Genomic DNA, 288,358 nt, shown 5'->3' with positions numbered 1-288,358 from the left:
TCTCACATGCCTCCACCAGGGACCCTGAGCTGCAACCCAGGCATGTGCCCTGACTGAGAATTAAACCCATGACCCTTAGTTTGCAGGCTGGTGCTCAATCCACTGAGCAACACCAGCCAGTGCTAAAGCTGTTATTTAAAGAAAACAGGGAGTGATAGACTACACAACAAGAAGAGGGCTCTAACTTAGGGACTGGCAGTGAGAGAGAAAGGTAGAGATATGTGACATTGTCAAATGTCTGGAAAGGGTTGTCTAATCAAAAGTCTCCAGTCCTTACATTCACCACTCCTTATCTCATTACAATTTTCTTCCATCACGTCACTGATGTTTAAGTTACCATCGATACAATATTTTTACTCAATGATCTCCTCTCTGTTGCAAAATGTGAACCTTTCTGTAGCATTTAACCTTGCTGAACACAACACTAATTGAATCTCTGCCAGTAACTTGGATCATAATCTCCCCTAGGTTTGTCACTAACATTTTCAGTCATTCTTTATTAGATTCTTGAATAATTACAGAGACAGAGAGACAGAGAGAGAGAGAGACAGAGAGAGAGAGAGAGAGAGAGAGAGAGAGAGCACACTATTGTGGGTTCTTCCAAGTTTGAAATCTACAGGGCAGACCGGCCACTGGAGAGTCAAGAAAGAATTGATGTTTAGCTTGAGTCTGAAGGCAATCTGGAAGCAGAATTCAATCTGTTTTCTCTTAAGACCTTCAACTGAATAAATGAGGCCAACCCACATCATGGAGGATAATATTCTATTCTGAAAGCCAACTGATTTAAATGTTAATCTTATCTAAGAAATATCTTCACAGAGTTATCTATATTGGTGTTTGACCAAAAATTGGAGTTTCATGGCCTTGCCAAGTTGATACATGAAATTAACCACCCCAGATTCCTTTAATAAATATGTTTTGCCCATCTATCAAAGCTAACTCTCTTCTACTTTTTACTCCTTGGTTCTCTTTGTTACCAAAATAGTGTTTACCTTTTGTTCAGAAATAACTTGTCATGGATCACTATTATTCAGCAATCACTCGTATATTCACATATCTGCTATATTAAAGTTGATTTATGTGCTGTCTGCATTGAAAGGAGAGATGAATTTAAGGTGTTGATAATATCATTATGAAGAAGTAAAGAGGTTCAACAGCAAAATTATAGCCAGATTGGGAGTATAGAATGATAAGAACAGCCATAAGCTCTGAGAAGGAAACAGAGTAAAGGCTGATGGGTCAGGCGGTAAGGTCAATAGAACCAGCAGACTATATTGTCTCTGGGAAAAAAAATGAATCAGGAATCACAGAGAAGATGAAAACTGAAGAAAAGTTAATTGCATTTGGTGACTAAAGATAATTGGGGATCTTATTGGAGGCAGACATGGATTCATTAAAATAGAGGTGTGTAGGGGAAATGACTTCAGAATTAAACACAAAGAAAACTGCGACAGCAGTCACGAGAGGAAAACCATCCAGGTCATGTTCGGAGCATATACAAGCTGTCAAGCCCCCCTGCTTATAAGCTGTGTGAGCTCCAGCAAGCTGAGCAGTCAGTCACACCTCAGTTTCCTCATCAATTATATAAAAACATTAAAATGAAGATATATATACACATATATACACATTAAGTACATGTGATTTACACAAATATGTATTAAAATTTGTAGTAAATATTTAATAAAATAGGATACATTAATTACTTAACACGTAGTCGAGACTGGCCTAGTCTATTGGCCATTTGGGACAATGAAGTTTCTTATACAGCCTCTTTCTCCCCAGAAGTACAAGTAAGTTTCCCCCACACTGTCCCTATCCTCTCTGTCACTGAAGCTAAAAACAACCAGTTAAATATTTTAGTAGTCATAGAGATATGTTTCAGGTGAAAAAAACCCTGTGTGCCTGTGGGGTGAAGGCGGGACCTTCTCTCACCCACAATACCGTGCTTGTCTGAATCTTCGATGTACCAGACTGGGCTGGTTTATGTTTATTTCTCAGATCAGGCTTGACAACATATAGTAAGGGTCGAGGATATTGACTGGACACCCGGAAGTAGGATTTCTTAATCTGAAAACTATTGACAGTTTGGGTTCCACAGTTCTTTCTTGGGAAATGGGGCTGTCCTACGCATTGTAGGAGGTGTAGCAGCTCCCCTGCCTTTACTAACTAGGTGCGAGTAGCAGCCTCCTTGAATGTGGTCACCTAAAATGCCTCCAGACTCTGCCAAATGTCTCTGAGTGTAAATGTAAAACCTCTCCCTCGGTTCAAAATCACTGCCCTGCAACCATTCCCGTGCACTGTGAAACTATTCTTTGTGTGGTTCAATTCTGTGGATGCTTATATGTGTGCGTGTAATGAATAGAAAGGGTTTTTCCTTTGGTTTGTTCCAAGGATCACTGTGTCTTCTCATTGACTGGTCTGGGTAATTATTTAGATCATTAATGTACAGCTAGTCATAGAGATCATGGGACTGTCTTTCTGTGTGTAAACCGTTTTTATTAGAAAGAACAAATTAAGGTTTTGGATTGTGTGAATACTCTCTTGTGTTGCAATTAACAACATTACAAATAATCCTTCAGTGGCATTCCCAGAACCATTTATACTGTCATCCAATGGTAATTGCCAGAATTACAGGAAACTCTTTTTAGGGAACCTCCGGCTATGGCAGGACCCAAAAACCCTATTGTGTTTTCGATGATAAATATCACACTCTGTGATAGGTCTGTAATAGAAACACTGAGGGCTTTGTAAGTCCTTTAGAGAAGTGGCAGAGGATGCCCCAGAGGTTCACAAATCCTCTGGCTCCGTGCCTCTCCTAAATTAAGCCCTTTCCCACAATCATCAGCTTCTCCATCCTCCCAAAACCCTCTAGAGATTTTTATAAAACTATTTTCAATGAAACAATATCTAATGCAAGAGAATCCCAACTCCCTCATTTTAAATACTTTATTTTAGGAGCTTTGAAATTTAAAATCTAGAGTCTTACAGAGATTGGATATTAATTCTTTCAAAGTAATAAAAACCCATCAAAAACTAAAAAGAGTATGAATAATTAATTTTCTTTCTTTCATACTTTTGTTTAAGGTAAATTCAAAACCTCGCTAGTGCTGAAATGGGAGCAGGATTACATTTGTTCTTTAATAACGTGAGACCATGCAGTCATTCCATTACCCTGATTAAAAACCCTTCTCCGCTATTCTTCTTCTTCAATATAAAACCCACATACCTTTCATGGGCTTTCTGTGACATGCACGTGTTTGCACATCTCCCTTTACCACATGCCCTTACACTCTGTGCTCAAACCACCTGCTCTATGAGGTTTCCTGAAACTATTCTGCTCCTCATGCTTCAGTGGCTTCCCAGTTTATTTCCCCCATGCTCTTTTTCATGGAACTAACACTTGACACAGATTCATGACTCAGCTAAAGTGCAGGTTATTCTGGAAAGTCCTCCTGTGGTTCAATTAAACCTTGCCTCCAGCATGGTGGCAGCCTCAACACTGTGTCTAGCACACCTCCCACTACAGGGAGCATCCTTGACCAAGAACCCAGCTGCTGTGCTCTGATATCCATGGCTGCATTTGTGACATGACTGCACCTCTCATAGGCCATGTCTAGGCAACAGTGAGTGTGGCAAGGCTTCAGCAGACCCATCCTGGGAGCTATAGAATCCTTCAGATTCTGGCTTTGCGTCAAGGACCTGTCTGCATCACTGGACCTTCCTTAGACTACACAGAAGTGCTGGAAACTTTCACCCCTCTTACCTTCTTTTCTCCTTCACCCAGAGTCAGATTTGTATCCTGATTTGACAGCTTTTCAACCTTTTCCACTTCCTCCCTATGTCCCCTAACAAACACACTTCCCCCCAAAAAGTTCTTTGCATGTTCAATCCTACCTTAACATCTGCTTCTCAGAGGACCCAGAGCACCACACACATAGTTCTGTGCATATCTCTGGGCACCATTATGCTGCATTGTACTTGCATATTTACCAGTTGATCTTCTATACTAGATTGTCGTCTCTTTGTCACTGGGGAATAGGTTTTCTTTTCCTCTGTCCTCAGTACAATATTTAGTTAAGTACTCAATACCTATTTGTCAAATGAAAGACTAAATTACTTTACTGAGCTTGCAATCCTACAGACAAATATGACTAAATCCATTTTTAAAATTGACTTATTATTGCAAGGCATTCTGGTTGCTATAGGATACAGAAAGCTATTATGATAGTTCCCCATTTTACAGCTTATAATTTTAGAGCTGGAGATAGAAAAATATAAGTACATCATGCTCATATGAAGACATGTGCACATGTTTGTGTGCAAGAGAAAACAGAATTCACTCTAAGTTGTGAAAATGGTTTAGATTTCATCAGCAGTAATATTTCACTTGACAATGGATTATGTGACCAGGTAAAGGAATTTTTATATAATAGTCAAGGAGAAAGACAAGAATAAATCTCGAAGATGGAAGTGCTCATGGGTTCTTGGGGCATGAACATAGTGTTGATTAATAATGTTAATGTAGAGGGATAAAACTGGAAAACTGTAAATGTTGAGGTAAGAAGTCATTTTTATCTATTTTTATGTTTATTTTCTTCCATTTTCTATACCCTAGCCACTCACTAGTCTTCTTTTTTCTTAATTCATTGATTTTTAGAGAGAGATGAAAGGAAAGAGAGACATCAATTTGTTATTCCAATGATTTATTCATTCATTGGTTGCTTATATGTTCCCTGACCAGGGATTGAACCTGCAACCTTGGTGTATCAGGATAATGCTCTAACTGACTGGGCTACTTGGCCAGGGCCTCCATACCAGTCTTCTTGGTGTTCCAAAAACTTTAAGCCTGCTTCTACCTCAGGGTCTTTTCACTTGCTTAATATCATTAATTTTCTCTATTTAAATATTTTTTTTATTCAAGTGCCACTTTCTCAGTGTCTACTTCTTTGGCCATTCTACCTAAAGGTCCAACCCAAGTTCAATATTTCCCTCATCCTCTCTTGGCTCCATTGCTAACATTCTCTAATATTGAATTTTTTATATCATTTTAGCTCATCTTTAATATCATTTCTTTTTTTAATTTCTTATAATATATGCTCAATAAAAACAACATTTTGTCTTTTTTGTTCACCGTTATATTTTTACTGTCTGAAAGGGTAGTTAGTACATACTAGGCATTCAGAGAATATTTTCCACATGAATGAAAATTAAAGAATCACTGAAGATTCCTAAATTATGATAGGGATAGTATGCACAGTATTGTAAATGCTGAAAAATTCATGCAGCTAACATTAGCAGAAGTTCCTTGGGGTGGAAATGATGATGGGAGGCAGAGGGGAAAGGAGCAAAGCTGGCAAGGGCAAACCTGTGGTAGTGGTTATGTTTATAAAAACAATGGCTCTCAAACTGAGACCCGCATTGTCATCATCACCCAGGAGTGACCTGAAAGTGCAAATCATCGGCTCCCCCTCAGAACTACTGGGTCAGAAACTGTGGGAATGGGATCTAGCAACCAACATTTTAATAAGCTCCCCAGGGATTTTTGAGGATACTAGCGTTTGAGAACTGCTGATATAAGGGAAAGGAGTAATATAAGTAACTGGACACAGTAGGTAGAAAAAATGAAAGGTCCTGTTGAAGATTATTTATTAAAAGTTAGGGGAGCCTTGACCTACAAAAGAATGCTTGTTCCATTGAAAGGAAAATCCAGAAGAATATTTAGAAGGCAAAAATAGATTGAAATATTAAATCACGCCATCATCAGCCTATTTATTATTTATCCATCTACACACATATTTATTTGTTAAAAATATTTTGTGTTATACAAATTTTTCCAATTAAATGCATGTGTCTAACCTGTTTGTTGAAAACCAAGGTGGCAAATGATGCAGAGAAGAGTGTTTGGATACTTCAGGGACTTCCTGGCATCAAATTCCCCAAATTTAGTGATGTTTCAAAATATCTGCAGCCTATTAACAGCACTTGTCACAGATCCATGAACTTCATAAAATATTTGGTGTTATATTAGATGTAAATTTTTAAGTTGTAGAGATGAGAAAGATAGCCATAAAGAATGTCTAAGCTGGGATATCTAGCATAATATCTAAATGCTAATATTTCCTATGACAGTAGTTGATTAAGTTGATGAAGAAGCTAAAGTGAAGTCTTAACACATATTTAAAGAAAAAAGGATACAAGGAAAAAAGTCCGTTGCAGTTTTCATTATGAACTGAAGCTGAGGGAAAAAAACAAAGAAGACCCCACTGGTATTTCTTCCAAGTTTGAAGATATTGTCAAAAAAAAGTCTCCGGAAATTTTGGGATTCCACAGGCTCTAGATTGTTGGCCATTAGGAATCAGCCAAAAAAAAAAAAAAAAAAAAAAAAAGCCTTTCTGTACTCTGAGTTCAATCATTATTTCCTCAACGATTTTTCTGACACTAAAACAATACTTCAAACCTTAAGCCTCAGTAAAATCTTGTCTTCTTATCTTGACTCACAGTTTCTATAGATGTACATAATAACAGTGATTTTAGGGACTATTTTTCCTAAATGTGCATGCTGTTAAATTACTGTGGAAATAATTTAATTCAAAGAACAGTTACACTTAGAGAAGGCAGAGTGCTTGGCTGGCACGTTGTCAAAAAGCCCACTGTCGTAGCTGCTTCCTTCAAGTTCCACTGTATTCTCAGGCTCCTCACTTCCTTTAATGGATACTGAAAGTAAAATAAATAGAGGCTTATTTGATGAGTGCTTGCTTGGAATTTTCAAATAAAAAGCACAAAAAAATTCTTAGTTTTCATTTCCTCATCAACTATTTAAAATCTGTAGAAAATGAGACGGTTGAACATGGCTTTTTTATTGCAAAACTGAGCCATTATTGTTTTTGGAATATTAGCTTTCCTTTAAATGAGTTTCACACTGAGTGAAAAAGGAGCACTTCAATTGCATTGATTTATTCAACGTGTGATTTCTGTACTCTCCGAAAATTGTGCTTACATCCTGCTTCCCCCAATCTTATTTTTCTTAAAGGATCAAGTATTCCAAAAAAGAAAGTTTTGCTTTTTTTAGTGCTTAAAGAATCAAGCACCAAAGCAAGTTGTACAAATTTTTAGCTCAATATACCAAGTTATGGGGGAAAAGGTCAGAACATCATGTCTCAGCTCAAATGTAGAGACAATGAGCTAAGAGCAAGTTACCCTATCCAAGGACAATTTGCAGGCATTCTATTTCTTATATCATTTTGAATCCCAGGCAGAAGGCCTTAATTATAGCTATATTGTTTCAGTAATGAGAAAGGACACTTGAGAACAGAACAGATAAAATGCTTCTTCTCAGAGGTATCATCAGCCCTCGATGTGAAGAGACAGTCAGTTTTTCTTAAGCTACCAAATGAAGTGAAGTCTTGGCCACTTATATTCTTTACAACTAATAACAATGTAAAACAAAAACATCATTACAACATATGAATGAAAAGTTTCCCAATGAATCAACAAGACTAGACATAAAAATAAATTTGCCATTGTTGGACATGAATAATTAAAACATTTTTAATTTTTTAAACTTTTGCCTGTTTACTTTTCCTGTACCTATTCTCTTATAATCCCTAAACTTTATTGAGCACTGCTTTTACATCAGGGTATGTACTAAGAGCATAATGTAGAAAATCACTCTTGATATACAAAATTACCTAATTCTGTAGGTACTATTATCATGGCCATTTTGCAGATTAGTTTTTGCCTAAAATAATAGTTATTACATTACATATAGAAGTTGTTTAAATGGAGATGGTCCATTTTCAGAATTCAACTCTTAATTACTTCATTGCATTTATCTGCCTTATAAAGATATACAGAATTTTATAAAAATCTTTTTTGAGCATGATAAAATGATATTAAATAAAAAGTATTAAATTACAAGAGATCTCATAGGAAAATATTAATTTAGTTTATATCACACATTTCAAATTACAATAATAATAAATTAATGTTTCTTCTGTAACAGAATTATAATAATGTAATGGAAAAACATTTTTGGATGATGCTTTCCTCTATTGCCCTGCACATTACTCGTGATGAACCCTGCACATTACTCGTGATGAACATGTTTATGGCAAACACATTTTCTGGTCGAAGGTCTTATCAGCAGGGATTCTGAAAATACCTAGAGAATTCAGGAACGCATCCCCACTGTACTGTACTAGCTTAGTTATTTCCTGGGCTTATTGTGTGGTATCTTTCAGTACACAGTGTGTACAAGGGCACATCATCAAATGCTGTTGGTTTATGTGATGTGGTCTCTTAGGCACCTACATCAGACTAAATACAGGGCTACTCTTACTTTACCTAGCTTGGAGGAAGAGATTTATGTTTCTAGAAGGTCTGGAGTTACTTTAAGTCATTCAAACACTATTATTTGCAACTGTGCATGTGTTGGTGAGACACTGAAACAAGCATTTTTTCTAACTATGCTGACGTCACAATTTATAAAATTTGCTAATACATTCTCCTATATTGTAGCTTGACATTTGCCTTCTAAGCATACTGAAAAAGACCAATATTTATTATCATTAAATTTAAGAAGTTCCTACCAAAAGGAACTGACAAAGGACAAGGATCAAGAATGTATAAATAATTCTCAGAAATAAATAAGCTTCTTCATAAAAGTGACATTCATTAATCATAATATAATAACATTATACAAATGATAGAAAGGATTAATTTATGTAATTATTTTGTAAAAAATCTAGATAGCTCTTTGGTAACTGATAAACTGGTACTTAGAAGTGAATTATAATAAAAAACATTTTTTATAAACCTATAGATTTGATCAAAGAGCTAATCAGATGTACAAGGTCTGTCTGGAAAAAGCCCAGCCATTGTTAATATAGTGAGAAAAGTTTGCAGTATCGATGTGACCTGGTAGCCCAAGGAGAGTGGACTGGAATGCATATGTGTGAACAATGAAAACCACTGTACTAGTCAGTGGGGGTGGTAGACGCCATTGAGTGAGCATATACTGTGTGGAGGTCACATTCAAAATGACTGAGCAAGTAGAGCAATGAATCTGTATCAAATTTTGCATTAAGCTTCACTATTCCTCTGTGGAAACTATTCAGATGATTCAGAAGGCCAAAGCTATGGGCAAATGGTGACTAGCAGCTTCACCATGACAATGCACCTGCTCATGCATCGCGTCTCCTGCAGAATTTTTTGGCAAAACATGAAATCACCCAGGTGACTCAGCCCCCCTACAGCCCAGATTTGGCACCCTGTTATTCCTGGCTTTTCCAAAAACTAAAATCACCTTTCTAAGGGAAGAGATTTCAGACCATCAATGAGGTTTAGGAAAATGTGACGGGGAAGCTGGTGGTGATTGGGAGAACTGTGTGAGGTCCCAAGGTGCCTACTTTGAAGGAGACTGGGGAGTCATTGTCCTGTGTACAATGTTTCTTGTATCTTGTATCTCTTCAATAAATGGTATTATTTCTCATATTACATGGCTGGATATCTTCTGGATAGACCTCACATATATGGAATTTTAAGTATATTTATTAAAAATAAGAAAAATTGAGAAAGAACCTTATATTTTTTTAACATGAATAAGGAGGAAAATGCAATAATATAGCACAAGAAAATATTGTTGAAAAGTCAGAAATTAATTCCATAAGGCAAAATAAAGTTGATTGATAAATTAAAAGAGCTACTTTCTGAAAAGAAAAGAAAATGAAAAGAAAGGAAAGAAAAGACATATCCTGGCCCAGATGGTTTCAGTGCAGAATTCCACCAAAGGTTTAAAGAAGTAACACAATTTCTACATAAACTCTTACAGAAAATATATCAGGGGGATCCCTTCCAAATCCATTCTATAGAGCTGATATAACCTAATACCAAAACTATAATCAAGAACAAACAAATGGATTATTTCTTATGAATATAAACACAAAAATCCTCAAAAATAGCAAATAGTATTCAGCAATATATAAAAAGAATTATACATCATCACCAAGTGAGATTTATTCCAGTGATCCAAACAAAGCTGGCACAATATTTGAAAATCAATCAATATAATCTACTCTTTTATAATTGACCAAAGAAGAAAAATCACATATCACATCAATTGATTTTTGTAAATATATGAAAAAAGAAACAAAAAGTAGTTAAAAACAATTTTCAAAAAGAAGAATAAGTTTCAAGGAATAAGTATACCTGATTTCTAGACCTATTTATATCTATAGTAATTAGGACTATGTGAAAATTAGCAAGGGGATAGACACATAATCAATAGAACAGAATAAAGAACCAGAAATATACCCACACAAATATGCTCAACTTAGTAAAGGCAAAGGTGTTAAAGCAATACAATGAAGAAGGATGATCATTTTAATAAATGTTGACATCCATAGGCAAAAAAAAAAGAGCCACAACTTAGGTCTCATACTTTATGAAAAAATTACCTCAAATGGGTCATACACTTAAATGTAAAATGTACTTGGCTCTTAGACTTGACACCAAAAAGTTTAATCCATATCAGAAAAAAATGATAATTTAGACTTGATCAAAATTAAAAATTTTATTCTGGAAAAGATTCTTTTAGTAGTATGAGGAAAAGACAAGCCAAAGTGGAAAAAATTTTATTTGCAAACTACATACCCAACAACTAGTATCTATAATATATGAAGTCTCTCAAAACGTTTTAAAAAATGATTACAAAATGAACAAAAGACAATAAGTGTTACTTGTCAAAGGGAATATAGAGCTTTCACATACTGAAATGCCTCATTTAACAAAAGGATGGATACTTTTTGAGAAAGGTGGTAAGTGATGTTTTCACTGTGCAAACATCATACAGAGCCCCCACACAAACCTAGGTGGTATTTTTACACAGCAGGCAGTTCTGTAGGTCTGTTTACACCAGCGCCATCAGACATTGGAGCAATGCATTGGATAGCCATGCGGGTGGCTGTGAGTGACCCGCACTAGGTGATAGGAATTTTTCAGCTCCTTTAAAATCTTGGGACCAGAATCTATATATTCTGTCCGTGGTTGAATGAATGGAATGCCACTATGCAGTACATGATTGAATAAATAAGAGGACACAAACAAGCACATAAAAATATATTAAACTAATTAACTATTAGAAAAATGAATATTAAAATTGCAATGAGACATCAATCCTCAGTTATTATGACAACTAAAAGAAAAAGAAAACTGTGATAACACCTAGTGTTGGTGAGGGTGTGTAGAAACCAGATCACTCAAACATTGTGAGTGGGAATGGAAATGGTAGGTAGAGCTACTCGGACAACACTTTGACAACTTCTTAAAAAGCTAAACACACAACTACCGTATGACCCAACGATTGCAATCCTGGGCATTTATCCCAGAGAACTGAAAATTTATGTTCACACAAAAATCTGTGCACAAATGTTTATAGCAACTTTCTTTATAATAACCACAAATGATACAACTCAGATGTCCTTCAGTAAGTAGAAACATCCATACCATTTGTGACAACCGAGATTAACCTTTAGAGAATTATGCTGAGTGGAAAAAGCCAATCCCAAAAGATAACATACTGTTTGATTACAATTACATAAAGTTTTTGACATGACAAATATAGAAATAGAGGATAGATTGGGTTGGCTTTAGCTCAGGCGGTTACTTGGTCATGGCAGACACTAGAAATAGAGGATAGATTAGTGGTTTCCAGGGATTAGGGGGTGGGGGGAAGGCAAGTGGGTGTGGCTATTATTGTGCAATGTGAGGAATCCTTGTGGTGAGGGAATATTTTGTATCTTTTTTTAAAAAATTTTTAATTGTTATTCAATTACAGTTGTATGCCTTTTCTTCCCATCCCTCCACCCCCTCAGCTGAACCCACCTCCCTCCCCCACCTCCACCCTCCCGCTTGATTTTGTCCATGTGTCTTAACTAGAGTGGTGCCAATATCCTCGCTATGACACTGTACTATATCTTTTTAAGATCTTCCACTGAAAGGGACCAGGTCAAGGGTACATAGGATTTCTCTGTATAATGCCTCAGAAATATATGTGAATCTACAATTATATCAAAATAAAAAGGGTAATAAAAATAAAGATGTAATAATCCTCTCAAAATTGTTAATGACATTGAGTACTGAGATTCATCAATGTAAATAAATGTCTTGGAATACATATGATTATAAAACTGAATAAAATAAAAATAATTTTAAAAAGAAGAAAATTTTACCCTTTGTGACAGCATGAATGGACCTGGAGAATGTTATGTTAAGTGAAATAAGCCAGACAGAGAAAGACAAATACTATATATCATTCGTATGTGGAATATAATGAACAAACTAAACTAACAAACAAAATAGAGACAGATGCATAGAGAGCAGGCTGACAGCTCTTGTGGGGCGGGGTGTGGAGGGAGTGGAGGGATAGAGCAAAAAAGAAAAAGAGAGAGAAAGAACTCATGGACATGGACAACAGTGTGGTGATTGTGGGGGGCTGAGGGGGTGAGTGGAGGAGGAAGAAGGGATAGGGGATAAATAGTAATAAGAAAATACAATAAAAATGCAAAAAGAAACTGAATGAAAAAAATTCTTCATAAAAGCAAGGAATAACAGGAAACAATTGATAATGTAATAATAAGTCTATGAATTGAAGATTCCAGATTTATTAATAGAGTATTAATTATGATAAGAATGGTGGTAGGAGCAGCATAGAGTGTTTTGAATCCTTCATCTCAGGTAAGACTCGGTAAGAAACTCTTTGTCATAATTTTGAAAATAAGATTTTATAAAGTAAATATAATGTCAAAAATCTTAACAGTATTCATTGGTTGAATACAAAATAAAACATATACATATTAAGTACCAGGTAATGTAAAATCAGATAAAGTAAACCACATAGAAATATATGTAAACATTTTAAGTAAAAATTAAATACAAAACCAAAATCATAATAGTTAAATGATATATTTATTTTGTTGTAGATGCTTATATCCTAATTTATTTAAATCTCACAATGCCTGTATTATGTGGACGTTGTTACTATTCTCAGTTTACAAATGGTACTGGATGGACTGTTTCATTTACTTGCCCAAGATTGCTTATGCTAAGTGTTGTAGATAGGATTCAGATTTAGACAGCGCATACTCTTACTCTCCATTACAGAACAAGATCATGAGCATAAGGTTAAATACTTTATACTGGTTATAATAAAAGTGCCAACATAAGTTTTTTTCAATTAAACTAAAGCCTCTTGGTTCCAATTACAAAACAAAACTAGACAAAACACTAGTTAGGAAGAACATATAAATTATAAATTTAAAAGGAATCATACAACATTACACAAGGCTAATATAAACAAAATGGAATCAGAAAATGATTTAATAGTTACACTAGACAAAATAAAGTCAAGGCAAAAAAATAAAGATGATTGTGATAATATTTGGTAATAATATAGGGTAAACATCACAACAGAGAAGGAATTGCCATAGACTTTTCCAGGATAATAATATGTCTTTGAATCATAAACCATAATTAGTAAAAATACAAGAGCCGAACAGAAAATTGTAATGCTGGAAGACAGTCCACCATACAAATAGGCAACAATAATAATTATGTAAACAAATGCTTTTTATAAATTTTAATTAAAAAATCCAGATATTTTGTGGCTTTTGAGAGGAGGATGTAATAATTGATTTGATCCAAATATCTGGTCTTTTAAAAAAATTACATTTCTGTGAAATATTTAATGGGCATTCTGGTTACACACTTCAGTTTCATCACTATACGCCGGCCTCCCCCACTGAAATCTACTGTGGAAAATATGAAACAGCAGTGATTAACCTGCTCAGGAGAGTGCAAGTAGCTAAGGTGCATATTTCATCACATTGCTCTTGAGTGAGCACCCAGTTGCTCCTCACTGGCCCCTTCTCTTTTTTTTATGTTTTATTATTTCTTTTTAAAATTCTTTCATTATTTTCTATTGTTGTTGAAGTACAATTTTCTCCATTTCCCTCTCCTGCCCCCCACCCCAGCCATCCCCACCTCCCACCCTGATCCCACCTCCCTTGGTTTTGTCCATGTGTCCTTTGTAGTTGTTCCTGCAAACCCAACATCCCCTCCCATCTCCCCTCTGGTTACTGTCAGTTTGTTCTTAATTTCAGTGTCTCTGGCTATATTTTGCTTGCTTGTTTGTTTTGTTGATTAGGTTCCACTTAAAGGTGAGATCATTCGGTATTTGTCCCTCACTGCCTGGCTTATTTCACTTGGCATAATGCTCTCCAGTTCCATCCATGCTGTTGCAAATCAACAAAAAAGCAAGTGTTTGAGAGGTTGTGGAGAAAAGGGAACCCTAGTGCACTGTTGGTGGGAATGCAGACTGGTGAAGCCACTGTGGAAAACAGTATAGAATTTCCTCAGAAAACCTGAAATGAAACTGCCTTTTGACCTGGAAATTCCACTGCTGGGATTAGGTCCTAAGAACCCTGAAACACCAATCCAAAATAACCTGTGCACCCCAATGTTCATAGCAGCACAATTTACAATGCCCTTCTCATTTCTATAGAGCATCTATAAATCGAAGCTTCTTGGCGTATAAGAAAGACATCCATCCACAACCTGGCCAGCACTTGTTTGTTGATTTGTTTATGATGGCCACTCTGACCAGTGTGAAGTGGTATCCTATTGTGGTTTTAATTTGCATCTCTCTGATGGCTAGTGATGCTGAGTATCTTTTCATATGCCTCTGGGCCCTCTGTATATCCTCCTTGGAGAAGTATCTGTTCAGGTCCTTTGCCCATTTTTTAATTGGATTGTTTGTCTAGTACTGTTGGTGGGAGTGCTGACTGATGCAGCCACTGTGGAAAACAGTACGGAATTTCCTCAGAAATTAAAAATGGACCTGCCTTTTGACCCAGTAATTTCACTGCTGGGATTATACCTTAAGAATCCTGAAACACCAATTCAGAAGAATGTGTGCACCCCAATGTTCATAGCAGCACAATTTACAATAGCCAAGTGCTGGAAACAGCCTAAGTGCCCATCAGTAAATGAGTGGATCAAAACACTGTGGCACATTTACACAATGGAATACTACACAGCAGAAAGAAAGAAGGAGCTCCTACTCTTTGTGACAACGTGGATGGAACTGGAGAATATTATGCTAAGTGAAATAAACCAGGTGGTGAAAGACAAATACCATATGATCTCACCTATAAGTGGAACCTAATCAACAAAACAAACAAGCTAGCAAAGTATAACCAGAGACATGGAAATAAAAAACAAACTAAGAGTAACCAAAAGGGAGGGGGGATAATGGGGGAAAGAAAGGGAAGGGTCAAATCAAGGAACATGTATAAAGGACACATGGACAAAGATAATGGGGGTGGGGAGGATTGAGTGTGGGAGGTGTGGGTGAGTAGGATGAGGGAGAGTAATGGGGGGGGAAATGAAGAAAACTGGAATTGAACAATACAAAAATTTAAAAAGAAAATTAAAATGATAAAAAAATAACTAATAAAACTAAAATAAATAAGAATTAAAAAATAAAAGAAAGACATCCACCCAATAGAGGATTTCAGAGGAAATTTTTTACCTACATTTCTTTATGCACTATAGCTTATTCAACCAATCCCCATACTTTGGTTTGTTTCTAGGCTTTTTCATCTACAAATAATGCTATATTGATAACCTTGAAAATACATTGTTGTATATTATTTCAAGATACCTTTAATATAACACTCCTTCAAGTTTTTGGAATTTGATGGTTTTGTTGGGAATTAACAACACATTTAATGGTGATACAGATAATCAGTTTTGTTTATTTTTAAAATTTCCTCATATTATATTACAATTTCATGTCTCCTTTTCAATTATGGCCCTGGATAAAAATGAATTAAATCCAAATGTAAATGATAAATGGTTGGTAGGTAGATACATAGATAAACAGATAGAGTCATTATTCCATTCAAGATCCTGTGGAAAGCAAAAATAACAATATGAAGTACTTGTCACTTGTGTCAGAGATAGGTAGTTACTTTTACAAATCCATTTCCTCCTCACCCTGGCCAGAGTGGTTCAGTTGGTTGGAGCCTTGTGCCATAAACCGAAAGGTCCTGAGTTTGATTTCCCATCAGGCACATACCCAGGTTACGGGTTCGATCCTTGTTCACAGCGCGTCCCTGAAGACAACCAAGTCATGGTGATGTTTCTCTCTCTCTCTCTCTCAAAAGCAATGAAAAAAATGTCCTTGGGTGAGGATATGTAAAAATAAAAATAAAGTCCAATTTCTCTTCTTACTGGACATAAAATTAAACCGCATTTCCAGGCCTCCCTTGCAGGTAGTCGAGACCTTTGCCCAACATTTAATGGGATGAGTAGAAATTTTATGTACTATTTCCAGGCCTGGCCCTTAAAATCCTTTTAAGCATGACCACAGTTGTTTATTCTCCACTTTAGTGGTCATCAGAGTGTGGTCCCCCGATGAGCAGCAGCATCACCTGAGACAGTGTTAGAAATGCAAATTCTTGGGCTTTCCCCCACACCTGTTGAATCAGAAACTCTTCGAGGTAGACTGAGCAATTTTTCTTTTAACCACCCTCCAGGTAGCAGAGACACAATGTGGAAGATTTCTGAATGTCATGTGGAAGGCCAAACTCTAATCAGGAACACCATTATTTGTCTTTAACCTTGAAAACAGGTGATGGATCATTTCTAACAAAGACACTTGTAACAATCGGAATGTATTAGTGATAAAGATTCTCAGACCTTGTTGGATATGCTTAATGTCTATTGTCTGTCAACAGGGTTTCTCCTAGACATCACAGTGTAATTATCGATGGGGATGTGTTAGCAGCCATCTCCTGGTACTTAAAAAAAATAAAGAAACAAAGAGGGTAAATAGCTGAGATTTAGTTGGCATAACAGTTGTAAAGAGCCATGTGTTTAATGACTCCAGCTGTTTTTTTGATCATTTTCTCTTTCAATTTTTAAAAGTAATGTTTGTAGAATTGCAAAGCTACAATACATTGGTTGATCCAGGTAGATGATGTAATATTTCTACTAACACCAGAGAGAGGTAATGATATCAACTTTCCCCAGTACTCTTAGTAGTAGGCTGTTGTATTTTTGACACTGATTGATGCTACCATGGTATCTTATGATACAGACCAAAAATATTTAATGTTAATAAAAAGTACTAGTTAACTGGGGAATAATACAACTATGTTCTGTATATTTAGCTGAAATATACTTTGCACCAACCAAAACACAGGTATATTTCTATGGTTATAAATACAGATAATATATCTATATATTATATATATGTAAATATATATAAACATTATATAAAAATGTATAATATATATTATAAAATGTGAAATAAATATGCTATTAAAATACTTACAAAGGCAGATAAGAAGCTTTGTTGGGTGCATGTAAAATTTTTATATTCTCTCGTGGATATTTTTAGTTATATTTTACTTGACTATCTGAAAAATACTGCAATAGGTAAAATTTCATTTTTATAAAATGCTTTCATATGTCATTGAGTCATAAAGTTCTATATAGGATTGATTATTATGGATAATTAAACACTGGATTCAAATTATATTGGGTTCAGTAATTATCTTCCTCTGGGGACTTCTGGTTGAATATTCCATTCATACAGCTAATGGCCATTTCATACAATCCTATGAATTTAGTCTTGTTTTGGATGAAGATGTACTAATCACTTTAGGGACTCAGGAATATACTGTGTTTTTATGTGTTAGGCATAGTGAGACACACTGCCTTTCACTTAAAAGTAATTGTTATTAATTTTTTTATTCAAAGCATTGCCATGGAATTGAGAACATTTCAATACAAATACACAATTGAACTATATTCAACAAAATACTGTTGAATGTTCTTTGTAAGGTGGGTTGTTTTGCTTGGTTACCAGGAAATACTTCTTGAGAGGTAATAAATTGTAATTAGTTTGTTAATCCAAGAGGTTCTAATATGTCCTGCTATAATTTATAAAACTACATTAATTAATGACATATATTGGGTATTTAGTGCATAGAAATAACTTCACTAAATACCCAGTATAATTATTAAAACATCTGAAATAACTCCATCCTTCAGAACTGGGAACAAATATTTTAATAATAGAGTTTGAACATACTATGTTCCTGATAGTTATCGAAGACAAAATTTGAACAAGACTGGTAAGAGAAGAAAGGTTATAAGTTTTTCATCTAATCACCACCTGCTTTGAAATAGAAAAGGAAATCTGTGTGATTTTATAAGGCCACCTTGAGCAAACAGCATGCCAGGGAAGTGTTTGCAAAGACTCTAAATATTTTCTTTCGGACATCTATAAACAAGGTGAACAAGGTGTTCTTCTAGAATTAGAATGTGATGAATTCCAATAGCAACACCTTTTTACCTTTGAAGTGTACCACACACAACAAATTTCTGTTCCGTGAAAATTTTATTCATAACGTTGTATTTGAAAACTAGTCTCTTTCTTCAAAAATACAATCTTTCTGTGCTCATTGTATCTAGATGTCCAGTGCATCTTAGAAAATATAAAAAATGCTTAGCTCTTTCATTAATTAAAAAGTAGCCAAAAATCTTTCCATGTCTACATACCTAATGAGCTTGCTTTCTTTCCTATGTGTATTAGAACCCAGTATTTGGATTAGGTGCCTATTACGTTCTCTGCAAATCTGGATGGGAATCATTAAATCATAAAACTTGTTCTTAAAGGCATATTGCAAGATAAGCATCTATGGTGATACACTGAATCAAAATATTAAACATGACAGTGACCAGAGGGGAGAGGGGAAAGGATTATAGGGGAAAAGGGTGAAGGGTTTGCAGGAACAATTATACGGGACACATGGACAATAAGAAGGGGGGATGGGAACAGGGGAGGGAGGTGGGGAGGCTAAGGTGGTGGGGAGGGGTGGGGGGAAAAGGCAGAAAAGTGTACTTGAACAACAATAAAAAATGTTAAAAAAGAAATAAAAAAATTAAATGCGAAATAAGTGTGAAGTCAACAATTTAAATATCTTTTGCTAAATAATTAGCATTTTGTGGAGACATTTAGTAACAATTACGCATTAAATAAAATGTAAGATTAATTGAATTTGAGATAGAAAGCTATTATTCTCTTTTCTTATTAGAACCATCCAAAATAGATATGTAATACACTGAAATGGAAAAATTGTTAATTGAAATAAATTCAACAGAAAACAGTGAAGAAAGTAAACAATGGAAAGGAAATATAACCCCAAAACTATATGGAAGAAAAGCCTCAGGAGTAATTAAATAAAAGAAAAAAAATTGTTCATTTTTAGATTATTGAGGATCTCCTCCAACTTATGTCATGAATTTTAATTGTGCACATCATTGTATTGCAATAATGTGGGTATGAGTAGTTTTTAGTACTGGAGTATTTCTTATTATAAGAATAAGTTTCTAGAGCAGTTTACAGTATACCAAGTCCCTTCATCTGTGTATTTCATTCAGTCACAAATTCCCCTTACTTCATTTCACAGCCCACATGACTGAGAAAACAATTTATATATGAGATTGTTACTACAAAGATGGGCTTACTTTATAAGGTAAAGTTATTCACCTTAAGGATCTTTACACCTAGAGGTCAGAACTATGTTACTTCAAAGACTACATTTATTTCAACAATGAAATATTTCCTAAGTAAAAGCAAATGACAGATTCATGTGTATTTTGCCATATTTGTGTCACTGATCTCAACTGGCTAACAGAAGGATAGCTACATAGGTATGCAGGAGAAAGTTGACTTTTATACATTCAACTTGTATCCGTCTACCCTGCCACACATCCTTATTAGTTCATAACTGGCATAGAGTAAACTGTGCATATTATGTTGTACAATTTGATAAGTTTAGATGTGTGTATACATTAGAAAAGCCATTATCATAATTAAAAAAACACATCCATCACACAGAAAAGTTTCCTTGGCCTCCTTGTAGTCTCTCCTTTCTGTTCCTCCCTGGACTTCTCCCTCATCTCCAGACAATAGATTTTTTTTTTTACTATCATGTTGGTGAGTTTTACTGAGATTTATGCAAGTGGTTTTGTTCATTTATTTTAACCAGTCTATAGAAATTAATTGTATTCATCACTACCAGTTATGTATCTATTCTATAATTGAGCTTTAAATTCCTTTCCAATTTCTCACTATTGTAGAAGTGCTGCAATGAGCCCACTTTTACATATGTCATTGTGTACGTGGGTAAGAGTTTTTGTAGAGCTGTTGTTCTCAAAGTGTGGGTCGTGGACCAGAAGCATCGGTATCACTTGGGAACTCTTCAGAAATGGAAATCCTCTGGTGGCAGGAGCAGCGATCCCAGTGTGGCAATCTCATGCTCTCCAGGTGATTCCTACACAGGCGAAGTTCGCTGATCCCTGCTTGGGAGGGTATGTATAAGTAGGGGTGAAATTACTGCATCAAACCATACACATGTACTCATTTTATCAAACACACACTATGTAGTTCTTTACCTGTTGGCACTAGCTATTTACACTCTAGGCAGTTGTATGTGACAGTCCCCTTTGCTTCATATCATCTGTAACACTTAGTATTTTCACATTTAAAAAATTGCAAATCCGGTATATGCAAAATGGCATTTCTTTTAGTTTATATTTTTCTGGTTTACAAGTAATAGAGCATTTTTTATATATGTGTCTGTCATATATATGCTTTATATATTCATTTATTCATGTCTTCTCTTATGTGAATTATTTGTATTTTTGTTACATATTTTTAAAACTGGGCTTTTCTCTTTTCAAATTGATATAATTTGGATACTAATATATATTCAGTTATCTGTGTTACATATACCTTTTCTTACTGTGCTGTCTTTTTTCTTTGGTAGTGACAAATTTTACTCTTAAATTGAGTTTCTTACTCTATATTATACACATTCCACTAAGTCAAACATATAGATCTAATGTACTTTATGGGTATAGCTGTGTTAGAATTTATTGAACCATCCTCTTATCAATATATGGTTCAGTCAAAACCCCAGCTGGAACCAAATGGCCCACTCACTCTGGAAGTCACTTAACAAGGGACTACTTCTACAAGAGTGAGAGGCAACAACAACAGGGGGCCCGTAGCCCTAGGGAAACACTGACACCAAGAAGCCTAATGGGTAAGAGAAGGGAGCAGACAGCTAAAGTCAGAAAGGGAGCAGCAGGCAGCACTCTTCTCGATGGGACTGTGGCCTTTAGTTGGGGGAACATAACTAATCCATGGAAACCTAGCTAGGAATGAGTATGGGGAATACCATATATTTTAGACTATAAGATGCACCTAGGTTTTAGAGGAGGAAAATAGGGGAAAAAGTTTTGAAGCAAAAAATGTGGTAAAATATTTAATGACATAAATAACATAATATTTCACCAATGTAAATGTAAGCAGAACTCAACAGCAGCATTAACAACCATTATTACTGATTTTAAGCTTTAAGTATGGAAACTCCTCTAATCATTAGGGAACCCCAAGAACTCCTCATCACTACTGTTCACATTCAGTTCCTCAGAATCACTAGTATCACTTCTTCACTCTGTTCATAGAGGATGTCATCTTCAGAGTTGTCTAAGGCGTTGCAACACTGTTATGGGGGGATCTGCTGCTGGAGGGCCACAGATTGTGCAACACTCTTGTATGGGGACAGCAGTGTTGTACAACCTGTGTGGCTCTGCAGCTGTTGCCAAATTACAGCTCCCATCATCCCAACCTCTCCAAGCATGATGGGAGTTGTAGTTTTGCAACAGCTGCAGGGCCACATTGACAGGTGACCCTGCAGTGGAATTTGCCTATGTTAATGAGGGACACACCAGTCACGTGATGGAGGCACGTAAGGGCGCCACGGGCTTTCTTCTCCTAACGTGCCTGCACTGCCTGTACCCTCCTCCCTAGCACTACAGTATGCTGCAGTGGGGACTCCGCTCTTGCCTCCCTTGCTTCACACCATGGGGACACCCCCTCCTCCCAGCCCAGGGCCCGTAGCATCGCCCCACTCCTGCCACTGCTGGCTTCCTGCAGTGGCGACCCTGCTCCTGCCTCCTGTGACCCTGCTCCACCACCACCCCCAGCCCCCAGCAGCCAGGTAAGCCACATTCCGACTATAAGACACACCCCTATTTTCCTCCCAAATTTTGGGGGGGGTGCATCTTATAGTCTGAAATATAGGGTGAATACTCGGGGACTAAGCACCTCTTTTCCTTCCCATCACTGCCTAACCCAACTGGACGGGCCTCTCAGGATGCAAGGGAGTCCTTAATACAGTTTCTACAGATTAATCCCCCAGGACACAGAGCAAGAAGAAGGGAGAGTGGGACTGGTTTTCTCATGGCACAATGGCCATCCAGTCTTTAACTTTTAGTCTCCATTATAGACAAGTGAACAAAAATCTTAAAATAAGCATTCTTCTTCATTTTTACAATGAACTGGTACCCTCATATTGCATAATTAAGCCACCAGTTTGGGATTGGGGGGCAAAATGTATTCTTTCTCTCAGTTTTTAAAGAGATAATGCCAAGTTTATTCCCCAAAAGTACAAGAATTCATACTCTCATAGCAATGTATGAGAGTGTTCTGATTCTGTGTGATATTTTCATTTTTTGCTAATCTAAATAAAGACTATAGGCATCTCATTTTTTAAATTTCTGGATAATGTTGACCATAGTTTACTAGTTTACATATGTTTACATAGTTCACATTTCTTCTCTATTTACTTTTGTCCTTCGGTAAAGATCCTGCACAATAGTATTTTCATATTTACATTGGATTCTTTCTTACCATTTGGTGGATGTGTAGGTATATTATTGATATTAACAGTCTGATTGCTTCAAGAGTTGTACATATAGTGTTTTAGTAGATTGTTTTTCTTCATTTATGGTGATAAATGTATGGAAAAGAAATGCTGAGAAAAGATATCTAATAAGAACATTTTAGGTGGTTGTCTTATCAATTAGACTCCAGCTACAGCGCTCCCTCAGCAGGTGAGCACAGTTGTAGGCACCATTGTCGGGTACAATACAACTTCGTAATGTCAGCGAATGACACCAGTTCAAACTTCATCCGTGGTATGGTCTTATGCCTAGTAAAATAAAGTTGGACTCTTCTCAAAATGAATTAATCGAAGTGAAAAAGAAATTCACAGAAGTTTTTATTTATATCAAGAGGAAAGCATTGTTAGTATACTTCTTTAATCCTGAGAGTATGAATGCCAGAGTAATTTATTCTATAAATTAGACCGCAGTCTAATTCTCTTTTCAAAATGCAATTAACAACTGAAAGCTTAATATGGAAGTGTGAACAAATTTTGTATTTTTGTGATATATTCCTTGTTTCATTGTTTTACCTATAGTATTCATTGATGTCAACAAGGAGCTAGTAGTTTATTGATGTGGAAAAAGAGCCATAAGTCCCTACACTCACTAAGTTTTCCAGATCTTGATCTTGTTATTAATTTACTAAATGTATTATATTAATGCATTTCCTCTCTCCAAAGAGATGTCAGTTTGTAGCAAAGTATGACAATAAAATTAATTTAAAAAGAAATTGCATTTAAAAATCAGAAGTAATGTGTGGATGTGAAAACAATTCTGTTAGAATTAACACACTTTCTGGGAGTAAATTAAATGTTTGCTTTTGAAATTCCTAATAACCAGAGAAATCAGAAAATACAGTAAATGGAAGGTAGTTAGCATATATTTTTGGAAGATGCAGATTTTTCTGTAAGAAAATTCTAAATAAGATAATTTTTTTCCAGACAGATTGAACACTTAGCATTGGCCTGTAAAACTATTTCCATCTTCATTTTATGCTTGAATTAAACTGCGGAATTATTTAAACATCCCAAATGCTACCTTCTATTTATCTAAGATGTGTTTGTTGGGATGCTTATGATTTTTTTCTGAGTTCCTATTAAGCTACTATTGGGAATGAGACAGGATTAGGTAATGTCAGAAATACTTTATGCTCATGTTTACAGAGCTGTTAAAAAGGTGGCAGAAATACAACAAAGTAATAAACAAAAATGGTTTAATGTTGTAAACAAATTTTCAAATAAAGTACCTTTGTCTTAATGAAAATACAATGTTATGCTTTGGTTTATGGAATTTTTCAACTTCTCAAATAATTTCAATATTTGCATTTATAAAGGTATATTTGGAAGTGCTAATTAGTATTTATTAACAGACAAACAAATAAGCAGACAAGGAAGCATAAAAGATTACAGAACAATAAATTTAGTGGTGAGTTAAATTTACATGGCAGGAGTTGAAATAAAATAAAAAGCCTGAAACATATTGACAAAGTGGGAAGATTAAACATTAGTCAAAATAAAGGTGTTTAATAACCCAAAAGCAGAACAAAAACATGATAATTGTACATACTAACAACCTATTCACACTATATTGTTAGGTGCCATTGTCTTTGGTAATTATTTATACAATACTCCTTAAAATAAGGATAGTAAAGAAAGAAAGTAATGCCAAAGGGCACCGTTACTCTTTGTTGCTATGTGTCACGCACTATATATGGTGGTTTATAGGCAGTTTCCATGTTTAATTTTCAAACATCTCTATGAAATGGGTACTGTTACCATCCTAATTTTATGCACAAAGAAATTTAGTCACAGAATGGTTAAACCATTTGCTCAAGGTCACACAGATAGTAAATGATAGAACATGAATTTGAACTAAAAATACTTGACTCCAGAACCTGGGTAGTTATTCACAATGCTGTACAGGTTTTTCAAGCAATCCTTTTTAGCCCCATATTTCAATTATATATTTTTATTTCATACTCTCAACTCTGCCAACTGCACACAGCTAACATTACTTTATAGAAGAGGAAATTGAATAGGCTCTTTTTTTCATAACATAAAGTATGTGAGATGGGCTATGAATCTCAGTTACATCATAGACCTTCCATAACCATGGAAGGTATATCCATCATTCCATGTCCACACGGAGAAAAAAAAATGAAAGAAGATGTAAGGGGAAATTTACTGATTTCTAATTTGTACTAAATGACTAAGTAGAGATAACATTCGCCCCAGAAAAATAAGTTCTTGCTCTGGGTTTCCAAAGCAATTCTGTACATATTACCAATATAGCACTTAAACTGAATTGCAATGTTTTATTGATGAGTTTAGTGTCTGCAGAAAAAAATAATAATAGAAAGGACCGTACTTTTTTCAACTGTGAGCTCCAGAACACGGTACAATGCCTCATAGATATCAGCCACTCTGCAGCAGTGTTGGTCATGGTAGAGTTGGGCCCTGGGGGAGAAAATTGGGTAAGAAGCAGACCTGCAACTAGCTCTCTACATTTACAAAGAAGTATATGTGGGAAAGAAAACAAAAGAACCCACCATGTAGGACTATAAACATCCCAATACCAAACCTTCTGGTGAGCAACCATGTGCATTTGTTAGTGGGAGAGGCCTTGTTTATACAATGCTCTCAGCAGAATATACCTGATCTGTCTAGAATTGCATATGATAAAAAAAATTTGGGTTTGATGGGTTTCTAGGACATAGTTTTAGGAAAAATGTCATGAACCAGAGAGTAACATAAAGATATTTCATTACCAAAACAGAAAGCTTTGAGTAAATAATGCATCTGCCTATATTAATTAGAAATGTCATATGGTAATCTGGATCAAATCAAGTTCTGATGAAGCGACAACAACCATGCAGAGCCATGTCCTTGACTCCCATGTTTTGCCTGTGCCTTATCATTACTTTTATTTTTGAAATTATTAATAAAGCTTCATACTGAATAAGATCTCTGATTCACATGAGTCTGATCTGACAATTTATCTAATCCTTTATAATACCTAAGGGCCTCATAGTAGAGTACAGTAAGAGTTTTTGCCTCTTCCTCTGAATAAAATACAGTCATTGGAAAGTTTTGAACAACAAAAGGATTGAATTTTAAAATGGAAAATAGATTGTAGAGGAGCAAATACAGAAGTGGGAAAAAATATTGCAGTTTTGCAGGTGAGAGCTCCTAGTGGTTTGGATCAGAGTTGTAGCGTGCGGGTCATCAGAAGTGATTGGATTTGGATGCTATTGCATCAAGAATGACAAGAGTAAATTATAGCTCAGTAGGAGAAATCTATAAGAACCATACTTAGGTGAACAATACAGTGATTCTAGGGAAGCACAGAATTAAATCATTAAGGTGTGAGTGACCATAGATGATGTTCCAAAGACAGCTCATTTAAAATGTGGATAAATTTTAAAGCTCTCTATGGGCAAGTTTTTTTTTTTTTTAATGTAGTTGACTGTATCAGTTTTTTTTAAAATTGTTGTTCAAGGACAGTTGTCTCCATTTTCTCCCCACCCCACCCATCCCCACCCATCCCCACCTCCCACCCTCGATTCCATAGCGGGTTTTAAACAGCACAATTGAGCAGGAAGTATGAAGGTAAATTCTGATTCTTCAATACTGTCAGTTTCTCTTTGCCCACTTCCTTTTGTGTGTGTTTGGTCGGGGGAGCAATGGCACAGGGTAGATGTGAGTTTGAACTTAGAAGAGGCAGAACTGCATTGAAGTGAAAGGCATCTCTTTTTACTGCTGAATATTATACTGTAGGGTTATACTATAAATTGATTATCCATTCATCAGATAGACTTTTGTGACACTTAATTTTTAACATAAATAAAACTGCTCTTAACATTCATTAACAAGTTTATCTGTATAGACATATAAAATATATCTCCCTTTTCAAAATAAGTGCTATAATCTTTTATGAGCCCTTTTCAATATTATTTTTACCTAAGGTTGACTTTCATTTTGGTAGCTGTTTTAGGTCAGTCTCAGGCTAACCCTCCTCTTCTCTCTGGCTGTGCTGATTTCTCCAAGCTACGTTGCCTCTCCATGCAGCGGGAGAGTGCATTTTTTGCTTCCAGGCAGTTTGAAGATTGGTTGTTCTCTTTTCATTATGATGTGTGTATGGATCTTGCTTCCTTTATTCTTCTTATTCTTTGTCATTGTTCAAAGATATGTTGGAAGATTTGAGTTAAATGGTCAGCATTACTGAGGCTACCAGCTATGAATGTATAAAGAGGAAGAATGTTGTAGTGAGAATATGCCCTCCCCCCAAAAAAGATATCAAGTTTTACTCCTTAGAGCCTGTAATTGTTTTCCTTTTAAGGAAAAAAAAAAGGTGTTTTGCAGATATGATTAAATTAAGAGTTGTGTGATGGAGAGGTTATTATTGTGGATTATATGGTGGGTCCTAACTCCAATCACAAGTGTCCTTATATGAAAGAGGAAGGGAGAGATCTGATATACATGTGAATAGGAGGCTATGTGAGGACAAGGCAGAGAGGGGTTTAAAGGTGCTGGTGTTGAAGACTGGAGCCCAGGGAATGTCACAATGCAAAGAATGCTACCAGACACCAGAAAATGGATAGCAAGGCACGGACTCTTCCCCTAGAGCCTCTAGCGAGAGTGTGTTACTGCTGACACTTTGATTGTGGCCAGTTATACCGATTTAGTATGTCTGGCCTCCAGAACTATAAGAAAATAAATTTCTGGTCTTTTAAGCTACCCAGTTACGGTAATTTGATATAGCAACTACAGAAAACTAATACAGAGAGGTTTTCTTATTTCACTTTACTAAGACAAAGATAGTGAAGTGTACCTCTAATGCAATAAAGAAAAACCTAAAACTTAACTTCAGAGATCTGCTTATTGGTCACTACACATGTCCATTCATAGGACATTTATTATCGACGACTTTTCTCCCTAGTCTACATGCTGATTACATGCTACAGGGGCCCTGTACCCAGCAGTAGAGGGCCAACGTATATTTGCAGAACGTTGAATGACTCTGTGCTCTTCTGGTATATTCTCTAACTTCTATTCCTGCAGCTCAGAATCATCTCATGGATTATAAACAAGTCAAAACAAAACATAACAAAGTTAGCATGATAGTAATCTCTTCAGACAGTTACCCTTCTACCAGTAAAATGAGTTTCAAAATCATCATATAAAATTTACTAATATGAAACACCATACTTGTATTATTTTACTGATTCAGGTTTTTTCAAGCAGATGACTAATGAGGTGATATGTATTTTAAGCTTAATAAATCAGCCTCCACTAGGATAAAGTAAGGAGTTTAGCTCAAAGACAGATTTCAGTTCACACTCTTTGATAAGAAATCAGGAATATTTTAGTTTAGCTCCACAATAGCCTGGTACCACTGCTAGAAATATCTAACTGCTTCTTTATTTTCTTCAATTTTCTTGTAATATAATTATTACTCAAAAAAGAATAAGCAGATCTGATTGGAGCAAAGAAGAAGAGAGTCTCATGTGCTTATATATAATTTCTATTTATTGATGTTTCAACTGCAAGTGAAATCTCAAAAACATAATGGAAGAAAACAAATTGTTTCTAACATTCAAGTAATTGATCAGTATTCTCAAATTACTCTAAATTTGAGGTAAAAAGTAATCATCTAGTATTTCAAAATAATTTCCATGTAGGTAGTGTTTTAAGTATATACTTTGGTCATCACAAAAAACTCTCCAATTAAGTTAAGTGAGAATATGGTAATTTTATAGATTAAAAAAAATAAAGCTCAGAGCAATTTGGTGATTTGCCTCAGATCACAGTGTTGTAGCTCCCTTAATATCTATATCACTAATGTTCTTTGAGTTTATAACATCTTTTAAAAATACTTTATTTATTTATTTTAGAGAGAGGGGAAAGGAGGGAGAAAGAGAGAGAGAAATATCGATGGTCGAGAGATCAGTTGCCTCCTACACGCTCCCCCCTGGGGACCCGGCCTGCAATCAAGGCATGTGCCCCTACGGAGAATCGAACCAGCGATATTTTGGTTTACAGCCTGGCACTCAATCCACGGAGCCACACCAGCCAGTGTTTATAACATCATTTTTTATGACAGGTAAATTTAGCAGTACTAATACTATGAATTTATTTGAGAAGACAGGAAATAATTTAAAAATAACTCAAAACTAGTACCAGAGCATTGAATACTGTGTTAAAATATCAATCATTTTAAGACTGAGCTGAAACTACCATTTTTGGAAAACTTGCAACTTTCAAGTTTGAATATAGCCTCTGATGATTTGAACCTGTAAGAAATTATTCAGTGTGAACTCATTTTAATAAGTGTTTAAGTGAATATAATAACAATTAGGGGAAGTGGTATGTTCTTTATCAAAACTAAAAAGCAATACATTTTATAAAATAAATTATTTTATTTCTAGGCCTAATGACTATGCTATAAAATGAGCACTTAATTACCTTTTTTCCCCTTTTATTGCAAAACTGAACTGATTTCAAAATAGACTGAAAGGATGAGCACAAGGTAAAGATTTGGTAACCCTTATGAATCTGCACAGGAGATTATTTGACTTTGGATGGTGGGCCCGCCGAGCAGTATACAGATAATGTATCATAGAAATGTGTACTTGAGACCTATATAATCTTATTAAACAATGTCACCCCAATAAATTTAATTTTAAAATTAGAAAAAGAGAATATGCATTCCTATTTGTTAATTTTTTCTTTAGTTTCCCTTGCATGGGAAGATATATCTGATAAAAAATTGCTACAAGCAATGTCCAAGATTTTGCCACCTGTGTTTTCTTATAGGAGTTATATGGTTTGGTGTCAAACATTTAAGTCTTTGATCCAATTTGAATTTACTCTTGTGTGTGGTGTAAGGAGGTGGTAGTTTCATTTTTCTGCACATATCTGTCCAATTTTCCCAGCACCATTTATTGAGTAAACTATATTTAGCCCATTGCATGTGCTTGCTTCCTCTGTTGAATATTAACTGACTGTAAAGGTGTGGGTTTATTCTGAGCTCCCTATCCTGTTCCATTGACCTGTGTGACTGTTTTTATGCTAGTACATGGCTCTTTTGACTACTATGAACAAACTAAAAAGTTTTTGCACAGCAAAGGAAATCAGCAACAAATAAAACGACTATCCACAGAATGGGGGAACATATTTGCCAATAAGTCTGATAAGGGGTTAATATCCAAAATTTATAAAGTACTTATGAAATGTAACACCAAAAAAACAAACAGCCCAATTAAAAAATGGCTAAAGGAACTGAATAGACACTTCTCCAAAGAGGACGTACAGATGGCTAATAGACATATGAAAAGATGCTCAATGTCACTGATCATCACAGAAATGCAAATTAAAACCACAATGAGATACCACTTCACACCTGTCAGATGGCCATCATCAATGAATCAACAAACAAGTGCTGGTGAGGATGTGGAGAAAGGGGAATCCTTGTACATTGTTGGTGGGAATGCAGACTGGTATAGCACTTTGGAAAGCAGTATGGAGATTCCTCAAAAATTTACAAATGGATCTGCCTTTTGGCTCAGTGATCCCACTTCGAGGAATAGAGCCAAAGGAACCCAAAACAGTAATTCAAAAGAACATAAGCACCCCTATGTTCATCGAAGCATTGTTTACAATCGCCAAGAAATGGAAGCGGCCCAAGTGTCCATCAATAGATGTGTGGATAAAACAACTATGGGCCTGGTTGGTGTGGCTCAGCGGATTGAGTGCTGGCCTGTGAACCAAAAGGTTACTGGTTTGATTTCCAATCAGGACACATGCCTGGGTTGCAGGCCAGGCCCCCAGTAGGGGCCATGTGAGAAGCAACTACATATTGATGCTTCTCTCCCTCTTGTTCTTCCTCCCTTCCCTCTGTCTAAAAATAAATAAATAAATGAAATCTTTAAAAACAAACAAACAAACAGTACAGGATATTTACACAATGGAATACTACTCAGCTGTAAAAAAATAAGAAAATGTTACCCTTTGAAAAAGTATGGATGGACCTGGGAACATTATGCCAAGTAAATAAGCCAGTTAGAGAAAGACAAATACCGTATGATTTCACTCATATGTGGAATCTAATAAACAAACTCAACTAACAAGCAAAACAGAGACAGATTCATAGATGGGGAACAGATGACAGCCCGTGGGGGGTAGGAAGTTAGGGTGGAGAGATTGAGCAACAAGGAAAAAGGACTCATGGACAGTGTGGTGATTGCTGGGGGGAGGGGAGTAGAAGGATACTAAATGGTAATGGGAAAAATAGAATAAAGATTAAAGTAAAAAATAAAGACATCACCCTATTCTCAGCAAAACAATAAAAATAAAAATATTAAAAAGAGGATATGCAGAAAGCTTGCTCATGTTTCTTCTTTGCTTAGCAAAACCCCAAATTCAAAAGAGCACTCTCTACTCTGTGATTTACATTCCTGCTGCACTGCAGTGATTTTAACTGTTAATTGAAGTTTCTCTTACTGAGCAATAGAATACTAGGCCAGAAAATCTTTTGCCAATTGTATTGTGTAACGCAGCATTATTCTTGAATGCAAAAATACACATTTATCCTTGGTATTTCTTCTACTTTTATTTAGCATTTCTAAACAAATAAGAAAAGGCATGCCAACAGCTATTGTGTGTATAAATAAGATATATGTTGGCATATTCTTGCTGGTATCAATAAAAAGTTTATATTTTTGCTTGTTTTGTTTTGTTTTGAGTAAATAAATGGTAGCATTACCTGTGTGGTCTGTTACTAATTCAAAGAAATCTATAGATCTCTGATTATAGGACTATCTTTCCACTTACTTATTCAATAATTCACTTCCTTTTAATGTTTTATCCAATTACTAATTAGTGATTGACTACAGTGTACCAACCAGTCTTCAAACTGCTAGAAATAAAACAAACAGACCACAGTCCCGATTTTTACAGGACTGAGTATATTATGCGAGATAGATAAGAGAACCTAGTTCTACCACATGCACTACTACATCAGAAGCATGTTTGATTTAATAAGAAAGAACTAAGGAAAAGCTTCCAATTTAGAACCTGAGTATTTCAGGATAAGTCTCTCAGAAGAAATGCTGTTTGACATTTCCATAATGATATTGATTTTGCCATTAGCACCACCTGAGGCTTATTTTATAGGCAATCTCATTTCCTGAAACTCTTCCATGAATAAAGTGCTGATACTCTTTGATTTCTATTTCAAAATGATTTTTTTTCTTGTCCTATATTTGTGCTTTAGGATGATAAGTGAGAAATGAGACTTAAAGAGGTGGAATTACTAATGGAATGAACTCCTGTCTACCTGTGTTCCCAAAATAGGCTTAATAAATGAAGATAAAGGCAGGTCTATACAAGTGACTATATAGTTCATGCTAGTTCATTTTTAAATTATATAGTAAGTATGTTTATGTACATGGGTGATATAAAAGGTCACTCAGCAATGATATTGTCCATCACAAAATAGCATTGTATTTAAAACCCAAAATCATGGCAAAATAATTGGTTCTAGAAACTGAAATCTAACATTGAATTAATTATTATAATGAAAATTAGGCAATTTCATACCAATTATTGTCCTTGGCCTCAACATTTCTAGAGTAAAATTAATCTCAGTATCATGTATAGACATTTCATTTGTCTTTGGTTACAACATTATGATTTCCTCAATGACCATCTATACATGAATTTTCCAGCACCTTGTTCAACATTTTTGCTCCTGTCTTCCAAAGAAGACAGAAAAATCAGGTATGAACTATTTCATATTTCTGTTATCTACACCCACCGACGTCAACGCTGTAGCTCCTCACTTCCTTTCCTTTAGTCTCGTGGTAAGGCTTCCTTCATGACTTATTCAGGTTAAATCCACCACCAATTTCGGCTTTGAGTCCACTCCCTCTTCTACTTCTGGGACTTTGCTACTTCACTTAATTCTTCTATCTGCAGAATCTTCAAGCTTTCTTTCCTTCTCTTCTGAAGTTTTCCCATTAGCAGGTAAACGTGCTTATACCATTTCCATCCTAACAAAAATATACAATAAAAGTCACTTAACCCTAAATGCATGCCTCTGGCCACAATCCAACTTCTTCCATTACACTCTCACAAACCTTGTATACTTTTGCATGTTCTCTCTTCACACTTCTGGTCATGTTTCACCCCATTGCAATACGACTCAAGTCTCTTTCTTTCTTGTGTTTGACACCTTTGGTCATTCTCTCTATTAAATGTATCTTCCATCCTTGAAAACGGATTATGTTTCCAAGACAGATTTGTGTAGCTACTGAAGTATCCTCTCAACTCTTCTTGAATCTTTTAGACCCGCACATATAATTTCCTGAGCTACAAAGGTAATCTAACTAAAATGCAAATCTTATCATTATCACTCTCCTGATTAAATCAATCAGAGAGTTCCATTATCTAAGAGTAAAATTCTGACACCTTAGAAGGGAAGCTCAGATTCCTCTTGACTTGACCTTGACTTTATCTCCACTTTAGCTCCTTGTTTTTCTTATACAGAGGTAGGCAAAAGTAGGCTTACAGTTATAATAAATGATACAATAATTAATAACTGATACAAGAATAAACTGTGTTTCATGTACTCACAACTGGAAACCTACAAATTGCCTACACCTGTATTTCTGTCTCCTAATTTTTGGTGCTCCCAGAATTTTATCTTTTACTTACTATTTTTCATAGTCAAACATTTATTCTTAGGGTTTAATTTTCTTTTTCTTTTTTTGCTAATCAATTCATAATCACTGCAAATTCATTATATCAAAACTGAAATACCTCCCCATATAGATATGTTCATCTTGGCTTTTTTTTTCCCCCTCAGGCAAGGTACATTATTGTTATAACCAACAAAAGCCAAATTTAATATAATAAAGTTCAATACAGGTCAGTAGCAAGGCTTTGCTCTTCAGAGTCATTCAGAGATGTAGACTTCTTCTATCAAATGCTATGGCCCCCATTCAGTCATGGAGTACTTCAGAACCCTGTGCATCCAGAGGAGTAAGAGAAATAACTGCAAAATTATCAAAGGTTTGAATGAGCCAGGACCAGAAGTAGTAAATAAGAATTCTACCTATATGCCACTGGTCAACACAGACATAACACTACTCCAACTGCAATGAAGGCTGAAAAATGCAGTCTACTCATTAGCCTGAGAGGAAAAGTAAAGGAGGATGCAGGACACACAGCGGTGTCTCTGCTGTAACTGCTGAGCGCCAAATTGTTTTTCCTCCTTTCCTTCCTAAATACTTTTCATATCTACAGGGTCCAACAGAAATAACACCTATTTGAGTGAGGTTGGTAGGGTAATAATATGGGTGTAATAATTTATAGTTTTAATTTGAACATTTTGCCTAAAATGTCATGTGGTATCCTTGAGTGTGATATTGTTATGTTATAGAATTGCATGCTTATGATTTTGTAATAAAAGATTTTGTAATAAAAAAGGGGCATTATTTGTGGTGGACCATACATTACCACCCTATTGTCAACCCACAAAACCCATTTTCATGGGTCAGACCTCATCATTTCTCAAAAGAACCACTGCAACAGCCTCCAAACTGCAATCTTTGCCTTTGGTTTAACTCCTCTGATATAGCATGCTCACAACTGTAGAAATATTCAAAGTAAAATAAAAATTTTACCTATAAAATCCTTCTGCTGAAATCCCTTCAAAGACTTCCCATCATGTACAGGATAGATACACCAGAGAATGGAAAAACAAGATCCTCCTGACTTGAAATCTTCCTATTTTACCAGCTCAACTCTGGCCACACGTAGATTTCCACTTCATGCCTGACCAAGAATAAAACAATCCTGGTATCCTTAACATATGCCAGTTAGTGTCTTTGTTCACTGTTTTCGCATCTGAGGTACCATTCACTTCTCTCCTTCATAACATTTCAGGATGAGTTAGGTGTCTCGCATCAAAATCTGCATAATTTCTGGTACCTTTATCAATCACATCATTTATTTATATCATTATACATAACAGTCTATGCAGGTGACTAAATAATTCATTAAACTATGAGATCCTTGAGAATAGGGGCTATGCCTTACTTACATTTCATTCCCATCTCTAGCAGATACATAAAACTTAGTAATCATCTATAAATATGTGTCAAATTAGTAAACTGACCCTAAACAGAATCATGTCTTGAAGCTCAGTTTCTTTGCCTATATTCCTTCCATAGGTGGCAAACACAAGGTCCATGGGCCGAATCCAGTCCTCCACCTTGTTTTATCCGGCCTGGCACATTATTTCTACCCAGCGGCAGCACTGAGATCCTTGCCCCTAGTTAAGGAGTAGTTACATTTATACAGTCCTAAAATTTTATTTGGCCCTTTGAAGGCAATCACAAGGCTGATGTGGCCCCTTGTGAAAATAAGTTTGACACCCCTGTGTACGGCTTGTCATTTACTTCCATGGGACTAGTTCCAGATTATACCAAATCCACTAGCTAGAGTTTGCTTTTGTATGGACAGATAAAATAGCAATTATTGCAATATTAAATTCTTACTTTTGTACCTTGCCCATACGATTGGATACCTTGGCATCATGTGAGCTTCAAATGACACTTGGGCACTATATTATAGGCCCAGGGAAGGTTATCTAAGTTTTCTGGAATTAGTCCCTTAAATTAAGTCAGTATCTTCTAGCCCAAAACTCTCTTACAGAATAGATTCCTGCTTATAATCCCAGCTATCAATCTTTGCTCATTCAAGTAACCAGTAATGTCTCATAATCAAGGCTGTTCCATATTATAACAATAGACACAAAATACTGGCATTTCTACCCCACAGTGGGATCAAGAATATAGCCATGATAATAGAACAAAACAATACAAAGATATTCATTTGGAGCAATAGTATAGTGTGGGTGGAAATCTAAGTATAATTTCCTGTTGTTCTCTGTATTCAAAGTTACTGGTGCCAATTTTGAGCTTTTTTATGAAGCAAACCAAAATTGAGTGGAAAGTGCACTCCATTCAATATTTCTCTATTAAGTTTTGGTCTCATTTCAAAATTGGTAGAACCGATGTTTCTTTTTCAATACCTTGAGTGATAGCTTCAAATTATGATTCAGGACAAATTATGAAGAACTATATTAGTTGTACTTGTGTCTTAAAAAAGTATATTGAGCCCTGGCTGGTGTGGCTCAGTGGATTGAGTACCAACCTGAGAACCAAGGGTCACTGGTTCAATTCCCAGTCAGGGCCCATGCCTGGGTTGCAGACCAGGTCCCCAGTGGGGGGCACATGAGAGGCAACCACACATTGATGTTTCTCTCCCTCTCTTTCTCTCTTCCTTCCCCTCTTTCTAAAAATAAATAAATAAAATATTTTTTCAAAAATTATATTGATTTTCCTTAATTAGGGACATTGAATTAAGTTGTTATTGGGGAAAGAAACTTAAAGGAATAATATAAAAGACCTGGATGTTTAAATACTACTTAGAGTTTAAGTACCTAGAATTCTTAAATTTGAATTACAACTTGTTTTCTTTTTATGATATATACATGAAGAAAAGGGAGAAATAAAATATCTAAATTTAAGGATATTTTGGAACACTTGTTTACTTTTTGGTTTGCTTTAAGTGATTATTTCTACAGTTCATTTGAGAATTTTTTTCTAATAAACAAATATAAACAAAATTACACATATGCTATAGATAGTAACATCATTTTATATATATTACTTCTTATATATCTTTGGATTTCAAATATATTTTTTTAATTTTTAAGTTTTGTTTTCCATTTATAGTTTACATTCAATATTATTTTGTATTAGTTTTAAGTGTACAGCATAGTGGTTAGATAATCATATACTTTATAAAGTGATCCTTTGATATTTCTAGTTCCCCACCTGGCATCATACATAGTTATCACAATATTATTTGACGATATTCCCTACACTATATCTTACACCATGGTACGTGTACTGTACCATGAGTATTTTGTAACTAACAATTTGTACTTTTTAATAAAAGTTATACTTCAAATTCAAGAGTTCTAGGTACTTAACATATAAGTAATATTTATTTAAACATCCAGGTCTTTTACATAAATGGAAGAATAAACAAATGGGACTTCATCAAAATAAAAAGCTTCTTCATGGCTTAAGAAAACATGAGCAAAATGAAAAGGGAAGCAACCGTATGGGAAAATATATTTGCAAATGATACCTCAGACAAGGGTTTGATCTCCAAAATACATAAAGAACTCACATGACTTCACTCTAGGAAGACAAACAACCCAGTGAAAAAATGGACACTTCTCCAAGGAGGACATACAGAGGGCCCAGAGACATATGAAAGGATGCTCAGCATCACTAGCCATCAAGAGAAGCAAATTAGAACCACAATGAGATATCACCTCACACCTGTCTGAATGGCCATCATAAACAAATCAACAAACAAATGCTGGCGAGGTTGTGGAGAAAAGGGAACCCTAGTGCACTGTTGGTGGGAGTGCAGACTGGTGCAGCCACTGTAGAAAACAGTACGGAAAACTAAACAAGGAACTGCCTTTTGACCCAGCAATTCCACTGCTGGGATTATACCCTAAGAACCCTGAAACTCCAATTCAAAAGAACCTATGCACCCCAATGTTCATAGTAGCACAATTTACAATAGGTAAGTGCTTGAAGCAACCTAAGCGCCCATCAGTAAATGAGTGGATCAAAAACTATGGTACATTGACACAATGGACTACTACACAGCAGAAAGAAAGAAGGAGCTCCTTCCCTTTGTGACAGCATGGATGGAACTGGAGAGCATTATGCTAAGTGAAATAAACTAAGCTCCAGCTGGTGGAAGACAAATACCATGTGATCTCACCTATAAGTGGAACCTAATCGACAAAACAAACAAGCAAACAAAATATAACCAGAGACATGGAAATAAAGAACATACAGGAACCAGAGGGGAGGGGCATAATGGGGGAAAAAGGGTAAGAGTCATCAAGGAACATGTATAAAGGACCCATGGACAAAGCCAAAGGTGGGTAGAATTGAGGGTGGGGATGGGTGGGGCAAGGGTAATGGTGAGGAGAAAATGAAGACAACTGTATTTGAACAACAATAAAAAATATAAATAAATAAATTTTGTTTTTCAATTTTAGTTTACATTCAATATTATTTTGTATTAGTTTTAAGTGTATAACATAGTGGTTAGACAATCACATACTTTATAAGGCATTCCCTTGATATTTCCAGTACCCACCTGTCACCATACATAGCGATTACAATATTATTGACTATATTCCCTATGCTGTACTTTACATCCCCGTGACTATTTTGTAACTTCCAATTTGTACCTCTTAATTCCTTTACCTCTTTTACCCAGTCCCCCAATCCTTCTCCAATCTGGCAACCATCAATCTGTTCTCTGTGTCTATAAGTCTTTCAATTCTGTTTGTTTATTTTGTTCTTTAGATTTCATGTATAAGTAAAATCATATGGTATTCATCTTTTTCTGACTGACATATTTCACTTAGCTTAATACCCTCTAGGTCCATGTTGTTGCAAAGGGTAAAATTTTATTCTTTTTATGACTGAGTAATATTCCATTTTATATATATATATATATATATATATATATATATATATATATATATACACCCAACTTCTTTTTTACTCACTCATCTATTGATGGACACATATTGCTTTTATATCTTGGCTACTGTAAATAATGCAGTAATGAACATAAGAATGCATATATTCTTTCAAATTAGTGTTTTGGGTTTCTCTGTATATATACACATAAGTGGAATTGCTAGGTCATAGGCTATTCCATTTTTAATTTTTTGAGCCCCCTCCATACTGTTTTCCACAGTGGCTGCACCAGTCTGCATTCCCATCAACAGTGCATGAGGGTTCTGTTTTCTCCACATCCTCACCAACACTTGTTGTTTGCTGATTTATTTATACTGATCAATAGATAAGCATATTAAAAAGTTGTGGTACATGTATGCAATGGAATATTACTTGGCCATAAAAATGACACCTTACCATTTGCAATAGCATGGATGGATGTAGAGGGTATTATGCTTAGTGAACTAAGTCAATCAGAGAAGGACAAATATATAATTTCACTCATATGTGGAAATATTTTAATCATATTTTATTATTTAGGAACATATATATAAAGAATATAGTTGTTTTCAAGTCATGAATTTAATAATTCAATATTTAACCAAATATTGCTACATTAAATAAGTCTACACTTTGACAAATAGCATTTGCTTCAGCTCAAAAGGCAACAAATCTATTTCCCAGACTCTGCATTATACTGTGGTCCATCCTGCTACAGTTTTTAAACATTGGTCATTCATCTTTTGTCAATTATTTTTATTAATATGAGTACTTCCGGGATTTATAGGTAATTTAAAAGCAAAGTAAATAAAAATGCATTAATTCTGTCTTGTACATTATAAATTGCTAAAAATAAATAATCATTTTTGAATTCAGAAAAATAGAATATAAGAAAATGCATACCGATTCTACAGGAAGGGATCTTAATGATAACTGTGGGTGTTAAGACATGATTTGTCAATGTCAGTGTTTTTAAATCTCCAATTACCCTAAGCATTCAGAAAATGATCCATCATTGTCTATTTATGCACTTTCTAAACATACATACCCACAGTTATCGAAGGCAGTTGTTTAGAATCCGGAAAATATGTACTCATGCAAATTGTAATGGTTCCAGACTGTCCAATGCAGGAATATTTTACCCACGCAATTGATAAACTAAAATTAGTTGAGGACCACGGAGCCTCTTTGTGCTCTGAGGGCTCTTGGGAAGCAGAGGGAAGGTGGAAGCAGTGATGAACCACCAGAGATTTTATCCTGGAGTCAATGAGGATGGAGAAGGGAAAGAGAGATCCCAGGGTATGTCGTTGCCTCCATAACAAAGGGAAGGAATAGTTTTTAAAAAAGGGGAGGTATCAAAAATTGTGAGCATTATTATTATTTTCATAAACATTAAATGCTCATCTACAAAGTTTCATGAATTCCATAAAGTATAGCCCAGGTGTCATCCCTCTGTTAAATCTTTCCAGATCCATCAGCCTGAGTTAAAGCTGCAATTGCTCTCCTGTGTATTTCTGTAGCTGGAACATTGTATGGACACACTTCTTTACAGCACTTACCACTCCATTGAATTAAACGTCTATGAAATCTGTCTGTCCTCATAGACTCAGGGATCTTTGAGAGCACAGATTGTCCCTTTTTAACCCTTCTGTCCCCTCCACTAGTGCCACTACTTCTCCAGTGTGTAGCACTGTGAAAGGCATTCAATAAATGCACACTGAAAAAATGACTGAGACCCAACCAGAGACATTAAGTATGTGTCAAGCTGAGTAGTTTAACCATGGACTGTGGTAATAGGGAGACAAAAAGGCAGGTGTCACAAATTCAAATTCCTAGTATGTTCCCAAGGAAGTGACAAGAATGTAATAGGTAAAATTATATATGTTAAATATATAAATATATATGTTCCAGTATAAAAAGAGAAGCTAAAATATATGCCCTAAGGTTTGTGATAAACCTCAGTCGATAGATGGTCACAGTATCAGGGAGGCAAGAGGGCACAATGTGTACTATGGGAAAGCTATTTCCTGGCCCAAGGCTATGCTTCTCTCAAGTCTATTGTCACACAAGGAAATCTGGGTTCAGTATTGCCAGACATACCAATTTCTAAGAAAAGCCAGAAATTGAATATTGACATGACATATCACAGTTTTAATATGTTGGCTTAAAAAATAGTGTGAGCCAGTCCTGGCTGGCGTGGCTCAGTGGATTGAGTGGTGACCTGTGAACCAAAGGATCGCTGGTTTGATTCCCAGTCTAGGGTGCATGCCTGGGTTGCAGGCCAGGTCCCCAGTAGGGGGCGCGTGAGAGGCAACCACACATTGATGTTTCTCTCTCTCTCTTTCTCCCTCTCTTCTCCTCTCTAAAAAATAAATCTATCAATAAAATCTTTAAAAAATAAATTTTAAAAAAATAACATGAGCCAAACAAGCTGAATCAGTACTTTGGGAGCTTAGTTCCATGCCAGCTCATTTCAGTATGCCAGGCTGATGCACAAGCATATTCACATTCAGTTCCCAAGGGCTGAATGCAGAAGCATGGTGGCAATGACATATATAATAATTTTATAGTCTTCCAATATGTTTCTTATATTGGACTCTCCTGGGTGAAGTACCATGGCACAGCCAAGTCAGTGCTTAACAGCTCTACATTCCAAATGTTAATATTCCTTCTCTTTTACTTTTACCACTGTTGTTGAGTTCCTATTTCCTACTACATTTCCCATAATTCTTCACTACATTCATTCCACCCACCCAGCTCTTTTTTCGCCCTCCCTAGAATCCGACAGGCCACAGAAATACCTGATTTCAAAGAGATGCTCCCATTCTATACTGATGCCACCTAGGAGGGTAAATGCCCATTGTCACACTGCTGAATGGAGAAAGGTAAGAGAAATCATTACAGGTCTTTATATACTAATCTTTTAAAACATTTTGAAGAGACAGAAATGTTTTATATTTCAACCAATATCTTAGTTCCTCATTTTTGTTTCATCTCAAGTCAAAATGCAATAAATTTTTTGAATGATAGAACTGGAATGTGTACTCAAAACGCGACACCAATAAGATTGCAGAGAATATTGAAGGAAGTCTCCCGTGAGACTGGCAATGACTCTGACTCCATCAGCATGGCTTGGAATAGAAATCTCGCACAAATAAATGAACTACAAAGAAAAAATTAAGCTGCCATCTGGCCTGATTGATGTGCCATTATAGCAAGACAAAGAGGAATAGATTCATTTAAGTTAGGCTAGAGGCTTAGTTTTTTTCACAGCTATCATCAGAAAGCATATATTAAGTTCTCATTCTCAAATCACTTCATGATATGAAATCTTTTCACATCTTGCAAGTAGGGAATCGATAATTAAGATAAAAAAGCAAAATACACACACACAAAAATTGAATGACTAAAGAAAGTTTAGTTAGTTAGGTCATAATAGGATTTTCTTTTTAACTAGAATGAGAGTGTAATCAGATAATTCTGTCTTCAACTAGTGGAGATTGTGGTTCTATATCAAATGCATGCATTTGAAAGTTATATTTGATTATTTACTGTCTAGGATTGATAAAAAAGTGGTACATTATGCCATGTATGTGGTTAACCCAGCTGTAAATCATTAAAGCTTTATTTAATAATTAGCAGTGTTCTCATAAAAACAATAAGATACATGCATTATTTGTTTGCAGTACAGCTTTGCATAATTATAATAATGTGAAATTTGATCTATTAAGCTACTAATTAAATGTGAAATACTTAATGTGTACCAGGGAGTTGTGCTTTAAAATTGCACAAGTGTCCATTGTGTGGTCATTACCTTAACTGCCCCTCCTCCAAAGCATGGGGAGTAATCCATAAAATACATTAGAAGAAAAAGGGATATTAAGAAACAGTGATAGCCCCCCAGAAGTCGTGGGTCAGTGCTGCACTTTCCTAGGCAGGTAGGAATCTCTGATTTGTGTCCGACCTCCTGTCCACGCTCCTACTCGGTGTGTTTGCGGATGTGGGTACTTAACCAGATGGCCCCAAACAGTCAGGAAAAGCAAAAGAGAGGCAGTTTAGGTGACTAGATTATTGAAAATATCAAGTAAAGTATTCCCCCCAAACTAAGAGGTGGGTTTTCCAACTTCCAATTCGAAAGTCTGTCTTTATGAAGATTCATATCATTGGCAAGAAATCAGTCAGATATTCTTATTGTTCTTTTCCAATTTAGCTTCAATGTGTTATTGGATATAATCTTATCACTTTATTCAGAATTTATCACTTTATTCTATTCAAGAATTTATCACTTTCTACAGTATTAAATCCAACCTTATATATTTCTCAAGGCCTTTACATACTAGCCTTTGCTACTTTTAGCATAATGGTGATGATGAAAAAATAAAGGCTAACATCTTTCCTAGGTATTGTGCTAAATGTGTCACATTATCTCATTCAATTCACTGAGGGGGAGAGACTGAAGAGACAGAGACAGAGATAGAGAACAGGCTGAGAGGCTACGAGAGGTAACTTAACTTGGCTTGAGCCTCACGGCGTCTGTGCTGCCAAGCTGAACCAAAACCAAGGTTATGTGATTCAGAACCATTGTTCTTAACCTTCCACTGTAGGCCACAAATTCCACATTGTTCCAACACTCTTCAAAACCTCCTCTGTATTTCAGATGAATCAGACAAGACTCCTTTGTGTACTTAGTTAGTATCGGCTTATTCTTTTCTCAGTGCCTTGGCTTTTGTGCTGCTTCCTCTCTTAAAGTGTGTGATTTGTCAGTTAATCAAACACCCGTCTTCTTTCAAGGTGAGTGTCACGTCTTCTCCACAGCTATTCCATCTCCAATCATACCTCAGACCTACAATTTATTTTCACTCCCCTAGTGCCTAGTGTAGGTACAAAGGTGATTACCTTTCAATAACTGTATTTCCTGAAAGCATTAATAGTAAAGACACAAATAGTCCATTATAAAATTGAGTGTTATCACAAAGAGTTGATTCCTTATGCAAAAGATATATTTGCTGCCAGACATAATTCCTGTGCCAGATTTTTCATCAACAACAAATTTTTTAAAAAACTTTTTATTTACTTTCAGATTGCCCTTGGTCTGTGTCCAATTTTTTTCTTAAGAGCTTCCAAATTTAACTTTAACTTCATGTTGCTGCCCAATACATGCAGTATAGAGCCAGAGCAGGAATTTTCCTTGCAGAGAAACAGGATCCATTTCATTGGAGATGAAGAAGGGAATTATTTTGAGGTTCTACCCATCCTCAGCAACGGCAGGCTCCACTCCTCCTCTGGCTTTTCTTCTCTAGTGTCCCTGCTTCCTTCACCCTTAGCCTCAGGTTCATTCACACACTTGGGGAAAGTCCTGGCTTGGCCATAATACAAAGGAGAGCTCTTTGTGACAGGTTGGTGGACTCACTAAAGCTCCAGCCAAGTTTATTGCATGTTATTCTGACATCCCTATCCAAAATTCTAATCTTCTGATGCTCAACTCCCTTTTGGCTCTCCAGTATATTATTGGCAGGGAATGGATGACTGCCAAATTGCCAGGCCAGTGGTGGGGAGGAGGGCTGCTCTGAATCTTTGGCTGGCCTAAGAAGCGTGATTACCATTTCTTTATGCTAGGCAACATCAGGCAAATAGGTATCACTTCAAGATGTTAATTTAGATTCATTGTGTGACTGTAGTTACAGAAAAGGCAGCATATTATGGTGATTGAATGAACTCTGGACCCAGACCGCTTAGGTTCAAGTCCCAGCTTTAATACTTACAAACTGTATGACTTTGGATCACTTATTTGGCTTCTAAATATCTCAGTTATTTCCAGTTATAAAACAGAGAAGATAATAGGACCTGTGTGATATGCTTTTCGTAAGAATTAAAATGAGTTAAACCATGCTAAGCATGTTGAACAATGATAGATCTCAATGGTGTTACTATTATTGTTTTATATTTGTTGACTAAGTAAATACATTTTAAAATAATACATTTATTGTATAATACAATTGTTGTCTCTTTATCAAGACTGAACACTTCTCGAGGCAGAAAGCATTTATTGCTCAACTTTGTACACTCGCAGCTCATTGTCCATCCCAGGGGGCAGTACATCGTGAGCCCACAATGACTACTTGCTAAAAGAAAGAAAGTTGTGGTAATTAAAGATAAGGGGTGAAGTGAACTAGAATTTAAAAGCTGAAGGAGTCCAAGATGTGCAGGAGTAATGAGACTGTTACATCGGCAGGTTAGTCCTCACCAATGCTGAAGCCACACTCTCAGCGATGGCAGCAGCCCAAGTGGAGAGAGAACTGTGAAACAGGCGTCAGATTTCTCAGGAAAGAAAGTAAGTGTGAGCCAAAAGTATAAGAAAACATTAGCATGGAGATTACCTGAGAATGTTGGCATAAGCCGCACATAATGAGTTTTCCATGAAGAGGAAGTTATATTGTCTGCTGATACCTGGGAAAATAGAGAAATGCCAACAATACTCATGTGGTATATAAAGTATCATTTAAAATGCCTTTAAAAAGAATCCTTACCCAAGGATATACTTACTGATTTCAGAGAGAAAGGAAGTAAGAGAGAGTGAGAGAGGAACATCGATGTGAGAAATATCGATCGGTGGCCTCCCACTCGAGCCCTGACTGGGGATCAAACATGCACCCTAGGTATGTGCACTGACCAGAGATTGAACCCACCATTTTTGATTTATGGGATGACACTCCAACCAACTGAACCACCCAGGCAAAACTCCTTGTCTGCTCTAAAATGTCCTAAAGTAATTTATAAAGCAGAGCTCTCGATTTTGTTCATTTGCTCCCACCAAAATATATACAAATTAATAGCAACAATGTTATGGGCTGTGTTTCTCAAAATTTCATACATTGATGTGCTAATCCCCAAGATCTCATAATCTAACTATATTTGGAGATAGGCCTTTGAAGACATAATTACCTAAGTTAAAATTATCATTGGAGTGATCTCTAATGCCACATGAGTAGTTTCCTTATAAGAAGAAGTGGATTTAGACAGATATAGTGGGAATACTGTGTGAAATATGGGAGGCAGTTGAGAATAATAAAAATGGAAAAATAGAGAGAAGCTAGTTTTAATGTTTTAGGCATATGTAAACTAAAACCCAAATGTTCAAACACCAGGTTAATCTATGTACATAATGAACAATCCACTCAAGTACCAAAAATTGTTCTCAGGAAAGTGCTCCTTGTAGCCCCAAGAGTTCTCAGCATAAATACTTGAAGAACTGACTAGCATGGAAGGTGGATCTCCCTGGTAGGATCAATAGCAGCCTCTGTTGGTTTGGAGACCTCAGGCTTCCATGGTGAAACTGGGTGGTGATGAGGAGCAATAAGCCTTGAAAACAACCCTGCTCAAGTGTTAGAGGGAGAGTTCTGTAACACTGAGGAGCACCTGCCTTAGAATGATCGGCAGAGGAACATTCGGAGGAAAGATCAATCAAGGTGCTGTATAAAACATAAAGCTCAGAAAGAGACATAAGGCAACACTGTACACATGTTACAGTTTTGGTGCCTCTTGTACCTTCCAGACTGCTCTGGAACTGCATGTTGAACTACGTTATCCTGGATGGAAATGTGAAGAAAAAGGAAATAAGGGCAGACAAGTGAGGTAGCTATAGAAACTGATGGTCACCTCAGGGGAGCTTGAAATCAGGAGAACCCTCATGAGTCCTGATAGAAGCCAGTGACATTCACCTGCTGTGTAGAGCTCCCCATGGTCACTCACTGGTTATGGCAACTACACCAACCAACCAGCAGGGGACTCTGCCAATAACCAGCTACAAGAAGAGGTGCCTGCCTCTCCCTCCTGTTTCTCAACATTCATTTTCCTCACATTTGATTCCCACATAAAAATGTTTTTGACTTGTCAAAACAGAAAGAAAAAATGATAAGGGATGCACCTATGAGCACAATTGATCTTTTACTCAATTTTTCTTCTTTTTTAAGATTTCATTTATTTATTTTTAAAAAGAAGGAAGGGAGGGAGAAAGAGAGGGAGAGAAACATGAATGTGTGATTGCCTCTCACATGCCCCCTACTGGGGACCTGGCATGTACCCTGACTGGGAATTGAACCAGCGACCCTGGTGCTCAACCCACTGAGCCACACCAGCAAGGGCTTTTACTCAATTTTTCTATACAAAGTCTTTTGACTTTTAAAAATATATTATTTTTACAGTGTTAACATTTTTGTTTAATATACACTTTTGTTGAAACACAAACTTTGGTTTCTTAGGTTGAAATTTATAGTATATTTTTTTCCTTATTTGTAATGGCTTTCAATAGCTTCATTTTCAACACCCCCCCCCCAAACAGTTCCTTTTATTTACTACATAGAAAGGAGATAACAAAGATAAATGAAGACTAGGGTTTTTTTTCCAGAGAAATAATATGAATATTCTAATTCACAAAGAATAAGCAAGGTATATACTGAAACAATGGGCAAACACAAAGTTTACTCCAAGGTGTTGTTCCAATATTGAGCCTGTTCAGCAGCAACACAAAGGAAAATGCAGTGGTCTATGGTATCAGGAGATTCCCATTCTGATCCCTGATGAGTTGACTATTTTCTACACAAATTTTGGTGTGCATGCTATCTTCTCTGGGCCTCAGATATATAAAACAAGGAATTAGGTCTAGGAAATACCTGGATCCCTTCCAATGATGATCAGGGTTGGGAATGACCCTAGATAGTTATTAACTGAAGGAGTGATACCTCTGACCATCGGACAGTTCCTTGGGCCACTGTGAAATCCCATTTTGTATTACACTGAAATATAAAAATGTTTCAAGATAGAATAAGATATAAAACTAAAAAGAAAATTTTAAGCATTTATTCCATGTAGGACAATACATTAAATAGAAAAGTTATGACTAAAGCAAAATCCACAGGGGTAAGGAATGAATCTGTCATATTTGTTGCTCTACTGTCAGTGCCTGTCTCAGACTGACATTTAAGAAACAATCAGATAGTATTGGTTAAATGTATGAATGAATTAATTAATGGACAAATAAATTCATCACCGAAATAATGTTTGTTAAAATAAAAAGGTGAATTACTATACTAGCTTCCTTTTATCCCGTGTTACCTCCACCCTGCAAGGACACAGGCCAATGCAGGCATGAGGCAGGGTGGACGTAAATAATGCCTTCTCTGCCTCCGAACCTGGGCACCCAAGGCACTGTGCTCCATGAGTGACCACTGCACTTCCACGTTGGGTCTGTAGTCCCAGCATAGGGATATTTAATCCCAGTTTTGGCCATTGGGCTTCTGCATTAGCCAAAATGTATCTACCCTCTTTTGCTAATAATAGTCTCAAATGCCTTGTTTTAGAGCCCGTGTCTTCTCTCTCCCCATTATTATGGTGTCACTTAGATTCAGGTTTCCATCTTGGTCACTGTTTTATGTTCTGATTTCAGTAAGTTGCCAGCTTCCACCAGTGTCCCAATTGTAGTTGGGGACCCATGTAGCTTTTTCAGTTTCCCATAACTGTATATGAGAATCTTCACCTAAATTTTAATTCAAAGCAAGGCCTTTTTATCCAAAGTCATCAGTTTCCTCCATCCAGTATTTATGTTATTTACTTAGAATTCTGAATGTTGCACACCTGGCTTTCCTATCCTGTGGCTGTTTTTGGAGGACCTTCCTGAATAGTCTTCTTGCTGCCTTGCTCTACTGATGGAATCGCCACTTATGTATGGGCCGGACGTAAAAACCAGCCTTAAATTTCCCTATCCTGGTATAAATAAATCATTATATCTGCCAAGTTCTTCTGTACTATAATAATAATGTTCTTGGTGTTATCTATGGAAGCAACAATGCTTTTCATTTTTGGATCTATGAGAACATGGTCTGATGAGAATAACAAGTATTTAGACCTTAAACTTTGAAATTATCAACCAGTGAGAAAAATGCCATTAGAACTTCCACTTTTACCACAAAAGTTTGCATAATACAATTTTTGGAAAAAAAATTAGAGGAAAATTCACCTATAAGCTTATTATTTATAAAGGTGTGATGAATAAATTGCAAGTCTTTTCCCTTCACTTTTTCTGATCCTATGCTCAGAGAGAGTGATTGTTAGCATTTACTGAAAACTTACCATGTACCAGGTACTGTTGTAGACCTTGAGGAGGCAGAATTGAACAACAATAAACTTATCTTCCTTCATGAAACTTATATTTTGATTGGTGAAACCTACAAGCAAAATAAAATTAAGTAAAATTTATAATGATATGTGGGGAGGAGAAAAATAAAATTAAGAAGTGTTAAGAATAATCTAAATATTCTGAAATTTTAGATTAGCTGTCCTGGAAAACTGCTCAGAGGAATGGATAAGTCAAGCCATTCAGATCTCTGGATAAGAACATTCTGGGCAGATAGAATAGCAAGAGCAAATGCTCTGAACTGACAGTGTGGTTGGAATGTTTCAGGGCAAGAACATGTGTGAATGAATTGGAGGGAGAGGCTAAAAAAGGAAGTGCTAGTATTATCTTGTGGGGAAGAAGGCCAAGGATGTATATCCAAAGAAGTACTTTGATTTTTACCCTGAGACAGATAAAAAAATATCGGAGGATTCTGAGAAAAAGAGAAATTATCTGTTTAGTTTTAAATGGTGATGCTGAGTGTGTCGAAAAAAGACTGAAGGGGACAAAGGGTGGATCAGGGAGACGATAAAGATTTGCAATAATCCAAGCCAGAAATGGAGCTGGACTAATGTAGTGTCAGAAATTGTAGCGATTGGATTTTGGGTATAATTTGAAGGTGAACCCAACAGGATTTGCTGGTGGTTTAGATGGAGCAGAGGGTGGGGGTATAGAACAAGAGGGGATTCAAGGATGCCCCCCAATGTTTAAGCCTAAGGACCTGGAAAAACAGAGTCATCATAAAGTGCGATGGGAAGACTGTTAGAGCAAGTTCAGCATGGATTAAGAAATCAGAAGTTCAATTTTAGACATGTTAACTTTGAGATGATTATATGTCTTTCAAATAGATATATAATCATCTCAAGATGATTATATATCTTTCAAGTGGAGATGTTAAGTAAGCAGTTGGATAAGAGTCTGAAGTTAGGGAGGAGAACCAGAAATGAAATATAAGTCTGGAGTCATCAGCATATCAATTGTATTTAAAGAGAGAGGGTGGATGCAGTCACCAAGAAAGTGGTTGTAGATGAAATGAAAATGTGACTTGAAGGAGTAGCAAACTTACAAAGGAAAACAAGAGTAAGGAACCAGAGATGTAAGAGGAAAAGCAGATGAATATGGTGGCTTGTAAGCTAAGAATAAAAAGTGAGTCAAGAAATTTACGCCATGATTATATAGGTTCATATACACAAGCACATAAGCAAATATATATGGATGTCTATGTATGTGCACATGTTTATGTAGAGGAAATTTTATTTTATAGAATAAAATTATACTACACTAAATCATCTAAAATTTGCTTCTAAAAATTATTATGGAAAAAGTTTTCATATCATCTTTACTCTGAAGATTAAAGATGTTCTATTTTCAAATTGTTTACTTTCCAGCATTATTAAAACAAAATATCCAGATGAACTCTTTTTTTTTAAGCACAGTACAGTAAAATGTTGACCATGCATTTTTCAAATATCATTTGGTGTCTTCTATTTAGTTTGCAAAAATCCTCTTTGTAAAATTAAGAAACCAGGGAAAAAAACAAACCAAGGAATAAAGGAGTAAAAACAAAATAGGAAAATATCAAATTCTTTTTATTTTTGATTATTGCTATTTGTACATATCAATGGATGCTGATTCTCTTTTATTAGAATGAGGAAATAGCTGTGAATAGAACAGAAATCTTATGAAAAAATTCTGAAACAGCTGACATTTTCTGCTTCTTTTACCAAAGATAAAGTACTGCATTTCTAAGATTCTAACATCTGTTTGTGTCACACAGAAAAACTCAACAAAAAATCACCTAAGTGGAGCTCCACGATTTTCATTAGATAAGAGAGATGGCAAATAAATAAATTAACAGTAGCTGCAATGTGTTACTATTAGCACCTTTAAGACAGCAACAGTATGGTGCATTATTTCACTCCATCTGGAAAACACTGAATGAGTTGAAGGCATTCTAGTAGAAGACATGAATCGAGTGTCCTGAAAGACTCTTGTCAATGCCCCCAGATTTCTTCTAAATGAGGGAACTTTTAAAACAGTAAATTAACTATGTCATAGGACACTTCGTTTACTAAAACATAAATTAAAATCAAATGAACAATTATTGAACATGGACTACATACCAGAAACTGTGGTGGGCAGTTTGTACTTTCTAAAACATTTCCTATCACTCACTGGTATTCAGAGTGACATTTGTAGGAGTAGTCAAGTAAAAGTAATTGTGCCAAAGAGAATAGCAAAAATGTTATAGTGCATAGTTTAAGGACTTTATTAATTGGAAGTAAGTACACTGGCAAACACAATTTTTCAATCAATAATTCTTATGATCTAAGTATTATAACAAATTAGACATGTCTTTTTAAAATTTCTGAGTATTTGCAATAAAAATAAAAGCAACCTTAAAATTGCCTGTATGAAAAACTTTCACTGAATAAAACAATAGAGGTGAACCAAGTTAATGATTTTTTGGTTTTCTCAACTACCCCATGAAATGTCATTCTCTTTTTTCATCCATATTGTTGATTTTGAAAAATCAGCTGGATTGGAGTAAATTTCTTGCGCAACAGTGCTTCCTGAATAGATCTGTAGTAAATAAGTAAGAAAGGATTTCATGGTGTGAAATGATTTCTAAACTGGTATTCCCTCAGACCAAGCATACAATCTGGGCTCCGCCAGTAACAGGTCATTTAATCCTGTCTTTTAGGTTCCTGTTGCCTCTGTTGCTTCTTTGCAAGATGCAGAAGGGAACCCAAGACGATGCATTCACAGAGGAACAAGACAAAGGGATGCTGAGGTGCAACTTGCAGATCAGAAACTCATTTGATTGGAGTATCCCTTTGGGGGTAAGTACAGGATGTTTTCTTTGACATCTTTGTAATTAAGAGAGGAGATGATCAGGGTATGTGCGACTTGTTTGGACTGTTAGGACTTATGATTACCCTTTGTAGACTCTTTTTTTTCCCTTTTCCTATAGAGTTGATTTCTCTTTTAATTTGTTCTGTTTCATCTGAGTATTTTTTTGTTATACATTGACAATATTTAGGGTAAAACTCTCTCTTCATTCTCTTTCCTTGCCCTTATATTTTGTTTTTTCCTTTGCGCTTTCTCTGTGTTCATTTTCTGCAGTATCGGTTGTGCTTTTCAACAACAATCATATGCTTTAATTTCTTATATTATTTTTGGAAATTGGTGGACTTTTTAAAAAATAAGTTTTGTGTATGCCCTAATACCACAATAAATGTTTGTTGAATGACTGACTTTCAGCCCTTCTCCTCTTGTTGATTCACATTTCTTTTCTATAGATGCCAGTCTTTTTTGCATCTTGCCAAGAATCTGTAATTGATGTCCCAATTTGATGTTATAAATTTCATTTCTTTCAGAAAATGATTTTCAAAATTAAACTCTTGCTCTCATTCTTTATGACAGTTTTTGTCTTTTTTAAGGTCTCATTTTTATTTGTTTGCTTGTTTTCTTTGTTGAATATTCAGTTACCCTAGGATGTGGTGTGATGGGTCTGGGCTTAGACTTGGGTGGAGCTGAAACTGTCGCCCCTTCACTGTGTGCTTATTCTGCTCTAAGGTACTACAAACGTCCCCACTTGAATCCAGACAAGGAAGCCAGGCTGATGCACAAGGATTCTGATTCACTTTGTGATATCCAGTAGAGATTTATGGAAAGTTGGCCTGGTGGACCGAGGCTCACTCTCCTGCAGGTTCTCTGACTTGGGAGACCCCACATTCTTTTCTCAGGCTATGGAAAATCAATTTTTATGGCTGGACCAGTCCTTGTGAATCTCATTATGATTACAAAATTCCCTTAGCAATACCAATGAGGAAACATTGAAAGAGACAACGTTTATTACTTACAAGATCTGGAAATTAAACAGCACACATACAGCCATACAACAAGGTTGCAGGGAGAGAGAGAGAAAGAATGAGAGAGAGGTGGGCCTGGGGTTCTACTTTCATTGCAGTTAAGGAAGGGAGTCTAGGATTTCACAGGCTCATTCTTCATTGGTGAAATTAAAACATAATGGTGGGAATGTAAAGTTGGGAAGAGAAAACACAAGTGGCCCAAATGGTCACTTAATCAAAATCAACCAAAAATCTCTGAACACAGAGCGGCGAGGAGTGCTGGCCTTCTTTATCTGCCTGTGTGGCTGGCAGTGCGCCTCCCTGAAGCGGGTGCCTCATCAATCAAAGCTGAAGTGAGGCACTCGATTACAAAGAAGAAAACCCAGCTGCCAGGGCTTATACTGTATTCTTACACTAAAAACAAAGATATGAAACACTATCCCTCAAAGCATGCAGTGCTCCTGGTGTCCTTCCTATCTTTTCTGACAAGTTTTCCTGTGACAATTTAGAATCACATGTTACTGTGTGTTTCTGTATCACATCCTAATTCCTGCCATATCGCCTACTGGGTGTTGTATCATCACAAAAACAAAACAAAACAAAACAAAACCAAAAATGAAACAAATAACCCCCTAAAATCCTGACGGAAGTGGAGCGGGGTGACTGTGTCAGTACACAAAGTTAGTGGTGGAGCGTTTGGGAGTATGAATGGCAATTTTGTGTATCATGGAATTAGAGAGAAGCAACAGGGTAGTGCTGAGATCTGTATCTTTTTCAAGCTCTCTTTCAAAAAAAGTGGGGAAATGGGTGGAATGTGAGGAACAAGGTGCTTTCCTGAGGTGCTCTCATTCAGAGGGTGGAGGCGTGGCGGGTATCCTAAGGACGTTTCTCTCAACACACTGCTGTGGACATGGCACTAAGTAGGAATGGGCCTGGGCTCTCACAAATAAGTCTCTTTTACATTTCGTTTACCCTAAGTTTTTGACATTTTAGTCTTTTTAAAATATTTCTATGGATCTTTACTGGGGAATTGAGAGGAGACATATCATTCTCTACAGAATATCTACATGTAGACACATTTGAAGCTCACCTTAAATCAAAGCCACTATTTCCGATTGCTTGTTATATATGCCTATATTTTCTCTGTTTTCTGTGACGGCTACTATCTTGAACTGCAAAAATTTGAGAGTATATTGAAAAACTTTCATAGAGAAATGCAAAGTCATAGCTGTAAAGAATGAAGGGTCTCTACTTTTATTATTAGTCTACTTTTAAGTTATTCTAGCTCTGTAAAATGTAAAAAGCAATGAAAGTCAGAGAAATTCCTTATTAAAACTTTCAAGTAATAATGTCCAAATTTTCACATATTTATATTATATCCTGTATCCAATTGTAAATAAAAGCTTATACTTGTTATAAATACAGAAATAGACTAGACATAGGAAAGAACTTCGCGTTTGAAATCAATAATTTTTAGCTGCATCGCCAGCTATCATATGATATTGATCATGAAGCATGAGAAAATAGAACTTTAAAAGCCCCTTAAAATCAATTGAAAGGATAACTCAATGTACTAGAAGTTGCAACTTCTTTTGCTAAATTTAAAGGTGTGGCGCCCCTCACAGAACATGACGACCCTTCCATGGGATATTTGACACTTTTTATGATAATCACAGGAATATATTTTGCTGTTCAAACTGGCACAGGAGTTACCAGGTTTTAACATGCATAACTGATCTCTGCAATTAAAAGAACATAATATTAAACAAGCTGTATAAAACTACAGCATAAAATTTTTGACCCTCCATCCCCTCAGTTAAAAATAAATGATCAAGATTAACCTCTTGATTTTAGACGTAGTAAAAATGTTAGAAAAGTACACTATCTTGTCAGATATTGGACTAATTGTAAATGGAAGAACGCAGGGCCTTGACTTAGGTTTTGCACGTTCTGCATTCTAGCAAGACAGGGTCCTAAATCGATATTATTTAATCAGGACTTTACTCTTTTCCAGTTTCCCTTTGTTGGTGTTATTTTGAGCTGCCCTGCTATCCTTCTTTCATACTTAAGATCACAAAATGGTTGTTCCAACTCTAAGTGTGGCTCTTCACCATAGTCACACACGAAGAAGAGAGAGTAATAGGAAGAGGTGGTGCTTGTTTGGAATAAATCACCTGTGTCTTATTAATCCAGAAACTCATTGTACAACCACCCTTATTTAAAAGGGAGTCAAGTGCTTCTTTTTTTTCCTATGAACAGGACACTGACATGTTAAGCAAAATTCAGTCCATGTGGGATGCCTTGTGTTCGGTAGATATTGAGTGACTGTCAGTATCAACCCCACGCATACACTTCCATTACTGTTGACGTGAATGAACGTTTGTGAATTAATGGGATATTTCGTTTATGTCATCTTCAAACAATAAAATGGTTTTCTTAAAATTTTTTGCCCACTTTATAACTATTCTAGTACCTATAATCTTCTCTTTTTAAATCAAAGTTTCTATTAATATTGATCTCTTCTCAAATATCAGTGACTGATAAATGACATTCTGTAATAACAAAGATTTCTAACATCCTTATAAATTAGTCACGCTCTTCCAGGCCAAATGAATGGCACATTTGAATCAACTTACACATGCTGATGCTTATTTATTAAAGTCTCATAAATGTCAGAGTGAACTTTGACTGTATTATAAGCTAGAAATGTATTTTTAAATGAAAATGTTCCTAACAAGAAGATTATAGAGATATGAGGATATTTCACAGCATTTGAAGGAAAGATTGCTTTGGGCTCTCCTCTTATACTGTTTTCCTCAAACGACATATAAAGTTGAGTATCAACAAGATACTGACATATTATCTGCAAAGTATTTAAACTTCAACAATCTTATATTTTCCAATAAATATATATTTGTACCTTAATGAACAATCATTTGGGGTTATAATTAACCTTTTATTGTAGAATTTGAAATGCCTAATTTCAAATTCTTGTGGCTGAAAAAGTGGAAAAGTGAAAAGAAATTATCTTCATAGACAAGATTTGTCCTTAAAAAATATTTTTAATAGATTAACCAGCACAGAAAAATGGCCAAGAGACTCCTCAAAGAACAGCTTCATAGAGCACTACTTTAAAATGTTTTTTTATAAAGTTTTTTTTTTGTTCGTATGATATCATGTTTCCCATCAGCTCTTAAATAATTAGCAAGTAGAACTCCATAAAAGGGGACTATATGTAAAAATAATTAAACTTGTTTCTTTCCTATAAAAATATTTTTAAAAATATTGCTACACTTGGCCAAGGTCTGATGTGCAAGATTGTAAAACTGATTATGAAAATTGTGTATATTGAGCTATGAATTATTGACTGCAGAGCAGTTCGTATGAAGCTTTCTAAACTCTAGAAGACATAATGAGTAATTTTTCCCAATATTTAAAATTATTTCATGAAAGAGACATCCAAAATTGTATGGATGATGAGCTGTAATTTACTAGAATAAATCTAATAAACTGACATCTCAAATGGACAGACCATGGAATCCTTCAATGATCACAGTGGAAGGAACTGTAGCAATTTTCACCAACCAGTAGAGCTGTACCCATATTGGCAGGCTTTATATGAAGTGATGAAATTTTGAATGAAAATAATTCAGTTAAAAAATAAAATTGGATTTCTAGAATAGAAATTTCCTAAGATGGGTAAAATATTTAAGAACACAGACTTGAAACTTTGATTACACAGCTTCAACTCCAGCATCTTTCCCTTAAGAGCTGTTGTATTGGTAAGGCTGCTCCTTGCTTAATAACAGAGGGTAAAACTCACATTCTATTGAATATTGCACTCTTAATAATGTGAGTGGGGCTTCCAGGAAGTATAGGTGACTAACATTTACCTTCCCTGTGTCTCAGTACTCTCAATTGTAAAATGTATATGATAATAATACTTATCTTGTGAGGTTATTGTGAGGATTCAATGAAGTAATATACATGAAGATTTTATTAAAGTGTCTGGGATATAGTATGTATTTACTTATTAAGTGTTATTAGTAAGTGCTGACTCATTAGTAAAATAAATGTAGACCATCAGTTTCAACGCTTCCCAATGCATCTCCACACCATCTCCAGCCTGTACATCATCTTTATTCATTCCCAGGTTTCATAAAAAAGACTTCTCTCTGCATTTCCAAGTTGAGATCAGACAAGAATAGTGACTCAAACATGCATTATAAATGTCATTTTATGTGGTATCACAAACCACCCTCCTCTATTTTATGCAACGTTCATATTAGTTATATCTGCCATGAAAAGTCTGGGTTATAGCAACGTTCTTTGGCATATGTGACGTACATGAGAAATACCTAATTTCGAACCTAAATCCTTGATGTTTAGGTACATGCATGCACACACACTTGCTTGGAAACACTTCTAACAAAAATAACTTAAATTCACATAAAATGAGAGTAGAAGGCTCCTATGAGGTGAAAGATGGACCATATGGGGTGAAGGTGGGTGGAGGTGGGCAAAGGGGGGGATGGAGACATCTGTAATAGTATCGATAATAAAAATAAAATTAAAAAAGAAAATGCCCCATATTACCAATGCTATAAGTGCATTCCACCTAAATTATACTGGCTAGACAGGTAGAGAGTTTTCTCGCTAAAATTTTAAACTAGTGCTAAGATTTGGAGTAGCCTACTAATAGTCCTAAAAGTAATTCATTCTCTACTGTATGGTTTCAGTTATATGCTATACCTTTAGTGTTTTCAGGTTACCCCTGAAAATGGTCCATTTTTGAGTCGAATGGGATATCATAGGAAAGGTTTGGGAAACAAAGCAGGAAAGTAGAAAATATACACTTAGATTCATTAAGTTTTTGGCATTACTGTATTTCTCAAATATCTCTACTTAATAACTCCAGGTAATTAAAAAGTGAATTTTCTACATGCACAATTATGTGTATAATATACACATAAAGTTTATGAAAAAGACGTAGCTGAAAGAAATTATTTTCTTTATATGCTTTATTATGCTCAGAAAAATCAGCATTTTATCTACCTGTATTTGTGCAATATCAGAAAGGAGAGCAATTTAGCCACTGGAATATTTGAGCATTATTATTTTTTTTGCTTCATGTACAATTTGTTTTATTTTCATGCTAAATAAAGGCACACTTAATGACAAGTTTTTTATTTGACTTAAAAGATTGAAATTCAACCCCTTATAACAATGACAATATCTAATGTTACCTTCATGTTCAAAATGCACAAAGTTCAGCAAGACATATAGCAAACCTCAAAACAACGTGCTACCAAGTTGCTTCTAGGGGAAGGGATTAGTCGGAGAACATGTATGCGTGACCTATGGACGTGGACGATAGGTGTGGGAATGGACTGTGGGAGTGGGGGGTTGGGCTGGGTGGAGGAGGGCAAAGGTGAAAAAGTTGGGACAACTGTAATGGAATAAACAAGAATAAAAAAGTTGTTTCTACATCAAAAGACAGACAAGTGTCTGATAGAATAATTTCATTTAACATACTCTTACAGACATACTGCTAACCTAAAGGAAGACAGACAGGGTTAGGAAAGCAGTTTCATCTGCAGAGGAAGGAAACCATACTACAAACAATCAGTTATACATACAAACATACAGAAAACAATTATGGCATCCTTGACCAGGGTACAAAACCTCGCAAAAATATCTTGGCAAGTATACGCATAAGTAATGTTCTGGGGCCCAAACAGATTATTAATTCTAAAATTAACTATCTGATAGTGAAAACAGAATCTACTACATTTATATAAATTTTAAAAATAAAAAATAAAAAACCTGTAGTTACATTTCCATTTTAGTAATGTAATATGGTATATTATGCTATATCCTTGATTCACATTCTGAAATTAGGGCTTCTTTTTAAAGAGTGCATTAGACAAACAAACAATAAATATTTCAGACATTACAATATGAGCTGCTTCCAGATCATTTCACAAAAAGCTGAGAGATTGACCGTTATTTTCTGTTGAAACAAGTCCCCATTCTATCAATTTTCTGCTCTGGTCAGGCGATTACTCAGGCACTGCGTGTCATACTAGAACACTAGGACACTAGTGTTCTGCCCGCGTCAGCTGCTGAGTCAGAAGGAATTCCCTGCGTGCATTACGTGCATTGTGAGCAGAAGAGTGAGGTGGGCCCCAGTCCCTCTGAGGCACAGTAAATTGCATAACGTCATCACCACTTTGCAGGGTCTCCCGTCCCCGAGCCAGCACTCCACTAGGAAACGTCCTGGTGGGAGTCAAGCCCTTGGGCATCAGCACACTTTCACCTCCTCCATGAGAACACAGAAGGCCCTTGCCAGAATAAACAAATGCTGGAATTTTGTTTCTTGATTTCTTTTGGAGCTGCAGCTGAGCCATCAAACTGGTCTTCACCTTCAGTCATCAGTTAACTCATCATCAGGGCAAATACTCATAACAGTTACCAACATTTCCGTCACTCTCCTCAAACAAACAGCAAAAATCATGTGAAGACATCCATAAAACTGGGCCACTGGTAAGGATGTGGAGAACAGTTAAATTGCCGACTATTCATCACATTATTTTCACACTTTAATATAGCCACTTTATTATTATAGACATCGAAATAATTAGGTGCCGAAAAACTGTAATAGTGAAGGAAACCCTGTAGTTTGACTTTTTCTGTACATTCTACAGCCTGCATCTTGAATTTCATGAGCTCTAATAATTGATAACAAGTTACTGTTTTACAAAAATTACACACTGATGGGTAGCTATAAAAATCAGAACATCCTCGAACTGTGCTGACTAAAATGTCTCTGTGATTTCTTATTTCCAAAATCTTCTGCAGGATCAGACCATAACAAGTCACACATTGGCCCACATGCCGGTGCCTCTTTAACTCTATCTAAAATCTTAGTATCATCCAGTGTGTGCATTTCCGGTGAAAGTCAACCGTGAACACACACAAAATTATTGGTTTTAAAGTACAGTAAGAGCCCAGGCTGGTGTAGCTCAGTGGATTGAGCACTGGCTGTGACCCACAGGGTCTCCAGTTTGATCCCCAGTCAGGGCACATGCCTGGGTTGCGGGCCAGGTCCCCAGTGGGGGCATGTGAGAGGCAACCACACATTGACATTTCTCTCCCTCTCTTTCTCCCTCCCTTTCCTTCTCTCTAAAAATAAATAAGTAAAATCTTTTTAAAAAGTGCAGTAAGAGGCAGGCTATTAAAAGCTACATACAAGCTTCATAGACTCTTTATCAATATTTAATTTTACATTTCTGCTTAAAGGCAAAATCCTAAGGTGTCTGTATTCATGATTACCTCTCAGGAGAAACAAGGTACTTAGGCATAGAGTCTTCAGGACACACAAGTATAAGACACACTCTATATTAAAATAACTTCTGCTCATATAATCACCAAGAATAAAGCATCGTGCATTAGCAGGTAAACGTCCTATTTCAAAAAGTTTCATCAGATCTAAGAATTGGGCATACATGTCACCACACACTGCCATTGGAGCCTCTACTTCCCTTACTGTTTTCTGTCTCCAAAGGAACGGCAGCATGCTCATTGATAATTCTAAGTGCAATTTCTCTATCTACCAACCTTCTTTTACCAAGTAGTTCTCTAGGACATCAACCATAGGTATCCAATTTCTATCAAATACTTCTTCAGATGTCAAGCAATGTGTGATGATGCAGTCAGGCCCGGGATGGGCAGTGGGATTGGGGCTTGGGTCCCAGGGCTTGACTAGGAGCTGAGCCTGGCAGGATTAGGGGCAGTGGGAATGGTGGCCACCGTAGTTGAGTGGAGGGGTCTCTAGGGAGCATGGTGGACCTTTGAGCATTAACTTTTTTATTGAATGCAGTAATGAAGTAATACAATAATGCAATTGTACAATACCTTAACTCAGTGTAATGTTCATTACACTGATAACATTTTTCCTGTTCATATTCAACTAGCATGATGCTAAGTGAAATAAGCCAGGCGGTGAGGGACAAATACCATATGATCTCACCTTTAACTGGAACCTAATCAACAGAAGAAAAAAGCAAGCAAAATATAACCAGAGACATTGAAGTTAAGAACAGTCTCACAGTAACCAGAGGGGAGGTGGGAGGGGATAAAGGGGAGAAGGGTTTTCAGGAACAACTGTAAAGGACACATGGACAAAACCAAGGGGTGTGCAGTGGAAGCAAGGGGGGGAGGTGGGTTTGGCTGGGGTGGGAGGTAAATGCAGTCAACTATAACTGAACAACAATAAAATAATTAAACAGAAAAAAGAAAATTTTATGTTAAAAGTAAACTGAGAATAAAATATCTAAAATATTTTTTAAAAACTTGGATTTAATTGCTCTGACAAAATATTGATTACATATATTAAATTAATAATAGCCAGTGTTAATCAAGAGCACATACATTTTTAGTAATTTTTAATAGTGATTCTTTTAAATCCCTGCCTAAAAAGGTAGTATTTTCATCTATGTTCCAGAGATACTAGAAGTATTATAAATGCATTGCTGATATTAAACTCTTAAATTGTTTCTACAAAATAACAAAAATAGCTTTAGCAAAGTATGTTAAAGTTGTGCATCATTACTTGTAATAGAAGGGAAATAAGGAAAGTCAATCTTAAATCCGTAGTAAGAAAGTTAATGACCCTCTTTCTAAGTTATACTGATAGCATGGATTAGAGTTAGTTTAATAGTCTTTACACAATATGTCAAACGAGGTCATAAAATCTATTATTAAACATCCTACAGCTCACTGAAATCAGTCATTGCATAAGGAAACCAAGGCTTACAAATCAGGCAGTGGTGACCAACAAAAATATGAGCATATATTTCAATTTCTATTACTACTTTGAAATACTAAAATATGTATGGGGGACCTTGACCTACTAATAGATCATCTAACCAGTGCAAAAAATCTCACATCAATGGATATAATAGGCATACAGTATCTCTGTAGAATAGCTGTTGAAACTATGAACAGTTTAAGATATCACAAATTATATACTGTTTAAAAATTTTAATGAAAAATATTTTCAATATATCTAAGAATATTGAGCCCAACATTTTTCTTTTCTTTTTTTATTTATATATTGTGGGTTTTTTTTAGAGAAATAGAGAAAGGGAGAGGGAGAAAGGGACAGAGAAAGAGAGAGAGAGAAAATAGCTTTGTTGCTCTACTTATTTATGCGTTCATTGGTTGTTTCTTGTGTGAACCCTGACTAAAGATCAAACTTGCAACCTTGACATATCGGAACAATGCTGTAACCAACTGGGCTACCCGACCAAGGCCCCGATATTTTTTCAAATATTGCAAAAGTTTAAACTAAAATAAGTTAAATGTGTTTTTCTCATAAAATATTTGCTGTAAATACCATGGAATACTAAAAGCAACAAAATATTCAATTTTGTAAATAATTATTCAGCTTTTCTTTTTTTTCAAAATAGTTATTTCAAGTAAAAACTTAAATGACTTACTACATATAGGAAGACAACCACACGTGGATAGTAAAATACCTTGAGGAATACATTCATTTTGTTATTCAAATATAAAAAAACTGGAAAAAATTTACATTCAATATTTGCATTGAAAACAATGTTATTAATTATGCAGTTTTCAATAAATTATTTCATTTAGAATGACTCAGTGTTAGAAAAACAAATGCAAATACCTATCATGGAAAATCAAAAGGCATATGTTGATACAATAGATAACTATGTATAGAATGAAAGAGATGTGATTTTTATTTGCATAAAACTGTATTTTTCCAATGCAACTCAGTTCTATGGTACTGAGACTTGGGTCTTGGGTTAAATTAATTACTTACTGGTCATAAATACAAAACTAGTATTTTCATAAAAATTATGTGATCTAAAGGCAAACTGATTTAAATGAATGCATACTTCTAAGTACTGTTATAAATTATCAGGTTTATTTTTCCTGTTACACAATCTGATGTTACTGAAAACAAGACATGAGAGATAATGGGATCTACACTGAAGTCTCCATTGGATCAAAAGTTCATCTTTCCAAGTTGGAAAAAAGACTCGATTCTTGAGTGCTAAACAGTCAGGAAGGAAGAAAATCAGGCAAATAAATAACCTTATATGACAAATTCTCAGACATCACAAAATCCCTATGGAATAACTGGGCATCTAAATATGATAACATCATCACTAAAATCTTGAGTAAAACTGAATGGCATTCTGTTCTGACAAATAAGCTACTATGAAAGCTCAATTCTGTCTGCTGTTCTGAAAAGAGAAACCATTTACAAGACATAATGAAACAAGAACCTCTTTAAAAATACATGAAGGGCAAATGTGTTTTCTTTATGAGCTTCACAAATTTGATGCGTGTTCTAATTTCTTTCTGTTGTAGCTTCCAGGGTTCCATTGATCTTGTGGCACGGGAGGACTGCTGTGCTCTGAGTCTGTTACCAGGGGCTGCACGACAGCATTAATTAAGTTGTGCTTTAGGAAAAACAAAGCAAGCAAGATGCATATTTGCCTTTCTGCCAATAAATGCTGAAGTATAGCAATGAGCAGGAATTCCTGGAATATTAATAAGTTTATTTCTTTTCTTTTTTTATTGTGTCTTTTACCTTTTCTCTCCTTCTTCCCTCCCTTCTTTCTTTCTTTTGCTTTTAGTGGTGGCTTCAACATTCATAATTCAAGGGCAGTTAGAAGGGACAGCTACTAGATATGGATACATTACAATCTCTCTTTCACAGGGGAATTTAAGAAAAATGCACACAATAAAATTGAGGTTCAGGGACCATTGGGCCCCACGATAAACTTTCTTAAATAATTTGTATTGTGGTGTTTGTTTTGCTGGAAGGAGAGAAGCTGATCTTAATAGATAGGACTGTTACTATTCTAAGGATCTTTACAGCCACTATTTTGAGAAAGATGGTCCCTCTTTTCATGATAGTCTAAGTATCTTCCTCCCATTCCTACTGTTTTTCTAAATGAGCTTTAAATTCAGTTGTCAAATTGCCTTTTGTTTTTCAGAAATATCTTCCATAACCATTTTTCAAATGAATGAGATCACAGGTTTTAGGGAAAAATTGTATCTGTGCAGAGATACAGAGGGTAGTTTAAAGGCCTTGCATGTGCTGGGTCAGTCTCCATGTGCCTCCCCAGTCTTGGTCCAGCTCTTTCCCACACCGGATTGGCACAGACTGCGGTCTTTGCCGGTGAGGTCCCTTGGATAGGCTACCTTCTTTGCTAAAATCAATCCCCAATTTTCTTGAGTATTCTTACACCTTTCCTCAGGTCCCCCAGCCTGTCTCGAGTGAACTACCTTTCTTTTTAAAAAAAAATTTTGCTATTATATTTTGTTATGCCCACATCATAGAAGCTGTCACATTTTATTTTTTAAATTATTTATATTTGGTATCTAGTTGGCCTGTGAGTTCCATGAGGATAGGTGCTGTGTCCTGTTTATTGATTTTTATAGATATGTATGTTTATTATAGTTGCTATCATTATTATTGTTACTGTTATTGTTATTAACTATTTGTTGTAAGGGATACCTACAACAAATTATTTAAGGAATACTTGCAACAAGTTATTTTTCTACATTGTCTCCATCTTCCCTGCCCCAAACTTCTGTTGAAGTAAATAACGTATGTGTTCTGTCCCCCATTCCTGGCCCACAGGAATATTCACTGTGTACCAGGGCGGGCACTGCTCTTGGCGCTATTCATCCAATACCGAACACGACAAAATTCTCTGTCCTTCAAGAACGTTTATTTTAGGAGTTAAGTCTTCCATGCTTGGGGATAGTCGGATTGTTGAATATGACACTAAACAGTTTTGCAATATCAAGTGAATAAAACCTCGAAACGATACAGGAGTGCATAACTAATGGCACTGGATTTGAAGAGAAAAGGAAGTTGCATTGGTACGTCTGGGCCACTTAAACGAAACCAATCATCAAAGCCAAATACATGATCTTCCTCTCTCTTTTTACACCATTAATTATTTATTCATTTAGCAATGTGCAGGAAAGCACAGTGTCAGAAGAACAGGATTTGGAATCAGACGAGATTTTTTAAAATTTAAATATTTTATGTTTTATATTGTTACAGTTGTCCCACTTTTTCCCCCTTTCCACCCAGCCTACCCACACTCCCACAGTTAATCCGCACGTGGTTGTCCATGCCTACGAGTCATTCATGTATGTTCTTTGACTATCTGCTCAACTTCTTTCAACCACTCCCCACCTTCCCTCTCCACTCTTACAGCTGTCAGTCTGTTTCTTGTTTCCATGCTTCTGAATCTATTTTGCTCATTAGTTTTTCTTGTTCATTAGGTTCCACTTGTACATGAGATCATGTGATATTTGTCTTTCACCAAATGGCTTATTTCACCTAACATAATAGTCTCCATGATCTTTCTCTTTAATTAATTTGTTCTAAATAATGTTACATGTTGTTTACTTCTTACTTGGATTATGACTTTCTAGAATAGTTGTCTATTTTTCCTAGAATATCTAATTTCCCTTGGCCTTATTTTGTTTCCTAATAATTTATATAATAAGAGGTAATTATCGTCAACAAATTACCTAGTTGACCCATTGCATAATAACCTATTTTTTCAAAGGAAAATGTTGATCAGACTTCTTGAACCTCAGTAAATATATAATCCAGAGATTTTATTTTTAAATTTTATTTTGTATTCTTAGAGAGAGGGGAAGAAAGGGAGGCAGGGAAACATCAATTGGTTGCCTCTAGCACACCCCCAACTAGGGACCTGGCCTACAACCTAGGCATGTGCCCTGACTGGGATTCAAAACCAGTAGCCCTTTGGTTCACAGGCCGGCAATCAATCAACTGAGCCACACTAGCCAGGGCCAGAGACTATTTAATTTCCCTTTTGAGGCCTTTTCACAATTTATTGATTACTGAAGTTATTGTCAGCTTTGCTAAAGTAAATCCATAAATAATACTTTTTAGAAAGACAGCAGACTCTCTTAGCCCCTGAATTCCAAAACTGTTGTTATTATACTCACACTTGATTGATAATTTAGCAGGAAATAGAATTCAAGATTTAAAGAATTTTTAATAAAGATACTTAAAATATTTCTGCATTTTCTTTAAATTTTCAATTTTTCCAGGGACAAATATGTTGCCCTTTTCTACCATACCTGCCTAAATTTTAATCATATTCCCCACATGCTCTTATTTCTAAAAAGGAAGGAATCATATATTTCATACATTTTTCTTACAGTACCTGCTATTAATAGTATTAGCACTATAATAGTTGCTCCAAAAAGATTGCTATTAATAAGAAAATGAAGATAGTAATGTTTGTTTTTACATCAATGCTTAAGAAATGACCAAAAACCATTTCTCCATACCTTACTCCCTAATTTAAAAATTGCATCTATTCAGAAGGCTGGCAGTCATTCTTTATCTTTCTTGCACATGCAAGCCATTCATTTAATTTGTTAACGTTTATTAAGCACCTTCTGTGTGCCAGGCACAATTCTAAGATCCAGATATAAAATGATGAAGGAAACACTCCTTACCTCACTGAGTCTATTTTCCAGTATCTTAGCAATAACAATTCTAAAGTATCTTGAAGTATAAACTCTGCATCGCCATAGTTGCTGTGTATTGAATATCTGAGTCCCCCCAAGTTTACATGTTGATGCCCTAATATCTCAAGTGACACTATTCAGATGTGGGACCTTTGTGAGGTAATTAGGTCATCAGGGCTGGATCATTATAAATGGGATTAGTGGCCTCATTAGAAGGAACAGACGTGTTCTCTCTCATGAACCCATGAAGATAAAGGAAGAGGACATCCAGGTACAAAGCAGGAGGAGGGTTCTTACTAAAACATGACCCTACTGGCTGCCTGATCTTGGACTTCTAGTCTCCCAAACTGTGAAAAATAAATTTCTGTTGTTTAACTCATCATTCATGGTGTTTCAGCCCGAGCTGATTAAGACAGTAGCCATTGTCTTAATTCCATAGTGACCCTTCCTAGAATATATCCTCGCTGCTCTTTCCTGATGTGTCGAATTCTCTTGGCCAAACCAGAACCCTCATTGAAATTCGTTTATCCAGAAGTTCTGCATGTTCAGCTGTGCAGCTGAGCACGGCGGGGGTAAACACACACACTCACTCTTGCCCTGCTCATCGTTTTTTCCTGTTTCCCATGAGATTCACTGAGTTCTTTGTCCTTTGGGGACTTTCGTCTAGGCTGATGCCTTGCCCTGGAGTCTCCTCCCTGATGTTTTCATATGACTCTCTGCTCCTCGTGCCCAGCTCTCTGTTCAAATATCACTTTCTGCAAAGCCCCTCTTTTACTGGTATTTTAAGACAGAACATGTTTAGCCTGTTTTATATGGAAATATTTTATTTTATATAATCATTCTCTGTATCCTCTCTGGATTTTTTTATTTCACAAGATAAAATATATAAGATTATAAAGGAAACAAGTTATATTGAAATGATTTTATTATGGTATTTAAAAGAAAATTTGTTATAGTACTATATATGTTTATTTATTAATGTATTTAATGGCATGCTCTTATGGTGTATCTGGTAATTATTGTAATTTCTCAATAATGATAAGCTTAAATGACAACTTGAGGCATTCATTAAAAAGTGTATAATAATACAAAAGTATCTGTGATTTCTCTTGGTGAAAAACAATTACAATTTACTCATAATTAAAGGAAACATTAATTTTCAGTTAGAAGATTTTGAAAACTAAGGTATTTTTCTCATTTAAATTTATAGTTTTCCATAATTTTACTCACAGACTCTTTAGGAGTCCAAGGGCCGCTGGTGCAAAACCCTGACAGCTCCAGCCCCCTCGTGTTACGGATGAGAGACATTTGCCATCCTAAGGGCTTGCCCATGTGGGTTACACGGGACTGGATGCCTGCTCTCCCCACTCTCATTCCCGAGCTGGAAAGCCAAAAACTCAATCTCTGAAGTCAGCCACACAGCAAATGTAGGAGTGGGTATGCAGTGCAATCCTGACTGACAGCCTCACGTGTAGCAGTGCTTTGTTAGGTCCTTAAAAGAATCTAAAGTTCGAAGTATTACATATTAAATTAAAATTCAGAAGCCCTGGACCTGCCCCACCACTGCTGCATTCCACCTTTCATTTATCTCCTTGGGCCACTGGTCAATAATTGAGAAAATATTAGAAGCTCTAAGATACTGCATATCGTACTGTGATTTTTGTTTTTTCCTGTCGACTCCACTGAACTGTAGGCTTCAGGGGAGCGGGGCCTCGCCTGTCGTCTACTGCGCTGTATTCCTTGTGAAGCACTACTGCCTGGCACATACTGGATGGCAAATAATGTTTGTTGAAATTGAGTTAATGAGTAAATTGGCCAATGTATACAATCTATTTTATTAAAAAATCTCTTTCTATTAAAACTTCTTTAGAAATTTAAAATAATGTAGAATGTCTTATCAATGAGCAAAATTCACAATTTTAAATTGCTACCTAACAAGAGAATAATACAAAACTCACCAACTATCATAAAGCTTACTAATACAAAAATATGGTAGTAGAATATTTATTCTCATTTATAAATAATGAAAAATGAGCTTTCAAATCCTGATTATGTAAGATCTTACAAAAAAAGTGTCATACTTTAGGACTCATCAAGGAACTGTATCCACTTAATGCTTGCACTTAGAAGAGTGTATGTAGAATATTAGGTTTATCCTTGACTAGAAAAGCAAACTTATCATTTTTCCAAATAAGACTGCCTGGGGAAAAGTGTGCCTACTTGAATTCCGGTAACTAGAATGTAAGGGAATCTTCCGATCTTCGTGCAGGTAGGTGGAAGATGCACTTGTTTCAAGTGAAAGGAGACATTAGGAAAGCAGGTAGGAGGAATGAGTGAAATGGTGTAGGAGGGAGCACAAGTACCACAGTGGGAAAGGGAGATATTTGACCTTGAAGTGGGTGGTGAGGAGAAAGCAGTGAAAAATGTGTCAGAGGAATAAAAATGAGAGGTACGTGGGAGAAAACTGAGTTTTAAAAGATCTTTTACTGTAGCGCCAAGAAAGCCAAAATTGAAAAAGCACTGGTTCTCGTTCCCAGCTCAGTGAGAGCCGCATGTCTGGTCACCGCACGGCGTTCATGAAGAACTTGTGCGTCACTGCACCCTAGTGCCATCCATTCACGGGGCTCTCCTTGTATCGTGGGCACCTTATGATATGTAACATTATTTAAAGCAGGGGAAGAATCACGCTATGGGAAAAACCTCTATTCTCTCTGTTGTTTCTTATTGCACTTTCCCTCTTGATTTTAATGAGAACCATTAGTGTGTTCAAAGGATAGACATTGAAATTAGATAGTTTGGCTCCAGTTCTAGGTCTCCCACTTGCCAACTAGTTAATACAATACAAATACTTAAGTCTAAGTTTCTCCTGAGATAAAATGGGTCAACGTGAAACAGGACTTCACACCAGGGCCCGCACGTACGAAAAAACCCCAAATAAGCACGGGGTATTATTATCGTTTTTGTAACTGCTGTTGCGCTTGTTTTTATTGTATATGTCATATCTACCTCTGTTTGATTTAGTTTGTTAGAAGTTTTTCAACTTTATTTAAAAAAATTGGAGAACCTCCATCATGTTTGTTCAAATATCAGGAAACTAATATTTTGTGTAACACTAATTTATTTCATAAATTGTATTTACATTAGATTGGGTAATATATGTTAAGCTGTATGAAACTGGCTGAATTCCCCCTACACTTAATCACTTACTGATAGTTTGTTTCTAATCTCTATTATATTTCTAACAATACTCTTAGTCACAAATATGTAGAGGAAACAGACTTCTTCCCCAGGCCTTGATTTTCCCAAGGTGTTCATGAGATTTCAAACAAGTAATTGAGCTAAATATACTAAAGTAGATAATGCTAGAGTGTCACATCAAACCAACGGTCCAATTTGAACCAATGTGAATAAATCTCACGAAAATGTTATTTAATAAAATAAATCAAACAGAAAAAGCATAAATATGTGATTCCTTTTATATACAGTTCAAAAACCTGCATATGATAAAATGCATTAAAAATGTATGTAGCTGTCAGATGGATCCCCCTGAGGGAGAGAGTACAGTACCTGAAGGGGATTGGAGGGCTCTTGCAGGGGGTGGGGTGTGTTGTCTTTATGGCCTGGTGCTGGCTACATGGACCTATTCACTCTGTGAAAGTCTCCTTGCCTGTAACTGTATAATTTTCACACTTCTCCTCCATGTATATAATAAAAAATAATTCAAAATAAAAGGGGGAAGTGTAGATTTTTTAATGCCTCCCACTGAAACAGTGTAATACGCTTTATTGCCTGCAGAAAACCTGGAATGTTTCTGAGTTTACACATACAATCTGCTCAGTATAATAGGCTTGTACATTTTATCATCTAAACTAGGATGAATTGACATCTTAAACAAAATGACACTTTCAGTTGACTCCTCTCTGAAGATTATATTTTAGTTGACAAAATATTTGCTCTGTAGGTGCTAAGCTACCTAGCGAGATGAGAGCAAACTCTGTCTAATGAAAGTTCTTCTCAATTTTGAGTGGCTTTTAAAAAAATTGTGTAAACCTTTTAGCCCATGAATTTTTATGGCTACTGTGTTTTGTCTCATTACATACCTTCCTTAGACAAATATTTTTGTAAGATAAAATTCACAAATAATATCTCTATTTATGTTTATTGTGATTGATTTTCCTATCTTGGTGCTATGAAACTGTAAGGCTGTTTAATTTCGGCTCCCTCCTCCACAGAATACAAACTTATCAAGTTAAAAATGGGGACACAATTAAAAGAGGCTTGTGTAAGTGGAATAATTCTAAAGCACAGTTACGAACTTAAATCTCAAACACTGTATATATACACTCTCATCATCTAAGTTGTTCAGTTCCTCTCATGGTGTTTTGGGAGTAAATGTTAATGTTTTTCTCTTTGCATATTTTATTTTAAATGCAGCTTTGATTCAATAAAAGATTTAGAAGCCAAAGTTGTTTTGTGCACTGTTCTTTAAATACTTTGATTAAAGATTTTAAAGAAATTTTAAACAGAATATAAACAAAATGTAAAGGCCTTATATACCAAAGTAATTAAAAATTATTGCAGTGCTTAAGCCTGATTTACAAAAAAATTTCAACAGCTCATATATGGTTAAAATCAAATTGCTAAAAGGAATGTTTCAGAAAGCCTACACTACAAAGCAGAAGTATTGTGTGGCACTCAACATCAACTTCGCTTCAAAGTTAGTTTCACTCTCTCCATGTAAAAATAGTTGTGCATTTTCACACTTCAATTTCTATTCGGATTGGTATAATGTTATAACTAGTTTCTACAGTTACACATTAGGTATTCATCACAATCCCATTTCCACCTCTTAGATTTTCCTAGTAAGAACTTTGTTTTGCCTCCACAACATGTTTCACACTGTCACTTCCAAAAAATCATATTCAATTTTGAACATCGAGTTTATATTAGCATTCAAAATGACGTCAGATACATTACCTTTGACCTAATGAGTTTCCTAAAACTTTAGTTAGTTTACATGAATTAGATGAAACAATATCACATTTATTGGAATTAACTTTTCGATATCTTATTTGAAATATCTGATGACACATCGAATTTGTGCTAAGTGTCTGTGAACTCTTCCGTTAATGGGACCAGCACAATAAGAGCTGTTGCTTCGTTTTCTGTGTATGCACAAGAAAGCTTGGAATTGAAAGCCAGCAGTTTGATCTAAATGCAAAATCAATCTTCACAAAGTTAATTTTATACATATTTGCTGAAGTCTGAGTTCTTAAAATATCTCCTAAATTTTCAAGTAGATTTTAAAGCTCACAGCAGTTTCTGGCCTTCATCTGCTCAGTAATATCACGGTGGCTCCCATGGTAAAGCAAACATTTTGTGGTTACGTGTTTATCATTAACTTTCTAGACATTGACTTTTGTTTACTTTGCATTTATTGTTGCTAAGTAACAACAATAAAGACATAAGTGTTACCAAACCAAAAATAAATATTTATAAAAAAAAAGAAAAATTGAGAAAAAACACTGTAGCAAGGACATTAAGATTTTTCTTCCTATATTTTAGGACAGGATTGCTTAACCTCTAATCTCGACATATAAAATTCAAAAGTATAATTTTGTCTGTTTTTTCAATGGCTCTACTCACTAGTGGCCAAGTGACTTAGTGCATCTCATATGGGTACAACAGCAGCCACAGCTGAACAGCGTGGTACAATGGCAGGGCCAAGGGGACCAAGGATTCCTTATCCTACCTGGACTGGAAGGGGTTAGCTTGTCTAGCCACTTAATTCTGACAGCACTTCATTTATCAGCGGGCACCCTGAACACTGCCATTCACTGAAAAAGAGATGTTAGAGACCTTACTTATATCTAACTTCGAAAAGTTTCCCTGGTGCTCTTTCAGATTTACCTCGCTAAAGTAAGAGCTCTGCTCACTGCACCGTATCTCACCGCACGAGGTCAGACCCTGAGCAAAGCTGGAGGTCAGATTGTTGGTCCACACAACACCTTCAGTCTTATTTTAATACAACAACTAATAATATTTCATTGGAAAATAAAACCTCAAAAACATGCTGAAGTGCATGAGATCCTGGGACACCAGATGGTAAGATTTTTTTTAAGTTTCTACATTGTAATACACACTATTATTTCTTAAAGAATAAAGCTTTCCTGATAAGAGCATTTACAGACAAAAAATGCATCCCACTGATCCCTACAAATCTCATTTTTAGATATTCTGGTGAGTTGTTATTCTTTCACGGTTCTGCTCAATGTGGAAGTGAAAGAAAATAAAATGCACTTACAAAAGGAAAAACAGTGCATGAAGAAGCATAGGCAGGGCCGTCTTCAAGCTGGCCAACAATTCCAGGGGGGTGTTAGGGTAATTGAAAAGCTAGTGAACTTATATTACTTTGCTCTCATTGGCTTATTAGCCATAAAGCCATGAGATGCCATATTGCTTTATTTTATTAAAATTGAGAACATATTAATATCCTTCACTATTTTTTAAATAGTTCACCAGATTGCTTTTATGGGTGGCAATTCAATTATTCTTTGTTCTCCATTTGGAGCTGGAAGCTTTTCCATTAATTTAATGCTTGATGTTCAATTTCACAGACATGTTGCCTAGGAAAAACCTATAATATAACACCATGAACATATCTCTAGCATCTTTAATTTGTGGGCTCATTATAACTAAGAACCTGTTGACATCTTCATAAATCTGAATGTGTGTACAATAGAACAGACATGTGGCAAGAAATAATTGTGTTCTACTAGAATGGCTCAACCATCAGTTATGGTCTTTCTCCCTGTGACCTCAACAAATCTTAACAGTAATGAAATCCATTTCTTTAAAAGTGGTCATAAATTATTACCTCAATATATTTCAGGACCCACAAATTGCCCCTATAATATTCTAAAATATTACAAATTAACAGACATAAAAATCTTTATTATATTTTCATCTGTAGAAAACAAACCTGATTCCCAAAATAGACATCTTTAAAATATAGTAAAACAATTTTCACATTTTCAGAAAATCATTGCTTAATACTCTCATTCCCTCAGCTTAGATGTTCCCCATTGAAATTTACTTGAAGCAATTAAACCCAAACACATTTGCACTTCTATTTTTCTAACTGACTTTTACTCTGTGGCTGTCATCTTGACATGACCAAACTGAACTGTGAGTAACTGAGCATTTTTATTACAATAACAGCAATAATATCGGCTGGCAATCGCATAAGCATTTGGTTTACTCAGTGTAATATTGCTACTAAAATGGGAAAAATATCTCACAAAGTCAGTTAACTACAATTTTTTTCAGCTAACTGGGAAACTGAATAGGGCCCATAATTTAAAAAAATTACTTATTAAATATCATGTATTCTTAAATAAAGATTTAGATAGTCTTATTCAAAATCGAAGTTGCTAAAGGTTGGTTGTTTTTTGTTTTGTTTTTTTTTTGAAATTGCAGAAGGAGTCGTGCAGTAAGGATTTCCTGGGAAACCTCAGGGGAGATGTTTGTAGCAGCTTTGGGCCAAAATTCTGATCATCCTGTCACTTGAGGTAAGTGTTATCAAGGCCTTGAGTCTCAACCATAAAACGGGGGCTTGACTATGCTCTCCAAGGTAAACTCCAATTTTACGTTGATCAACAGAGGACTGGAAAAGGAACTGATATATACCTGAAGAAACTCTTAAACCAGAGTGTTTCTTCCACCCAATATAATTTCTCTTTATCTGGTTAATTTTTTCTCAACCTCCAGGTCATAGCTAAAACACCATTTCCTTCCCTTTGACTTCTCCATCACTCACAAGTGAAATTAGTGTCCTCCTAGGTGTGCCCATGGCAGCCTGTACTTCCTTTCATCGCAGAAATTGTGTCAATTAACTGTCTAGTTACCCATACATTGTCTTGAGGACAAGACTGTGTCTTATTAACATTGTATCTTCAACATCTAGCATAATGCTCAGCAGTAATAAATACACAATAAGTGTTTGAATGAATAAAATAGTAAAGTATGTATTCGTAAGCACTTTTTACCAGTTCTACTTTCAAATAAGTATCAAGTGAAATCCAAGTTAAGTAATCTTTACCAAATGAAAATGAAATATTTGAATGTTACTCTTATACAGCAAAATAAAACTAGTAAGTGTTACTACTTCATTATATTTCTCTTCCTTTTTTGATTTTATTAAATATATATGAAAAAAGATGATAAATGGCCAGAAATTTTGTTATATTTGGGTAGAATAAAGGGATACTTTCTTAGGATATTTTAAGTGAAAACGTATTTATTATTAAAATTACTTAAAGTTATCTTCAATTCAGAGATTTAAATGCATACATGCAAAATTTATATATTCAGTCTAAAGAATAAACTAAATATATTAGAAGTACATAGCAACAATGTTACTTGCTTAATTGTTCTTACCTTCTGAATAATAATTCAGATGACTAGAAGAATATATGAAAGCAATAAGAATGCAAAATAATTATATGTTTTTTGTAGTCACCAGAGATTGAATACGATATTGACTATAAATTAACCCATAAATGTATCGGCTGGAAAGAAGATGTGCTATGGCATTAAATATCTATTTTGTTCAATTGTATGCATGCTCACAATGGTTTTTAAAAATCGTCTTTTTCAATGTATAAAAAATGACAAGGCACCATAATTCTCCTTGCTCAATCTCTCTTCAAGTTTATTTTTTATATATTAAAGGGCAAGCTCACTGGCTTGTTCAGCACAGGAAATGAAAAGCAAGTTCTAAGAAAATAGGTTACAAATGTTAAATGCTTCAGGACATGAGGCATGTTCCCCCAAATTTTCCTAACAACATTCAGAGTGCAGAAACAAGGATGGCACTATGCAAATAAAGTAACCTTAATTAGCAACATTCCTGGAGGAATCTTCCTGAAAACAAAATATTCTTTTTACAAGCTATATTTAACTTATATCTGGTTTTTTGGGCTCAAATCAACTGCATAATTCCAAACTTTATAAAAGCGTATATTTTTAAAAAGCAGATCCAGTTATTGAGCTGTCTGTACTATCCGAATATAGAGGAACTTGGCGTCAAATACTTTAGGAAATTCTGCCCCACAACTATGCATTATTATAAGACCCTCACACAATTTCTATTCCTGAACCATCTTAAAATGAAAAGATTATTATACTAAGTGAAATGTGTAGCAAAATTGTGAATGCCAACCTAGCTTAAATCATGTGAAACTATTTAAATATATGAATAAGAATATACATTCTCAATTTTTAAAAAATGTAATATGCAAAGAGTAACTAAAGACTTTTAGTTCCTGAATATGCAACGCATCCCGTCCCTCTAACAGAGATGAAGACAGTGAAGTGTATTGAATTTCTACTGGAAAACAAACATATTCACTAACTTCTGAGAGTAACTGCCATCGAGTGGAAATAGAGTTTGACTGGGAATCAATTTCTGACTTTGACAATTTTCCTTAACTTACGAGCTGTGTGATCTTGAACAAGCTGTAAGATGCTCTTATCTAAATACTACCTATGTGGCAGTGAGGATGAAACAAATCAATAAATATGTAGCAGAAATCAACATTAACTTTCTTTTCTTCCCTTTCATGTGCAAGAACTATATGATTTAAATGTCTATTAATGAAGCATTATAATACAGAGCACTATAAATTTGTGTTGTAAATGTTTTTCAAGTTCTGAGTCCCACAACATCCTGTCATATATGACATATGACATACATGATAGTTAATAAGTAACTTGGCCAGTATCACAAGTAGTGTAATCAGGAGTAAAACTTGTTTCTTCTCAACTTACAATTCAATGGTTTTCCCAGTTGCGCCGTCTTCAGAGGTTGCACTATCTTTATAAAATCTGTGCATACAGCTTCCTACCTAAGCAGTCAGTCTACCAAACGACACAGTCTTGGAAATGGTATTTGAATTTTTATGTTTAGTCCTTTCATGGATTTATCCAGCAACCAAATTTAGTTAAAATTATACATGGCCATCATTTTTGAAACATGGAGATGAAAATGCTGGTTATTGTAAGGATTCATGAAGACTTGCCTTCTAGAGCTATGCATTGCATGCATTCACAAGATGGCAATGAGTGACAACGTGAAAAGACAATAAATGATTTTCAAGACTAAAATTATACAGTGTCAATGAGCAGAAAATAGGAAGTTCTTTTAGATAAGAAAACAAAAAGCAAAATAGGAAATATTATGCAACCAACCTATGATTTTTCCCCCTTAAAATCCTAAAGGCATTGACAGCACCCTGACATAAGCTCTTGTTGCCAAAATCCAGGATTGAACTATTGTGGAACCACTTAGAATATTGACTATCACATGGGAGGATACAGAAGAAGTCCTTTTACTTTTTCATCCCATTCAGAGATAAATTCAGTTATCTCCAGGCTGATTTTTATACTCTACTAAATGAAACCTTTCACTAAATAAAAAAAATCAGAAAAAGTCTTTCTATTAGTTATAACACACAGAGAAAATGTTCTATGGTGCATTCTTTTGTACAAGATCCCATGTTTTTTTTTATATAGAATCTCCTTCCATAAGCACAACACCATTTTCTTGAAATGTAGTTCTCCCCACAACATTTCTGTAAAAGTCAAAATCGTGAACCAAATGAAAAATTTAAACTCTAAAGAGGGTATTACAGAGTTGATCATGAGAGGTAAGAATATTTGAAGGATATATCACCAAACAAGAATGCCCTCCGCCTCTCTAAGTATCTGGATTTTAAGCTGAATTCAAAATATGTGTAATTTCATGGTGATTAAATGCCAACTTGAATCTGAGGCAGGACAGCAAGTAGCTAGGAAATTCCTTGGCAAGTGTAATGAGGAAAACTGAGATGAGTGGCTAAAAAGACCTAGAAATTAACAGGCTACAGATAAATCACAAGATCTTGTCTTTCTAACCAAGGACTCTTAGGAGCACATAGTTTATACCTTTGCCCCAAATAGAGAGTGAGTAGCTTAAAACACCCTGGTCAGAGAGGTAGATAACAAAGACCCAATGAGTGCTATTAGTACCAGCCAACCCCCAGAACTGAGGAAGTTGTGGGGAGTTAAACAACAACAACAACAACAACCAGAGCCAGACAAATCCAATATAAAAGTAAAACAGTGAAGTCGACCAGAAAATGATCTCAAACTCCCCTATCACCTTATTTTGATGAATTACCATATTAAAGGACACATGTGGAAAGCTGATGAATATTCTATTAAGATCCATCCTACCCTGAGACCTGTCCTAAAACTCCCGTCTTTAGAAAACATAAAAAACCCTTTAGACAAAGGATGCCAATGCACACTCTCCCTTGAGCACACCCAGGTCCCTTCTTTCCTCAGGTGTGTATCTTTGTTTTCTTTCACCTAAAGGTTCCCAGGAGACTTGTAACTGGGGGAGCTGCGGGCAGCAGAAGCTCATGCCAGGCTACCCACCCTCTGAACCTGGCACCAAGAGCTGTCATCCTTTGCCTCTGTTAATTGTTTCCTGAGTCCAGCATGTCTCACTTCTGTTACTGTAACTTCCCTTCTTGCATTTAGTCAACCTAGCCTAGGCTCACTTCCATTGCTATGATCTTGCATCTTTCATCTTAAACCCTTTCTTTGTTTCACTGCCCCCAGCTTTAGTAAATGTACTCTCAAAATTACCTGGACTGGTGTTGTGAAATCTTTTCTACATGAAGACAAGAACCTACATATTCCAGACTGTGCTGGGACAGACCTGCCTTCATCCTGGTCCCTTTCTGATAACAGATTTACTATATATATTAAAACACAAGGTGGGGCAAAAGTAGATTTACAGTTTTGTTATATGGAGAATAATATGATAACTAACAATAATAATATTAGAAGAATAAACTCTGTGTTTTGCATGATCACCACTGTAAACCTACCTTTGCCTCGCCCTGCATGCATTCTGCTCCAGATGAAAATTCTTAGTCTTGTTGAGAAGTGGGAACAACACAATAAAGCATCCTTAAAAGACAGAGGAAGTCTCAAAAACTCGAGGTCTAATAGTTAGAATTATAAATTGAAGTTCAAGTGTTTGCATTATAATAAAATTATTTTAAAAAGTAATAATAATTGTGAAATGTATCATCTAATTGCTAGGCATGATTTTTACATTAATCTAATTTTCATCCTCAAAACAGTTCAATGAGGTTTGTATCATTACTTACATTTTACAAAGGAGGATTCAAAGTTGAGTGATAGGTGAATTATTCACAGAAAATAACAAGGTGGGATGACACTTAGGTTTGTCATTTTGATTATTCTGTGTTTGTGCTTTAAATTAAAATTATGAGCATATTAATTTAACAATTTTATTTAATTATTTTAGTATAGTAAAAAAACAGCACCTAGTATTTTTAACATGTATATTTTCTTTTTATTACAGTTTTATTAGGTTATAATTGATATATAAAATTGTATAAGTTTAAGGTATACAGTGTGTTAATTTGATGTACTTATGTATTTCAATGTGATTACCACCATAGCTTTAGATAACATCTAACCCCATTATTTCTATGCTGAAAACTTTTCATATTTACTCCTTTAGCAACTTTCTAGTATATAATATAGAGTTACTATGTTTACAATGCTATATATTAGACCCACCAAACTTATTAATCTTCTAAGTGGAAGTTTATACCCTTAAACCAATACTTTCTCATTTCCCCATTCGCCAGCCCCTGGTTACCACCATTCTATTCTCTATTTCTATGAGCTTGCATTTGTTTAGGTTTCGCATAAAAGTGGAGTCAAATAATTTTTGCCTTTCTCCGTCTCACTTATTTCACTTACCATAATGCCCTCAAGGTCCATTCATGTTGTCTCAAATGACAGATTTTCCTTCTTTCTCATGGTAGAATAATATTCCTGTGTGTGGGTGTACATTTGTAAACTACACATTCCTTATCCATTGATAAACTTTTAGATTGTTACCATAAATCAACTATTGAGAATGCGGCAGTGAACATGGGAGTGCAGATATCTCTTCGAGACCCTGTTATTTTTTCCTATAGGTATATAGCAAAAAGTAGAACTGCTAGATAATATGAGAGTTATATTTTTAAGTTTTTGAGAAATCTCCATGCTGTTCTCCATAGTAGCTGCACTAATTTACATTCTACCAACACTGTGCAAGGGCTTCCTTTTCTCCACATCCTGGCTAATACTTGTTACCTCCTCTCCTGTTGATAGCCATTCTAACAGGTGTGAGAAGATGCCTCACATGCATTTTCATTTGTATTTTCCTGATGATTAGAGATGGTGAATAGTTTTTCATGTATCTGTTAGCATTTTGTAAGTCTTCTTTAGAAAAATATCTGAGATGGTGGAGGAGTAAGTGGAAACTACACTAACCTCCTCACAGAAATAATCTGGAATTACAACTAAATTGTAGAGAAGACATGCTGAGTAACATATTAACACTAGCTGGAGAGAAGCCTACAACCACACACAGAAGAAACCACTTCACCACAACATGACTCGTAGGGAGTGTGGAGACACAAGAAGGCTGGTGGGGCTCCCACAGGTGGCAGCTGAAGTCTGGAGGGATATCTTAGCAGTGAGGGGGTTCCCCTGATAAGTGTGAGGTCTAACATCCCAAGCTGGGCTTCCCAGCCTACAGCACCAGAGCCAGAAAAGAACCCAGAAACTTCCAGCTGTGAAAAGCAGCAAGGTTTCTGCTTGTAGGGACAGAGAGCTAGAGATGCAGAGAGACTCTTAAAGGACTAATGCACAAAATTTTGTTTGCCACCACTTACCTTGAGCTCTGGCAGAAAGAGGGCAGTATGTACTAGAGATGCTTGACACATTTCTGGGTTTGGTGGCTTTGAGGAGAGGACTGAAGGAATAGCCACCAGGATCTCTCTGCTGAGTCTTTCACCATGTCGCTGAAGCCATCTTTCTCAGGCAGAGCGCTCCCCTCCAAATGGCATCAGACTGAGGGGAAGCAATAGCCTCACCCACAAGAATTACTCTACCCCACCCTGTGGTGCTTAAACCCGATTGCTGATAACATTGATTAGTTTAATAACTGATCGGCTTAATGATTGATTAGTTTAACAGCTAAGGTAGTAAATACAAAGAAGAAGCCAAAATGGGAAGAAAAAGAAGAAGACCCCAAATGAAAGAACAAGAGTATTCTCCAGAAGAACTAGATGAAATGGAGGCATGCAATTATCAGATAGAGACTTTAGAGTAATGATAATAAGATTCTCAAAACCATTAAAAATACATAGAAGCCACAAAAAAAGTACCAGACAGAAATAAAGAATGCAATATCTGAAATAAAAAAATATATACTGGAAGGAATAAACACCAGGTTAGCCGAAGCAGAGGATGACATCAGTGATTTGGAAGACAAGGTAGGAAAAAAAAAACCAAACCCAGGCAAAGAAGAAAAAGAAAAAAGAATTTTCAGGACTTCTGGCCAACATGGAGGTGTAGATAGATACACTTTGCCTCCTCCCACAACTGAAAAGAGAACGACAACAAATTTAAAAACAAAAATAACCAGAACTGCCAGAAAATCAAACTGTATAGACATCTGATAACCAAGGGGGTAAAGAAGAAACATTCATCCAGACTGGAAGAAGTGGTGGAGACAGGCAACTGGGGTGGAGAGAACTCCTGGAAAGGTGGTGGCCGGCAGACCATGTGAGGCAGCAACTAGCAGACCAAGTGGTCTCAAATTTGCATGCGGATAAACTGGGAGGAACAACTGGGGAGTGAGAAAAACCATGCAACCCAGGTTTCCAGTACAGAGAAATAAAGCCTCAAAACCCCTGACTGGAAAAACCTGTGGAAGTTGAGGTGGCAGGAGAAACTCCCAGCCTCACAGGAGAGTTCACTGGAGAGACCCACAGGGTCCTAGAACCCACCCATGAATCAGCACCAGAAGGGCCCAATTTGTTTGTGGCAGGGAAGTGACTGAAAACCAGCAGAAAGCTGGGCAAGCGGGATTATTCCATCTCGGACACATCCCCTGAATACAGGACCCCAACGAAGCCATGTGGTTTACCCAGCCCTGGTGAATAACTAAGTCTCTGCCCTTTACTATATGAAAGGCACGTCAAGACAAAAATATGGCCCAAATGAAAGAACAGATCAAAGCTCCAGAAAAAATACAAATAAATGATGAAGAGATAGCCAACCTCTCAGATGCACAGTTCAAAACACTGGTAATCAAGATGCTCACACAAATGGTTGAGTATGGTCACAAAATAGAGGAAAAAGTGAAGACTGTGAAAAGTGAAATAAAGGAAAATGTACAGCAAACCAACAGTGAAGAGAAGGAAACCAGGACTCAAATGGTGGTGTGCAGCAGAAGGAAGAAATAAACATTCAACAGAACAGAATGAAGAAACAAGAATTCAAAAAAATTAACAGAGGCTTAGGAACCTCTGGGACAACTTTAAATGTTCCAACATCCGAATCATAGAGGTGCCAGAAGGAGAAAAGGAAGAGCAAGTATTTGAATGTTATTTGAAAAAATAATGAAGGAAAACTTCCCCAATCTGACAAAGGAAATAGATTTCCAGGAAGTTCAGAGAGTCCCAGAGAAGTTGGACCCAAGGAAGCAAGCACCAAGGCACATCATAATTACATTACCCAAGGTTACAGATAAGAAGAGAATCTTAAAAGCAGCAAGAGAAAAGGAGACAGTTACCTACAAAGGAATTCCCGTAAAACTATCAGCTGATTTCTCAAAAGAAATCTTACAGGCAAGAAGGGACTAGAAAGACGTATTCAAAGGCATGAAAGGCAAGGACCTACATCTGAGATGACTCTATCCTGCAAAGTTATCATTTAGAATGGAAGGGCAGATAAAGCGCTTCCCAGATAAGGTCAAGTTAAAGGAGTACATCATCACCAAGTCCTTATTATATGAAATGTTAAAGGGATTTATCTAAGAAAAAGAAGATAAAAAATATGAACAGTAGAATGACAATAAGCTCACAACTATCAACAACTGAACCTAAAAAAGAGAGAAAAAAAACAACCAAAAACGAACTAAGTAAACAACTAGAACAGGAACAGATTCACAGAAATAGAGATCACATGGAGGGTTATAAGCAGGGAGGGTGGTAGGGGAGGATGGGGGAAAGGAACAGGGAATAAGAAGCATAAATGGTAGGTACAATATAGACAGGGGGAGGTGAAGAATAGTATGGGAAATGGAGAAGCCAAAGAACTTGTACATATGACACATGGACATGAACTAAGGTGGGGGAATGAATGCTTGTGGGAGAGGGGTATGGGGTAGAGGGGGACAAAGGAGAGAAAAATGGGACAACTGTAATAACATAATCAGTAAACTATATTTTTAAAAAAGAATTTTTAAAAATGAGGAGAGCTTAAGTAACATTTTGGACAACATGAAGCAGAACAACATCTGCATCATGGGAATACCAGAAAGAAGAGAGCAAGCTAGTGTTTGAGAACCTATTAGAAGATATAATGGCCCAAAACTTCACTAATCTGGTGAAGGAAAAAGACACATAAGTCCAGGAAACACAGAGAGTCATAAACAAGTTGGACCCAAAGAGGTCTACACCAACACACATCATAATTAAAATGACAAGGCCTAAAGACAAGAAGAGAATCCCAAAGGCTGAAAGAGAAAAGCAGGTAGTTACCTATAAGGGAGCACCAATTAGACTGGCATCTGATTACTTACCAGAAACATTTCAGACCAGAAGGCAGTGGCATCAAATATTCAAGGTGATGAAAATCAATGACCTACAAACAAGGATACTTTATCTAGCAAGGCTATCATTTAAAATTGAAGGAGAATTATGGAGCTTCCCAGACATGAAAATGTTGAAGGAGTTTGTTAATACCAAACCAGTACTACAACAAATATTAAAGGTCTTGCTTTAAGAAGAAGAGAAATAGAAAAAAAGAAACAGAGAAAAACAGTCTAATAATAAAATGGCACTACATACATATCTATCAATAATCATCTTACATGTAAATGGCTTAAATGCTCCAACCAAAAGACAGGGGGTAAGTGAATAAATAAGAAAATAAGGCCCATGTATACGCTGCCTCCAAGAGACCCATCTCAAATCGAAAGGTACACACAGACTAAAAGTTAAGGGTAGGAAAAAGTTATTTCATGCAAATGGAAAAGAAAAAAAGCTGAGGTAGCAATACTTATATCCATCAAAATGGACTTTAAAACCAAGGCTACAGTAAGAGACAAAGAAGGGGGCTGCATAAAGATAAAGGGAGCAATCCAAGAAGAGGATATAACCTTAATAGACTTCTGTGCACCCAAAATGGAAGCACCTAAATATGTACAGAAAATCTTGGTGGATATAAAGGGAGAGATAAACAGAAATACAGTAATAGTCAGGCATTTTAACACATCATTGGCTTCCAGATCTAATGGATAGATCTTCTAGGCAGAAAATCAACAAGGAGACAGCAGTCTTAAATGACACACTAGATCAAATGGATTTCATTGATATCTTCAATGCATTACACCCCAAAGCAGAAGAATATACATACTTTTGAAGTGCAAATGGAACATTTTCTAGGATAGATCACATGTTAGGACACAAAACAAGTCTCAATAAATTCAAGAAGATTGAAATCATATCAAGCATGTTCTTTGAACACAATGCTATGAAACTAGAAATCAATCACAAGAAGAACATTGGAAAACATGCAAAAGCAGGAAAGCTAAATAACATGTGATTTAACTCCAAAACCAGTTAAAGAGACTAAAAGGAAAAAAAAAATTATAAGCCAATATCCCTGATGGACATGGATTCTAAAATCCTCAACAAAGTATTAGCAAACTGAAAATAGCAATTCATCAAAAAAGTCACACACCATGATCAAGTGGGATTTATTGCAGGAATGCAGGGTAGGTACAACATTTGCAAATCAATAATGTGATTCTCCACATAAACAAAATGAAGGATAAAAAGCACATGATCTTATAATGGAGCAGAAAAAGCATTTGATAAAATCCAGCACCCATTTATGATAAAAACTCTCAGCAAGTGAGAATAGAGGGATCATAACTAAATGTAATAAAGGCCATATATGACAAACCAACTGCCAGCATCATACTCAATGGGCAAAAACTACGAACGTTCCCCTTATAATTGGAAACAAGACAGGGATGCCTCTTTCACCACTTTTGTTCAACATAGTACTGGAAGTCCTAGCCACAGCAATTAACAACAAGAAGAAATAAAAGGCATCCAAATTGGAAATGAAGTAGGAAAACTGTCTTTATTTGCAGATGACATGATACTGTACTTAGAGAACCCAAAAGATTTCACCAAGAAACCATCAGAACTGATAGAAGAATTCAGCAAAGTAGCAGGATACAAAATTAATATCCAGAAATCAGTTGCTTTTTAATATGCCAATAATGAACTAACTGAAAGGGAAATCAAGAAAACAATACCATTCATAATTACTTCAAAAAGAATATAATACCTAGGAATAAACCTAATCAAGGATGTAAAAGACCTGTATTCTGAAAATTGTAAGACACTGAAGAAATAAATTGAAGAAGACACAAATAAGTGGAAGCACATATTGTGTTCATGAATAGGAAGAATTAGCATCATTAAAATGTCCATACTATGCAAAGTAATCTATAGATTCAATATAATTCCTATCAAGATTCCAATGACATACTTTACAGAACTAGAACCAATATTTCAAATATTTATATGGATTCACAAAAGGCTCCACATAGCAACAGAGATCCCGAAAAGAAGAACAAAGTTGGAAAAAATCACACTACCTAATATCAAACTATACTATAAGACCATAATAATCTAAACAGTATGGTTCTGGCATAAAAACAGACACATAGATCAATGGAACAGAATAGAGACCACAGAAATAAACCCACAACTTTATAGTCAATTAATATTTGACAGAGGAAGCAAACAGATACCATGAGCTAAAAATAGTTTATTCAATAAATGTTGTTGGGAAAATTGGACAGATACATGCAGAAAAGTGAAATGACCACCTTCATTATCCACACACAAGAATACATTCAAAAGGGATCAAAGACTTACATGTTAGACCCAAAACCATAAAAATCCTAGAAGAAAACATAGGCAGCAAAATCTTGGACATTGGTTGTAGCAATTTTTGTTATTGAATATATCTCCCCCAGCAAAGGATACAAAAGAAAAAATAAACAAACAGGACTACATCAAACTAAAATGGTTTTACACAGCAAAAGAAATCATCATTAAAATAAAAACACAGCCCACAGAATGGGAGAACATACTCACCAATAGATCCAATAATGGGTTAATCTCCAAAATTTACAAAGTACTTAAAATCTCAACACCAAACCAAACCAAACCAAACAAAACAAAACACCCCAATTAAAAAACGGGCAAAGGACCTGAATACACACGTCTCCAAAGAGGCCATACAGATGACCAATAGATATATGAAAAGATGCTCCATGTCGCTAATCATCAGAGAAATGCAAATTAAAATCACAATGAGATACCACCTCACATCTGTCAGAATGGCCATCATTAATAAATCAAGAAACAAGTGCTGGCGAGGATGTGGGGAAAGGGGAACCCTTTTGCACTGTTGTTGGAAATGCAGACTGGTGCAGCCACTGTGGGGTACGGAGATACCTCAAAAAATTAAAAATGGATCTGCCTTTTGCCCCAGCAATCCCACTTCAGGGAATATATCTAAAGGAAACCAAAACACTAGTTTGAAAGAACATAAGCAACCCCATGTTCACTGCAGTGTTATTAACAATCTCCAAGATATGGAAGGTGCCCAAGTGCCCATCAATAAATGAGTGGGTGAAACAACTATGGGACATTTACACAATGGACTACTACTCGGCCTTAAAAGAAGAAAATGTTACCCTTTGCAACAGTGTGGATGAACTTGGAGAACATTATGCTAAGTAAAATAAGCCAGTCAGAGAAAGTCAAATGCTATATCATTTCAGTCATATGTGGAATCTAAATGAACAAACTGAACCAACAATGAAAATGGGGGCAGATTCATAAATGGAAATCAGTATGACAGGTAGTGGTGGGGGAGGTTAGGGAGTGGAGGGATTGAGCAAAAAGGGAAAAGGACTCATTGACATGGACAACAGTGTAGTGATTGTGCAGGGGACAGGGTATAAGGGGACTAAAAAGTAATGTAAAAAAATGCAATACCTTTTGTGACAGCATGGATGGAAACAGAGAATGTTATGCTAAACGAAATAAGCCAGTCCGTGAAAAACAAATACCATATGATCTCACCTATAAGAGGAATCTGATGAACAATATGCTAATGAACACAATAGAACCACAGGCATGGTAACACGGAACAGAATGAGAATGACCATGGGGTGGGGGGAGGAGAGTAAAGATAGAAAGAAGGGAAGGGAACTAGACAAAGATCATGTATGAATGACCCATGGACATGGACAACAAGGTGGGAACTGACTGGGGGAGCAAGGGGTGGGATAGGCGGAGGAGGGCAAAGGGGGGGAAATTGAGACAACTCTATTAGAATAACAATAAAAAATAATAAAAAATTACAAAAGTAAAACAAACAAAAAAGGATATGGCATAAAGAAAAGCAATACAAATGACATAGAAAGGGTTTAAAAGTTTATGGCAAATGATACTTTTCAAAGACAAAAGGGCTGGGAAAAAAATATCTGCAATACATATGTTAAAAAGTAAATATACCTAATAGACAAAAGGGTCGCACAAATCCATAAGAAAGCAACCCAGTAGAAAAAAGGGGCAATTTACAGAAGAATAAAGATGAACGGTGAGCAATGCACAAAGCCGCTGGAGGTCCCAAGTAGTCCCAGATGAAAGCACAGTGAAGTGCCTTGTTTTCATGTGTTCTTCTGGCAAAAAATTTAAATGAGATATAAAAGGCACTTCCTTACATTGTTGGAAGGAGTAAAAGTTACTCTGCCTTTTTGGCAAAAAAATATGGCAATATCTATTAAATTTTAAAATATAAAATATATAATACAAAGTTTTAAAAAGAAAAGAAAATTATTTAATTCTTCTGTCCATTTTTATAAGATTGTTCTTTGTTATTGAACAGTATTAAGTTCTTCATATATTTTGGATATTAATTCCTTATCAGATACATGTTTGGCAAATATTTTCTAATATATTATATATTCCCTTTTTCAAACTGTTTGTTTTGTTCATTGTGCAGTTTTTTGAGTTTGATGTCGTTCCCCTTGTTGATTGTTGACTTTGGCGTTTGTGCTGTTGGTGTCATACCCCCCAAATTTGTGTCAATAGTAATGTCAAGGGGCTTTTCCCATATGTTTTCTTTCCAGAGTCTTCTGGTTTCAGGTCTTATGTTTAAGTTTTTAGTTCACTTTGAGTTAACTTGTGTGAGTGGTGTAAGTTAAGGGTCTAATTTTATTTTTCTGCATGTGGTTATTAAGTTTTACCACCACCATTTATTAAAGAGAATATTTTTTCCCAATTGTGGATTCTTGGCTCCTTTTTCAAATATTGACTATAATACGGAGGTCTCTTCCTCGACTCTCAATTTGGTTCATTAATCCATGTGTCTATTTTTTTTAATGTCAGCGCTATACTGTTTTAATTAATATTCTTTGTGTTATAGTTTGAAAGCAGGAAGTTTGATCCCTCTAGCTTTGTTCTTCTTTCTCAGGATTGCCTTGGCTGTTTGATGTCTTTTGTGGATTTATATGACCTTTAACATTTTTTCCTATTTCTGTTAAAAATGACAGTGACAAGAGGAGAGTGGGGAGAGCGATAAGTGTGGAAAGAAGAGGAAGGGACTAGTTAAGAAACATGTATGGATGACACATGGACATGGGCAACAGGGTGGGGATTGACTGTGGGAGTAGGGGGTGGGCTGGGCAGAGGAAAGAAAAAGGGGAAAAATTGGGACAACTGTAAAATGTTTAAATGAATGAATGAATGAATGAATAAATGAAATGCCACTGGGACTTTGATAGGGATTGCATTGAAACTATAGGTAACTTTGGTGTGTGGACATTTAAAGTTCACTTTTTCTATTTTATGATCTTAATATGTATATTGAATTATTATTTGTGAGAAGTAGTTTAAGATACCAGAACCCTATTTCCTTAATTGTAGAATTTGTTATTATAAAGCCTACTTTAATAAAAATCGCTATCCCTCCAAAGGAGAATAGGGCTAATTCCACATTCTTGCAAGTTAATTAGCACGTGTTTGATGATATATTTCTACAGGGTAAGGGGGTAGTGCCATTTAGCATTTCTCCCATCCTTTGTTTATAGTGGTTAAATTTTTTTCACAATATTGTAAAATTTTAGAGATGAAATGATCACAGACTAATGCAATCTAGTCTTCTAAGCAATATGGGAATCCTCTCTTCAATCTCTTTTTGCCTTAGTTTCTTCATAAGAAAAAATATATAATATTACTTAAATGATTTTACAATGATTAAGTTTTATGTAAATTGCTTAGAATAATTCCTATTATGTGGTATACACTTCATAAGGATTGTTCTTTTTTAGTTTAGAAATATAAATGACTTTCTTTCAACTAGAATAAAACTTACAGTAATGCTGAGTAAATAAAACTAAAAAGTAATTTAGTTGATTGATTACCAAGCTAGTCGTATGCATTTAAACTTACTACTTCCAATGTATGTAAATGGTTTCTATTCAAAATTATTATTACTTGGCCCAAAGCCTCTGATGCCAAAATACGGGTTTTATGACTTCATTTTTACAGAAGTAAGCCATTGTTGGTCTATGTACCAGAATGCAGGAAATGTGTTAGCAAACAGAGAGCTCTACATTTGATTGGTTACAGTGATGTGAGCTGAATGACTTCATAAGAATGATTGTTTTATAATACTATACTTTAAACACTGCACATGAAACAGTATTGAAAAATACAAAAGAATAATGATCCCAAACAAAATCAAATAAGTATTTAAAACACAGGAAAGAGGATTTTAAAAACAAACACGATCAAAAGGTGATTTTACAGTTAACTCTGGGCATTTAAGTTGCAATAACTCAAGCTCCTGGCACCATTTAAGTTTTCTGACCCAACTATTCCAATCAGAGAACCACCCAGAAAACCTGCCCTTCCAAACGTCCCTCATGAAGTCCCTTAAAATAAATAAATAACCTGGCCTCATTGCCTAACCTGAGCAGTGTCTTTATCTGCAGCTGTTAGGTATTTCAATTTCCATAAAAAATTCTTGCTTACCTTTTAATGATTTTTTAATGATAATACAGACATATATTTGGTGTTTAATATGTTTTATTGTTTTGCAAACTACATTATATACAATGTAGATTGTAACTTTTTCTATTGTTTTGAATAGGATGAGCCAGACAAAAGAAGGCAGTTTTATATTAGCTGTGTTCACAAAAGGGAAGACAAGATTTCTTTCTTCCCCCTTAGGATATCTCATACAATTTTTTGTCTTTTACTCCCAGAAAGATGTCTTTTGTTCCACTCCAAGTCTGTGTCTGTGAATATAAAGATTGACACCTCTTAAAATGTCAGCAGAAGCATAAGTTAAAACTTCTAAGAAAGCATCAATAAATGAGTATAAAATACATGAATATGAATGAAATTTAAACTTAAACAGGTAAAATTTTGATAGAGTCGATAGTTTAGTTAGTAGATTTGCACCAATATCCTGACATTGAGCATTGCATTGCTATCGTGTAAGGTGTTACCATTGAGGAAAGGCCCATGAAGCGTACGTGGAATTCTGTATTGTTTTATCAACTTCCATGGAGATTTTAAAATTATTTCAGAAAAACGTTTTGTTGTCAATGAAAATATAATAAATACCTATGTATTTCCCTTCCTTGTATGTAACTTGCCTTCTTGCCTCTTATGTCCTTAATTTAATCTTTTTCATGAGAAGACTTTTTAATGTTGATCCAATACAAATTTTTCTTTTATTTGGTGCTTAGCGCTTTATGATTCCTTCAAAAAAATATTTGCCTACCTAAGTTTCTGAAAGTGTTGTATGATTTCTCTTGGAGTTTTTGTAGCTCTAGCTTTTACGATTGGCTCTGCGAGCCATCTGCAGTTAATGTTAGTGTATGCGGTGAGGTTTGAGTGTAAGTACATTCTGATCCAGCTGGAAAGCCGGTTTGTGTACCATGGGTTGAAAAGATTTATTTTCCCATAATTTATTTGGTTGAAGGTCAATCAACCATATAAAAATCAGTATGTCTTAGAACTCTCCATCTTGGTCCACTAATCTATATTTCTAGCATTAGCCATCCTATTTTGATTTCCACTGTATTAAAGTAAGTGTTTAAATCAGTAAGTGTAATTCTTCCAAATTTGTTTTTTTTACGTAATTGTTTTGGCTATTGCAGATCTTTTGCATTTTCACATCATGTAAAATTTTAGAATCAGCTTGTCAAAATATAAAGCAAAGCCTTATGAGATCTGGATTAGGAGTTCAGTGAGGTTACACATTAATTTGGTGGTACGTGAAGCTTAAACAATAATGAATCTTCAAATTCATCCAAGTAAATGTGGCGTATCTCTCCACTGGTTCAGGTCTTTTTAAATTTGTCTTTTACAACATGTCATAGTTTTAAGTATAGAGGCCTTGCTTGTCATTGGTTAAATTTATTCCTGGGTATTTGAAGTTTACTTAATGTTATTGTAAGTGAATATTTATATTTTAATTTTATTATTCAATTGCTTGCAATTGAATACACATGAGTAAAACTAACTTCTGTATACTTACCTCATATACAATCAACTTTCTAAGTTTTCTTATTAGTTCTGATACTGTTTTTAGAGATTTCTTAGGAGTTTCTTTGGCAACAATTATGTCAACTATGAATAAAGACAGTTTCATTTATTTATCTCAATCTTCATTCCTGTTTGCTAATTTATATTTCCTCTCCTTTTGTAGGTAAATCTAGCAAATTTTTTTACTTCCTCTTTTCCAATTTTGACACTATTTATTTTTTCTTTTTGTCTGATTGTTGTGGCTACAACTTCCAGTTCTATGTCAAATTTTGCTATGCTGGATTTGATCAAATGCTTTTTATGCATCTAATGATATAATCATGATTTTTTTATTGTTGTTCAAATATAGCTGTCTCCATTCCCCCACAACCCCCCCAACCCCTCCCCACCTCCCACTCTCAATTCTATCCCCTTTGGCTTTGTCCAGGTGTCCTTTACACATGTTCCTTGATGACCCTTTCCCTATTTTCCCCCATTATCCCTCTTGACCTTTAAAAAATCAAATATCGCCTATTGCTGTTTTGTTTTCTATTTCATTGATTTGTGCTTTTATCTTAATTTGCTATCTTTCATATTGACTGTGCTCTTATTTTCCTTGCTTCTTAAACTGAAAACTTAGACCATTGCTTAAATCCTTTCTTCAATTCAATAGAGACATTTAAAAATACTGATTTCCAAGAATTCTTTAGCTATATTCACTAAACTTTAATGTGTTTAGTTATTTTCAGTGAGAATATTTTTCAACTTTTGGTGATTGCTTTAAACCCATGGTTTACTTACAAGTATATTATTTAAATTCCAAATATTTCCATATTTTATTATTGAGTTTTAGTTTAATTCCATGCTATTTTTAGTCCAGAATTTATAAGGTTTTAATCTTTGAATCAGATTTATTTTATGGCTGAGCAAATGATTTATCTTAGAGAATCTTTCAAATGCACATGGAAAGTTTATATATATATATATATATATATATTTTGCCCTTATGGTACTATCCTAATAATGCCAATTATATCAAGATGTTTGACAGAGTTATATAAATTATCTAAATTCTTACTTATATTTTGTAGTGGACAATACCCTGATTCACAGACTACTATATTTAAATGTCTGTTACATATGTCAACTTCACTGTCTAAAATATATTTCAGAGTTAACAGGAAATCTTTCCAAACAGGCCCCAACAAAGACGCCACTATTTCAACAAGTCCCACCATCATTTATTCCTTTCCTCATGTCAAACACTAAGAATAATCCTTCTTTTTTATCTTACACTCTACTGTCAAACCACCCAAACACATTAAATCCAACAACTCATTAACATTTCTGCTGATAAATCCGCAGTTCCACCCTGATAACTGTCCCTGACTGCCCTCGTTGTCCCACCCTTCCCTCATGGCTTCATACCCCAGCTGTCTGTCAAAGAGCCAGAGGATTTGTTAAATCCTCCATATCTTCCTACTGAAACCAGATACCATGGAACTCCATTTCACGGTCCACAGGGCCCTACATGAACTGCGCCCTGCATACTTCTCCAACTCACCTTAAACCACTCTTTCCTGCCTTCATCCTTCTCCAAACATAATGGTTTTTGTTTCCCCTTAATATGTCCTTTCTTTTTTTTTCCTCTTGGAGCAGATTCCTTGAGATTATCTTATTCCAACCCAAATCACTTCCTCCATATTATGGTATCTTATCTTTCTTATGATCCCTTTTATTACCTGGACTATTTCATTCATTCATTCATTCATTCATTATCTCCCTAATTCCTAGAATATAATATTGTCTGGGGAAGAATTAGGTAAATCGTGTTGAGTGCTCCTGCTGGAGGGTGGGCCACTTGTAGTACAGGCTTCCCCCACTAGGTGAGTATTCTAGGAACCCATCTGCATCAGCGTAGCAGCTGGCGTTGTTGTGAGAGGCTGCATGTGGCTTCAGTGAACTTTTTTGAAGATCCTTTCAATGCATTTTCCCATTTCATGATGGGTGATTTATGAGCTCACCTGCCCACACTGGGCTGAGTGTTCAGCAGTTTTTGACCGAAATGGCCTGACCCCATGTCCCACCCTCCCTATTCACCAGATCTCATCCCAAGCAACATGTTTTTTTCCACAGATGAAAAAGATCCTTGAAGGGAAATATTTTGCCTATATGGAAGAGGTGAAACATAAAACAGCAAAAGCACTAAAAGGCATCAAAGTTGACAAGTTCAAAAACTATTTTAAGCAGTGGAAAAAATGTCTCAATTAGTGTATTGCATCAAATTGAGAGTATTTTGAAGGTGACTGAAGTTTAAACATGTAAGAATAAATACACATTTTTTTTTATAAATAGGTTCTGGTTTGGGGGGAGTTTCCCCTCGTATATCTTTCCTCTTGTACATTGCTTAAGACATAGAACCCACCCAACAAAAATAGATTGATTGAATAACTTCATCTCTCTGAGTTTACAAAGAATACCTAAGCATTTCATTTTAATATCCCTGATAAATATTCACAGATTTCACTATGCATATGGCTTTCTTAAAGACTGCCATGAAGGGGAAGATTCCTGTAAGTCATTTATTTGTAATAACCCTCACTTTTTTTGTTTAACCTAAATCCCTCCACTGTATTTGAAATCAGTTTCTCCTTTCCGTACCTACTGGATGAAAACAGTTGGATACCTCTCTTTGTAGCCTTTCTGTCATTCAAACCTTCGTGAAGCCAAACCTCTTACTTCCTTCCAGGCTAAATAATTCTGTCATTTTAACACTTCCTGCAGTTCTGAATGTTTTCTTCTGAAATGCTTTGCAGGACTCTACTCTGATAGACAGCCCTGTCTATTAGAACTATCAGCCACATTGAAATGTTCTCTATTTATCCTGCCCAATACAGAAAATACCAGCCATATGTGTACAATAAACACTTAGATGTCAGGAACTATGGACTGCATTTTTAAACTGTATTTAATTGTAATTAATTGAAGTATAAATATCCACATGTGGTTGGTGGCTACCAGACTAACACAATTCTTTTGGAAGCTGGGGATATTCTATATACTCTTGGAAGAAACACATTTTATCTACTAATCAATGACCCACATTAAATGTGAAACAGAACATTATTTTTAAAGTGGAAAATTAGTTCCAACAATACTTAAAATAAATTTTGAACTTTTTAAGGTAAATGCCACTTTCACTATTTTTTCCTCAGATACCATTTAATGATGTTACATTTACACTTCTTAACACTGTTGATGCCCCTTGATGCTACACTTATTTTTAAATTTCAAGGTGAGGGGTGTGTATTAATTAGAGAGATGGAGGCATTTAAAAGTCAGTCTCACATATCTGGCCGTGATTATGGCATGATACCAGCATGCTCCCTAATTGAAATAACCATGCTCGTTAAACAAGTAAGCAAGATCAGGCCAAATTTAGCTACCAAGTACATTTTTATTTTTTCCAAATTTCTATGTTGAGTTTCACTCTGATTTGGGGGATTGATGAGTGCTTACCTTTATTATTTTTTTTACAAAAGAGAAATTTCTCCACTTAAGAAATAAACATCTACTTTTGCAAGCTTTTTTCATTGAAGTCTGTTTAATGCACAGGCTTCAAAACTCATTTACACTGAGTTCATTGCAAGTGAAATATAAAACTCATGTTTTTATATTGAAAGTTTAGTACTGCCGCTCGTCAAAAATCATGCTTACATATGTATGTCCATATCACTTCTAATACTTCAGCTTTATTTAAGACAGGGATTTTAAAAAATTAAGGGCAGGAAAAGCCTTCCAGATGTTCTTGTGCTGTATTTCCCTAGACAGGAAAGCAGAACATATGGCCCATGAACCGAAGGGAATGGTGGGCCTGGGCGTTTTCGGGATACCATGCATACACACACCCAAAAGCCCATTTGTTTCTCATTTTCTCCTCTTTGTAGAATCTAGCTCTTTCTGACTCAATGTGGCAAAAATATAACTTTTAAATAAATTAACAATAGAGGAGATAACATTTCTATACCATTGAAATATCGTTCTGAATCTATTACCCACGCTCTAGAATATTAATGAGCTAGAGGGTCTCATTTTATAGCAACCTCTTCTCTTTCTTTCCCTCACACACACACATGCACATGCACACACAGAGATATGTATAAGAGCTTTAACAAGTCAGTCAAATATGTTTTTCACCTTCTGATTACAGAAAAAAGGAACCTCAGTAAAATAAGCATGCAGTGCTGCCTTTGTAGGGCAGGAGTCTTCTGTAAGCAGGATCCCGCCCCGCCCCGCCTCCCCCCGCCGCCCCCCCCCCCCCCCCCCCCCGGCCCCGACCCAAGTGCAGAGGTTGTATCGCTCAAACACCACAAATTCCTCTGGTGCAAGGACAATGGAAAATCACGACTTCAGGGTCCGTAAAATGTGAGACATTTTCACCTTCCTTCTTTAGTGGTGCATGCAAATGCTAAATTTAAGTGTTCTGATGAGTAGTAAGCGTGCATAAGGATATGTTCACCACTGTTAAAGGTGAAATTAAGAGAGTTATTACAAAGTTTTCCTCAGGAATGTTCCAAAGGTCATTAAATGAAATTGTTTTGTTTAACTAAACGAATGATGTCTTAAGTGTGCCAACACATCGTGAAGGGGGCAACTAGTGACATATATATTTGGTGAGATAAAGAAATGACTATATACACACATATATTGCTTTTTTAAAATCTGAAAATAGAGAATTCACCAACACCAGTGTCCTTTGTGTGTGCTAACACAGGACGTGGCTTAGTCTTTGCCTTACCTTGCGGCTCCGCACACAAACACAGGCACACACAGCAATGAACACACACACACAAAGAGCGTCTTTACCTATAAAATCTTGATGTGGTTCTGAGAATTTTTGACTCATATAATTCTTGTATGAATCTCATTTTATATACAAATCCAATGGTTTAACCTCTTTCCTGAAGCTTGACCAGGGACTTCTCTTAAGGCACTAGAGAGAGAAGGCTTTCAAGTGTTTCACTATATCAGGCGTTTCACTCAACATATGTTTATTGTTCTGAAATTTTGTACTGTCCAAACTAATCAAAATGATGCATTTTCTTCCAGGCCATTCTACACTTAAGCAGTCTTAAGCACAGATACATCTCCTGGGGAGAAAAATAATCTTTCTTTATTTGGCAAATTCTATTCTACAATGTTCAGCTTTCATATCATTAGTCCCAACTATATATTTACATTCAGAATAAATTTAGACCCCATAGTATATTTACATATTATTGGGACATAGTCATTAAATATTTTCATCTTCAGGTAAGCATTGAAAGAAGACAGAGATTAGCCAGTAAAGGCCAGTACAGTATATAAGTCACTCCCTAGAGGTATATCAGTTTCCTAAAATTTAGGGTGCTTTGTTTTTATTAATCTTGATCTTATTTGTCTTTTTAGCAACTCAACTTTTGACTTTGCAGAAACTCTCTACTGTACTTTTGCTTTCTCTTTCATTCTGTTTAAAATCTCATTATGTCATTTCTTTTACTTTATGTTTATTGTGTTTTTTTCTAACATCTTAGGATAAATTCTTTAGTACTGTTCAGAGTATTTTGTCTCATTCCCCCTTTTTACTACTTTTCACAATTTAAAATGAGAAAATATTTCTAGCAAAATAGAAATGAATGCAAGAGTTAAAATAAACTTGTTATATGAGTTATAGGAGAGAAGAGAAATATGAACAAGTAACTAAAAACATACAAAAATATTCCAATAATTAGACATAAATTCATGCAAAGGTAGATAAATTTCCACAAATATTCAATTACGAAAAAAGAGATCTTCAAAAAACAAGTTTAAAGGAATCTTGGATTTTTATTCCAGAGTAGTAAATACCAAAAGACAGCACATAAAACATCTTCTGGCATTTGGGAATCTCTTTATCTGTTTCACAATCAGGAAAAAAGACTATTTTAAAAGGAAAGTAATACGATAGATAATGATAACAATGAGCAAAGGAGAAATAGCAAAGGTGTCCTTATGCACAATAATCTCTTGTACTCAATTAGGTTGGAGATAATTACACCTAAATTACATAAATAGTAGATATGGAAAGGAAAAAAAGCAAGTTTTGGAGTCACTGTATGTCACGAAGCAGTGTTATATGGCATAATAGGGTTAGCATAAATCCTGAATTAAAAATTACTTAACTCTGCCCTGGCTGGTGTAGCTCAGTGGATTGAGCACGGACCTGTGAACCAAAGGTTGCCTCAGTCAGGGCACAGGCCTGGGTTGCCAGCCAGATCCCCAGTAGGGGGCGTGTGAGAGGCAACCACCCATTGAGGTTTCTCTCTCTTTCTCCTTCCCCTCACCCTTAACTGGAACATAATCAATAGAAGAAAAAAGCAAACAAAATACAACCAGAGACATTGAGGTTGGGAACAGTCTAGCAGTGGCCAGGGGGGACTGGGGTGGGGACAGTGGGAAGAGGGGATTGCAGGAACTATTATAAAGGACACATGGACAAAATCGGGGGGGGGGGATGGTGGAGGTGGGGGAGGGAGGTAGGTTCAGCTGGGGTGGGGTGGAGGGAAGGGGAGAAAAGGCATACAACTGTAATTGAATAACAATAAAAATTAAAAAAAAATAAAAATAAATAAATAAAATCTTTTTTAAAAAATTAGTTTTTTCCCATTTATTTGCTGTGGTAGTCTTTCCAGTGACATGAGCAGTTATATGCATGGAATAAAATAACACTGGACCATTGTAAATGGAGGTGGAATATCCGTTCAATCTCTTTTGCATGCATGGTCAGCTTCCGTGTAAAAAAAAAAAAATTACTTAACTCAGCCTTAACATACCATCTGTTAAATGGGGCTATTACATCAAGTTCACAGAACAGTGATGAGTTAATACTATGATATGTTTGCATATCCATCCCCTAGCTATTTAGTGAGATAGTATGTGGGAGGACGCACTATAAACTTCCAAGTTATATTATAATACCGGGAATTAGATATTATTGCTTTTATTGCTGAAACTAAATACAGAGGATTTGTGAGCTTCCTTCATCTGAAAGTGAAGAAAAACAAACTCAAATATTACTTCAGAATTCTGTCTCTGAATGATTGAAACAATGATAATGTGTCAAAGAAAGACAGGGCTTACCATGGATTTCACAAATAGGTGTTGCTTACTCAAGTCTAAGTTCAAGGTAATACTAATAGAAATGTAGATATATCTATAGAGAGAGATTGTATTAGAAGAGAAAAGCAATTCATTAAAATGTGGATTATAAAATTAAGAACTTTTTGTGCTTACAGTATCTCAGTGGAAATAAAAATGCTTAAGCAAGAAAATACAAGTTTAAATGCAAAAGTTTAAATGCACAAGTTTAAATTTGAGAGGCAAGTTGGATTCACTATTGCACTGACATAAAAATTTTAAATGTCAGCATTACTTAAAGATTTAGCCTACCTCCCTACTTTACAGGTACAAAGTTTAGGTAAAGAGCAGGCATAGAGATAAATAAAGTGTTTCTGATGAATGAACAAAACAAGATAAATAAAATATATTCAATACTTCCTCATTAGTTTAACTCTTAAAGTTTGATTTTTTTTGTTTTTTAAAATTATTTTATTGTTGTTCAATTACAGTTGTCTGCATTTTCTCCCCACCCCATCCAAACCCACCTCTCTCCCTTGCTTCCACCCTCCCCGTTGGTTCTGTCCGTGTGTCCTTTATAGTGTGCTTTGTTTTAGGAAGACAGTGAAAAGTGAGCGCAGAAAGTCAAGACCTAATACTAGGCAAACCTAGCTAGGTGAGTCAGTAAAATAACATCAAGGAAAATAAAATGCGCTTGTAGAGGTTGGAGTACAGCCAGTGCATTGTAGTAGACAAGACGGGGCAGCAGAGTTGCGAGTTGGTTCTGAACAAAGCCAAAATAGGAGAAAAGTCAAGAAGAAAGAGAATATTAATTTAAAAAAAACTTTAATTTTGGAACAAGGAAACTATTGGCAACCATTGAGAGAACAATTTCAGTAGAGCAGTGATGGTGGAAGCCAGCTGGCAGAGGTTAAGGCAATAAGGAAGTGGAAAGAAAACAAAGGCATCAATGCTTGGAGAAATGTGAATAATTTCTCAAGATTGTGTTGTCAGGGCTTATCACAGTCCCTGGCACTTAGTGGGAATACCAAAAGCATCTGTTGAGATAAATTGAATTTGAGTATGAGAGTTCAAGATCAAGAAGCTGGTTAAAAATTGGGAATGCAGGGGAAACATTAGGTAACAAAGTGGGTAAAGGCCATGGAAATGGCAAGTATCATTGTTGGACAGATTTCGGATCTTGAGCCGAGTGTCAATAGATCAGAGTATTGTTACACAGGAAGTCTCAGAGACGGAGGTTAAAGTAGACGTAAGATAAAGTTTCCAGCAAGAATCTAGTCAACAGGTAGGGTATCATCAAAAAGTAACATCATGCTAGCATTTTCCATGCAATGAATAATGTATATGTATCTCCTGTACTGGTGCAAATCCCTACACAGGAACAAACAAGACTTAGAGACTTAAAGATTAGAACAGAAGATGGTATACTTCTTGGAAAGTTGGGTTCAAAAAGAGGACTCAAGACAAACAAAATTGGATTTAGCAGGAAAAAATGTACTGGGAAGGTGATTTTTGAGTGGTACTCAGATCTACAGAAAATGAGGAAGAAATGAAGTCCCAATATAAAATGAAGCACTAGCTCTAGACAGAACTTAAGAGCTAATGAGGAGAGATCAGGGGATTGATACAGAGGAAAAGCTGTCAAGTTGACAGTGTGGAAAAATGCTGAGTTCCTGTCAGCTAAATCTTCCTAAGGAAGCAACATATTGTGTCATCTAATGAAAGACAGCTCAAGGGAAAATGACAAAATTGAAGATGCAATAGCAAAGTTGCTCTTGTGGGAGATTCATGAAAATAATGAAGTAGGAGCTATTTTTATATCATGTGTATGGAGGGGGCTAGAGCTGCAGTGTTTGCATTTTCCTAGTTTATAACCACGTGAGCAGTTAAAACGATCCCACAATAGGGATTATTTTGAAAGACACGTTGTTATTATAAAATTATATGTGGCTATTTTAAAATGTTATATAGTCGTAAATATAACAATTGTAAAGTATGTATAGTTTTAGTTAGTATAGTCATTTCCAACACATATTGTCTTCTTCTTTAGAAGAATATAATTTAGGGTATTGACCTTTTAAGCTCTTGGGACCAGCAGGTACTCTTTCACAAATGTTCTATGGCATAAATTGAGACTAAATAAGAAAGCAGTAATTGGCTGCATTTTTTACTAGCTTCTTTTCCTAAGTCATAAAAAAGAAAACTTCCAATTTTTTAATATCAAGATACACTTCAAAATTATATTTTCCTACTTATTTTATTTGAAATGAAATTACTTATTTTTTCTTTGATTTTCTATCAAACATGCTTTCTACGTACTGTTATTATTTTGTTAATTCTTAAAAGGAATTTTAAAAAATTTAAAGGGAGGGAGAAGGAGAGGGAGAGAAACATCAATGTGTGGTTGCCTCTCACGCGCCCCCTACTGGGGACCTGGCCTCATGCCCTGACTTGGAATCAAACTGCAACCCTTTGATTTGCAGGCAGGCACTCAATCCACTGAGCCACACCAGCCAGCCAGCCTGCCTGTTATTATACTGATGCTTTTAAAGCTGACTCACCTTGTTTCTCCCAATGTCATTTTAGTAATTTACTAAATTTTAATGGAAATATAACTGGGTTACACTCTCTATATCCTAAGAACATATACCCTTAAGGCCAAGATATGTCTACACATTAGGTTCTTAAAATATTTTAGTTCACGACACTTTAAAAGCACCAAATTAGCCTCACACATTAGATATAAGCCAAAATGTGGAGCAACTTGAATCTACATACATTGCTAATAAGAGCATACAGTGTCATGACCATTTTGGAATTTTTTTAATATTTTCTTATAAAATTAAGCATGTACAATACCTACCCTTCTGCCCAGAAATTCCACTGCAAGATATTTATCCAAGTGAAATAAAAACATCAATATACACACTGACCTGAATATGAGTATTTATAGCATCTATATTCTTAACAGCCAGGATCTGGAAACCATAATGTACATCGACAGGAGAATAAAGAGAAGTGTATTGGGCGAAAAGGAGGTGACACTTTGGCAGATATCGGGGCAGATATTTTGAATAAAGAAGAAGAATTTCAAGAGGCTATACTCAAAGAACGTATTGCAAAAGCGGAAGCTAATGTGTGGGCTCAGATTTTATTTGGTCTTGGGAAGATGGCGGCAACATAGGTGGGAGCGGAGTCCACTTCCCCTCAACGCCAGGGAAATACCTAGCTGATCTGAGGAGCAGAGCGAACAGCCAACAGTATTCCAGCTTATACGAAGATCAGAGACCAAAAATAGAGGACACTGAAAGATCTGACGGTGAGACAACAAAACCTGGAGTGCTGAAAAGACTAGAGTTAGACCGTGTTAAACACATAAACGTCAGCTCAAGACCAGTGAGCACAGGAGAGTAAGGAGATAGCACCACCGAATCCCATTGGCATTCTACCATAGAAGTTCATATCATAAACCCAGGGAGTCAGAACAAAGCAATTTAAGACGCAGAGGCCAACAAGAAGAGCCTCACAAACAATGGGAAGACAAAGAAACAATTCCCAAATGAAAGGAAAGGAGGAAGTCTCAGAAAGAATACTAACCGAAAAAGAGGAAAGTCAACTATCAGATTCTGAGTTCAAAGCAATGGTCATCAGGAAACTCACTGAGCTCTCTGAGCTCAAAGAGAACTACCAGAAACTACAAGGAAACTACAATGAACTCACTGCAAACTATATCAACATGAAAAAGGAAATAGAAAATATCAACAAGAGCCAAGAGGAAATGAAGAATACAATTTCTGAATTGAAGAACACAGTAGAAGGAATGAAAAGCAGACTTGATGAAGCAGAGGACCGGATCAGCGAGCTGGAGGACAAAGTAGAAAAAAACACCCAGAAGGAGCAAGAAAAGGAAAAGAGGCTCAGAAAGAATGAAGAGGCAATAAGGGAAATGCAGGACAACATGAAACGTAACAATATCCGTATAATAGGAATAACAAAAGGAGAAGAAGAAGAGCAAGGGATAGAAAACCTGTTTGAAAAAGTAATGATGGAAAATTTCCCTAATCTGAGAAGAGAAAAAGTCACCCAAATCCAGGAATCACAGAGAGTCCCAAACAAGAGGAACCCAAAGAGACCCACTGCAAGACACATCATAATTAAAATGGCAAATTTCCAAGACAAAGAGAGGATCTTAAAGGCAGCAAGGGAGAAAAAGGAAGTAACATACAAGGGAGCCCCAATAAGGTTAGCAACTGACTTCTCAATGGAAACGCTCCAAGCCAGAAGAGAATGGCAAAAAATATTCCAAGTACTGAGAACCAGAGGCCTGCAACCAAGACTACTTTACCCAGCAAGGCTCTCAATCAAGATAGAAGACCAAATAAAGAGTTTCCCAGACAAAAGAAGTCTAAAAGAATACAGCTCCCCCAAACCAGCTCTGCAAGAGATGCTAAAGGGACTACTTTAAGGAAAGGAAGGAAAAGAGAAAGACAGAGGAACACAGGTAGGAAATAATGGCAATGAATAACTACCTATCGATAATAACCTTAAACGTAAATGGATTAAATGCTCCAATCAAAAGACATAGAACAGCTGAATGGATAAGAAAACATGACCCACACATATGCTGCCTACAAGAAACCCATCTCAGGACAAAAGACTTACACAGACTGAAAGTGAAGGGCTGGAAACAAATCTTCCAAGCAAACGGACGGGAAAAAAAAGCAGGGGTAGCAATACTCATATCTGACAAAATAGACTTCCAAAGAAGGGCCATAAAGAGAGACCCAGAAGGTCACTTCATAATACTCAAAGGAAGAATCCACCAAGAAGACATAAACATTGTAAATATATATGCACCCAACATAGGAGCACCCAAATACATAAAGAAAATCTTGGAGGATTTCAAGAAAGATATTGACAGCAACGCAATTATAGTGGGGGATTTTAACACCCCACTATCAAAAATGGACAGGTCTTCCAAACAAAAGATCAACAAAGATATTGTGTCACTTAACAATACCTTAGAGGAAATGGACTTAACTGATATATACAGAGCTTTTCATCCCAAAGAAGCAAAATACACGTTCTTTTCAAGTGTCCATGGAACTTTTTCAAAGATAGACCACATGATAGGACACAAAGCAAGCCTCAACAAATTCAAGAAAATTGAAATCATATCAAGCATCTTCTCTGACCACAAGGGTCTGAAACTAGAAACCAATGCCAAGGGTAAAAACCCAAAACACTCAAAAGCATGGAGACTGAATAGCATGCTATTAAACAATGAATGGGTCAAGAATGAGATTAGGGAAGAAATCAAAAACTTCCTGGAAACAAATGAAAACGAACTCACAACAACCCAAAACCTATGGGACACAGCAAAGGCAGTCCTGAGAGGGAAGTTCATAGCAATACAGGCCTACCTTAAGAAGTTAGAAACAGTTCACACAAACAACCTAACCCTACACCTACAAGAACTGGAGGAACAACAACAAAGACAGCCCAGAGCAAGCAGAAGGAAGGAAATAACCAAGATCAGAGCAGAACTAAATGACATAGAGACTAAAAGCACAATTGTAAGGATCAATGAATCCAGGAGCTGGTTCTTTGAAAAGATAAACAAAATCGACAAGCCTTTAAGTAGGCTCATCAAGAAAAAAAGAGAGAGGATCCAAATAAACAGAATTAGAAATGAAAGTGGAGAGATTACAACTGATACCACAGAAATACAAAGGAGCATAAGAAATTACTATGAAGACCTGTATGCTAAGAAATTTGAAAACCTAGATGAAATGGACACATTTCTAGAAAAATATAATCTTCCAAAACTGAATGAAGAAGAAGCAGAAAACCTGAACAGACCAATATCAGCAAAGGAAATTGAAGCAGTCATCAAGAAACTCCCATCACACAAAAGCCCTGGACCAGATGGTTTCACAGGAGATTTCTACAAAGCATTTAAGGAAGAACTAACCCCTATCCTTCACAGACTATTCGAAAAAATCCAAACTGATGGAAGACTCCCAAACTCTTTTTATGAAGCCAACATCATCCTAATCCCAAAACCAGATAAAGACACAACGAAGAAAGAAAACTTCAGGCCAATATCGCTGATGAACATAGACGCTAAAATTCTCAACAAAATATTAGCAAACCGCATCCAGCAATATATTAAAAAGATCATCCACCATGACCAAGTGGGATTCATCCCAGGGATGCAAGGATGGTACAATATTCGCAAATCAATAAACATAATACATCACATCAACAACAGCAAAGACAAAAATCACATGATCATATCAATAGATGCGGAAAAAGCGTTCGATAAGATACAGCACCCATTTCTGATAAAAACACTCAGCAAAGTGGGAATAAAGGGAGCAGTCCTCAACATAATTAAGGCCATATATGAGAGACCTACAGCCAACATCACACTCAATGGGCAAAAACTTAGAGCTTTCCCACTAAGATCAGGAACAAGACAAGGATGCCCTCTCTCACCACTCCTATTCAACATAGTATTGGAAGTCCTAGCCACAGCAATCAGACAAGAAAAAGCAATAAAAGGCATCCAAATTGGAAAGGAGGAAATGAAACTGTCACTGTTTGCAGACGACATGATAGTGTACATGGAAAACCCTATAGACTCCACTCAAAAACTACTCGACCTAATAAATGAATTTGGCAAAACAGCTGGATACAGAGTCAATACCCAGAAATCAAAGGCATTCCTGTATACCAGCAACGAAACTGCAGAAACAGAAATCAGGAAAAAAATCCCATTCGATATAGCAACAAGAAAAATAAAGTACCTAGGAATAAACCTAACCAAGGAGGTAAAAGACCTGTACTCAGAAAACTACACAACACTGAAGAAAGAAATTAAGGAAGATACAAACAAATGGAAGCATGTACCATGTTCATGGATTGGAAGAATCAACATTATCAAAATGGCCATACTACCCAAAGCAATTTATAGATTCAATGCAATCCCTATTAGAGTACCCATGACATATTTCACAGATATAGAACAAACATTGCAGAAATTCATATGGAACCATAAACGACCTCGAATAGCTGCAGCAATTTTGAGAAAGAAAAACAAAGCAGGAGGGATCACAATACCTGATATCAAACTGTATTACAAGGCCACTGTAATCAAAACAGCCTGGTACTGGCATAAAAACAGGCACATAGACCAATGGAACAGAATAGAGAGCCCAGAAATAAACTCAAGTCTATACGATCAATTAATATTTGACAAAGGAGGCAGGAGCATAAAATGGAGCAAAAACAGCCTCTTCAACAGATGGTGTTGGGAGATCTGGACAGCTACGTGCAAAAAAATGAAACTCGATCACCAACTTACGCCATACACGAAAATAAACTCAAGATGGATAAGAGACTTAAATATAAGCCGTAACACCATAAAAGTCCTTGAGGAAAACATTGGCAGGAAAATCTCAGACATTCCACGCAGCAACATCCTCACAGACACATCCCCTAAAGCAAGGGACATAAAGGAAAGAATAAACAAATGGGACCTCATCAAAATAAAAAGCTTCTGCATGGCTAAAGAAAACAGCACCAAATTACAAAGAGTACCAACAGTATGGGAAAACATATTTGCCAACGATACCTCAGACAAGGGCCTGATCTCCAAAATATATAAAGAACTCACTCGACTCCACTCCAGGAAGACAAACAACCCAATTAAAAAATGGGCAAAGGACTTGAACAGACACTTCTCCAAGGAAGACATACAGAGGGCCCAGAGACATATGAAAAGATGCTCAGCATCACTAGCCATCAGAGAGATGCAAATTAAAACCACAATGAGGTATCATCTCACACCAGTCAGAATGGCCAACATAAACAAATCCACAAACAAATGTTGGAGAGGATGCGGAGAAAAGGGAACCCTTGTGCACTGTTGGTGGGAATGCAGACTGGTGAGGCCACTGTGGAAAACAATATGGAATTTCCTCAGAAAACTAAAAATGGAACTGCCCTTTGACCCAGTAATTCCGCTGCTGGGATTATACCCTAAGAACACTGAAACACCAATCCAAAAGAATCTGTGCACCCCAATGTTCATAGCAGCACAATTTACAATAGCCAAGTACTGGAAGCAACCGAAGTGCCCATCAGCAAACGAGTGGATCCAAAAACTATGGTATATTTACACAATGGAATTCTACGCAGCAGAGAGAAAGAAGGAGCTTATACCCTTTGCAACAGCATGGATGAAACTGGAGAGCATTATGCTAAGTGAAATAAGCCAGGAAGTGAGGGACAAGTACCATATGATCTCACCTTTAACTGGAACATAAGCAATAGAAGGAAAAAGCAAACAAAATATAACCAGAGACATTGAAGTTAAGAACAATCTAACAATAGCCAGGGCGGGGGTGGGGGGTGGGGGCGGGGATAGTGGGAAGAGGGTATTACAGGAACTACTATAAAGGACACATGGACAAAACCAAGGGGGAGGGTGGAGAGGGGGGAGGGAGGTGGGTTCACCTGGGGTGGGGTAGAGGGATGGGGAGAAAAGGCATACAACTGTAATTGCATAACAATAAAAAAAAAAAAAAAGAAAATAAGATAAAAAAATTAAAAAAAAAAAAAAAGAAGTGTATTGAAGTAATGAAGTATTTTTCAGCAACACAAAGTAATGAACTACTGAAACATGCAGCAACATGAATCTTAAAAAAACAGAAAAGCAAAAGTTGAGAAAAAGAAGCCAGATACAAAAGAAAATACACAGTAAATTTTATTCATAGAAAGTCCTACAGTACTGTGAACAGCGGTCGCCATTGAGGAGTAGGATACTGACTGGGAAGGGCTCAGGACAAGTTGCTGTTGTGTTGAAAATGTTCTATATTTTAACTGGAGTGTTAACTAAATAAGTGTATGTTACATTTGTTGAACTGATTGAATTTTACAATTTAAATCTGTGCATTTTATTTTAAGCAAATACTTCACACAAAAAGAAGTAATTACCAAGTGATAACAATAAGACTCCTCTGAAGGGCCAAGAGACTGAAGCTTCCTTATTTCCATTGGATATTTAACCCAGACAAAAGTAGCATATTGCATTTGTGTTATCCATGTCGCATTGTCATAACAACGAAATGACCTCTTGCTCTCATCTGCATTGTTCTTAAATACCCAGCATTTCATGTTTTCACGTCGGTGTCTATCTGTACTACTGGTTTTTAAGCTTTCCACATGTAGTTTATTCAGGGGCTATAGACTTGGTCTAAAATAGTGTCACTATCTCGTAATTCTGAGCAAATCCACTTTTCAAAAAGAATGGATGACATTTAACTAACAAGAGTATAAATGTAAATTGTTTTAGATTTTTATTTCAAGAAATACCCTACTGTGATATTTTTCTTATAGAGAAGTTCAATATCTACAAGTGATGGTAGAAGTCAGTCAAAGGGACTCCGCTGTTTTAAATTTTATTTCAGACTTTCAACTTGCTAGTCTAAGGCCCTAATTATATAAGGCCTCTCACAACAAATTCTTGGTGTATTAACTCTTAATAACTCATTAGCAGGAATGGCACTATTTTGATACCATATTTCTCTAATTTTTAATTTCAGGTACTTTATGGTGTGCCCTGGCCAAGAATCACACCAGCAACCTTTTGGTTTATGGGACGATGCTCCAACCAACTGAGCCACAACAGCCAGGGAAATGACCTAAATCTTAATCAGGGCATTCCTATAGAAGATCTCAAGGCATCGCCTTCTGTTCCTTTTACCATTAACAGCCAGCTAAATTGTTCCTCTTACGGCCACATATTTTAGAACTTGCTGTTTTAGCATATGTTGCCTACATTTAGAAGGTGCCCTGTACATTTCCATCCACAAACATCAGCACCGAGATGTCACTTCTCTGTGTACATTTGTAAATAAATGTAAATGCTTGGCAACACAGGTCCACCTGTTCCAAATCACCTCATATGTTCTAAAGCCACTTCTTCTATAATAAACTCTAGTACATCCCTGCACTTCCTTCTTCAGCTCTTTTCAAATACAGACACTTTAGTAATAATAATTGCTGACTTTATTTTATCTCTTTGTTTTATTCTCTTTTCTTTCTAAAGAATGTTGACCTTAGGATATATTTGTTATCTTGAGAGAGTGAGTCACTTGACTTCTTTTAATCCCAGATTTCCCAGACTGTAAAATGTGGATGGAGATGTCTATATACTTTGGAAGAATATTATGATAATTAAATTAAAAATATGTGTAAGGTGCTTAGGATAATGTTCAACATCATGACCATGGTAAATATCTGGTTTTTATATTTTGGTGTGGAGCTACTTCTGTTTTTTTTAGTTATTTCTTTAATAATGTTCAAATACAGTTCTCTCCATTTTCCCACAACCACTTTCCCCTGCCTCACCCACCCCCTCCTCCTACCCTCAATCCTACCCCTCTTTGGCTCTGTCCCTGGGTCCTTCATGCATATTCATTGGCCACCCTTTCCCTTCTTTCCCCCTCTTGATTTCCAAATTCTGTCACTCCTTTTCTCTTTATCATTCCATGTAACTGCCTAAAGTATTTCAATTATTCTTTATTGAGTATTGTTTGTGTGGCCTTTTGTCCTTTACTTTTGAAACCATTAGCTTTTCCTTTCTGGGATATTGGCCTGAATAAATATTGCCACACAAAATGCCATCTTGAATCTGATTATTTTCTTCTTGGGCTTAAATTAGTGTCTCCTTAGTTTTATTGGCTTAGCACCTGGACTGATTATCTTGCTTGGTTAGACAAAGGGCTAAACAAGGTGAAGCTCAGGAATTCATTCCCTATGTAGGCCAGTTGGGGTTGCACTGAAAACACATTTCTTTCATGGGCGCAGATGTACTCCTAACCCTGACCATCTGCTTAGCAAACGAGCAGAAGGGGCAGGGAAAGTACTGGTGGACTGTATTATACAACCCAGTCTCAACGCTAAGCGTTCCGTCTCACTCATCACGCATCATCATGTTTAAAGACTGAAGCACAGCGGAGAAGATTTCTTGGGTATGATGCAGAAACAGTACCCATGGGAAGGGTAGAGAGAGAAAAATGAAAGCCTTAGACAAGTGGACCCTGATATACTGATTTAGATAAACCTTTGATTACAAATTACTTTAAAAGACTAAGATGACTTTTATGATTCCTGGTTGATCATTTGTAAGAGGGTCAAGTGAATGCTTATTTGAAATTTTTACCTCAAGCCAATTTTACATGATACAATATTGTGTATATAATATATATATACAAATTTATATATACACACATTATTTAAAATATATATTTATTTTATATAGAGAGAGATATATCAGGACAAGTTTCAAAACAGTGTGTTCTAGGTTGCCATGTCATGATTATGTGATTTTAAAGAATCACACTTTAAATGATATTTTTACTGAATTAAAGAATTTAAATTATAAACATGAAAGGGAGATTTTGGCAAGCAGTTTAAGGAATCTCTGACCTACCTCTCGTCACTGTATAAATAGGCAAATATAAATAAACTGTGTTCTTTGTCAGAGTGTGCTGCCCCAAAGACAAAGCTGCGCCATTAAAATCAGAAGGCACAGATGTCAGCAGAACTCTGAGACTCTGGGGTTTCCAACAAGAAAAACTTAATTAAGGGAATGGTGTTTTTTCACAGTGTTCTATTTTTATCCCCTGTCTGAGAAAGTGATGAGAATCTCGGTTTTTCCAGGGGAGGAACCGAAGGTGTTCACAGATGAATAGCATTATGTATTTGACAATTTATCTTCCAGGGACAGTTTGATCAAGATAACAGTTTATTATCTTTGAAATACTGAGATTTTTCCTCAGAGAGGAAAGTGGTCTTCATTCATAAGAATAAAGAAATGGTTAATTTATCAAAGTATTTGCTCCAGATGCTTTTTCCCATTATGTATCTGGTGCATTACTACTTTTTAGCATCCAGCAATTAAATCAGTAGTCAATGACCTTTAGAAGTGACCTGCCAAGTCTTCATTTGTTCACTGTATTTCAGATTTCATGAGCCAGCAATGTACTTTAATGATTAGGAGATTATTAATGTAATGTAAATATTATTATATTATTGCAAACAAGCAATGATGCTTTAAAAGACTGGGATTTTTCCATTAAATGAGAATAAAGACAGTCCATGTTATCCTTATTTTTTTTATTTGAGAGAGATAAAGAGAGGGAAATAAAGAGGAGGAGAAAGCAAGAGAGAGAGAGAGAGAGAGAGAGGCATCTATTTGCTGTTCCACTCATACTTAAGCAGTCATTGGTTGATTCTTGCATGTGCCCTAACTGGGGATCAAGTCTGCAATCTTGGCTTACAAGGGTGACACTCCAGCCAACTGAGCTACCTGGCCAGGGGCTGATTTTGCTTTTCTTTGTGAACATTGCAGGAGTAAAATCACCTCTTGTGGGGGTCAGTAAGCATCCTATTTTTCTGCTCTGTTATTCCTGGGAGCAGAGGCTTTCAAGAGGGAACATAAGGTTGTGCTTGCTGCAAGCAGGGAGTGTTCTATTTCATCTTTGCATCCTCTGTGCGTAGTACATAGGAGATATTCAATGATGGTGCTTAATAAATATAACTAGGTTGGAGGTATCCATTTCAGGTGTATTTTTTTGAAGTACTATTGTACCAAATTACAGTATATTATTCTTGCATTTCAGTCTGGGTCTGATTATCTTTGCAGCCTCCCCTCCACACAGGTATGAGTGATGCCATCAGTACGCCTTCATTGTATAAACCATCCATTTGCTCAGATCTAATGCCAGATCTGAGCAAATGCTAAAGCTTATGGATGTGTCTTTAACTAGAATCACAGAATGTTAACCTTCCAGACATTCACCCTGAAAATAAACTGTAACCCTCAAATGTCTGGTAGGTATGAAAAATCCAAACATAAAAACTGCTCTTAGGAAAGATGGGTATATTAAATTTTATGTTTTGATTAAATTTTATGTTTCTTACATTTACATTATGTTATGTAAACAAATATAAATGTATGTTTACATTTGCTCAAAAGAAATTTTCATTATTTTGACTGCAATATCCAGAAATGCTGGAATATTTAAAAAGAATAATATTTTTTAAAGAAATTCTGTCATTTCAGGCACATTTATGGACTTTGAGGATTATAATGCTTAGTGAAATATGCTCGGTAAAGAAAGATTAATACCTGTGTGATGTTACTCATATGTGAATCTAAAAATAATGTTGAACCCATAGAAACAGAGTAGAAGACTGGTTGCCAGGGTTTGGGGATGAAGGAGCTAGGGAGAGGCTGGAAAAACGTGTTGGTTTGCAACCTGTGGATTTTGAGGGGAAATCTGAAACTGACCCCCTTATGTGGAGGGCAAGGAGAGACCAAAGAAAGAGGCAGACCCCTGCAGAGTGGTAGGTGGTAGTTTTAATAAGCAAGGGAACTAATATATAAGGCTTTGACTCGGGCAGGTGCATGATGAAATCTCTGCACCTGCTCACCAGAATATTAAAAGCTTATATAGAAATTTTAACTGAGTTTAGTCACATATACTGTCCACATGACTCAGTAACACTTTGCTCTCCCATGGCTGCATCTTTGAAAATAGATCCCTCTGTGGGAATTGTGGGCAGAATGTACTTTCCAAGGACAGGGCAGAGGTGGTGGAGAGCCTTCAATTGCCCAGGGAGCAGCTGAAGGGTCCACCAATGATGACGTCCCCTTGATGACCTCTTCCATCATAGGGGACAAGGATCTAATGTATAACATGGGACTGAAGTTGCTAACACTGCATTTTATAGCACTTTCCCAGAAAAAAAAACACCCAAAAATAAACAAACAGAAAAAAGGTAAATACATGAGATGATTGATGTGTTAATTAACTCAATGGGGAGCACTCTTTCACAATGTGTATGTTATCAAATCACCACACTGTACACTTCAAATCTTACAGTTTTACTTGTCATTTATGCCTCAATAAAGCTGAAAGAAAAAAAAAACTACCCCAGGATTTACTTTATATACCTCAGAACTGTGTCACTCAGCAGCACACACAAACAAGCCATTACAAAGGAAAACAAACAAGTGTAGGTTTGAGACCTTTCAACTTTTGCCCTAATTAAGCATATACATATTTACATATTACATATTAATGTGTAACATGTAAATATTACATATTAATGTAAATTAAGAATCTGGGTCCATAGGATGTATTAGAATATATAATATTTTCTGAAGCACTCATTTAAAAATTCACTGCAGTGAATGAATACTGAATTGTGAAACTGAAATCATCTTTTATTTCTAAAGTCTCTTTTTAATTCTAATAGTCTCTTAGTGGAAACAGAATTAAAATAAGTGTACAAACTATTTTTTTTTCCAATGGAGGATGATTGTTCAAACTGTTCAGATTGTTCTAGTGAGATGCTGAGAACATTGTCACCGGTTTCAGCGTCTCCTGAATCACCCACGTTTGCTCTAAAAATGTAATCCCAGTCTCTGCTCCTATGTAGAAATAAAGTCCCTGCCCTGGTGGTCTTACTATACCAATAACATCAAAAGTAAAAACAAAATTATAATATAATTAAATGATACATATTTAATTTATTATAATTAAAATATTTAATATTTGGTGGGAAAAGTGAAGAAATTAAGCAAAAAAATAATAGTAATAACCTCACAGACACAGACAACAGTATGGTGATTGTCAGAGGGGATGGGGTATAGAGCGGTAAGAGAAGATATTGGGATAAACGGTGATGGAAGGAGACTTGGCTTGGGGTGGTGAGCACGTAATACACTATACAGATGATGCATTATAGAATTGCACACCTGAAACCTATAGAATTTTATTAACAAATGCCACTCCAATGGATTCAATAACAATTTTAAACAATGAAAATAAAAATAAATAATTATTGCAAATGACCTGCTTCATTTAGCCCTCGTAATAATCATATGAAATTTCATATTTGCAGACGAGGAAATTGAGGCTCAGGGAGGTTAAGTAAGCTGCCCAAAGTTACAGAACTGGTTAAGTGTCAGAGCCAGGATTTGAACCGTCTCTAAAATGCAAAGTCCTGCAATAAAGCTGTATACCAGTGTTTCTACTACTTAAAAAGTTTGCAGATATATTCTATGGGTTTAAGAAGCCTATTTGAATATGCATGTTTGGCTACCATTAGTTCAACCTTCTAAAATGCAAGAAGCACCTGGCTCACTTCTAACATGGTAGCGAAGATGAATTATGTGGCAAAAACAAATTCACTATTTTCCAAAAGCCATTGATCAGTATATGCTGGTCACACTCTGTTAGTCACTGCAGATGGAGGAGAAATTAAGCAGAAAAAGAAAATCTGCCTCATGGAGTGTGCACTTTGGTGGGGAGAAGAGAGATAATACATAATAAATAAATATGAGTAGACACTGTGGGGGGTGTGGAGGTGTCAGAGGGCATAAGGGGGATAAATGATAATGGAAAAAATTTAAAATAAACTAAAAATGCATAGAATGTAAAATGGTGATGTGATAATAATAAAGATAAGGCACGACAAAGGATAAAATAAGGAGATCTATGAGTTTATGAGTTACAACTGGAAGGAATGTGGCTTGTGAGGACCTTATAACAAAGGTAATATTTAATCCAAGAACTGGTGGAGTGATGAAGTAGAACAGAAAGCGTCTTGACATTAGCCCAGAAAAGAGCCATGTAAGCAGGGGCAGTCTAAACAGAGAGTGTGACTTCAGAGTTCCTACTGTATTCAAAGAATAGCAATGAAATCGATGCGTGGTGCAAAATGAGCAAGGTGAAGGTAATTAGGACAAAGAAAGAATGGAATCAGGTGGGGTGAGGACCTGGAGGCCACCATAAGGCTTTAGTTCATTCTGAGGATGATAGAAGTCGTTGATGGACTCTGAGCAGAGGGTTAAAGTGATGTGGCATATTTGGGGGAAAAAAATCACTCTAGTGCCATCATTAAAAATACATAGTGCAGGTCTAAGATAAAAGGTAGTAAGTCATTTAGGAGGCTATTGCAACAATCCAAGTATGAAAGACTAGTGGCCATATATGATGACATAAATATAGAAGAAAATTCTGGCTAGTGGGTACAGATAGGAAAGAGTACGGACAGAACTGAGCCCTGGAGCTCTGACTTGAAAGGTCAGGAAGATGAGGAGAAACCAACACAAGAAAGTTAAAAAGGAGCAGCAAGAGAGTTGGGAGGAACAGATGGAAACACATTGTATATTGAAAGCCAAGTAACACATGTTTCAAGCACAGTAATCAAGGGTGTGAGATGCTGCTGCGTTGCTCAGTGTGGTCAGCACTAACAGCTGGCCACTGTACGGGCCACTGGAGAGTCAGGAGGAAACTCTCCAAGCAGTTTCACTCGAGTGGTGGCTTTCAAGCCCCACAGAAGACATTTATATAGTGTAACATTCATTTCTTACCAGATTTAAAGTAAAAATGGGATTTGTTACCACAAAAGTATTTTGTTTTGTATTTTTATTTGCTTCAAGGAAGTACTTTTCACTAATTAATAACTTTAAAATTTTCCAGAGTTACATTTTGGGGCATACCATTTGGTTGATGGACCTGTCAAAATAGCAATCAATAGATCTAAAAATGATCCATTATACAAAAGGAACAATAAAACTGACAGTTTTATAGATTTGTTCATTTTTAATTTGAAAATATGTTTAGTTTGATAGCATTATTAGATTTGTAAACATAAAGAGTTCATACCTAGAATGTTTGAGCGTATTTATTTAAAATTATAATTTTAAGAAGTTAGGCCAATATGAGTATGAGTAACTAGGAATTATTTTCCCTGGGAAGAGAGCAGGACAGTACTTAAGAACGACGAACTCTGTACCATGCCGCACCGTCTCCCGGCAGACGTGATCAAGGTTGAAAGGAAACTGTTACGGATGGCAACTGTGAAAACTCAAAGTTCACTATGAGTTAGAAATTAATATAAGTTTTTTGAGCATTGCTTGAAATAAAACAAATGCCTTATGTTTGTTATTATTATGACTGGGAATTTTTGATATATTGAGTATTTTGGAAGCCTGTAAAAATTACTTTACGTTTAATCATTTAATAGTCCTAGCCTCTAAACTTTTTCCTAAACTTTTGCTAAATCGTATTACTTTTTATACCTTCTCTACATTTAAGCAAAATAAAATAGTCAGATCCTGGAACCCAATTACGGGGTATGAGTGATCCTGAACTTACTTTACAAAAATGACATATGTGTATATGTGTTCTAATCTTGGGACTCTTGGCATCTTTATTCTGATTTTAATTTTTGAATATTCATATTAATTAATTTTATGACTCTCTTAGTGCTCTCTGGCTCATATTCATGCCATTATATGAAAAAGTCATGTTTGTGTCATAAATGAAAAAGGTTGACATCTGTTAGTAAAAATTTATATTTTACAGATTTATATAACCTATATATAAATACAGCAAACATATAAATATAGTACATATAATTTATGCACACACATGCAAGCCACACATGTAACATATATACATCCATATACATTGCATGTGTGGTATGAGAGAACTGATTTGGAGTATAAATATATTGTACGTTTATATTTATTTGTAACACATATGTATATATTTATATATAGTATATAGTCTTTAGATATATATAGTATAGTCTTTTAATAAAATTCATTTGTGTAAATAAACCATAAGCTTAGAAATTATCATTTTTAAAAGTAAGATAACTTTTTAAAATAAATACATTATTTATGATACCTTCAACAATGATTGCATTAATGATATTTGATTTTTGCCACAGCAATATGTTCAAAATTTTCTTTAGAGTATTAAATTAGGTATTTTAAATCCCATAATCTAAAATATATTTTTCTGAGCCTGAGTATCAACCTGGAATTCCATTTCTTTCCTCAACCAGCTAGACTTTTTTTAAAGTCTCCTATTTGAGTATTTTGGGATAGTGTAACAGGTTGAGGTCTTTGAAACAATTTCAGCTTCAATTCTCCACCTCTGCATTCTCTGTATTTCATGGACTGCTTGAGGCCAATTCTATGTGAAAGACTCCCAACTGTTATTACTTTGTTGGAAGAGGCAAGGGGAAAAAGAATGTCTTAAATTAATTTTTTAGACCATACTGGGTCCAGATTTTCTTTCTTTTCATATCCTCTTCTGCTTTTTGGTGTTATTGAGATGCTTTAAACAAGGCCTTGAGCTATTAATTGCTAGTGATTCACTACCAAAAGACTTTTTCTTAAAGGATTTCATTTTGGTTCAAGGAAAAGGAAACTATGAATCTCATAATTCTCATTTGAAATGTTGGATCATTGAAAAAGTAACAAATGAAGGTTTTAAACCTCAAAAAAGTTTAGGTAACAAAACATAATTTGCATTAATAACTGCTTAATTGAAGAGTTTTCAGTCTCCAAGTGATCAAACTTTTAGGTAGAAATGCATTTTATTCCCAATGTTTTCCTACTCAGTCTTCAGATATTTTTTGTACAAACCTAGCTTCATAAAAATTGAATTAGTATAATCTATGGTTCCTTCAAGTTAAATACGTATTGAAAAATGCCAAATCCCCATTTTGTATTTTTTATATTTCAATTTCAAATTACATTCTTATTCAACACAATTGTATATAATTCTTTTGGATAGCTCATATTTAAACAATTAACCTAACAAATACTCATATTTATAACCTGTTTTACATTTTGTTTCATGCGGTCTCGTTTTCTGAGCTGAGCCCTGAAAAAAGCACTGGGGAGTTCTTGTCTCACATGCCTCGTGCACGTGCGGTGCTTTCCTCCTGTAAACGTGGCAGACATGTGCCGTGTCCCAGCTCTTCGGGCACTCATCAGGCACTGGCTGTTTACAGAAGTGAGCTGGGTAGCGGGATTCTGAACTGCCTTGAAATCATTAGGTGATTCGTTTTCCCTTGAGCACCAGTCACCTTGACAGGCTTTCTGAAGGGCCCATTATGTCCTTGCCCTGGTACAACCAAGGAAAACAAAAATAGAAGCATCACGGAGTGCAATGTTGACTTTCAAAGGAGGCATTGTTTAGAAAGAGAATGCTAGGAAACTGCTCTAAAGTACAAACATTTATCCAGGTGTAATACACAATGCCAATTGTTTTGCCTCAAAGTCTAGAACTTTTAAAAAGCTCTTTCAGGGAATAAAATCTCAAGAAAAGTCACTGGGGTTAGTTCTCTAAATGATAAGGCCGTGGATGTTAAGTAGTAAACTCATTTGTCATGGGAAATATGTTGGAGGTGTCTCTAAATAATGTGAATATAGGTTTTAGTAAGCACATAATACTGTATGTCAGTGATCCCTAACCTTTTCCTGGAAGATGGACAGAGGATGGGGAGAGAGGGATGGGACAGGAGGCGGAGCTCAGGTGAGCTTGCTGGTGGCCTGGCTCCTAACAGGCAGCTGACGGGCAGTGCTCCGCAGCCTGGGGTTTGGGGACCCCTGCTGTATGTGAATAAAGGCTCATTTAAAATGTTTAACAGTGAGTCTATTATCAATATGAAAACAGATCAATCTTGTGTAACTAGTCAATACCAGAAATAGGGCCAACACTCACTGAAAAAAAATTCATGAATATAATATGGACATTTTCCATTTATTGTAGTATTTTCTGAATATATGCCATGCTGATGACTACATATACAATATGAAAAAAATGTAAGTAAAATAAATGTATCTACTTTCCTTTTTGAATATACTTGAGATACTTTATTTTTCTAAGTTTTTATTTATTTATTTTTAGAGAGAGGGGAAGGGAGGGGGAAAGAAAGGGAGAGAAACATCAGTGTGTGGTTGCCTCTCACGTGGTCCCTACTGAGGACCTGGCTTGCAACCCAGGCATGTGCCCTGACTGGGAATAGAACTGGCAACCCTTTGGTTTGCAGCCCACACTCAATCCACTCAGCTACACCAGCCGGGGCTACTTGAGATACTTTAATTCACAAAAAGCACAGACCAACTACTTGCTATAATGTTAGGCTTGTATTTGCGATTTGGGGGCTTGAAGAACAGAGGTTCTACAGCAGTACTGGGATTAAATGGGATTTTCCCCCTGATTTGTAAAACTGGTGTTCAAAGAACATCAAGATTTTTTTTCCAAAGTAGTCCATTTAAAAGGAGTAGTACTCACATCAATGTCACTTTCACAGCTTCTTCTTCTCAGTGTTATCCTTTGACGCAGGGGATCTGGAGAGACTGCTGGGAAGAGGGGTGGGACCCTGAGTTGGCACCTGCAATTCCCCACAGTGAGGGAAGGGTCAGGAAATGCCAGAGGCCATGGGACTTCAACTGCCTCCCGGTGAGTAATAGATTTCCATACCTCGGGGGACAAGGTAAACAAAATCAGTGTTGCATTGTGGCACTGGTGACACTGGCCAAACATGCACGCACTTCAGGGAGGGAGCCTGAAGGCAGAGAGCAATGGGCCTAGGAGCCCTGCACTCCAGAAGGAGAGAGAAGAATGGAGCGGGATCTCTGGGCATGGATTTGCAGTTCCGTCTTTTTGGGAGCAAGGGGATTTCTGTGTTTTCCAGATGAGATTGGTCTGGAGTTGGGTTCCCTGCTTCCCCAAATTATGCAACATTTTAATAAAGACCTTTTCCTTCCCCACCAGTCTTTGTTTTATGCCTGTGTTTGGTGGTGGGCATCTAAATCCCATTCCCTAACCGTTTAACCACTCCAGTCTTGGAAAACATACAGAAATAAATATGTATTTGTGTCCTATAAATGAGAATGAGCTGCTATTATGTTTCCTATGGTAGAATAGTGAGGGGTTGTGGTTGCAACATTAGCGCAAATGTTACAGATCGCAGAGAGTCCCCCAGAAAAGGGCCTTTTACAGGCTCTCTCTGTCATTTCCATATTTGAAATTTCACAGTGCAGTAACAGGCTTATTTCTAAATGAAGTCCTTGGTCATTCTGGATATTAAGTCTAATTCCACCTCCTCAGTCTTCAGTGGAGGATGAAGATGGGCCCAAGCAGGAAAGTAGGTCCATAGATTTTAGTCAAAAATGTTTTAGTTGGGATTGTGGTTGTGATTACTGTTGTCATTTTTGTTGAGTGCCCATTGTGGCAGTTCTTGAAAAATTCTAATTGGACCAAATTTTGAACCATGACAATCTTTAATTAAGTGATAGTTGAGTACATTCCACCCTTATGCTCAGATCTCTTGCCCAGGGTAAAAACTAGTTCCAAATATAGTTTACGCTTTTTAAAAATATACTTAAATATCTGTTAATTTCAGCCAAATCATAGTCTACCCCCTGTTAATTGCCAGATTAACTGAGAGCTCCAACAAAAGCCTGCCCCTGAAATGGGAACTTGCACTTAAATTAACTAATTTGTTTATCAGTTTACATATTTGCCTCAAGAGTAACAGGATGAGGTTTTGTTGATGGCTACTATTCCATCAGTTCTGCTCATTTACAAAGTAGCAGTTTTGAGATCTATTAGAATGAAATGAAAATTTGAACTGGGTAAGCATTGGGCCAAGTGTGGTTGTTATGACCTCGATAGGTGCTTGCTTCCCTTTCTCAGATGCTGCCTCTCAACCCCCCACCCCACCCCCCAGAAGATAATCAAAACTATGTTTATAAAGTTAGGACACTATGATACATTTTTGACTGTAAGATACATTTGGGCTTTGAGAAATGTTAAGAGTTCTTAAGAATCCCTTATTTCCATACTTAAAAAAGAGATATTTCAAAATGCAGTTACAGAATTTCAATATTAATATTGTATAGTTTTGGAGGGTTCACTGGTTAGTTCTCTTGGTATCTCCTGTGCTTATGAGAGGATAAACTTCAGGTTTCCCTGTTTGCAAACCTTGCTTCTAATAACTGCATTTTGGCATTTCCTTTGATTTAAAAAATTCCTAAGCACACACACAGAAAAGAAGACTTCTTCATTTCCAGCTTGGTTAGGGAGAGCAGAAACCCAGAGACAGGCAGCCTCAATTTCCTCCCAAGCAATTTCATTGCCCTGTTTTATAAATGAAGTTGCAGCTGCTTCAAATGTTGTTTGCTTGATTTTGAAAGAAAGAGAGAGAGAGTGAGAGCAAGTGAGAGAGGGAGAGAGAGAGGAAGGGAGGGAGGGAGGGGGAAGGAAGGAAGGAAGGAAGGGAGGGAGGGAGGGAGGGAGGGAGGGAGGGAGAGAATCTTGCCATGGTTCTTCATGGCAAGAACCAATTGTCCACAATATGCCTTAAAAGAAAGTTTTTGTTGACTAATACTATTAAAAGTTTAAATTAGTTGGCATTCCTGGATATAAAACCTAGTTTGTGTTACTTTGTACATCTTTGATCTTTCTGTTTGTCTGAGAGTCACATCCTACCATCTAAAGAGACTTTTTAAAGAATGAATTTACTCTGAAAACTTGGACAATAAATGAAGCGTTTCCCTTAATTCCGAGGACTATTTCAAACCCCGGACAGTGGGAGAGTTAGTCACTGTGAACTTTAGAAAGTTAGTCCATTAGTGTTTTTAAGGTAACGTTATTTTGAAAGGGTGTTAATGTCATTTTCTATTTTTAAAAGAAATTACACAGGAAAAAAAGCTGAACTGGAGAAAAGTCTTAAAACCAAATCACCAAATAAACATTACCAAATAAAGAAACTGATATTAGATTGTCTAAAGACAAAAATATAACCTAAATACAATGAGTCAGAGAAGTTTGTTTTCTAGTCACCTAGTTATTAATTCCTATGTTTACAGAATATTTCTATGAAGAATTTCACTGTCTAGAACTTTAGAAAATTCATCTTTTCAAAATCAAGAATGGAAAATAAAGAAACACTCAGCAGCATTTTTAGGCCTTTTAATTTATCAAAACATTTCAGAAACACCCAGAAATTTTCTGCTATACATCAGGTTCCAGTCTAGCCGATGTCTTTCCTACTTATAGAAGCATTACTTATAGGAGATCGGGAAAATATAGAAAGGCATGAAGAAGAAAGTAAAAATTGCAAATTCCAGTACTTGCCAGTATTTTGGTTCATTTTTTTCCAAGTTATTTTACTGGACATGTATATAGACACAAATATAACTTGTTTTTTTGAGTTAAACACTTAATGAAGAACTATTGAGGAAACCTATTTGTTCAAAAATTCTTGTCAGTACTATTACTATTTTGAATAGTTTCTTTTTAAAAAAATTTTTTTTATTGATGTTCAAATACAGTTGTCTCCATTTTCCCGGCACCACTTTCCCCGCCTCCCCCACCTCCCACCCTCAATCCTTTGGCTTTGTCCCGGGTCCTTTATACATGTTCATTTATGACCCTTTCCTTTCTTACCCACGTTATTTCCGTCTCCCCTCCCCTCTAGTTCCTGTCACTTTGTTGTTTCATATCTCATAAAGCATTAAGGATTTATCTCCCTGGAAATACTCTCAAAACAGAAATACTTTAAAGAAGAACAATCATGATTATGTATAAATGTATCAATGCCTATATTCTAGTGTCTTTATGAACAAGAAAGAGAGGGCTTAGGTATAAGAGATTTGCGAAGTGACAGAAAATTGGTACTTTTGTTTTACTTTCTTCAAGTTCAGGTGCATGGGTGAAATTAGCTCACCTTTAGAGCTGTTACCCTAATGACTTTTTTACTGAGTGATCATCAGAACGCTTGACCCAATTATAAAATGTATCTTATCTCGTGGGGAGTTAGGGTAGTTATTAAAATCTTTAATGAAGCACAGAAGCAACGCCTAGGGAGGCAGAAAAGAATACACGGATTAAGTGAGTAAATCAGTCAAGGTTACGATTTGAATTGGGAACCTAAGTATACGAAAACCAAATTGTGTGTCCTTTTCACTTTTCTGTATTTACCTCTTGTACTGGTGAGACCAATGTCCCTCAAGAGAAGGCACATCTACTTATGTACTAAGCCAAATAAAATTAATTTAACATAAACTCACTTCAAAATATACATTCTTTGAGTTTGTGTATTTCACCAGAAAAAGGAAACAATATAATTTTCTAACTATATTTACAATAGACTTCAATTATTTTTACAGCCAAAGATATTTCATGTAGTGTTACATGACTATGGAAAACAAAACATCATTCCCTTATTTTAGTTAGTTTATATTACTAGCACAGATATTTCATGGAAGTGTCAGAAGAAGCTTTTAATTTGTCTCCTGTGTACCAAACTTTGAAGTATGCTTTTGCAAGACAGAACATCTGTCTCAAAAAATTGCTATGTACACAGGTGGTTATTCTGCTTCGTTTCTTATTTGCAGAATAAATCCCGTTTGACAGTTCTGTTCACAGACTAAAGTTGAAATGTTTACTCCCTGTATCTATTATTTATGTGACGTACAATCTAGCATTGTTGTGCCTTTCGTTCTTCTTGCCTGGTATGGATTTCAACTGGAACTTAATTTTAAACTAAAATAAGATTACATTTTTGTATTATTTCAAAAGACCAGATTAAAAATTACTTCCCTCTTCTATTGATCTAATTTGGAAAGGAATTAGCTTCCCCAAAAGGCTTGGTTAAAAAGAAAATAATAATTTCAAAAGAAAAAGAAAAGAAGAAGAAAAAAACCATGGGTGGGAGTGGTAGCTTGAGGAAACTCTCCCTAATCCCTGCTGCCCCTGGGTCTGCAGAGCCGTCCTGTTTCGTATGCTTTCTGATACTGGGTTTCCCACCAATCGGATTTTTCATGCTAGCCAGGCTTCCATCTGCTTTTCCAATAAATCTTTGTTCCTAAGTAACCCACAGCTATTCTTTTTCTTCACCATAAATAATAATAACAAAAACAGGGTTTACATTATTTTATGAATAAATTATTGAAGATAAATTGTTAAATGTTGGCACCACAAAAACATTTTTCTAAAAATTATCTCATAGGTAAAATTTCTGCATAAAACCATATCCAACACTGTGAGTAAATTGCATTTTAACTTGATGAAGCAAATAATTTTTTCCCATGAGAAATAATGTATTCCAAACACTTTTATGCTGAAATGTAACCGACTTTTGAGGTGATCCTTTTTTTTCCTCTTTATTATGTCTCGAAACACAAAGTAGAGTGAAGAGGACGGGGATGCTGCAATTGGCATCCACGTTCTGTCAAAATTAGAATTCAGTGTTCATTGTTCTTTTTCTTAAAACAAAACAAAAAATGATAAAATGGGCTATAGAGGAAGGACATAAATACTTTACGAATTTCTAAACTGGAAAGCAGTTGTAATTCTGATTCCCTCTAGCCTTTTGGCTTTGGTATTTCCAGTGATGCTGCAAATATACTTTTCATTGAAAGGGAAAAGGGCCAATTATGAAGACAAATATTAGCAGCAGCAGCACATTTTTAAGTGATGTGAATAATAAAAAAATAATTCAATTACTATTTGAGTTTAATGTTTTCTGGCACAATCAACACTCAAGGTAACTCTGGATTGAGAATGAAAAGAATGAAAATTGATTTTAACCTAATATTAGGTAGTAAGGGGTATTTTTTTCTGTCTTTCTTCAACTTTCATGACTTACCACTGATAACATTCCCCTCACTTCTCACCGCTACCTTCAACAGTCACTCCGGAAAATGAGGAAGCTAACTTGTAGGATATGGAAGAATTTCTCCCTCTGTGTTATCCCGAGGAGAGCAGAAAAGTAACATGTAAAATCTGTCAAGTGAAATACATATTTCCAAATGTGACTGATTAGAAAAAGTTTCATCAAGTTTTACAAAGTTTGGATCATTCATAGTTTCTTTTTCTAAAAGTCAATATTTTGATATCTGCTTGCCATTATAGAGGAAAGTTCATCAAAAATATATATTAACTTTATTTGTTTAGCTAAAATATTGGATTTTTCTCCAGTGTAGAGGTTCAGCCACTTAAAACTAAGTTTGTACTTAATATGCAAATTATAATATATCATTTACCATATAACAGGATAATATCAGCACATACAGTTATTCAGATCATCTTTTATAATTTTAAATTAATAAAAACGATTTTATACCTCTAAGGGAAGTTTTGAAATGTAATAGAGAATAGTTTATTACCTCCAGTAATTTCCTTTTTCAAACATTCCCACTGCTTTTTCATATGTTTTTACAATTAGAGAAAGTTTACGCATACAGATGTTGTTAAAGATAAAAATAATGGAAAATGAACTGATGTCTGTCTAAGGCATGTCGTTGACAACAGTTCCCAAAGACATGTTAAAAGAAGAGGAAACTTTATCCCACTGAACAATTTGCAAAAGGGGAACATGCAACTCCTGGTGGAAATGGAAAGTGCTCTCTACCTGGACAAAAGAGAAGCTGGCTTTTATGAAGAAACCGCACATCCATAGTTCCCATCTTCATCGAATCAGAAGGCATAAGCAGGCAGGAGATAGTGCAGGAAGTTAGAAGCTTAGTCTGTGGATCTTCCCAGGATGCAGAATACGTGAGAGGCCATGTCAGCAAATCACCACTGGACTCCAGTTAAAATTTAGACCCATTTAACCATAGAGAGTCTGTCTTCATAAATAAGTTTCTTCTTGGGTTCACAATGGTAAATCACAAAACATTTTCACGTGCATTTCAGTTGCCTCACTGCAAGGTGCTATGCTCTGTGCTAGGCAATAACACCTGCTCCTCACTTCTAAAGAAGTCAGGAATCTCGTGAGAGATGCACTGGCCCTGACTCTTATTCTCCACCCACTTCATGGTGCTACACAGGAATGTTTTTAGGTCATCCTAACCCTTCTGTTTCCCATGGATTTTTGCAAACAGTTCTAAGTATTTTCAAGCCCTCTCACTTGAATGCAAAAGTTTTCCTCACACTTTTCAGAGAACCAGAGGCCGTAGGAAGGTCGGCTCCACATTTTCTCCTCTCTTTCACCGCACATGTTTTATCAATCCTCGTTCTTCTCTTCAATTCACATGTTAAGTGACAGAAGTCCCTTTCTTTCTCTAGGATCTTACTCTATAATTTTTTCCATCTCTCCTTATTTTCTATCTTTTTACCTTCAGCTAAGATTGTCCAGAATGCTCTTTTGGTTATAGATGCTTCATTGCCAGTGTTTTATTGGCGGTTTCTGTTGCCCCTCACTCAGCCACCAGAAAAAAAGGGCTCTGGTGTGAGCAACATCCAAGTGGAGTCATTAAGTACACTCAGCTGGGCTATGGTGCTGGGGTATCTTCTTAAAAATGTAGGATTTTAAAATTTAATCTTCGATGTGTTGGAGAAGGAAAAATAATTTTCCCTCTACCTTTCTAGGTTCTTGGCTGAGCTCCCTTATAATAAAAGACATATTAACAATGAAAAAACAAACAGAAGTTTAGTAACAGATATGCCCCCTGTATGCATGGGAGATGGCCACCAAAACCGAGTAACTACCCAAAATGGCCCAAGCCACCCACCATCATCAGCTGGATAGCATCATCAGCTGAAACAAAATCAGATGTTGGGAGGGAGGTGCGAGGAGGCAGTTATGGGAGGTTACCATGAAAAGCAGAGTGAAAAAAGGTAAGGTTATCCTGCAGATTTAAGTTGCTGAATCCTCCATTCATAGGAGCTTCTAGAGATTCAGAGTCATCTTTCTCGTCTTGGTATGGAGAGGAAGACACCCTTACAAATGGCTATTTTCCTTATAAATGTAAATGCCTCTTACAAAAGAGTAACTTCTACTTGGCTTTCAGAGCTTTTCCTGTGTCTGCAGTTTCTCAAAAATACTGGGCCTTAAATAATCGTTATGCCAAAATGGATATATTTGGGGTGGCAAATTCTGCCTCTCTTCTCATGGAATAGATGTCCTTGGGTAGTGAGGTGGCAGCATTGTCGCCCTTTCTGCTTGTCCTTCTCCCTGTCATTCCTTTCTGCTCTCCCTCCCCCTTCCTCATTTCTCTTCCTCCTCCTTCTCTTTCTCCACTTCTTTTCCTTCTCCATCTTCTATCCTTTCTCTCTTATTGAAATTGTTTTTTTTTCCCCAAGATAACATTATCATCTCTGTTTTACCTTGTTTACAACTGCCATGGTAAAACATGGTAGTGTCCACTAGTTAACATGATATTCTTGTCTTGAAAATGTTGTCAAGCAGAATCACAGTGGGCCTTTGTGAAAGGAGCTATGGATTAGGCCGCTTAAATCTATCGGAGAAAAAAAGCTACGCAACTCTCTCACGGTAACACCCATTCTCCATTCATATTTAGAGCCAATATTGAGCTACTAAGTTTCATTTTATAGCCCCCATGTTTAACCACCATGCTCTACTCTGTGGGCCCTTGATTCAAAATATCAGGATTTTGCCCATCTTTATTCTCTTTTTAAAAAATTGAGCATCTAGTGTGCTTTTTCCATCAAAAAACATGTATATACCCAAGGAACTGGATTTGTAGCAAACTCAAGCAGAGACCTCGCACTGAAAAGACATCTGTACTTACTGAGGACAAGTGCCCTGTGCTCAGAGCTCATGTTCAGCACTGAGAAACTGTCTGGATCTCTGGTGACATTCTGATATTAACAGGGATAACACTTGCTTTGGAAGCTAAAGAACACCTGACTGATGATTCCATGCTCTGACAGGCTTCCACTAACCCTGGAAAAAGCAATCCTTTCACGTAGGGAGAGAACACCATTTGTTTTGGCATATAATCTTGACCAGGAATTGATTTGGAACCAAAATCTTGGCTTATAAGTATACATGTATTTACTTTAAAAGTTTTCTATGCTTTTATAGAATGAATTCTGTAACAATAAAATAATGAAAACATATTGAGTACTAATTGGGTGCCAAACACAACAAATTTGTGAGATAGGAACAACTGTTCCCTTTACTTTATGCATGAATGAATTGAGATACCAATTAAGTGAGACTTGAACACGAGGTTCCTAACTTCAAAATTCACACCTTTCACCACTATAATACAATGCCTCCCTCCACAAAAGAAAACCTAGATTCGGAATGCAGTCTTGATAGTGTCTATGATTAGTAATAAACACCCTCTATAAAATAAAATCAATTTATAATTGATGAATCAATTACAAAAGTCCCATTCTTTTCATACCAGCTTCCTTTGTTAATGTAAGAAAAGCCCAAACTTGTAGAGAATTTTTATGAGTTTATTTGAGCCAAACTGCCAACAATTGCTGGGAAGCAAAATCTCAACAAATTGAGAAAATGTTCCAGAAAATGGCAGTTTTACCACTTATTTTATACATCAGAATCAAAGGGGGAGAAATCAGAAGGTCACACGATATCCATTCAAGATAGATTAGGCAGGCAGGAGAAAGCAACGTGGGAGAAGTCTCCGAGATTGGCTAAAAAGCAAACCGATGGACGCATACCACATTTGTGCGTGGGGGTGTCAGGCAGTTAGCAGCCCACACTTACGGCAGGTGGAGACAGTGTGCAGGGAACAAGACAACAGTGAGGACGCTGTGGTCTCCCTCTCTGGCAGGAGGTTGTGCCCTGAGGGCTCTGGTAAGAGGGGACTTCTTTGACCTTTGGAAGGCATGTTTGTTGTAGATTAAAACAAGGCAATACAGGCTCCGTTAAGGTAAAGACTGACTTTTGTCAGGGAAATGTCCAGCCTAGAACAAACTTACCTGCTGTGACTCCCTTTAGTTAGGAAGCTTTACTTTCAGACCATCCTACGGGGTTACTTTTGGTCTCTGAGCTTGTAAGGCCCACCACCATGCAGGCCCACTTGCGCTTGTCGGGTTTAGTAGATGGCCCCTTTTCTGTCCACACCTTTCAAGCTTCTATTTTTTGTTTCTTACTTTTCAGTTAAAATGGGTTTTTTGAATCATTACATCTTTTATGACTTGAACCAAGTTGATGATTGCAAATATTCATTTTCAGTCCAGAACTTTCTCTTGAACATTAGTTATATTTATAACTGTCTTGTTGGCATTTAAACTCATACGCCCCATAAATACTTTGAAAATGAAAATGTCCAAATTACATTCATATCTTTCCTGCCATACTCACTCCTCTTATATGCTACATCTTCGTTAATGATGCTGCAAACTACATAATTTTCAAAACCAGAACCTTTAACTCCCCCTCCTCATTCCTCTGCACACCATCATATCATCACATACTGTCAGTACTATTTAGAAGTACTGTATTTCTTTTTTTTAATTGATTTTTTTTAGCTACAGAGAGGAAGGGAGAGAAGGAGAGAGAGAAAGAGAGAGAGAGAGAGAGGAACATTGACTGTTGCTCCACTTATTTACGAAGTCATTGCTTGATTCTTGTATGTGTCCTGACTGGGGATCAAACCTACAACCTTGGTGTATCAGGATGACACTGACCAACAGCGCCACACGGCCAGGGCTAGAAGTGTTTTTACAGGCAATCTTCCTCTGTCACTATTACTGTTTTACCAACATGACTACCCTTAACTGTTCTCCCTTTCTCCTCAGCACCATCTGCCTCTGTGGACTTTGATGCTGCCAGAATAATCATGTGCAAAAACCAATTTACCTGTCATTTTTCTATGATTATCCATATTGCCTGTAAGACCTTTATCAAATATTAATGCTAACATCACTTTTTATGGTTAATATTTCTCAACTTAAAGAAACTGTTAGCACTGGAGTCCAGAAATGCTGATATTTCAGAAAAAATAACCACAAAACTCATTTTCCTGTTTGATCCAAGTGTTGCAGAAGGAGTGGACTACAAAACCTCTCACAGTCTGCCGAGATCTGGACAACCTAGGGAAGGCTGTGGACTCATCCACTTACCTCTGCAGGGGAGGAAAATTTCCTTCTATCCTCTTAATTTCTGTGATTGTCATAAGAATTAAACTGATATAAGATAGATTGTTAGGGGGGAAACATACACATTTAACTTACTTTTAATGTGTCCCAGGAGTTTTCAGAGGGAAGATGAAGGCCCAGAGACACCATTAGGCTTAAATGTCTGTATACCTTCTTACACACAAAAAGATAAACTGCAGGGATGTGACAAGACAGAAGAGTTTGAGTTGAGGGCAGTTAAGTGTGGGACAGTGACTGGGATATAAATAGAAGGAGGGAACCAATGGACAATAAGGATTGTTTCAGTAAATGTGCACATGTCCATTCCAGCACCAGCTCTAGTCTCTGGGGGTAAGAATGTTCTTTTCTTCCTAATTCAGGGGGGGCACCTTTCTCATGGGAAACTTTGTCACCTACTTTTAGTTAGAAAGGAGGAAATGACAGAGCCAGCCCTTTCTGCATCTGATGTTTCTCAAGTGTGTTCAGCTCAAAATAATCAACATGCCGAAGAGGTACATTGTGGGTGGCATAATCTAAATCTTTTCACCTCCATTATTCAGGAAGTCTTATACCTACACCTTGTCGCCAAACCTCCCCGTCAATCCCTGTCAGACTGGGTTGGAAGTTTTGTTAAGACTTTGCAATGGGGCATGAAAATCTCTGGTGGCCTGCAGCACAAGCACCCACCGTTCCAGCAGCCCTGCAGGGCTGTTTCCTGTGGCTCTTAGACTTCGCCTGGCTGTCAATCATGTTCTAAAAGCATTAAATTACATAATTGAGTTTAATACTCTGGACGATTCAGAGGTCTTTTATGTTGCGGATTTACCCCGCTTAGAGACATTGTAGCAATCTTGACTAAGAGCCATATCCTTCCTGCAAAACCTCAGTGCAAAGAATGTCCATCCCACCTTTCACGCTCACACTCCAACCTAAGTCTTAACATTCGCTTCTAATCTCTTATGCCAAATCAAATCAATCTAGCACAACTCATGTCCAATTACCTTTGTTACAAAACATTTCCCTTGGCCAGAGTTATTGGGCTCTTCTATTTTCTTTAACATTCTGTTATTATGCCTACTGTGGCAATTATGACATTTTATTTTAATTAGCTGCTTACATATCAGTCTCCCAGCCTAGAAAGGATTTGAGAGTGGGAGAGATACATCTCCTCATCTCCAGCATATTCGATAATGCCCGGAACATAAGAAATGCTTAGTACTTACACAGTAGGAAAAATATTAAATTATGGAATGCATCAATGAATAAAAATGACCCAGTGCAGTATGTTTACTCTTATTCCATTTTGGAACTGAGCACATCTTCTGTTTCTCAATGTTTACAGCGTTTAAAGCTGTTTCAAAAGCACTTGATATTCACAACCTCACTTTTAAGCAGACAGAGCTGATATCATTTGTCTCTTATTAGAGATGAGGGCATCGGTTTTTCGGAGCAAAAGAGACGAATCTGAGATGATATAAAACTAGACCAGAACTCAGATCTCCTGACTTCATGAATAACACAACGTAAAATGACCTTACAGTTTGTATTATCTGTCACATTTGGACAAAAGTAAATTAAAACGCATGCTATGAGATAGGGAGAACTCTTCATCTTGAATTCACCGTGGAGAAAGAAGACGTACAAAACAATAAGGAATATATCCCTGCAGATAATACTCCATTTGTAAATATAATAGTGGACTTTCAAAAGAATCAACCTGAAACTTTTTGGAGCACTCTATTACCCGTGGGCTACTTACCCTTAGAAAATCTTTTAAGCTTCCATATTTGCTCCATCCCACACAAATTACCTGTTGTTTTAAAAAAATTACTTCTAAAATGGAATAGAATACATTAAATCTCTGAGATGTTCATATCTAAGTTTACATTACACCTTATTTTGTTTGTCTTTCATAAGTTGAGCAGCATGGAATTTCCTAGATAAGCAAATTGCACTGAAAGTTGTACATTTTCCAAAGACAGGCTTTTGGGATATCTGTAATCTGTAGCATCTACCCTTCAACATGCATCTTAAGACACTGGGGAATAATAACAAGTAAACCTCACTACTGCAAAGGTCAGATGGGGAGTTATAAAGTAGTGAACTTCTTTCTGGTGTTCTACAAATCCCCACTTAATTTATGGTCTAATCTGTTGTATTGCTCATTCTGAGGCAATCCATCAAGGAAAGCACCACTGCCTGTTCCTCAGAAACACGTCCCGCGCTGCTTGCTCAGAACGCCCTGTTATCGTGCCTGAACAAAGTAATCTTTCCTATAAATATGCCTGCTTCTCCTGTCTCCCTTCTGGAAACTCACCTGCCCTGTGTCACATTTCAAAGAACATCTTTCCCTTGTGACATCAATAAATGTATCTCTGTCTCTGCCTTAATGGCAAACAGTGCTTACCACGAGAAAGGACCACAATAGGAAACTGGTCAAAGATTAATTTCAATTCACATTTCTGCTAGAGATACACATTCTTAATTAAAATAGATCCCACCTTAATAAGTTTTCAGCTTTATTTACTTACTTAGAAACAATGAAATTCTCCCATGGAAATGTACAGTTTTATGGGTTTTGATAACTGTGTGTGATTGTGTGACCACTACGACAATCAGTACGGGGACCAGCATTACCCCCGAGCGGCCCCTCGTTCTCCTCTGCTGTCTGTGCTGTCAGCGGCCTGGGCAACCTCTTACGTGTTTCCACCACGTTGGTGTTGTCTTTTCTAGTACTTCATATACGTGGAATCAAACAGTATGTGTTCTTTTGTATTTAACTTATTTACAACAACTCTTTTGGGGTTTATGAATGATGTTTAATGTATCAATATGTTTTCCCTTTTCATTACTGTTACATAAATGAATCAAAGATGGACCCTGGAAATTGGCCCCTAAATCGTTTGTTTCTATGTAGCACAATGAAGTCCATTGGCTTGAAAGCAGGCTGGCACCAAAGTCAACAGCTTACACATCCAATCGTTTTAAAAATCATAAGAGTTTTAGCCACTTAAGATCTGCCTGCTTTGTATACCCTGCAAAACTACGCCCAGCGTCTGTTGGCCATCAATGAGACAGAAACAGATGGTTGATTATTATAAGAACCCGACCTCTGTTGCCATTCAGAGGTCACTGGTCATTGACCCAGGATCCCCACTGTGCTGTGGAGAAACATCACTAGACACATAAGCACCCTCCCTGGTCCCCAGCATCCTGGCTTCCCTGTCCTTCTCCCCTCCTGGATGGTAGCTGCCTCTCTGTGTACCTCCGGACACTCTTATGCTGGAAAGGACTTTGCTTCTCATGCAACTCTCAGAGCCACCTGCTGAAGCGTGGTGTGTTTACTGTCTCCTGGGTCCTGTTTCCTCCCTTGGTCAATCCCAACCCCTCAGACCCCTACAGTTACAAAACAGTATTCTATAGTATAGATAACAGCCTATTTTATTTATTAATCAGTTCACAGACATTTAATTTGTTTCCAAATGTTGGCTATTTTTACTATCCTGCTATTAACATTTACATACAAGTCTTCATGTGGGCATATGTTTTTATTTCAAGTGGGAAAATAATATGCCTCAGTCGTATGGAAAGTGTAGGTTTAACTTTAAAAGAAACTACCGTATTGTTTCCCAAGTGTCTGCATGCTTTGTGGTTCACCAGGAATGCAAGAGTTTTAAGTACTATACATTATCTCTAGCACATGTCATTGTAAGTTGTTTTGTTTTCATTTAAACAGTGATTCTTGTGGGTGAAAAGCGAGATCTCATCATGCCTTTGTTACCGGACAGGGACCAGGCCCAGAGCTGGTCTGCCTAGGACCTGGTGTAAGGATTCCTGACTTCATGCGGGAAAGATTTCCAGTATGAGTCCAGGTGATTTTGAGAGGACATTTATTAAAGCTGAGGACAGTGAAACAAGGAAGGGCCTAGGATAGATGAAGCAATAGGAGAGAGCCTGGGCGGAGCTGCTTTGACTCTGGGGAGATGCTACAGGAAAGAAGTGGGCCTAGCAGGGCTGCTATCAGCTCACTGGGAAGGCAGAGAAAGGAGGCCTTGGGAACAGGGTCAGGGCGTGAGACCAGGACGAGCTGCCACTACCCTTGCTCTCCTGGTTGCCAGGCTTGTGGAGACCCTTAGAGCTTAGAAGAGGCACACCTGTGTGGGAAGGAGAGGGGCAAGGGAAAGACCTGGGAGTGCTCCCAAGGGAAGAGCATATGCTGAGTCCTTTGTCTTGAGGGTTCAAAGGCTGGAAGTTTGGAGAAGGTCTTAGGGGAGGATCTCAATAGAATATTCCTCAGCTTTATACTGATGAACCAAAAGGAGTTTTATTCCCTGAACCTCATCTGTTCTTGGCTGTGGTTTGCACAGATGGCACTAGCTGGAGTTCTACCGTCTATCTCCCTGAGTAGGCTGATTGAAGCTATATACCCTCAAGCTGGGGAGGAGAAGGGTACACCATTTATCCTTAATTGTCCTTGGTTACAGAAGATAGGATTTTGCCACTTACTGGATGGCTGTAAACCGCTTGGTCCTTTAACTACCCGTCTCGGTTTCCCTGTTCCACGTGTCCTGGCTTAGGGGCCTGCCTCAGTTTCAGTTGCATTTCTTTGATAACTAGTGATGTAGAGTATCTTTTCATAAGCTTACTGGTGATTGAGATATATATTTTATAAAGTGCCTGTTCAAATAATTTGATATTTAAATTTTTTTTAATATATGAGCATATTCTGGATGCAAACCATCTCTCAAATATATTTTTTCCATTACTTAGTTGTTCATAATATCTGGCATGCATTTTTGTTTTCTTAAATGTACCATATGAAGAGCATATGTTTTTAATTTCAATGAAATCCATCTTATCAAATGTTTACTGTATAATGAATACTGTATCATGTGATACAGTATTATCATGTAAAGGGGCTCAGAGTGTGCCAGCCCAACACATAGCTTGTTGGCATGTGGATGGTTTTGAGCTGAAGGTACTTAGGGAACAGTAGCTGCAGGAAGAGCTCTAGACCTCTCTCTTCTACCTAAAGGAAAATCAGAAAATTTCTCATGAGAAATTTTATGATGTTTTTGCTGTCCCTTCACAAGAAGAGAAGGATATTCTTATCATCAGAGGCTGGGAGTCAATTCCAGAATGGACCTATGTAAACAAACTTATTGAGACAACTCATAATTTATTACCTTCCCTCCTGTAGTTTTTCCAGTCCTGTTTCACAATTTGCTTCCTCTCACCCAAGCCTCTGTGTCTTATTACACATCCTCACAGTTTATTGTTCTTTTTTAAAAAAACATGGTATATAAGTTTTTGGACCTAACAGCTTCTTTGGGTGTTCATTTTTCTTTTGAAAACTCCCATGGACACATAAAAATATTAAATAAAATGTGTATGCTTTTCTTCTATTAATCTATCTTTTGTCAGTTTAATTCTTAGGTCAGCCACAGAACCTAGGAAGGCAAAAAGAAGGCTTTCTTCCCTAAACACACACTGTTCTCCTACTTATAATCCTTCAGTGATCCCTCACTCCCCACAGCGTAAGTCTAAGGTACATTCACATTATCTATAATACTATTCACAGTTTTGACAGGCAAAGGAGGCTCTACCACCCAGAAAAGTATGTGATGTGCCAAGATGCAGGAAGTTAAAAATGAAGTATGGTAATTTAAGAGGTCTCCAATTTCTTTTGTATTACTGTTATATAAGTTATGAGATATGATGCATGATTTTCCAGCTAATAAATTTTTCTATCCTTATTATTTTTAATTCATTTTTTCCAGTGTCCTCTGATTACTCACCTTTGTAGAATTTTATCTTAGTGCCATGGTCTAGTTCCATTCAACTCAAGGTGTCATTCTCGGACAGGCACCCTCAGCATCACCTGGTGGACTGTTAGAAATAAAAATCTCTGGCCTTACTCCAGACCCACTGGATCAGAATCTTTGAGAGTGAGGCTAAGAATCAGTGTTTTAACAAGTCCCCTTTTTATTCTTATGCGTGGTCACCAGTTTGTAAGAACCGTTTCTTTAGCATCTGTTCTATGAATTCCTTTTTCCTTTTTTTTTTAATTGTTGTTCAAGTACAGTGTCTCCGTTTCCCTCTTACCCCTACCTCCCACATTCAATCCTACCCTGCTTTGGCTTTGCCCATGTGTCCTTTTAACATATTCCTTGATGACCCTTTCCCTTTTGTCCCCCACTGTCCCTCTTCCTCCTCCTCTCTGGTTACTGTCAGTTGTTCTTTATTTCAGAGTCTCTGGTTCTATTTTGCTTGCTTGTTTGTTTTGTTGATTAGGTTCCATTTATAGGTGAGATCATATGGTATTTGTCTTTCACCACTTGGCTAATTTCACTTAGCATAATGCTCTCCAGTTCCCTCATACATGTTCTATGATTTCTAAGATTTATACATATGGTCAGCCATTTTTACCTCTTAAAATAATTAAAATATTGATTAAGAAATAAATTTTCAAAGATTCTAATATATAGTTACTAATTTTTTTGGTCATTCTTTAGTACTAACTTTGCTAAATTAACTGGTAGGGTTATTAATCAGGCACTGGATGCTGAACTATTATTATTTGTGAATTCTTGGGATAACATGGGGAGGAAAAATGATGAGATGCATTATAAAAATGAATATTGAATTCTAACACACTGTTCTTTATTTTTGAAACTCTGAACATGATAAACAAATTTTCTCCTTTAAAATGTTAATGTTGTAAATTACATTGGTACATTTTTCTAATGTGAAATGATTCCTAGACGAACTCTTCTTAAACACAATGTATTGCTACATTTTTTAAATTATTCTTTGAGTTTTATTAATTTAATTTAGATAAAGTTTGAGATTAGTACATTTATGTGATTCAAAGACAAAATTAATTTAAAAGCATGAACTGAGAAACCTCACTCTCAGCTCTGCCCCCCTACATCATTCCACCATATTTATTAGTTTCTCCTTCATTTTTTGTTTTTATGTAAATAAAAGCAAATGTACTTGTACTTCTCACCTTATTTTACAAAGAGTAGTTTAAAATAGACATGATTATGTATTTTTTCCTTTTTATAAAAATACCCTCAAAAATTTTGTTTTCTCTGTAGTTTGGATTGTTCCGATCATTTTTCAGCTGTTTTTCTTTGGAGGATAATAGATAATTTTTTTAACCAGATCCGTATTGCTAGATACTTAAATTGTCTTCAATCACTTATTATTCTGAAGAATGCCACATTAACAACATTGTGTGTGTGTGTATAGGCATGTATATACACACCCATATATATACACACATGTACACACACATATATATATATATATATATATATATTTGAAAAAAAATGTTTACATTACCTAGGTGGGGTTTCTGGGTCAAAGGGTAAATGAAGCTATCATTTTCATAGATATCACCAGATACTTACCTCCTTCCAAAGAGCTGCTTTATTTTTTGTGTGCCGGTCTCACAGACATAGTAATCTTCAAGTTTCTCTATTGGATATGTGAAAAGTAATATTTTAGAATAAGTATGTTGCTCTTAATATAAGTAAATTTGATATCTTTTCATACCTTTGTCCAATGAACTATCTGTATATATTCTCTGCCTAGTTTTCCAGGGGGTTCCTTTTTTTCTTTAGGAATTTTAAAAATTAGAATGAGACTAGCCCAGGTTTTTGGCTTGAACAACTCATTAGAGAAAGTTTGAGAAAGATGAAGTTTTGAAGAGGAGGGAGGTACAAATTAAGAGTTTGATTTTTGACATGTTAAATTTGAGTTATCTGTGAGACATTCAAAGTAGATGTAAATTAAGCAGTAGGGCGTTCCAATTTGGAACTCGAGGAAGAGAAGTGGGTTGCTAATATAAGTTTGATAGTGATTAGCATATAGATAGATGGTAATAAGAGTTCTGGGAATGGCTGAGATCGTCTGGGAAGAAAAGGTAGGAGAGAAGGGAAAAAAGACTAGGACTGTTCTCTGAGAGGATGGCCAGAGCAGAGCTGCATTGATTCCATCAGCCATCGGGGTAGCCAGACTGGGCCTAGACCAGCTGGGTCCCTGGACCAGTGGCCTCTCAGAGAAGGAAACCACATCAGCGACTCTTCCATTGGGAGTTAGACCTGAGCGGGCTCTGAGGGCCCACTCCACAGTCTGTACCACCGGAGAATATGGTGAAATCATCTGGAACTCGGTGAATCCACAAAGGCTGAATGCCGTTGAGGAGGTGCCTAACCACAAGGTGTCTATCTTGGCAGTTTGCTGCAGTTTGTAACACGGCTCATTTTGAGCGAGGTATCAGCGGTGTTGCTGGAATAGTTCGTGGTCCAAGTGCCCACAGAACCAGACTCATAAACCCAACTAGGGTCACTCACTACAGCTTACCTGGCAATCTGTCTCTCTCTTTATATATAAATATATGGAGATACACACACACACACACACACACACACACACACATATATATATATTAGGATATACGTGTATATATTCAGGGGTGGGCAAAAGGTAGGTTTACATTTGTGAACCTACACAAAACACAAAGTTTATTCTTGTATTATTATTAATTTGTTAATTATTATATTATTTGTTATTATTAACCTCCTTTTGTCTACCCCTGCATATTAGTCTGTATTTATGTGTATATGCATATCTTTATTTGTCATACAGTTATGCAAGCACTTAAATGACACTACCACAAATAATAGCTATAAACAAAAAAAAAATCATAAAAATAAATACCTGAAGGCTCTGGAGAGTAAACAAAAGCAGGCAAGTTCTAGGGGAGAATTCAAACTTGAAAGAAAAAAAACACCTGTGTGAGTTTTCTGAGGTATTTTCTCCCCTGATTTTAGCCTTAGGGAAGGAAGGTACAGTGCTTCAGATGTGGTTGTAGGGGAGAAGCATACTTTTCTCTACCTTCAAGGTGCTTCTGGCTGGTTTAATGATCAAATAGATACAAGAGAGATTGGCAAGGGAAAATCACCAAATTTCATACGTGCATAAGTATGGGAACCCCGCTCACCTCAGAGAGTCAGAGGCTCCACATGCATTTGAGGCTCCAACACAGAAAGGGAATTCGGGACACTCTGAGTTAGAGATGAAATGATGCACCTTGAAGGCTTCAAAGGGTCACCGCAAGATAAGAAGAAGAATGTATGTTTAGTAAATAAAAACTTGCCCTGCTATGAGTGTGGGTCAAAAAGAAATTATCACTAATAATGTCCAATTGTGGGCAAGGCCCCTCATTCAAGTTCTTCCGGACAGAAGTGTCTCTTGTGTCTGAAGCTAAACTTGCCTTTACCGCAATATAATTTTTATACCACTTAAGGCACATCTTAGGATGGCTCTTTTTGAATCCCCACATGCTTAAAACTCTGATAAGTCAATCTTCCCAGTTTCAAGAATAAAAAGGTTTAGGACAACCACATCTATTGAAAGTGAGAGGGAAACAAATATCCAGAGATGAGGTGCCCCCAATTCTGGGTATGACTTCTTTCCAACACTGTGGCTAAATCCTAAACCACATAAACTTGATGCAGATTAAATAAAGTTTAACTATGGTTGGGGTTGGGGGGGAGAGAACTGTACTATGATTTAAGCTGCCACCCAAGAGTTAGAGATTGTAGTTTGAATCCAATCAAATTAAATTGCCTGCTTAAAAAAAATCAGCATTCTTCAGAGTAATATAATAGGATCCAGAATCTCAACAATATGGCATTCAAAATGTTTAGTATTCAATGCAAAATTACTTGATATTACAAATAACCAGGAAATCGTGGACCATTCTCAAAATATAAGGTAATCAATGGAGACAATCTCAAATTGATACAGATGTTGAAATTATTAGACAAGGACCTTAAATCATCAATTGTAATTATGATCAATTAGATTAAAAAATATACTCATAATGAATGAAGAGAAACAGACTCAGAAGAGAAATAGTGTAATAAAAGTATCAAATTGAAATTCTAGAATTTTTTATTGAAATAAAATTTATAACAAAACATATCATTGAATTTGCTTCACAGGAAATAAAATAACAAACAAATGACAAAAATGTCACAAAACCAAAAAATAATGTGAATTACATAACTACTTTAAGATTTTCCTACAGCATATCAAAGAATGTAATTCATTTAATAAGGCAGTACAATAAATTTAACATTACAAAAATGAACTTAAATCAAGTTAAAGATACATGCCAAAGTTTTTTTTAATTATATTTTATGGATCATGCTTTTACAATTGACCCAATTTTTCCCCCTTTATCCCCCTCCACCCAGCACCCCTACTCCCTCAGGCAGTCCCCAAACCATTGTTCATGTCCCTGGGTCATGCACAAGTTCTTTGGCTTCTCCATTTCCTATACTGCACCGTACATTCCCATGGCTATTCTGTAACTGTCTATTTGTACTTCTTACTCCCCTCACCTCTGCTAGCGACATTTTTTTGTGTGTGTAACAGCAATTTTCTCTATGTGTTAAAGTTGAATGTAATTTTTATTTTCCTCTTTTTCTAGTTGAAAGAAAACAGAATATGTCATCCCAAAATGTGCCTCTTTGACATAAAAATCACTCTGAGCTGAAGGCAATTAAAAAGCAGAAAACCCCCCAAAAGTTCCCCCCTTTATGCCTAAAGGTAGGATATACATTCTTCCTTAGTGGGAGTCAGATGCTCATCAGCCCAGAGAAGGCACTGGCGGAATCTGCACACAAGCCTCACTCCGTCAGATGTTTCCTCCCATCTCTTTGCCTTCCCACGGTTTGCTGCCCTTGGAAGCTGAGAACTGCTTTCCTCTGTCCTGTCATTTCTCTGTGAATGTGTTGTCCTTTGTTGAAGATGCTCTACAGACTGGAATTCCAAGCTGCTGTTTGAATTACTTTGGGGTTAAGTTTCTCCTATGTGATGTGTACTACACACATTAACAAATTGTTTTCCTTTTATTAATCTGTCGTTTTGTTTTAGAGTCCCAGCTGAAAACCTAAGATGGTAGAGGTAGAATTTTGCCTCCTCTATGTAGTAATAAAAAAATGTTACACACACAAAGTGGTTATTTTTATTCATTTATGCTGGCTGAAAAAAATCAGAAGTGATGCTTACTCTCTGTAAATTTGCTTATTTTTGAAATTAAAAAATATATAACCAGTTTTAAAGTTGATAAAGTAGGCTTTATTGACATAATTTGTGTCTCATCATTGTAAGTTTTGCTATTGAAGTCTTTTAAAATAGTTTTTTAAAAATAAAATTGTTACTCTTAATTTGATTCAACAGAAGGAACTCACAGTTTTATTTTGTTTTCCATTATTGGCTATGACATTTAGATCCATTTGTCATTTAAATGCAAAAAAAATCACACAGAATTACTTTAAAGTGCAGTTTTAATTAATTCAATTGCATCAGCCACCTCTTGACCAAATCACCTTACCCTCCTGGGAGGTGCTATTACAGAAATATAAACAATTTTCCAAATTAAGATCATGAAGTGATTTGCTGGGGGCAAAGCAAAGGGCACGCAGGGCTGTGAGGGTAGGAACAGCCTGTCCTAGTGGTTACACAAGAGCAGGGATCGAATGAACGTACCACTGTGTGCCCCGCCGCTGGTCTTTCTTAAAAGCAAACTTTTCTAAGGCTTAAGCATCTCATACCAATGCTTAGATATAGTCCTCCAATTGCCAATCTTTTGATACACTTCATTATCACACTTTATTTGTATATCTAACCACATCCCAGAAATTACCTACATCCCATCATGTCCTACTCAGGCTTGACCTGAACACCTCTGCACCTTATTTGACTTGCTGTAGGGAGCTCTTGTGGATAATTGCTTTCCACCTATGTCATTTAGGAAAATAACTACAAAATGGATTTTCACTTTTAGGTTTGCCTTTTCAAATTTAAGAGTGAAGAGCTTGCTTGTTTTCACCTGAGTATTTTGCCTATAATTTGTGTGAACCACCTCCCTGTGATGTGTCAGTTCAGAGTATACCAGTTAAGTTTAGTTGAGTCATACTATGATGCATTTGATAAAAATGTGCAAATACTTAAGTATCTGTGCAAATACTTAAGTGGATCACAGGGCGAAGCAGGCGATGCACCAACAGAGGCTTGATGTGTTATGTTGTCCCATAAAAACCAGCGTATTATGCTTACACCCGCCTTCTCAAAATACTATACATATTAGACTTTAATTTTAAGTTTTATTAGAAGTGATAAATTATGAGACTTAAAAAGGGATATAAATTTATGTTCCTTTTATTCCAATAATGTGCCCTTAAAGTGTAAAATGTATCGGTTATATCAATAGGTAGCCACTTTATTTCTCGTTATAACTCAATTTTTAACATTGTATAAGCATTCTTTAAGGCTTCCCATGAGAGATTTTGAATGTCTCCTTCTAGGATATTTTTCATGTAACTCAGATTGAGAATTAATGATTACACTCATATATAATCTCCCGAATAGGAGTTTCACTCAAAGGTACTTAATAGATCTCTCACTAATCCCTGATCTAGCTAGGTGCTATTGCTACAACCTCACCCCCAGCCTAACTCAGGAAACATGCATTGGTGTGCACAGAAAGACAATAGAAGAAATTTCTGCTTAAGGGATTAGCACAATATCAATGGTCCTATTTGGAAAGCCCATTTAGAAGCAAAAACCCCAAGAATCTCAGGTTTTTGCATCTAAATATACTGCTGTATACCCACATATCAATAGCCAGAAGGACGTTTCAGCTAATTATCAGAATACATGAAAGACTAAGAACTCCTACAGCTTAGTTTTACAGACTATACTTGTTCTGATATTTGTAATGTGTACCTCTTTTTTTATGCTTTCCACAGTCGATAAAAATTTTCCAACTAGTTAATCAGCCTGAATTTGAAGTAAACATAAAAATCAAACAAATTGAAACCCTCCATCCATTGGGGGGTTGGGGGTAAGAAACCCTGTGCTTTATTTCTCAACCATTGGGATTATTCTTCATTATTTTTCCAAACCTTTCAGCCCTCAGTGAGCCCTTCAGTAGGAGTCAGAACTGCTGCTGTGAATGGAAACCGCCTTCACCTTCCATCCATACAAGCAGTCAGTGTTCCATCTCTAGGACCTTAAACGAGGAGACTGAGGAGAGCCATAAAGTGCTTTGGGTTCATACTGACACTTGAAAGCACCAGTGTGGTGCTTTCTTCACTCAGAAAGAACTAAGCCTGGAGAAGTTTCCCATTTTAAAACATTCTTATACCAAAAGTCACGAGTGTAAGTTCATGATATAGTCTTTCCTATAAGTCAGCCGGGCAACTGCTCACCTAGCTGCCTGCTGAGCAGCCCGGCATTGAGGAATAGACAAGAGTCACACACAGTAACTACGCTATTCACTCAGCTTTTATTGAATGCAGGTTCACTCAAAGTAGAACATCAACATACATTAATATCCTACTCATGCTCCAACAATCTAAGAAAAATATAACACACACGCAGTAATCAGTGAGGGATAACAAAGCTGAGTCCCAAAATCTTAATCTGCAGGTCCAGGAGACAGCATGGTGGTCAAGAGAGTCATCAGCGTCTTGTGAGAGGAACTCTGATGTCCTCAGTCCAGTGGAGGACAGAGGGCAGAGCGTCCCGTGGCCAATGTCAAGGAAGATCAGTATGGTGCAAAGCAGCCCTCTGGTGTGTGGAACTCGGCTGTCTCAGCAGTGGTCTGGAGCCTGCCTCAGTTATACCTTGAAAGTGGTGGACTCCACCCTTCTGGGTCTCTTGATTAGTGTCTTGGCACCCCTGATAGCAAATATGGAATATTCCCAGGAGCCTATCTGTGAGTGGTCCTGCTCTGCAGACATGGCGCTCTGATCACAAGTGCAAATATCTTAGGTGTGTCTCCTTGCCAGATGTGTCTGGCATCACTTAGGTAGTTTCCCTCTTGAACCAAAGTGTCATGGCTGACTGGCAGCCATCTTGGTTGACATGAGTGACTCCACTTTGTTTTATAAACTTTGTGCTATCTTGACCAGACCAATGCCATTTTATTGGTCTTGCTCTCCACAAATACACATAAAGATCTCAGGCCTGAGGAGCTAAAGAACTTTGGTGTTATCCATGTATTTCCTATCTCTTTAAACATAATTGACAAGTCCAAACATCATGGTTCATGGAATTTTTAAGAACAGTTGAAATTCTTAGATATTCTGAAGTTGTCCTCTTATTTGTCTGTCTGATTTAGTCAATACTGTGGTTTTGCTCTCCAGGTCCTTACATCTGTGTAAAGCACTTTATATTTTCTTAAAATTTCACTGGGATTTTTTTATTGTTGTTGTTTATCAATATTATGCATCTATTCTCTGCCCAGCTTGATTCTTGATATTACACACTCTCTTGATGCCAATAACATCTGTACTTCTAGGTAGGACATACTTTACGCACTGGTTTTGCTTATGGGATCTAAGCTGACCTCATTCAACTTATCTTTCTTCCTGGCTCTCACCAGGGTACAGAAAATGAAATAATCATGGCTGAGCTGTTGAAGCCACGGGGTGGTCAGTAGGCATTTTCAATTGTGTGTTGATTTCTTTCCTTTTTACACAGAAACTTAAGGATCATAGTCTGAACACATTTTTGTTTTGTTAGAGAAAGAAATATCATCTTAAGAATCTTTCCTTTTCTCAGCTGCTATGGTCCATCCAATATGTTTCTCCACTCCCTCTACTAACTGCCTTTCTCTCCTGCTATTCTATGCAAACATACAGCATTTTCTCCATGAATTAAGTGACTCTCAGCCTTTCTCCTAGGCCTTACTGTTGAACCAGCTCTCAGGGTGCCCATTATCTTTCCTCTGGTATGTCAAAGAACTTGTCAGTTTGCTGGGACATGGCAGTTTATGGCCAACTTACAAGTTTATGAGACCAAACATGATCAAGATTTATAGCATGCTTAGACTTTAAGCTCTAGACCATATTAATAAAGTCTGTAAAATATTAGTAAGCACGTGCTTATAGAACAAGCATTGTTATTCAAATGTAAATGTACTTTTAGAAAAATATTTGCATAAGACAATATTTTATTTTAAATATACTAAGAAAATTTTCAATATGCTAGAGAAATTATCATATTATTGAACATTAAGCTAACAATAAAAAGTAAATATTATTGTATTCTACTAAACATATTCTTATAAATACAGAAAACTACTTAAATTACCACAAAATACAGGTCTTTTTTTCAAGTGTATTAAAATTTCAATGTTTCTAATATACCGTGTACCCACAAATTGTATCATATTTCCCCTGATAGACAATACCTTATTACTCACTAGTTACTATTTCCTTGAATTACTCCCAAATGGCTCTTAAGAAGGTGAGACTTTACAATAACTAAAGCTCACCATAATAATTCCAAGTGGAAGTTTTTACCCAGTATTATTATTCTTCTAATTGATATTTTTTTTCATATAATTTCTGTTCAGACTTATATTGAGAAAGAAGCTGCAATTATAAATCAATATCTTACTGATGGTTTAACTAAAATTATTTTATATATAGCCTATATATTCTTTATTATTAATATTTATGCTAAAAGAATAAGTAACATCTCCTCTGATTTATAAATTATACTTAGTATATATATTACAACTTTATGCATCCTTTACCCCAATTTCTAAAATATTATAAAAGTGGCCTTTCAATGTATCTCCATGTTACCAGCAACCTTTAACGCCAGAAAAAATGGAAGCAGTGGGACATAAAAGATATTTACCTTTTAGTCTAAAAGATATTTTAGACTAATTTAAAGTATGGAATCCATTTTTATGTTTTATTTCTCACAAGTAAACTTTAGAAGTACAAAACAATTTTTCACAAATAAGAAAACTGGTCATATACTTTTGGGAGAGAAAAAAATCTACTGAGATATTTTGTTTATTCTTCCATGTGTAAAGTGTTACTGTCATTATAATTGATGGACTGGAAGCAAGTAATCTCTTTAAAAGGCTGAGATTCCTAATACTTCCTAAACATAAAAATAAATTTTTGGAAGGAAGCATTTATTTTACAAATAAAGTGTATATATATGAAATAGAGTAACTTACCAAAATGTTCCAATTTATTCTTTTCTGGATAGAAATGGATAATTTTCTTAACTTTATTGATGAGAAGCCATTAGTCCTATCCATCAAAATGCATTTATTTGCTTAATGAAAATGTAAGATAAAATTTTGCCATCACTCTCCCCTGAAAGTATGCCTGGCCTGTTTAAAGCAATATTTCAAAACTCATTAGTCTCCTTTTGACAAGATACATGTGCATTTATTCTGAATAAAAACTTCAAGAGACTTTTAAATGAATTATTTAGAATTCTTCTTTACTTTCTATACCCTGGTGACCTTGATCACATGCAAGAATTAATCGCCAGCTATAGTTATGAGCAAGGAAATACCCATGTTATATTTTAATACTTTTAACATTAAATGTGATATCATAATCTCAGTGTATGACCCTGTATATTTTCATATTGTCTAAACTGAATTTTAATATATGGTAATTAAAATCCATCATAACTTAAGTTTTTTTCAACTGGTATACACATATTGATAATTAACATAAAATGTTAGTTTGGGTCTTTCTCAGTTCCTGTAAAGGCTCATCATTAAATACACATGGAGGCTAAACAACATTTACTAAACAATGAATGGGTTAAGAGTGAGATCAAGGAAGAAATCTAAAGTTACCTTAAGACAAATAAACATGAACACACAACAACCCCAAATCTGTGGGGCACAGCGAGAGCAGTCCTAAGAGAGAAATTCATAGCCTTAGTGGACTATCTAAAGACACAAAAAATACAACTTCAAACAGTCTAACCCTACACATAAAAGAACTAGAGAAAGAACAACAAATAAAGCCTAGAGTCAGTAGAAGGAAGGAAATAGTGAAAATTAGGGCAAAAATAAATCACATAGAGACTAAACAAATTTGTAAGAGATCAATGAACCAAAAGCTGGTTCTTTAAACAGATAAACTAGACTGAAAAATCTTTATCCAGATTCATTGAGAAAAAAGGTAGTGAGAGGATACAAGTAAGTCCAACCAGAAATGAGAGAGGAGAAGTAACAACTGATACCACAGAAATACAAAGCATTTTAAGAAAATATTATGGAGAACTATATGCTCACTAATTAGACAACCTGGATGAAGTGGATACATTTGTAGAAACTTATGATCTTCAAAAACTGAATCAGGAAGAATCAGAAAATTTGAATAAACCAATTACAATGAATAAAATCAAAGCAGTAATCAAAAACTCCCAGCAAAGAAAAGTCCAGGAGCAGATGGCTTCAGAGGCAAATATTTCCAAATATTCAAAAAAGAACACCTAGACTTCTCAAAATATCCCAAAATATTTAAGAGGAGAGAAGACTCTGAAACTCATTTTATGAGGTCATCATCATTCTAATTCCAAAACTAGATAAATACACTGCATAGAAAGATAATTATAAGCTAATATCCCTGTTAAACACAGATGCTAAAATCCTCAAATAAATATCAGCAGACCGAATCCAGCAAAAAGCTAAAAAGATCATACATCATGATCAAGTGGGGTTTATTTTGGGGTTGAAAGGTTGGTACAATATTTGCATATCACTCAACACGATGCACCACATACACAAAATAAAGCATAGATATCACATGATCACATCAACAGATGCAGAATAAGCTCTTGATAAAATCCAGTACCTACTCATGATAAAAACTCTCACCAAAGTGGGAATAAAGGGAACATATCTCAACGTAATAAAGGCCATCTATGACAAACCCACAGCCAACATCGTACTCAATGGGGAAACACTAAAAGTGTTTCCCTTAAGATCAGGAACAAGACAGCGAGGTCCATTTTCATCACTCTTGTGATGAAACTCTTGTGATAGTCCTGCAAGTTCTAGCCACAGCAATCAGCAAGAGCAAGAAATAGAAAGCATCCAAATTGACAAGGAAGAAGCAAAGTTTTCATTCCTTTCAGATGACAAGATACTATGTATAGAAAACCCTAAAGACGCCAGAAAAAGAAAACTATTAGAACTGATACATGAATTCAGTAAGGTAACAAGATACAAAATTAAAACACAGAAACTGATGCCATTTTATACACCAATGAAGAACTATCAGAAAGAGAATATAAGAAAATAATATAATTTACAACTGCAACAAAAGTATTAAGGTACTTAAGAATAAATTTAACTAAGAAAATAAAAGACCTATACTTGGAAAACTCCAGGATACTTTAGAAGGAAATTGAGGAAGATGCAAATTAGTGGAAGCATATACCGTGTTCATGGGTAGGAGGAATTAACATCATTAAAATATCAAAACTACCGAAAGCAATCTTTAGATTCAGTGCAATTCTCATTAAAATACCCATTGCGTATCTCACCAAACTCTAACAGATATTCCAAGAATTTATGTGAAACCACAAGAGACCACAAATAGCCTCAGCAATCTTGAGAAAGAAGGACAAAGTTGGAGGAATCATGCTACTTGATACCAAACTGTACTAAAAGGCCACCGTAATTAAACAGCATGGTACTTGTATTAAAACAGGTTTATAGATCACTGAGATAGAGTAGAGAACCCAGAAATAAACCCATGCTTTTATGGTCAATAAATATTTGACAAAGGAGGCAGGATCATATAATGGGCCAAAGACTGTCTATTCAATGAATGGTGTCGAGAAAACTGGACAGATAGATGGAAAAAAAAGAGGAAACTCAAACTCATCTTGACACCTTACCCAAGAATAAACTCAGAATGGTTAAAGACTTAAATGTAAATCATGAAACTATAAAAACTTCAAAAGAAAACATAGGCAGTAAAATCTCAGACATTTCTCAGTAATGTTTTTCCTGATATATCTCTTTAGGCAAGGGAAACAAAAGAAAACATAAATAAATAGGACTACATCAAATAAAAAGTTTTTGCACAGCAAAGGAAACCAGCAACAAAATTAAATTAAATAACTCCCTGAATGAAAGAACATATTCACCAATGATACATATGATGAGGGGTTAATTTCCAGAATTTATATAAAGACCTTATACAACTCAACACCAAGAAAACAAACAATCTGATTTTAAAATGAGCAAAGGACTTGAACAGACACTTCTCCAAAGAGGACATACAGAGGGCCCATAGACATATGAAAAGATGCTCAACATTGTACCGGCCAAGTGCCTCAGCTGGTTGGAGCACCATCCCGAACACCAAAAGGTTGCAGGGTCCATCTCCAGTCAAGACGCATACCTAGGTTGTGGGTTCAATCCCTGGCCAGGTTGTATGGGAGGCAACAGACTGATGTTTCTCTCTCACATCAATGTCTCTCTCTTTCTCCAAAATCAACTTAAAAATACCCACAGGTAAGGATAAAAAAAAAAAGCGGCTCAACGTCATTATTTGTGAGGGAAATGCAAAAGAACAACAATGAGATATTACCTCAGGTCTGTCAGATAGCTATCATCAATAAATCAGCAAACAAGAAGTATTGGAGAGGATATAGAGAAAAGGGGACCCTAATGCATCATTGGTGGAAATGAAGATTGGTGCATCCATTGTGGAAAACAGTATGGAGTTTCCTCAAAAAATTAAAAATGAAACTGTCTTATGACCCAGGTATTCCACTATTGGGAGTATATCCAAAAAACCCCACAAAAAACCAAAAAAACAGAACACTAATTCAAAAGAATATATGCACCCCTGTGTTCACAGCAGCGCTATTTACAACAGCCAAGATTTGGAAGCAGCCCAAGTGTCCATTAGTAGATGAGTAGATAAGAAAAGCCATAGTACATTTGCACAATGGAATATTACTTGGCTGTAAAAAAAAGAAGGCAATCTTATGTTTTGTGACATAGCATTTTACTAAGTGAAATCAGTCAGACAAAGACAAGTACCATATGATTTCACTTATATGTGGAATCTAATGAACAATATAAACAAACAAACAAAAACATACTCATAGCTGTCAGAAAACAGACTGACAGCTGTCAGAGGGCAGGTGTGTTGAGAGTCTGGGTGAAAAAAGCAAAGGAATTAAGGAAGAAGAAAAGATACAACCCATAGACCCCCGACAACAGTGTGGTGATCACCAGAGGGAAAGGGGGGTGGGGCAGGTAGAAGAGAGTAACTGGGGGATAAATTACTGCAGGTGGAAGGAGACTTGACTTTGGATGGTGAACACGCAGTACAATACACAGAGGATCTATTACAGAATTGTACACCTAATACCTATGTAACATTATTAACTGTCACTCCAATAAATTTAATAAAAATTTTTAAAGGCATTGACAGTTTGTTAAAAAAACCAAAGCTAATAAACTTCTTAGATGGAATTAAAATGTTTATAGTTTACATAAAGCAAAAATGTGCCTTTTTCTTCCAATATGAAAGATGCAGCGTTCATATATTCAAACTGTGAACTTATCATTCAGACGCCAGTGTTCTTCATTACTGCACATGCTCCTCTTTACCTGTCAGCCGTGCACAACCGGCTGGGACAATCTTATTCTGACACTGTGACTTAACAGTCAGGACAAGGTCAGGCTGGTGGGATTCTGACTACCTGGAAGCAGGTCTGCTGATGAGAAAAGGGAAGCCTTGTATACCTTCTCAGGATTTACAGGCTATCTTACACACAGTAGGGAATACACGGCTAGAGCAGAAAAGAAAAATCTCTATGGTCCTCTTGTTATTCCCCACAGCGTACAAGTGGAGATTGTTACTTTGAATGGCTTTCAGGGTGATTCTGATCATTAACCAGGTTACACCCTCTCTGCAAAGCCCACATTACTCTTCCCATGTTGCCAATCTTATAATATATTCACTTATTTATTTTTATACAAAGTAACGCAAAATTATATAAACAAACATCTGGTAATGCAACATTATGTGAAAATATGCTTATAGTTCTCCGGATTCTAAATACAGACAATCTGGCATGAATATTCATGGTGCAGTTAACTGAGTTGCATAGTCTTATTTTCACTGAAAATTGATGAGGATAAATGAAACAGCCTGGCATACAAATTCTTTTGCCTCTATGCCTTCAACATCTTGTTGCTTCCCAGCCCTCTCTCTCTCCATTTACATTCCCTTGTGCATGTGAGTGAAAATCAGACACAATGTCTTATACATACATGTTAAAGATATAATTCATTATGCCATGCCACAAGTGAGGAAGAGAAAAACAGATCACAAACTAAAAAATGCATCCCTGGATGTGAGCACATCAAGGAAATGTACAAAATCATTTTCCCAAAACTAAGGCTGTCAAAATGCTTTAATTTTGATGCATAATAAAGATGAAGGCCAAGTTGATCAAAGACTAACAAAAAAAAAATCTTTGTCACTAAGCAGACTAACAAATAAGTGAGAACTATTTGGTCTTTATCTTTTGTATGTAATACCAGAGTAGTTGAACTCAAATGTTGTTTTAATAATCTCTGTTATAATTCAAGGACTTCAACCTTAGAATTATCTTTATGAATCAGAGAAAAATATATGATTAAACATAATCACCATTAAATAACTTCTTAAAACCTCTTAAATTATTTCCTTCCTATAGTTTGTTAAATTAAATTTAAGATTATGCTAAATTACTTCACAAGAGGAGGTTTCATTTCACTTGCTATTTTACGTTATGTTTTGAGATTCTAATTGTGTATCTGTGATGGCCTTGTAACTAAGTCAAATCCTACCCCAGCTGGCTTAATATGCAAAATAGTGATAGAAAGGTAGCCCAGCTTAACCAATGACAATCTTCTGCTGCCACCTACGGCAAATACCAAGTGAGCGAATATTTCTAAATGTCTTCAAATCCTGTAATTAACACTTTACTAGAGAGAGTAACATGAATGAAAACAGGCCATACATTGTGTTTGAAGTTTAGAATGTTGTTATGTATTTCAATATCACATCCCATATGGTTACTGAACTTTAGAAAATCATATTTTTCCTTTTTGTCTGCCAACTATCTTTCTAAAAGGAAGTAAGGGTGATTCCTGATTGAAATGCTGTAAAATAAATTAAAGCTTTAAATAAATCTATTGGCTTTTGGAGTGTATAATAATGGCTTGACTCAGGTTTAGGATTAAAATAATAATCCGTTCTTTCAGTTATGATTTTTTGAATTTCTGATTTATTTAGATGTGTTCAATTTTTACTCAAAAGTAAATTTAAAACTGCTTAATTTTTCTAATGCCGTCCAGTTTAAAGACTACTAGCATTTCAGTTAGGGAAAACACATGAGATTTTTCTGTTTTTCACCATCTGAATTATTTTTTAAGTGAAAAACATTAAAATGGAAAAGCAAAATGAAATAAACAGCACCAAAATCTTACTATTAGATGGGCAATACGGTGATTTAGACAAGGGTTAGGCTCGGGGATAAAATCTTAGAGGTGGTGGGTGAGCTCTAGACTGTTTTTGCTTAGACATTTTATAACCTGCAACCATATTCAGACCTAACTGTTCTACCTGACTTCGATACCATTGATTCAAATATTCCAACCACTAGGAAAACTTTAGCCACAAAATTTTAAAAAATAAGAGGAGGAAAAGGAGTATTTTTCCCTTTGTTGACATGTGGTTGGAGCCCCCCAGATTTCCAGTTGAGTGAATTATGGCACAAACTCCAGCAATTCTGCAGCACAAGTGTCAGTAGTGAGATGGCAAATGACTTTCATTACTGGCTCTTGGATCCAGGCTTACAGGGGCCTGGGTGAAACTTCTTCTTCACCTTCCCAACATTCTGGAACATTCTTATCTTTACCCAGTATTCTCTACCTGCTCTCTCGTCTTTCCTCCCAGGGCCAGCCATCAGCTAATATGTTCCCACACTACATATTTCTCATGTCAAAGTCATTCTCCTTCTCTGTATTTCTCTTTAAAATTGAAGCGCTAGTTTTAAAAAATAATCCATTATCTCTAGGTCCAGGCACTTTCTATCACTCCATCTCACTGGTTCTAAAATGCATTTCTTTCATTTAGTATTTTCTGAATTTATATCTTACATTTGATGTGCATAATTGATACAGTAATGTTTTGTTTTGCTTCTCTAAATGATGTCACTGTATCAGTTGTGTTTTGCTCAATAGGAAGTAGGGGAAACAGGGCCTTTGTTCACAGACTTGTGCCTCTAGGACACGTTTCCCTAAGCATCGTTTGTACGACGCTGGTAGTGTGCGAGCAACGTCAGGTGAGAGGTCGATGCTTGTCCTGTTCGATGTTGACATGTACTTTAATGTATGATAGGAAAGATAGAGTATGCACTTGAACCCCGTGACTCAACTGACATTGTTACTTAGGACTAAACTAAGTTAAGTAAAATGAGGTAATGTAAGCCTCTTTTTTCCCCTTGGGCTCCCAAAACAGTTTGTCAGTGCTCATGCCAGCCTCTGTCTCCACCATTAGACTGGACTCCTGGGAGGTCTGAGACCACTTGTCTGATCTTTTATGTTGTTTCTCGTATTTGTTTTTTTCTTTAATCTTTATTGCATTTCCCCCATTACTATTTAGTCCCCTTATACCCCCTACCCCCAGAAATCACCACACTGTTGTCCATGTTCATTCCTTTTTCCTTTTTGCTAAATCCCTCCACCCCCTCACCTGCCCCTCCACTAGCTGTCATCTCTCCATCTAGGAGTCCGTCTCTGTTTTGCTTGCTGTTCAGTTTATCCATTAGATTCCACATATGAGATCATGCAGCATTTGTCTTTCTCGGACTGGCTTGTTTCACTTAGCATAATGTCCTCCAGGAACATTGATACTATTGCAAAGGGTAAAATATTCTTCTTTTTTACGGCTGAGTAGAATCCTATTATGTAAATATCCCATAGTTGTTCATTCAAAGGAAAACCTAAAGTGGATAACACCATGAATACAACACATAGAATAGGAAAATCGAGGTTCTCATAAGGACAATGATTGTGTCGTATTCATCTTTGGATCCCTAGGAGTTCATAATTGGCACATTCTTATTGCATTTCTTCGAATACTGACTACTTGTCTCATTAAAGCTAGATTATGTGATTTTAAACATTTACCCTAAAGAGCAAAATGTTCAATCTGTGCAAGTAGTTCTTCAGAAACAGATGTATTTTAAAAGAGGAGCTTATAATTCTAAATGATTTTTATAATATATCACAGATTTGTGATATATTAGTGTGTGGAAGGTGTTAACTGTTTCCACCACCACCACCAGCTTTGCACACTCCTCCCTCCGCACACCTGAAGACAGATGTCACTCACGTTATCCTGCCCTAGAACGCCTGCTCACCCTATGAAAAGACCTGAGGATTAACTAAAACACAAAGTTTCCAAATAGCTGTATTTCATAACTGCCTTATCAACTACATTGTAGACAGAGTAGGATGGAGGTTTAACACTTGGTTGGTTTGTTAGGGTAATGGATTTGCACTTCCCTCTCTACCTTGGCGTTTGTTCTTCTTCCTTCCGTATGTAGGGTTGAGTACCAGGCATTGGCCACTAAGAGGAGGGTGTTATGGGTTGACATTTTTACCTATCCCTTTGGAAAGCTTGACAAGATAAATTATATTATATTATATTATAAATTTCCAGTTCTGGAAATACGCCTTGTACATGTGCAGGTTTTCGAGAATATGGAGACCCAAGTGTCAGAGCTGGGTGTACAGAGGACCTTTATGTTATGTCAGTGTGGCAAGAAATTAATGTAAATCTGTAAAATAAGCACTAGACTGTAAGTCAAATGTCCTGTACTCATTTATTCCATTAGTTTTTATTCTATGTTTCTTCTCTTTGCATCTCAGTTCTTCTTTGCTATTTAATAGGGACTTGATGTAGCTGATTTCCAAGTCTCCTTCTTTCTTGAAGTTTCATTTCTTTGATTCTACCATAGTTAGCATAGACTATAGAAAAGACAAGGAGAGAATGTAAAATAAATGAGTTTAGCTGTCATTACCTACCTGCATGAATGTCTATTAGGTCAAAAAAAACCCCAACCTTCTTTGAGCAATGATAACAAACAATTCACTGCTAATTCCTTTGTGACCTCTCCTAATTCCTCCCAAAATGATTTATTTCTTCTTTTTCTAAAAGATTTAATTTATTTATTTAGAGAGGGGAAGGGAGAGAGAAAGAGAGCGAGAGAAACATCAATGTGTGGTTGCCCCTCATGAGCCCCCCACTGGGGACCTGGCCCACAACCCAGGCATGTGCCCTGACTGGGAATCAAACCAGTAACCCTTGGGTTTGCAGGCTGACACTCAATCCACTTTGCCACACCAGCCAGAGTATTTCTTCTTATAGACAGACTTAAATTATGAATAAATGTAACCAGACTTATAGTATCCATAGGTTGTCTTTGAGTGGCCTGAAACTGTATATGAAATTAAATGGAATCTTTGCAACAAAGGACGTATTAACCACACAGAATACAGGCTGTGCAGGACATGTGTGCGTGTGCATGTGTGTGTACATGTGTTTTTATTGCAAACTTGTCACAATTTACAGGAAATTAAAATATGTGAAAGGTCTTCCCCATTAGATGAGTCCTTTAAAGTAAACTTTCAAGTCGCATTTGCTAATAAATCTAGATTACAGCCAACCGCCTCCACCCCATCCCCAGGGGCAAATACAAGACAGCTGCTAAATTTAACATGCCTTTACTGGAGCACCGGACCCTTTCTCGCAAAGCAGCTACGTGCTGCCAATCCACAGGACGTGTTCAATTTCTGAATTGCTGCACAGCAGCCCTGCTGATCCTTAATCCTTGTGGATACAGCCCTGACACGTGGCCAAGGCTTGCAGAGGATTCATTTTTAAAGGCAAAAAGAAACAAGAGGAAAGAAAAAGCTCAAAGCCACATGTTAACACACAGCCTGTGAGGCAAACATTTTTGACATTGGGAAAAAATGACTCAATAAATAAATTTAAAGATCATCAGTCCCTAAGACATACATGGTTTGTGTTCTAAAAGCTTCTTTGCGGAATCATTGTTAAGAATATATTTCTCCACAGAAACAATGTTTTGCTTGTCAGCTGTGTTCTCAGGTTAGGCCGTAGAATGCAATTTAAGCAGGGATATCCCTGATGTATTTCATATACAAATGATATTGAATCCATCTCTTGTATCTCAGTATGTCTGTTGACAAGGAAATCAGATATGCATCATGTCTGCTGTGAGTCTGACCCATTCATTCTTCAGTCTCTCAGTCATTCACTGAGCAGCTGATACGCTGCAGGTGGAACAGTGTGGCTAACAACACAGGCCTCAGCCCTGCCTTCATGGAACTTGTTAAACTTTTCCTTGGTAATGCTTACACACTAGCAACATGTTTAGCAAATGCTGATCAAAAATAAGGCAAATGGATTCCCCAAGATACAGCGTTTGTAAGTATGACTCAGTCATGTGACACGTTTATGTGTAGGACAGATGGGATAGGAAAGGGAGGGGTCACTTCAATGAGTGACACAGAATATTAAATGTGGGCGTGAGCAACAGGAGTCTGAGCGGCCAGGACCGCAGCTAGTATCTGTGGCCTAAGGTAAAGCTGCCAAGTGCTACATAAGTTAGAGTATCACCAGTGAGAAAGGCACATACTTGTGCAGTGACTGTGTGTCTCTAATTTAGAAATACAACCTTCATCCCTGATATATCCACATGCTCTTGTGCCTGTCCCGAAAGGTGAAGAGACTGGGGCCCTGAAACTCATTTTTCTCTGTGTACCTTGGATCTGTTGAATCTGTGTGAAGCAGAGTCACTAGTTAGAATACGGCTGGTTCTTTCTTTAGATGGAACTTGATTCCTTCACCTATTTTCTTCAGCACCTGGGTCTAGTCTCACTTGACATCACAGAGCAGAGACCATCATCCCTGGAACCCTTTGGCTTTTTATCAGAAGTTTCCAACATCCTCCAGAAGATAGGATTTGTTTCAAGGACTCCTCTTAGACCTCCATCTAAGTTCCTGGGACAGGCTTTGGACCCAGTAAATGACCAAGCCATCTGAGCTTGACCTACTTTCATTACATGACTGAGACCCCTTCCATCTTCACCTTTCCATCCCCACTCTGCAAGTGGTATTTTAAAGTATTCTAGCAGCTCTTTCAAATAGAAACCTGTTCTGCACATACAAAAATAATACGATACATGTAGACATTTGCTGATCTATAGAACTGTTTGCACAAGAGGCTCAGAAGAATTTAGGAGTGTGGCTGCATGGAAAGCCTGGGCTCCTGCTAACAGGGCCTCCTAAAGTGACTTGCAGTGAGTCCTGACTCTCTGCCATCCACCAGGAAGGACACAGGAAGCAGCCAACACTATTCCTCCCTTCAGTTTTTCTGTTCTCTCTTTCTCTGGCTTGTTGCTGGTGACAAGAATAATCTCGGACCTTTCTTCTTATTCTGTAATCCCAGAAGTTGCCATTTTTAACAAACTTAAAGGGTTTTTTTTGTCTTCAAAGGAATATAAATAAATGGGAGGTTAAAGGTTTCTACCTGTTGTGTTTTTCTCATTTTTTCTTATGTTGTGTAGAGAAACACAAAGGTACAGATAGGAGATAACAATGGCATCACTGTTGAAAAAAATAGAAACGTAATGTCTTCATTTCAGAGGAAATGTAGACTTGAGGGACATGCCAGGGATATAGCTCAGGGAGTGACTCTGCCAGGAAGACACTTGTTTTGGCTTATTTACAATACTGGCATCAATGAAAAACAAATCTATATGCTACTTTGGAGTTTGAGAGTGACTTCTGTATCCATTATTTCATTTTTATTCTTGAGACACCTGTGAGGTGTGTTTAAGGTGATTGCTATCAGCCTCATTTAACAGATGAGAAAATCAGAAGCTGAATGACATACTCAAGGCCACAAAGCTACTGAGCGAACTAAGACCAAACCCAGACTTTCTGATATCACATCGCTGGGCTTTTTATAACCTCAGGCATAACTGTATGTCATGTGGCAGTTCTATATTCTTTTCTTCTGCTCATGTTATAATACCGACACCTCATTAGTAGTCCTTGGTTGGCAAAATGATTTCATTGTCTAAGAGTTTAACACTCATTTAAGTAACGTTATAGAAGGACAGGACTTAGGATTCATCTAAACCAACATGGAAATCCTGTTACTTTCCCAGACCCCCTTGAAGATAAGGTAGCTATGGTACGCAGTCCTGGCTAGTGAGGTGGAAGGGAATTTGGGGACCACTTTGCTGGGTTTTCTCCACATACTTAGAGAAATCCAGCCCCCACTTGCTTGTGCAGGAAGAAAGTGGTCAGTTGCAGTAAAGATGTCACAGGTGTCAAGGAGGATAGAAAATGTTTATGGATTCAGCAACTTGGAGATTTGGGTTGCTGACAAAAGCAGTGTTGGCAACGTGATGAGATGAGTTGTCTATTGAAATCTCATTTTTTAAAAAATTTATGGACTGATATAAGAGAGAGAGTGAGCAAGAGAGAGAGATTGAGAGATTAATTTGTCGTTCCATGTATTTATGCATTCATTGGTTTACTCTTATATATGCCCTGACCAAGGATAGAACCCACAACCTTGGCATATTGGGACAATGCTGTAATGAGCAGAGCTACCCAGCCAGGGCCTCATTTGAAGTGTAAATCATGGAAGGATTTTTTTTCCTGTATAGCCATTTACTGATGTCTGTCAAGTGTAAAATGCACATACCCCTTAGAGCCAGCAACTCTACTTTTAGGAACCTATTCTTGGCAGCATTGAAATCACGAAAATTAGAAATGACAAATCTCTGTCAGTAATGGAAATAAAATATTCATCTGTGCTACAGAACACAGCAGTTACTCGAATAGCATCGTTTTGTTTTAATGTTGATGAGTCACCATAAGAACTTAACCCTGTTTTTATCAATCCATCTACGGGTCAGTTGGTTTTGTTACACATCACTGCACTTAAAGTTGCAGAACATATGGGTGATGTTAAGTGAGGACTTAGGTACCAGACGGTCAGTAAAACACTGTGATGCACTTAGATGCACTGACAGGGGCAGTTGTTCAAGTGAGCACTAAAAAGAAAAAACAATACAATATGTGAAACAATAAATACAGTGTATTTCAGTTATATTTTTAAAACTACCAAACACATATACCACATAAATGTTTAGAAAGGAAGTGGAAGGAGGCGAACTCTAAGAAGGGACGGAAGTATTAGAAGATACTGAACTGTAAGCTCTGCATTATCTGGGTCTCCGACAATGGTGATGCACTTACACATCATTCGTATTATTAAACAGGGAAGAGAACAAAAGTGAAATAAGAGTGGGTGGTAATGAGAAAGAATAAAGCCTTACAGATATTATTTTGGGGGGAAATCATTAAACAAAGTGATCAAAGAAAAAAGTTTGTGGCTGGGGGAATTAGAAGTTCCGATTTTTTTAAGATGAAGGATGTTAAACATGTTTATATATATGTATATATGTATATAAACATGTTTATACACGTATTTATACACAAACACGTATAAATATATAAACATATACGCATGTTTATATAAACATATACATATACACATTCGTGTATTGTATGTATATATGTATATAAACATGTTTATATATTTGTATATAAATGCATAAATATAAACATATATAAATATAAGTGTATATATGTATATATGTATATAAACATGTTTATATATAAATATTAATTTGGCATGGTTTACTAGATAGTAATATACCTCTTCAATTCTAAAATCCAGGTTTTACCACATTTTAATGATTTCCAATTGGAAGTGCAAACAATTTGCATTCACTTTTGAGTCATCTTCAGACAGTATTCACCAAAATCCTCGTCGGGTTGGCTTTCCCCTGGAGGTCTTTGAATCTCACTGGCAGCATGAATTCCAGCCGGTGATCCGCTTGAGGGCCGGTTGTGGTCAACTCCAGGTTCCACGTTTTGTTTGTCCCCCTTTTCCCATCTGTGTCGAGGGTGAGACTGGCTCATCCCATGGCCATCCCTCTCTGCCTGCTGGGCTATTGTCCTCACCTACACTTACACTGAGGGTGAAGGCCTTTACTATCCCAGGTTTTGGGGGGTCCTGGTAAGATTTTTTGTCTAATATACAACATATCTTAAAATAGATTGTTTGTTTTAAAAGTGTGCATGAAGTTTACTACAAAGAAGAAGAGAGTAACAAGTGCTGGGGAGGATGTGAAGAAATTAGAACACTGTGTGTCGCTAGTGGAGATGGAAGGTGGTGCAGCTGCTGTGGAATGTAATACAGTGGTTGCTCAAAGAATTAAACACAATTACTGCGTGACTGAGCAGTTCCGTTTCTGGGTTTGCTCTCCAAATAATTGAGAGCAGAGATCTGAATAGATATTTGTACACCCATATTCACAGAAGTGTTGTTCACAATAGTCAAAAGGTGGAATCAACTCTTGTCCATCAGCAGATAAATGAATAAACAAAATGTGGACTATACATGCAATGGAATAGTATTCAGTCATAAAAAGGAAGGGGAGTCTGACCCATGCTATAACAGGGATGAAGCTAGAAGACATTATACTAAGAGAAATAAGCCATTCACGGAAGAATAAATATTGTATGGTTCCATTTAAATGAGGTCTTCAGAGTAGTCAAATTCATGGAGACAGGAAATAGAATGGTGGTTGCCAGTGCTCAAGGGAGGGAAGAATGAGGAGCTACTGTTTCGATTCAGAAGCAGCAAAGGGTTCTAGAGGTAATGGCGATATTGACTGTACAACAGTGTGGCTGCACTTAGTGCCACTGAACTGTACGCTTAACATGGTTAAATGGTGCGTTTTACGTTATGTATATTTTATCTCAATTGAAGAAAATGAAAGAAATGGACATAAAACAATGCTGCGGCCTACAATTCATGACATTTTAGCTTTGATGAAATGTTGATGATTCCAGGGGAGAAGGGAATAAAATCTTTGAGAAACTGAGAAGGGCTGGGATTCATATCAGAAGCTCAGGGCCCAACTTTTACCAAGAAGAATAAAGGGTCCTCTAGGGAAGGTCGGAAGGTCAGAAGGCCTCAGGGCAGGTATGTTCACAGACTTATGTGCACGGGAATAAATAAGTGTCTCTTCTGGATGACATCGTACTTATAAACGATGTGCGAGGTGGTCATCAGGGAAGGAGCAGTGTGGGAAGGGAGGTATGAGAGATAAATAGGTACCATGAAAGACAGGTACTTCCTTCGGTGCAAAGTGAGCCCTGAAGAAAAACATAGTAGGCTCGTTGGCAGTCCTGAGTGCCTGCTTGAGAACATGAACTTCATGTGAACTCAGCCTGAGTACTTGTGTTATCTGTCCCGGCACCGCTGGAAGGCAACACGGAGGAGGCTCGTGGCTGCGGTACTCCAACGTTAAGGCGCAACGTGTGTAGAACAATCACGAGAAGGAGGCAGGTAGGGAATTGAGGATCGTTTGAAAAAAAAAGTGACGTAAATGATTGACCTTGGGTTTCTTCATTTGTGAGATGGGAATAACAATGGAGCATATCTCAGAAGTCTGTGGTGAAGTCAACGCAAAGCTTGTAAAACCCTGGACAGCCGGGCACTCAGAAAGTGCCCCCAAAACAGTAAATATTGTTATGATCACATTACTGTAGATTATAAAGTGTCTACTAAACAGTGAAGAAAGTAAAGGCATGTAACAAGTGATTATAAGTTTTGGTGAGAATAGAAAGAATTATCTGGGGACTCGGCAAATGAGCCAGCGCTGAGACTTTGAATGAATGGAGGTTTGAGGAGAGATGGGTGGGTAAGGCAGTGAGGGCAGGGAGTGGGTGATATAACCTGAACACACACGCTTCAGATGAGCAAGGAGTTGGCAGAAGGAAGCGGTGGTTATGTTTGGGAAACCTGGATGTGGGGCGAGGAGGATGCTCACTTCCTCTCCTGGCCCTGAAAAACAGTATGAGAGAGAAAAGGAAAACAGCTTTGATGCTATTTGAAGAGAAGCAGTTTCCTCAAGAGACAGCTCAGTTTCAATAAAAACACAGATGTGAAGGGAATAATCACAGCAAAGACTGAGAAATTAAAGAAGTTCACTGATTACAAATTTAGAGTTCAAAAAGACAGTGTAAAAGGGTTTTAAGAAAAGGAGTTTTCCTGTGCTTGCTAAGACACTGAGTTCAGACCAGAAGTACATCCGAGTATGGGGGAAATGGACTAAGAGAGCAAGGGTCATTTGTTTTGACTATTGTATCTGGGGATGAGCGAGAGGCACTTAGTTTTGGTCTCTAGACAGTGTTGAACACTTAGAACTGACTCAGATACTTAGTATTTGAGGGGGGCCAGAGTAACTATCAACTCAATTACACACTACTTTGTGCAATGTGTGTTTGCCTATTACACTACTTTTAAATAATGTAACAGGCAAAAAGTCTGCATACATGCATATACGTAAACGTACAATTTTATGTCTTGTTTTCTTCTTACACAGATTTACGCTTCCTGAGGGGAAAACATTTTCTTTTAAGGTTATTATACTTTGTTTATAAAATTACAGTATTTTGTAAAGAGAAAATGCTCAATATTTTTCAACAATTGATTTTTTAATTACTTGAGCCATAAAAGAATTTATATTATGATTTTAAATTTATACTTATCTGTATATACACAAATATTACGAGTTTTAGGACAGGAGTCTTTCTTGATCTTGATGTGATAATATTTCATGTTTAGGAAGGAATATGGGATAGAAAAAATCTTCATATGAAACTACATATTTAAGCTGAAATAAAATACAAAGTATATTGTGGTATCTACCATGTATAGTTGTCTCTTTTTCTTGCTTCTTTTGAATATTTACACAATCCAAAGAAGTTGGAAATTTTGAGGGAAACAAATATTACTTGGAATTTTTCTTCCTTACCAAATGGTTTCTATCAGAACTCTGAGCAACTGAAAGCAATTTTGTGTAAATGTTTTGCCGTTAGACTCTTCACAAATGCAAGGCCATCTTGGGGCTGAAAAGAAATAAAAAGGAAGGGGAGTGTGTCAAGGTAGAATAACCATTTGTTTCATCACAGGAATTGAACTTGATACCCAGGTCAGAAATGACTAATTTTTGATAATGACTCTTTCCTCAATGTCCCAGGTAACTTTTTCTTCAAGCCTCGGCCCCTGAATCATTTCTTCAAAATCCTTACCCAAGGATGTGTTTATGGGAGAGAGAAAGAGAGAGAGGAATGGAGAGAGAGAGAGAAAAAAAAATCAATGTGAGACAGGAACATCAATTGGTGGGCTCCTGTACGTGCCCTGACCAGTGATTGAACCCAAAACCTAGGTAGTGCCCTGACCAGGAATCGAACCCACAACCTTTGTGTGTACAGGATGACACTGAAACCAACTGCTCTGTTCAGGGCTCCCGAGTTACTTCATGTTCAAACGTTTGGAACTCTATCTCCTTAACCTCTTCTGCACCAGGAGCAGGAGCATTCGATGAACACTCAGTACAATAAATGGGCAAAATGAATGAAAGTTGTAATATAAATATTCCTAGAATTATTTTACTATTAAATGTCATAGTGCCCTGTTCCCCAAGACAAAGCATTGAACAAGGCAAACATTAATGAGAGATTTTTACAAATAGATTTGATCATGTTATATACTTTATCAGAAAATCTGGAGTATTTTTTAACATTTGTCTTATTGTTCTCTTTTCCTTGCTATTAAAGTAGTATAGATTAAAGTATTTTGATTAACATACCCTTTCCCCCTCTCTCAAAAGAACTAGAATGTAACATCCAGCAGTCATTGTTACCTTCATTTTTAATAACGTTGTTATTGATTGCTTTTAAACGTTTACTCAAATATAACATATATCCTTATCCTTAGTGGGGAATGAAATGTATTATTTGATGGGATAGCTATGTTTCTATTTCTAGGGTACCAGAAAAAAGTATTAATATCAACCATCAGACACCTCATGTTAAAAGAATGACAAAAATTATCTACAAAAAATATTGAATTGCTGTTTTTTAAAAAGTTATCTTAACTCAGGGCTAGCGAAATCATTATCTTCAGTAGAATCGCAGTGAGCTTCACCACAGACCTCATTTCTCATTTCATACATACAGTTGTTTAGAAAATACACTGTATAAGTAACTTTAACCCTTGCCTTATTACATTATTACACAGGAGGGTTTTATTTTAAATTAGTGCTAAACCAAGCAGTTTATCTTATCTGCCTTATACATAAATAAGCCAAATGTCTTGCTAGAAATAATAATGAAATACTACTTTCCCATGCTGTCAATTCTGCTGCCCCTTAGAATCCAAAATTTATATTAAAACCTTAGTGTAACAGAAAGGCTATGGAACAGCTGTGGTTCTGTGAGCTTGATTTGAAAGCACCTTAATGAAGTGCCGTGAGCATTCAATTCTTCTTATTTTGCTTAGTGAATATTCAAATGGATTTTGAAGGTACTGAAGAGCTTTGGAAAAATTGAGGTTCTTTATTTTCAAAAGCAAAATGCTCTTTCCTCACTTTAACAGACACACACAATTGAAAAGCAAGCACAGCCATCAAGATGAGCATTCAGAAGCAAAGAGGAAAATTATTACAAAATTGCTATTTATTAAAAGAAACAATTATATTTTAGAATGACTTTCTGAGAGCACTGCTAACATTGTGCACAAGACTAAAGGGGAAAGAACTGTGGATTAGTGGAAAAGAAAATGCTTGTTACCCAACTTTCTTTCAATAAAGATGTACGTGCAGAATAACTCACTTGACCACCAAGTCTATGCAGACAGGTACTGTTGTTCCCACTTTACTGTTGAGAAAGATGTAGATACGGGAGTTGTAGTAACTTTTCCAGCGCCACACAGCTGCTAAGTAGCAGAGCTAGACCGTCAGTTACGTCCTCCTGATTTCTGATGTCCTTGTTTCTCTGTCACTGTGCGAGGTGCCCCTTTTTGTAACCTACAGAGGAGACACACTGTCTGAACATGAAACCCTGGGATAAACAGAGAACCTAGTGAACCAAACTGTAAAGATTTGAATTTCATGGCCTAGTGTTAGAGAGGGAGCCTGTTGACACTTTTCTTGTGTTGCCAGACACAAGATACAATGTTTCTTCTGCAAGCCCGTCCACAAGAACTTTATCTGAAGTCAGCAGTTCAAGCCCTGCACAGGGCCAGTGAAAGCAACTCTGCCCTATATAAACATGCCTGCTTCCTAGACTCTCTGTCTGACAGTATTTCCTTCAAAGTGACCACTGCCAGAAATATAACATAGGCCTTGCTCAGTGATAGGGAACTCAACATTTAACATGGTTGTTCCACTCATCTCAAGAAACTTAAAACAGTGGCCCTGGTCTGACACAGATAATTCCGCTATTCCCAATGAATCAAACTTCTCACTCATGGAAATTGTCTTGATTGTTTATACATTTATTTATTTTTCTTATTGTGTCTGTTCATGTGCTCTTAATTAAAAAAATAAATTAGACACAATTCTTATTTTTAATAGAATTCAAAATCTGTCTCTGTGTATTGTTATGTAACACTCTATCCTGGGCCTCAGTGGAAAAATCACGTCCGCCACTTTGTCACGTATCACTATTTTGAGGAGGAATTTGATTAGGCCTGACTGGGGAAGTTGATGCCACATGACATCGATTGGGAATACACGTGCAATTAATGTGTGGTCTCGTCTTCTGGGTAGGGGATGGCTTTACTGAGATGCCTGGTACCTTGCTGGTGACAGGTAGGAGCTTGGGTTCAGCGGGGCCCTTTCATCTTTTTACGTGGTCTCAGGATCTTTCCACCTGTGCTCTCCAGCCAGGGAGTAAGACTCTTACAGGGAAGCTTAAGTTCCAAGGGCAAAGGTTGCAAGAGCTCCAGGTAGAAAGCTGAAAGCCTTGTCTGTCTCTGTCGCAACACTTACTACAATTGTAACTAGATAGTTGTTAATTCATTGTTTAATGTCTGCTCTCCTGCTACAGTGTGAGGTCCATAGATGTCACAAAATTTACAGCAGTGTCTGGCACACAGTGATAATTAATATCTGACGAATGAATGAATAAATGAATACATTCTATATAAATATAACAAAAGTAGTAGAAAACTATGGCACTACCTTTCAACTGCTCTTTGAACAAGGCCATTTTGAAATAGTATGAACCGCTTGTTTATTTTTTGTGACAGAAATATTACTGTTTATAAAGAACCTGTTATATGCCAGTTTTTTTTACAAAGGTTATCTCATTTATTCACAATAATTACTTGACAATAGATATTATTATTAATATCTACTTAGTTATAAGTTTCCTTTATAACTAAGGAAACTTATTTATGACTCAGAAGTTAACATGACTTGTCTGAAGTCATAGAGCTATTCAGAATAACGGATCCTGGAGTTCTGCCTGGATGTGAGATTATGGGTATATGTTTGAGGTCGCTTTCATTATTATACACCTCAAGCCAAGCGTAGATTCTACAGGCTTTACTTTCTATGCCTCCAACAGTCCTCTGGATCTGAGACCCAACCCACTAATTCTGGAAGCTTTTTAGTGTCTTTGGCCTTTGGAGATGTAGTAGAGAGTCCCTATGGGGCAGTTAGAAGAGGCTTCTCTAAGTTTCAAGGCATAAGGAAGTATCCACGTGATGGACATTCCCCAAGGCAACTTTCGGTAGAAGACAGAATCCAGAGAGAAGATACAAAGAGCCCGAGAGCCCAGATGACTTATCCTTTATAGAATTCAATATTCTATTTTATGATACATTGTTGCTTAACACACTAGTCCCTCAGTTGGTAAAAAATCACCTGAAGACACTGGCTTACCTCCTCCAAGTTTGCTGGCACAGCCTCCCAGTGTCAAGCAGTCACTAACGTTACATAAGTCTGCTCCTCCACATCTCATCCCCTGCTCTGGCCTTGAGATCAGTCCTTACCTCCTCTGCCCACTGCAGCCCCCAGCTCCCTAGCCCTGGTCAACATAAGGAGCGAGGTGAAACATCTTCCTTCTCATCTCTTCCCAGTGGTGTTATTATGAAGTAAAATTGATGTTTTTCTTTCCTCTGGCCATCTCTTTTGATTCTCAAATGTCTATTTTAGATGTCAAAAAGTGTTGATTATTTCTCCATCTTTTCATTCTTACTATAATTCTACTTGGCTGCCAGATTATGTGGGTACTTCTGACTGATTAAGGGAAAGATTTTATACAAGAAAATAGAGAAAAGCAAAGCCTTACTGTTCCAAGATACTGTCTGGTTCCATGTATACCACCGTCGCCACAACCTGACAAATTTAGGCTCTGAATGTTATTTTACATCCCCTGACTAACATCTGCTTAGCAATATTTTGTAAGATTACCTTAAATTGCTACATTTTAAGTTAAACCACAAAGTTTTCTTTTTATCACTAACTTTCAATTTACCTTTACTAGACCCCCAACCCCTTTCCCTCTGGTAACCACCATACTGTTTTCTGTGTCTGAGTTTCTGTTTGTTTGTTTTTCTTATTTGTCCATTCATTGCTTTAAGTTTTATATCACACATATGAGTGAAATCATATGGTTCTTAGCTTTCCCTGTCTGACTTAATTTGGTTTAGCATATTTTTAAGATGCCCCCATTTTGTCTGAAATGGTAGATAGTAGTATTTTATTCTTTCTTATGACTGAGTAGTATTCCATTATATATACATGGACCGTATACATACATGGTCTTTATCCAATCATCTATAGAAGGACACTTTGTTTTTATGACCCAGCAACCCCTCTTCTGGGTATCTACCCAAAAAATTTGAAACATTTATTTGCAAAGATATAAGCACCCCTACATTAATTGTAGCATTATTCCCAGTGGTCATCACATGAAAACAACTAGAAACATTAAAGCGAAGGAGTGATGTGATGGGAATTACTTTTAAATAAAAATCACTTGGGGAACTTGGAAAGACTGGACGCAGGGCAATAGGAGTGAAATCTGAGTGACGAGTCAGGAGACTATTGCTTTGGCCTCAACAGCAGAGGCTGGCTGCTTGGAAGAGGATGGTTGTCAGGCGGCCTGGGACCTTTTCCTCCTCCAAACGCCCATAAAATTTTGATTACACCCGGGCCTTGCCCAACAATAATCTTGTGTGCCAGTTTCAGGCTTTGATAGCAAGGACAGAAATCAAACTCATATCTCTCCCCCCTCCCACACACACCCCTAGTTTCTGGACACTTCATCTATAGCAGGTAGTCAATGATTATTTCATTTAATCAAAGTAGACAAAATTATAATATTCTCCTGTGCCCCTGTACTTTTACATGAACATGGACATAATATATTTGAAAAACAAAAATTTAGAGCAAAATACCTGTTATGTTTTAAGCCTTAGATTGTATAAGATTTTTTTTTTAAATTGGCTTGATTTTTCTTTCCTTTTAAAATACTGCCAAGTGTGAAGTTTAAACCCACTTTTGAGTTAAACCAGGACAAATAAAGCTTGGAGCAATTTTTAAGAGTAGGAAAATATATATATTTTTGCTGTCTCATGACTTGAAAATAACTAAGCCAATTTAATTTACTCTTTCTAAAGTGGGGGTGTTGGGGAAGAAGGGCAGATACAGAATGTGGAACAAACAAAAAGTAACATATCTCATAAGACTAAGGCTGTGAAGTTTCAAATCCAAACAAATGTCTTTGGATTTTGTACATGAGTAAAGACAGCAGTTGAAATGAACATTTCTTTCACCTTTGAAGGAAAGCGTCTGTGGTTTGACATCAAAGGTCTTAAACTGAGATAAATCTTTTTGGTTTTGAAAGGAAGAACATTTCAGGACAACACTGCTTGAGAAAGACTTATGAATATATCTGATAAATCCTTGGTGAGAAGAGATTATGAGAACATATTGTAGAAAAAGAAATATGAGAAAAGCAGAGGTTAAATGTAATGATTTATATCTGTGGTCATTTTTTTCTTCTCCATCGATTAAAACTTTCCTATTCACCTTCCCATAAAGTATCATGTACAGTCAGGTGGTTTTGTCTTCTGTGACCCTCAACAAACATAAAAAAGCCAAGTCTTACAGTGTCCTCCAGACAATCGAGTCAAATTGAAATTAATGACGTAAAGAAAATAGAAAAAATGTTTAAATTCTTTGAAATTAAACAACACATTTCTACACAATGCGTGAATCAAAGAGAATTTTCAAGGGAAAAAAGCAATAAAACATGAACGTCAAGGTGGGTTACAAACTTAGGTAGTATAAAATGTGAACCTACAAAAACTTTATATATAAGAGAAGATCTTTGCAACCTAGGACTAGGCAAACAGTTATTAGACTTGCCACCAAAAATATGAATCATAACAGGAAAATGTATACATGGGACATTATTATAATTAGAAACTTTTGTTCTGTGAAACATTTGTTAAAAGTGTGAAAAGAAGAGCTAGACTTAGAGGAAATATTTGCAACCCATATATATATAGGACAAAAGACTAGTACCTAAAAATATAAAGAACTCTCAAAACTCAACAGTGAAAAAATTCAACTAGAAAATAAGCAACGGAATGAAGAGACATTTCACCAAATAATACATACAAATGGCAAATTAGTGCATAAAAAGACTTTCAACATCATTAGCCACTAGGGAAATGCAAATCAAAACCATAATGAGATACTATCATCGGAAAAATTTTAAAAACTCTCTGAAAGGTGAAAGAAACGATCCGAATGATCAAACAAACAGTACACCTGTCAGAATCGTTAAACACACGACAACAACAGTCGTGACGACACTGCATGCCGGTAAGGGTGTGGAAAACCCGAGTTAGGTATTTCTGGTGGAAATGTCGCGGCTGCTCTGGAAAGCAGTTCAGTAATTTCTTTAAAGACATATACATACAAATATCATAGGACCTAAAAAGTGTATCCTGGGCACTTCTCCTAGAGAAATGCACACTTGTATTCATATACAAATCTGCACGGAAGTATTTACAGCCGTTCTATTTGTAACAGCCCTGAACTAGAAGCAGAGCGGTCACCTTTCCAGGCACAAACGGTGAGACTGCAGCGCATCTGCATCAGAGAATACTACTAAGCAACGAAACCGAACAGACTGCGGGCAGCCAGCTACCTAGATCTGCCTCCAGAGAATTATGCTGATTGAAGACACTCAGTCCAAACAGGTTATATATTGTATGATTTTAATTATGTATTATCCTCAAAATGACAACACTACAGAAATGAACATCAGATCAGTGACCGACAGGGACTATGGGAGATGCGACATGAGAAGGAAACGCATGCGGTTTCGAAAGCGGAGCACAGAGGATCCTCAGTAAAACATTGTGCGTCTTGCCTTTTTCAACATAAGCACCCTAGTTGCACAGTGTGCTATGTTTTTCAAGATATTATCATCGGGGAACACCGAGTGAAGAGTGTCTGGGATCTCTCTGTGTTATTTCTTACAACTGCATGTGAATCTACAGTTATCTTACACTAAAAACGTTTAATTTTGAACTCTATAGTGATTATTTTAATTTAAACCTCAGGGTCTATAGGAGCTACTATAAAGGACACAAGGACAAAATCAAGGGGGAGGGAAGAGGTGGGGGAGGGAGGTGGGACTGGCTGGGGTGGGGTGGAGGGATGGGGAGAAAATGCAGACAAGTGTAACTGAATAAAAATAAATAAATAAATTAAAAAAAAAGTCAGGTAGTTGAGATAGAATGTGTTTACATAATTTGCTCATTGTGAGAGGATTGCTAGTGACAGAGCTGGAATCTGAACAGAACCACCTGGGTTTTGAGACCAGAATCCTGACTTTTTCTCTGGCTGCACATGGGGCCCACATTCAGTAGGCTTTCGCCTACAATTACCCAAATCACATTTTATAAAAGAATGTTGTAACATTCGAAGATGACCAAAATTGAACAATAAACACCAAGTGTTCTTATCCATACTTCAAATACCACATCAAAAGCCAGAATTCAAACTCTCATAAATAAAGATTAAGAGCATAACAAATACATACGGCCTAAAATATATGTACAAAATTAATTTTTATGAACTAAATTTAAATGGCTATTTTGCTTCAAATCATGTGCAATGGCTCTTAAGGGGTACTTGCGTAGTTGTAAGAGCTGCTAAATGGAGAAAGTGCTAGCAACCACGTGCAGTTATTGTGAAACGGAAATGAGATACTGTATGTAAAACACCGCGGAGCTCCTGGCTTAATGCGAGTGCTTAGGCAGTGGCAGAAGCAGTGAATGTTGGAATCATGACCATCATTGAACAAGAAGCGTTTTGGTGATGGAAAGGGGAGGAAAACTGTTCTCAGTAGGAAATCTCGTGACTGGTGCTCTATAAATTGTGACAGTTTCTCTATATTCATTATGTCATTAATTCTAGACAAGGACATAGACACATCCTAAGTTTACAGATAAAAATGAGCGCTTGCCCCAAATTAGCAAGACATTAAACAAGTTAAAGTATGCATAAAGGGTGTCCGGGAGCTGCTGACACAGAGTAACTGTTCGGTGTTAGCTCTTATCAATACCACTATTACTACTAAGTGACGTTAGAAGAGATTACAACAAGTTTTGTTAGACACCAGACGCTACATCGTAGGTCGTCATAAACAAGCAGTGCTCTGTGCTGCTGAGGACAGTAAGTATCTGCACACTGGTGGAAGATCCTGAATGCCCTTTAAGCTTCTTTAGTAAGTAGGGTAAAGAAAGCAGAAAAGTCATGCCTGCTGCTCAGTGCCTCCCTGACGTGCTATTCTGGGGCTAATATCACCAGCATTGGATGGATAAACGGCTGGCTCTTCATCTGAGAGGGGAAATTTCTAAGTGACTTGAAAACAGGCATCCTCCAAGGACTCTGGGGAGAAAATAAAGTCTATTGCACTCGTATAAAATTTACCATCACTAAAAAAAAGGTCTAGTTAATTTTACTAAGTTGAGGGCCACACTGTAAATGGTCATGGAGATTTAGAGATTAGTAATATACTGTCTCCCCCCTCTGGAAGTTCATGGGTGCAGAGGAGAACCCATCGTAGAAACAAACTACCTTATGCAATGTGGCAATTATACAGAATTAGGTATAAAGGATGATGGGATAATGTATAATTGATTAAGCATTCCAAAAAGCAAAGGAAAACTATAAGAAAAAAATGTATGAGTATATAGCAGAAGGAATTTCTTTACTTATTTATTTATTCATTTCAAGCAGGCTTTCAAGTCAAGCCATAAGATTGTCAAGTAATTGTTACTTTACATTATCCAGGTGTTCAGTTAAGAATCCAACCAAGAAAATTTCATACAACCCAGAAAGTAATCTGGGTCTTTCATCTCATGGTCATCTCTGGCGTGTTTATTATACAGAAGAAAGATGCATAATATTCTCTAATGTTAAAAAAACTGATTTAAATTTCAAAGTTTATATTAGAATATTATCCAGCATTCATCTCATCTCTACAATATTAATATGAATTATAACATATAAGCAAAAATGCCATTGTCTGCTTTGGCTGGTGTAGCTCAGTGGTTTGAGCTCGGCTCTGCAAATGGAAGGGTAGCTGGTTTGATTCCCAGTCGAGAGCACATGCCTGGGCTGTGGGCCAGGTTCCCAGTAGGGGGTGCACAAGACTCAACCACACATTGATGTTTCTCTCTTTATTCTTCCCTTCCCCCTCTCTAAAAATAAATACATAAAATCTTTAAAAATGCCATTGTCTTATGTGTTTTAAAATAGACCATTATTACCTAGAATTAACATAGTAATAAATGCATAAGAATGTTTGCTACTGATTCCTAGAAGTGGACATTTTTCTTATGTTTATATTGGTCTCTGTAAAGTTTAAGCTCTGTTCATCCACAAAGTTATCCCATGGAAATGACTCCATTGCTTGCAACGGGAGGAATGTGGCACCTTTCTCCAATCACTGCTACATTGAGCAGGTTTGGACATTTTTTCCTGCTCAGCTTCACACATCACGTGCCATTGTAACAAATATTGTAAATTAATTTAACTAACTACATGGAAAAATTATGGGGCTTGGGATGGAATAGTGTTCTAAAGCAATAACATTATCTGTGTAGAAGAAAAGATTCTATTTGGACTTGATTCAATGCATTAAAAAAAATGAGCATACTGTGTCATAAAGTGACAAAAGAATAAACAAAACTGCAAGGCAAAAAGTCATAATATATTTTTAAATAACAAACCAGTTAACACTGTAAAAAGGTGAAGATGCAAAGTAAACACAGAAGCCTGCTCTCTGCACCCCCGCAGTCACCAGTTACCAAGTTAACGTGAGCCCCACTGGCCCTCTAGTGGTGACGTGTTAGGGTTACAGATTCTTACACTCAAAGGATAAAAAAGCTGTCTTGTTTCAGACTACTAAAGTGAAATATGTTCCTGTAAATGCCAAATTCTAGGAATATATTTTTAAATCTCCGTGTGGGATGTAAGCAGAAAAATTGTCCTCAGCCAGTGTGGGGTTTCTTCTTGTACCCCTCAATAAAAGATATGTCATGGGAAGCTGACAAATCTGGATACCACATGGTACATCATAATAATGCAGTGCTTTTGCCACATTAAATTTTGCAAAAGGTTGCAGATGAGTCACAGCATAAAGTTCTGCAAGAGCCGCCACATATCTCTCTATTGCACCTTAATTCTTTCAGCAAACCTCCTCTTATGGAGCTCTGGCTTTGCCTTCAAAAGTTCTTCCAGTCGTTTTAATGTTTCTGAAATGTACACAAATGACCGAGGTTTCAGACTGAAAGGCAAGTGCAGTCACCTCCTGCATTGCCTTTTTCCTACCAAAGTTTCCTGATTTTTCTGTACAGAATCGCTCCTGAGAAAGCCTCTGCCCACCCCAAACATTAAGTGTACTACAAAGAACATATTTTATACCATATATGACATATCATTTGGTTCTTGGGTTCTTAAGGGAGAGGAAGCCACAGCTCCCTTGGCACCAGTGATAGGCTCAGTGAACTTCTCTTCTCAGTAATATGAACTTGGCTACTGTGGACTAACGATGAATGCAAGGAGGGGAGGGAGGAGGAGAAGGAGGAAGTTAGTGTGTGCTATTTATGTGAGAATATTTTAGAGTACAACACTTCTTCATGGCAAACAAAAAAATAATAATAACAAATTACTTTCCAGTAACATACTCTGAGGTGCGAAGATCTTTACTTTTAAAAAAATTTTTCTTTTTTATGGAGAGTATCCAGGTTGCTAATCAGGATTAGAACATGACGTATACCAAATCAGATATAAGATATAAAATCAGATGATTCATTTGCCATCAAAATTTCCTTTACTGTGTACACTGAAAGAGTTGTTTCACTGTAATAAATATAACTTGACACCTGCAGTTAGAGATGGGTTATATTTACTTTAAAGTCATGATAATAGCAGTTTTCTTTTAATCTTATTTTTTAGAATTGATTTTCTTCTGTCTAGGACTCTGCTCAAGAGTATTGGTTTTCTATTTTTTTATTTTTATAATGTTTAATGATCTTTTGATTTCAAAACCATTTCTTAAAGTATATACACATAGGCAATTGAAAGGTCCATAAATATATATGTACATTATATATATGCAATATATAAGTATTTATACATATTCATACACACATAAATATGAATCTTGAGCACACCTGAGATAGCTGAGTTTTTCCTCGGTATAACTTTTATTATGTACTTTAAAAATGCGATAAAGTTTGAAGAGAAAAGATTAGAAGAGAGAAACTGTACTATGTCCTAAAGCTAACAAATAACTCTTTTAAAGATTTTTATGCCACCTAACATAATACAATAATGCAATGAGAAATCATTTTAGTACATAAATATATTTAGTAAAGTCATCAATGCTTGGATACAATTCTGACTACAATTAATCATGTCCACATTGATGCACAAAGCTGCTTTGGATGGAGGAAAGCTATGCAGTCTTTTAGATTATAAACATTAAATTGGATATTTTATCCAGACCTTTAGGTCCATTCAATTCCGAGTCTTCAGAGATGCCCCATCAATTGATGGTTAACCCCATGAACAAGGAGGCAGACAGACCCACCCAAGATGAATTTTGGCTCTGCTATTTAGAACCTTTGTGCCCTTAATTCAGGTACTTCAAGTGTTGGAAACCAGTTTCCAATTTGTGAAGTACTAACTAACTCCAGGGGTAGTCAAAGAATTTGCAGAGACAGAGTATGCCAAGTGCTTTTGCACAAAAGGGTCACTGCCCTGTAAGAGCTTGATAGATGGCGCTGCGCTGTTATTCCGTGAGAAGAATGAGTAGGACCACAGAATAACACAGTGCCGGGGTGGGCGTAAGGAGACGAAAGTTCAAGTGACAAGAGTGCAGGCTGATTACTTGCTTTGTGGTTAAATGGTATATTGGGGAGATTGAAGCCATCGAATAATTTCTAACTCTTTATTTCACTGTGCATTTTTTATCACAGCCTCTGTGAGTCTCAAAAAAAAACCTCTTTACATTTAGGGAGGTATAAATGTAAGTAAAATGATTTATAGGTTGCTTAAATATCATTTACAGTCTTATGTACTCAAACAAGAGAGATACTTATACTGATAGACAGCCTGTCCAGACTGCTGGGAGCAGGCTGAGGATGGGGAGAAAAAGGGGCCGCCAGGGGAGCTAGAGCTAGGCCCAGGGAATGGGACCAGGCAGCCACTTGTGCAACGAGCCATGCCCCTTGGGGACGGAGGTTGGAGGTTCGAAAACTCTGGGCGTGCAGCCCGCTCAGGGCCATGGCAGGGACATTGAGTGTCACCGCGCAGCTTCTGCCTCATGAGGCTGCAAGTCGGAGTAACCGAGCTCATGCCTTGCAGATGCTCTGCCCTTGGTGCAGAAGTTCTGCTCTGACTGCAGATGCCCCGCACCTCCCACTGAGGGGGCCCTCAGCACTGCCTGACAGTTGGGGTTTCCAGGGTGCCCTTACTTAGGCCTTTGGTTCTGTGGCCCTCTGTCAGTGGGCTCAGAGCAGGCAACTCGAGGCATGCAGGTTGTAGGGCACAGGAGGCACGAAGTTGATGGAGCACCATAGAATCTTCCCCATTAGCCATTATGGTGGCAGGGGAGGTCCTTATACTAGCGTGTGAAAGGTTAGCAAGATAACTGGATAAGGGGAAAAGCTCTTGTCCCCTGTTCATCCTTCCTCACCAGACTGGGGTGGGACCAGGGGAAGGCAGTCACATGCACCATAGAAGTTGGGTAGGTGCTAGACAGGAGAGGCCTGTCAGTCTCGCCTGGGGGAAAAAGGGATTGGTTGGGAGGTGGACCCAGCTGAAGCACAGGAAAGTTTGGGGAGTTAATTGGTCATTCTGAACAAGTACCTGCTTCATCCCACACCCAAAGCTAGTATAGTCCCAGGCAAACAAAGAAACTCACTCTTAGTCATTGCTTGCTGCTCAAGACGTCCACTTGGAGGGCACACTCTCCATGGGCCATGTGACCTTAGTAGCTGTGTGGCCCACAGTCTCCAGGAGGGAGTCTGTCTTATCCATCTGGTGAATGCACTGGTCAGTGAGTTGTGCAACCTTGCAGCCGTCACAGCCACATGGCCTTTGGCTGCGGGAGCCCTGCAAGCAGCCTCCAGGAGGAAACCTGAAGCTGGATAGCAGATGGGAACAAGCATAAGCTACCTGGATGACCATTTAGCAGCCACCTGTGGGCTCCAAAAGATGGTACTTTGAAATGGAACAAGAACTCCGGGCACTGGTTTTTGATCTGGCCTTGCTGGGGCTGGCTGGGCTTTGCAGAGGAGATGAGCCTTGAAATGGGAGTCCCCCATTCTCCCAGATCATGCAGCATCCTAATAAAACACCTTTCCTCTTACATCAGCACCTGCCTCATGAGTTTGGTTTTTGTGGCAGCCGGTAGACAAACTCCCCCTTGTTGTTTAGTAACAACATGGAATCAAACTTGGAATTTAATGCACTATATTCATTCGTAAATTGAAGGGTTAAGTGTATGCATATAGAATGAATTATACTTACCAGCTTTTAGAATGAAGCAACCATGTGGTTCTGGAATGATTCTACCAAAATGATGCAGACAACAAAAGGACTTAGTTGTCCTTAGTTGTCTTTCTGATACTGCATCCCGTTAACAACAGCAACATCAGCCTTAAGATTGCTCACAAGTTCTTCTCCCTGCTTCTGTATTGTCATGACAGTCATCTGAGATTCAGAAATTACATTAAGATGAAACACTCCAGTGTAAGCTGAGCAATAATATGCAATTAAAATCATAAAATTGTTTCCAAGGTGATAATGTTTTACCTTGAAAGTGTTGCATTTCCACTGAAACAAAACCTTGACTTTAGAAGGACTGTCAAGTTAGGGGGAAAGAAAGAAATTCCAAGGCTTGAGTTCACAATTTAAAAGTCAAAGATACATGAAGTGAATATTTGCAACACTGCTTTCAATTGAAATAATTATGCAAAAATTAATCTGACAGTAATTTTCTAAAAATAAAATTATACTTAATTCATTACTTCAGTAATAGTGCTAATTTCTGGCTTATGCGAGGGTCTATAGAAACTAGCTCTGCTACATGATGGAATTTTGCAAGTGAATGTTGCCTTTAAGGGTTTACTAAATTTTTTTTATACTTACTGAGTTCTTGGGAAAATGTCATTTTCTAAATCTATTACTTTTTCTTTCAACTACAATTTACATTCCTCTAATCCTTTAGTAAATAATTCTTTGCACAGGTGTAATGAAAAACTATGTCAGAATAAAACAACCACAAACCCATGCACGGAAATTTTGCTACATTTGTTATCTGCTTGTGGGAAAACAAAAACTGGGAAGAAAAAATAATTGAAAGTTGTTTTATTATCATAATTGTTTCAGAATTCTCTTCCTCAGATATTCTTGGCTACAGAACAGAGTCAAGGAGAAATACAAGACTGAAAGTGGTGATTGGGGCACGAAGAGAGAAAGGGAAAGAAAGGACTTAGAAGAAACTGTCAGAGCACTAGGAGGAGAACCAGATAAAATGATAAAACAGGATAAAATGGTACACACATATCTTAGTGACACTTACGGGAAAGGCATTATTCCGAACATTTAATTAGCACAACAGCCTTGGAAAGTAGATGCAATGACTGTCACAGCTTTCGAGTATGGAAACTGAGCTACAGAGAGACTGGGTAACGCGACCCAAATCTCACAGTTAATCCAGTGCCAGAGCTGGGACTTAAGTCTGAGTTCATAGTGCATGTGCTTGATTGCCGCCTGGTCTGAGAAAAAGGAAAATCAGCAGTGTCAATTCCTGCAGGTTAAAGAACTGAAAGAAGCTCACTGGTTTCAGCAACAAGGAAGTAATTAACACCTTTTTTCAGAACAGTTTCAATGAGAAGGTAAAGACAGAAAAGCCTGCTTTGGTGTTATCCACTAGGATCTTCCACAGCAACTTTTCTGACTTTGGATCTCTCTGGCTTTCTATCCAGGTAGGACTGTTCCAGACTCAGACACTGAGACCATATTTAGGATGCGAGATGTTTATCATGAGTCCACTGGGATAGGCAGAGGAAAGAAACAATCAGTATGGTGGGAGGGAAGCGGGGAGGTTCTTAGCGGGATACAGACCTGAAACAGTTTTATCCAATCTGAAAGGGGGCTCTGGAGGAATTACTCGGCTCAGTCATCAGATGTGGCTGCCCTAGGAACAGTATGATCAGGGACTGCTGTGGCAGTGGGGCTTTGCAACTGAAAAAGACTATTAAAGAGCCGACAGCTGGAAGCTTTTTGCCGACCCAACAACCTATGGAAGTTCTTTGAAGGATAATGTCTACCACAACTCCCAATAACTTTTTGAGCTTTTATATTCTTACATTAAATTTTCATATTTGGATAATTAACAGTGGCTTTTTTTATTCCCTGACTGATATTATGTAGACCTTAAGCAACATTTTCATTATACTTAATATTTCCTTAATATCTGTCTCTTTTTAAAAAATTCTCATCTGAAGATATGTTTATTAATTTTAGAGACAGAGTAAGGAAGAAAGAGAGAGAGAGAGAAATATCAGTGTGGGATAAACATTGGCTGGTTGTCCCTCGTAGCCTCCCTGATCAGGGATCAAACTCACAACCTCGGTACCACGTGCACTGACTGGGAATCAAACCTGCAAAGATCTGGTGCATGGGACACTTGGTCAGGGCAATATCTGGCTCTTTAATAACAGATCAATAGCATCTTGAAGTCAAGAACCTTGTATTTTTATTTTATTTTTCAGCATCTAACAGAACAATATCAGTCATAATAAAATGTGTTTACAGTTGAATAGGAGGGGATTTGAGATAGACATTTAAAGGTGACTAGGAGTTTACCAGTCAGAGCTAAACAGCTTGCATGCTAATTCAACTTGCAGTCAATATTCTATTCTGTGTGTGTGTGTGTGTGTGTTTAAAGATATAAATTAATAGTTTACACTTATTCACTGACTTGTAAAGGATACTCACTTCCCCAAGCAGAAGTGTCTCCAAAAACAATTGGGACAGTAAGCACAATGAACTTCTAAATTTGATAAGTTTAAATTCAACATAATATGGGGATATAAAGATAAGCTTTTCAAAGTGTTTATTTTTAAAAAATATATAACAATTTTCCACTTATATAAGATAGTATATATTCTCTTCTGTCTAATTTTTGTGGGTTTTCTTCTATACAAGGTACTGTTTCAGTTTTTCTTTTATCGATGGGGCTATAACTTAAAGATTATTATGAGAATTAAACTAAAAAACATTTAAATTATCTAAGTGACTTATTTTTTGTACCTTAATTTTTTTTTAATTTAAAGAAGAGACTGCCTTTCATTTCCACAGTTTTAGTACCTAGTACAGTGTTTGATATATAATGTATGCTAAATAAGAGTTTTCTGAATCCCAATAGAAAATTAATGAGAACAAGATCAAAATAGTAAGAATTTTAAACAATTAGAAATCAAAGGAAAAAAAAACTAGACTCAAGAAGATATAAAGTAAGTATTTAAGTATTTTATTACATTGCTCTTTCTTCAAATATTAGCTCACAAATGATTTTTTTCCATCAGCCAAACATTTTCATGCATAAAGTCTAAATAATGAGTCAGAAGGGAAATTTGACATTATCTAGTTATAATTTTCAGATGAGAATGTTGAGGTGATATAAATAATTTGTGTCAGATTGAGGATTGAAAATTCAATCTCCAAATATATAATTCATAGTCATTTTTCTCAGCCAAAAATATTGATTGAAAGACCACTAACATTTCTGTCATCTACTTCCCTAGGGTTGTAATGGACAAAATTATAGAATAGGTTACTATGGACATTTTGCCTCCTGGCACAACCAAAAAAGGACAACAACAAATTTAAAAACAAAAATAACCAGAACTGCCAGAAAATCACACTGTATGGGTGTCCGACAACCAAGGAGTTAAGAAGAACCATTCATTCGGACTGGTAGGAGGGGCAGAGATGGGTAGCTAGGGCAGAGAGGATGCAGTGCAAGGTGGTGGCTAGAGGACCAGGTGGGCAAGGTACAGCTGGTGGACTGGACTGGGCGGTCCCACATTTGTGTGTGGATAAATCAGGAGGAACAGCTGGGGAGCGAGACAGAGAGTGCAACCCAGTGTTCCAGCTAGGGGAAATAGGTCTCAAAACCTCTGCCTGGAAAAAACCTGTGGGGATTGAGGCAACAGCGGGAGAAACTCCCAGCTTCACAGGAGAGTTCGTTGGAAAGACTAACAGGGTCCTAGAATGTACACAAACCCACCCACCCAGGAATCGGCACCTGAAGGGTCTAATTGGCTTATGGGTAGTGGGGGAAGTGACAGAAAGCCAGCCGAGAGCCAACAATCTTCATTGTTCCCTCTCCAACCCTTCCCACACATACAGCACCACAATGCAGCCACACGGGTTGCCCCCCTCTGGTTAATACCTAAGGCTCCACCCCTTACTACATAAAAGCTGTGCCCAAAGAAAAAAATATGGCCCAAATGGAAGAACAGATCAAAACTGCAAAAACAGAACTAAGCAATGAAGAGATAGCCTACCTATCAGATGCACAGTTAAAAACACTAATCAAGATGCTCACAGAAATGGTTGAGTATAGTTGCAAAATAGAGGAAGAAGTAAAGGCTATGCAAAGTGAAATAAAGAAAAATAGACAGGAAACCGACAGGGAACCAACAGTGACAGGAAGAAAACCGGTACTCAAATTAACAGAAGGAAGAAATAAACATTTGACCAGAACAGAATGAAGAAACAAGAATTCAAAAAAATGAGCAGAGGCTTAGGAACCTTAAGACAACTTTAAATGTTCCAACATCTGAATCATAGGGTGCCAGAAGGAGAAGAGGCAGAGCAAGAATTTGAAAACTTATTTGAAAAAATAATGAAGGAGAACTTCCCCAATCTGGCAAAGGAAATACACTTCCAGGAAGTCCAGAGTCCCAAAGAAGTGGGACCCGAGGAAGCACACACCAAGACACATCATAATTACATTACCCAAGATTAAAGATAAGGAGAGAATCTTAAAAGCAGCAAGAGAAAAGGAGACAGTTACCTACAAAGGGGTTCCCATAAGACTGTCAGCTGATTTCTCAAAAGAAACCTTACAGGCAAGAAGGGGCTGGAAAGAAGTATTCCAAGTCATGAAAGGCAACGACCTATGTCCAAGATTACTCTATCCAGCAAAACTTTCATTTAGAATGGGAAGGAAGATAAAGTCCTTCTCGTATAAGGTAAAATGAGTTCATCATCACCAAGCCCTTATTATATGAAATGTTAGTGGGACTTATCTAAGAAAAAAGATGATGATCAAAATATGAGCAGTAAAATGACAACAGACTGACAACTATCAACAATGGAACCTAATAAAACAAAAACAAAAACAAAAATGAACTAAGCAGACAACTAGAACAGCAACAGAATCACAGAAATGGAGATCACATGGAGGGTTTTCATTGGGGAGGGGAAAGGCAAGAATGGGGGTAAAGGTACAGGGAATATGAAGCATAAGTGGTAGGTAGAAAATAGACAGGGGGAGGTTAAGCATAGTATAGGAAATGGCGAAGCCAAAGAACTATACATATGACCCATGGACATGAACTAAGGGGGAGGGGAATGCTATTGGAAGGGGAATTGCAGGGCAGAGGGGAATAAAGGGGAGAAAAAAAATGGGACAATTGTAATAGCATAATCAATAAAATATATTTAAAAAATAGGTAACTATGCATGGTCAAATTGTCTTCACGTTTTGAATCCAGCAAATATTAATTTGGTGTCTCTGCCATGTGTTGAAGTCCTTCATTAATGTAATAAATTGTCTAAATAAGTAAAACTACTTGTATATAACAAAATATAAGCATTTCCTATAATTGTTTGTTTTACAGTTTCCTTAACTGCTTGCCTAAACTACTCATCCTTTGATCATCCAAAGCCTGCCCATCCCATACTTCCAAGGTCATTTTGTGTAATACAAGGTGCCTAGGATGTTGAAAACCCCTATTCCAGTGCGGCTTCACTTTTAACTTAAGCCACATTACAATAAGCTTGAAATCTCTGTATATAACACAATGACACAGATGACTTCTAAGTTCCTCTCCTGCTCTAAAAGTTACATGGGGCTACAGAGCACTTTGCCTGAACTACCCTTTCCTTTCTGGTTTCTTGCTGCATTCCATACCCACTACCATAAAACCTGGTGCTTGGAAAATAATGCATGCAGCTTTGTGCGACTTCTACTCTGTTTATTGTTTGCATGTTTTTCTTTTCCTCTAAAAAATTGCAAAATCTTTGAAGAAGGATGTATTTAATATCCTTCAGTTTCTCTCACTTATTGACTAATAATACCAAGAATACACTTGATACCTGTTGGTTCATTGAATAAAGAAAATGTTCAAAAACTTAAGCTTTGGAAACAACTAGATGATATTCACTAATAGTATCGTACAAAAGAGATCCATTGCTTTGCCTAAGAGCTGAGATTTAAGAGGTGAGCAGCGTTGTCAAAAATTCCCATTGCTTTCTCCCAGTAGACAGACTTGACCATGGAGACTTCCTAAATATGTCAGTCATGCCTCCCTGCACTCTCTAACAGTTACATTCACCCACACTTTCCCTCAAGAAGTAAATAAGTGAAGTTTAGACTACCAATACTAACCCTGCCAGAGAAAGAAAGAATAACCCAGCTGGAGAAAATGGCAGTCTGATGACAAATAGTGTGTATTTTCTTTTTTATGTCACCTCCCCTTCCTTCTCCCAATTAATCTGCAACAGTTCTCCTCATTCTGAATTGACCTTTCTCTCCTATCTCTGCCCTCATCCTCACATAAGTCTTGAGAAATAGTTTTAATATCTGAATAGCATGGAGAGTTTATGATCTTATTTGACCCTCCTAAGAACCTCGTGAAGCATAGAGTTTAGCACCTGAATGGTGCAGAGTGAGGAAACTGAGTGCTGGAGTGAGTGAGAGTGATGGAGGTCCTCCAAGTAACAGCATAGAAGTGGAAGAAGCCACATAATAGTTGTGTGTCTTCCTTCTCCACTTGTGTCTTAGTTTTCTTCCTTTTTTATATGTATTTTTCTTCTTAAATCTCCTTCCCATTACACTGATGCTGTTTAAATATAATACATAAGAGACACTAAACTCTGAAATAAAAACTGAGACACAGAGCAGTCTTTAAAAAAAGCATCATGTCCTCTATTATGGAGATAAAATGAATACATAGAATATATACTGTAATGTGAGCAATGTGAATTTTATTAATTCAGACTTTTCCAAGATTGGTAAAACTCAGAGCAAGTGAGCTTTCTTTTGAAATAGCAAAGCTAATTTTCTCTTTTTTTCCTGCATTGTGGTAAGTTTTCAGGAGGATTCTCCCAGAACCGGTACCAGAGGATGGTGAACTCTCATCTCGTCCACATCCCTGACTTTGGCTTCTTAGGATATCAGATTTTTTTTTTAAACACTCTTCAAGTAATCAGGTGTAACCAGGTTAATTTTAAAGAATATATGCCAAATATTCCCATAATTTGTAATGTTCTCTTTATCCCCAGTTGAGCTGTGATCTGCAAACTGATTACCTTTCCTCTTTTCTTCTTGTGCAACCCTGCAGGTAGGTACCAATCCATTCCAATTACTACACAATAATGATGAAAAACTAAAGACAAAATCCCAGCAATCAGCTTTCATCTGTGGTTATGCATAAAGTATCTGCTTTTGGCAAGTGACACTATATGCAAATTTAAGAATTTCAGTGCTGCAGGAATTACATAATGTATTCATCTATGCCTCAGATAGAGATTTTCCCTCTTTTCACCACCTTTCCTGTGTTTAATGCTCAGGAACCTTATAAATACAGCTATACATACATTTTCTTCTTTAGTTCTTTTTATTAGTGTTCTTGTTTTAAAATCTCCCTTCTCATGGTTGCCAATATCAATGAAGACATAATATTACAGCTCTCACATTAAAAATATTTTGTAAAATACATTTCATTAACAAGTATTAATTAAAGAAACCCACATTGCTCTTGGTGTCATTGTAACATTCTTGAGGTTGGTGCCCATATGTAAAGCATTACTGTATCCCTCTAGGACCTAGTAGTTAGCACACACTTGCTGCCTTAATGCCTCTGCCTGTGCTGTGAGCAAAACTGTCCATCCCTCTGAATCATTCTATTTGTCTTAAAAATGGATGCATGTAATATATCCCATGTGCAGCTACACAGATTTTTAAATATTTCAGAAAAAAATTGTCCAGAATTTCTCTCTCTCATCCACTCTCTCACTTTGCATGAATTTTCTAGTTGATTTTAAGTTGTTTCAGTTTTGGTGATCATGTATTTGTGTATTAGCTTATTGTTAATGTCAAGGGAACATCAGGAGCCCTGTCCTTAAAATAAACTGTGAAATTAATAGATCAGTTTGACACAAAATAAATAAGTTAAGATGGTCCCCAAGGGCACAAAGGCAAGTGAGAAACTTGAGAAGGTTCAGTGGTAAAACCTCTTAGAACCAACATGGTCTTCATGAATGCATTTCTGTGTGTCTGAGCTCAGGAAGCTGGGCCCTTGTGCTTGAACAGCACGGTTCTCTTGTCTACTAGGAAGTATGCACTCTACTTGACTTGGAACTGGGTAAACTCTAGAAATTAAAGAAAAAAGGTGATAAAAAGTGATATTTTTAAAATATCATATAACTTCTATAGCACTCAATTTTTTAAGTCAACTGGGAGATAGGAAAATAAGTTTCCATACTCTTTTGAAGACACGAAATGATGTAGTTTTATTTTCATCATCTGTGGAAAAATATGCACATACCTCACATTTCATTAACTCCTGAAATATATGTTTAACTCATAAACCACTCAAGGTAATTCTTCTCTCACTTGAAGGATTCAATTACAAAACATGGCCTCAAGTGAAAAAAAGTAATTCTAAAGGTGTATTTGCAAAGGCACTATGCTGCGTCTATATTAACTTTTATTTTATCTCTTTAAAGAAATATTCATTGAGTTTATCTGGGCTCTTTGGATCTCCAAGATATTAAAATAAGGGCAATTTCATGATCAGTGAATGTTCCAAAAGTAGAAAGTGAGAGTTTGAGGAAGTCTGCCTGGGGAGGCTGGGATACTTTCCTTTTAGGATAAAGCATGTCATGAGGAATCACACTGGGTGATCTGTTAGTCTCCGGAACCCTGAGAGGAACAGTTTCCTTCCCAGACAGACGTTTGAAAGTAACTGTCCTGTGAATGTGGAGGGGGTGACCCTGGATATGGCTAATCAGGAATACATGAATGTAATGTTACAGGAATTAAACAAAAAGATGTCGGGCAAAATAATATCCAGAGAAATAGTTCAGGAAATAGACCTACTCACTTTCAAAAGGTAGGAATCAGCCTAGTAGAAGTGCTACTGTGTTGAAGAACAGAACTCCAAGTTCAGTGTCTTACTAAACTTTATAGCCAATGCGTTTAGCGATTCTGCCCAGTCACAGCCATTATTTCCTTACCCTGCCTCCTCTGCAAAGTCAGCCTTGGCAGCCATTTAGACCAGTGCATTTGTCTTGCTTATAGCCTTGGTTGATTAAACCAGAGACCTCTCAGAGTCCCTTCCTGGAAATGTGTACATGGAAAAGATTGTTGTTTTGAGTGGCTAAACCAGAAAGCAGAAGTTCAGGAAGCATAGAACAACCATTTTTTTTTTATCAGACATATGGACCACAGAGGCCAGGAGGAAAAAATAAAGATGATGCACAGAGAAGGATAGAGATGTTAAAACAAAAGTCAAGACGGCATGGAGTCTCTCATTTTAGCTTCTTTCTGCGACCTGCCTGTCTTCCTCCCTTGGGTTCCTGTGAGACAGCCCTAATCTTAACCACCTCCACATTTTTCCCCCTAAAGCCAGTCTGTGCAGGTCACTGTTAGATCCTGAAGCTCGACTCAAATATTTCTTCTCTTAGGCAGTGAACTACTCACGTTTTTACATTTTCCAATGAATTACATTTATTTCGATTAATAAGTAGAGACTGAAGGAATGGACAATATCACCTAATTACATTCAGAATGAGAAATCTATTACTTGTTATTAACAAAAAGAAAGAGAATGCAGAAAAAAATCATTGTGATTACTGTTATGAATATTTACTTCCCTTTTATTATTGATTAGTCTCAACATCAAAGTTATTACAAATTACATTTAATTTTAATACTTAGTATTAAATATATAAAATACAAAAATTACAAAGTTATGATCTTTTGAAGAAGACAGGTCTTTTAATCTTATAAAAGAAGAAAACATATATATAATTAGATTTGTGATTTATTTATTCACTGTTGTTAACCCATCCTATCACTGTGATGTGTACAGGAAACACCTAGAAAGCTTGCCAAGAATACGTAGGGGGTGGGTAGAGGTTAGCAATTCTGATATGCTATACAGTCCTGTGAAACTTAAAGATGGAGATACGTTCTGAGAAATGTGTTGTTCGGCAATTCTGTGGTTGTGCGAACATCGTACAGTGCACTTACACAAACCTAGAATACCATAGTGTACCTCACACCTAAGCTGTATGGTTTAGCCCATTGCTCCTAGGCTACACGCCTGTACAGCATGTTGCTGTATAAACCATCATGGAATTAAATCAAGGGAAATGATGCAGTCAGATGATGCGGTAAACACAAGATGTGTGAGGTTGCTCACAGCTTGACAAGGCATTCCATTTACAGAATTTTTATAAGTATAAGGAGTACACTAAAATAATGATAAACTACAGTAAATACATAAACAGTAACAGTAATTTATTATCAGTATCAAGTGTTGTGTGCTGTGCGTAATTGTGTATACTACACTTTTATGTGATGGCAGTGCGGTAGGTTTGTTTTACAGCAGCATCACCACACACAGTGAGTAACGTGTTACACTATGACATTTTAATGTATAATGTCACTAAATAATAATAAGTTTTGTGGAACCACCACTGTATATATGGTCATTGAGTGAAGCATCCTTATGCACTGCGTGACTGTCCATGAATACTGGAGTTGAACAATTAAATAAATGATGGTAGGTGGTAGCAGCCAAGTTTCTCACTCTTGGTGTAGAAATTTATAGGTAAGCAAAGAGGCTAGACTGACTCGTGTGGTGATAGAATAGCATTGGAGAGAGACATCAGTAAGAACCTATGTTTAACTTAACATATTTAGTTTAATAGCTTAACTATGGATGGCCACATATTAAAATACTTATAGATATGTGTATATACATAGGTTAGTATAAACATCTATAGTTCTTCCTCTGTCAGCTAGGAGTATGTTAGAGAAATGGCATCCTAGAAGCAATGAGCACACCTACCATAGAGATCTTGGTATCTAATGCCATTCTTTTTTTTTTTTTTTTTTTTTTTTTTTTTTTTTTTTTTTTTATTGTTATGCAATTACAGTTGTATGCCTTTTCTCCCCATCCCTCTATCCCACCCCAGGTGAACCCACCTCCCTCCCCCCTCTCCACCCTCCCCCTTGGTTTTGTCCATGTGTCCTTTATAGTAGTTCCTGTAATACCCTCTTCCCACTATCCCCGCCCCCACCCCCCACCCCCGCCCTGGCTATTGTTAGATTGTTCTTAACTTCAATGTCTCTGGTTATATTTTGTTTGCTTTTTTCTTCTATTGCTTGTGTTCCAGTTAAAGGTGAGATCAAGAAGAGCCTCACAAACAATGGGAAGACAAAGAAACAATTCCCAAATGAAAGGAAAGGAGGAAGCCTCAGAAGGGATAATGCCATTCTTTAATTAAAAAAACATGTCTACTCAGACAAATGGCTGGAGACAGAAAGGTAATCTTAGAGCATCTCATAGTACCAGAAAGTAAGGATGTGCTAAAAAGAAACAACCAATCAAAAAAAGAAAAACAAAAAACCCTACCATGTTGATGGAAAATATCAAAGGAGCACAGAAGACAACTGAAAGACCTCCCAAAGGCTAAAGCTGGAATAATTTGAGCAGACATGGTAAAACAGATTAGATTATAGCCCAAAGCATAAAATAAATACCCACGAGTCCTTACTGATATAAATAAATAATTGAATAAAGTATGAAAATAGGAGAAAACAGAGAAATCCTTCATGCATAAGAATTTAAAATAATTTATGGAAATGCTCTGTCCTAAGGGAGATATGGATTTAAATGTGGTGTGAGTATAGTAACTTTCTTTCAGAGAGTACAGTGTGGAAGGGAGAAAAAGAGTAACTTTAAAGAGAAGAAACCTGATAAACGCTACCTCAGTCAGGTGATCAAGGTCAACATCAACAGTAACAAAACATGTTGATATGTACGCTTGATATGTGAAATAAATGGAAATGTGTCTTTTCCATTTTCTTCCCCCAAACCTATAACCTGAGTCTAATTATGGAAACAACATGAGATACATTCCCAGTGTGCCCATGTTATTGCATTGTACATAACACTTCACCAGTACCCCTCGAAATCATACAGGTCATCAAGCAAGTAACTTGTGAGAAACATTCAGAAGCAAAAGGGACCTAAAGAGATGTGAACATTCAATGTACTGCTGGACCCTGGAACAGATAAGGGACATTACAAAAAAAGAAATTGAAGAAATCTGAATGAAGTATGGACTCCAGTTAACAGTGACGCATCAATATTAACTGTAAACATAGCATACTAACATAACATGTTAATAATATGGGAAATATGTAAGGGATATAAGTGGATTATCTACACTGTCTTCACAATTTTTCTGTATACCTGAAACAGTTGAAAAATTAAGTCTATTTTTAGGGGCGAGAAGTAGATTCTGGGACCTTATGTAAGATTCTTGTGTAAGAGGGCTGAAGTGGACTACTGATGATTCTGATTCCTCTGATCCATAACCACATTTGGAGGAACACTGCCCTAGTTTATGAATCCGTTGAGTGTAGAGGCTGTCTTCCTCATTGTTGTAGCTCCAAGCGTCAGGTGTAAGTATGTAGCAGACAATCAGTGAATAAATGCCTGCTGACTTGATTTGTCATTAGTGAATATATTTCAGTTACATCTCTAGTTAAAACAAAGACAGATAACTGTTTTCCTATGATCATTACTGTTTTACAAGCTTCTCTTTATAGTTTTATTTTTTCTATATCACTATTTATTTTATGTACATCACTATAATGCTTATGTAAATTGAATTTTAATTTCTCTGCATAATCATTCATGAAACTATTAATGAAGTATTGATGCAATTTGTCACATGTATACTACATATACTTATATACAAATAAGAATAATTAATAGAAATCCAAATATAAAAATTGCTATTTAAAGAATCTATATTTACCATATACTTTATTCTCTACTATGAGTATGCCTGTGGTCTACCTGGATAATCCAAGATAACTTTCCTATCTTGAATACATAAGTTCATTATATATGAAAAACTATCCCATATAAGGTAATATTTACCAGTTCCAGAGATTAAGGCATAATATCTTTTGGAGTGCTATTATTTAGCCACAATCAATTGTGAATCTAGAATTCCCTCCTTAGTCTCCCCTTTGATGCTATGACATTTTATCCTATCTCTTAATTTCAGATGTCATTGATTGGTTGAGAGCACCAATATCTTTACATGTTCAGCTTTCTTCCTTCTCTTTCAAATTCTGTTCTCCAAATGCCTACTACTCATTTCTATAAGACTTATTTTATCTTGTAAAATTCAACATAGCTAAAGTCAAAGTCATAAATAATTCTTAAAATGTGCAGTCCTACAGAATTTAATATTTTTCTTAGTTCCATTATAAATCACAATTGACTTATGCTTCAAAGCACTCCCATCTTTGGGACCCCAATATATATCTAAAAAGACATTCATGAAACGTGTATCATTTATCCTATAAAAAGTATATCATTTTATCAATTCTATAATGCTCAATTAACATTACATATAGTTCCTGAGCTTTAAAAATAATCATCCATATGCTAATGACTGCAAATGTACACTTTCCTCTGTCACTTTTTTTCTTAACTCCACAGTAACAATTCACTTGTCTAAGCAATATCTTCATTTGAATGTCCAATTAATACCTCATAATCAGAATACAGCAGTTTTGAGTCACTGCCTTTGTATACTACAGTATGACAACTCTACTCACACCCAGATTCTGGACATTTAGTTAAGAACCTGAGCTTAGGATTTCTACCACAAGTTTCTGCTTTGCTTCCTTGCCCTGGGGCACCTTTTAAAATAATCACTTACAGTTGAGCCCATGAAAATTTACTGACCTCACAAATAAAGCATTTGTTACAATCCCACACCCATTTATGATTTAAAAAAAACTCAGCAAAGTAGGAATAGAGAGAACATACCTAAACATAATAAAGGCCATACATGACAAACCCACTGCTAGCATCATATCAATGGGCAAAACTACAAGTGTTCCCCTTAAGATCAGGAACAAGACAGGGAAGTCCACTTTCACCTCCCTTATTTAGCATAGTTATAGAAGTACTAGCCATAGCAATCAAACAAGAAGAAGAAATAGAAGGCATTCAAACTGGAAGGGAAGAAGTAAAATTGTCTTTTTTGCAGATGACATGATATTGTACATAGAAAACCCTAAAGACTCAGCAAAGTAGCAGGATACATAATTAATATCCAGAAATATGTTGCATTTTTATGCCAATAATGGACTATCAGAAAAGGAAATTAAGAAAATAAGCCCATTCATGATTACTTCAAAAGGAATAAAATACCTAGGAATAAATTTAACCAAGGACGTAAAAAACCTGTACTTGGAAAATTATAAGACACTGAAGAAAGAAGTTGTAGAAGATACAAATAAGTGGGAGCACATAAGTGTTCATGGATAGGAAGAATTAACATCATTAAAATGTCCATGCTACCCAAAGTAATCTATAGATCAAACACAGTTCCTATCAAGATTCCAATGACATACCTCACAGAACTAGAACAAATATTTCAAAAATTTATATGGAACCACAAAAGGCCCCGCATAGCAACAGTAACCCTGAGAAGGAAGAACAAAGTTGGAGGAATCACTCTACCTAATATCAAAGTATAATATAAGGTCATTGTCCAAAGTCCTAACATCAGAACAAGGATTTGTCCATCAATAATACATATCCCAAAATTTACATGCTAATTACTTTCTTATACTGTCTCACTGACACAAGTGTTGGTTTGAACTTTGAGTGTATTTGGGCAAGATGATTGGGTGAAAGGAACAGCTCTTCATATATGTTGTGGCTGGTAAGACCCACAATGGTCAGGGGCGTGTTGTTTGATCTTACTCTTATGTTAACGTCTTCTGGGGCTTGCTGAAAAGAATGTCAGCTCCCCATGACTAGAAGGCCCAAAGTCTTACTAAACAAGCTTGTACTATGTCCTTTTCTGTTAGCATGTTTACAAAATGTAAAACTTACATACGTATTTATCATTCATCTATATATCCTCATACGTGAATACTAAGGTCAAAGCTCTTACCCATCCATCCATCAGAAGAGCAAATACAAACTAGAAGTCAAAATGCAAACTAGAGTGTTATCATTGAAATCTCTCTCTCTCACAGTCCTACATGTAATCAGCTTTCAAGTCACATTATTTCACGACTTATTCTAAAAATCACTCACTTTTCTGCATCTAAGGCATGACACTTACTACTACCCCTATAACTGCCCTTAAAACAACCTTCACATCCACCCTTGGTGCCAGCTTCTTACCCATAGACCTTGCAAAGACTTCCTACCTGTTCTGTCTCTATTAACTTTTGCTTTCTCAGTCTGCCCCTCTAAATACCTTAGAGCAATATCTTTAAAATACAAATCTGATCATGTTAATCTCCAGCTTCAAAACTCTCATTGATTTCCTATTACTCTTAAGAGAAACACCAAAATCTATAACATGACTTCCAAAGGTGCTTATCCTGGTTTTTCTTACCTGTCTTTCCAGGGCTGGCACTCAGTTATTCCTCCTCTGTCCCAGTTCGTTCAGGTCAGCCAGCATGCACCATGCCTCTTCCTACCTCAGGACCATGCACATGATGCTTTTTCTCCATGGAAAGCTCCAAGCCCCATACCTGAGTTGATGCATATTTCAGATTTTCATTCAATCAATACTTCCTTGAGAAGGCTTGTATAACAGCTAGAAGTAGATTTGTGTTTCCTGTTATAAACTCTCATAGCACCCTGCCACTTTTTTCATAGCTAATTTGTCCAGTAGTTGGTTTATTTTGCAGGTAAAGCTCATATAACCTTTCTGAGGGTGACTGTAGCCTGAAAGGAGGTCCCTGCTTCCCATCATGCTGAGTTTCTCCTCAGTGGACAATGACCCCTCAAGCAGGAGAGGCTCCAACTGCTCTGATCACTTCAGGCCACTGCTGGCTCTTGGCTAGCCAGGGTTTTTACTTCACTGACTACTAACAGGCTTTAGAGTAGTGTGTCCACAGTCACAAAGCAGTTAAGAATCCCTCATTAAAAAATCCTTAGAATTATAGTCCAGAGATCTGTCTTTTTACTAAACCCCTTAGTTGATCAGGATTTTGGGAGTGGTGACCCAAGAGTCTCACTTTGATAAGTGTGAACTTGAAGATACCCTTTCTGAGCATGCGCTTGCTGATAAGTGTAAGTGACCTTCATGCAGATTGTCCTGCATCTGTACCACTTTCTGCCAAACTTCCCCCAAGTTTCCTTTCCTCTCTTTGGACAAACTGACATTAATTTTTTAGTAATGAATTATTTATTATTTATGTGTTATTGATTATTTGTCTGCCCTCTCTATAAATTATATACCATTTCTTTTTCAATTGCTGATGATACACCTCTTGACAACAACGTAGTAGATAAGAGAGATTTCTTTGTTAGAACTATTACTCTACTGGCAAAGCATATCCTCAGATATTAATACTGTAAGAGGTTTTAAAGTTAGTATCAGCTGTCATATTAACATGGTAAATCAATATTGTCCATCTGCAAGAAGCAGAATGCAAGTATGTTGGCGCAGAAAACAAAAAATAAAATCAGGGGGAGTCAGGTTTGACCGTTATCAAGATGATAGATTGAAATGACCCCAAATGTTGGCAGAATGCTTTGCTGAGATGACCAGATACCACAGACACTGAAGTAATTATGGCTCAGAAAAAAAGCAGATTGAAATTAAGCCATTTCCCTAATAAAGATGGAAAGGGAGGTGAGTTATTATATTTATTTTATCTTACATAAACGAGTTTTGGCAGAATGGTTGCATAAAAGTTAATTTATAGTTTTCCTCTTTTGTTAGCCAAGTTCCCCAATAACATTACTATATATGGTATTTTAAGGACTATCTCTGAACAGAGTCTCTCAAAGCCTTTGGTTATAAACTCTCTTAGGACCATTATTAATTTATGAATCAAAATTATAAAAAATGACTGTCAAATCTCAAATCCTTATTCGTTTCTAGGATATAGTCCTGAATACCCAACACAAATTCAATATTCTCACAAAAAATTAATCTCCTTATCCTTATATTTGCTTCCTCTGTGAACTTAATTCTACTTTTGAAAAGGCTACTAGCATTATTAGAGTAACTAATGCTTGTAATCTGAAAGAAACCCTTAACTGGCCCCCCATTCTTAAGCACTCCCAACCAACGTTTTATACACTTCATCTCCTAACTAGTCTTTGTCTCCAGTTTCTTCCCTAGTTGGCAAATTCTGGACTCTGCCACCAGATCCATCTTTCTAAGCCTCAGCTTTCATCTTGTCACTCAAAGTTTCAATGGTTCGTCCATGTCAATAAAGTAAATTGTTAACTTTTTCCCCAGGTATTGAAAGACGCTTTTTATTTTTCTAACTCTATGCTAAAGCCCCCCCTTAGATATACCTTAGATATTTAAATTAGATATTTAAATTTCTTTAAATAGGTATATTACTTTGAGGGGTGGCCCCTACAAGGTTATGTCTCTAACTGGAATCTGTGAATGTGACCTTAATTGAAAAAGGAGTCTTTGCAGATGTAATTAAGTTAAGAATATCAAAAAGAGGTCAACAGGTGGGCCCTAAATCTAACGACATCTGTCTTTACAAGTGAAGAGAAGGGGAGAAACACAGAAGAGAAGGCCATGTTTAGATGGCTGTAGAAATTGGAGCCATCCAAGCCAAGAACCACCAGGAGCCACCAGAGGCTGAAAGAAGGAAGCAAGCATTCTCCCTAAAGCCTTTTGAGGAACTGTGTGTGGACTACCATCTTGATTTCAGATGTATGGCCTCCAGGGATGTGAGGGAATAAATGTCTCTTGTTTAAAGTCACCTGGCTTGTGTTGACAAATTGTAGCATTCCTAAGAAATTAACAAAAATGGTCAGCTGAGTCCTCCTGAAGCTGTCTACTCTGGTAGTTCCCTTTGCTTGGAATGCTTGCTCTACTTCACCACCTACTGAAATGACAGTTATCGGTTTTAAGCCCATACAATGTAAGAGACACTGTTGTAAGGCTTTTCACATATTAAATTCTGTGAATCTCTCATCAGCCATATAAAATAGGGACTGGTATGTGTACAGATAAGTACGCATTCATTCCAGACCAGCTGAAGTTTGAACAGAGCAGTGTTACTCTAAAATGCGTGCTCTGATTGCTTCAAAACACACTCCCTCTGTAAAATCTTTCCTCATCCCCTGCCTGAAAGATGTCTTTACGGCTTTCTGTAGTTATTTTGCTGAGTGCCACTCATGAAACAGCACTGCCTGCATCATATTACTTTATTCATCAACTCGGTTAGACTGTAAAATGCTTAAAAGAAGTACCTAGAGATACATATAATTTTCTTCTATTGAGGCTGGAATCATGTTTTTATAGGTTCAAAATAAATGACATTGAATGAGTATATCTGGTAGAAGACAAGTCAAATGACCATGTTTAACACAAGTTAAACAGGGGGTGAAACCATTTGTCCGAGGATATTTTAAAAAGCAATAAGAGTTTGACCTTCGGATTTCTGACTCACCAATGTATATTCTCTGACCATTGGGTCTCCTCTTACTTTAAAAACCTGGAGTGCAGAAATATGTTCAAAATGTTTGGTTTTAGTAAACCTTATTAATAATATATCATTATAGAAATATATAAAATAGTTAAATATGGTAAAACTGGGAAGATTTTCATGTTTTTAAAAATAATATAACAGATGAAGTTAATATCTTTGTTAGTATAATTTTTATTTAGTTTTATTTTCTAATATAAATATTTTTAAAAATTCTAAGAAAGTCAATGTTTTGGGAAAAACAAGTTGTTAAATTCAGTGACTTATTTATTCTATGGAGTAATGGAAAAAATGACTCAGCCCCTTCTTTTCCTTACTAGACTCAGTCATCCTTAACAACAGTTTGTGTGAAAACAGAACCATCTCAAGGAAAAATAACCCAAAGCATTATTTCATGGATTCTAGAGACAGGTTTTTCTCAGTTCGAATTTTATCATCTATAACATTTTGAAAGATCACAAATTTGTATGTTTCACTTCTAAGACTTCATCAATGCTAACCTATAAAAAAACCTAAAACATAATTCTTATTTTTGTAAAAATGAAGAACATGAAGAAATCATTTTTACATGTACAATTTTAATATGATTCATAAACAGTCAAAAATCTGAGTATTCATGAAAGGTATAAAGGTTAAGTACTTTCTTTTTTCTAAATATATAGTCTTTATTGTATATATTTTTCCATTATCATTTAGTCCTCTTCTACCCACCTCCCCTCAGCAATCACCACACTGTTGTCTGTGTCCGTGGGTCCTTTTCCCTTTGGCTCCATCCCTCCACCCGCTAACCTCCCCCCACCATTAGCTGTCATCTGTTCTCCGTCTATGACTACATCTGTTTTGCTTGTTAGTTCAGTTTGTTTGTTAGATTCCACATGTGAGTGAAATCATATGGTATTTGTCTTTCTCTAACTGGCTTATTTCACTTAGCATAATGTTCTCCAGTTCCATCTATACTGTTGCAAAGGGTAAAACTTTCTTCTTTTTTATGGCCGAGTAGAATTCCATTGTGTAAATGTCCCACACCCTAAGACTTAGTTCCGTGACACTGAAGAAGTGATGGAAGTGAGAGCTTAACCAAAAAGCAGTGAATTAATGGAAGTCATAAGAAAGTGATCGAGGTCAAAGACAGCACACACTTGCGTCAGTTTGGAGTGTTTCAGCTGTGAGGAACAGAACGTGCAGATAATAACAGCATAAATGAAAGTGTATCTGTTTACAAATAGGGTAACATGAAGGTCAGCAACGACTGGTAATGATTTCTCAGCTCAGCAATAACTAGAATCTTCATGATTTTTCTAGCTTTTTTCCACGATTCTCATTTCATGGGATATGAGGCTTTAGTTCTAACTAAAATTAATAGGCAGATAACTCTACCTAAAAGAGTACAGGGCAAATGAGCACAGGCCACTTAATGAGAAAAGCAAAGGTCTTCTTGGAAACCCCATTCAGTTTGGTTCCTTTGACATTTATTCATCAGGGCTGTGTCACATTGTCACCTTAGAGGATATATTTCCCTGAGAGTTTTATAATCATAACCTGAAGATGTGTTTTCTTTAAAGACAGAACCAATGCTAAATTTGACTTTGTATATTTGCTTAAAGAATTTGAAAGCATTTTGACAGCTGAAGCTTCCTCAATGCATTAATGGCTATAACTGCATTCTATGTTGTTTGTTTTCCCTTTTCTGGAATCATTCTTGGAATCATCCATGTAAGTGAATCTTTTCAATATTTAGGTCTGAATTTAAATGTTACCTCCATATAAGTACTTCTCTGACCACATTAACTAAAGTAACAATGTTCCCACTTATCACTCTCTTGTCACTACCTGAAATTAGTTATTTATATAGTTATTGCTTTCGTTTCTAAGTAGAATAGAAGCTCTATGAGGAAATGGGCTTTGTCTTGTTAAACACCGTGTCCCCTATGCTTAGAGAAGCATTGGCCTACAGTAAGTACTCCGTAAAATGTTGATAAAGTTCAAAAATATGTAAGTCTATATATTTACATATATCACTTACATTATTTGTTTCTAGATTTATCTATCAATCATCTGTATTTAGAGTGTTGCTGAAAAGTTAACGATGAGAAGCTATAGAACTGACATTGTTTGTAGTAAACTACCCTGCAACATCATTGAACCAGCATAATGCTCTCGTGGTGAAACCAGAATGATTGTGCAAACAGAGTGACTTTAACGTGGAATTTCCTTGGTAATTCCGGTCTGTGGCCCCCACAATCACAAGTAGCACATCTGACATTAATTATATATAAATAACAATTTAAAATGATATTATGATGCATTTTCCTAATAATAATACATGCAATTTTTTAGAAATATAATCATTAATGTAAGTTTTTAAAAACATATTGTTTCATTTTTTCTTGATGGACTTATCAGGTATAGTAATCCAAAGATATTTTGTATGAATTAGTTTAAATTTTTAAAATTAGAATAAATATAGATATCTATAGTTCTATCTATAGATATATAGGCATTGTATAAAGGGAATACATTTAATATATATGATTTAATAGAGAAGCTGCCATCTAAAGGTGGCTAGCTTCTCTATTTAGCTCAGTAAGAGCAAAACATCTTGAAACAGATTTTGAGAAAAATTTCTTGAATGATTTCTTAATTATGAGAACTTGAAACAGCCATTTTTCCAGAAGAAAGTGTAATGGGTGCTTGACAAATCTATGTACATGTGCATAGGGGACCCTGGAACATCACAGGGCCCAAACACTTTGGGGTCCAACACAATAGACTCTTCCTCATGGACTGAGATGCTCCTGACTTACAGGAAAGGCTGTCTGAGACACAGAGGCCTAGACTTATGATGCAGATTGAATTACGAAGGCCTGGATTTTCTTGAGGAGGGGGTAACCCTGGAGATATCTCCTGATAGCTCCGGTCCAGTCTTCACAATGGGACAAGGGTCAAATACAGTCCTCTTTGAGTCAGTGACAGAATATTATCCAGTTCTTGGCCAGATGCCTGGAGTCATGCAGCCGGAAAAGTGACTTAATCAATGGATGGATGCAGTTGCTGAGCTAGTAGAAGCTGAGATGGTCTTTCATCAAGAGGCACACTGATGACTAATCTCACCATAGACCTGGAGGGGACAGGACTGGATCTTTTATGTGAGCAGCAATGTGTCAGTCCAGAAACAAGAGCAGAAATCAAAGCATCAGCAAACAGAGTATCTTTTTGGATGGTCCAAAGACTATCCAATCTCGCAAATGTGGTTTATGTTACCTTTAATTACAGTTGTGATGTTGTGATGTCTAGTAGCCTCCAGTTGATGAATCTGAGGTCTGGAACTAATGTTGAGGTGGGAGAAATGAAGACTGAATTGTGTGAGTCTGAATACTAGGATTTGTAATTATTTTAGGAAAGTTTTCTGAATGATGGAAAACAAACCTGGGCCACAATATAGTCTACTGAATTGTTAAATGAGAACTACTTTAATACTTAGATGAAAAAAAATAACACTTAGATGATGGACATAATCTTAAATCTAGTCAATAAGCACAACTATTCAAAACAGCACAGTGCTCTTTCAGAAATCATTATTGACGATTCAGTAGCTGAGTGTGCTTGGTTCTAGGGGCAGGGTGAGATGTTGAAGATGTCTTTTGTTTATTTTGTTTTTGTTTTTGTTTTTACTACTGCACTCATTCTGTTCTGTCATCGAAGGACTTTTACTGTTTCTCAAACTCATGAGGGGTCTCCTGCCCTAGGGCCTACTGGCTACCTGGAGTGCTCTGCTCCAGAAAGATGGTTTGCTGTTTCACCTTGTTCAAATTTTTGCTCATGTGCTTGTTACCTTCTAAATGAGGTAAGCTACTTCTCTGAACTACCTTCCTGAACTACCCCTTGTTAAAATCACACTCCTCCCTCATATACCCTGGAATTCCTTATCCACACCTCTGTTGCTTTATTTTTCATCATACCACTTATTCCTGGATATATTAATTAATTATTAATTTATTGAATGGACACCCCCACCCTCATCAACAATTAATGGAGTTCAAATTTTTATATGTTTTGTTTACTGATATTGTGTAAAGCCTGGCAACAAAGGCTTGATAAATATCAATGAATGAATGAAGGTGAGAGTGGAGGAAAATAACTGTGTCACGAAGCATGCATTAACAGGAATCAGGAAGATGAATAATGAGTCGTGGGGCTGTAGAGGAAAGGATGATTGAAAAAAAAAACAGAAAAGTGTCAGGAAGGCATGACAGGGAAAGAAACTGCTGAATTGGACCACATAAGAGAAAGTGTTAGGGCTGGGTAGAATTTTACAAGTGTAGGAGCAATAGATTAATGGAATGCCTGAGCACAAATCACTGATGAACAGTTAGCTGGATATCTGGAGTTTGGATGTCTCTAAAGAATCAGATATATGGAGTTATATAGTAGGAAGGGCTAGAAAAGGGACATGCATCAGCCAGAGTGCTCTTAGCTGTGAGGAAGGAAACCATGCATGAAATTATATTCTTAAGAACTCTGGCCTAATCACTTAGGCATTTGTTCCCCCTCACAATTGAATGTCCCCGGTGGGGAAGGCTCAGATTGAGGTGAGTCAGCAGCTTGGTGATATCATCAGAGTCCCAGGTTCTTCCCATCACTCCATAGCTCTCAGTCTTTGCATAGGTTTCCTCCTGAGGCTGATTCAAAGATGACTGCTGCAATTTCATTTTCAGCATGAACACATCCAGGGGAGAAGGAATGCCCTTGTCTCCTCCTGTGGGTCTATCTTGGAAATGATGAACCTTTCTCAAGAGACACTTAACACACTTCCACTCATGTGTCACACACCAGAGTTGGGCTACTTGCCCATTTCTAATTGACGTTTACTTAGCAAATACTTAGCGAGCCCATCTAATGTTGCCAGCACTATTCTAGGCATTTTAAAATATGACAACATTAAACCAAATAAAAGCCTTGCCTTTGCAGAGTTTATATTCTGGTTGGGGAAGCTAAAAACACACAAATTATCAACATGTACAATGTCAGATTATGACAAGTTCTATGCATAAAAACACAATAGAGTAAGAGAGAAAGAATGGGTCCATCACATGGGGAGGAATTTCAGGCTGGGCAGGCAGAGAGGAGTCTCTGAGGAAATGACTTTTATCAGGGACTTGAGTGAACTGAGGGAGAGAACCATTTGAATACCCAAGGAAAGCTATTTCTAAACAGGGAGAATAGCAAGTCTGGAGTCCTCAGCCAAGAATGAGCTTGGCTTGGTTGAGAAATACTGTGGAAGTCCAAGTGGCTAGCCTACAATAAGAAGTGAAAAGTGTGTAAGGAGCTGAGGTGAAAAAGCTAGCAAGGGGGGCAGATATGTAGGGTTGAATAGGCCTTGGTACAGATGCTGGATTTTGCTTGGGGAGCATAGAACAATTTTAGAGAAGAGTAGTATGATCTGATTTACATTTCTAAAAAGATCACTCTGCCTCCACAGAATAAATTGTAGGGGCAGGTGCAGAAACAGAGATGAGAGGCTAGAGCAGAGGGACCAGTAAAAGAATAGTGTGGCTTGGAGAAGGATGCTGATGAAGACAAGTGGTTGGACTGAGAATGTACCGTGAAGGCAATGGAAGGACTGGCTCCGAAGCAGAGTGGACAAAGCCTGATTGTTCAAACTGATCTTCTGGGACAAGTCAAGCATAATGTCCACTGTAGATTACACTAATATCAGATTATAAAGGAACTTTCATTATGGCATTTCAACAAAAGGTTGGTTGAATACCTCGAATATGTGTAGCAGATTGGTTTGTCTGACAGGCACCTGAGGTAGAGTTAGGGTGTGGGATAATTAGGGCACCCCACAGACTCTGTACCTGTGGAAGCTGGAGCTTTAGCTCTACCTTTCACAGGTTTTTCCAGTGCTCCCTCAGACTGCAGCTTCGGAGCAGCCTGGCGTATAAAGTGACCAGTAGTTCTCATGGTCATAGGCCCGTTCCCACTTCTTTGATGTAAAGTGTGTCGTGCTGTCTTATTGAATGCGTGTGGGGACTTGTCCTGATTTACCAAATGCTCTATAAACATTTGGCTGAGGCCCTGTAGGCAAAAAAGGAAAATCCATACTCAAAATAAGTGTCTATTTCTTGCCCTTCCGGAGTAAAGTAACAAAATATCGAATACCAAAATCAATTTGCCTCCAAGGGGCTAGATGGTCTCCTCAAGGGATGGTTTCACATCAGGCATTCAGCATCAATCTGTATTGATAGCAGATTGGGTGTCCAGTGACAGTGTTCGCTGGATCAGCACCAGTGAGCTGCAGCTGATGCTGTGGGTCCTGGCATGGCCTCCATCACTGCTCTTATGGCCAAAACTAGAAGGGACATTGTGTCAGAAGTTTTGGCCTGATGGCCAACACTGAGTGCTATCAGCTCATCAGGTTACCTTCTCTTTGTTGTGCTGGTTCAATACTGGTTGCTCTCTGGAGGGCATTGACAGGCAAACTTTGTGTCCATTATCATATGTTTATCCACTTGCCTTTACCCTTGGCCCCCTTGGCCCTAATCGTTCAATCTCATGCCTTCCATATTGTGACTAGCAAGACAAACCATGAGCCAATTATAGTATAACCCAGGGATTTTCAACCTGTGTGGTGCAAGAATTTTTAACATGCAATACCTATTTAGTCAAGAGCACTGACTCTTTTCCCTTAGATTGTCAAATTAAAAAAATGACAACAGCCAACACAACAACAGCTTTTCGGTGTGAATGAGCCAAAATTACACCTATTTTTGTCAGATCAGCAAAAATATGGTATAATTTTTAGTGTGTTGCAGAATTTTAGTAATTAGTTCATGTGTGTCATGAAATGAAGAAAGTTGAAAATTGCTGGTCTAACCTCAGGACAGTTCTCTTCTCACACAAAATAAATGCCCAGATGCACCATGCCAAACTCTGCCAACCAGAAAGGTTTCCCCATACTTGTATCTATCAAAGTCACTATTGAATATCATCCATTTTTAGCCTGGTCTCATTTACTGAGCCTGTCAATCAATAGATGAAGCTGGGGAGGTTTTTTTCCATCATCATATGGTAATAAAGGATTCCTCAAAGGACCATATACATAAGCTGAGGAAGAAGTATGAGTACAACATTGGTGAATGAAATGATAGTCTGGGCTACCTGCTCGTTGAATGTGCTTGTGGCCTATTCTTGTTTATACTTGATGTTGGGTAGTTACATTGCTTTCATTCTTCCAATGAATGGACTATTGCTGGGTCTGCCTAAAGTTATGACATGGTAGGTCTGACATAGTCCTGTTTTCTTATGGTCAGGTCTTCCAACTTTATGAAAACCCAGTAACATGCTAGGGACTGATAGTAAATGGTATATAATTCTCCACTGTAGATCACATGACTTTGCTTCAGAATCCAAGAGGTGTCAGTTATGATTCTCCCACTGGGGCTTGCCATAAACTACACAGTATCTTTTCCCATCACTGATATCTCTAATACCAAAATGTCTGTTAGGTCACGTGGCAACTCAAAAGTTACAGCCTAAAAGTCATTCTGCTTCTTTCTTTGTGGTAGAAAATCAGTATGTCATAGTCCTGCATCATAAACTTTCTCATATCAAACTTTATCTTCTGTTGCCCTTGATTAAACACCCCCAAAACTCTAGTCCCACATGTATGATACAGCTACTGCTAGGTCTTAGAGCTCTTTTTGAATACAGTTTTTCTCTTTTATCAGGCCCAACAGTTCTCTTGCTGGGATATTTTGATATCTAACACTGGGAATAGGTTTAGTAGCTAAGAGGGGAGATGTGGGCACAGTTAGGGGAGAGGTGTGCAAAAGACTTTTGTGGAAGAGACTCTGCATTATCTTTGGGGGGTAAGGAGATTTAGCTTTGATGAGAGATGGAATGTTCCTGGGGGCTCAGAGATATTGGAGGAATCTAGAGTTGTAATATTTAGTCATGGCATCAACCCAAATTTCCCTAATCCATATATTATGATCCCATTCTTCCCCAAGAGGCTCCTGACCTTCAGGTTATTCTATTTAATTAATTCTCTAGCCTGGTCCTCAAGTGTTCTCTCCTGTCCTTCTACAGAAATTGAGATCTTCTTTGTATACTACCAAAGAGGCCTTCTGGCTTTTTATTAGCTTTTAATTAGTGATTAATCACTCTCAGCTTATTTTCATTTTACAGAAGGTGGTTAAGCTTAGCAAGAGACACAATTCCATTGACCTTATAACCAGTTACTTTGTCCGTATTTCCCAAACTAGCAACACAGTGGGAGTGCATTCTTGTTCACCACTGAACTAGTATACCATTCCAATTCACACAAGTAGAGGTTTTCACAACTAGGCTACAATTTGGTGCCAGAAGCTATCTGTGCCCTCCAAATATCAGTATTGGGGTTCTATTGCTAGCTGAGTGGTGAATGTGGTGAATGATCCAATTTTCAAACTTCTGTTTATCTCCTCCTTGCCTGGATCACTCTGGTACTAATGGTTTTAGGTTGAGTTCCCCAGTTATTAGATTCCGAGGTGGAGTGTTTCATGCAGATCATTAGGCAGTGCCTTGATAGGAACACCTGGGGAAGGGAGGGCAAGAAAGAGGAATCAGGTTAAGAGAAAAGTCAAGAAGCATTGAATGCTCAACAACGGCCTTGGCAAATCCCACAGGAAGCTCAAAAGCTAGAGAGGCCTTTAGAGTTGCCCCAGTTTGAAGCAAAATGCCCAGGCCCTTATGCCTTTTTATTGAATATTCATTGAGTGAGGAACCTTAGCCAAAGTGTTTTTCCATTGCTGAGGTAATCCCTGAAAGAGCTGACAGCTGAACACTGTGTTCCTCTCTTTCTCCAACACAAGTCCTTCACTGAGGTGTAAAGCTCTGTCTGCCGGGGACATAAAGATGGATTAGAAATGCCATGATTTTGAGGAGACAGGTGCATATCATTTTGCCATATCCTAGTAATGATTAAGGTAACATACAGTTGGGGATCATTCTGAGCTAAGTATTGAGGAATGAGAAGATATTGTTCACAAGGAAACGGAAGAATATTCCAGACAAAAGATCATCATGGAAAACAGAGAGGTGGCAAAACCCTCGGGTAGCTCCAGTTGAGGACAGTTCTGCGTGGACTTTAACCTCACCACTCAGTAGGTACCGGCAGTCACTAAAGGATTAGCTTAAACTGGTAGTACGCGGTCGGGCAGGTGAGGTTTGCATTTCAAAGAGACCTGGTGGGCAGTCTACAGGATGGATTATAATGCTTACAGTGAACTTGTATGCACCTCATGACCTTGCTTGACAAAACAAAGGCACTACAGGCTTCTAAAGAGGAAACTGACTAAAACCTCTTCTATGTTTTGGTGGAAAATGAAATGTATTGGTGCTAAGTGGATCATGGGACAAGAAAGTAGATGTGGAGAAATCAGTTAGAAAGCTATTAAAATAGTACATGTAGAATTCTTATCAGGTGATCTCTTGCTAAAGAAGAAACTCCTATATTGCACATTGGCAGGTGGTCTAAATATATTTGCTTCTCTAAACTCAAATTAATTTATTTCAAATCACTGGTCTCCTTCCATTTTTTTTTCTTAGTTGAGGCTTGCTTGTTAAGTGAACTACTCTTTATCTCAATATGTGCTTTTTCGTATTTTTCCCATGGCACACTCTAGCAGTTAGGATCTTACCCTTCATCTCACACCACTGACACTAGAGGGCAAATCTGGGAAAATAATAGAAGGAGCCAAATACACAACATATGGCTCTCTTAGTGTTCAGTGGGAAAAAAAAACAAAACCCTGTAAATCAGACATGATGCAATCAGAAATCAACAAGGGTAGAATTGAATGGTGAACTTCAGTGGCATTTTAGTTTAAGACTTCTGTTGAATGAGGAAGATTGAATTCCCTGTATCTGACCTTTAGGACAAAGGATATGGAAAGGTCATGACATATGTCTGGTTTCTTCCTAGTGGATGACAAAAGCAGTTTTAAGGGTACAAGTGACAAGAGAATATCTAGCCCTGGCTAGAGTGGCTCAGTGGATTGAGCACCAGCCGGTGAACCCAAAGGTCACTGGTTTGATTCCCAGTCAGGGCACGTGCCTGGGTCATGGGCCAGGCCCCAGTGGTGTCGTGTGAGAGGCAACCGATCGATGTAACTCTCACACATTGATGTTTCTCTCTCTCTCTTTCTCCCTCTCTTACCCTCTCTAAAAATAAATAAATAAAATATTTTTTAAAATAAGAGAGGATATCTAAAGGACTAGTCACCCTGAGTTTAGCTAGTGTATTCAAAGTTGAGGAAGGAAGGGTATGATGTTAATCTTAATCCTAAAGGGACAAGCGAGCTAATCTCTCTTCCTGTGTAGAGGAAGGTATAAGTCTATCACTCTTGACCAGGTCCTGAAAGATCTGAGAAGGTAGAATTAGATTGCTGATGGACTCCTGAGACCAAGCCAGTTTGTTACATTTGTTACATGCTTGAAAGCTTAGGCAGACAGAGCTGTCTTGGAGAAGATCAGTTCAGGAGCCAGAAGCAAGGAGAGAAAAGAATTAAAATATTCCCCTTCTGGGAATCACCAGTTAAGATGAACATCTTGAAATAGGTCAACAGAATCTCTTATCTCAGTGGTAAGAAGAGTCTTTAAACTCCTATTATGAGCATTCATCAGAGCGTGGGGAAGCTGGTGCTATTGCCAGCAGTGAAGCAAGGGTCTGTAAAAACTCTGACTCTAATCACTGAGAGAAGGCCTTGGCAGAATGAGAATGCTGATGAGTCTCTCTGAACACCGTTAGGAATGAGGGTAACCTGGTAGAGAATGGCCCAGAAAGAATCAAATGACTCTTTGAAGTACATCAAAAAGAAGTTGAATTTTTAAAATTAAAACTGGTTCAGAGTACATATCCTGTTACATAATGATATGCAGATACTGTAAGCGGAAAGCCATAAAAAGCTCATTATAGAGATCAACTATTTTCTCTTTCCTCAGATGGGAGGTCTCTGCTTCCCTACCCCACACCAATTTTCTCATTAGTTTATGCTCCCTCATAACTTCAATAGAGATTCTTTGGGTCTTTTCTCTACATCATAACTTTTCACCTTAAATTTCCACTGCTAATTAGAAGATATTTTACATGTGCCTTATTCCAAATCTAAGTTTATAGAAGCAAGAATTGGACAGACTTGAGTCATCTTTTTAAGTCAGGCCACAGAGGTCATTGCTGCCTGGTCAGCCTATAGTCAAGGAACCGCTTGTTTCATCCGTGACAGCTCAGGCAGCCACGGCTGTCAGAGGCCGTTTTTTTTTTTTTAGAAATGGGAGCTGGGGCAGGGTAGAGGAGGGTAAGAAAAAGCAATGGGGGAAAATTGAAACAACTGTAATAGAACAACAATAAAAAATAAATGAATGAATGAATGAATCAATCAATCAATAAAGTATGACTATAAAAAAAGAAGCGAGTGCAAACCAAGAAGGTGTGTCGGCCAATATTCCTGTAGCACACTGGCTGGAGTTTTCATACACGGTTGCCCCACCTCCTCATCCACAGCTTTGCTTTCTGCGGTTTCAGTTATCTTGGTCCACACACCATCACAAGAAGAAGGGTGAGTGTAGTACAGTAAGATATTTGGAGAGAGGAAGAAAAAGAGAGAGATCATATTCACATAACTTTTATTACAGTATACTTTTGTAATTGTTCTATTTTATTATTAGTTATTGTTATTAATTTCTTATTGAATCTAATTTATAATGTAAACTTTATCAACAGTAGCTATGTATAGGAAAAAATCATAGTATATATAAGATTTGGTGCTACCTGCAGTTTCAGGCATCCACTGGGGGTCTTGGGACATATCCCCTGCAGATAAGGGGGCTACTATAATGCACTCAGAGCACTTTGATGGTAAACTCAGGCCATATATTGCTTCCTTTGTTCATACACTGGGCATTGCAGGTAGAAAGGCCCATTGGCTAGATCTTAGGACTAAAGTATTTCACCAAGCAGATGGGAGGGGGTTACATTGCACCTTTTCCCTACTCCCAAAGATCCTCCTCACCTTTTCTGGAACTCTTTCTAGAGTAAGTCATCTGATTAAAGCCACCTAGAAGCCCCACAACTGTCTGCAGGCTCTCAAGTAATTCTCTTTAGGAAGATTGAACTTTCACTGCCCTCTAGTGGCAGTGGAGGAGGCAGTTTTGCTGCTAATAATGAGTGGGGTTCAAGTTCGAATGGATGGGCAGAATCCATCCTATCGTACAAAAAGAACCACCGTGAAAGAAAAAAAGAGAAGAGGGTTTTTGTGTGGAGGGATAAAAAAGACATATGAATAAAATGCCAGAAAACAAGTCTGGGAAGAAAGGAAGAGGAAGGAGGAAAACCTGAATGCCAGGAGCCCCATGCTTGGGAGAACAAACATGAGTGAAGGTGAGACCTGGATGGTACAGGGAATTAAAAATTGTCTACTACCAGGAGCTGTGTGGGAGCAAAACCCTCACTAGAGGACTGTCTAATGGAATGTCAAATGCAGCGTCACCTAGTTTTCAACACTTTCCGACTTTAAACCACTTGCATCCAATTATGTACCTGGTATAATGCCAAACCCATGCCCCCTCTGAGAATTCCCATGGAGTGCTTCCTCACAATATCTCCTTAGCTCTAAAAGCAATACCTAGGACATAATTAAGTGTTGAAATCTGGTTTCACAAACTGTAACACCAACAGGGATATCCAGGCCCTAAGTAGATGGTTGAAAGAAACTTCTGCACAAGTATTTGAAGGATGCAGTAAAATACTATGGCATCCTAGCTAACACACTAAAAAACTGACTCCTGTGCTATACTTAAGACAAATATTTTTTTTTCTTGGAGTGACTCACTAAGTATTATTTGCAGCCAAAATAGCTGGATGTAGGTAGATCTTGTTATATAGGTCCAATACAAATGTAAAGTGTATGCTTTTCCTTTATAGTAAAAAAGTATATAATGTTGAACAGCTTACCTAAAAGTTGTCAAGCTATTTATATTTCAGTGAGTCAATATGGATTCACTCTTAAAACCAGAAAGCAAATGCACGGTGATACATCACTTCAATTGTGATAACCAAGCTAACCCTACCACGAAGTCCGTCTCGTCCACCACAGCACTTCGTGGTATATTTATTCTAAGTTCAAGAACACTGTGAAAATGGAAGAGTATAAGTTCATTTGGATTGGTAATAATCTGGCGGGTTGGTACAAAAACAAGGCACTTCATACCATCTACTAGATTTCTAGCCTGTGAGAGTCAACCATTTATGAATAATAAGTTGGAGACATATTGTCAGAAAATGATAAATAGTGCCTTCATAGGGCACTCCTGAAATTTGCCCAGGGTATAGAGACTGTAAGTGACTCCTAATAACCTATGCCAATTTTAATATTTATATTTTACATTAGTAGTGCAAAGAGAGACCCTGGGAGCTGCAACCAATGAAATATCAACCTGCAGATAAGCCACTGAATTTAGGGATCGGCCACTGAAGCAGACCATGGCATTCCTCAAAGTAACACAACATTATACCCTGAGAAAGCTGCCGGAAAAATAGTGTTGATGTCAAAGTAGAGTGCCATTGGCAAGCACAAAACAGCCAGGCCAGGGAACGTCTCCCCAAGTCTGTATTGAAGAGCTGGAGATACATTTTGTGTTTGAGAAGAGAAACTCATGGGATTGCCTATGTTAAATCTCTGACATAAAGTTCTGTCTAAATCCTAATTAGTGGAGAATGAAACCCCTATCTCCTAGGGCAGGCAAAGAAGCTCAGCAAAAGAAAGAAAGTTCTGTGCTGGTGGTTCTTTCTGTCAGTGAGCCTCAGCATCACCCGCAGGGCTTGTTAAGAAACAGATTGTTGGAGCCCCTCCCTCAGAGTTTCCCATTCAGTAGGTCTGGAGTGGGGCCCTAGAATTTGCATTTGTAAGGGCCCAGAATGCTGGTGATGCTGGTCTGGGAAACCACATTTTGCACACCACTGTCTTGTATCATCTTGGAGTTACTATTTTTGAAAATAAACTTTGGGAACAAGAATGTGGCCGTGGCATATGAATTAGAAAGAAAAAGAAAAAAGAATGCTGATGACTGATTCTTCTCCTGTCCATCTCAAACCTTGTAACAAAGGAAATGAACCTTTACTTATTTTTAGGTTCTTTGCATATATTATCTCATTTAGTAGGCACAGTATTCTTGAGCAAACATAGTTCAGTAACTTAATAGTATATAATTAATAAAATGTATAAATTCCAAGCATCCTGTGGCTCTTTTTTTTAATCATTTTTCATTTAAAGAAGCATTAGTTTGGTATCTAAAATAATTGGAGGGAATTAAAACTCTATACCAGATATATTTTTCAAAACACCAAAGGTAAAAAAACACTTGTATGGCATACCCAAAATCTTTCCTTTCCATCTCTTTCCCTTTCAGTGTCTTCCGGCAGCATATGCACTACAGGAAGATCCTTCCTCGGCGCCATGAAAGATTTGGTGCCACAAGAACTCCTGCAACTAGACCTAAAGAGCTGTGTCAGCCTCATTAATGAGAACCTGAGGAACATGGTTGGGTTCCTATTTGTTACTCAAAATATGGGTTTGAGTTATACTCACCAGAAAAGAAATTCCAGCGAATTGGGTGAGTTTATTTCTGAGCCTTCAACTCTCATTTAGCCCAACTCAAGAATTGCTATACAGTTGACCCTTGAACAACTGAGGTATTAGAGACAACCATCCCCCATGCATTAAAATATTCACTGTAACTTTTGACTCCCCCATAACATTCAACTCCCCCAAAACATAACCACGTATTTAAAAATTGGGAGCTACTCTAATAGTCTGTCTTTCAAAGTGATTTTAGTGGGACCTTCCCTCTGGTTAAAAGGTGGTCACGTGACTCTACCCAGTTCTGGACTGCGCAGGTCTCCTTCCCCCTGGAATTCTCCATCTGGAGGCACGGCGAGAGTTCGCATCTCTCCATCAGGATGGTCAGTGTGCATCTTGCTGAAATGAGAGAGACAGCATGTTAATGAAGGAAAGAAGAGACAAGCAAAGCTGGGAGGTAGACAGAAATAGAGATTCTCTATGAGAAAAAGAACAAAGCACCCTTAGAAGCAAAAAAGTGGGCTATACTGCCTGTACTTGAATTCCAAACTTTCCATGTATCTTCGTCAAGCTACTGGACTTCTTTGAATCTCACGTCATTTTCCACTGAAATAGGTGTTTCCTAGCATTGTTGTGAGGACTGAGTAAGTTGATTATCTATCTATCTATCTATCTATCTATCTATCTATCTATCTATCTATCTATCATCTATCTATCTATCTATCTACCTATCTATCTACTTATCCATCATCTATCTCTATTGTCTATCTATCATCTATCAATCTATCTATCTATCTATCTATCTATCTATCTACTTATCCATCATCTATCTCTATTGTCTATCTATCATCTATCTATCTATCTATCTACCTATCTATCTATCTATCTACTTATCCATCATCTATCTCTATTGTCTATCTATCATCTATCTATCTATCTACCTATCTATCTAACTAACTATCTATCTATCTATTGCTTTTCCTTAATCCCTATCCCATGTTGCCCAGGCTGTATTTATACATATGTATAGTGGTACCTCAGTACTCATTGTTAATTCTTTCCAGGACTCATAAGGAGTGCCGAAACTGTTCATGAGCTAGGGTGACAATGACTTGTGACCTCTGTTTCATCACACAAGAGGGGCACTGTGTGGAGAGCAAGCATTGAGTGTTGAAACATTTTTCTTGTCAAAATGTTACAAATACAAGGTTTGACAATTTCTGAAGCTGATGAGTACTAAGGTTACTGTTTTATAGAAAGTGTTTAGGACAGTGTAAATGCTGCATATATGTTGAATCTTTTTATAATATTTTTAGTCCCCAATTCTACCCAGTAAAAAGAATAGGTCAAAGTAGCTTATACCTGTTATTATTATAATTACATTTAAAAATCATCAGCCTCACATTTTTCTACTAAGACAGAGGTCCAGATGACTTAGTATGATTTCTTCCAGATTGATCTGATTATGGCAGGTAGTTACTTGACTTAAAAGCTGCCAGAAAAGAAGAAGGAGGGAATTAAAAATGGAAACACAGTGAAGTTTTAAAAAAATGATTTTCTTAATATTTAGAAGTACATAGTATGGAGAACACTGAAGGCACAAGGTCTGGAATCTGTGTGAGGCTACTAGAAAGAGCAATGTAAGAAAAATGTTCTAAAGAAAATGGAAGTGCACTTTACCTTTACAGGTGGAATGGTTATTTTCCTTTTTCTTAATAGAATATTGTAGGTTTTGCAAATAAGGATAAGTTAAGTACTGGCTGTTGGGACCTCAGTTGCTAGAGACACAAGAACATTCTATAATTTGATCCTTTTTGCTATTAATTACTTCCCAACAAGCCTAGTTTTATAGAGTGATTTCAATATTCTCATCCTAGTGAATGGTGGGAAGTATTTTAAAAATGAAACAAATAAATAGAACTCATATGAAACCACAGCTATTCTCGGGATAAAAGCTATCCAATGAATCAAGTTGAGACCATGATTCACTCATCCTAATAAAATGATATTATCATAAGTTTCTGTTGTCTTTCTTTTTGTAATCTGACCCTTAAAATACCATATGCATGGAGAGCTGAAAGTGTATGTCTGTGCTGGTGTGAGGCTTACAGATCTTCAGCAGAGAAGATTAAAATATGGCAAGAAATCTTTTATGGATTCTTCAGTCCCAAATGTCCTTACTGCCAAAAAGCAGTGAGTTAGTTATCTTTACAGGAATTCCTCTTGTGAATCTGAAGAAAGGTTGAAGAACATACAAATATGTGTTAATGCGGAGACATGAAAAAGGAGGATAAAGATATGTGCCAAGACACTCTTTGACTCCAGTCTCTTCACTTCTCCGCTTATCATCTCTCCTATGTGCTCCCAGCACAGAATTAGTTCTATACTTCCTGTAAATCTAGTTCACCCCCCCAGCCCCTGGGACTGGTTGAGCTCCAGGCTCCTGCCCTCAACAGTCCTTATTTGGCATGAAGATCATTCTTGCTTCTGGGCCCTGTATCTACTGCTTGAGCTGCTCTCAATAATGTACTCACTTTCTCTGGAACTGAGTCCTGAATTTTCTTTTCCTGGTCCCTATCACATGTCCCCCAGCTTATATCTCAGATCCTATGCTGTGTCTTTCCAGATCCTCCTCCCCCAGTTCCTAAAGAAGAGTCTATTTTTCTCTCCTAAACCTCTTCTTTGTGTTGATAGACTAGAACACTCCTCGTACCCCCTGGAAAGTTCTCAAACTCCCCGCCTTTATGGATTGCACTCCTTATTTATAACCCTTTCTGCTTGCACTCTGATCATGTGTTGGAATCTTCTGAGGTGAACTCTTTGCCAGTCTCACTGTCCTGTAATTTTGTATAGCAGTACCCCAAGTCTTAATGTAGATCACGTCTGATGCGTCTCATGAGTCTCACCTCTGTAAAATAAACCAAAATGTGAACTATAAGGATTGAAAGAATCATGAGATTGAGGACTTCAGTAACCCTCATGCAGATGGAAAGTGGCAAATATGAAAAATTCACTGGAGAGTTAATAAAACATGAATAAAAACAGTGTCTGGCAGTGCCAAAGGTCAGCTGAAAAATGGAAAGCAAGAATCTGTAATTGTTCAGTGCCACAAGGTTTTACATCTTCCCCACGTATGACTCTGTGGGCTTGTTAGGGAAGCTCAGGCAGTGGTGACCAGGAAAGAATTCTGACTGCAGACTGACACGGATAGCTTGAAATTTTTAGGAAGCGGGAGCAGTGATTGTGTAGTGTTAATTGAACCAAACATTTAGAAGAAGAAAAGGAAACACTGCTGCAGAAACCTGTGTGGCTTTACGATTCTAAATGCTGTAATTATATTTTTGCATATTAGGTGACAGCACAGCTGAGTGAGAGTGTTAAATTGAAAGTAATCTGCAGTACAAGAGAGAAGGTACTGAGATGCGGATTTCAGTGAAGATATAACACCTTGCCATGGTTACCTCCAGTGTGATGAGCCATTAAAAGGCAGGTCTGTGGGGGTTAAGAGCTTGGGTGCTAAAACAGATAAAATTGATGCAATGAAGGCTGAAGTAGAAACAAGTGAGGGGATAATGCCAAAAGCAATGTTACAGGAAAGTGGGATGAACTTGATCTGATATGTATATTTAAAGTATTAATATAAAATATATTTTAACATGGCACCTTAAATGTCTTTAAAAATGGCAATATAAAAATAGCAATATGACTACTAGTCTCACTGGCCTGGCATTAGAGAAAAAATAAGGGCATAACAGAACAGGAAAATTAATCTATATGCAATTAGATAAAAGTGAGAAAGGGAAAGAGTTAAAAAAAGTTTTGGGAGAAGTGAGTTTTTGTTTTTTCTGATAAAGGAACAGAAGGAATAGCAATGCGGTGAGATGAATCATGGCGGGATGGGTTGCTTCAGTAGAAAGCTTATCTTATCTTCCTAACAGTAACGGCCAAAGAATCGGGGCGGACACACAGTATGGGCCAATAGAAGTAATGATTATGGCTGACTGGAAAAACTTTTGCATAGAGCAAAAGATGGGGGGGAGTTAAATAGTGGCAAGAAAAAAGAAGTAGAGTTTCTATTAAAGTCTGAAGTTGTGACCTTTTCTAATGCACAAGTAATGCTTATTAAAATTTCTTCAGTGTTCAACAATATTTTGGGGTTTTTTGAAAGTTTATTTCCTAAATCATCAAATTTATTTATTCTTTTATTTTTTTTATTGTTGTTCAATTATTTGCCACTCTCCCCTGCCCTATACACCCTCACCTCCCACAGTCAATCCTCCCCCACCTTTGTCTTTGTCCACAGGTCCTTTATACATGTTCCTTGACTTGACCCATATTTAATTTCACCAATTTTGTTATAACAACAACAAAGACTATATTGGAATTTTTTTTTGAAATACCAACTATCTTAAGTAGTTTAATTATTTTTAATACACATTTGCCTTAGAGCATAAAAGTACTGTTTGGGGGTAGAGCCTATAAGTTTATGTTGACTCTGATATGAGGTGACTTTATATATATACTGGATTGCATATAAATTTGAAAAAGAACAAAAATGAAATGTAACTTTCATAGCTTGAAGCTCAGAAAAGTTCTCTTGTCTTGGCTGTGTCTTCATAAATAGAGCACTCTTTTATCAGTTCAGAGAATTCAATTAATAGGCAGCCAGTTGGCTTTAAGAGCAAACTCTCTGAGTAATAATTAGGAGTTCAATTTGCGCTTCTGCAACCGTGTATTAAATCTTGTCCCAAAGGAATCAGACAAAACACTGTTATTATTTTATAAAATCATATCCATGTAGTTGTTATTTAAAGCCAATCATAATGATATGAGCAAAGTTTGTAATCTGATTGTGTGTACGGGGTGAGGAGAATCCGATTGGAAGACCTTGCTTTACAGACTGTTCCACCATAGGCAGACATTGATGCATGACCTGGTCTGCACACTCCTCATGTCTGAGCAGGTCTATGTTGTACACAATGCAAAAGTTACCGGTTGAACTTTGGTAAGTTTTGTGTACACCCAAGGCAAGTTCCATTTAAATTTGCTTTGATGATATTAACATACATATGGCTTCAAATGTACAAGTGTCCTAATACTTTCACTAAAAACAAACCAATAAACAAAATAGCCAGTCATTTCTCTGGTTGCTAAGCTTGATGCAATACCCTCAAAGGAGCATGCCCTGGCAGGCTCTCACGAGCACAGCAATTAAGTGGAAACCGTTAAGCCAACGCCAGCCTGGGTTGGCCACTTGGGCAACACAGGACTGAACATGTGCTTGGAGTATGGAAATCAGAACAGGGTCATGGGATGTCACATTTGGTCCGGAACTTGCAGGCTAGACAAGATTTTTCTAGGAGTATTTAGAAGGGGGGAGGTTTGGGGGCAGACACAACAACACCAGCAAAGTCTCACAGATCTGAAGATAAGTTGCTAGGTGTGGGACGCGCTGAGTGCCCCAGCGTGAGCTTGGAGCCAAGGGTGGCAAGAATGAAAGCAGAGGGGGCTTTAGTGTGATATAAGAGAAGGGGGCACTGGGCATGTTTAAGCAGAGGGACAAAAGATTAGAGCCAAAACTTTACAGATCAGTCTGGCAGGTGAATGGAACATTGACGACCTGAAAGGCAGGAAAGCCAGCTAGACTGTTATTCGAACAACCCTGAAAAGAAAGCCTAGGCATCCAGACTAAGGCAAAGTCAGGGAGAGAGTCTTAAAAATCTAAGAGCCATTTCCACCAACCTCCAGGCCCATTTTTATCTTTCTCATTCTTTGTTGGGGGGAGAGCATTTTTCATATATTTTTCCTTTCTGATTTCTGAATGAAAAAGTTCTTCCCTTCTTTTTCATTCTATAGCAACTGATGCTGAAGATTCCACTGAGAATTGAATGAAAGAGCACATTTGAACATATATATATATATATATATATATATATATATATATATAAACACACACACACACACACATATATATATATAATACATATATATGTACATACATTTCTACATTTTTAACATATGACTTTCACTTTACTGGAAAGAAGTTTCATTATAGAATATTTAAGGATTTTTTTTAAAGGATATATCTTCCCCAAATCAACCCTATTCCAATTTCTCCCATGATTCATATCCAACTTACCACTACGCACTTCTATATTTCCACTTAAATGTCTGTTGCTACATTAAACTCAGCTTGAATGAAGTGAAATTTATTAGGTTGCATTTCCTATGACTATGAATGGCTCACCCATTCTTCTGGTAACTTAGGTTGTAAAGCTTGGCTTCCAAAGTCTGCAAACTGTCTTCTTTTCCATTCCTCCTGCTGCCACCCATTTGTGGGCCTCAAACTCCCTCAGGAACTATATCCCAACCCACCTCCCTGTTCCATGTGCTCCTCCAGCAGGTGCCATGGTATGAGGCTTCCTAAAGCAGAGTGCCCCATATATCATTCCTCTGCAACAACCTCCAATTGCATTTAAGATTGCAACCTGCATTTCTAGTCACATTCCCTGCTTCTTTACTTCACTGTATCTATAAGCACATTGGATACTTTCTTCTCTTAATATGCCTTATGTTTTCATGATTTTGAACATGCTTTTCCCAAGTTCAGCTTGAAAATCATCACCCTCGTGCAGCTTTTTTTTTCTGATATTCTTTTCCTCATTACTAAATAGAGTCTCCATCACCATTAAAACTCCACAGCACTTTAGTCCTTTCTCTTTGTGTCTCTGTAATTTACATTATAATAATTGTCTTCTCATCAAATATTTACTAGATTTTAAACTCCTTCTGGGCAGAGGCTGTGTTGTCTGTAATTGACCTTCGCACAGAGCCCAGAAGCCACTCAGTCAGCATGACATTGCTTTCACTGTGTGGAGCCTACCCTCAAAGCATGTGTTTTCTGAGTGTGAGTACAGCTGCTCCTTTTGGGTACAACGTTTATTCATGAACCTTTCTGCTTTTATATGGATGGAATTCATATTTAGGCACTGCCATAATTCTGTTTGGAGGTGGAGCTCACTTCTTGTTAGTTTAGCCTTATTAATGGGGAGCTTATCCAATGGACAGTTTCTCCATAAAGCACAGCCTTCTTGCACTTAGGAACACTACATAGCACTTCAGCACTCTACTCGGGGCCATGTTAAGTAGTGAAGTTACCAACAGAAAACACAAAAATACAAAATACATGGCACTGAATAGACCTCCAAAGGGATACTTGTTTACAGTATAAGAGATAAGAAATACTGAGGAGAAGGAGTCACCTTATTTGATTTTCAGCTGGAAATGTTGCAGTTTGAGTGACTTAAATTTTTCACCACTCTCCACATGTCCATGAATGACAACAAAAGCACATGAGTATTGATTTTGTGATTACCAATAAATTTTAGAATGTAGGCAAATACACAAATAGGAAATCCACAAATGATGAAGATCAACTGTACTAAAGATGATCACACAGATGGCCAAAGATTATGTAATGCTTTAGTAGTTCCTTAGTATGGTTAAAATAAACTTTAAATTTCTCACCATTCTTCAGCCTGCATTTTATATTAGTGATGAGAAGCTGTTTTATAGTCTTCACATAGGTTTACTGATATAAACCTCTAAATCTCTGATTGTTTGGAGGCCTGGGATGCTCTACTCCTGTACTCCTCATTACTTAATTCCCATGGAACCATTGCAGCACAGGTGAGTGTCACCTCCACCAGGGAGTCTATCAACGGACCTTTCTTTGGGTGTATGCATTCTTCTGTTTTGGCACCTGGAATTTTCTGTCAACTCTACATTGAGAACTTCTTAATAAGACCTGTATTTATCCAATTTTGCAGCATTAATATCTAACACAATTCCTGGCAAATAATAGTTCTCAAATATTGAGTTGAATTGAACTGAACTAGGAAGAATTGTTAATTTTAAAAAGGATGAGAATTATGAGAATTTAACTTGAATATATAAAATTTTTTTAAAGAACTAAGAGTTATTTTTGTAAGTTTAAGTGAAAAATGGTACAAAAAACCAAAAAAATCAATTGATTTAAGAAAGACTCTGTGTGCTCAAGTACTGAGTGGGGGAGATGGCCTAAAACTTATTATATAACACAGAGAGAATGACTCAGCAGCTAAAGCAATTATTTAGAAAGCTAACATTATGCTGGAGTATATTAATAGGAGTATGACAAGCTTATCATGAATAGTAATCTTTCTCCCATATTTGGCAATAATCAAGCCTTTCCTTAAGCTTTTATGAGAGTTGTAGAGAAATTGGAGCTCATTCAAAGAAGATCAACAGAAATGAAATTGAGACTATTAGAAAAGATGAAAGGGATTTAGGGACTCCAAGGAGGTCAGAGAAAAATAAGGAGAATCATGAATTAGAACTTGTCATCACGCCCAGTCCAATACTTGGCACAAGGTTCAATAAATAACTCAATTAATTAAAGTACTGATGTTGAGGTTCAAAAGAGAGAGATTAGTGGTCCTGCATTAGTATAGTAGCCAAAACTGCATGAAATAGATTAAAATTCTAGATATAGATTAAAGGTTATTTGAAGGAGAATCTGATAGTGTCAAGTGAGTAAGCACTGGAACAAACTTCAGTGAGAGATCTTGAAGTATTCCTTCGTACTTATTTATGAGACTCATTTAGATGACAAACTGCTTTGAGTGACTGGTTAAGCCCAGGCTAGAAACACAGGCTGGACTGCTTGCCCTTTTAAGCACTCTAACAGAATTATAATACTTACTGGCATAATCTTTTTTTTTCTGTTTAAGAAGTCTATTTCACCATCATGACTATTTTCATATTTCTCACTTTCGCTCTTACATATATTTCCCTAGGGGTGGTGGAGGAAAGGGTCTCCATTTATTCTGACCTGGTAATATATTTGAGCCATGTTACAGAAAGAAAGAACTCATCACTTAGAAGGTTGGCTACATCTCTTTCATAAATAGTAAGAGTAATAATTATTTTATAGTATCTATTAAGGACTTAAATGTTCCATACACTAGTATAGGGATTTTATATGCTTTATCTCATTTACTCCTAACAAACATTTCCTGAGAAAGGTATTTTATGACCTCTTTAATAGATGAGGAAAATTAATTGTTACGTAAATAATTCTAAGTCACAGAAATTAAGAGGCAGAGCGGTGACTCAACCACAGGTTTTTATGACTCTAGGTCACAAATTCTTAACCATTATCCTATTCTATTTTATCCTATTCTGTTCTGTTTTCTTCATTCATTCATTTTTTTATTCAAATAATATTTTCTTTACTGAAGCACCTGTTATATTGTATGACATGATTTTTGTTGGTTTCGATGCATAGATTGGGCCTCCAAGGGAAAATAAAGCCTGATATGAAGATTTGCTTACAAGAACTTTATTGGGGCACACTCAAGATCAACATTTTGAAAGAAGTGAAAGAAGCAGAATTGTGCAGAGGGAAAAAGAGGAATTATAACAGGGTTGCAAAAAGAAAATCTTAGCCTGACTCCTGGGAGCTCTTACTGAATGGTCCTTCAGAGTTGTCTCAGATTGTGGTAACGGGTCTAGGCCTTCTACTCTCATCCAGCAGTCACTGAGTGGGGGTTACCCCAGGGGAGATCGCCTTCATCCAAGGGCATTACAGGATAGGAACTCAACTTTGAGCCAGTCCCAAGTGGGCTACAACAGTGTAAAGTGACATTAAGAGTACCTACACTCAAGATGCTTATGTACTAGTGGAGAAATGGGATAAACTGTCAAAGCAATATATTCCCTCTGGCAAATGGTGCTCTATTATAAAGAAAAAGATAAATAAAGCAAGGGAGAGGGAGTTTGGAGGGGACGGTTGAGTATGAGGCAATTTAGGTAAAGCTTCATTAAGAAGGTGACATTTGAGCAAGATTTGAGAGAGATGAGGAGGAGATACATGAGGCCAGCTAGGGAAAGATAAGATCATTTTTGTTGAGAGAATAATCCCATGCAAAAGTTCCCAGGAAGGAGCATGGCAGCAGTGTTTGAGGAGCTGCAAGACTAAGCGGAGGAGTGCAACTAGCCAGTGTGGCTGGATGCAGCCTGCAAAGGACAGGATGTTAAGAGATCAAAGCCACTGAAGTTAAGAACAATCTAACAACAGCCAGAGGGGAGTGGGGAGGGGATAGTGAGGAGAGGGGTTTTCAGGAACTACTATAAAGGACACATGGACAAAACCAAGGGGGAGGGTGGAGGAGGGGGAGGGAGGTGGGTTTGGCTGGGGTGGGGTGGAGGGGTGGGAAGAAAATGCAGACAACTACAATTGAACAACAATAAAATAAATAAATAAATAAATAAATAAAAACAAAATAAAACAAAATAAAAAATATCTACATTGGAAATAAAAATAAATAAAGGAAAAGAGAGATCAAAGCCAAAGAAGTAATAGGAGATAAGAGCCCAGATAATACAGGGACTCTATGACTCCTTAACGCACAGGTGGCAAACACAAGGCCCGAGGAAGCCGGCCCTCACCTGGTTTTATCCTGCCTAGCACCTTGTTTCTACCTGGAGGCAGTGCCAAGCTCTCCCTTAACTGTTAAGTAGTTACATTTATTCAGTCTTAGATTACATTGGGCCCTTTGAAGGCAACCTGGAGGCTGATGTCTGCCCCCCCACTCTCCCCCCAGTGAAAATGAGTTTGTCACCCTTGCCTTAAGGACATTGGCATTTATTCTGAATGAGTTAGCACATTCTTTGAGTGTTTTGAGCAGAGGTGTGAATGATCTGATACATTTTAAGAGGTTTCCCTCTTACCTGGTAAGAACAAACTATAGGGGGACAAAGGCAAAAATAGGGTAGAGTTAGGCTATTACAATAGTCCTGGGAAGATCTGGTGATAACTTGAGCCAGGGTGGTAATAATAGAGGTGATGAGAAGTGATTGGATTTGGAAAGTGAAACCAAAGGAAATTGCTAATCAAGGTGCCCCAATTTACTCTGTGGCCTGAAGCAAACCACTAATTTCTTAGAGCCTTAGTATCATTTCCTTAACATGTGGGATAATATATCTACTCTAGTGAGTGAATTATGAGGGTCAAATTAACAACATATATGAGATGTGCTTGGCGTAGGGCCTAGAACACAATGGGCGCCCAATGAACACTACTTCTCCCTCCTCCTGCCTCCCACATTCATCAGTGTGTTTTTACTTTCATCACTTCATCTGATCTTAAAAAAATACTCTAAGCAAGCATTATTAACTTAGATTTTTAAATAAAGACACATACTGTCATTAATTTAAATGCTTTATATGAAATTGTGGTAAACATTAATGAAACATCTCTGGACTTAATCTTTTTACAGTGCACCTTCAAATGTAGAGTGAGACTTCCTATATGTTATTTGAATTCTCCCAGACAGCTCATAAGTCTCATGAGAAGCAAAGTGCATCCTTACTTTTTGATGAATTTTAAAAGCATGCTCTCCAAATTTTAAATTTTAAAGGTTTCTTTTAAAGAAACATATGCTATCCCAGCTGTCTATATCGAATAAAGGAGCCACTGACAAGAAAAAAATAGTGAAATATAACATTTCAGATACACTCAAGAGTTTTGAGTACAATGAGTGCAATTAAATCACATTTACATGCAAGTATAAGGGTTGCAGAAGAGTGAACCTCCCTGTAATACATGCAGAATCCCAGACCGTCAAAGGCAGTAGTCTCTACAACACAGAGATTATTAATAAACCAGAAAAATCACAGTGTAGGGAACCTCACTGTCTGTTTTCAGAAGCTGTAAACCCCCCATGGCTAAGGCTGAGTCAGAGATCTTGGGACCATAAGCCACTAAGGAGACAAAGTTTATCTCCCTGGCAGGGGTGCCACCCCTGCCCACTTCACTTTACCCTGCTTGCCCCTGAGCCTGACCAGTTAGCCAATGACGGGTAAGATTCCTCAAGGGAGGGATGACCTAAGACAGGCATGGTCACGAAGAAGCCCTCAGAGAAGGACTTGGGGGGCTATACAAAAAGGGGGTGTTGGACCCTCGCCCCTGGGCTTTGACAGAGCCTGAGTCCTCATTCTGTCTGCAAGAAGTCTCTTAATCTCTTGGCTGCCTTACTTCCCCTGCCTGATTTAAGCCTGAAACAATGACAGAGGGCGGTGCAGTCTTGTGCTGGAAAGGGCGGATTCCCAGGGTGATCAGGCCTAAGAAAGAATACATAAAACTCTGTGAAACCTGCTTTGCTAAGAATGTCCTCAATTTTCTGATAAGGGTCCAAGCATGAAATGAGTTTGTTTCCCAAAATTTTATAGCCCTTTAGCCAACTGACCCTGACTCAGAATAAGCCCTCAGAGTTTTTTTGTATGTTATCTATTGTTTGATCCTTACTGCCTGACAGTGATTGATGATGAGCTTTACATATATGCCCTGTATTCCTATGCAAATAAACCCAATAAAAGCCCACTGAGGAACAGGCTCTTGGTCCTTCTCCTTTGAGAGATTGGCCACCTTTCTTCCCCACGCAGATCATGTCTTGGTAGACTTATTCTCATCTGTGGCGGGTGGGGGGGGGGGGCGCCCTGCGGGCAGAGCCCCCCTACATCACAGGTTATTAAACAAAAAACACAATGCTGGCTGTTTCTTCTATTGATATATTTAAAGTCATATGTCTATTTATATTATTTTTAAGTATAATTTCATTACAATGAGTTTTATAATGTTGTTCTTCTAACTCATAGCCACTAGGTGAATAATTATACAGAAAAATCAGGGCATGTCTCTACATGTTTTATTTTCTCATGGTCAGAACTAGAAGTATATCCATATGTTATGGTGTTGTTGAAAATTTTTATTAAAAGGCACAATGGTCCAAGTCAGTAAAAATATTAATCATTAAGAAAAAAGAAAAAACATTAGAATTGCTAATAACTAAGTCTGTTCTTCCAAAATGATACAATAACTTAAATACAATTATTTTTGATACAATTAACTGATAGCATATTCTATGTTACTCATTACATGATTTATTTTTCACAATCAATTTGGTTTCAGACACAGATTATTGTAATTGCACTTGGTTCACAAGAGGCAATAGTGATGAGATGGGACTGCAGGGCCCACAAGGAAAACGAGGGCTTCCCAAGCTGCCTCCCTGCTCCAGATAACCTCCCTCTACCAGGGAAAGTCCAAATAAAGACCTACTGAAGGAACAGTTATGGGTCCCTCAAATGAGCCCCACAGTCAGAATTATCTTGGGAGCTTGTTAAACATGCATATTACTATCCCACTTGCAAACTCTCCCAAGGCAGAATCTGTGAGGTGAGACCAGAAATCTCAATAAGTTCTCTGGATGATATTTTCACAGACTAAATTTTTAAAATCATAGATTCTATCTTCAGAAATAACATGAAAAAGTTAATGAAACTTGCTGATCTTGAATTTCCTTATTTGTAAATTAGGAGTAATTACATTCACCTCAGAAGATCATGGTGAAGACAACACTAGAGGAAATGTGGAGCATGATTAGGACCATTTTTGATCATTGCTATTGGCCCAGAGTTCATGGTTTTCTAGGCTGGTTTAATGGTAAAATCCAGGGTTGGAGGATAGTTTCAAAAAGCAAGTACAGTAATCATGAAATTTAGACATGTTACTGATTAAAATAAAGCCAGAAAGGACTTGGCAGAGTAAAAGAAAAATGTGTTGGAGATCCTGAGAGTCTCAAAGAGGTCAAGAAAAGTGTGTGGTAAGCCTGCGTGAAGAGCTGGCAGCATGGAGACTGGAGAAGACAGTGTGTTCCCCTCCGTCAAATTTCTAGAATTGGAGTAAAACAGTTGGAAATATGATAGTGTCAAAAATACGGGACATCAACTACAAAAGCTGTGAAGTATAAGACCTGGGACTATTTGATATGGGACAACTTACAACTCTCAAGGCAAAATCAAAACTTATTTCTGCTGCATCCAATGAATCTTTTCTTCTCTCCTAAAAAGATGTATCAGTCTCTATGAGACTAAGGGGTTAGAGAACAGAATAAGAAGAAAATGGACAAAAAAAGGGAATTTAAATGTAAGATGTCATTGGTCTAGTGGTTCCTGGTTATGAGAAGACCAAGGATACAACGAGAATGTCAAGTGACTGAGGGAAATTTGAAGGCCAATGGGGTTGAGGTCAAACGCCTGAGAAACAGGAATTTGTCATTTGAGTTTCCAACATAGCTGGGAGGATGGTAGTTGGAGAAGAAGTTTGTGCTCTGCAGGCAATAAAATGATCCATGAAAGGTGGATAATGTACAGCAGGCTGATAGATGAAAAAGAGACGGGTAGAAGGGCTAAGGTTGTAATCATGAAGTGAACCTCACTCACATAAGTGTGAAAGAATAATGGAATATAAGTGGGCAACATGCAGAGCGGGGTTATGCCTCCCGGTCTCGCCCCACTTCTGTGAACATGAGAGAATAAGCAGTGCGTGCTCAGTCAGGGAGCTTCAAAGAGAACCAGATTTCATGAAGCCAGAGGCTCTGACTGGGGAAACGTTGAGTGCTGAGAAGGCCGTTTCCCATGGTGGGGCAGGCGCAGCTCCTGAGGGTGCTCCTTGTGCTCTCAGAAAGGGACTCACTCTCAAAAGGGGACTCCACACTTGGGCCTTTATGCACTGTGGACATCACCTTGAAATTCTTACTAATTTTACCTTTGAATTTGTGTTTTGTAAGTGATATCTGTTGGGACAATGGAGAATGTGCAGGGGCTGAGAACCTCACCTCTCACCTCACTGTCTCCCTGGACAAGACCTCAGCCACCTCTGCCCCACACCCCACAGTGCCAGAAACTGCTGCTGTTCCAAGCGGGGCACTAGATAAAGGCTTGGGAGGCAATAGGGGCTCAGGAATGCAAGCCCCATACTGGGCTCCTGTGAGGGGCAGGGGCCGAACTTGCCTCTCCCCTGAGGGAGGATGACATTAAATGAATGTTTAAATACCACTGTGATTGGTTTAGGAAGAGATCACAGAAGAAAGAAAAAAGCTTCCCTCCCACCCTGTGTTTTACACCAGGGAGCACACATTTCATTTTGCACAGGGCCCTACAAATTGTGTAGCTGGCCCTGACTGAAGGTTTCCGCAGGTAACAGGGTTAGCCCTGTAGGAGGACAGCAATGATGGGGAGAGCAGTTAGAGAGGGGCGCCCAGTGAGACTGTAGCGGAGGGCGGATTGATTACCTGAGATAACAGGGTAGGACGATGGACTTTGTATTTTGAGTAGTGGCCAAGGATGAGATTGTGAAAGTCAAGGAAAGTACTCTTGTCAAAGATCCAAACGGACTCTGGCAAAGGTTTTACTGCAAGTACGCTGCTCCTTTACCTTATTGCTGATGGTCTCTGCTCAGGGTACCAAAAAGAGAGAGGTTCTCATACAGTGGTTCAATAACTCCTTTCCCAGAGGCTATTTAGTCAGAGAAACTTCACTTTAATTTTAAAACTCCTCCTCTTGTTAAATACAGCAGTACATTAATGTTATGTGTGGGCAGGTTGAGGCCAAGTCCATGGGGACAGAATTTGGGTCTTATTATGAAGAGTTGGATACAGCCAAAACCTATCAAGCTTACACAGGAAAAAGAAACAGCTTTGAGTCATGTCTTTTCAGTTACCAATTTATCCTAATTAAAGTCCTTTCTTTTCTTTTTTTCTTTCTTTCTTTTTTTGAGATTTACCTGTAAAATGGGGATGATGGTAGTTCCTGCTTTCTGACTACCCCAGGTTGTAAAAGTGTCAAAGTACATAATAAATTTGAAATTGCTTTGCAAAGAGCTATGTAAATATTAATTGGTACTTTAATTCTGTATCTGTTCACTGTGAAGGATTCTAGGATACTTCAAACTACTCTGATGGCATAGGAGACCGATGCTGGAGACCTGCTTTATAACTGCCAGCCCAGCATCTCTTGAAAGTTAAACATTAGGGAGGAATAATGAAAAACTTAAACAGAAACAAAACAAAACCAAAAAATGAAATTCCAAAACAGAAGAAAGCTAAATTTATATATGCAAATGTCCAGTGTGAATGGGTGAGCATCTTAGATGGTAGATGTTAGGATAAGAAGAATGGGGGCAGAGAAAGAAAATGTCAAATCTTTCTGAATTTTAGAATATTTTTCATCCATGTCACTTACCTACAACTAAGTAGTCTAATTAATCCTCTTTTATATTGTTGTCTCTTTCTCTTTTAAAATGTATTGTGGGAACATCTAAAATGTAAGTGGGTTTCACCCTAGTTACTCTACTCACCTTCCCTCATTTACCAATGAAATACCCACAAAAGAGCAACTGTGGACAATGTGAAAAAAAAGAATTACTAATCTAAAGGAACTATAGGCAGTCTGGAAACTGAAATTTGGGTAAAATGTTCGTCTCTTCCATAATTAACCAAAACCCCAGCTTAACTCAAACAAATGTTTTTGAAATATCTTTTCTCAAAAATGTATTTACATTTTACATCCATCTCTTCAATTTTGCGATATTTTGGAGACAGAATTTAAAATCATGTTGTTTCCTCCCTCCCCCACGCCCCATAAAAGTAGTAGCTAGAGTAAGGTGTAAATAAGTATTTGCTGCCCATGCTAGCCTAGCTCAATTCTCTCAGGTGGGGATGCTGGCATCTCTTCTTTGAAAAGGTCGCCACCTAGGGGAAATTACAAGTCAAAGCAACATCTGCAATGCACCACACACGTTGCATAATATTGTTCCTAATGATATATTTAAGAGGAAAAGCATGTAAAATGTTCTCAAATTTCAGAAAATGGTGTGGGCCACCTAGGAAAAACATACTAACTAGTGGGCTTAGGGTGTGTTTGTGCGTAATAGTTTTTTTTTTTTAATTCTAATTATCATTAGAACTGCTTATAGCTTTTGTTTATGCTTTAGGGCTTGACTTCTAATTTTTTCTTCCATGTCTAGAAATATCTTTAGAAAACACACATCCTGACATTTTATTACAGGGGTAAAAATTACACTTTGAGTAAATTATTTCATTCAAAAATAGTCAATGACTTTAATTAGTACATTGAAAATATTTAAGAGCCTAACACACAAAGAAATTTCTACTTAAGTCTTAGAAATAAGGAGTAAAACATTGCTTCTAAAACTCTCTCAGCATTTCTTTCCTTTTAAAGATTTTATTTATTTTTAGAGAGAGGGGAAGTGAGGGAGAAAGAGAGAGAGCAACATCGATCGTTTGCTCCTTCATTTGCTTCTCCTACGCCCCCCATCCAGGGACTGAATCCATACATACCCCAGCCATGTGCCCCAATCTGGAATCTAAGAGGTGACCTTCCCTCTGCAGGAGCACACCCAGCCCACTGAGCCACACTGGTCGGAGTAAGCATTTCTGACTAGTCCTCCTATCAGAGCAAATGGAGTGGGAGATTATTTGGTTTATTCAGGTAAAAATGGCTACTTTTCTTTGATTTAATTTCTTAGATATTTGATGGATGTCTTAGACACTCCTCGCATTTCCTGAAAACATATTTAACATAAAATATAATCCAAGTTGTAACTTTTACATGTTATGTTAAAAATAGAGGAATTTGAAAGAAAACAACAAATATTTAAGGTAGGTTTAGATGAATGATTGAGCAGCTGTGAAAAATTTACATTCTGTATTTAAAAGTTACTAACTTCAAAAGTTAACTCTTTTAAAAAAGTTCCTTAAAATGATTTAAAATTAATCACATGTTGTGAAGGTAGCAATTTTTGATTATTTAGGTGACTCTGGATTATGGCTCTTTAATGAATCAGGAATTATGGAGTAGGCTATAATTAGGTAGAAAACAACTTCATGGATCATTTGAAGAAGTTTTATTGCCCTGTGTTTACCCTTTTAGATCAGTTTTCATACTGTTTGGTGACTTCCTATTGACTAATCAATCTCCCTCATTAAACGGGGGCATAGACTACGTTTTATATGCAGTCATTTCCAGGGTGCTCTTTGGTCAGTGTCAGTTCTGATTAACTGGCGCCCAAGGTACCCATGGTTAAGCTTTGAATATAATTCTTAGATGTATCTATAATACTTAAAATAATGCCTGGCATATAGGAGAAACACACAATACTGTGAGTGAATGAATGAATGAATGAATGACCTCACAAATGGGTCCTGCCCCTGCTTTAAGTGTGTGTTTATGAAATGTACCACTCTCTTACAAAGACAATAACATAAAATTAAGATGTTAATCTACTGTATGAGGCATAACTAATACTTGTAAGGCAAAGATGAACATATTATTCTCATTGCTGTTTAGATGATTACTAATCCAAATATCTTCATAGGTCATTAATAAATAGTAATACACCAAAGAGAACTATTTTGTCATATGAAATTATATATATATGTTTTTATGTAATGTATTTACTTGCATATGTAATTTTGGGATTCAATCATATATTTGGGAATAGGATAAAAAGTTTCTAAGATATATTAAGATGAATTATGAATTTATCTACTTGGATAAGTAAACCTGACTTTTGATTACTGCCTTAAAAAATCATTTAAATTATTTAGCAGTCCACATGTAATACCCCTAAGTTCCGTTAAATTCAACAAGCACTGAATATCTTCTGTTTGCAAAGTAGCTGTGTGAGTCTGAACTTTGGTGTCCTGTAGTTTTCATATAAAAATGGCTAATAATAATGACCATCTTAAATTCTAAAATAATATATACGCTTTAAAACACACTGGACCTCAAGGACTTTAGCGAAATCTTTGTGGATTTGTTTGTGTATGTAATCTGGACCAGTTGCCTTCCTCCCTGTAGCCTCTACCAACAATGAGTCCCCACACTGGACCCTCATTAACTCTCATCCTGTTCTATTCCTTATGGGCTCCGTTTGTTTTTCCCTCAAGTCAGCAACTTTGCTAAACTGGATAAACAAATACACAGCAAAATATTCACTGGGCATTTTTAATTGCCAACTCTTTCCTAATGTATGCAGAATGTAATAGTTGATTTATAAGGAAAAATATCGTCTTAAACCAAAGGAGTGGTGAGGTGTAAGGTAGGAGAGGCTCAAGCCAGACAGAACATGCACACGGCACTGAGCAGTAGATACTTTGAGGAAAGCAGGGTTTATGTGCGCTGACACTGAAAGGCCCCATCTGAGTCTGATGGGAACTGATGGGAACCTTAGTGACATACGAGTTGTAATACATGACATGTTCTTATTTTCTATTAGGTTTTGTCTACATTTCCTATTTAGATTCTTACTCTATTCCTGATATCTTCCTTTTGGTAAACTTTTCTCAGCTTTTACACTTGGACTCTTCATTATATCCATATGACCTCCTGATACTGGCTACTGCTATTATTTTTTAAACCATATTTAATTTATTTTTCTAACTGACAGCCATGTAGTAGCCCTGGGGCTCTTCTCCTGCCAGTAGTGAGTAGTGAGTGATTTTCCATTTCCGCCCACCTTCCATTAGTGACTGGATTCCTCAGTTAGAGAATTAAGAATTCTGCAATCAGAATGGGCTTTATACTTTCGCCTTAGAAGAAAGGGACCAGGAAATTGCTCTAATGATGTGAACATTCTAGCACAGTTTTTCACTCTGCTTCTTTTCTCTGTTTAAATCTTCTCACCCGTAAATAATTTATCACAACATCTTTGGACACCAATTAATGAGACTCAGCTTTTCTCCAGGGCAGCGCTACAATATGCAGTATGGCTGCAAAAGTTTGGCTATTGACTCAGTTATGTCCTTGAATAATCTGAACCGAAATTAAAATTGCATTATACTCCCCTCCATTCCACCGAGTAGAGTTAATGATATAAGGAAACAGACTGCGCTGCTTTCAACCTCTGGCACCCATTCACTGTGCACCTGTGGTAAGTTGTCCAAGAGGTTATCATCGGCTTTCTCATTGGTGAACTAAGCACATGTGCTTAGCACGGGCCCTGGCATAGGTACCAGCAAGTGCTAGTTTAAACATGGAGTAAAGTAAATGTTGGCTGTATTAAATTTCTAAACCAGGTACTTTAAATTATAGAATTATAATAAACTTAAAATATATGTTCAGATGCCCTTTAAGAGAATCATTGTTGTGAGCATTATTAAATGAATTCATACTCATGATTCTATGTTCCAGCAAGTTAAAGCCTTGTTACAGTAAAGGGTGATGTGTCCAGTTCTTCCCACGATTATTTGTCTATCCTCAAGGGCCTGTTTATTGTGTAAGAGTTCAAGGTGCAAGAGCTGTGGTTGGGCACCTGCTCTCTAACAGTTCCTTCCTTGCTCATTCTTTGCTGGGCTTTTCTACTGAAACTGGTTTTAGGTCACACATCATGGATAACTCATGATGCTTTCCTCTTAGAACTACCTACTAATCATAGTTAATTTCATCGATTTACTTTGTCCACTTCATAGTTTCATTCATTTCTTATAACATTAAAATGTTTATTGAGAGCTTCTTAGGTGCAAGACTCTGTACTCAAACTAGAAAATTAGTTCCTTGCTCTATAGAATTTTCTAGGTAGAAGAGAACCACAGATATGATAATGAAATTGTTGGCGAAGAAGTGTGAAGAAAGTACAAAGCAGGAGTACCTACCCTTTTGAAGGTGCTCTGGGGCAACTGATGACCGCATGACTGAGAAAATTGTGAATGTGGAAACTGCCTCACAGGCAAAGGCAGCACCAGTCCTTCCCACTGATTTATATGCCCAATAGAAGTGGTTAAGCAGCTGGAAAGAACTGGAAATAGAGCAGTAATGAAGATATTAATTATCTGCTGGATGTCAGACCAACAAATAAGCAGGTTTGTCTCTTCCCCTAACAAGTTGTGTTCTAAATAGTGGCAGTGATCATTAATAAATTAAGTGATGCTCAAGTCCTAGAAGGTAATTGACTATCACAGGTACTGCATTTAAAATTAGACCAATGAACACATATTCTCATTTTTATTTCTCAGGATTAAACTATTAAGCATTATTTAGTTTAGCAGTTTGGATTTAAAACTTTAGCATATAAAATCCCAATGTGTTGTCTGCTCTGCTGTAGGTCGTAAACAAACATACAAATATCCTGTCTGTGCAGGTTGCTAATGTTAGTGGTGTTAATGTCAAAATGAATTCAAAATAGATTTATTATAGGCATGCCTTTAGGTAAACTATTAACAGTATTATAATATTATTATTATATTATATTTATGGGTATAATTATTCTTATAACCATACAAATATAACAATTAATGTAAATCCAAAGACACTAGTAAGTATTTTCCCTGTTGACAATCTTTGATAATTTGTATTTATGGCTTAGTCTCATAGCTCAAAAACATATTAAAAACCAAGGTATATGGCAACACATTCAAATAAATAATATAAATATAGTAATATGGTGGTTGTGCTAAGGCCTTTATATGTGTTAATGTGTTGTGTGCCCCCCACAAAATCCATCTTTAAATAGAACAGGAGCGCCATGATCATTTGTTCATTTTCAGTGTTTTGCCTTTGTCACTAGGTAGCACCTGTACCTTGTTGGTTGGAGAGCATATGGTTCTGCATAAGAAGGCAAAATATAAAGACAGCAAATGAAAGAAAGGAAAGTTAGTTTTACTAATTTTATTTTGTATTAAATATTTGTGCCAGTATAGACCTTGAGATCATGGGTTTATTGCACAAAATAGTGTGGAATTCACAAAATTGTTTTAGGAAAAGAAAACCATTAAATATTCATTTTTAAGGGAAAAAAACAAGGTGAACATTGACTTTGAAAAACACACTGGGGAAAAAGTACAGAGCCACTTGTTATTGACCTCAGCGTGTCATTTTATATTATAATCCCTCAGCTCAAGAGAATGCTACAACCCACAGAAAATTAAGAAAAAAAATACAATGATATAGAGCAGCATTTTATTATTGCTTTTGGTAGTGCTATTTAGTGCTAAATGTCATATGAAATGTCTAATCTAAAGCAACTTTTGTGAAAGCTGGTAGATTAACACCAGTTAAATAAATTACTAGAAGTAACAGTGGCATGCTAAAAGTCTAAACGTATTCATATGAGAAATTACTCAAGTAGTTTATAATAGAAATATCAATCACTATAATGAATTCAAATGCCATATGGAAACCTCAGAAGATATCAATACTAATATTTTATCTTTAGACATAGCATAAGATAGAACCTTCAATAATATGGCATTATTCTGAATTATATCCAATCATCTTACACACTTATAAAATTAGCTAAAAATTATTATAAATATTTTCTAAAGTAAAATTTTGATTTTCCTTTAATTATAGATGAGGAGTAACACAACTACATCTTAGACTAATTTATTGTGCTTAGGTTTTTCCCCACCAAATATGTGTATATTTGTATTCTTTACTATTAAACAACAATCTGTCAGACTGTGATCATATGACTTATATCAACTATAAAACTCCTACTAAGGATTATAATTGAGACAATAATACCAGTGTCTCTTCCTTAGCTGTCACCATTACCAACCACACATTGAAAAGACGATCCTCGTGCCAACCCCCCTTGGAACTCAGGTCAAGCTTCTGAAGAAAATTTTGCTACTAGACAGGTTGTTTTAAATAAGGCAACAGAGAGATATGTTCCAGTAATCTGTATTCATGACTTTGAACTCAAAACAGAGGACTTGAGTCCCCAATTTACTTCTTTGCATTTCAGTTCCTTAATCTGTAAAAGGAAAGTAAAGCATTAGTTCACAGGGTGGTTATATTTAAATGTGATAATGTATGCTAAGAATCTTGCATATGCTCATATATTTTTTGAAATCTTAGGTCTATGTTTTGAATAGCTGTTTTGAAGTGTTCTTCATAGGTGGTTTATAGTAGGTTTTAATATTACCTGGAATTTTCAATATTTTTAGGTATAACATAAGACAGAACCTTTGATTTTAAGCAATATGAAGCATGTATTTTGATTTTGAAAAGTTGTATTCTAATATCCATTGCCCGTATGGGAAAGAGTAATCCTGATTTGAAAGGGTAATTCCTAGCACTAACCACTAAGGTATTGTTAGCCATGGGTAGAAAGGAAACATCATTTATTGGCAGTAGGTGGAGGAAATAAAGACCAAAAAGTGTATTTTGAAGATGAATCCAGTGCCAAAGATTTAATTGGTTCTTATAGTCTGCCCAATGGTATGCACAGCTTGAAGGAGTTGATCTGATTGCAGTTATTGAGGAAAAAACAAAGTAAAGTTAATGAATCACTTTTCTATCTTGTGATATTTTACATGTATGGTTGTTTGAAGCACAGGTCAAGGGTCTTATGTATTATTGAATACTTAATATAACTGGTAAGTACTGAATATCACTGCTCTGAGTACTAGCTAAATATTTGTTCATTAAATATTCATAATCTCACTTAATCTCGAGGTAGATACTACAGATGAGAAGCCAAAAATGTCAATAACATTCTTGAGAACACTCAAGTAATAAATAATGGAAGTTTTGAACCCACAAACCACAGTCTTAAACCTAAAATTCTTATGAGGGGTCTGAAATGCATCTAACGCTTAAACCACAGAGTTTATAGGTCTTTAATGTGTGTGTATATCACTTGCTACAAGGTAGATTCTAACTCAGTAGGTCTGGATTAGAGCTAGTGCATCTGCATTTCTAATAAACTCTACAGTGGTGCCATTATTACTGATGCCAATATCAAAGCACCAGGCCACTATATTTGCACACTATTTTACCAGAAGCTGAAACTAAATTTCAAGGACAAGTAAGTTCACTCTTAGTTCAGTGGTAACAGATAAATAATTGAATATCTCAGTCCCAAAGAATTGCAAAGAGATGAGATTTCCTGAGCCTTGTTGATGAATTTAGACTGATCTCGTATTTAGAAATTGAGATAATTTCAGTTATAAAATGTAGTTTAGTACATAATGATTAACAGTGAGTTCAATCTGTAATGCAATTTTTAAAATTTTAAAAATATATTTTATTGAATATTCTATTACAATTGTCTCATTATTTTCCCCTTTGCCCCCCCCCCCATATCCCCATTCCCTCCAGCAATTACCCACCCCCTTAGTTCATGTCCATGGGTCATATATATAAGTTCTTTGGCTTCTCCATTTCCTATACTATTCCTAACCTCCCCTTGTCTGTTTTGTATGTACCAATCATGCTTCTTATTCCTTGTACCTTTCCCCCCATTCTCCTCCCTTTCCCCTCCCTGCTTATAACCCTCCATGTGATCTCCATTCTGTGATCCTTTTCCTGTTCTAGTTATTTGCTTAGGTTTTTTTAGATTCAGTTGTTGATAGTTGTGGGTTTGTTGTCATTTTACTGTTCATAATTTGATCATCTTCTTTTTCTTTGTTAAGTCCCTTTAACATTTCATATAATAAGGGCTTGGTGATGATGAGCTCTTAACTTTACCTTGCTTGGGAAGCACTTTATGTGCCCTTCCATTCTAAATGATAGCTTTGCTGAATAGAGTCATCTTGGCTGTAGGTCCTTGCTTTTCATCACTTTGAATACTTCTTGTCAGTCCCTTCTTGCCTTCAAAGTTTCTCTTGAGAAATCAGCTCACAGTCTTATGGGAATTCCTTTGCAGGTAACTCTCTTCTTTTCTCTTGCTGCTTTTAAGATTCTGGAGGCATAGGAAGACATACTTCACCTCCTTGCACAATAGTAAGAAGGATAACAGCCAATCTAAAAACAAAAAACAGCCAGAACTGCCAATTCTTCTTACGTACTCATTTATCTGGTCTTCATAATAGGCCTGAGGGAATGCAGGATGACAGCTACATTTGAGGAAACAGAGACACAAGTCTCCCACCTCAGGTTACTTAGGCAACGGTGACAACACAGGTGCCCAAATTCTTCCTTTTCCATCAGTTGGCCTGGATAGTTGCAGAACAATGCTAGTACTAAAACAGTTAAGACAAAGCCACATTCTGATTTTGCTTTAAATACACATGTAGTCAAGGCCAAAGTGATTCAGAAGCATTCAGAGTAATTTTCCATTGTGATTGTATTAATTTGAACCTAAGTGTAAACAATATAGATGCATACATCAATTTATTATGCTGCTGAAATTTAAGAAACCATTTTATTGTCCTATTCATTCCCTTGCTCCAGAACTCCTATGGGTGATATTTGTGTCATTTTCTTCTCAGACACTGTAGGTTTGGTGTAGCTGGCAGGACTGGTTAATGCACCTCATGTGTTTATTTTAATGAAAGTAACTATGTTGGATTTACTGTCTTCATATGCATATGCTATAAAATTGTATTCAGAATTGAGTTGATCTCTAAATGTCAAGTATATTTACCATCCTTTGAGGGCTAATATTTTTACAGAAAAAAAAGTCTCTTTAACTTGCTGTGGAGACAAAGTAATAAAGATAAATCAAGAAATGTGCTGTCAGTCACTAGAAAAGGAAAATATCAGAACCTCTACATGTAAAAACACCTGAGAATAGACAGTAAAGATTCTTTAAGCCCAGGCCTCCTAAGTAAATTGTTATTTTTCTGACAAATGACAAAGGAAACACCTCCATTCTTGAAAGAAATGGCTAAGTGACACTTCATTATCATTGTGTTAACAAGTTTGAAATCACTTTAACAATGAGCTTATTTTAGACAATGTTTTCTTCAAATGTATACTTACCTCTAAAACTAGTGACTGGGTGTATTCATGTTCTATATCAACATGATACTATTGACTCATCAGGCTGTACTGAACAAGCTGTGCAGAGGTTCTCCACTGAAGTTTAAAGCTATGGTGCTCCAATCACGCTGAGCAACAATACTCAGGGCCCCTTCATTACGTGGTCATGTGAGGGAGGTCTCTGAAAAAGGTAATAGGCATCTCAGTATGCCTATTCTCACCCATGACATGATTTTATCAACCTTCAGGATTAGTTAAGGGACCATCACAGTATCTAACTAATACAAAAAACAAAAAAAACAAAAAACATGAAGTCAGGTAGAGAATCATCGATAGTAATTTTGTCCTTTAATTTTTGCTGGTGTCTATTCAGAATATATAGATACCACAGAAATAAACAGATAATTTGGGGTTGCTTACCTCTCTTGCTTCTCATTAGCCACTCCTTTAGGACACTCTGGTCCTCGGTTCTCAGTTTCTCAAAGGCACCAAGCTCCTCCTTGCTCTCGGGCCTTTTGACACACAGATCCCTCTGTCTGTAGTAAACATCTAAACACTGCCAGCTTCACTTTTGGGTTCTCTTGTGACATATCCTTTCAAAGTGGTACATTTCCTTTACAATAGTTGCTCTGAGTAATTTTTCTAACCATTTAATGTTTGTCTTTTCTACTAAACTATAAGCAACATGAGAGTAGGGTGTTCACTCTTCACAGTGCTTAGTCCCTAAGTAGTTCAGTAAATATTTCTTGAACAATGGTATGTCAACTAGGGTGAACTCCTGAGTCATTGCTAATGTTTATAACCTTTGCAATGACTTGTGGATAATGCCTTGTGTGTGCAGAGTCAATATGTTGAATTTTTTAATGTAAAAGTAGAAACTTCTGTAAGAATAAATTGAGAATTGTCCAGATGTGCTAGTTGAAGAAACTGAGTCCTAAATGAAAAGGTTTCTTTAATAAGAACATATTTAACAGTTGGTGATTATTTGTCATGAATAAAGTGTTTGGGTGCTATGCCTTGTAAAGAAAGATTTATTGACCAGAATCAGGATTGACCAGGAGCAAAATTCTTGGATTCCCTCTGCATACATACATTAAAGATGCATATAGGTGACCACTTTTAAACTACTTTTAAACTCAAAAATTACATTTTGCAAGAAATTATTTCTTAGAATATAATTAAATGTTTGGTTATTCACTGCTATAGTTTGGAGTGTTTGATATCATTTAAAAATTCCCGCAATGTTTGCATTAGTTCTTCTTCTTCTGTTCACCCTTTTGGCTACTGAAGTATTGCTGGATAGATATCTGATATTTAAGTAATAAGAAATGAGGAGCAAAATAATTTAATAGCTCATCACCCTGGAAGCTGCAATACACTGGTGTATATTAGTAAAACTCAACATCCATGTAAGATATCACCATACAGTCTTCACAAAATAGCAAATTATGATTCAAAGTATACTTAGAAGTTTGTGAAAAGATATAATCTTTGAATAACAGGCTGAAATTCTTCATCTAGGGAGTCCCATCTATTCTGGAAATATGCTATGGATGACACTTTTCTAAGTTATGAGAATTAAGTGTTCAGGAAGACATATATTATACCTAAAAATGTGTAAATAGAAGCTATTGTTTTGACTGATGTATTTTCCATAATAGTTTAGACATTAGAAATCAGCTCATGCAAGCTTGCACTTACACATTTGTTTTACTCTCCTTTATAAGGGAGAAAAACTGGGCAAGAAATAATATTCCACCCCCAATAGGGCAATAATCCATTTTGCAAAAACTATTTTTATGATTCCTGTGAATTTATGGTAAGGAATATATCTAGGAAGATGGCTGCAAAAGCTAAGCTATGCTCCATTGCTTGCAGTTACCTTGGATTTTAACTTGATGTGCAAGTTGACTTCTGACCATGGGGATTCCTCTCCATGCATGGTATAGACTGTTGAGGCCATGGCAGATAACCAGTTCCACAGAAGCAACTTCATGTTCTTCTGAGGAAGATCCATAGCACTGTGGAACAAGGACTATAAATGAGTGATGCCACCGAGACTGCATGCAAATGGGGCTACCAAAATACACCCCTCAAAAATGACCTCTGAAGATGAGAAATATACAGAAAATTTAAATTAATAGCTTTATTAAAATGATTTGGGTTTTTATGTTAAGAGAACTGATGGGTATTCAGTAGAAACAACATGTCCTTCTTATGGATGTAATAGTCAGAAGAGCTATTGATTTCAAACTCATTAAGTAGGTAATCATATAAATTATAAATCATATACATTATTATGAAAATAGTTTTTAGCATTGCCAGAATTAAAAAGAAAACTTGGATGTCTAGAGGGGAAAACACCAAAAGAAAACATTCAAACTGTAGTAATAAAATATTTGGCCTTTAATCATTTCGAATTAAATTATGTTTGAAAGCTCTCCTTCCTCCACCCGTAGTTATACACAGACACACCAATTTTTTAAATTTTTATCATGGCCAAAGAGGGGTTTTCATGGATACTTTTATTAATGGAACTCACTTTTTAATAGGTTTTTAATAAGTTGCTAATCCATTTTAGCTTCAAATCAGTTCCATTCCATTTCTCATATCCCTTTCTAACAGTTAGTATCCTGTAATATGAGGAGAGCTTCCTGTAGCACTTTAGGAATTATTTGTTTCAGGCTTAAATACGAACAGTTTGTAAAGTTCTCTCTCTTCTTCATCCCCCAGCAGGAATGATAACGGCATATCCAAAGTCAAATGATTCTCTTCTTCTGCCTGCTTATCCTCCTCCAGCCCCTCCTCTTCTATTTCCTCAGCTTCCTCTTCCTCCTCCTCTTCTATTTTCTCCGGTTCCTCCTCCTCCTCCTCTTCCTCCTCCTTTTCTTCCTCCCCTTTATAGTCAGCCTCTTCTATCTCCTCTTCATCCTGGGTTTCTGCCTCTTCATCTTCCTCCTCACTCTCTTCCTCCTTCCCATCACACTCCTCATCACGCTCATCATTTTTCTCCTCTTTTTCCACTAGCTGTGGGGCAAGAGACTGATTTTCCTCCTCAGGGTCAGGAGTAAAGGCCAGAGGATTCTGCCCAAAGCCGTACAAGATGTCAGGCAGCTCTGTGTCTTCCTCACCACCACTGGGGGGCGCATCGTTTTTGCCCTCCTGGGCCTGCTGAGCTCTCAGAGCCTCCTGCTGGCGCTCCAGCTCCTCTTGCTGCCTCATGTCCTCGTAGATTTGGTTCATGATGAACTGGGTGGTGTTGCGGGGCGCCTGCAAGCCAGGCACCCGCATGTCAGGCACCTGCCACTCGCACAGGTTGACGGGCTGCAGCAGCTTGCTCCCATCCACGGGTGGGCTCTTCTTGAAGGGGCGGCGAGGGTGACGGCGCAGGCCACCACCCCTGCGGCCCCACCGCTTCTTCTTGCCAGGTGGCCTCAGCCAGCCCGGGGTCCAGGGCCCATGACAGCAAGAGCAACAGCAAAGGCAGACCGGGTGCAGACCATACATGCGGGTCACTTGCACTGGCCCTGGGGGCTTCTGGTATCCCATTGGAGGTGGGCACCAGGGCCCTCCCCAGCACCCCCAGTGAGAGTACATGGCCCAATAAGGACTTTGGGGTGGTTGGAACCAATGGCCCCAGCGGTGCTGTTGCTTCGGCTGTTTCCTCGGAGGCTCATTCTCGGCCTTGGGACCATAGCGATGCCGTGGCTTGTAAATTGGAGGACCCTTGCGCCTTTGGTGGCAGGAAGACCCAGTGCGAAATGGAGCAGAGGATGCCCAGCCGCTGCCCAAGTTACCGAGAGTCTGGGTCATGGTTCAGGAGCTTCAAGAAGTCTAAGTCGAAACGTCCTAAAAAAACTGTCTTCAAATCTGGCCAGATTCGACAGTCTGAAGAGCCTCGTCACCCCGTGTCTCTCCACACAGCAGCACGTGCCTGCCGCTGAGATCCCGACTGACTTTTCTTTCCAGGGGGACCCCTCTTCTCCGCTCGCTAGCTCACTGGCTCCTCCGTGCTAATCTCCTGTCCTTCGTTGTCTTGCCCAGGCGGGTTGGGTGGGGCTGGCGCTGGATAAAGATGGCGGGGAGGAAGTTACTGACAGCCGCTTCCGGGTAACACACGCACCCAACTCAGCGAAGGCTGGGGCTGGGGAACAGGGAAGCAGGGGTTGTGTGTTACCTCGTTGCTCCCTCTCAGCCTAGGTGCTTCTCTGTCAGCGTACTGTGGGGACTGAGGTGGCGCGGGCAGCAACAGCCTTTAAATACCCGCGGAGGGCCCGCGTGCCCAGCGCGTCCTTGGTTGCCTTGGGCAACAGCCAATCGGCATTGAGGCCGTTCTGGCCGTGTGCGCGGAGGCAGGGTTCTGGCCGGAAGGACGAGGTGCCGGGTGACTGTTCGCAGGGGGCTTGTGACGCAGTTTTGAGGGAGGCGAGTAGGGGCGGTGACTAACTCTGTGTCTCCCCATTAAGGAAAAGCTTGAGGCAGTTTATCTGAACCCTTTGTACGACTGGCAGGCGTGGGGATTTAGAAGATGGCTCTTTGGCAGAACCCGGGGTCGGGGGCAACTGGGCGGGGAGGGGAGCTCAGAGAACTGCGTGCTGATAAATGTACATCCAATCCCTTCGGGGGCAAAGGGGATAAACAGAAAGCTCTTCGAGTCAGAAAACTCGGCGCGCTACTTACCCATGGTCAGTGCCTACCTTCCAACACCCGGGGCCTCCGTTCGTGATACAGGAAACAAGACCGCAAACATTTATCGTTTTGCTTACTGCGCGCCATGGGCTCATAATCGCCATGCCTATCTTGTGAGGTGTGCCTTGTTACCGTATATTTGGTAGCACATATTTGGGAACTGAGAGGTTAATTTGGTCAAGGTCAGGGGGCTAATGAACTTTAGGGCTAGTTTTAAGCCCAGACATGTTTGACCCCAGAGCCCAAGTTCTTAACATTGTTACACTATACTACACACCCACCTTAAATAGGACTCTTGTGATGAGCAAATGAGACCAGTATGAGAGGGCACTTTGCTAATGGTAGTATAGCACGCAAATGTCCGTTGACATATCCCATGGGTTCTTGAAAATAAAAGTATTCCAGCATGTCTTTCCTTTTGTTCCATTATTGGTCAGACAGCACACACATTGGGAGCCTTTAAGGTATTGTGGTTAAGAATATGGGCTTTGGTTTAAGTAGACGTGAACCTACTTGGAATGGCAGAATTTGGCAGATCCATGTCATTATACATTTATCCAAATCAAAGAATGTACAACATCAAGTGCACCCCAGTGGAAACTATAGGCTTTGGGAGACAATAATGTGTCAGTGTGGGTCATTGATTTTCACAAATGTATCATTCTGATGAGGATGTTTATAATGGGAGAGGTGTGTATGAGTAGCGGCAGGGAGTATATAGGAAATCTTTCTGCCCTGTACTCAATTTTGCTGTGAAGAAGCACCAAACAACTGCTACCTAGGCTCGATCCTACAGAAAAGTTTCCCAGAGTATATCCCCCTTTAATACCTTCATGTAGTAAGTGGAATTGTGCAAAATGGAACACTTGCCACTGGGAACGTGAGTCTATACATGCCTCCATTAAATGACAAAGAAGCAAAATGTGGGGAATCCCTGAAGTTTGCAAAGGTCACTTGCAAACTGAGTGAAAACTGAGAACAATATGGGGAAATGCTGAGATCAGGACTCCACCCTTTGCCATGGGACCTATAGATGCCATAGGCTTCCTTCAATTTTATTTGCCCCATGGTTTCCGGAAGACAAGCTTGTGTCACCCAAAGTGCAGAGCACTGACACTTCTGGCGTACAGCGTCCCTTTCTGGATGTACTCTCCCCATGCTCTGCCTAACTCAAAATCGACTGGTGATATTCCAGACTTACTTTCCTACGGACACGTGTGGTATATAATATTGGGTTTTAACTGAGAGCTTTAGAAATTGACCGCATTGCTCTAGTGGAATTCTGATCAGTTTCTTCTTTGTTTTAAAACAGATGAAAACCTGACAGGTAATTGAGGACATATATATATATTTTTTTTATCAGGTGATGTGAACCTTACACAAATAATACTGGCTTTATATACTTTTTTCATGGTACTGTCCAGAAAGTATCTAGCCACATTCTATAAAAAATAGAGACATTTATTGAAGAAGATAAACGATACAAGAAACATTGTACATGAGACAATGACACCTCAGTCCTCTTCAGAGGATGCACCTTGGGACCTCACACAGTTTTCCCAATTGCCATCAGCTGCCCTGTCGTATTTTCCTGAATCTCATCAATGGTCCAAAATCTCTTCCCTTTGAAAGGTGATTTTAGTTTGGGGAAAAGCCAGAAGTCACATGGTGCCAACTCAGGGCTGTTTCTCCAAAATCTCCACATAAGATGTGATGCATGAGCAGGCATGTTGTCATGATGAAGCTGCCAATCATCAGTTGCCAATAGCTGTGGCCCTTCTGATTCATCCAAATAGTTTCCGCTGAGGAATGTTCAAGCTTAATGCAAAATTTGACACAGATTCCTTGCTCTACTCACTCAGTCACTTTAAATGCAGTGGTCACACAATACACATGCTCACTCAATGGCATATACTGCCCCCACTGACTAGTACAGTGAAGATGTCATTGTTGACACATGCATATTCCAGTCCACTTTCTTTGGTTGACAAATTACACCAACTTGAGCAAACTGTTCTCGTTTTATTAACAATGGCTGGAGTTTTTCTGGACAGACCTTGTATCTTTAATTTTCATACTTCTACTAAAAAACATTAATACCCTTCCAGCCAAGATGGTGGCATAGGCAGACATGGCTCTCCTCTTTGCACAAGCACAAATTTACAACTTAAATATAGAACAACCATCACTCAGGAATGTCTGAAATTGAGCTGAATGGAAGTCTGACAACTACAGAATTATAGAGACCACATCCATCCACACTGGCAGGAGGGGCTCTGATGCAGATCAGGCTGGTCCCACACCCATATGGATAAAAATTTCAGGAGGGATATCTTGGGAGCAAGGAGTCCCAGACCAACACCTAGCCCCCCAGCCCACAATTCTAGTGCCAGGAAGAGAAGTCCCTACAACTTCTTGTGGCAAACACCAGTGGGGATTGAGTCAGTGGAAGAAACTGCTGGAGCTCGAAGCAGTTCCTCTTAAAGAACCCACACATGGACTCATCTACTTAGACTCACTCCCTGTGAACTCCAGCACTGGGGTAGCAGCTTTAAAGACACAAGTGGTATACAGAGTGAAACTGAAGTGTGTGGCATCAAGGCGCGCATTGTCTCTTTGATAAACCCTCCCCCCACAGAGTCAGTAAGCTGGTGCCATATCTGAGACTCAGTCAGCCTAATACTATTTGACCTACCTTGGAGATCCCCAGTCTCTCCCCTACCCAACTTACTGGGCCCACCCAAGTTGCTTTTCCATATGAATGGCTGGTCTTGGTTCCTAAGTCCTATCAAACAAGCAACAGCTGGCTTCCGTAAGCCCTAGCAGGAGCCAGATTAGAGTCACAGCTTGGCTTCACCTGGGAATCTCTAAGCCCAGCATAAGTAGCAGCTCTCTCAGATTGCTTTATAGCTCACACAGGGTGCCTTGGGAAAAACACAGATGAGGCTGACCTGGGAAACCCCAGGACCAGTGTACCCAGTGGACAGATACAGACCATGTCACAGCACCACCGCCTTGCTCCTGCACAGCTGATCCTCCACAAAGGGTGGAGGTGAGGGGTCACAGCCAATCCTTGCAGCTGATGGACCTGGGTAAATCCCTCCTATTGATCTGCCAACAGCAACCAAGACTCAAATACAAGAGGAGGGTGTACTCAGCCCACAAAGGGCATACCTTGTATACCTAGCTTGGGTGATATGGGAGGCTGTGCCACTGTACCCTACAGAACACCTATTACATTAGGCAACACTACCAACACACAGTCAGAGCAGCTCTACCTAATACATAGAAACAAACACAGGGAGGCTGCCAAAATGAGGAGACAAAGAAACATGGCCCAAATGAAAGAACAGAACAAAACTCCAGGAAAAGAGCTAAATGAAATGGAGATAAGCAATCTATCAGATGCAGAGTTCAAAATACTGTTTATAAAGATGCTCAAGAATCTTTATAAACAGTGACAACCTCAGCAGTGTAAAAAAGATCCAGTCAGAAACAAAGGATGCACTAATTGAAATAAAGAACAATCTACAGGGAAACAACAGGAGAGAGGGTGAAAGCCAAGAATCAAATCAATGATTTGGAGCATAAGGAAGCAAAAAGCAACCAAGCAGAACAAGAAGAAGAAAAAATAATCCAAAAAAACAAGGATAGCAGAAGCATCCTCTGGGACAATTTTAAGAGGTCCAACATTTGCCTCATAGGGATGTCAGAAGAAAAAGAGAAAGGGCAAGAATTTGGAATTCTATCTGAAAAAAATAGTGAAAGAAAGCTTCCCAATTTGTTGAAGGAAATAGACATGCAAGTTCAAGGAAGCCCAGAGTGCCAATTATGATGGATGCAAAGACACCCACTCCAAGACACATCATTATTGAAAGGCCAAAGGTTAAACAGATAGAGAGACTCTTGAAAGCAAGAGAGAAGAAGTTTGTTACTGTAAGGTTGAGAGATGGTAGGGGAAAGGGTGAGAATGAGTGAAGAGGTAAGAGGATTAAGAAGTACAAATAGTTTCAGAACAGCCATGGGGATGTAACGTACAGTATAGGAAATGGAGTAGTTAAAGAACTTACACACATGACCCATGGACATAAACAATAGCGGGACCATTGCCTGAGAAAGTAGGGGGTGCTCAGTTGAGGGGGGCAAAGGAGGGCAAAGGGCAACTATAATAGCATAATCAATAAAATATAATTTAAAAAATTAATGCAGTATTGTCTTTCCCTGCTCTTCCTCTTTGTAAGAGAAGCAGCAAATTGCAATTTTTCACTTCTAGCTTTTGAACATATTGGCATTATAATGCAAATTGTTCATTACTGGTTAATCCTCCAAAAAAATTAGCACCAGAACCTGTCAAACACACCCTTCAGTATCACAATTAAGGAATTTTTAAGACATTTTAATTGAATCATTCTTTAAATACTGAAAAATAAAAAAGTGGTCTGATTCAACATTAAAATACAACACACTTACATTTTTATATATGGTATTAGTTTTCTATTGTTTCATTAAAAAATTCCCACAGTCTTAGTGACTTAAAACAATATCCATTAGTTATATCAGACTTTCCAAGTGTCATGGGTGCAGCAAGAGCTTAATCGTGTCCTTTGCTCAGGGTCTCACCAGCTGTGATCAAGTCATTTGGCAACTTGGGTTCTCATCCTGGGGCTCAATGTGGGAAAATCTGCTTCCAACATTATTTACGGCAGAAGGTTGTGTATGGCAGAATTTGCTTCCTTGTGGCTGAATAACTGAGAGTCCTGCTTTTAGCTGTGTATTGGTTGAAGGATGCCTTCAGGTTTAAGGCTACCACATGACCTAAGGAACAATAGCAGTCCCCAGAGGCTGCCCACTGATCCTTGACAACAGCTTCCTCAATATGGCTGCTTACTCCATCAAGGCAGCAAAAACGGCCTCCCTAGAGCGTTCTAGCACAATAAATACAAACACACATGTGTTTATCATAACCATAGGCTTGACATTGTGACATCCATCACCTTTGCCATATCCTATTGGTTAGAAGCAAGGCACATGTCCTACCAGCACTCAGAGAGAGAGGATTAAACAAAGGGATGAACACCAAGAGGCTGGAAATAATTGGGATTCAATTTAGACTCTGTTTGCCATAAATCAAGTAAATTTAGCAAAATATGTACTTCATATTAACTATTTTATTTCGCAGACTTTAATGACATTGTTGCATTTGAAATTCTGCTAAGTGTCACATGATTTTGCCGTGCTTTATGTTATGCAGAACATTAGGTTGTTAAGTTGAAAACACCCCGTGATCTTGGTGTTCGTTTTTGTGTATTTAGGTGACTTGAATGAATTCAAACACTTGATGGCAGTAGTAACTCATTCAAAATTCAGTCAGCAGGAGTCCCTATGCAAAACCAACTGAGAAGATAGACACTTTGTTTTTATACTTGATTAATCATGCCATATTTAAACTATTCCAGGTTGCCAATATGAATTGTTAGTTATTCCAGTTCAGTGGATTTGGGTATATTTATAAAATTTTAACATTTTTCAGTTTTTCAATTGGCTTTTGGAAAGCAAGCCTCAACTAATTAAATTTGTAAATAAAAAGTTTCAGAGAGAAGTTAGATGTGCCTGATATATTTAGTCAGAGAAATGAAGTACAACAAATGTTTTTAGATTCATCTTAGTAAGCAATGCACTGCTGTAGGATAATATATAATTTAGACACTCTCAAAGACTTATCTTTTTCCACCCTGAAGATATTCACCCATAGCAGTGATTTCCAACCTTTTTTCCAACCTTTTTCACCTCATGGCACACATAAACTAATTGCTAAAATTTTGCAGCACATCAAAAAGTATATTTTTTGCCGATCCACCAAAAACAAATAAAACAAAAAACTTACATATAATTTTGATTCATTCACACCAGATGTCTATTGTTGTACTGGCTGTTGTCTTTTTTTTATTTTACAACATAAAGGAAAAGAAATCAGTGCCCCTGACTAAGTAGTCAGGTATTGCATGTTTTAAAAATCTTGCAGCACACTCCTATGCCACTTGGCTGCATGCTGATTGAAAATCTCTGGGCTATAGTGATTGTAACCAAAAGTGCAGGTGCCATCTATTGGTCACAGAAGCTAAGCGCAAGGTATTAACTTTTTCAGGCTTCTCAAAAGTGAGATAAAGGGATTTAAAATTACTCCTTCTGTTTTCTTGATAATTTAGGAAGCTGTAGGGGTAGTTTCCAAATTAGTGAAGTGTGTTATGCATCAGGAAGTATCACTGTGGTATTTTTAAAAATTTATAAACCCTCATATTACTTAAGCAAATTGTTAAAGTTAACTTTGTAACGTGATAACTACAAAGACAATGTTGCCACAGATTTGAAAAGAAGTAAGGATGTGACTTTTATACTCATAATTGTGTGTACATATCATTCATTATTATTCTTTAAAAATATAAGTAATTCTACAAAGCTCTGGATTTTCAGAGGATTAATACAACATACTGTACTCATGTCATCTGAAGAACATATGTATTCAGTAATAATTATTTAGGAATTTTAACATGGAAATGTTTGCTTGTAGATAGTTTTAAAGTACACTATATTATGGGGCAATAGAATGAAGTGTTCTCCCCCCATGGGAAATAACCCACAATATTTAGAGAAAATAAATGTGTGTAGCAAATAGACAGAGAAATAAAGTTATGTTATTTAAGAAAAAAAACTACATTTAATGAGGGGTCAGTTTTAGAATTACAGATTTCAATTAAGAATGTGAGACACTTGAAATGGTACTTTCAATAAGATAGATTTAGGAGACAGTCCGACACTTCTGGCCAAAGTGGAGGTGAAAGTAGACACACTATGCCTCCTCGCACAACCAGAAGAAGGACAACGATAAATTTAAAAATAAAAAAACAACCAGAACTGACAGAAAAACGAACTGTATGGAAGTCTGACAATGAAGGAGTTAAAGGAGAAACATTCATCCAGACAGGTAGAAGGGGCGGAGATGGGCAGCTGGATGGAGAGGACTTGGGGTAAGGTGGTGGCTGGTGGACTGGGTGGTCCAACATTCATGTGCAGATAAGCTGGGAGGAACAACTTGGGAGTGAGACAGACTGCACAACCCAGAGTTTCAGTGCCGGGAAATAAAGCCTCAAACCTCTGACTCAAAACATCTGTGGGGACTGAGGGGACAGTGGGAGAAACTCCCAGCCTCACAGGAGAGTTTGTTGGAGAGACCCACAGGGTCCTAGAATGTACACAGGCCCACCTACATGGGAATCAGCACCAGAAGGGCCCACTTTGATTGTGGGTAGCAGGGGAAGTGACTGAGAACCGGCAGAGAGCAGAGCAAGAGGCATTGTTCCCTCTCAGAGGCCTCCCCAACATACAGAAGCACAACATAGCAATGTGGGTTGCCCTGCCCTCTAAGACTCTGCCCCTTACTACCTAACAGGTGTGCTGAGACCAAAAAAAAAAAAAAAAAAAAAAGGCCCATATGAAAGAACAGATCAAAGCTCCAGGAAAAATACAACTAAGTGATGAAGAGATAGCCAACCTATCAAGATGCACAGTTCAAAACACTGGTTATCAAGATGCTCACAGAAATGGTTGAGAATGGACAAAAAATAGGGGAAAAAATGAAGGCTATAAAAAGTGAGATAAAGGAAAATGTACAGAGAACCAACAGTGAAGTAAAATGTACAGAGAACCAACAGTGAAGGGAAGGAAACCAGGACTCAAAGCAACGGTTTGGACCAGAAGGAAGAAATAAACATCCAACCAGAACAGAATGAAAAAACAAGAATTCAAAAAAATGAGGAGAGACTTAGGAATCTCCAGGACAACTTTAAATATTTCAGCATCTGACTCATAGGGGTACCAGAAGGAGAAGAGGAAGAGCAAGAACTTGAAAACTTAATTGGACAAATAATGAAGGAGAACTTCCCCAATCTGGCAAAGGAAATAGACTTCCAGGAAGTCCAGGAAGCTCAGAGAGTCCCAAAGAGGTTAGACCCAAGGAAACACACTCCAAGGCACATCATAATTACATTATCCAATGATAAAAATAAGGAGAGAATCTTAAAAGCAGCAAGAGCAAAGGAGACAGTTACCTACAAAGGAGTGCCCATAAGACTGTCAGCTGATATCTCAAAAGAAAACTTGCAGGCAAGAAGGGGCTGAAAAGAAGTATTTGAAGTCATGAAAGGCAAGGACCTACAGCCAAGATTACTCTATCCAGCAAAGCTATCATGTAGAATGGAAGGGCAGATAAAGTGCTTCCCACATAAGGGCAAGGTAAAGGAGTTCATCATCACCAAGTCTGTATTATATGAAATGTTAAAGGGACTTATCTAAGAAAAAGAAGATGATCAAATTATGATAGCTTGATCATTTTGATTTGTAAATACTAACAAATCAAATGTATATACACGCAACAGGCTGATATGTGATTTTCAGAATCAGTAGAGTTGTATGTGTTGATAAGGAAAAACCTCTAAGAAATATTTTTAAGTGAAACAAGAATGGTTCAGAGTAGCGATCATCTTTCACACTTAAAAATCCATGTTTCAGTGGACAGATGCATTCATAGTGGTGATATGTGTACACATGTCATACATAAGTATGTATATTTGTATAAAAAGATGTAAATTATTTATGTGAAAGATTTTGTTGTTCATGGAAAACTTCATAAAGATTTGCGGGAAACAATTGACTAGTTATTTCTAGGAAGTGGACTTGTGGTTCGCAGCTGGAAAGAAAATCACCTTTCATTTTATATTCTTTGTTTTCTTTCAGTTTTTAACCATAAGCCTGCACTCTGATCATAAATTTCAGAAAAATCAACTTTCCCTAGAAGGCTTTCTTAACTTCTTCCTTAGTATGGTTATTATATCATCATCTATATTTTCCATTTTTATAGATCATTGTTTTTCACATGCACAGACATACACCAAGTAACTTAGTTTAGCAAAGGTCTAAAATGAGTTGACAGGTCTGTAAGATGATAAAATATTGTTATTTCAAAATGGAAGCTCTGTGTATTATTCTTATGATAACTTGCATGTTGTAATTATAATAAATATTTTCACACATGACCATCATAATTTTTAAATACTTTTATTATTTTCTTCATTTTCTTTAATGAATTTGGAAATAGAAACATGCTTTAGTGAAAAAAAAAGAAATAGAAAAGTTTAATTGAAAACATCTAAATCTTGGTAATAAACCTAAAGTGTTCATCTTTAATTTTTATTCCTTATATGCTTAATTTGAAATTACAGAAGATATAAATCCCTAAAACTTGCAAATTATAGGTGATTTATAGGAATATCTATGAAACATTTTCTGTCATTTGTTTTTGCACTTTCTGTACATCTTTTGGATTATTCCTGACTCATGTAGTGTTTTCTGAGATTACTTAAGTGCCATTATATTTTAAAACTTTCAGTTGCATTTTATGTAATGATATAAATGTGCAAGTGTTGTCACGCTCAGCTTTGTTTGTGAGGAGAGCAGTAAGAACTGTTTTGTTGTAGCTGTCCTCACAACGATGATTGCTGTCTGTTTTAGACGAGACTCCCAATAGGCAAACGGGGTAGGCATATATACGCTTGCGGAGTTTTGCTGAGATTGATAGGGTTTCCGTCCAATCGTATATCTTCTAGTGCCTTGCGAATATAAGTCAAATTTTTAACATTGCAGAAGGTATCTTCATGCATCTCTAGAATGTTGTTATTCTAGAAAAGATGAAAATAAGTTATAAGACAAGACATAATGTATGGTTAGTACTGATTAACAGTGCTTTTGCTTCACCCCATTTTTATTTTTTGTCACTTCCCTCATCAAAAAATAGACATTATGTGATTATAATATATTAAGTGCTCTTTAGGCATTGGGGATAAGTCAATTAACAAAATAGATATGCGTTTGCCCTTATAGAGCTAATATTTCATTAATGGGAATATAAAATATGGAAGTGAACAGACAAATTTACAGAAAAAAATGTGATTTCCAAGCTGATTAGAACTATGAAGAAAGGATGGTGACTGTGAAAAGTTATCTTAAGGGACAGCAGTGGAGCTCAGACAGAATAACAGAAGGCGTGGGCATTGAAAGCACCACGGTGAGAGTAACCCCGGCAGCGAGAACAGCAAGTTCAAATTCTCAATAGTTAGTATAGGATGTTCAAGAATGGGTTATACTCAACATGACTGAAGTGAAGTTTGGGAGAGAGTGAGCAAATATCAGGAAGATAGTAGGCCCAGAACTAGATTTTTAAAAAATACCTTTATTGAATGTATTTCACAAACCATAAAATTCACAGATTTTAAGTGTGTAGTCTAGTGGTTTTTAATATGTTTACAGAGTTGGATGTAAGTATCTCCAAACTTTAATTTCAGGACATTTTAAACATCCCCTTAAGAACCTTCATAGCTATTAACAATTACTTCCCCTTTCCATTACCTCTAGCTCTGCTGAATTCTAAATGAAATCATATATCATCATTTGTGACTGGTTTCTTTCCCTATGAATTGCATTTTTAAGGTCCATACATGTTGTAGCATGAATCAGTACTTTTTAAAAATTGCTCAGTGATTTTCTCTTATATGGATACACTATCTTTTTGTTTATCTATTCATCAGTTAATGGGAATTTGGACTGTTTCCCCTTTTTGGCTCTGCTAAATAATGCTTCAGTAAATATTTGTATACAAAGTTGGTGTGGACATATGGTTTCACTTTTCTTGGCAATATACCTAGGAGTTGAATTGCTGGGTTATATGCTATAGTAACTCTATTTTAACATTCTGAGGAACTGTTAAACTGTTTTCCAAAGTAGCTGTACCATTTTACACTCCTATCAACAATGTATGAGAGTTCCAATTTTCTCCACATGCTAAGCAGCACTTGTGATTGTCTCTTTATTTTAGACAACCAAGTGGACGTGATGTGGTGTCCCATTGTGGTTTAATTCATTCTTCACGTACAAGGTAGGCAAAAGTAAGTGACAGTTGTGAGCACAGAAACAGAGTTTATTCTTTCATAATCATTTCTGAATTGTTGTATTATTTACTTGTATTACAACTATAAACCTAGATTTGCTCACCCCTCTTTAGATATTGATTTTTTCTATCAATTAATATTTTGTGCTGATTTTGTAACCTGCCACATTCATTAGTTCAAGGAGTTTAGTGGATTCTTCATGACTTTGTATATAAAATATTTGTATTGATAGATCAATTTAGTGAGTATTTTCATCTTAATATAGTCTTTCAACCCACAAATATGGGAATATCTTTTCTTTATTTATAGCTTTTTTTCTCCAGCTATGTTGAGGTGTAAATGACAAATAAACTTATACATATTTAAGCTGTGTAGACTAATGTTTTATATATGTATATATTGTGAAATAACTGCCACAATCAAGATAACTCACATTTCTATCAACTCACATAATTACCTTTTATGTGGGTATGTGGTGAGAACACAAGATCTCTCAACAAATTTCGAGTATATAACACAGTAATATTAACTATAGTCACTATGCTGTACATATCCAGAAATTATTCCCCTGAATAACTGATTTTATACTTTGTCAACATCTCACCATATCTCCCACCCTCTAGTCCCTACGCCACCCATCTACTCTCAGCTTCTATGAGTGTGACTTCTTTAGATTCCACATGCGAGATCATAACAACATATGTCTTCAGTGTCTGGCTGATTTCACTCAGCATAATGTTCTCCAAGTTCATCCACATCCTTGCCAAGGGCAGGATTTCCTTATTTTAAGGCCTTTTAAATTATATTTTTATTATATTACATTGTGTACACATACCACAAGCTTGTTTATTCATTCATGCCCTGACAGACACTGGAGCCGTTCCTGTCTCTTGGCCACTGTGAGCAGCGCTGCCCGGACATGGGAGTGACGGTACCTCTTCAAGAAACTGCCTTCATGTCCCTTAGATACATAGGATTGTTGGATCATATGATAGCTCTGTTTTCAACTTTTCAAAGAACCTCTGTGCCGTTTTCATAATGACTACATCACTTTATATTCCTACCAACAGTGTACAAGGGTTCCCTTTTCTCCATGTCCTTGCCAGCACTTACCTTTTTGGTCTTTTTTATATTAGCCATTCTAAAAGTGTGAGGTGATGTATCCTGTGGTTTTGGTTTGCACTTGCCTGGGAACTTCTGCTGTGGAGCACCTTTACGTGTACCAGTTGGCCATCTGTGTATCTTCTTTAGAGAAATGTCTATTCAGGCCCTTGCCAACCTTTTAATCGGATTATTATTTTTTCCCTATTGATTGTTTGAGTTCTGTATATTTAGATATTAACCCATTATGAAATGAATGGTTTGCAAATATTACCTGCAAGTTGTTTCTTTTTAATTTAATTTCTGAATTTCAAGATCGTTCACTTCTTGTGCATACATATACAATTAACATTTGTGTATTAAAATTGTAACTTGCTGCATTGCTAAAGTCATTTATGAGATTTCCTCTTTGACTTATTTCTTAAAGAAAATGTTGTTTAATATTAATATACTTGTGAATTTCCCAATTTTTCTTTGTTATTGACCTCTATTCTCATTTCATTGTCATCAGAAAAATAATTTGTATAATTGTAATTACTTTTGATTTGCTGAGTCCTGTTTTGTTGCTTCATATATGGTCTATCCTGGGAGATGTGGTTTATCCTTGTACACCTGAGAAAAAATCATATATTGCTGTTGTTGGGTGGACTGTTTCACAAATGACTGTTAGGTTTAGTTGGTTAATAGTGTTATTCAAGCCTTTTTTTTCCTAGTTGATCTTATGGCTAGTTGCTCTATCCATTAAAAAAGTGGAGTATTGGAGTATCCAACTATTATTGTTAAACTTTCTATTTCTCCCTTTAATTCTGACCATTTATTCTTCACACATTTTCAGGCTCTGTTGTTAGGTGCATATATATTTATAAGCGTTATATCTTCCTGATGGATTGGCTCTCTTATCATTACAAAATACCCATTAGTCCTAATTCAGATTTAGCGCCTATGCATTGTACTGTTCCTTTGATAGATAATAGATTCATGTTGTTTCTAATAACTGGGTCTCACATTTAAAGACTTATCATGTTGCGGTAACTGTATGATCCACTTTATAAACAAAAACTGAGATGCAAGGGGGTTTAGATGTTTGTTTAATTATTAAATTGTGTTGGAAGTAGAATTTTAGCTCAGGGAATCTGTTTTTTCCAGACCTATCATTAATTTTTTTTAATTATATATTTTATTTTTAGACAGAGGGGAAGGCAGGGAGAGAGAGGGAAAGAAAGATCAATGTGTGGTTGCCTTTTGCGCACCCCCTACTGGGGACCTGGCCTGCAACCCAGGCATGTGCCTGACTGGGAATTGAACCTGCTACCCTGTGGTTCGCAGGCCAGTGCTCAATTCACTGAGCCACAACAGCCAGGGCCCACAGCTATCATTCTTGATTAGTATGCTATATATTGGCAAACATTTTTCAAATGAACCAAATTGGGATTTTTACATGAGCATTAAAACTAAATATAAATTGAAGACAATGGAAATAAGAAATAGCTTTATGCTAGATATTGATGAGGTGGTTGTGAAAGAAGTATTTTAAATGGTGCACTTAATACCTTCTTAAAGCTTAAAAATAAGAAAGGTAAAGCTAACTACTTTTTAATTTTTTTATTTTTCAATTACAATTGGCATACAATATTATAGTAGTTTCAGATGTATAACCTAGTGATTAGACATTTATATGACTTGTGAAGTGATCACCCCGATAAACTGACACCATACATACTTTTTATGTTACTATTGACCATATGCCCTGTGCTATATTTTATGACCTCATTATTATTCTAGAATTACCAATTTGTGCTGTTAATCCCTTCACCTTTTTTTGGCCATCCCCCATCCCTCTCCCATCTGGAAAAAATCAAAATGTCTCTGCCTCTATGAGCCTGTTTCTGTTCTGCTTGTTAATTTATGTTGTTTTGTAGATTCCACATATAAGTGAATACGGCGTTTTTCCTTCTCTGCCTGACTTACTGCACCCCACACAGTACCCTCTAGTTCCATCCATGCTGTTGTAGATGGCGAGATTTCCTTTTTAATAGCAGAGTCATATTTTGTTCTATATACACACCACTTCTTTATCCATTCATCTATTGATGTACTTAGATTGCTTCAATATCTTGGGTATTATAAATAATGCTCCAATGAACATATGGATACATATGTCTTTTTGACTTCGTGTTTGGGTTTCTTCAGCTAAATACCCAGAGGTAGAATCACTGTGTCCTTCTTTGTCTTTTGTTATAGCCTTCATTTTAAGTCTGTTTTGTCTGGTATAAGTATTGCTGCCCCAGATTTTATTTTGTTTCCATTTTCATGAAACATTTTTTTCCATCTCTTTATTTTCAGTTGCTGTGTGTCTTTCAGTCTGAAGTGAGTCTCTTGTAGACAGTATATGTAAGAGTTTTGTTTTGTTATCTATTCAGCCTCCCTATGTGTTTTTAATATTACAGATGTCCCCCATATTTCTCCCTTTGCTCCCCTCTACCCAGCCCCCCACCAGCCTTCACCACATTGTTGTCTGTGTCCATGGGCTATGCATATATGTTCTTTGGCCAATCTTTTCTAGTCACCTCCACTTGCCTCCCTTCTGAGATCTGTCAGTCTGTTCCATGTATCCATGCTTCTGGTCCTATTTTGTTCAACAGATTATTGTATTCTTTGATTCCACATATAAGCAAGATTGTATGGTATTTTTCTTTCTCTGACTGGCTTATTCTGATTAACATAACCTCCAGGCTCATCCATGCTGTTACAAAGGGTAAGAGTAATTGTCTTTTATAGCCACATAGTATTGCATTGTGTAAATGTACCTTATCTTTTTTTATACACTCATCTATTAATAGGCACTTGAGCTGTTTCTGGATCTTGGTTACTGTAAATAAAGCTGCTATGAAAATAGGGGTGCATATATTTTTTCTTATGGGTGTTTCAGGATTCTTAATATATATTCCCAGAAGTGGTATTACTGGGTCAAACAGCAGTTTCACTTTTTATTTTTTTGAGAAAACTCCATCCTGTTTTCCACAGTGGCTACACCAGTCTACATTCCCACCAACAGTGCACCAACGCTCCCTTTTCTCCACATCCTTGCCAGCACTTATTTGTTGATTTACTGATGATAGCTATGCTGGCAGGTGTAAGGTGATATGTCATTGTGGTTTGAATTTGCATTTCTCTGACGATTAGTAATGCTGAACATTTTTTCATATGTATGTTCTCCATTTGTATATGCTCTTCAGAGAAGTGCTTTTTCAGGTCCTTTGCCCATTTTTAAAAATTGGATTATTTGTCTTTCAGGTGCTAAGTTCTTTATATACTTTGGAAATTAACCCTTATCAGATGTATCATTGGTGAATATGTTCTCCCATAGATTGGGTTCCCTTTGCACTTTGTTGATGGTTTCTTTTGCTGTGTGAGGGCATCTGGCTGTGACATCTGTCACCTCATCAATCGTCAGGGTTGATTCAGTTGCTCTGGCTGGCTAAGCAGGTGTCCCTTTTCTTCCTCACTGACCCATGGGCATCCCTCCTGAAGCTGCATGGTTTGTCAAAGATGACCTTCCCAGCTAGAGGAGAGGACTGCTTTTCAGTCAAGGGTATATGAGTAGCTATACCTCCCTGCTAGAACCTCTAAACAAGTTCTCCCTATGTCTTTTGATTGGATCATTTAATCCATTTGCATTTAAAGTAGTTATTGATAGATATGAATTTATTGCCATTTTATTATTCACATTATTTTTTAATTTTTTTCCTTCTTATTAAAGAAGATCATTAAGCATTTATTGTAATTCTAGTTTGGTGGCGATGAACTCCTTTAGTGTTTGTTTGTTTGTTTGTTCTTGTCAGGGAAGGTCTTTATCTATCCTTCAATTCTAAATGATATCTTTGCTGCGTAGCATAATCTTGTCTTTAGGCCCTTGCTTTTCATCACTTTGGATATTTTGTACCAGTCTCTTGTGACCTGCAAAGTTTCTGTTGAGAAATCAGCTGATGGTTTTATGGGAGCTTCCTTTCAGGTAACTAACTGCTTTTCTCTTGCTGCTTTTAAAATTCTCTTTGTCTTTAATCTTTGGTAAATGTATCTTGGTGTGGACCCCTTTGGGTTTATTTTGTTTTGGAGTTTCTTCCTGGTCTGGTATGTCTATTTCCTGTGCCAGGAAAGTTGGAGGTTTCTCTTATTATTTCTGTAAATAGGTTTTCAATTCCCTGCTCTCTCCCTTCTCCTTCCAGTAACACTATGATAGAAATGTTGGTTTGCTTCTGTTGTTACAGAGTCCCCTTAAGCTACACCCATTTTTCTGAATTCTTTTTCCTTTTGGTTGTTATGATTAGGTGTTTTCTGCTACCTTGTCATCCAAATCACTGATTTGACCCTCTATGTAGTCTAATCTACTGTTGATTCCTTCTAATGTATTCTTCATTTCAGTTATTGTGGTCTTCATTTCTGACTGGCCCTTTTTTATGGTTTCTATCTCCATTTTTATGTTTCCTATCTCTTTGTTGAAGCTCTCACTGAGATCATTAATCATCCTTATAACCAGTGTTTTGAAATCTGCATCTGGTAGATTGCTTGTCTCCATTTTTTTTAGTTCTTTTTCTGGAGTTGTTCTGATTTTTCATTTGGAACACGTTTCTTTGTCTTCTCATTTTGGCTGCCTCTCTGTGTTTATTTCTATGTATTAGGTACAGCTGCTATGCTTCCTGGCTTTAGTAGAGTGGCCTTATGTAGTAGGTGTTCTGTAGGGTCCAGTGGCCCAGTATGCCTGGTCACCCAAGCTGGGAGCTCCAGCTGTGCCCCCCATGGGAGCTGTGTGCACCCTCCTTTTTTGTAGGGGAGACTTGATTGCTGTTGGCAGGTCAATGGGAGGAATTTACCCCCTGGTCAATTGGCAGCAAGGACTAGCTGGGACCACAGTGGAGGATTTGCTATGCAAGGGACAACCCCATGGGGCACAACTCACTCAGGAGGACTCTAGTGACCACTGAGTCCACCCCTTAGGAATGTTGTTGTGGAGGTATTTGGGTGGTGCTTCAGCATGGTCTGAAGCTGTCCACCAAGTGCACTGGCCCTAGGGCCTCCTGTAGATCAAGGTCAGCTGCCTCCTGTTCCCTGCCTGGAGCCACCCAACATGAGCTACAAAACAATCTGCAGATGGCAGTTACTTGTATTTGGCTCAGTGGTGCCCAGGAAAGGCCAAGCTGTGAATCAAGCTTGGCTGCTGCTAGTGCCAGGCCTGGGGCCACTGAGCAAGAAGTACAGGGCTTGCTGAGGCCAGATGTTGCTTGCTTAAAAGACTTCAGGGAAATCCACAGCATGAGCCAAGACAGACTATTTGTATGGAAAAGCCACTGGAATCAGCGTGAGGGTCTGTAAGTAAGGTGGGGTAGGATCTTGAGGAATCAACAATATGGGGCAAACAGTGTTAGCCAGGTTGATGGAGACTCAGATATGATGTTCACCTGCTGGCTCTATATGGGGAGGACTCAGCAAAGGAACAGTGGCCTCTGCCAGCACTTTTGTCTGGAAGAAACCTGCCCCTCTGCCCCCACCCTGATGCCAGGCTGTTCAGTTTCTCTGTATGTCCCTGACACCTTTTGAACTGGTACCCCGAGTGCTTGAGCTCAGAGTGAGTGAGCTGGTCAGTGAACAAGTCCATGTGCAGGTCATTTAAGAGGAACACCTGGTACTCCAGAGCCCTCTGTCTCATTCATCCACAACTCCCTTTGATTTTCACAGCTTGAAGTTCTTTGAACTTCTCAGGGCTGGGATGCCTTGCTCCTCAGAGGGGTGACCTCCACAGCCTAGTAATCCCTCCTGATTTTTAACAACCACATGTGGGCGTGGGACCAGCTGGTTCTGCATCTCTGCCCCTCCTACCAGTTTTGATGTGGGTTCTTCTGTGTATCCTTAGTTATAGGACTTCTGTTCAGGTAGATTTCAGGCTGTTCTGAATGATGGTTATTTTGTAGTTTAGTTATAACTTTGATGTGGTTCTGGGAAGATGCAAATACTGCATTTACCTACTCTGTCATATTTATTGAAAGCCCAAAAGGCAATTAGTTTTAAAGAAATCTCATATTGTATACACAAGTACATCATGTTTAACTATAACATCAGAGACCTGGTTACTTTATAGAGTCAATATCATCACAGACAACAGTAAAAAAAAATAATTCGTAATTAGAAAACACATTACAATATTTCTTTGAGGATATCCTTGAAAGTTCTCCTTCCAATCATACATAAGGCAAGAAATCCTCATATGCTGAAAATCACTCCCAGGAAAGAGATGACAAGAGAGAGCCATCCAAAAACAGGATGAGAACTAGAAAGGAAGTAAGGGAGTAAACACTACCAGAAAAACTCTCAAAAGAGTCAGGTATCCAAGACTCAGAGACAGATATGGATAAAAGGATGGAAAGTATATGTTAATAGAATAAAAAAAGACACAGGGGTAAATATTTACAGAATCCACACAGAAAAAGGTAGAAATCAGAGACTTGCTCTCGCATAGGAAAATCACCTTGCCAAAAGATTGTAATATTGCATTATGATATCATTCCTTTGAGCACACAATGGATGTATTATCTACAGAGCAGATGAAATTATTACAGAAAGTTGATTACAGCTGAAGATGAAAAATTATATCCAAAATAAGAATAATTTATCTTTTTTGTTTTAACAGCCATTTTGTTAAAAATTGTTGTTTTAATTGAGCATATTTTAGTATATTTACATGAAATATATTTAGAAATGTTAGATCATAACATTTTTGGAAATATGTTTTCGCTCATTAATATAAAGATAAAAATTTAGCTTAATGGGATTTAAAATAAAGTAAATCTTCAAATATGTCAGTTTATGAAAAACTGCATTTTCGATATCCAGAACAATGGAAGTCTGTCATCACTGAGCAGATAGACTGCCCTAGGATTGAATTCAATTCAATATATAAAACCTAAAGATAAAATCAAAAGGCTAAAATTGACATTTGTTTCCCTAAAAGCTAGAAATCCAGTTGGATTTTTTCTCTTTTTCTCTTCCATTTCTAATCCTTACACACTTTTTCAGCAGCTAGAACTTCTGATATTTTTTTCAAAAGCAGCTTTGTGTGCCAAAAAAATGTATCATGATTTGGCAAATAGCGAAAATAAAAATTAAGGCTATTAGAAACAGGGTCATGAACCTGCAAATACCTCATTGTCAGACTGAGAGAGAGAATGACAGAGAGAAAGGAGGAAAAAAAATATTGTCACTGTGTGTCAGTATGACTTTCAAAAGAGCTTCGTGGTTCTCAATTTTCTCCTGTTTTCCTTTGTTTTCCATGGAGCTGTTGGGCACACCTTGCTAGTAGAAGCTTACCTGGAGATGAAGGGCCCGTAGGTTTTCTGGGAGTGGCAGAGGGATGTGGTCCAAGTTGTTATCAGTGAGGTAGAGGTGATGGAGATCATACATATCCTGGAAACATTCCAAATGTGGGGACTTAATATGAATGAGTGATGCCACAGTTGTATTTTTCATTCCCTGTCCATGCAATTATTTGTAAAATATCACATCCTATTCAGGTCTCATTTAGTAAAGCTGAAGCAGATTAGTTTTCTAAGTTACTAGACAATGCAAACGAATTTGGGAAGAATTGAGGACAAGCAGCTCTCTCTTGATGAACATGAAACATGTTTCTCGATCTCTAGGAAGAAAGTTGCTTTGTCCACTTTAACTGTCTCAGTTTACATAAGTAACTGGCTTCTCATTCTCTATTCTGCAATAGAATTTTGAGGATTTGGGTGAGGCATAGTAAGAATTAGTTTCATGTTGTAAAGATGAAGAAAGAAGAATTTATACCCAAAAGCCTTCTCTTTCTAGCCTGAGTTTGAGGGAAAGGACAGCTGAGCAAAACAGAAAAAGTTTAGACAATAGAGATCCATTCTAGCCAAATACCAGAGGACAAATTGCATAGAGAGACTGGATTTCTGTCATTGCCAGGTTCTAGCTAATGAGGTGCCCTAACTCTCTTGTCCAAGAACGGGTGTCACAAGATGGCCAGTAGAGAGACAGGACTTTCACCATTGCCCGGTGCTAGTGGGTCCCCACGACAACCTCTGGCCACCAAGGAAGTGATGTGACATCCCTTCAAAGAGTATTTTTAATTTATTTGTTCAATGTATATTTAGATCAGCTTGAATGAAGTAAAAATGAGTAAGAAAGCCCCTGGGTTACTGTTCTCAGATTCTACACTGTAATTCCAAGCAAGTCACTCTAGCTCTGAGCTTGCTTACTTCACTTAAAAAGCCAAATTCATAAGATTAACTGAATCTATTGTTCTTATAAAGTAATTTAGAAGCCTTTTATCCTCAAGGCACCTAGCACACCCTGGAAAAGTAGTTATCCTTTTAACCACATTAAGTGCTCTCCTTGAGTGGAGCTTTTGGTAAATACAAACTACCTGCCAACCACCATTTCCAGATAGACACCCACTTCTTACTCCATTTCTGATTTTTGTTCTTGGTGCCTGGCCAGCCTCAAAATGCACTAGAGCACAGGATTTCCTGACAGCATGATAAATAGTGTTATAAAGTTTACTTTAGAAGTTAAAAATCTCATCAAAGTGAATTCCTTTTCAGAAATAAAAACAGCTAGTCATTGACTGCAAATGGAACGGGAAGATGAAAGTCTTTTATATCCAGACCTAAAACTCACTTTAAATGCTTCTTGCTTTATTCCCTTCCTTCCAAGTCTGTTGTTGCTAACGTCAATGAACGTCAATGTGGATGGCAGCTCTGGGAGTTGCCTTATTTTGTTGTCACGCAAAACAAGCTCTCGGAGCTGAGGCAGCTTTTTGAATGCATCTTCATCGATCTCAGATATTAAATTTGATGTCAGATCAATCCTCCTTAAATCACCTAGAAGAAAAAAATGAAATAGTGAAATATTCTTGAAATGTTCTATTCACATAAAAATATGAATGTAAACTTCCTACATACAAGCAAACATTAACATGAATTTAATTAAGAATGACCAGTTAATTCCAGTTACCTTAGAAAAATTTAATTGTTTCCTCTAAATACTTATTCATATTTATGCACCTATACGAAAGTATAACTTTAGAAAAGAAACTGACACATTATATTTAAAGCGACCAGTTTTTCTTCACTACATTCTAAATAAACTTTATTTGGATTTAACTATTTAAAACTTTTTCCTCAATGATGACAGACTGTTGTATTTTCTAGTAGTCAAAGATACATGGGTATTAAAATACAAAGTCATTAAAAAGAAACTTTTAGTGATTAAAACATTTTATGAAGACCAGTACAAGAATTCTTCTCTGTTGACAACAATTATAACATCAGAATTTAGGCTTGCGTTCCTCAATCATAAAGTAATTTTGTGTATTTTAAAAAAGATTTTATTTATTTATTTTTAGACAGAGGGGAAGAGGCGGAGAAAGACAGGGAGAGAAACCTCAATGTATGGTTGCACTCACATGCCCCCCACTGGGAACCTGGCCCTCAACCCAAGGCATGTGCTCTGACTGAGAATTGAACCAGCAACCCTTTGATTCCCAGGCCACACTCAATCCACTGAGCCTCACCAGCCAGGGCAAGTAATTGTGTTTTAATGGGAATCTCTTCAAACAAAAAATCTTAGTAAATACATGACCATGACATTTTACTCTTAATGTGATAACATGATAATAAATTCTAGCCTATAAAATACAGTTACGATTTTCATTCACTTGAAAAGTTTATTTGAAAATATCTACAACTACATAGTTTCATGATGACCTTTAATTATTCATCATTTTTTCTTTTAATTAAAATGAATCTTCAAACAGTTGAAGAAAAAATAATTGATTTATGAGCCATATTTCATATTCAACTATCATGTTCAATACCAACATTTTATAGTACAAAAATTTAAGGACATCTGTAAAGAAGAGAACAACAGTAGTGCCGTCATTCATACTTAGGCTCGCAAAATCATTTCTGTTGATCTTTTTAATTCTGTTAAAGCGGGAATAGAAATAAGCAGTGTTCTTGGGCAGTGGAGGAATAGCATCAAGTTCATGGTCATCACAGTAAACAGTGGTGCTTATACAAGTACACAGAAGGCAGGTTGGAAAATCTGAAAAATAGAAACAAATAATTATAATTAAGTAACAAAAGCAATTTCTAACAATGTGATTAGCAATATTTGTTAAACAAGATTAGAGTCTCATACAGGCAATCCTGGTATATTTCATATTTTCTTACATAGTTTTCTATAAATGGAATACTAGTCAAATATACCAATTAAAGCTCACCCAATAATTAGTATATTTTTTGTAACATTTAAAAATTTTATTTTAAATGACTGAATGGATACTGTACAATGGTTACTTTCATGTGTAGAAATTCTATCCTCAAATGTGAACATTAGTACTGTGTTTTTTATAAGTTTATAGCATCACATGTAATGTTTTTATTAGCTCTGTGATTCCATATTTAAACACCCCACTGAAACAAAATCTGCTTCAAGAAAAATACAGGGTAATAGTCACTGATATTAATTCACTCGGTATATATATTTTTACTCTTTCTGTGTAAATGGCACTAGGCTAGCTAGTGAAATAGTGGTGAGCACAAAGAGACAGCGTTCTGTTTTATGATCTGCTAGTTAAGATGAATGTGAATCACATAAATAAAGGAAACGATGAGTATGTTAAATATCATGAAATATCATCTGAGTATAAAATAGAAAAATCTGATGCAGTTTGAGAGTCACGGTCCTCCAAGAAGATGAACCCTGAATGAAGAGAAGGAGTTGGCTGTACTGGTGAGGGAGGCCCATGCAGGCGGCGGAAGCAGCGCATGCCCAGTTCCTTCACTTGGGAGCGACTAAAAGGCAGTCCATGTCGCCACAGGGCAGGGAGCTTTGGAATGTGTAGGACATAACATGTATGGTCTTATAGGACGTGTTACAGGTGCCGTTCCTTATCCAATGTAGGGACAGGGGTATTTATGTTCTCAGAGTTGCCCGTTGGCTATCACTCGTTTGAAGGTGTAGTGGAAGTCTAGGGGAGGGCCAGCGGGCAAAGTGGAGATGACTTGTCTAGATAAAAGACGATGGTTGCTAGCATAGTCGTGGTAGAAAAGGCAACAGATCCAAAAGGTATTTTTAGGCTGCATTATAACTCGGCATATTAATCTATTTTTCTCCATCGCTCATACACACATACACACCTATCCCTCCTTCACTCCTGGTTCAATGGTCTTGTAGAGGACAGTAGCTTCTAAGGGATACAGATAAGCAACCACCAGAAGGAAAGGAGGGAAGGAGGACAGGGCAGTACTAGGCATTACAAGTGGAGAAAGAGTGTGAGAGAAAAGGAAATAGAAAACGATCAAGGCTGGTGAGCTGTTAGGAAAATTAAGGACTTAACAATGTCTCTTGGGGTAGTTATCGTGGTGATTACAGGAGATTTCAGTAAAAGCTATGGAGTGATGAGGCTGGAGGCCAGATTACAGTCAATGAAGGAGAGAGTTGGAGGTGAGGAAACAGTGACAGCAAATGTAGACGATGTTATTGAGATACTTGACTATAAAAAAGTAGGTAAAAGAGATGGTGGTAACTGTAAAAAGATTATTTGTGCTGTGTATATAATGAGGGATATTGGCTAACGTAGGAGGTTTTCAAGAATCCAACGTATAAAAAGGATCCTGAGAGGGAAGTAGGAAGTGAAGTTCAAAGCCCTTTGGAAAGAATGTGCATCCCGCATGTGGGTGTTCCTCTGTTGCAGCAGGAAGTGAGATGTAGTTGTAGGTAAATTATATGCCTGAATGTAGTAAGACCAAAGAGCTGCTGGCAGGAAGATGGCATTTTCTTTGGGCAATAGGAGGATTAGCTTTCTGAAGAGCTCAAGGAGTAAAGGGGAAAGGAGAGGAGGTGTTGTGAGAGGTGAGATGAATGGAGAAATTGAAATAAGCCATTGGAATTATAGAAGAAGAAATCAGTGGAGGAACTTCCTCGGGATTGCTCAGTGATCAGTTCATCCCTACTTAGTGTTTCCCGGTTTTAGCACCGAAAGTCCCCTATCCCGGGGACCCCTCACTCACAGGCAAATAGGTACAATTTGTTGCCTCAATTCAATTATCAAGAACTAGTAATGTAATTAAGATAAAACATATAATTAATCATGCTCTATAGTTCTAGTACAAATATACTCCCATTCAGCCCTTTTTGAAGTTTTATTCAAGCAATGCGAAGTTCCTCATATTCTTCATATCCTTTAAAACATCAGCAGAGGCTAAAGAAAAACACCCTGGCTGTTTAGTCTCAGCACAGTCAATAGGATGAAGGAAATTATACCATAAGGTAGGTGGCTATCACAACTCTTGACTTGTCTCCATCTGGCTGTTTCTGAGTCTGGATTTCCCAAAGAACACAGTTCTAAGGAGCACCGGACTGCAGAAGAGTGAGGACAACATACACTCAAAGGTCTTACATATTGTATCCGTGCCATACTCAGCAGTGAGCTGTCATACTCACTTTGGGAAATCTCCATCATTTTCAACTTGTAAACTTTTTAAGACCTTTCTGCATTGTGTGTGTGTGTGTGTGTGACTTGAGTGGTGTTATCAATGTTTTTGTAAATATTTACTGTGTTTTTTCTATGTAGCTTAATTCTAACAATTTTGTACTTTAATAAAACATTCTAAACATTACAACCCCCCCCACAGAAAACTAGTAATGCACGTACTAATGTCTTACTGCTATCATTAAATAGGAAAATCATTTACTATAACAACTTCAGGAATAAAAACAATTTTAGAAGTAAAAAATTTAAAAGAGAACTGTAAAATAATTAATACTTACTGATTTTTCCAATCTATATAAATTAATATTTGCCATTTATCATATTTTTGAAGGCTTTCTAGTCTACATTTTTATGCTTGTGCTAATTTAGCAATAATTTCTTAGAGTAACTATATATATTCACACCAGTTATAATTTAATTATGGTCTTTCCACTCATAACTCGTCTACTTTATATGGTTTCAGAATATTATTTTTAGAAATTTGTATTAATGGTTAAAATATATTTTGATTTTAATGTAATAAATGATTCCAAATTAACTTTGATGAATTTATAAAGTTGTAATTTAATTTTAATATTAGAATTTCTGGTGATGCTTTATCTCTGGAACTTAAAATGTGAATTAAAATGTAACTTTATTACTCACATTCAGATTATTTTAATGCCAACATTTTTTGAAAAGTCATAGAAAGAGCATTTTGGTGTGAGTCCACTTGAATAACCCAAAGAATGACATGGATAAATTCTAACAAGAAATACAGACAAATTATAAAATCACATTTAATCCCAGAATTGCTTCTCGTTGATGAAAATGCTCTAGTTTAGATCACCTTTGGCCATACAAGATGGAATTCAGTGTAATGGACCACTTGCCTCTCTTTCCTTCTCTGCTTCTTCCTCGGACTGAGTGAGAAGAAGCCTGCTTTCCAACAGAACAGGCTGCCTTCAAGAATGAGAACAAGGCTCACTTCAAAGCCAGGCCGTGAAACTAAAGGCAATGTGATCTCTGTCAAGTCCCTACCCTTGTAGAGCTACTGCCTCAGTAATGATGAACAGATTAATGCTAACATCTTCACAGGGAGTTTGTGATACTCACATGAGATAATGTAAAGTGCTGAGCATATGGCCCACAGATATTATGTGCTCAATCAATGTAAAATATTACTATTGCCCCCATCATCATCATTCATTATCAACAACATTATCACCTTGAACTGCTGTGGCCTGATCTCTTAGGCATAGATTCTGACCTTGCTAATAGTGTACCCTTGGTTGTAGAAATGCATTCCATCAACCACATAGGTTTTGAGTAATGATGTCAGACAAATATTTTCTTTCTAAATCTTTGGTTATTTGAAAATTTACATCATGCCCAAGCTGAATTATTAAAACTACTTTATCTTTGAATACAAAATAGAAGTGTATCTCTTGCTTCAAACCTAGTCTTTTGCAAAACTTTCTCTTTGGGTCATGTGTGATCCTTATGGACTTGGAGTTTGGTGGTCATGAGGGCTGACCAAGTGGACTTAATTACAATTCAGCATTGATGGACCTGACCTTCAGTGGTTTGTGGGCCCAGAACCCTGGGGAATTCAGGCTCCTGTGGGGAAGAGCCATCAATCAGCCTGGGGGTGGATTCCTCCTCCTCCTCTTCAGCCTCCTCTGGCTGTGGTGGTGGGGTGAGGAGCTCTCTGTTCCCTGAAGGCATCATTGTCGCTATTTCAATCTGGAAAAAAAGCAGATCTTGATCAGGCAACCTCAATCACCCTTTTGGCAGTGAAACGAATTCAAATGTATCCACCTTTGCCACAAGAGGGCACTCGTGTTCTAACTGGCCTGCTTGCCTGGGAGAGCCCATTTAGTTCCTTAGTGCTATTGTTGTTTCTGATCAGTTTGATTCTCAAATCTTAGTAATAGTTCCTAATGCCTTTTCGTGGGGGAGGGACTTCTTCACTTTTAAATATTTTTATGTGTTTTTTCATTCTATAAATTAAAAAAACATAGTTTTCTAAATACATGGCATTGCAAGAATGCGTAATTGTGAAAGATTCAAATTAATGTGAAGTGCACAGAGTCCCCTTCATCCTGCTGCCCTAATTCTACTCTCCTCCAAGACAATAACCAGTACAAAGTTGCCATGTACATTTTAGTCCTTTTAATCCTTGGTCCCCTGGATTCAAATATTCTGTTTCTTTACAACAACTCACACTTCCTCCAGTTGTATTTTACTGAAAAGTATCCTTTCTACTAAAATGCAATACTTGCAGTCATGAAAACTGTGATTTCATGAAGATATGCCAATCTCATACATTTTCAATATCAAGTAGTGCCAACAATATTTGGGAATGTTAAAATCGACATTTTTGAGAGTTTTGACAATAGGAGGCATTTAAAAATTTTAAAAATACTCAAATAGTTTTTCATGGATGTATTTTTTTATTGTTGACATTATTACAGGTGTCCCCCATTTCCCCCCCCTTTATGCCCCTCTACCCAGCCCCCACCCCACACCCCCAGACTTTGTTCTGTGCCCATGGGCTATGCTTATGTGTATATGCGTACATGTTCTTTGGCTAATCTTTTCTAGTTCCCCCCACCCCCTCCCCTCTGACATCTATCAGTCTGTTCCATGCATCCATGCCTCTAGTCTTATTTTGTTCATCAGTTTACTTTCCTCATTAGATTTCACTTATAGGTGAGATCATTCGGTATTTGTCTTTCTCTCACTGGCACTTAGCACAATATTCCCCAGGTCCATCCATGCTGTCACAAAGGATAAGATTTCCTTCTTTTTTATAGCTGTGTGGTATTCCATTGTATAAGTGTACCACAGCTTTTTTATCCTCTCACTTACCGATGGGCACTTTGACTGTTTCCAGACTTTCTAGATCTTGACTCAATACCAGGAAGACAATCCAATTAAAAAACTGGGCAAAGGATCTCAATAGACACTTTTCCAAAGACAACATACAAATGGCCAATAGACATAAGAAAAATGTTCAATGTCACTAATCATCAGAGAATGCAAATTAAAACTACAATGAGATATTGCCTCACACCTGCCAAGATGGCTACAATCAGTAAATCAACAAACAACAAGTGCTGGTGAGGATGTGGAGAAAAGGGAACCCTAGTGCACTGTTGGTGGAAATGGAGACTGGTGCAGCCACTGTGGAAAAGAGTATGGAGTTTCCTCAATAAATTAAAAATGGAACTTCATTTCGACCCAGTGATCCCACTTCTGGGAATATGTCCTAAGATTCCTGAAACACCCGTCAGAAAGAATATAAACCCCAGTGTTCATAGCACCATCATTTACTATAGTCTGGGACTGTATTTTAGGTTATACTTGCTTTTCTCTTTTTACATGGATATTTTAAGTAATAAATTATTGCCTCTAAGACCACTGTTTGAATTTGGAATAACCTCTTAATCCTCAACTCCCTCCCGCTGCCTCAACATTTATTCCCCTCTCTGTGACCTTGGGCAAAAAATGTGTTCAAGACGGCTGGTTGGCAACATGCCAGACCCACCCACTGGGGCCTCGTTCCTCAGGGACTCCCCAGAAATCCCAGGTTTTCCCTTTACTTGACGGCTATGGCCCCTAGATCCTTTCCACCCTTCTTTGTTTGCTTTCATTAAACGAGCAAAATAAAAAACTTAAAAACAAAAAAACCCCACAAATTACTTTCTAACTTATTTAATGTCAAAATGATAAGCAATCTATTACTTTCACATGTAAAGTACATGGGTAATTAGGATGGATATTTTCTGATGTTTTACATAAATGTTTTAGATAACAATAACATTTTAAAGATATACTTATTTAATGCCACCTTTGATAAATTTGAATACACTGCATCCCAAATGAAAATTATCCTTTGAAAACCCCTCAGCTTTCTTTTGTCAGTGCACGTTTCTGAAGTGTGTCCCCCTCTGTGCTTCTGCAGTCTCTTCCTCTCGGCCCCTCCTCCGCCGTGTTACAGCGCTTCCACCGCCTTTCTGCCTCTCCAAGCCTAGTAGACAGGACACTCCCAGTTATGTCATATGTCTTTACACCCAAAGGCTGTAGCATAATATATAATCAACAGGTACTCATCGAATATAGTACAAAAAGGATGCTTGTCCAAAATATATCTAATGCACAGCTGTATGCTTAATTTTAGAGATTTTGCTGAAGAATCGATGAGTGTGTGAATGCTTACTTTAACACATTTAATGCATGAAAGCAAACCAAAAGCAAATCCTGCTGTGTTTGGTGCACTGGGAGGCCATACATGGGGATATCACGGCCATAAATCTCCGCTTGAGAAGACTGGGCACGCTTCCTCAAACAGAGACATACGGGCTCCATCTGCAGGGTCAGAACGAGGCAACTTCAGAAGGAATGGCTTTTTAGAGACCAAAAGGAGGCTCTGGGAAGAGCGGAAATTGAGACAGATGTTTCATGGAATGGAGGCAGCCTAAAGGGAGAAACACTTTCCAGACATGTTGCCTTGAATCTTTGGCTTTATAGGAAAAACGTTTGCACGTATTTTTTACACATAATTGTTTTTCCACTGATGTGATGTGAAGCTGTAAGATCTCACTTGTCATTCACTATACAGAGGCGAAACAGCTCTTGTGTTTATCAGAAACTGTTTGTTCATGCTTACTTGCTATTAAAGTGGGAATGTTGAACAACTTTTAAGACCAAGGAAAAGGAATGCCTTTTGGTTTAGCAAAATAGTACAACTGTACCCTCAAAGTACTGTGCCTGGAGAGCCTTTCGCACTGCAGACGCATTTATTGTCACTATCGAATGGAAGTTGATTTAGGCTTCTGTCTTTTTTCCCCTCTTACCAATTTTCATAACGTGATATGAAGTGGTGAGGAGATGCGTGCAAAGAGATGAGGCCGGGGAGACATGGCCTTCCGTTCTCCGTGTGGCAGGCTTTTGTATGTATGCTGCAGAAACTTAAATTTAGGAATAGACATAAATAGCCAGAAAACATCCCCACTTCTACTTCTCAAGCTACAATCAGTAACACTCAAATGCAAATACATAACTGAGCCTCTGATATACATATACATTTATTCTTAGTTTATCTCCACTCTTTTTTATACCTACTATTGTACTCTGACTTGCTTCCTACTGAATTGACTTTTTAATTTGTTCAGCACAAATTGATGAACAGAAGGGTGAACTAAGTAAATGTTGTTTTAAGAGACCAAAATTTGTGATTATTTGTTAAACGAGATAACCGATACAGATTTTTATGTCACATATGTGAACATTTGATTGTTATGTATCTCCCCATGAAGGCAGATATATATCTTGTGCTTGTTTTTTTTTTTTTTTTCGTCATTATATTCCCAGCTTCTACCCATGTGTGTCTAGCAATTAGTAGGCTGATAAATACTGTTGAATCAGTACAGGTAAGCGAAGACAATTTTTGATACTTTAAGAGTTGGTTTGGAAGGCAGCTATGCTAACCACTATCCACCAACGCTGCGGCGACTTTAAGGGTTGATTTGGATACCAGAGTAATAAAATATTTTAACAACGTGCATGAGAGAGCAGGCGTGAAAAGAGATTAGTTCCAGCTCAGACATCTTCATGTCTGCCAGCGGATCTTCATTATAGGGGCAAACGCACCGGGAAGGGAAACTAAAGGAGGTGTGCTTTGACCTCTTTAGATGAAACTGGTTTTAAGTCTACTGCTGATCCAAGGATTTTGGTGAGGTATCGTCTGTGGTTTAGGGAAAGGTGGAATTACTTGCCTAAAGTCAGAGCCGCTCCATTGCACGACTCTGAGAGGCACTGTTCATTTGGCATTCTCTGTGAATGGTGCTCCCTGGATTTATGGACGGGAACGATCCTGCAGAATGCGGGCAAATTCTAAGAGATCAACTAACGCTGACACCAAGGTTTCCCTCATCTTTCTTCCCGTCCTCTTTACCTCAGCCACAATTCCTACAATTTTGACTCAACACATCACTTTAGGCAGAGATGAGAAATTTTGATTAATCTTTTCTTTGCTTGTATGTACAATTTGGGAAAAAAGACAATCCAGTAAATCCCTAAGGAAAAAGAAAGTGAAAGCATATATATACGCCAAGATCCTAGCTGATTTATTGATATTCTTTGAAAAATAAAGATGTAATTGTTTTACTAGAATAAGAAAAAATTCAGATTTTAGCATATAAAACAAGGTCAAGGACAGAATCACAGGGAGGTTCTCACCCGAAGACATTAAATTTAGGTTGTTCTCATGATGCGAAACTGACCTTAAAAATGCACAGTGAGAAGAGACCATTTTCCCCTAGCCCCTGGGCCCAGCTTCTCTCCCGACTCTTAGGGATGACAGTGTAGCTCAACAAAGAAAAAGCAAACTGAAGAAGATGGCAGCCTGTGAGAATCCAGTCTGGGGAAAGAGTGTGTTTTTGTGGCTAACACTGTTTGTTGGAGAGATCTATTAAACTTGTGGAACACAAACAATACAGCCACTAAAGAGACCGTCTCTGACGCAGAGAAAAGAGATTTCCCTTGATCTCATTGTGGGTTAGCTGAACATAATTGCCATGTATTGAATACTCACTATGTAAGAAGAACTGCTATGCTTTTTCTATTAATCAGTGTCACCCTCAGAACAACTGTGTAGAAGTGCAATAATTGAGCGTGTTTGGTAGATTTGTTAAGTGCAAGATGAGAAGTAGAACTAAATAAATTGCCTGAGCTCACGCAGCTTGTAAGTAGTTAAGACCACGGTTTGAAGCTGATCAGTCTTGCTACAGGACTGCTTCACTTCCTTAATTTTGATTCTGTATTCAGCCAGATAAAATTCTTCTGAATAATCTAGCTTTTTAGGCACCTTCATTCTGAGAAAGAGAAGTCCTAGATAGGAAAAGTGAACATTATCATTACTGGGAAATTACTATTCTCATGATAAACTCATAAATGGGCTTTCTTGTTTATATTTTAAGTCTCATGTGATCTTTGATGGGGATCATTCATCAACCTGCAGTCTGATCCGGTTATAACCGATTATGTATGAACTGGAAGACTGAACCTGAAGGCTGAAGACCATATGGAGGACGTGCAGCCCTGTGGGAGCACTTGACAGTCAATCAATCTTCTCCTGAAATTGACAAGTGTGAAAATATCATGTCACATTAATGTAGGCAGGTTGTAAAATTTAAACGGCATTTATTATAATTTTTTCTCACTTTTGTGAGAAATAAGTACTATGTCAGAATAAAACTTTAGCCTAGTTAAACATGATGTCTGAGACAATTCCGTGTATTCATCAAACTGTTTGCATTTGTCTCCTGGATATTTAGCTAAAATGTATTTTCCATTTTCTTTGAATCTAGATTGGGTCACGTGGCTAGTTCTGGACAGTGGAAAGGGAGAAGTAATGTGCCGCATATGGTCCCAATCGGTAAAAAGCAAGTACACTTTCTACACATACTTTCCTTTCTCTCAAACTGTCAAAGAAGATACCACTGTGAACTCGACTTCCTAAAGTGAAGATGGTGAACTTCTGGCATAAAAGAAGTGTGAATCCTTGAATAACTGCTTGGAGGACAGTAAACCTGCTGCCCTGCGCCGGACAGTATGGTCAGCGAGACACAAACTTCTATTGTGTTCAGCCATTGGGATTTTGGCATCATTTGTTATAGCTGCTAATGTAATTTGCCCTGATATAGACCCTTTCAATGTTTGTTTTCTTTTCCACTTTCTAATTATGGTGAGGGGACAATGTTTAACATTTTATGGGTTAATTTACCTTGTACATGTCATTAACTTTAGGAAAAAATAAATGTACATTTTTTGTCTTTCCTATTGTGATTTCTCTCTTACAAATAATTGTTCTTTGATCTTGGCTCCTTTGTTTAGTACTTCCTGAAATATTATGCTACTAAATTTGAGGAAATTGACTGTATTTTGACTTCTTAATTTTTAAAATCTCAGTATTTAATTAACTTGATTAAATCAAAATGAATACATTTGTATAATTCTAAGTGTCTTCTGGTCAAATGCCAACATTAGTGTTTTTTTTGTTTAAATCAAAATTGTATAAGATCACAGCATTTGATATTCACTGGCTAGAATATTACATATGATTTATGAAAAGGTATACATGCTTTTTTAGTTTTTAAAAAAATATATTCTGATGTATGATTGTTCTTCGTAAATTCATAATTTTAAATGGTAATGCTTCTTTGTATTTACTGTACTGTTTAAGTGAAAAATCCAATGCACAAGTAATAAGAGCTGGTGACTTGAAGGTTTCATTTAATCATACTCTCTAGTCTGTTTCTTCTGCAACCTCAGCACTTTTTTGTGGTTGCTCACGTGTTTCTTTTCTTTGCTGTTGCTGTTGTTGCCAGAAAATGATAATATTCTATTTTTAGTCGTTGGAAAGACTTATCCCAGTTTGTTCAGGGCTCCTATGAACACCCCCTTAGGCTCCAGAAATGTAATAGGTTTCTAATATCTAGTTCTCACAAATGTATCATCTAGTCCTGATCGAATGCCCCCAAATAATATTGGTAAGAAACTTTGGAAAAAACTTTAGTAACATTATCTAACAGCTAAGCCAGTTCATGTTCCCTTTACCCTTACTGCCCTTGTTCCCCATTAATACTGCCAGAAGGACGATTTGGTGTAGGCTGAAATCAGTAATCTCCTGAGAATGGGATGGGGGGAGGGAGTCAATCACAGTAATTGAAACAAAGCAGTTGGACTGAGAAACAAGAAACTTGAACTTTCCAAGCTCTAGCTTTTTATTTTATGATGAAGTAATTTAGTATTGCTTTTTTAAAGTTTTAATCTTTTCTATCCTGACACAAAGCCTTTATTAAGGCAGAAATTATAATAAACCATGCCTTTTAATTTGTAGAACTTCTCTGCATTAAACTTCCACTCACTGATGATGATGATGATGATGATGATGATGTGTATATTATCTTAGAGTATTCTGAATAAAACACTTGTGCATTTATAGAGGATGTCCCAGGGAGGACCAGCTTATAGCTAATTGTTTTTAAAAGAGCTAATTATTACATTAACATTTTTTCTACTGCTCAGAATCAATGGCAAAGCCTGGAAACATTTTACAAATTTAAAAGCCTAACTTTATCTCTTAGAGGCAGAATTACTTTAAACAAACTCAAAACATGGTACTAAACCAGACTGCTACCCAGAGTCCTCTCCCGGCCACTGAGACGTTCTCTGCAGTCACGGCACTCTCACTGGGGAACCTACTTATAACCCAGAGATTGGTGACGACCCCAGAACCACAGCAAAGGACTCCAGGGAAGTCAGCTGTATAATAGCATAAGGTAAAGAAGGGGCTGATTTTTCAAGGTCAAAATCTTTCAATTTGTTTTCCATCATTTGTTTTGAGTCATTAGCATGATAGAAATCACCCTGCCAGTAAGAGAAGGCTGCTGAACAGTAGTTGATTGTCTATGATCTTCCTTTTGTTCTCTCAATACCAAAACATATCAATCCCCTTAAATCCCCATTCTATATATGTTGTAGATTCCATAAAGTTATAGTAGAGAATTTTTTTTATCTTAAATATCCTGGACTTTATCTCCTCTTTCATATTTATGCCTTTAATCCGAGTTTTGATAACTCTAAAGAGAACACACTTATAAAAAAGTATTTGATCCAGCTGCAATATCTTTTAGACATATTTTCTTTGTTCTTCTCATATATGTTGCATGTGAGTAATATATGTTTGATTACATACCATTTACCCCTTTAAAGACCATATTGACTGTGAGCAGAGAGATTGGCATGACGTCACTGTGATTGCCCTTTAGGGCCACCCCCAATCTTCATCTTATGTTGTACAATCTACTGGGCGACAACAGTACCAAGCAAAAGTCCTGGCATGACTTCAAGGCCCGTGTGTGCGGACCTCAACAAACACAGTGTAAGCCTCACTGCTCCTAGCGAACTCTAGATGCGTTCACTGTAATGTGCCTCGAGAGTGTTCGAATAAGAAATCTGTGGAAGGGAGGAAGATCCAGTGAAAATTAGGCATATTACTGGAGGGCTAGGCAGGACAGCGACAGGCCAAATCCAATCCTGGGTTGGAAATTTGTGTGACAGATTATCCAACTCAAAAATACGAAAATTTCTAAAATCTTCATGGACAAAGTTATTTTGGCAAATTTGTGATTTGCTGATTTATTTTTATCTGTCTCGATGGATGATGCCACAAGACAAAATGTAGAGAACTGTGTTAGAAAAACAATAGTCTGGGCCAGAAAGAAGAGAGAAGGCACTCATTCAGCATGCAGTTCTAGAGAAGTAAAGGGACCAAAGGGAAAAGCATATTAAACTGGTTAAACAAAAATAGTAAATGACTCACACTGAAAGAACAGCTAAGAGAAGTCAAACGCTAAATCTGCATGCCCCCTCCCTCCCCATCCAGAGATTCTGATTTCAATAGTCTGGGTGTGGCCCAGGCATTAGGATTTTAAAAACTCTACAAGTGATTCAAATATATGGCCAAGGTTGATTGAGAACCAACACACTAGAGGGAAAACTTATTCTGCAGACTAGGATGCTGGAGACAGAAATGCCAATTAAGTCCTGGAACTCTGAAATGTTAAGTCTTGGCGGGGATATGTTAGCAGGATCATTTGTCTTTAGGCTCCCGAGGGCCGCAGGCTTCAGAAACATCAACAGCAGTGTCAGTTCAGAAATCTGCTGAGCTTGTTTCTTCAGCTGAAAAAACAAAATAAAACAGAACAAAAAACATGGAGAAAAGGGGAAACTCTCTGGGAGGTAAATTTCATGAGTTCCATAGCAGGAAGCAGGGGTTAGAAGCCAGTGGGGTACACAGCCTCCAGGCTGGAGAGCCCTCCGCCCTGGGTGAAAATTCTCGCTCCAAAGAGAGTCTGTCACCTGACATACACAAACTAAATGCGGCATCAGGTGCCAGAAACCTAGGGCTGCAGAAAAATGGAATCGAAAGGTTTTGAGTATGCAGGAAAACAAAACAAAACAAAAAGAAGCTTCAAGTAGACCTGATGTCTGGGCCTGCCACCATTGTATGTTTAAAAACTATGCAAGAAAACAGGAGGATCTCAAAAGTTACCCTGAGATAAAGGCCATGTGGTGCTCATATCCTAGGTTCATCACAGTGAGCTAGAGGGTTTCTTACACCCCCTGATTGCTGGGCCCTGCTCTAGAGTTTCTGATTCATTAGGTCTGGAGTGGGATCTGAGAATTTGCATTTTCCTGACCAACCCCCAGGCGATGCGGATGCCGGCAGCTCAGGACCATATTTGGAGAAGAACTCCTCTAATGATGGTAAAGCAGTGCCATCATTCAACTCCTGGCGGGAAATTCCTCCAAATTGTGTTCGAGCTCAAAGATTGCAGACTAAAAACAATGAACATAAGCTGAGCAACCTCTGGATGAAGCTATACCAAGATTTCTTCCACCTTCTGACTTACCACCAAGTCTCTTCTTGCGTCTCTGGCAGCACCAGGCACTGGTTTTGGGACTATGCTTTTATCTAGAATAACTATTTTAGGGACTCAGAGTTAACTTGTTCTTTAAATTTGGTGGGGGTTAGGGTCAGTGTCGTGATGATAATATGTGTGCAATGAATGCTTCATTCTCTTTAAACATCAAAGTCACGGGAGACTTGGAAATGAACCAATAACAACTTATGTGCCTCTGAAGGGAGTACATCTGTATCTGGAAAAGTCCCTTCAGGCTGCAGTTATTGAAAGAATCCAGCTTGAACCAGGCACTGAGAATCCTTCTAGCTGAGATGAAGCAGAAGGAACCGGGGAGGGGTGTTGTGGACTGCATATTCTTTGGGCTTTTAAACCACAAGATGAGCAATTCTGAATTTGTACTGCAGTCTCTTTAGATTTAAACAAGTTTAGACTTTAACTTGCAAGAACTGTTCATCTGTAGTCTTTTATTTTTCCTCAAAAACTTCATGGAAGTAAGGGAGGTGTATATAAACGTGCCATCTTTATGTTTCTAGAATTGTATTATTGAGGTATAGTTACTTAGCATTTAATTTCATCACAGAATGTCTCATAAGCTCTGTATTAGATAATGTGGCCTGATGCAATTTCAGTCAGCACCTGGAACTGAGAGTGAAACGTCAATCTCAGGTAGAGAGGCCTTTGAGACACATTCACTGTTGCTCTCAGATCCATTTCAGAGCCTCCCAGGGTCAAATCTACAGACTGCCAGAGGATATCCAAGAGTAGTGGGTGGGCATGGGGGTAGGTCTCAGGAAGGTATGAGCATGACTGTCCAATAAGCAGGCTGATTTTCTCTCTTGAAGGTGAGAGCTATACTGATTATAATGGTTAAGCCTAATGGCTTGAGAAACCACCCTCCTGGTGGGTGGGTGCATCCTCGGTTGGCTCCTTTACTTACCTTTCCTGGGGAGCAAGAATGACTAGGGCAATTGGTGTGTTGAGGGGGGAACTAGGCCTAGGCGACTCATCTTCCCTTTGAGGGGCATTGCCTGTCCGTTGAGGTCACACATCCTCTTTCGCCCCTCCGCACACGCACTCAGCTTTGCTAACTCAGGCACTGTTTTGAGGCCTGTGGTTGACCAACCTTAGGTATTTTGATGACCTAGTCTATTTTGGGGTTTTGTATTAGCAAGGTCATCATTGCTTCAGACCTAAGTCATACATTTCAATTTAGATTTTGTCAGTAATAAGGAGGGTATTTTGAACTCATTTGTCGGAGTTCCATTTCTGTCTCTCAAATGACTCTGAAGTTAAGTAGGGTATAGGAAAAGCATGTGTCAGGTCCCTTAAACCCTAGCACGTTGCCTAGAAAACCTTTAATATTCTTTATATATATGTGTATATCATAATACAAAGTAGTATGCATTTTCATATGTGGACCTGACTCCTGGTTTCATATCATGTTCCCAATTCTTATTTCTATCTTGCTTCACTTTCTTAATTTATATTTTGTTAGCATAGTGTAATATAACAAATAATAAATAATATAAGAGAACATTGTAGAGAATATAATACAATGTACTCTATATCATGTATTTTATACAGTGAGATATTATTGTACATTGATATTTTATCTATATGTTTATATTTATTTTATATGTTTATATGTCCATTTTATACACAATGTAGCATTTATTCATATAAGGAACCTTAAATATTATTCAGAAAAGGTGGTGGATAAACACAAGTTAAGTAATTTGTATCTCCGATTATCTGTCAGGACAGTGACTGGTGACAGATCTGGGGACATAATTTCTCGGTATATGTATGTATGTATGTATTTTAGGACATAGAAACCTTATGTCCCAATAGATAACTACAGATCTTGTTTATATTTATCTTGTTTTAACTTCCTCTATCGCATTGAAATCGGGTGTTTATAAGATGACTAGACTGGGTGGTACTGAGGAGCAAGGAGGGACTCGATCTAATTCACCAGCCCTTGTTCCTGGCTCTCAGCAAAAGATTAGTAAGCAGATTTAAAATGAACCCATGCCCAACTGAGTCAGCCTTCACTACAGCTCAAACCCCATCTCTTCTGTGAAGACTTCCTGGTCACCAGTGGATACAATTCTGTGGCTGCTGACTGAACACGTGATTTGATAGGAAAGCTAACATTTATTAAACTTGCTAAGTGCCAGGCTATAAGTGAAACAGTTAATAAGTTTCTTATGTAATTTTCACTAGGTATCTTGTAAGTAGGAAGCTGAAGCGCAGAGGGGTTGTACGACTGTCCCAGGCCACAGTTTCTGTGAGGGACCTAGGACTCATACAAAGGGAGTCTGACTCCAAAGTCCATTTCACTCAACAGTGTGAAAAACCGCCCTCCACGCAGAGAATGGCTGCACACATGAGCAACACTCAGAGCCAGGGGTTTCTTTCCCATCTTTGCAGTGTGTGTGTTAACGGTTCAAGGGCACAGGCCGAGCCGGATTGGGAAGAAACTGTCCTTGCCTGTTTATTTACTTGGTTCAGGATTCCCACTGTGCAGTAAATTCCGAACCAGCAAGTCCAGTCCTTCAGCAGATAATATTCAAATTATAAACCTGTCTCTCTTTTTTTAAATCATTTGAAATGCAGAATGTTTTTTACTCTGCATTTTCACTGAAGCATACACTAAGTTTTTTGTTCAACAAGACAGAATTTTAAACTCATTTTTCTCCCCAATTGCCCCACTAGTCGATAATAAATCTTGAAGCTATTCTGTGTTGTTACCATTATGTCAACAATTGGTTCCCAAACATATTACAAGTCTCTGAGCCTTTCCACCTGGGTTACTGAAAAATATCCTTATGGGTTCACACACGGGCCTGTAAATATGGTAAGCCCAATGGAATTCTGTTTTAAACCTAAGTCTAGTGCTCAAATTGATTTAAGTGATCATATTAATTATCTCAAAAAATGTGAGCACGAACACTAGCAATGAAAGCTGTATCTTGTTTTCTATTTTATCTTGAAAATGGATGAGGACGAAATGTGTTTGGCAAAGATTGCTCGGTCCCCACATTTCTGACAAAGCAGCTTTCAGTTCAGAAGGATCATCTTACCTCCCTCTCCCTTAAATACTTTGACAGCTAAGAGAGTTGCTTAGATATTATGTTCATTGTAATCACTTGCAAATTCTTGTTTTTCTGATTCTTAATAATCAAATTACTTAATTTCAAAGAAAAGAAACCTTAATATTGGACACAGCAAACAAAAATTAAAGATTAAAGAGAAGAAGCAGAACAATAATGGATGCTTTCAATGCCAAAGTCTCTCTGGTTTGGCATTAACAGAATCAATCTGGTTTAAATTTTACCGTGCAACTTTGTAGCTAAATAACCTTGGGCAAAATTCTGATCCTCAGTTGCTCATAAAATAATAATAGTAATAATAATGATTAGGTCTTATTTCAGGGGCTAGTTATGAGAATTAACTTAGATTTGTGGTCTCATAAATAATTATAATACAAATAAACACAATAAAGTCATGGGCAAATATTATCAGAGTTCTTTTCTTTTTTCCTGATGATCTTACAAAATTGTATAGTTTTGTTGCTTCACTTTTTTAAACGTATTCAAATAGCTTAAACTGAGAATCGAACGGTTTACCACTGTCTTTAAGAGAAGCATATGGAAAGTCAATCAGACAAGCACACTGAAAGCTCGTCAGCACCGCTCTTCCCCCCGGCCCTCCACAGTGTCTTCAGTGAAGAAGAGTGAAGAGAAACGCTGCTTTTCCCCCACTATATCCTGAAAATAATATCTAATTCAGGTTGACTGAAACTTTAACAAGTAATTTGAACAAGTCACTTCCTCCAATTAGAGATGTTTTGTATGCAAACCATATGTTTAAAACTTCAAGACATAATATATAAATTGTCCAAAGTGAGGCACAATTTCAAGTATAGAGATAAAAATAAATAGTAGAATATTACTGACTTAGCCTTTTTTTCAGAAAATACATAGATAATTTTTTGAAACAAGCCATCCATTAGCATTAAAATGTTCTATACCAATTTATTATATTTAGATAACCTAATTTTAATATCTTTCTTATATATCATTGTCTAAACTAGATATTAATTAATATAAGTAGTCCAAAATTAGTTGGATTCTACTTAAGTAATTTCGGGTGTTACAGGGCATCAACACATATCACAAAATCATTTTGTATGGGCACCATATCATCCTGATAACAAGAGAAAGGAAATCATTGCTCAATTGTTAATTGATACAGTTGCCTTCACTGAGTTCTCTCCCATTCCTACAACTCCACGAAATTTAATTTTAATTCATTTGATGAAACCTATAGCTTCTTCTCTTACTAGTGCTGTTTTTAAAGCTAAATTTATTTGTTTTAATGGAAGTTTTCTTTATAAGGATGGTTTTAAACAATCCATCTACTTGTTCTCTCTATGAAAGAAAAAATTGGCCTTAATTTTAAAATCAATAGCGAGTTATAGAAAAGAAAGCAAACCTCATACAAGAAATTCCCTGTTATTCAATTACTACTAATGCTTTTTATTAGCTGTGTTTATTTATGAATGCATGCCCTAGCTCATTCCACATCTACTTCAAACATTTATGTGAGGAGATGAGGATCACAGGAGAAGAAAGTTGGGGGAAGTGACATGAAACCAGGGAAGAATGAGGTGAAAATTAAGCTCTAGGGTTCTGAGCAAAGCGACAACCACACTGAGTTACTAGATGGAGGACAGAAAATAAAAAGAAAAGTTCCTTAAAAGTTGCAGCCCACTCTGACACTGAGGGCTGGGAGAACACTGTCCTCCATGTCCTCATGAAAGGTGTTGTGAAGTGTCATTGAAAATGCCGTCCTCACTGCCCTACAGCACATGCAGTCAAATGTGCTTCATGGACTCTGGCGTGTAACATCCTTGACGTTTCGTGAAGATTCAAAGACACTGCATGTGTGCTTAAGGACAAGTGATTAGATAAGACTAAAGTAATGTAGTGCGGGTAAGCAGGAGTCTAATTGTCTTAATGGAGTCAAGGACATTTTACAGGGGAATAGAAGTTTATTTCCTTCAGCAGAGTCACTGAGAACTTTTCTGGGTAAAGAAAGTATTAATGGGCAGGGCAATCAATGAGAAATGGGCAATCAATAACCACCAAACTGTACCATGAAAATGGAAACACCAAATACCTACCTTGGTCAAAAACACAATCTACAAGCCACTCAAAGAACATTAAATTTTAAACTATGCAGTTTTCTAATGAACTCTTTAAGGACAATAGCAAAATGTTCCTCTGGATCCTTTCTAGGCAACCAGATGTGTGATATATACAGGATGGGGCAAAAGTTGGTTTCCAGGGGTGAGTCTGGAAAATAATACAATAATTAATAAATAATAAAAGAATAAACTGTCTCATGTACTCACAACCATAAGCTTACTTTTGCCTCACCCTTTATATGTGCTATTACATATGTCAATATAATAAAATAATATATATTTATGCTATTGCCCATAACTTAGATATATGTTGGAGAATGCCTATTCACAATTATTCTTTAAAGTAGAGAGTATTAAGTTATCCTTTTTTGTAGTAATTAGGTAATAGTCAGTTGTCTATAAAGGTTACTTCTATTTCACATTATTCACCCATAAAAGAATCTTTTCTCTCTCTTTTAGGAGTGCTGGAGCTAAAACCAGTACCAAGTCAAAAGGACGATTTGGAAATGGTAGAAAATGGAGGGAGGTAATACAATTCTTTATTAACCTGCTGAAGATTATTTCCTGATATGAGAAGATACATCACAATGATTATATACCTGTGCAATCTGAGTCAGGTTCCTTACCTGCTCTTTGTCTATTGTCTTCATCTATTCATTGGGAATAACCACAGCACTTTGTAGTTTTGTTGAGAAATAAAGGAGATAATACACGTGAAATGCCTAGAACAGCATCTGGCACATAACAAGTGCTCAATCAGGATTAACTATTATTCATCAGGAAGCAAAAAGTCTATATGGAGTCTTATGGCTTATAATCACATCCTATTCATACCATTAAAGTAAAATAAAGGCTCAGTAAAAATTGCAACAATTTTTATGTCATACAAACAAAGGTATCCACTGGGTAGCATAGAGTTTTATGATAGAATTGCTGGGCCTAAAATCTGTTCCTAATATAGAATTCACCAGGTCCTGGATATTCTAAGTTATCAGAAATCACACATCATCAGTCTGGAATATTATTACTATATATAATTTTCAAAAAAAGAAATATTTTCATGACCTTTTTCCAACCCTTGAAGAGGTAATAAACATACCACCACTGGTGAAAATCAATAAAGCCCTATGGAGAGTCTAAACCCGAGGTTCAAGGGGTGGTTTAGCTCATTGACCAGATAAACCATTGGACTCACAAATGCAAGCCTTACAGCAGCAAATTCAAATTTGGTTTTCAGAAAAAAATGTTTATTTATTACATATTTTATTAGTTTTCTATCGCTGCATGATAAATCCCATAAACTGAGCAGCTTAAACTTGTACTCATTTTTTAACTCACAGTTTCTGTGGGTCAGAAATCCAGGGCTGGCTTGACTGCACTCTCTTTTCAGGGCCTCACAAGGTCAAAATTAAGGTGGTGGCTGGGTCTGTAATTTCATGTGGAGCTCGGGATTTCTTATATCTGTAGGCCAGAGGTCCCTGTAAGCTTGCTGGCTGTCAGCTTCCCTCAACATCTCAAGACTTCTGCGTTCCTTGCTATGTGGACCCATCTATCTGTACAGCAGCTAGCAACAGCTTCCCTTGCACTGAATTTCTCTCATGCTTCAAATTTTGTCCTTAACTCCAAGACACTGATTTAAAGGACTCAGGAGTTTAGGTCAGGCTGACCGAGATAATCTCCTAGATTATATAACAGAACCTAATTGCAAGAGTAATACCCAAATAAATTTGTGATGTCAAGAATTATAGAGGGCATGGGCACACCAGGGGATGGGCCACTTAGGGGACATCTTAGAATTCTGCCTATCATGTAAGTCAAAAGCCTTAAGGATTAACAATTCAAAGCCTAGACCAAAGGTCTATTCTATTGGCCTAAGATACCAAGTGTTAGAATGTATCAGAAAGAAACTGGCATTTAGAAGCTTGTTCAGTTATCTCATAAACTTACAATTTTAGAATATAAGTTATCTTTTCTATGGGCAGAACCATAGTCTTGGCATTGAGGACAAAAAGTGATGCATCCGACCTCACCATTTTCCATGTACTTTATTTAGCATCAATTTTTTCATCAACTGATTCCAATATGGGTGTATTACCAATGTTCATTCCAAAAGTGTCACATAGCATCAAGAACTCGTGGAACAACTGCCCTTCATTCTAAAGGTTAGATAAACAATATTACCAGGAGTCACCAGAATATGAACTTCCAAGACTGTATTCAAGAAATTAGTGTCATGAGTAACTGTATTTTAGAATCCATTCACAAGACTGGGTCTATTGGCCTTACTTCTTATCTTCCCATGAGGAATTATATATATATATATGCATACATATATACACACATATATGTATATATATATACACATACATATATATATACACACATACATATATGCACATATATATATATCAGTTCTTTGTCTATAAAGCAATCTATATTGATAATTTAGAAATATCTAAGCTAAAGTTCTTCGGAATTTTGTTCCTCATGTCATCTTATTTATCATATTGTTTTTGGAATTTTTTTCATAGGTGTTGGCTGAATGGGTTGAATGATTTCTGCTATTGGACAAACCTTGTATTTTTTAAAATCATATATAGTTTATGTCTTCAAATGTGTTTTATTATCATAGCACATGTGTATGTATATTAAATCATCTATCTATAAATTGGTTTTCTTTTTTTCTTAAATTCATGTGGTATTTTTTCTTTTTTATTATATTTTTTCCATTACCATTTAGCTCTCTTATGCCCACTCCTCCCCACAATCACCACACTGTTGTCCATGTCCATGAGTCCTTTTTCCTTTTTGCTCAATCCCTCTACCCCTACCCCCTTAGCTGTCATCCTGCTCTCCATCTATGAGTCTGTCTCTATTTTGCTTGTTATTTCAGTTCATTCATTAGATTGCACATGTTTTATAATGTGACTTTACCACAAAGGATTGTTAAATCAGGGATGATTATATATTTAATCAACCACAGGATTATCGGTGGCTCTCCGGAGCCCTCGGTTGATAGAATTCTGAGCTTATTTAGGCCTGTGAGAAAATCAGGATGTTTGCATGGCATAAGGGCTGGGGTATGTAAGGATATGATGCCACATATTTGGCATCTTGAAAGAAGGTTGTTATTACAGAATAAAAGAACCCTGAGGAAAGGTTGTATATGAAATTACCATTTTATAGATATATTTATTAGCCTACATTTTTTGTGGCAGGAAGAGTTTCAAAATCTCACAAGGGTGTCTACAGCCCCCTGAACAGCAAAAAGCATCCTGACAATAAGGAGTGGCTTTAAAGGAATCTGAAGATAAAGCTCACTGATATCACAGTTTTACCTAAGGCAGCCTGGGTTTCAAGCAGTATTTCTTCTATCATGCATTTGGTCTTCTGAAGGGAATATGCAGACCCTTGAATCTACTCCTCAGTGTCCTACTGAAAATAGAGGATTCACCTATGGTACTCACCAAACCTCTTTGGTCTTAAATACTTTTTGGATAAGTGATAGATAAGTTTATATTAAAATATTTAACTTGCTAGACTGTTGTAGATATGTACTGATTTTTTTAAAAATTATGAAAGATGGAAAAAAGAAGCAGAGTAGGTAAGTTAAGCCTAGAAAGTTTTCTTCTATATACTCTATATTCATACATTAAGTTGAAGATATAAAGATCACAGGCAGCAAGATTAGTTATTGATTATAAATTCTCAACAGAAATTTCCTTAACATAAAGTCACACAGGGAAGTAAATCAAAGAGTAAATATTAATAAAGCCTTAGAAAATAGAGTCACATCCAATGTACAGAAGAAAAGTGGTCTACTGTCAAGCCTAAAACTTTACTGAAAAGTGGGACAGAGACAGAGAGAGGGTGGGAGTGGTGCAAGAAAATGAAGACAAATGAGAAAAAGATAGGGAGAGAAAAATAGGGTGAGGGGAGAAGACTTGTGAAAACTATTGTATTGTGAAATTCTGATTCTTATATTCCATAAGTCAACAAAAGCAATAAGCATGTTTATTTATATCTTAATAATGATGTATATAAATTCCATACAATTTAAATACATGTTTGTCTAAATATTTCATTTTCCTAGTTATCAAAAGCAGTTATTCTAAGAAGACTTACACATGAACCACTGCACAACATGTTACAATCCTTTAAACATGATGCAATTTCCCTTTTATTATCCTCAATTAGTTTTTGTCAATGTTGTACATTAATTATACTCCAGCATTTCAAGGTCTGTTTGTTTTCTGATTCAGAAAAATTAAGCTGTATTCTTTGGTTATGTAAAAAGCCTAGCATTTAATTAGGAACTGTCTGATCAGATTTATCAGCTGTGGGCTGGAACCTTGCCAATGCCTGCGTCACTGCTGAGAGAGAAGCGGTCCTTTAGGGGGGTGCGTTCACTCCTGGACTGTGGTCATGGCCCAAACCAGTTTTTTACCCTATATTCTTTTTATTTCCTAATGTATTATAACCTCACAATTTTTTCCTTTACCACAAACTTCCCAAAGTTCTTTATCATTGCATATGTATTATTTTTACTTTTCCTTACTGGCTACTGCTCTTTCCTCTAACTCTCTCTGTTCTAACTTGATAAAAAACTCTTTTTATCTCCCAATTTTGTGAGAAGATATAAAGGAAAAAGAGCAAGCTGCAAGAAAGCACAAGAGTGTTTCAGTGTTCATCTCTAACAGATTGAACATTCTGGAGAAAAGGTTCATATTAAATTATTAAGACAGAACATCTCAATTTAAAAATAAGTAAAAATATTTTGAAGAAAACAATGCCCAATAATTCCTCATGCAATGCTTTTAAAAGTACCTCAGCTTGACCCATAGGTATGTTTTCATAGTTGTATAAATTATCCAGGTCTTCCAAGGCGGCATCATAAGATTCTGAGTCATAGTTGATGGGCTCTAAAGTTGGAGCAGCCACGGCAGCATCGAAGATGACAAGTCCCAGAACCAGTCTTGCTAATGCTTTCATTTTGCAAACTCTCCTAGTCATAAAATATTAAAATGCATAAATGTTTAATTGATAATAATTTACGAATAGTTGGCACTACCCAGGAATGATAGATAAATCAATGTTAACACAGAGGAACTCTAGCTGGTAGTTTTTTTTTACATGAATAATTTATAAACATAATACAAGAAATTGCATGGCTTCTGGAGACTATTGATACCAGATGTTCAAATTAGTGCACAAACCTATCCACGTTTTCAGCAGATATGGTAATTACAGTGAAGTTGATTTTACTTGATAGAGGAACATGGGGAGAATGGGATGCAGAAAGATTGTGATGTACTTATTCACAGAAGCTTCTACACTGCTAGGTTATTAAGATTGTTGCATCAACTCTGGAGTGTAGGGTTGATGATGATGATGATGATGATCAATGTCACTGTCATACTGTTTAACAATGAGAAAACCAAGACGGAGTTGCTCATTCATGAGGACTCATAACTGTTTCTTGTGCATTTAGGCCTAGGGTATTTACAGACACAATAATAAAGACTTTTTACTTTTTTGTTGCCTTGAGGTATTATTAAAACATAGATCATTTAATATTCACATGCATTAACATTTCATGTATTATTTTTCAAAACTTGTTCTAAACTAAATGGAGAAAACAGAAAGTTATTTAGTCCTCAGTGTTATATTTCAATTCTTAATAGCTATTTAAGGTGTAAACTCAGAATCAATAGGAATACCTGTGTGACAGGCATTATTTGGCGAGACCCTTTAGAGTAGGGTTTGTACACATACAGCACTGAAGAAATCTTTGGTTTTGTAATTCTTTAATAAGCACAATCTTCATTTTCCATGATAACACTATGCATTTGGGGATTCAATTAAGGTCTTATCATTTTAATTATTGTAGTTCTATAGGTACTCCTTTGAATACATTTTAGTTTCTAATAAAAAACTCTCATGTTTAACTTCAAACATTTAAGTTGGGCCTATCAAATTTGTTACCCCTTGACTATTTATTGAGGAAGCTAATTATTTGTAAAAGCTTTTTTTATCAAAGATGTCTAATTTTAAAGGATTTGCATTTTGAATACACTTCTTGGGTTTAATTTAAAAACAGTCCATATGGTGTGTGCCTTTGCCCACATATAAGAGAGAATTCGTGGTAAACATTGCTTACAAACTTGAATGCACTGGCAGACAAACTGACCTTCAGTTCCTTGAAAGGAAGTCTTTATGAAGCAGGTTTAGGCAGAAGGATATGAAATTCCTCTGAGAATAAGAAGCAGTACAAGGGGCTCCTTTTTATCCCTTTCTATGCTTTCTTCAAATAAATTTTTTATTCACACTGGATAAACTAAGCCTCTGTTTTACCTGCCTTTGAAGAGATCTTTGCAGGATTGCAGATTTGGAACTGTTCGAGGCGATCACTAACAAAGTCTTACTTAATAACAAAGTGTGATTTGCAAATCTTGCAGAAGCCATTCCCGCACCTTCAAGTGGGAAACATTTAAAGTAGCCACTCCTAACCTAAATGAATATGTATTTTTCTTGTACATTTCTAGTAACTTGCATTGTTCCAAAAATGCACTTGCTGGTTCTTTTTCTCTTTGTGTTCCACATTTGATTATCAATATCTACATATTAGGGTTTACCTGCATTTGGCATATCCCCTAAAGCTGCCAGCAGTAATGTGGTCTATGTGAATCTTAGAAATATGAAGAACATGTATCATGTTTAGTTAAAAAACTACTTTCCTTCTTCTGGGTAATTTTATTAGTATTTAATGTAATGTCTTCATTGAAATTTTAGAATTGTCCACTTGACTCCATTTCATGATATCTTGAAAATACATACTTATATAAAACTTTAAAATATATAGCTCAAAAAGACATTCTAAATGCATAATTCTAGTATGATCAGTATATTTTTCAAACACCTGAAATCTCATTTTCTTCTTTTTTGTAACATTTCCACCAATAATAATCAGTAGTGCCTGTGTATACTTTCAAAGCATGTGGTCTGTCCGGGCACTTCATTTAAGGACTATATTGGAAACTATCATAATTTGACTGGCACCTGTCATGACTATTATGATTAACTATTTTGCTGTATGTTATCAATTCCTAAGCTAATTCAGAATTTTGGATTTTCCAAGAATCATATAAATATAAACATAGAAAAACTAAACCCAAGCCCATGAGATATGAAAGCAAGTTGAATTATTTTTTAAAGGTTGTCATAGTAGAAAAAAGGTCTCTAACCCAAGAAGAAAGCAAGTGTAAAAACTCACCCTTGGCTCCGACTTGGTGGAATGGCACAGAGTGACTGCAGACACAGGGCCAGTGGGGTTGCCCCTGACCAATGGCTGTGAGCTCTGGTCGTGGGAGGTGGAATTTGTAACACTCAACTTTCTGTTTGGAAAAGCTAACCTTGAGAAATGCTTCTCAGTCTTTAAAAACCCCAAAGTACTTTATAGTCACTCAAATTGTGCAGTAGAATCCAGATTACATCGTCTGTAAAGCTCTTGAAATTATGTTAAAGGAGTTATAATTGTCAATGTGTTACCTTAAAATTTTTAAATGAAAGAATTGGTTTTAACATATCTCATCTGTAATACATTCACCAATTAAGAAGTCAAAATGTATGCAGTGATACTATACATGGATATTTCATAAATATTCTAATAAGAAATATTTTTCTTAAACTTTGCATGTTTTAAATTGTTGTCTTCACTTAATGTTAACTGAAATTCAGTAAATGTTGCAAAGCC

The 288,358-nt window shown here is 37.0% G+C and overlaps 2 protein-coding genes, 1 non-coding gene and 1 pseudogene across 3 annotated transcripts; 1 reads left to right on the top strand and 3 right to left on the bottom strand.

Moving 5' to 3' along the window:
* Nucleotides 1–58,623: 58,623 nt before the first annotated feature.
* LOC112307775 (serine/threonine-protein phosphatase 2B catalytic subunit beta isoform-like) lies at nt 58,624–215,271 on the bottom strand (annotated as a pseudogene).
* LOC112316941 (small nucleolar RNA SNORA20) lies at nt 97,563–97,696 on the top strand. The gene has a single exon (XR_002976065.2). It is a non-coding gene; the product is annotated as a small nucleolar RNA SNORA20 (small nucleolar RNA).
* Nucleotides 215,272–237,170: 21,899 nt separating the features above from the next.
* Nucleotides 237,171–238,365, bottom strand: CCER1 (coiled-coil glutamate rich protein 1). Its single transcript, XM_024563846.2, is given in 2 exon segments — nt 237,171–237,270; nt 237,272–238,365. Coding segments are annotated over 2 exon segments (1,194 nt in total).
* A 10,090-nt stretch (nt 238,366–248,455) lies between these two features.
* On the bottom strand, nt 248,456–287,910 carry EPYC (epiphycan). The gene is made up of 7 exons (XM_024559278.3): nt 287,879–287,910; nt 285,433–285,610; nt 265,470–265,638; nt 261,303–261,461; nt 260,034–260,236; nt 258,699–258,794; nt 248,456–248,972 (listed from the first exon to the last, which is right to left on the bottom strand). The coding sequence occupies exons 2-7, from the start codon at nt 285,595–285,597 to the stop codon at nt 248,802–248,804; spliced, it is 963 nt and encodes a 320-aa protein (XP_024415046.3). The 5' UTR covers nt 285,598–285,610; nt 287,879–287,910; the 3' UTR covers nt 248,456–248,801.
* Between the last annotated feature and the right edge of the window lie 448 nt (nt 287,911–288,358).

This window comes from Desmodus rotundus, chromosome 3, assembly GCF_022682495.2.
Source record: "Desmodus rotundus isolate HL8 chromosome 3, HLdesRot8A.1, whole genome shotgun sequence".
Classification (NCBI taxonomy): domain Eukaryota; kingdom Metazoa; phylum Chordata; class Mammalia; order Chiroptera; family Phyllostomidae; genus Desmodus; species Desmodus rotundus.
Note: the sequence above shows the minus strand (reverse complement) of the source record. Positions and strands in the feature narration are given on the sequence as shown.

Excerpts from the sequence above, each read along its gene's own strand:
- EPYC (XM_024559278.3), bottom strand. The coding sequence starts at position 285,597 with ATGAAAGCATTAGCAAGACTGGTTCTGGGACTTGTCATCTTCGATGCT. Across the intron at positions 265,639-285,432 it reads TACCTATGGGTCAAGCTGAG|ATTGAAATAGCGACAATGAT; the intron begins GTACTTTTAAAA and ends CTTTTTTTCCAG. Across the intron at positions 260,237-261,302 it reads AAATGATTTTGCGAGCCTAA|GTGATTTAAGGAGGATTGAT; the intron begins GTATGAATGACG and ends TTTTTCTTCTAG.